The sequence below is a fragment of the Mus musculus genome, chromosome 17, assembly GCF_000001635.26.
Source record: "Mus musculus strain C57BL/6J chromosome 17, GRCm38.p6 C57BL/6J".
NCBI lineage: Eukaryota > Metazoa > Chordata > Mammalia > Rodentia > Muridae > Mus > Mus musculus.
In genome coordinates this window covers 49,992,913-50,263,832 of record NC_000083.6, presented here as the reverse complement: position 1 = coordinate 50,263,832, position 270,920 = coordinate 49,992,913, and the positions used below count along the sequence as shown (strand labels likewise).

The following is a 270,920-nucleotide window of genomic DNA, read 5'->3' as shown; positions in this document are numbered from 1 at the left end:
TTTCACAAGTATTTTCATTGATGGTCTTTTAAATAGTAGGTTTCAAATTATTAATTTCTGATTCTCTACTAATATGCAGAAATTTACTAACAAGACAAGTGGTGTGTGTGTGTGTGTGAGAGAGAGAGAGAGAGAGAGAGAGAGAGAGAGAGAGAGAGAGACTCCTTGCCCATGTGCATGTGGAAGCAATGTTGGGCATTTTCTCACTTAACCCAGAGCTCACCCTTTCTGCTAGATGATGTGAGTGTTGAACTCTGGGGCTTCTCCTGTCTCTACCTCACCTGCACCCCACCCATCAGTACTGAGACTACTAATGCAAACACTGTCATATCTAGCTCTGCACAGGCATCTAAAGTCAGCACAGCCAATACTTACCCCCAAGCTACCTCCCCAGCCTCACAAGCTAAGTTTTATGTTAACCCTTCATCCTGGAACCTTAGTTAAAATTACTTACCATTCTTACTGGCTTTTTCCTGTATTTTATTATACAGCCTTAAAGCCTATGTATAAAAGTATCACTCCTTACCCACTATGGATGCTGGAGTTTGACGATATGTGCCAAACCTCCAGGAAAGGGCTAAATACCATCAATTGAAGTGTCTTCCGTGTCTTGCTCCTGATCACAGAGTCTAGGTTAGCAATCTAAAAGTACCTCACACTGGTTGCAGGAAATTCCCTCCTGGGCTTAATTTGCTGACAGTTTGTATTAATGATAAATGTCAGTGTGTTGCCGAACGAGTCTCCCATCTGTTGAGAGGACCGTGTGCCTTTCCCTCTTGTTTAGATGGAGATCAGAAGGTTGGATTGATTTGTTTCCAGGGTCAGATCTCCCCCCACTCCTGCAGGAAGCTCCAGGTGGTCATACCCTAAGACATATTTTTGGATGCACTTGCTAAAACTTTCACGTGTTTCTTGGATGTTAGTGAAGGATATTGGAACTATAGATGTCTTTTCTTATAATACCTTTGTTTGGATTTGGTCTCTGGGTAATTCTGGTCTCGTGGAACTATTCTCACTTCTTCGATTCTGGAGAATAATTTATTGTTTCTTGCTCAGATGTTTAATAGCACTCAACAGTGAAGCCAGCCAGGTTTGTAAGTTTCCTTCTAGGAAGGAAATTTTACTACAAATTGAATTTCTTTAAACATATGAGCTGGAGGATTGCTCAGTGGTTAACAGCACTGGCTGCTTTTCCAAAGGACTCGGGTTCAGTCCTGGCTCGCACATGGCTGCTTGCAATGGTCTGTAACTCCTGTTCCAGGGGATCTGACCTTTGCTTCGATATCCAAGATCAACAGCCACTCACATGGAACACAGACTTACACACAGGCAAAACACCCATATGCACAAAATAAATCTTTGAAAATATATTTTAAAATACAGGCTTATATATGACTATTCTTACCTTTTAATCTTCCTGACTAAGCGTTACCATTTTGTATATTTAAAGAAAATTGTAGATTTTTCCTCAGTAGTAAAATGTGTATGCATGAAGTTTTTTGAAGATTAAAATTTTCTCTTACCATTTTAATGTAGGTGAAAACTAGAAATGCCTTTTCTATTCCAAATAATGGTTATTTTGGGTCGTTTCTCTTTCATAATCAGTCTAGCTATACATTTTAATCTTATTTTTCTTGGCAATGAACAGCTTTGTCTTGCTTGATTTTCTTTATTGTATTGTTTTCTATTTTCAACTTCCATTTGGCTTTTATTGTTTCACATTGTCTGCTTACCTGTGACTATTCTGTATTTTTTTTTTTACTCTTTCACAACAGATTTTATTGGCCAAGGAGCAGAGTACAGACATTCTAATTCTTATCACACGTACCCCAAAAGAGCCATATACTGTGTTCATGTACCCAAACTCTGAAGAGTCACATTGTGTTCATGTACACAAATGAAGAGCTACGTATTGTTTTTCTTTGAACTTATTCCAGTGATGTTCCAGCTTCAAACTTGGCAAGTTTCCTAAGACCTCTCATGACAGCCAAATGTTCATAATCCTCAGCTCCACCAACTCACAGTTTTATGCCACACAGAGAACGTACTCAGAATTTCCATCTTTCACAGCACATTATCTCCACTGTTAGGAAAATGGACTGCTACGACCACAGGCATCACAGTTCTGACAGGGCAAGGGCCAAGGACTGGCTTTCTTACAAAATGGTTCTACAAGAAACATGGGACCAGATATAACTGAAAATACTCCAGACACAAATGCATGACTGAGACGCCAGATTGCCATTAGTATGCTTTGTATTAAAGGATATAAAACTAGCCCCCTCTACGGAATGTTATGGTGACCCCCGAGGCAGTCACAGCCTCTCCTGATTCAGTATCCTGCTATTTTCTGGTTGTACCAAAATATAAACAACCAGCAAATGATTTAACCTCCTTTAAGAAACCGTTTACACTTAAAAAAAAATGGGATTAGGTGGGATTCCCTCACCTTTTAAAAATGTTTCTAGAGCTACTAAAAAAACTTGCATTTGCAAAATAGTTGATAAAAATATTCCTCTTGATTGTACAAGAAGGGAGGTGGGACCACTGACAGGCGTGATGGATGCTTAGTCGGACTTGGTTTCTTTCTCTTCTTCAGAGGCTGCACTCTGGTTTTCTGTCTCTCCATTTTCTGCAGGCAGCTCTGTGGTTTACTGGTCAGCCGCTTCAGCCTGTTTGCCCTTCGCTCCCCTCTTTCCCTTTATCTGCACTTCTTTGTCTGATGCTTTATCCTTTCCTGCAGCCTTTTTTTGGCTTCTCATCCACCTTGGCAGGGGCAGGCTTGGCGGACAGCCTCGAAGAGCAGCGCTTGGGCTCTGCCTTCGCTGCAGTGTGCTAACCTTACTCTTGGGCATCATGGTGGTGTGGGGTGGGAGATGCATGTGTCTGCACTGCCTAGCCACCACCACATGAACTGCTCCTATTTTGTATTTTTAAAATTAACTTCTATTTATGTTAAATAATTTTTATTAATTTTTTTCATATAATAAATTTTGTTCATGTTTCCCCTCCCCCAATCCCCCCAGATCCTCCCCACCTCCCTATACACCCAACTTTATATTCTTTTTCCAAATGGAAAAAAAAATCAAACTAAACAAAACCCCCAAAAGACATAAAATGCCAAAACATAACAAACAGCCCACAAAATAAACTTATGTGGCCAACCACTCCTGGGCACCGGTCTGTCCTAGAGTGTGGTATGTATCCAGAGACACTCTATTAGAGAAAACTGATCTTTCCTTTGCTCCAGGTATCAATTGTTAGAATTTCAGTAAGGGGCAGGGGTTTGTGTGCACAGCCCTTTCTCAATGCTGGGATGTTGTCTGGTTTGAGTCTGTGCAGTTCTTGAGTGTGCTGTTACAGTGTCTTTCAGCCTCCTCTTCCTCATAGATCCCTGAGCCTTGAATGGAGATGTTTTATAAAGATATCCCACTTAGGACTGAGTGCTCCAAAGTCTCTCACCTTCTGCACATTGTCTAGTTGTGAGTCTCTATGTTAATTCCATCTACAACACAAAGATGCTTCTCTACTGAGGGTTGAGTAGGGCCCTGATCTATGGATGGCAGGATGTCATGAGGACTCATTTTATTGCTATTCTCTTAGCAGAATAATAATATATCATTACTGCTAACCAATCTAGTCTTGGCCTCTTAGCCACGTGGGCAGTACTAGATATAAGTTCCATTTCATGCAGTGGACCGTAAGTTCAGTTTTAAAAGTGGTTGGTTGCTCCCGTAGCATTTGTACCATGATTGCACCAGTATGTCTTGCAGTCAGATCACTGTGTAGATCCAGGGTTTATGACTGGGTGATATTGATGATGAGCTGAAATGGAAACATAAGAGTTCTTAGGAAAGTCAGTTGTGTTGGATGGTGCTTTGCTGGGGCGGACACATGAAGGAACATTTCATTGAAATTGGACACAGTGAAAGACTAAGGCAGACTCGTGAAGGAGCATTTCACTGAGGCAGACACAGGAGAAAGGATGTTTTGCTAGAGCAAGCATGCGAAAGGACATGTGATGAAGGATTCTTCATTAACAACATACATGTATTTGGTCTGCCTTTCATGCGTTGTTGAGCTCCATTTGTTGGGACGCCACAGAGAGAAATGCACCAAAAAACTTCTGGTGGTGTACTGCAGTTTCTTGCTGCTTTCTTAGTCTTGGGCTGATTGACAGAGTGATGCCAGCTGAGGCAAGACATATGCTTAGGCAAGACCCATAGAGAACACGTTTGGTGAAGTATAAAAAGGACTCAACGGACATAGAACTAGCTGTGCAACTTTTGTTGGTCTTGCATCTTTGATGATCTTTGCTTTGCCGAGAGAAGCACAGACAAGAACTTCTCCTGGTGTTCCTGTTGGTCTCTCCTGTTGACTTGACCGAGGCTGAGGCCTGGCTGTTCTACCATTACTGCTGATTCCTGCTTGCTGTCGCAACTCTACCAAACTGGACTGCTGGTGTATCCATGAAGTGTTTGCTAGTGGATCAAGCTGCCACTGCTGATCTGTGAACTGAACTGTCTATTTCCAGACAACACAGATGAAAGTTACTCCAAAGAACTATTTCTAAATTGTTCCCCTGTATCCTTTCTTTCCCACTACCTCTGGTGGGTGGTGGTCTAAAAGGGAGGTTAAAACATTTAAGAACCATCATTAAAAATAGGTTTAGAAAAAAATTAAAGTTATAATTACCTCTTCCCTCCAGTAGCCTGCAAAATACCTTCTAACACCGTAAATACTAGTCAGTAGGGTTGAAGCTTCTAATTAGAAACCAATTCAATTTCTCCCAGTTCAATATCATAAGTAAGTGGTGTCTTCTGAAGTAGGCTCTTGTTGTGAAGGGTAGCCAATAGACTTAGCAACTGCCTACGATATTGTTGGAGGGGTCTATGGAACTCATTTGGCCAACTACTCCCACTCCTGGTACTGGAGTCATAAGATGTCTAGTTGTTGAATTGTCTCACTCATGATGGTGACTCCATTTAAATTCCTTTCCTACATGTATATGCTTTAGGAAGCGTCTACATAGTAAATATTTCCATATGGTCTTTCAAAAGTGTTCCTTGTCCTTCTATATCCCTCTGATACTCTGCCTTCTCCTCTCCTTCCACAAATGTTCCTCTTATTCTAGTTTTTTTTTTTTTGGTTTTTTTTTTTGTTTTTTGTTTTTTTGTTTTTTTTTTTGGTTTTCTGAGACAGGGTTTCTCTGTGTATCCCTGGCTGTCCTGGAACTCACTCTGTAGACCAGGCTGGCCTCGAACTCAGAAATCCGCCTGCCTCTGCCTCCCAAGTGCTGGGATTAAAGGCGTGCGCCACCACTGCTCGGCATTCTAGTTTCTCTTTTATCCCAACAATGTATTTTATTTGCCCTTCCTTGAAAGATCCCCTCATTCCCACTGGTCCCTTACTAGTCACCTAACCTCTGCGGTTATTCCGATTGAAACACACCTATAGAAAGATTAAAAGTTATCATCGACTTAGAAGAGCAAAACACTATTTGTCTTTTGAGACTTGAGTTATTTTACTGGGTTTTGAGTTATTTTACTTCTAGTTCAAGTCCATTTACCTGAAAATTCATGATTTCACTTTTCTTAAAAGGTGAGCAGTTTTCCACTGTGTAAATAAATGTACCACATTTTTATTATCTGCTCCTCAGTCATCAAACATCTAGGCTGTTACCAGTTTCTGGATATTGTGAACACTGCAGGAATGAACATGGATGAGCAAGTATTGCTATACTAAGGTGTGGAGTCCTCTGGATGTATGCCCAAGAGTGAACTAGCTGGACCTTAAGGTAGATCAGTTAATTACCAGCTTCTTGCGGAACCACCACTCTGATTTCCATACTGACTGTACCAGTTTGCACTCCCACCAGCAGAAGATGAGTGCTCCCCTTTCTCGGCATCCTCACTAGTATGAGCTGTCACTTGCTTCATTAACCTTAGCCATTCTGACTCCTGTAAGATGAAATATCAAAGTGGTTTTTAACCTGTTTTTAGACTGAGGCTGTGTATCTCAGCTAACATGTGTCATCCTTTGAGAACTTTTTAGTTCTGCGTTTTTTTAAATTTTTTTTAGTTGGATGTGTCCTTGATTTCCACTTTTTTTTCTTTATGTATTCTATACACAGACCTTCTATCAGATATATATATGTGGTATAGATTTTTCCATTAAGTGGCCTGTTACTTTTCTTAAATGATGGTGTCCCTTTCTGTACAGAAGCTTTTTAGCTTCGTGAGGTGCCATATAATAAATAATTTTTTTTTGGTCTTAAGGTCTATGATATCAAAGTTCTGATCAAAAAGTTCTTTGCTGTGCCAATAAGTTCAAACTTACTTAATCTCTACTTTCTCTTCTATCAGATGCAGGGTATCTGATCTAACGTTGGAGCTCTTGATGCATCTGGAGTTGAGTTTTGTGCAGGGTGATAGATATGGCTCTATTTTCATTCACCTACATTCAGACCTCCAGTTAGACCAGCACAATTTGTTGAACATTCTGTTTTCTCCAGTGTGCTTTTTGGTTCTGTTCTGTTCTGTTCTGTTCTGTTCTGTTCTGTTCTGTTTTGTCAAAAAAACGGGTGTCAGTAGGTATGTGCAATTATGCCTGGATCTATCTCACTGATCAACATACCTGTTTTCATGCCTATACCAGGCTGTTTTTAATACTATAATTTTCCACACAAGTTGAAGATTTGGATGGTGATGCCTCCAGCAGTTCTTTTATACTCAGTGTTCTTTTAGCTGTCTGGGGACTTCTGTGTTTATATTTGAAGGTAAAGATTGAGTTTTAAACTTCTGTGAAGAGTTGTGTTAGAATTTTAGGGATTCTATTGAATCTGTAGGTTGCTTTTGGTAAGGTGGCCATTTTCACTATATTAATCTTCTGTGATCCACGAGCAGGAGAGATCTTTTCAACTTCTGGTGTCTACATAAGTTTTTGACTTGCTTGATTAGAGTCACCCCAAGATTTTAAGGGTCTCTTATGCATAAAATGATACCATCTGCTTAATTAAGATACTTCGACTTTCCCTCTTCCATTTGTATTCCTGATTTCCATTTTTCTTCTTCTCTCTCTCTCTCTCTCTCTCTCTCTCTCTCTCTCTCTCTTTCTCTCTCTGTTTTTTTGGGTTTTTTTTTTTGTTTTTGTTTGTTTTTCGAGACAGGGTTTCTCTGTATAGTTCTGGCTGTCCTGGAACTCACTTTGTAGACCAGGCTGGCCTCGAACTCAGAAATCTGCCTGCCTCTGCCTCCTGAGTGTTGGGAATAAAGGCATGCGCCACCACGCCTGGTTTGATTTCCACTTTTCTGATTGTTCTAGCTAAGACTTCAAGTACCATATTGAATACGTGGACATCTTGTTTTGTTCCTGATTTTAGTGGAAATGCTTTCAGTTTCTGTTTAGATTGATGCTGGCTGTGGACTTGTAGTAAATTGTCTTTGTTGTGTTAAGGTGTGTCCCTTGTATTCCTAATTGTTCCACAACTTTTATCATGTGGACTTTTTGACGTATTATTAAATCCAGTATGCAAATACTTGACTCAGAATATTTGTCTCTATATTCATCAGGCAAAGTTTTTGTTGTTGTTGTTGTTGTTGGGGGCTTTGTATGGTTTGGGAGTTAGGACAATAGTGATTTCATAAAAATAATTAGAACTGTCTTATGTTGCACAGGTTTGGCTAATCTTTGTGTTTTCACTTCATTCAATTCTAAAAAAGTTTTAGATTTCCTTCTTGATTTCTGTCTTGACCCAATTTTCATTCAGTAGTGAGTTGTTCACTTTCCGTAAGTTTGTAAACTTCCCGTTGTCAGGATCCAGCTTTAATCTGTGGTGGCCAGATAGGATTGAAGGCTGTTATTTCAATTTTCTTATATCTGTTGAGGCTTGCTTTGTGTCCAAGGCTGAGGTCAATTTTGGAGAAAGCTCCATGAGCTGCTAACAAGAAAGTGTATTCCTAGTGTTTTGGTGGAGTGTTCTGTAGCGTGGTCCATTTCATTTACGATGCTACTGAACCTGAGCATTCCTATTTAGTTTTTGTCTGGATCCTGTCTGTAGGTGAGAGTGCGGTACTGAAGTCCCTCACTATTATTGTGTAAGGGCCATATGTGATTTTTCTTGTAGTGTCATTCCTTTTATAAACTTAGCTGCCCTTGTGTTTGGTGTATAAATGTTTAGAATTGTAATACTTTTTGGTGAATTTTTTTTCTTTGCTGAGCAATGTAGTATCTTTTCTTATCTCCTCGGATTAGTTTTGTTTTTAAAGTCTGTTCCATCAAATGTTAAAATAGCTACACCTGCTTGCTTCTTAGGTCCCTATTTCCCTTGGCATACACTATTTCATCCTTTTACCTTTTTGTCCTTGATGGTGAGGTGTGTTTCTAGGATGCAGCAGAAAAATGGATCCTGTTTTTATAACGAAGGCTGTCTGTGTCTATTTACTGGGAAATGGAGATCATGAATATTGAAGGCAGTGTTTTTGTTGTAGTGGTATTGGGTTTTCCCTCTCTTCTTTGATTTCCTGTGCTGTGATGCCTTGTGTCTTCTTGGGTGTGGTTAACCTCTTCAGACTGAAGTTTTCCTTTGAGTGCCTTCTTTAATCCTGGATTAGTAGATAGGAAATGCCTAAATTTGGCTTTATTGTATAATATTTTTCTTTCTCCTATGTCATTGGTAGTTTTTCTGGGCATAGTAGTCTATGCTGGCATCTATGACCTCTTATAACTTGTAGAACATTTATACAGACCCTTCTGCCTTTCAGAGTCTAGGTGTTATTCTAATGGGCTTACTTTATATATGGCTTGAGCTTTTTCGCTTATAGCTTTTAATGTCCTTTCTTTGTTTTGTACACTTAGTGTTTTAATTAGTGTATTCTATGAGGGATTTCATTTCTGATCCTGTCTTTGTGGTATTCTATATGCTTCTTGTACCTTGATAGGCATCTCTTTCTTAAGAATATGGAAGTTATTTTATATTATTTTGCTAAAAATATTTTCTGTATCTATTCCTGGGTTTCTTCTCTTTCCTCTTTACCTATTATTCATAGGTGTGCTCTTTTCATAGTGTCCTAGATATCCTGGATGGTTTGTACCTGAATGTGTGATGTGTGTGTGTGTGTGTGTGTGTGTGTGTGTGTTAGCATGCATGTGTGTTTCAAAACAGGGTTTCTCTGTGTAGCTGTGGCTGTCCTGCATTCATGCTGTAGACAAGGCTATCCTTGAATTCACAAATATCTACATGCCTCTGCCTACTGAGTACTGAGATTAAAGGTGTGCCACCATTGCCCAAAATGCCTGAATTTTATTTTATTTTTTTTATATGTAACATTTTTAATGTTAGTGATGGAAGTTTACCTCTGAGGTTTTTGTTTGGCATCCTGACTTTTTCATTTCTAGCTTAATTTCAGTTTGGGTCTTCCTTGGTGACTTTATGTTTATTATTGTTGTTAAATTCTACTTTCATGTCTTGGAATGTTTTCATTATTTTATTCAACCATGTTTCATGCTTTTTACTAAGGCATTTATTCATATCCTCCTTAAGGTCCTTGAACATATTCATAATGGCTACCTTGAAGTCCTTGTCTTGTGCTTCAGTTGCAATTGTTTTTTTCAAGGCCTATTGCGATATTGCTGTTGGCTTCTAGAGGAGGTATATTGTCTTGGCTGTTCATGTTTGAGTTTTTGCCCTGGAGTCTAAGCATCTAAAGTTATGACATTTGAATTGTTTGAGTAGATATATGTTCTTGTCTTTGTTGGATAAGTGTTCCATTCTTTGATTGCTGTCGTCCACTCTCATTCCTAGTCAAGTGTGGTGGCTGTGGGGTTCTGAGTAGGGAGTAGTTTTGTTAGTCAGCAGATAACACAAAGGAACTGAAAGAAAGGCTAAAGTGGACAGTGAAAAAAAAACTAGAAACCCTGGGTATACATCAAGAGGTATAGTTCCTAGGTGATGAAGGTGGGATGGGAGGAGGGGCTCCTGCCCACAGACTGCAGCAGGACTAAGTCTGAAGAGACTGAAGGACAGGAAGGACCATAAATATCACCAGTCTGAGTCCTAGCCAAAGAACATATTGATATCACCTGGATCTTTATACGCATGTTGACATTTTCAGGCTCCCAATGTAGTTTGTGCTTGAAAGTTATCCACACCCTGCTGTTTCGTGGGGTTGTTTTATGCTTGCTGAATAAGTGTGCAGTGGTCAATGCAAGCTAACTGGCCCACGTGGAAGATAGACCTTTTCCACTTGAACAGTGTATTCAAAGAGAAAGAGTCCCAGCTCCCAGTGTTCCCCCAAACTCCTGCCCCGACCTGCATGCTGACAGAAGCAGGACACTATTTCCCTTCTAAGGGAGAGGGAGCCAGCACGTTTCCTTTGAACTGGGTGTTTTGTTACATGCATGTAATCACAGCACTTGAGAGGCAAGGGCAGGAGGATTGCCCGTTTGAGCTCCATCTGGGCTCTGTTGTGAATCCTATGGGAAAAGGGGAGGGACAGGGCATGACTTAAGATGGAAACCATAGCAAATACTGAATTATAATGGGTAAAAGTGACTTTGAGGCCCCTGAGAAGGTAGTTTTATGTGGAGAGCCGGTACGTGCTGCGAGCAATCGCATGCGTGCTGCCAGTAATCTCTGAGGAGAGCCGTGTGTGCCGCGAGCAATCGCCATTATAAGATGGCGCGGGCCTCCGCTGTGCCTAACTAGTAAACAAGCCCTGTACGCAGGTGCAAGAGTGAATTCACTCCTAGTCACTCCCATTCTCGGGGTGTAATAGTGGGGTGATGGGCAAGCAACGAATCGGGAGCTGTCACGCCATATCAGGTGCTGAAACGTCACGCTGCGGGTTATAAAAGCAGCGCCATTTTCCCGGTTTGGGATCTTCCTGAGAAGCAAGCAATAAAGCTCTTGGCGGAAGATTCTGGTTTGTTGCGTCTTTCTTGCCGGTCGAGCGGGACGCATTAAGTGGCGCCGAAGAACCCGGGAAATCAGAACCGTGGGACAAAAGGCTCTACAAGGTACGTACAATCTTGAAATTTCTCCAGAGGTAGAAGCCCTTTTGATTGTTTGCACGGCGATTACACTTTTCCTTTCGGTTCCGTTTTGTTTCCACCACTGGAACTGCTGACTGGTTCTTAGTCGTGGTCAGGCCTGGACAGTGGCAGTATGGGAATCTCCCATTCTATAGTAGTGGCCTTACGCTCGGTCCTGAAGCAGTGTGGCCTAAAAATCGCCACTAAGACCTTAGAGGGATTTGTCAGAGAGATAGACCATGTCGCACTATGGTATGCTTGCTCAGGGTCATTAACTGTCGCCTCTTGGGGACAAACTGAAAGGAGATCTAGTTAGGGAACAGCAGAACGGCAAACTTAAAGCAGGGATTATGCCGCTATGGAAATTGGTGAAATCGTGTTTAACAGATGAGGATTGTCAGCAAATGGTAGAAGCGGGGCAGAAAGTTCTGGACGAAATTCAAGAAAGTCTATCAGAGGTAGAGCGGGGAGAGAAAGTAAAAGTAGAGAGGAAACAAAGTGCACTGAAGAATTTAGGCCTTTCCACGGGCCTTGAGCCCGAGGAAAAGAGATATAAAGGAAAGAATGCCTTGGGAGAGATAAGAAAAAGGGATGGAAAGGGAGAGAAGAAGGGAGATCGAGCTGGAGAGGCACATAAGGAAAGGAGCCTCTACCCGCCACTGGATGAATTTAAGCAGCTAGCTCTTAGTAACTCAGAACCAGATGAAGGGATTAGCGCCTCTGAAGAAACAGACTTGGAGGAGGAAGCAGTTCGTTATAAGGGAGAAAGGTACCAGCAAGATAAAAAACGAGCTACTCAGTCCAGAAAAAGGCAAAAAGCGGCTAGCGAAAGCCAGCTTGCTGCTCGGCCTCCGGACTGTCGGCTTCAGGGTCCTAGTGCACCTCCGCTTTATGTGCAGAGGTAGTGGTCAATTTTTACCTACTCCTCATGTAGGGGTAAACCCTCGTGGCGTCAGGCCATTATAGGTCTGGCAAATGGATGTCACTCATATTTCCTCCTTTGGGAGAAATCAATATTTACATGTTTCTATTGACACCTGCTCTGGTGTAATGTTTGCCACACCTTTAACAGGTGAAAAAGCCTCTCATGTTATACAGCACTGCCTAGAAGCGTGGAGTGCTTGGGGCAAGCCCACAATTCTTAAAACGGATAATGGGCCAGCATATACTTTTACTAAATTTCAACAATTTTGTCATCAAATGAATGTCACTCACCTGACTGGCCTTCCTTATAATCCTCAAGGACAAGGCATTGTGGAATGTGCCCACCGCACACTCAAATCTTATCTTATAAAACAAAAAGCGGAGTTGATGAGACTCTGCCCTCAGTGCCAAGAGTAGCGGTATCTATGGCGCTCTTTACACTTAATTTTTTGAATCTCGACAAGCAGGGACGCTCTGCAGCTGAGCGACATAGCTCAGACCCTGATAGACCAAAAGAAATGGTCAAATGGAAGGATGTTTTAACTGGTCAGTGGAAAGGCCCGGATCCTATCTTAATCAGATCCCGGGGAGCTGTTTGTGTTTTTCCACAGAGTGAAGACAACCCATTTTGGCTGCCGGAATGACTCACCCGCAGGATATTCATCAAGGATGGTGCAGAAGATGCTGACCTCCCGAGGACTGTTCCTGATCCTGACAATGCTGAACTTGTCTCAGGTTCCTAGTATAATGGGCGAGCAGAGATGGGCTATTCTCTCGACTTTCCCTAAACCAATGCCAGTTCACCATGATGCTATAGTTTTTCCAAAATTCTTTACTACTGATAAAACAGGGGATTTGCCATATTTACCCTATGATCCCACCCGAGCACCATTAGGAGAAAATCGCTCTTTACTAGAACAGGGTTCTTTATGTTTTCAAATTAATGGACCAGGAAATTGTATCAACATCACAGCCCGAGCTTTGGGGAAGTTTAATGAGCATCGAGGAGGTTGGGTGAGCACAACCCAAGATACTTCCAATGTAGAGATAACCTTTACAAATCAGACCTTTTGGCACGAGGTAAATTGAGTTAATGGTACATTTCTACCACCTAACTTTTCAGACAAAGAACGTCCACACCAACCAAAAATAGCCCCTCATTGTAGTTTGGAAGATGAAGGGCTGATCCTGCCTTGGTCTGATTGTCAATCCTCCATCACTCGTTGGGCAGATCAGAGTAAAACCTTTTCCTTTTCTCCCAACATGATAGATGACCCAGAGAAGGAATTTGTTATGAAAAGGGGACTTTTCATAGAGGACTTTAGAATGCATCCCTTTCACAAGTGGGTGCTTTGTGGAGTCAATGGCAGTTGTACAGAACTCAATCCTTTGATCTTTATCCAGGGAGGAGCAGTTGGAAAGGCTTCTTTTACTGGCATCTCAAGATTTGCTCAGTATTGGGGAGTACATGATGCCTCCCAGGACTCTTATGGATATACTAATACCAGTGTAGAGATCACTGGGTTCAATAAAACTTTGGTAAACCAGATTAATTATCCATCTACCCCAGTCTGTGTTTACCCCCCTTTCTTGTTTATTTTTTCAAATGATTCATTTGAAGTCTGTTCCAATGATTCTTGTTGGATTTCTCAATGTTGGGATGTAACAAAGAACACCCATGCCATGGTGGCACAGATCCCACGTTGGATCCCTTTTCCGGTGGAAACACCCTCCACCTTATCTATGTTTCGACAAAAGAGAGATTTTGGCATTACTGCTGCCGTGATCATAGCAATTTCAGCCAGTGCAGCTGCTGCTACAGCTGCAGGGTACGCTATGGTTAGTGCGGTTCAATCAGGCACAAAATTAAATCAGCTTTCAGCAGATCTGGCTGATGCCATCACTGTCCAAACTTCTGCTAGTACCAATTTAAAGGGAGGGCTGATGATTTTGAATCAGCACCTTGACCTGGCGGAGGAACAGATAGGTGTTCTATACCAGATGGCCCAGTTGGGTTGTGAAAGAAAACTGGAAGCTCTGTGCATTACCAGTGTCCAATATGAAAATTTTACTTATGCAGCTAATCTGTCTAGACAGCTTTCTTTATATCTTGCAGGAAACTGGTCTGAAAGATTCGATGAGACCCTTGAGGCCCTGAGAGTGGCCGTTCTAAAGATCAACTCGACACGAGTGGACCTGTCATTGACAGAGGGCCTCTCCTCCTGGATTTCATCTGCCTTTTCTTATTTTAAGGAATGGGTGGGAGTAGGTTTATTTGGCGTTGCCACCTGCTGTGGACTTGTGGTCATGCTCTGGTTGGTTTGCAAGCTCAGAACCCAACAAACACGTGACAAGGTTGTGATAACTCAAGCACTTGCTGCCATCGAGCAAGGGGCCTCCCCTGAAATCTGGCTATCTATGCTCAAAAATTAATTGACATTGGTGGCTGGCCTCTTTTATAGAGTTCACCCTAGGTCATTTAGTAATTAATGTCACAATGCACTGCGGTATCCAGGGACGGGCAACTTTCCTCATGCACAGATCAACCTAAGACACGGGGCCCGGTGGCGATAGGGTTACCCTATGACAGGAAAGGTTGTGACATTGGAGGAATGACCTAAGACAGGAGCCACAGCGGATGGGCATAATTACACAGGCCTAGACCAGCCTCAAATTTTAATAAAATAAAAAGGGGGATATGTGGAGAGCCGGTACGTGCTGCGAGCAATCGCATGCGTGCTGCCAGTAATCTCTGAGGAGAGCCGTGTGTGCCGCGAGCAATCGCCATTATAAGATGGCGCGGGCCTCCGCTGTGCCTAACTAGTAAACAAGTCCTGTACGCAGGTGCAAGAGTGAATTCACTCCTAGCCACTCCCATTCTCGGGGTGTAATAGTGGGGTGATGGGCAAGCAACGAATCGGGAGCTGTCACGCCATATCAGGTGCTGAAACGTCACGCTGCGGGTTATAAAAGCAGCGCCATTTTCCCGGTTTGGGATCTTCCTGAGAAGCAAGCAATAAAGCTCTTGCCGCGGAAGATTCTGGTTTGTTGCGTCTTTCTTGCCGGTCGAGCGGGACACAATAGTTTTACTTGAGGCACTTGCAAAAGGCTATAAATGGAGGTGCCTTGGGCAGGAATATACACTCGGGCATGAGTATGTGGTATGGTGAGAGGACAGAGTTCTTGACTGTGACTCCATCAGGGACTGTGTGCACTAGCTGTGTACAAGTCTAGGGTGGAATGGGCACCTCTCCCTAAGAGTTCAGATATTTCCTGGTGGCCAGGCATGTGGGGTTAAGCCTCTGCAATGGCCTGTGACTAGATCTAAAACTTTAACTATAGGGTTTATCCTAGAGCCAAATCCTTAGCCATAGCCAAGTCCTCTCAACTAGTGCCTGATGGTACATCCTTGTAACAGGACAAGACAGTGCACAGCTTTTCCATCTCATATTCCTGTGTAGGCCATATTCAGGTTTAACTAGAATTTGATCTCCTTGATGGAGAGTCCTGTGGAAAATTGTCCAAACCTATTCTAGAAACCCAAGGTAGGGGGTGTCCTAGATAACTTACCTTAGTTTCTGTGAAACTGCCTGCTTGTGACTTCCCCCTCCAGAGAACCACTTGTCTTAGCCTCTGTCAAATTGTTTGCTTACATGAAGGCCCCGTCCACCAAGCTTCAGAGCAAGATGCTAAGCCATGGTTTCTGTCCTCAGAAACCCCTTGTTCCTTCTAGTCATTTGGGGCTACACATAGGTTCCCCAAATACCTGAGTGTAGTCTCAGACAGCTGGAGTAAAGATTTTCAATTGGCTGTAAACCATGTCCGAGTGGTCATCTCCAGTGGACTCCTTGTAAGACCCGTACCCAAATTCTCACTTTTAAACTACATAGGTCTATATATCTAAAATTCATTTTTGAGAGCAGGAAGAGATAGCTCAGGTAAGGTCATGTGTATTTATTCCAGATGACCGAGGTTTGGTTTACAGTGCTACATGGTGGCTCACAAATATAAGTAACTCCATTTCTGGGAGACCAGTGATGCCTCTTGTGACCTCCATGGGGCTCCTTATCTGTGGTGCACGTATATACTCAGACATATAATGCACATATTTAAAAAAAAAAAAACAACATATGCCCGCTGGAAAGATGATGGCTCAGCTGTTAAGAGCATTGACTGATCTTCCAGAGGTCCTGAGTTCAATTCCCAGCAACCACATGGTGATGCACAACCATCTGTAATGGAAACTAATGCCCTCTTCTGGGGTGTCTGAAGACAGCTACAGTATACTCATACAGATAAATCTTTTAAAAAAAGAACTTTAAAAACCATATTTCTTACAAATACCATCAGGTTGCAGTTTTATTCTGTCACAGTTTGTGTTTTAACCAGTATGCTTGGCATGCCTTTTTTTTTTTTTTTTTTCTGTTGCAAGCTCTTGGGGGAAACAGAGCTTTATTTAAGCTCAGTTTCAGAACTTTTTTACTCTGTTGCTGGCTCCACAGTCTTTAGGCTGTTGTTAAGCATTACTCCAGGATAGCAGGAGACTATGGCAGAGGCTGCTCCTTTGATGTCAGCCAGGAAGGAGATGGGGGTGGGGGGTGAGAGGGGTAGGGGTGGGCAGAGACGGGGGTGGGGGGGAGGGAGAAAGAGAGAGAGAGAGATCAGGAGCCCATGACAGAAGCTGTTCCCTTGATGGCAGCCAGAATGGACAGACAGACAGGTGGACAGATGGACAGACAGAGGGAGGGAGAGGCAGACAGAGAGAAACAGAAAGTCAGAGGCAGAGGGAGAGGTGTGTGGGTGGATGAAGATGCCTGCCTCAGACGACAAGTGAGAGAGACGCCTGGACAACTGGACAGGACTTGCACCAAACCTTACAAAATTAGCATATGAGAAACCACGTTGACACAAAGGACTCTGGAAAGCCTTCCTACCCCACCAGGCCAGCTAAAACCAGCTGTGCCCTGCCAGAGGCTCACAGGCACTGCAGAACTTCTGACAGTAACCTTAGGCTCATATAAGACGCAAGAACACAGCCCTGTGTGGAGATTTAAGATGTTTCGAGGGTGTGTACACATGAAATGGAATGTAGAGCTACACGGCACAGACACAGCACATAGCGTACACCGCACACACACACACACACACACACACACACACACAGAGCCCACCATTATGCAGGCAAGACAAAAAGCCTGTACTGTGGACAGAGAAAACCCCAACTCCTTGTACAGTGGGAGCTTTGAGCTTCTAGACTTTGCCTCTTTGTTCCAGCTTGATACCTGACTTGGTGTGTGCTTTCCCTTGGCCACACTGTCTCTGCTCCTATATGCTTCTGTCCAATAGTTGGGGGGACATGGGGACCTGGAATCCTGCTGCAGGTGCCCTCCTAATCCAGATATGATCCTTGAAAATCACAGCTCCGGTGACCTGCTTCTTCCCAATCACCCATTCAGCCGTAGCTACTGGATTAAGTAGGTTAGAACCCGCTGGAACCATCCGCTTCCTCAGAGCGCGACACTGGACAGCAAATCTTCAACCCACAAGCTTAGAGGTACTTTGGTGGATATTTACATTTATTTGTGTGAATGAAGATTCCTGAAAGGAAGGAAGCTGTGTCTGGTTGTGAACAAAACCTGGAAGGAGTCTGGGTCTGCAGAGATTGATGCACTCATCGGAATTGTGGGAAATATGGACTTTTGCAGGTTCAGAGGCCAATTTTGCAGGTTCAGAGGCCAATTACTTTATCTTGGGCTCATTGTAGCCTTCTGGAACAGCCATTTCTTGCCCCACTCTGTAACGGAACTAATACCTGGTCATAATAAATATTAACATCTTAGAAGCGATTAACTTTGCAGAATACCAGTGTCCATCAATCCAAGAGCTAAGAATGTAGTCAGATAGCATCCTGGACCCCCATCTTGTACCCGCCTCTCTGCTGTTTTAAATTTGCCTTGATGTATGCCTTCCTTTGTTCTATAAAACTATACCAACTCTGTGAAACTGCTTCTATGTTGGAATATGGCATTTGGTGTAAATTAAGCCTAAGTTCCTGGACCACAGCTCCACAATAGACCAATTTGAAGTTCCTTTAAGATGAGAGCTGTGGTTATGCCTCTCTTTGGACTTCGTATCTATTTCCTCTCTTCTTTGCTCCCATTTTTCTTTCTGTCTTCTTTTGGATTATTAAGATTAGGTTAATTTTTATCTTTTTGCTTTAGCTCCTTTATAGACATAATAGCGCTAACTCATTTTCATATTTTATAAACATGACATATCTTAGCCTAAACTTGGGTAATGAAGTTTGACCCAAAGCAAATTTTGTAAGTTATCTTAGTGTGATGTCTTGAGTGTGCTGTGCCACAAACCTAGATAGAAATGTTTGTTGTTTCTTCAATGTCAGGACTTATTGAATAACAATAAATTCATAAAGCTGAGCAATTTTAATAGCAGCAATTTGCTGCTACCTAATTCCACCTACCCTGGTAACCTCACCATGTTTTTTTTTATTATTATTATTGTTTATTTATTCTTGGGTTTTTTTTTTTTTTTTTTTTTTTTTTTTTAGTCAGGGTCTTACCATGTGTGGGCTGCCTTGGAACTTGCTATGTAGATCAGGTTGACCTCAAACTCACAGAGATCCATTTACCTTTGGCTCCTGACTGCTGCAACATCAAAGCTGTGTGCCACCCTGGCCTGCTGAGAACCGTGTTCTTGATCAATTACACGTTGCTAAATTTAACTGGACTCAATTTTTCGTTCAGCGTATCCTTCAGCATCCTATTAGGCCACTGCTCATTCACTTCAATTCATTCACTGCTCTGTCCCCTCAGCCACTATGCTACTGTTTTATGTTTTTAAATGTAAGCTAGCAATAACATTATAGTAGGCTTTTCCCTGTGGGAATAGCGAGAATACTCCCATTAACATCTTGAAGCAGAGATAACCATGACCTGGTAACCATGGCAACAAAATAGCCAATACATGGGTGATGGTGTATGCCTCAGGAGAATGGGGTTGGGGGGGCAGGGCTCCAGACCCTCACCTGGGATTCCAGTCGTTTTCTCTTGATCCAACCAGCCAGCAAGCAAGTGACCTTGGCAGACGTTAGAGTGTACAGGAAGTGATGGTTAACAAGGTCGGGGTACTCTCTGTGATGAAGCCTTCAGAGATTATTAATCACTATGGGGTGGGGCTTTGTGGATGCAGCTGTGTGGGGTTCACCCATGCTCCTGTTAAGTAGCCCTTCACTGTGTTCCTTCAAGGAAGCCCAGTAAACTCGTCCATTCACCAAGCTGGATTGGGTGCGGTCCTTGCTTCAGTCCATCACTGATGTTCCATTACAGTGAGTAGACATTTGTTCACATCTGCCAGGGAAGTGTTAATAAAACAGATAGTAACTACAGCGACACGCTGTTCTGCTGCTGTTACTCAACCAGCCAGTTATCTCTAATTGCAGGAACTGTTTTGTAATAAATACAACATAAAATGCACTATTTTAACGCTTGTTCTATTTTTGTTTGTGGAGAGAATCTCAGGACGGAGCTCAGGTTGGCCTTGAACATGAGCTCCACCCCCTTCAGCATCCTGGATGCTCAGACTGCAGGTGCGCACCATTGTGCCTGGCCCATCTTAACCGTTTGAAGTGTACAGCTCAATGGTCTCAGCTGCCTTTGTTCTACAGCCGCCTCCAGGGTCCATTCACCTAAGAGCTTCACTACCCTCAACAGAAACTCAGACTATTAAGTTCTGCGAGATGCAGGTAGGTGCCGGTCCCTCGGGTGAGCCTTTCTCTGTACTGCTAGCTCCGGACATGTGTGCCCACCAGCACTCTACTCAATACCTGAAGGATCCTGTTCACATCTTTGGGGATCTCTCTGGATAGTTCTGGCCTCACCGGAACTCCGTGTTCATTAGCAGCTCTCCGGACTCATAGGCTTGCGCCTTTAATCCAGGCGTTCCTGCGCTCTACCTCCGTTTCCTTTTCCCCACGCTCCTAGAAAGCCACTCAAGATGGCCAGCTCCCCTTGTTACCAGGAGTCGGTGGTCTTTACCATAGTTCTTCAGTCTCCTAAAATCATTGACTTGGCATATTGATTGTGGCTATTTCAAATGGAAAGATACAGTTTCTGTTCCTCTGCCTTGTGGCCAAAGAGAAGTCTATGTGGGGAAAAGGGCTCAACACTCTGGCTTCTGGGACCACTGTAAGGCTGCTGCCAGGAGACCGGGCCAGCTCAGAAAGGGACTGTGGGTCCCATAGCCACCTCTAAGGATCTACTGAGTCTCACCCGTGGAGCCTTGGGGAGTGTGCTGGAACCGTGCCTGTGGCTAAGTCCTCTTCCTCGGCGGCGCCTCCTGGGTCAGAGTTTTCTACCAGGGAATAAAGAGTGCTGCCGGAGCTGCCCACTGGCCGCCCTCTGTGAGGAGCAGTGCGGGGCACACGGGAGATTGCTACTCTCTTCAGTTACCCACGCTTGTTTACAGAGACTGGGACAAGGAAACCTGGGCAGGAAGCAGAGGGAGGAGCAAGGAACCCTCTTTGGCTTGCCCAGAGATTCAAAAGACACCTGCACATTGGACAGGTCCCTTCCACCGTGTAAACCAGTCCTGTGAGATGAGGGTTTTGCTAACCTTGTGGGAGGACAAAGACTGGAGGCCTAGCATGACTCGCTGTGAGGCCACAGTGTATCCTCTCAACCCTTGTCAGGTGTCCTCCTTTCCCTTGGGATTGCTGTTGCCACAGTGCATGTGTCCAAAGACCACATGTGTCATACTGTGAGTGACATTCAGAGTTCCTACCTCTGGCTTTTCCATCATCGAGTCTCTAGGTGACAACATGCAGATTATTAGAAATGCTGTTAAGCAAATAACTTTCCATTTATTTCAAGTCATTTGAGGCTAAAAGGCTCTTCCAGCTGCTGGTGGAGAGCCTGGGATGAGGTCAAGCTGAGCGCCTCAGACCCCATGTCAGCGGTCTATATTGGGAGGGCAGGGGCTTCACAAGCATGGAGATTTTCAGGGCATCCTCATGCTGTATGGCCTCCTGCCTTGGCTCTAATCCTTTTACTATCTTCCTCCCTCCGAAGGCTAGTTCATGCCCACAATCAGATGGGCATTGTAGATACTGGACCAGAAGGAATGGCAAAGGACCAGGGGTCATGAAACCATCCACAGCCCTCATGTAGAGCAGTTAGTCCCATGATGGCCGCCACTCTGGAGTTGAAGGTAGACATTGGACAGGGTCCACTGCTTTGTCATCCAAGCTGAGCTGGAATGGCCTGGAGGACTGAGATTGTTGGCCACCTCCACTGGGGTGAGTAGGGTAAGATAAGAGTCCTGTCTTCCGAAGCAGGATAACCAAAGGTAATGTTTCTCCTGCTTTCAACTCAAGGCTTGCACAGGACCACTATCCTCCCTCTGCCTACTTTGTGACTTGCAAAGGTACTGCGCTCACTGGTGGCTCTGTGTACCCATCCACACAACTTACCCAAAGGTCAGACTAGTGAAGTAGCCCCTGGAGTGGAGTCTTATAGGGATGACTCGCAGCCCTCATCCTAAAGTTTTCCTCTTTATGTTCATAATTACACTGTGATGAACGCTAACTACAGTGCTGGAACTGGAGACGGTGAGACTTCAAAGGTCACTATCCCCTCTGGGTGGAGCCTTGATTCCTCCAGAAGCAGATAGAGATGTTTTCCTGTGGCATAGCAACGCAGACATGGCCTCAAGAGAAAACATACATACTCAGAGATCACTTTTTAAAAATTTGTTTTGTTTCTGTTTGTTTTGTTTTGAGGAAAATATATTTTTTAATGGGGAAATTTCCTCTCAGGGTAGGTGTGAAAATGCATTTGCTTTTCCAAGAGACAGGGCCTGGGACAGTGGACAGGGGTTCCTGGGACCTGTGGTGGCTGGCCCATGCTGATAGGGCTTAGCTCAGGAGACAGCCTCTCTAGATAGATGGGCCTGCTTGATTGTGCGTTTATACTTCTGTGGAAGGTGAGCTGTGTGCCTAGGCTTTGGGTTGGTGAACACAGCAAATAATTCCTTGTGCTTTCTGTGTTTCTGCCATGAGACTCCTGAGGTGGCAGACCTTCCTACTCACCTGAGCCTGGAGTGATTCCTTATACAGATTTTTTTTGAGGTCAGTACTATTGGCCTGACCAAACCCCAGCTTCCCCTTGTGGTTCAGCTACCTGTCCGGGCATGAACACTCTACTCACGACTGAGCCTCGGAGTAGGGGGTTGACAAGGACTTCACATTTTGCAGGGTGTTTTTCTGGATTTTGCTTTTGGAAGTCAAAATTGATATAATTTTTTTATGCTGTCCTCGAACATCTTTTTTGTTTTTGCAAGTAGGGAAGAGAAGCTTTCATGAGTACTGGGACCTGTAGGCTTGGGCAGGTCTCATCTCTGTCAGGAAAATATGTCCTGCCTGGGACATGGACAGTCCAATGTGTGGAAATGGAAAGTCAAAGGCTCCTGGGGTCTGGGAGTCTTGTCAACATTCCCTGCTCTTGACAAGAAAGAACACCTGTCTTGGAAAGATAATTTTCTGGTAGAGAACACAGTCTTGAAGCTAGATCCTGAGGACCTGGAGGCAGGGATATCTGCAGCCAGCAGGACCTTGGAGGCACCGTCTTGAAAGAACATGCCAGTGGTACAGTCCTACCACTGACATCGGTAGCCGAGTCACAGTGAGATGTGTTCAGGCATAAGTCTTCTGGATCCTGGAAAATAGTCGTGGAAGGGGAATATCTTTTGCTGGTCTGCAGTGATTCTAAATCGCTCAGCTGCCCCTTGTTAAGTTTGAGAGCTTGCCATCTCCCTGGCTTCCATGTTGAGTGCCTAGTCACAGGGCTCCTGCTCCTCCTCTGCCTCCTCCAGTCCCCATACCTCTAGTACTTGGTAACTGGGGTGCCACACTGATCTCCCAAACTGACAGCCCGTGGTAGAGATCTCCAAAGGCCACACCCTTACTCTCCTGGGGCTCATACCTATCCTTGACTAGGTTTGAACCTGGCTCTGGGTTGCCTGTCCAAGATCCAAGAGCCTTATCACTGGGCCAGTCTCTGCCCACAATGCAGTGTGTGGTGCATAGGGAAGTCACATTGTCCTTCTAAACACTTTGGGTGCCTCAGATGGCCAATTGTTGTCATTAGATGGACTCCCTCTCAGGAATTTGAGCTGGCGGGTAGAGGGAGCAGTCTGCATATACTAGAAGCCATTTTTGTCCTCACTTCCTCTTCTGAACTTTTCTGAAAAAGCTCTCCCAGGAAATCATCTCTAGAATCCCAGCAGGTCGGAGAGGGAGTCAGAGGCTGTGGGAAATGGCAAAGCTACAGACCTGTTTGTGTTGGAAAGATGTAGGATTTTGAGGTCTCTGAGAAGCAAGCTCCATCTTTTTGCCTCACCCAAAAGGCATCTTCTTGTAGGAATGAAGGCCCATTGGGAAATATTCTTGCAGGTGGCCCCATCATTCAAGGATCACTGCTTCTGAGCTTCCATATTTGTCTCTGGGTTTTCAGAACTTGTCTCTGAGTTTTCAGGCAGGACCACTGTGTGGTCCACAGCAATTCCTTGACAAGTGCCCACAGGCACCTTAATGGCATTGTAATGGCTCCACTTGCTGCTTGAGTGGTTTTCAGTATACCCTCTAGCTGCTGTTTTCCTGGGGAGACTAGCTGGGGACTTGGTGAGTCACTTCTTGGCTGTCTGACATAGCAACTGTCCACCCGTGTCTCGGAGACAGCCTCTAGATCTTTGCCCAGGGAACCCTCTGGGATCCTGTACAGATCTCTCAGAGATCTTCCTGCAATGTTTGTCAGATCCTTGCAAAGGTCCTTCCAAATCTGGAATATGGCTGGACCCATTGATGAGACAGGCGCTCCTGTGGAGGCTCCTGGGTGGCTTTTATCTGCCAGTGTTGAGGAAGATGGAGCTTCAGGATTAACTTCTGCATGACCCATCTCTGGGAGTTGGTTCTCAGACTTTACCAGATGATATCTGGATCTTGTAGGGCCAGTGGCCCTGGTTGTTGGCCTTTGTGCTTGGATGAGAAGGTGTTCAGGGCCTTGGAACTCAGGAACCATCCAGCTCTGAGGTGTGACAGTGTCCCAAGGGAAGGGTTTCTGGAGACACGGGGGCCCAGGAACCACACATCTTTGAGAGGAAGTCTCCTTCCTCATTGGAGGCTTCCCAGCTCCAGGGAAGGATGTCCCCAGCTGAGCTCAGGAGCCTCAAGCCTACTCCTTCTCTTCCTTTCTTGTCTTCATTGCTTCTTGTCTTCTTCCAATGAGAGAAGAACATGACAGCAGAGCTCATGAAAGGCATTCATTGGTGTGTCCACAGTATGGAAGAATGCATCCTGGAATATTAGTGCCTATGGTTTCAGGAGAGTGCAGAGAGCACTTGCTAATTGGACAAAGTCCAGTGCTTGTATAGGTGTTCTTAGGGCATGGACCTTTCTAGAGTAAGATTTCCAGAGTGAGGATGGCTGGCATCTCAATTTCTGAGCCTGAGGGAGCTCAGGGATTGGTGAGTTTACCTGTTCAGGGATTGGTGGGTTTTGATGTCCAGGGATAGGTGAGTTTCTGTGGGAAGTTCAGGGTTTGGTGGATTTTCCTATTCAGGAATTGGTGGCTTTTATTCAGGCTTTTCACCTAGAATTAGCATAACGTGGGTGGGGCCTGTTGACATGCTGGAGATGACCCTTCTGACAGTTATGACAGTTAGTGGGGTTCTGGGGGAGGGGCCTGGCTGCTGGAGAGCCTCAGTCTCAGCCAGGACCATTTTCTGAGTTGAGGTTTACAAACTTTATAAAGTGTACAGAGTTTACAAAATATATAGAGTTTGCAAAGGGAGTCCAGGGCAGGAAAGCCATTCCTGGCACTTGAGTGGCCTGCATATCTAACCCAGGTGTTGTCATGAACCCCTTTTTAAAGTGTTGTTCCAGCTGCTCTCAGAGCTCTGGGTAATCTTGACAACATTCCCTTCTCTTGACAAGAAAGAACACCTGTCCTGGAAAGATGATTTGCTGGTAGAGGACACAGTCTTGAAGCTAGATTCTGAGGACCTGGAGGCAGGGATATCTGCAGCCAGCAGGACCTTGGAGGCACCGTCTTGAACAAACACACTAGTGGTACAGTCCTACCACTGACATTGGTAGCTGAGTCACAGTGAGCTGTGCACAGACCTACATCTTCTAGATCCTGGAGAATCGTTCTAGAATTGGACTACCCTTTGCAGGAAGTCTAAATCTCTCAGATGTCCCTTGCTAATTTGAGAGCTTGCCATCTCCCTGGCTTCCATGTTGAGTGCCCAGTCACAGGGCTCCTGCTGCTTTGCTTCCTCCAGTCCCCAGTACCTCTACTACTTGGTGACTGGGATACCATGCTGCTCTCCCAAACTGACAGCCCACGGCAGAGATCTCCAAAGGCCACACCCTCTCGCTCCTGGGTCTTATACACACCCTTGGCTTTGGCAAACAGGACGATGAGACCACATTTGCTGGCAATTGGCAGCTGAAGGACGACACCCTGAAAGAAGATGTGTTGTCTGTTCCACCACGGTCCCCACAGTTCCACATCATCTCTCCAGCTTTAAGGAGACCCCACCTTCCCTGCTGTGGCTTTCCAAAGCATCCAGAAGCACGCTTGCCGGCCCAGGAGTGTCCCAAATGGTGGGATAAAGTAGAGGAAGCATTTTAGCGCTTCTTACTGCTACATCAGTAATTCTTGACACCCAACCCCCTTTCAGATTCTCTCTTCCTCCTCCCTCTCAGCAACACACAAGGAAGGCGTGTGTCTCAGCTGGCAGGCTGCTTGCACAATACACACCGGAAGCTCTGGGTTCCACCCCAGCACCTTGTACAGAAGAGTGTGGTGGAGCACACCTATGTGGTCCCAGTCCTGGAGGCAGAAGGGTCAGAAGTTCAAGGTCAGTTTCAGCTATACAAGGATTTCAAAGTCAGCCTGGGTTACTAAGATCCTACCTTTAAAAAAAAATCAAATAAAAAAATACATGACAGTCACGATGGTTCACAGGGTGACCATGCTTGCCTCAAGTCAAGTGACCTGATCTCTGGGACCCAAGTGGGGGAAGGGGAGAACCAACTCTAACAAGGCGTCTTCTAACATCCACGAGTTGTCCTACACACACACACACACACACACACACACACACACACAGCGGATGTTTAAAAGTAAAGCATTAGAAATTCCATTTAGCGGAGGAGTCTGCCTTTGAGAGTGGGTGACCCTTCAGCACCAGGTTAGCATCCTACAACTTGAGGCTGGTATCTCACTCATCCCGCAGGAGGCAGCCCGGGAGGATGCAACAACGCTGTGTAATCTACCTCATCCCCGTTAGGTGGCGCCGTAAGCCAACAAAGCTGCCCAGCTCAAGCCAACAAAGATGTCCAGGACAATGCCTCTGAAAATCGGTTTTCTTCCATTATTACAGGCTTTTTAGTCAAAATGGTTCCCTCGCCTTTCTTTGCTTCTTTCTTCTTTATCAGAAAGGGTCTTTCAGTGTGAAATACAGCGTGGGTTTGGTGCCAGGTGGAAAAGGAAATGTGTCTTAATCCCTCGCCTCGGAAGAAAAAGTGTTTGTTCATCACAATTGACATCTGGTCAATTTTCAATTAAGTAAGCAAGCAATAATAATGACGCGATGCTTCATTTGCTCCAGAAGCCAGGCAGGCACCAATCAGCTGCTCTATCCAAGGAGGAATTAAACAGGCACCCCCAGCCCCTGCTCTACCCAAAGCCCCAGCCGCAGACAAGCAGAGAAGGCCGGAGGACACATTCAGGGAGCAAAGGTTTCTGCTTCAAATTCAAGCAAATTGGCTGGGCACAGCAGGGAGGACAGCTCTGACAGCTCCATTGTGTCAGCCTCTGGCCTGAGACTGAAGGAGGCCAGGCTTGTCCCCATCAGCCCTAGGGTTCTGCCATGGATGGAAAGGAGTGAGGTGCTTGGTGCCAGAGACTAGAGTTTTAACCACCTGGATGCTCTGTACAAAGCTATTCTTAACTCAAAATGCATTAAAATAAAAAAATAAAATAAAATAAAACAACTTTGTTTCCCACTGGCAAGGAATATTGAACCAATCTTTACAGTGTTGCCGCTTGCAATCTATTCATGCCTGGTTATTACAGAAAATGAGAACACACAGCTTGAGTAGAGACCACCAAGTGTGAAAGGGAAGGCTGGCCAGCAAAGCCAGACGACCCAGCTGTCCGATGTGCTTGTGACGTTGTGATCTCTGGAGACACAGACATTGGCAGATAGGCCTTCAGTCCCCAACCCATCCTGACGCCTAGAGAAAGCCTAGGTAGTGAGGGCCGTAACCTCGGGGGATGGCTCAGAGTGTCCATCCTTTCTCCAGCCTGCCCCAGAACTTAAGCTGAGCCTTCTGCACACACTGGAGAGCGGGCTTGAGTGTGTGGAAGGGACGGACTACACTCTGAGACACTCAGTAACTAGCATCCCAACTTCTCTTCCTGGCCTTGGATGCTGGCGGCCAAAGGTATTTATCTTGGCAGAATGGCTGTCTGCAGCCTGGCACTAGACTGCCCCAGGCATAGGATGCACTAATGTTCATTGTATGGTGGGGACTTCTCTGTCACTGTATCCCATGTGCATCAGGGACATGGTCTGAGACTACTGAGTCAGCCCACGTGGCTGTCCTGTGCCCCAGGATTCAGAAAGCTCCCATGGGGCAGCTCCTGGTCTCAGGCTTCTTCTGCACTGGCTGCTTTGGTGGCCTGGGGCCGGGGGCGGCTGGGCTGGGCTGGGCTGGGCTGGGCTGGGCTGGGCTGGGCTGGGCTGGGCTGGGCGTAAACTCTCCTTTGATCAGGCTGGTTGGTGTTATAGCTTGTTGCTGTTAGCTTAGACTTCTGTTTATCACAGGACAGAAAAGATGCTCACACCTCTCTCTCTCTCTCTCTCTCTCTCTCTCTCTCTCTCTCTCTCTCACTCAGGAGTCATCTTCACCTTCTGAAATATAGTCTCTCTCATTTCAATGTTCTCTTCCTTCTGTCATAGAACATACTAATTGGTTGAATGTGCAATGGAGATGCATACATCTTTTGTTTGTAAGTTGAAAGCACCCTTCTGGCTTCCAAAGCATGTTTTATTTATTAAAGAATAGTCAGAAATTTAAAGCCAGTGGGATTATAAAATTAGACCCTTTCTTAGAACAAAACAAAAACAAAGACTTGTCAGGAAACACAAGGACCAGAGGAAGCTGGGGGTGGGGGGCACGGGGGTGGAGGTCAGGTGAGGCCAGGAGGGAGTTCTTAAAATCCCAGATGCCCAAAGGAAAACAGAGCTTTTTTTGTTTTTGTTTTTGTTTTTTTGTTTTGTTTTGTTTCATGTTGCGAAGTATGATCTTTACAAATTTGGTAGCATGCACATCACTTTTTATTCCTATATCATTTTCCTCTGAATAAATAAAAACTATTTCCCCCTCTCTCTTTTCTTTCCTTCCTTCCTTCCTTCCTTCCTCCCTCCCTCCCTCCCTCCCTCCCTTCTCTCTCTCTCTCTCTCTCTCTCTCTCTCTCTCTCTCTCTCTCTCTTTCTTTTCTTTCTTTCCAGGGTCTCACTTATAGCCTTGCTGCGAACACCAGGCTGGCTTGGAACTCACAGAGATCACCATCCTCTGCTTCCAGATTGCCTCTGCTTCTACAGGCCTGTGCTACCATGCCCTGCTTTGGGAAATGCACTGCAGTACCACTGTTCAATGGCTACGGGATGCTATCCCGTTCTGTGACCACAGAATTACATTTCTTCAATCTGTATTTGTTCAAATCACAAACACCCACACAACTTTCGCCTGTATACTTCATTTTCTTCAGACAAATTTTCAAATATGAAATCTCTATATTGACACCCAGGAACAAACAGACTTTAATACCTGTTGCCAAGGCCCCACCTAGAAAAGTTCTACCAAATTGGGGTGACAAGTGCCCATTTTCCTGAATTCTCCCAGAGTTTTATAACTTTTGATGCATTTTAATTTGATATCAACCATCATAGTTTATATTTTTAACCACTAAGAGAGTTATTGGTAAGTTTCTTCCTGTATTAGTTTTGGATAGTTTTATCGGGCTCAGTGCAATGCAGGGGACACCTGTCCCTTATGAAAGCGGGGCGTGACATCTGGCCAGCTATGTACATGGCGGCAGCAGCTGGGGTTATGGCTTGTTCAAATCTGAAGGATCAGGAAGCAGAGACCCCGGGCTGGAAATGGTGGCAGGTCTAATCTTTAGAGCCTACTTCTGGAAGCCTAGACCTATCAGCTGTGCCTTGCATTCAAAAGATTTCATGACCTCCCAAGGCACCACCAAGAACCAGACCTATAACCCTGTATAGTGTGATGTTTCACTTTAAACCTCAACATTGTTCTTGTAATAGTTTTCTGTTCATGAATTTGTTTTATCTTTTTGTATTGATATCATTATGTTACTATTGGTTTAAAATGCTCTTTATGCATTTTGGATATTGTCTTATTCTGTTTTCTGTTGGTACAACAAACTATGAGACCAAGCAATTTAGAAAGAATAGTTTCTTTGGCTTATGGTTTTGGAAGCTGAGAGAAGCTCAAGAGAGCAGTGTGAGCCTCTCCTCACTGTCTGGTGGGCAGCAGGCCTTTCTGCTGCATCTCGGCCTGGCAGACAGCGGCGAACACTCGGTGAGTGCAGGTCTCAGGGTCTTCTTCCCACAGAGTCCAATACCATCGTGGAGTCCTCTCCTCACCTCCAACTTCACCATAGTTGCCATGGCAGGCCCACTTCAAATATGGCTGGCACATGACCAGAGACTGAAGCTCCAGTCAGAACTGGAGGACATGTTTGAGTCACATAAGATATTAACTATTGTCATTATATATACTAAAGCTTTCTCCATTTTTTGACTCCAATTTTGTTTTTTTAAATAAATATATTTAATAAGTGAAGATATTAATTATTAAAAGAAAATAGTAGAAATAACACCCAATGTTCCATATCGCCAGTCAAATGGAATCAAAAAGAGCATATTTTTGAATCATGCCATTAACAAAATAGAAAAATTGTAATAGATTTTGACAATTCAAGTAAACATGACAAGTTAATGTATATAATACAGAGAGTTTCTCATAGCTCCATTTTGCACACATTTTCAATTTTCTTAAGCAGAATTTTCGTTCTAAATTTTTGAATGTAGCAATGATTTTCTGTTCATTTCTGTCTTTGGAGTCACATTTTTCCATACTCCGTTTTGATAAATATTTACTTGTATTTTGTTGAGTCTGCTCTTTGAGTTTGTCACTTTTGCCTCAAACCCACGTGTTCCCTGTTTTCAGCACATGTTGCTTCCCACGAGCTCACCCTATGCAGTCGATCAGTCCAATCTTTCCCCTTAACATTTGTAAATATCAGTCTTTGTACTTGGTAAATTCTGATTTCTACATTTGGGGCCCAAAGTTTCTAAGTTTAGTCATTTTGAAATGTATTTTACTACCTAGTAGGCCTGCCCCCGGAATTTTCTAGATATCTGTCATCTTTCTTCCTCTTGTGAGCATATTCTTCCGGGGGAGCATCACAGCTCAGTTGCTGCATCAGAGGTCTCCAAATGAATGAGACTCACAGGTAGATTCAGAAGTGGTGGCAACCGAGCATTGCTGAGCCGCCACATTGAGGTGCTTGGTGTCCCCTTCCTCGTCCAGCGCCTTGGTCCTCTCATGTGATTATGTTGTGACTTTCCTAGATGGAATATGTTCTTCCTCCTGTTTTCTAACTTCTCCGGGCTGCCTGTTACTCCGTTGTGTGTCATTTTCCTTGATCCATTCATCAGTGCACGGACAAATCCCCGAGTGGCGGTTTGCCAATAGTGCTGCTGTGAGCATATGTGTACAAGCTTGGGCTACTGAGTCCCAGGAAAGCACCTGGGATGGCTGGACCACACCAGAATTCTGGGCTCAATCATCTGAGGAGACATCAGTTGTTCCCTGTGACAACCAAATCACACCGCACTCGCGCCAGCCAAATGCAAGCTACTGGTTCTTCACAGCTCACTGGCGTGTTATTTTCTGGATTAGAAAAGAAAAAATATTTTTTAAATAATTTAATCATTTATTTGTTGTGCAATTTGGCCACTTTTCTTACTACTGAGGCAAAATATGTGACAGAAGACAATTCATGAAGAAAGGGTTTATTCCAGCACAGTTTGAAAATAGTCCACCACAGTAGGAAGGTGAACTGGGAAGGAAAGCAGCTGTCACATTGCACCTACAGTCAGGGAGGAACAGAAAAAATGCCGGGGCTCAGTTTGGCTTCTCCTTTTCTTGTCTTTGGATCCAGGCCCATAAAATGACAACACTCACATTTAAGGTGAGTTTCTTTCTTAACCCAGTCTGCAAACTTGACAATCAAGAGTAGTCATCACTCCAAGATGAGTTTGTATGTGTGTGAGTCTGTCTGTGGTGTGTGTGTCTGTGTGAGTGATGTATAGTATGTCTGTGTGTGATGTGTGTATGTGTGTGTCTCTATGTGTATGTGTATGTGTGTGAGACAGAGTATGAGACTGTGTGTGTGTGTGTGTGAGTGTGTGTAAGTGTGTGACAGAGTGTGAGACTGTGTGTGTCTATGTGTGTGATGTATAGTACGTCTCTGTGTGGTGTGTGTGTGTGTGTGTGTCTCTATGTGTATGTGTCTGTGTGTGAGACAGAGTATGAGACTGTGTGTGTGTGAGTGTGTGACAGAGTGTGAGACTGTGTGTGTGTGTGTGTGTCTGTGTGTGATGTATAGTATGTCTCTGTGTGGTGTGTGTATGTGTGTGTCTCTATGTGTATGTGTCTGTGTGTGAGACAATGTGAGAGACTCTCTCTCTCTCTCTCTCTCTCTCTCTCTCTCTGTGTGTGTGTGTGTGTGTGTGTGTGTGTGTGTGTGTGTGTGTGTGTGTTACAGGGTGTCATGTAACCCAGGCTTACCTCAAGCTTCCTATGTAGCTGAGGATGACCCCATGACCTTAACTTCTACCTCAAACTCACAGAGATCCACCTGCCTCTGCCTCCTAAATTCTAGGATTATAGACAGACCACATGACTGGCTTGACCTTGAACTTTTGACCTTTTGAGGGTTTTGTTTGTTTGTTTGTTTGTTTTTTGTTTTTTGTCGTTGCTTTGGTTTGTTGTTCTTTTTCCACATAGTAGTAGCAGTTCCACAGAGAGCCAGGACTGGGATTGACTGGCTCAGTAGCTCAGCATAGCTCACACTCCGTCTTCCTAGTCTGCCAGGCTAAATAGATGCCTTTGCCTCTGGTTTCTACCCTCAGGGTTACAAAGTGGCGGTGATAGCCCTAAAGCGCCACACAGTTCTCCTCCTCGCACTCTGTTTAAACGAGAGAAGACTTGACTCTCTTCATCACGGTATGGAATTGTCACATGCCTCTCAGCCTAAATAAATCACCGACAAGGGAGACAACTACAATTTGGTACACAGATCCATCCACACTTGCCCCCTGGGACTTTGGGAACCCCAGTGTCCTAGAATTAATTATCTGCTGCCAGGACCAGCCTCTAACTATCCAGAGAGACCAGAAGCTTCCGCCCTGATTGTCTCATGGTTCAAGGTCAACGATGTCCCCAGGGAGTGTTGATTCTTCCTCCTGTCCTTCTCTCTAATGCACTCGAAGCCGTAGTTGTGATGCTTGGTGGAAAACTGAACTCCACTGCATGGTGTATGCAGCCCTGCTGGTCCCCACTGGCCCCTACTGGCCTCTTCAAGACCCAACACAGGCTCGCTAGTTGACTTCTGCGTGCCTACAGCAATCGCAGATTTGAAATGGGATTTCCTTATTACAGAGTACCCCAAAGGGCACTTAACTTCTCGTGCTTGCTACACCTCAAAAATCCAGATAACCTTCATGCTGAATTGAAAACCAGAAAGGTCCCTGTTCTTGGGGTGGAGTGTATGTCGTAGCAGCTCTTCTCAGGATACTACAGTCAGCAGCCTCTGGTGTCATAAAAGTGTCACCAAACAATCCCCGCTGAGACAAGATGGGTGGGGCTTTATTTTCACAGCTACACTGGTCATAAGCGATGTCTCTAAATAATCAGAGCTCTGGAAAAAGCCTCTGCTTCTTACAATGGAGCACAGACACAGCACCTCAATAGCTATCAGTTTTGCCTGGTACTCTATGTGCCCCTTCAAAAGTCTAAACCAATTTTAATAAACATGCTTAACCCCAAAGGGAAGGTGATTGACTTCCATCAGGCCTTATACCAATACTTGCAAGCACATGGCCATACCGGGAGCCCGCCGAAGAGCATAGCCCATGTCCTTGTGACCTTGTAGCTCACTGGAGGTGATCAGGTCTTCGTGAGCCACCCATGAAGAATACACAGTACTAGGAGCTTTCTCCATGTAGAGGGTGTGCCAACACAAAGCACACTTCCATCTCAAAGGGAACAGGAGATCATTAATTCTGGAACTAACTAGGAGGGACCATGGCTCAGGAGCACAGCCATGGGTTTGTCAAATCCCGAGTACCCAACATGGAAGCAGTTTTGCGAAGTTTGTCCAGTAACCGAATAAAGATGGACACGAATCACGGTGCTCTGCAAATACCTTGGCGAGACTATGAGTAGGTGGCTACGGAGCAGTGGACACACCTCAGCCATGGTGAAAACCAGCGTTTTGTTAAGTTAGTACATTCTAAGAGGTTTTTATCTGTCAGCCAGAGGATGTTAGAAACATGGATGTGGACAACAGATTCCTTAAAGGCTATGGATAGCCCAAGGTGAGTGGAAGTCAATGGAGCTTTAATCTGGCACCAGCCTTTCCAAGCACAGCCTCTCTCCAGGAATTCGTGTTCACAGATACCAAGAAGGAGTAGACTCCTGTGTGAGCCTAGCTGGACTCCGGCCCAAGTGAAGGTTTCTTCCAAGAGTCGAAGTCAGGGGGGAAATGTTTATATTTTCAAATCCTTTACAAACTACCAGATCCATGTTTTATCTCTCTGAATTTGAAAGCCACGCATGAAGGGAGTCGGGGGAGCTGGCTTATTAGTCCTGTTCAGGGCACAGAGAGGTTGAGGTTTGGACAGAGGCTAAGGAACATATTCAGGGGCATGCTTCCAAGAAAAGGAACGGGTGAGAGGTGAGCACAGAGCCAAATTCAGCACTGTGCAAAGGCACAGAGTGGAGAAATCTCCTCCCCAGAGGGCGGGGAGTGTGGGAACCCTAACCACAGCAGAGCCCTGAACACAGATTATACATAGGAAAACACCCCATGGCAGCATGCTCCCAGTGTGCCCACTTTAAGAAGAGAAACATTTTTTTTTAGACATGCTTAGCTCAAAGCCATGTAACAGGCTGTCAGGTTAAAATGGAGAGCAGGCCTGCCTCTGGGTATCCTCAGCTACTGCTCTAAGTTTTGGTTGAAAAGAAAGGAGCCTTCACATGGGTGTTAATATAGGAGTTTGTCAAGGGTCAGGGCACACATCAGAGCACCCCAGAAGCAGGGCAGGTCAGAAGAGGCATGGGCCTGCAGCTGGCTTTTCAAAGTGTGATCTGTCTTGGGGGTCCCTGCTTGGTCTCTCTTCCTGATATAAACACTGGAGGAAATGGTTTGCTTCATCTTGCTGCTTCTAAAGCCCAGCGTCGCGTTCTCTCTCTCTCTCTCTCTCTCTCTCTCTCTCTCTCTCTCTCTCTCTCTCCTGCTGCTTCTCATTTCACCTCAGAAGCTGAACATGGCTGTAAACAGAAGATGCTCCAAGGCGCGGCACTCCAGCCACCCCCCCCCCCCGCGGCCACACAATCAGCCATGACTGTAAGGGGATTGGGGGGGAGCGTTGACTCAGGTAGGGCAGGAGAGAGCAGGGGAAGCCTTTGGGGTACAGGTGATTTTGCAGCCCCACTACCCGAGAACCTCTCAGGAGTCTTTTTGTATTTTTTCTCTTTCTCTTTCTCTTTCTTTCTTTCTTTCTTTCTTTCATTCTTTCTTTCTTTTCTGAGACAGGGTTTCTCTGTGTAGCTCTGGTTGTCCTGCGATTTGCTTTGTAGACCAGGCTGGCCTTGAACTCACAGAACTTCACCTGCCTCTGCCTTCTGAGTTCTGGGATTAAAGGTGTGTACCACCACTGCTAGGCTCCTTAGGAGTCATTCACGCCGTCAAGCTAGCTGAGGCTTCTGGGCCTCCCCCTGTGTCTCTTCATGCTCCTCCAAGGGTTTTAGCTGAGGACCAGGAATCATCGAGGTCTTGAGGATGGGCTGCTTAGGGGGTGCCCACGGGGGCACAATCTCGGCATGCATTCTCCAGCTCTCATACAGGTTCATCAAGTGTCTTTCAAATACCACATACTCCAGGACATCCTTGGGCACATCTTCCTGTCTATACATCAATCTGCCAAACCGATCATAAATGGCCAAAGTCGGCCAAGTGTGCAGGCGCACGGTGACCTGTTTTCTCAGGCTCGGTGATCTGCGGCTAGGCTAGCATCCCGGCGGCCTTTGCACGAGCAAAATGGCAGCCCCCGTATCTCAGGGCTTGTTCTAGTTATCCAGGACTTTGGGATGGTGGTCTCGGCATCCCATTCTGGTGACTCAGTCTACAGCTGTAGTTCCAGTACACACCAAAAAACTCCAAGTACAAAACAGAGAAGGAGTTTTTGGAATATGCCAGGAAAACAGGATTGGTTGAACGGTTGGAGCGCCCTATACATTTGGCCTGTACAGCTGGTATATTTGATCCCTATGTTCCACCAGAGGGTGATGCTCGAATGTCATCTCTTTCAGAGGAAGGACTGACACAGAGAACTGATCGATGGTGAGATGGCTCAGCAGGTAAACCACATGGTGGCTCACAACCATCCCTAACAAGATCTGACTCTCTCTTCTGGTATGTCTGAAAACAGCTACAGTGTACTTACATATAATAAATAAATAAATAAATCTTTAAAAAAAGAGAGAGAGAGAAAGAATGTGGCATCACAGCTGGCAATTCGAAAGATAAAAGAATTTGATGCTAATTTTAAAACGAAATACTTCCCTGAAAAAGCTAAAGATATTTTTCATTGAAGCTCACCTTTGTCTAAACAACTCAGACCATGACCGGCTTCTTACCTTGGTAACTGAACACTGTTTTCCGGACATGGTCTGGGACCTCAAGTACAAGACTATGCGCTGGGGCTTTGTGGAATCTCTAGAGCCAGCCCAAGTGGTTCATGTCCGTTGCTCAGGCCTGGTGAATCAGGTATCTTTCTTATGCACAGAGATGGCACCGCCCACCATGGGGCAGGCCCTCCTGCAGCAATCATCAACCAAGGAAATGCCTCACTGACACATCCAGGTTAATCTGATGGATACCGTCCTCCTTCCCCTTCCCCAGCCACCCGAGATTGCTCTGCCCAAGTGAGTCAGGTCCACAACCAAGATCAGCCCGAACACTTGGGGAACTCTGCTAGGTTTCTGCAGATTAAAAGGGACATTTTCCCTGGAGCTAAAGATGCTGAACACTCTTTTTTTTTTTTAAGGAGACAGACAGACAGACAGATATTCAGACATTTGTATCTCTCTCTTTTTTTCTTATAATCGCTATGGCACTCTTTTTAATTGGGTTATTTTTTTTCTTGTGGTTTGAACTTCTGAATTATTCATATATTCTAGACCCTCTATCAGATGTGTAGCTAGTATAGACTTATAGAAGCTCTGAGATTTCATCTTACTCCAGCCAGAATGGCTAAGATTTCAGAAGAGAGACAACCAACACTGAGATGAATCTGGGGAAAGGGGAACACTTATTTGTTTTTAGTGGGAATGAAAATGGGGCAGATTCCTCAGAGAGCTAGAAATAGGTCTACTATATGAAGCAGCCATAGCCCTCCAGGGCAGGGTCCCAAGGGATTCTGTATTCTACTACAGAGATGCTTGTTCATTCGCATCCACGGCTGCTGTCTTCAAAATGCGAGAAAATGAAAACAGACTAATGAAAATGTGCTTCAGGGAGATTTGCAGGTAAATACCTGGAGCCAGAAATAAACAATCTGACTGAAGTACCCCAGACCCAGAAAGACCAGCATTGTATACCCCCTCTCCGATGTGGATGATAGATTTGGGTTTTGAGTATATGTGTTTAAATTGAGGGACCTACTGAGGGGCTACAGGAAGCATTCAAGGGAAGGAGGGTAGACTACAGGTGGGGGAGGGGAATAATGGAACAGGACGGGTTAAATGGGCTGGAGGAGGGGACTACAGGATAGATGAGGGAGTATGGGGAGAGATAACTAATGCTAATGGCCTTTTGAAAAAGCCAGATAGAAATTACTACTATAGAAGCTTTTAAACACACACACACACACATATACACCCCACATATATAGTTTAAATGGAGTTACCTATAATGGGGAAGCAATACCCCTCTACACAACACATGGTATACATAATTAAAGGCCGTCAGTGCCAGGCTAGTTACATTGCTAGTGCCACTCTATGGCGTCCCTCCACAACTTTGTAGTAAGATGCTGTTGCTGTGGACACTAAATCTGAAATAGCAGGACATGGAGAAACCAAGCTGTTCCCTACTGCCTAGCTTTCATTCTTCTGGAACATTCTCTGTACACTACCGGGTGGAACTATTCAACAGCCCTACCCGGCTGGGAGCCCTGGGTACTACAAGAACAGATGACAAGATGTACCCAGTGCCGCCCAGTGCAACAAATGTTATGAGAGTAGCCAGATTATCTTCTGGTTAGGTTTAAAGCTGCCTAGATGCCTGGTATGTTAAGTGGGCCAAAACCTTGTAATTGGCTAGGCCCAAGTCCATAGGCAAGAATGTGATACTATTATTTTGCTAAATGGGTATAGCATTAAACTGACTTCTAATGATTTATAGCCACAGATTAATGCAACTCAAAGTCTTCATCAGAAAAACTACTTCTTCCTCTTCCTCTCCTCCTCCTCCTCCTCTTTCTTCTCCTTCTTTTTTCCCAAATTGTGACTAACACAGAAACTCACAATGGCTCAATGCACAGAGAGTAAGAGCCTGTGGAATGCTCAGCTCTAAATGGAACAGCCGTACACACCCCTTCCCCAGGTTTCAGGAATCCTCTTAGAAAACAGGAGTGGAAAGATTGTAAGAGCAAGAAGCTGTGGGCAACCCCAGCAAGGTGATGTTTGCCAAGCATGGAAGGGTTCTTGCATGTGTGAGCTCACAACAGCTGAGACTGCACGTATAAGACCCGCACAAGACCACATCATGGAGAAATCCCAGTATGGATAGAGAGGAGAGGCTCTGATAGATGGCTCAGGTAGATGGTCCCACATCTATGCTCCTACAGGCAGCCCCTCAGGGGATGCTGTGCGTGTAGGAAGAAAGAACACATGAAACAGGGAGGGGAAAAGGTTGGGCATAAGGAGAAATCAGAGGTGAGAAAGTGGATGGTAATTTGGATGGTGAAATTCTCAATATAAGAAAGAAGAAGGAAGAACGAGAGAGAGAGAGAGAGAGAGAGAAAAGAGAGAGAGGAGGAGGGAAGGAAGGATAGAAGGAGGGGAGGGAGGGAGGGAGGGAGGGAGGGAGGGAGGGAGGGAGGGAGGGAGGGAAGCTTAAGTCTGCTTGGTATTTCAACCCATTCCCTACAATTTCCTTCCTAAAAGAGCCTCAGACAGAGACACCTCAAAAAGGGAGTAGTGGGCAAGCTATGGGTCCTGGTGGCTCATAGGGAAAAGGCAACATTTCTACACAGTAGGTCGGCACAGTAGGTCTCTCCAGGCCAGAAGCCACCCAGCCAGCATGAGCTGCGTACAGCACAAACAGAAAGAAGCTGGTGAGTCAGGCAGGAACACTGGTGGAGGGGACAGGATGTTCCATTTGCTCCCTGACACCCCAGGCTGTAGAGCAGGACAGGTCCCCTTGGGTAGGGCCTGGGAAACAAGTTTCTGCCCTGCCACACAATTCTTCCTCTCAGGTCTGCCCGGTTCTGGCAGTTAAATGGAGAAAGCATCCACTCTGGAGCCTGGCTGGGTTTGGGAGGAAGGTAAATTAACAAAGGGAAATTCACTGCCAATTCCTGAGGCCCGGCGCTTGCAGGAATAAATAGGGATACGGCAGGAAAACAGGCCTATCACCACACCCTACATCTACAGGGGGAGGGGCATGCCAGAAAGGGGCATTGCATCTTTTTTTCCCCATCTATTGGGTGAGGAGGACATAGCCCAGATGAAAAATGCACAGGTGCTTCACAGGCAGCGTGAGGAGTGAGGACACCCTGGCAGTCTTGTTTTCTTACTGCAGAAAAGGGAGAAACTTTCTTTAAAAAAAAAAAAAAAAGAACTTCACCATGTCAGATGCGCTGAAGACCCATGGGTAACACACTCTGACTCTAAGAACCGAAGGAAGTTGATACTCAGAGAAGTCAAGTGACTTGACCAGGTATGCCCAGCTTGGAAAGAAAAAAGTCAGGGCTTTGACCCTGTCCAACCTCCTGATTCCCTATTCAGTGGCCTTTTCCAAGTTGCTGGATAATGCCCAGGCAAGAAGAGGATCCAGACACCCTACACACAGGGAACAACAGGCAGATAGATGCTCAGCCCCATAGCCATTTCCCACAGAGGCTCTCTTCATCTCAAACTTTAATGGCAGGCCCCTGCTGTTTCAGGGCAGGGAGGCCAAGGTCCAGGAATGGAAACAATGCACCTCCCACACCAAGAGTCCTGAAGAGTGAGCTGTGCGGGCTTCCGCCAGCCAAGGCTTCAGAGGCTGGGTCCTCTCACCCTCAGATGTGGGGGTACGGGGAGGACAGTAGCACCTAAGACGTGCTCATATGCTTCACCGAGAAGAGGAACTGGCCTCTCTTCCCCACACAACCACTGCCCAGGGGCTGGGGGACTTGGTGTGGAGAGGACACGGCTTCAGGGAGGTCTGCAGAAGAAGCAAGGACAGAGAGATCACCAAGGAACAATAATTAAACCGAAAGAAAAGCATGGTATCTTCAGGACATCACTGAGTGGGACCTGGTAACCCCAGAGAGCATGACACCTTCCTTTCTGGGTCATCACCCCTCAGACTCAAGGCCTGGACTGAGTCCAAGACCCCGACAATAGACCTAAGTTTCTCTGTCTCTCTCTTTCTGTCTCTCTCTCTCTGTTTATAACCTTGGAGTCTTTGCTACATCATTCATTGCCTTGATTTTTCACCCCCCACAGAGCCCTCCCACTCAGTGCAAAGCTCAGCTGTTTATATAGATTAGCTGATCAGTGAGCGTCAAGGAGTCTTCCATTTCTATGCCCAGCCCCAGCCTTCACTTGGGGTTACAGGCCCACACATGCAACAGTGCTTAGCCTAGCCTTGCAATGTTTGTTTGTTTGCTTGTTTATGAAGCAGTCTCACTATGCAACCCTGGCTGGCCAAGGACTCACGATCACTGTCTCTGCCTCCCTTAGCACGATCTGTGCTAAGATTAAAGGTGTGTACCACCACACGTGGCAGCAATGGCCAGCATTTTAGGTGGGTCCTGGGGGTCCAAATGTAGGTCCTCACGTTTTGTGGCAAGCATTTTATTCATCTTTGACACCTCCCTAAATTATCTTTTGAATCATACATATATATCATATTCATAACTATATATTTCAGAAAAGATCAAGTCACAGTAATGCCAACCACTCACAAAGCTGTGGTCCACTGCGTGTCATCCAGGGAAGAGGGTTAGAAGTGGAAACAAAACTCAGTCCTAGTCAACAGACATTCTCCACATCTGCTCTGAGTCACAGGCTGGCTGTGTCCTTTGCTGGGCTGTCCACGTTGGAGCCCAGGAAGTCCTTCAGGTGAGGTTGGATGGGCCTGTCTTTACCAAGGAGGGTCTGGGGTGACCTGCAGCATGCTGCTGTCCCAGGGGATCACACCCTCCCTAAAATAGCTTTGCTATCATAACAGAGACTCTGAAACAGTCTGATTAAAAAGAGGAAAATCTAGCTGAGGACTGGCTCAGCGATCAGAATGTTGTGTAAACACAGGGACCTGAGTTCAGTCCCCAAGACTACATGAAAATCTGTGTGTGGTGGCTGGGCCTCTAATTCCAGTGCTGAGAGACAGACAGGAGCAGGGAGCGGGCTCACCAGTCAGCCAGTCTAGCTCAGATGCAGTTCCAAGTTCAAGGAGAGAAAGACCCTTTCCCAAAATATAAGGTAAAGAGCAATAGAGAAAAATACCAGCAACCTCTGACCTTCTGACATGTGACTGAACAGGTGAGTGTGCCTACACACACACACACACACACAAGCACAAATGCATGCATGCATGTACACACACACACAGTAAGTAAATAAACAAATAAACAAATGGCTTTTTAAGTGACTCACAGTTTTGTGAGTTTCTATCCTTGTATCTTACAGGGAGACAGCACATTGTGACAAGATTGGAACAGCTAGTCACTTCATGGTAGCCAAAGAGCAGAGAGAAGGGCATTTCACACTCCCCTAGAGTTCCCAGACCTCCCTGTCAGGCTCTCCTCTAAGAGCTGTCAGCCCCTCCCTCCCACCAGGAATAAACTGAGCTCTAGACCTTTAATGCTTAGAATGACTAAGACCCACCAAAAGCATCCTCAGTTTGGGGGTGGAGCATACATGGACAGAGGAAGCTTGCTCTCTCCTTGAGCACAACACAGTTAAAATCATAAGCCATCTGCCAGTGAGCACACACACACACACACACACACACACACACACACACACACACACACACACATTCTGAGTCCTTGCCATTTTAGAATGGGGGTGTGCAGCTCTAACCTTCTCGCTGGCAGAAGGCAAGCAGGATGGGCAAGGCTGATCTCTGAAGGAGGAAGTCGGAAAATCTCTGGGGAAGAGATTCATCTTTCCTGCTCCTGTGTGACACCTGAGGTGTCAGGGTGGGAGCCTGGAGAGGGAAAAGTGAGTTGTGACTGGCGTAGCCTCAGGACAAACAACAGTTTCAAGAGCTGCTGAAGTACCACAGCGTGCCTAGAGACAACACAGAGTGCAGTGGGATGGTTTAGATACTTGAGGGAAACAGAAAAATCTTTCAAATGGTGCTGTAAACAAGAGGTTCTCAACATGTGGGTCAAGACCTCCTGGGTGTGTGTGTGAGGGAGTTGTATGTTAGATGTTTGCATTGTGATTCACAAAAGTATCAAAATTACAGTTATGAAGTAGCAATGAAATAATTCTATGGTTGGGGATCACCACACCATGAGGAACCACTCAAGTACTAAAGGATTACAGGGTCAGGGAGGGTGAGGACTACTGAAGCCTATTAGATAAACGAGGATATGGTGTCAGCGTGAGACTGTGATGTTGTGTCTTTGTGAAGTCAGGGTTTCAGATTTATCAGTATGATAAAAACAACACCACCACAAAGTGTTTCAAAGAGGACCGACATGGAATAAGAACCGTAAAGGCAGCGACAGAATTACTACTCGGCCCCACAGAGACACACAGAGACACACATTTTCCATACAAGGAAACCAGGGTCATTCCAGATGAAATGAACGCACTCTTTACTTTCATTTATGTGTCCTTGTTTTTTCCTTTTTTAAATAGAAATGTGTGCTTGATGTAATTTGTAAGATCATTGAGTTGGAGTAGAAGCTTGACTAAGATATAAAAGTTCTGCAAACGGCATTGAAGGCGGGGATCCTGTTAACATGCAAGGGTCAGGCTCTCTCAAGAACTCTAAGTCCAAATGCTCATTTATTTTTCTGTTTCATCAAGAGGAGGTAAAAATTAGCTGATGCCACTGAAGTGGAAAGATGGACGACATCCCTGGAGGAAAACGACTCCAGCAGCAGCTAGGAGCATCCGCCATTCTTCTCCATCCAGGGTCAATTTGCTGCGAGTGGTAAACCATCTCTATGTGGAGGCCATATTGTTACTAGACTCAGGGGTCACAGCCTGTGTCCTCCAGAGTTGGCCACCTGTTCTCAATAAGCCAAAGACAGAAAAGTAATAGTGAAAAACAGTGGGAAAAGGTTATTCAATGTGGTCACATTGGGAAACAAACAGCTATGACCATTGTCCTTCAAGTCCGACTTCAAGTCCGGCTGTGTTTTTTTTTTTTTTAAATCAAATAGTACCTAGGATGTTGGAACATAAATAAGAAGTTGCTTGGATCTGAGTTTTTCTCAGATGATAAGGGGACTGTGAAAGGAGACCATCTGGGGATCTTGTGGAAGAGCCATGAAGATGGATCCTCAAGTCAACTTCCCAGAAGTCCTTTCATGAGAGAGAAACAAGTGTTCTGACCTGCTTCACTCTGAGGGACTCTGTCACAGCAAGATCCCAAGCTAGTCCCCAACCAGCACAGTGTGTCCCAGTAGTATTTATTGATGAAGGGGCCTAATATGGGTTTCTCCCTTTATTGTAATTATTTATTTTGTTACATTTTATATGGTTCTGAAGAAGCAATTAAATGAGGTGAACTATGGAAAATAAACTCATAACAACAGGAGCCATAGGAAGAGTAAGGACAAGGCCACTGAACCCCACAGTGAACACTCTGGCCTTAGGTAAGTGCCTCAACTGTCACATTCATAATCTTTAAAATGGGAACAATTAATCTGCCTATGTAGTGTATGGGACAGAGCTTGGGTAAGAGAATAAGCATGAAGATACTTGAGAAAGCCCAGTAGAGACACAAGTAGTCATAATTATGGGAGCATTTATGAAGATTCTTGGGTCTAGGGGACCCTAGGAGAGAAAAAAGAACCTAAGTCAGTGGTGTCTGAACTGTCAAACTTCTGTGTGTGTGTGTGTGTGTGTGTGTGTGTATCTTCACACATGTGCAGGTGCACACTTGTATGCATTTGTGCAGAGCACAGCAATCAACCTTGGATGTCGTTCCTCAGAATGCTTTTAGAGACAAGGTCTCTTGCTGGCAGATACACACACACACACATACACATATGCACATTCACACATATGCACTCACAAGTACACGCACACATGAACACACATACACACACATACACACTCACACACTCACACAAACACACATACACACATTCATGCTCACACATATATACTCACACAAAAATATACACACACAAGCACACATACACATATACATACACATGCACACACTCACACATGAACACACAAATAAGTTGAGAAGAGGAATATGAGGAGGAAGAGAAAGAGCGCTCTAACACTTCCCCGGGCCACAGACACTCAGTGCATATTGAAAGAGGCTCCAGATCCCAAATACAATAGCACTCTCGCTACAGCACCCATTCTTGGATATTTTGGTACAGCAACCAAAAACGGGTTAAAACACCTTCCAGTTATTTCTCTCTCCATTCATGGCATCCAGAAACCGATTTGCATGTATAAGCAGACAGTTCAGTTGTACAGCACCCTTTTGTCCACAGATTTTCTTTCCTCCTTTGGTGCTGCTGATCTACAGTGTTGCCGCCGCAATACATTTAACAAGAAGGAAATTGGAGTGATTTTAGACGCAAGAGCCATCATCCCTCTCTCCACCCAGGATTTGGGAGTTGAAGTCTGAAGACATATCAGGGGAAAGTCTGTGTTTGCTTAGAATGTAGCCATGTTTTCATAGCTGACACATCACGTCACCTTTTCACATTCTGCATCTCTGTGGCTGAAAAATTATGCAGAAAACTCTTCACCCCCAAAGGGGGGTGCTCCTCTGTGGAAAGAAAACATTTTGAAAATGCATTGTGCTTCTGACAATGTCTGTCTCTCTTTACTAAAATATCACATGCATTTCAACCTCGTAACTTTCTTTCTTTTTTAAACCCGGAGTGTTTAGCTGAGGAAGGGTGCCCTCCATCCTGGGAGGGAGGCACAGAATCTTGGCTGCTTCTGCCATGAACGGGTTTGATGTTCAACTGCAAGTCTGTCCGCTACAGAGGAAGGGAAGAGAGGGTTCATTTCTTAACTTTCGGAAGACTGGTTATCTAACGCTATTTGCTTTAGATAAACTTTATGGTCTAAACCATCAGGAATTTGGGATGTAGTCTGTGGACTTTCTTGACCTTGGAGGTGACTCCAGAGGAAGTCGACTAAACTACAGGCTACACTTAGCTGTCAAGTCCATGCTGCAGAAAAGGCTAATCGTCTAATTAGGATTGCAGTTCTGCCCTTTGGTGCATGGATGGGATTATCAGTCTCCCTCCTAGCGTTTGGTTTGGGTATCTGTGCTATCAGAGTTTAATCGATTTGTCTGCTAGTGTGTTAGTCCAGCCCTCCTCGGTTCCTGCCATGTTAACTCAGTGACTTTAAGTCTGTTACAGTGACTTTGAAGCCCCTCCTTCCATTTCACCCCATTCCCCAGTCCATTTCAATAGCTACAGAAGTCTGTTAAAAAGCAAAAGCCTGGTGTTTCTCCTCTGTTGAAGATTAGTCAATGGCTTCCAGTGTTCTTGGAAAGCCAGCCATTCACTGGTTAAGGTGGGTAGAATTATTAAAAATAATTACTGAGAACGGTGGAAACTCTCTACAGTTCATTATTTCTAGCAAACTCACCAGGACTAACGTTGCAAGCTCTACAATGGTCTACAATGGCATCACCCTCTAATAACTTCATCAGTATTTCCTCAAATTTCATAAGCTTGCCTGGGGGTGGGGAGGGGAGAGAACAAACGTATAGTCACAGAAACTTAGTAAAAAACATGTACGTTGGCAAAAACTTGAGCCAAGAAAAGATGAAGAAAACCTGCCAACTCCATAGATCAGGCAGGGCCTGCATCCTGAATGATAGTCCCCAGTTTGATATTGTGCTGATAAAGTGTAACTCTCACCAGTAGTCACTCTTTTCTGTATAAAAACAAAACAATATGATTTTAGGATAAGTGTGGGGCCTGTAGTAGCTTCCTCAATGGGCAGTCACCACACAGCATAAAGGAGTCCACGGCAGGCAGGCAGGCAGGCAGGCAGGCAGGCAGGCAGGCAGGCAGGCAGGCAGGCAGGCAGGAAGGCAGGCAGGCAGGCAGGAAGGCAGGCAGGCAGGCAGGCAGCAGTATAAAGGTGCCCCAGAGATCTTTAATTCCTCAAACTGGCTGGCTATTGGGTTGACTTCGTCCCTACCAGATATTTAAGTGTTGCAGAGAGAAATGCATCACTGTTACAGGAAGCCGTGTTTATGGGCTAAGAAGGTGCTGAGCCCTTACAGTGCTCGCAGCACAAGCACGAGGACCCAAGATTGAACGCACACGCACACGCACACACACACCCCTTAGAAAATTCTCTCTCGGCCTCTTGGCAGTAGTTTCTCAAAGGATCTTCACTGGTATGGAAGGAGTGACCCAAGGCAGGAGAGTCCAGCAGAGCAGTGGCTCCTGGGTTATCTATGCTGTTACTGTGTGGAGTTTTGCTATCTTGTCAGCTTCCTGATGGAGGAAGAGGCCTGGGAGCCCTGCAGTGTGTCCTCCTACTCAGGACCAGGGGAGCGGCTCCCACGAGGCACCTGTGCATCACTGCAAATCACTGGAGACAGCTGCACCATTGTATACCCTGCAGATAGCAAACACCCCTGCTCTACCTGCACATGCCCTCTTACCCCACTCACCTCTGCTCACAACTGCATTGTCCACACTCACACAACTGCAGACCTTTCCACACAGCCACATGCCTTCACTGTTTTTTTTAAAGAATTTATTCATTCACTCATATTTATGTGGATGTGTGTGTGTGTGCCTGCTTGTTTATATGTGCACCACATTCATGCAAGTGCCTGAGGTTAAAGATGGCAATGGATCCTTGGAACTGGGGGGGGGGGGTCACGGACAGTCGTGAGCCACCCAGTGTGAGCACTGGGAAGTGAACCCAGTCCTCTATAAGAGCAGCAAATCTGTAAGTTCATTATAAGAGTCTTACTTGTGGAACCATCTCTCCATCCCCGCCCAGATGTGCCTGCACATGCCCTCAGAGATCTGCGCATGCTTGCACATCTCATTCCCACACACCTTCACACAGCCTTGAACACCTACACACACTCCCATATCCACACACATGCCTCAGTATTTTCCCATAGACCATGCAAACACCCCTCACACACTCACACACCCCTGGACACAACATACCTATACACTCCTGGGCATCCCTGTATGCTTTGGCACAGCCTCTACTCCACACACTCCCACATGCGCCTGCAGAGCAAGGGAAGAAACAAAGCTCTGGACATGCAGCTAATGGCTATGGGAAGTTTAAGAAGCAAGCGGAGAGCCAGGTCTGTAGTGTGGAACCCTGCTTCTTTATTCCATGCAGGAACTGGAAGGTGGATCTTCCAGGCTGCAGACACCCTGCAGAGCAGGTTCAAAGATGTGTCCTCAATGCCTGCCTTTCTTTTTGTCTATATGGACGTGTTTGTATCAGGTCATAGGGAACACAGTCTTGGGTGGTCGTGGTTAACAGTGGTAGGAAACTGAGGCAAGGGAATCCTGGAACTATACCACCCCAGCCCACCTGTTCTAGCCGAGTCTCCTTTCCATACAGCTCCTCAGTAAACTGCAGCATGACCCTGAATGACAAGTCCCCACAGATGACTGTCTGTCCTCTCAGGGACCCGCAGACCCGTGTTAATGGCTTATAGAGGCTCCATCTTTTAGGCAGGGACATACCAAATTCCTTAACTTGTGGGAACACTGAGAACTCTGCCTTCTACTACTGGCCACTGGAGCATAGTAGTTCTCCCTGAAAATAGCTGTGGAGATAGAGTGGCCAGGCTAACACTGCACCATGGCTTCCATACCACACCGATCCTATTGTCATGAGGAAGGAGGCCCTCATCCCTTCTCTGATCATCCACTCACACATGGGCGTTTTATGTGTCCCTTCCTGATGCACCTTGAACATGGATATCATGCCTTCCCACATACCACCTCCTAGTGGGTCTGTAGGATACATTAACAGGCTAGAGAGACTTCAATTGGCCACCTGGGTGGTCCTAGGTGTGCAGAAAAGTGGTCTGTGAGGGACTGGAGTAGGGACCGGATCCATCTCCTTGACTGGAAAACAGTTTCAGCAACCAAAGACGGGAAGTTCCAACAATCTGGCAGATTCCCTCACTTCTTGTTTTAACCTCTACTACTAAAAGTGGGGGAGATCTTCTTTTTTTTCTCTGAGTCTAAAGCCCTGTGCAAGAATGCTGATTGGCTGCTCAGACCACTTGACTCCCTGGAAGCTCACCACTTGGATAAGGTGGTTGAGTTGTTAAAACATTTTGGTCACGTGTCCAGCCCTGTGGCAGGAGGTCTCTCCCACTGAGGTAAATCGTGCAACTATGATTTTGTGTTTACGCATTTCCAAAGCCCGCAGGCAGAGCTGGGAAGGCCGGGCTTAGTTCACAACCTGGCTGGCTTGAGTGTCTAAGACGGGTAACACACACATGTGCATTTGCAGGAGCATTTGGCATGTGGGACAGTAACTAGAGGGAGAAGACCTGTCCTGATTGTGAAGTGCACCATCTTAAGGGCTGGGGGCCCAGGGAGGAGATCAGGGAAGGAGAAACACCCAAGGGTTCGAGCCACTTCCTTTTGGTGGCTTGATTCCTTTTGGTGAGGGAGTCGCCCACTGCTGTAGCAATAGTCCATGGCACTATGCCAGCTCCTTCTGCTTTCTTTCCAATGAGGACTCCATGCTAGGGAGTTTCTAGGTCTCAGAAGCAGACTGGACCTGCTGAGGCACTGGCCTCGGGACTGAGCACGCAGGACGCCACTGTTGGATGACTCCCGCCCTTATTAGCATGCTAACCATTCCAATAGGATTGGAATAACCCATCAGGTAAAGACTCCTGTCACCAAGCCCAAGGCCCTGGGCTTGATCTTCAGAACCTACATGGTAGAAGGAAGGAAATTACTCCCACAAGTTGTCCTCTGACCCCTGATCATGCACACACATGATAGTAAAATATTTGAAGAGCTCTAACAGGCCCAAGCATGGCAAATATGACATTGGCAGGTCTGCCCTTCCCATTGCCCCTCCCTTGCTAAACCGTTACATTATATCCCTAAAGCTTAGTTGGCCACTTTCTTATGTCTGACTCATTCCGGAGGCTGTTTATCAAGGTCCAGCTATCAAAATATCAAGGTCCAGCAATCAAAAATCTCCCCTTGGCGACCCTAATCAACATACCCCATCAGAATTTGCCAACCCGTTCTGCTTCATTCTAACACAAACAGTTTCCTCTTAGAATGACACCCTCAAAGCTATTTGCTGCTGTTTCTGCTCGATTTCGATTTAGCCAGCTCGTCTCCTTCTTTGCCTTGCTTAATAAAGGATCTCCGTGGGCTCGGAATTGGTGTTTGTCTGTGGTCTGTGCCTAATCCAGGGTCCAGAGAGGAGCACCCTGAGGTATGTAGGTCCCTTTGATATTAATTACAATTAAAATATTGTGTAAGATATTTATAATAACACAAACAATAAATTAAGCATATATTCTATGCCTGTTTGTTTCTCTAGAGAATCTGGCTAATACAAGAATTAACCATGGAGCAGCAGAGAGTTTAAGAACAGTCCAGTGCGCCTTTCGCTAGTCCAGAAAAGATGGCGTTCGGCAATCCCACGGATGCACTGTGAAGAGCCAGGGATTTGTGTTTGGGGGAGCTGAGTACGGGGAGGTACCTGGCTGGTGAGAGCTATGGTAGGTGGAGCCCAGGAGCCTATCCTGTAGACATGCCATGGCGCAATTCATGTTCTTCAAGAGCGATTTGCACTCATTGCTTCAACTGGACATGCCCATCCCCAATGTCCCGGTTGCACACTGGCAGCACAAAGCAAAGGAAGCCACAGGTCCATTCCTATCACCCATGCGAACTGCCAACAGATCGCACAGTGCCGGCTGGCCTTGGGTTGAACTCCCGGCAAATCTAATTCCAAGGTTCAGACCACCCCTAGCAAGCCTAGAGGTGACTGCTGTATCTCCCAACATAGTGCTTCCTAAATGGAGGTGGCCAGCTTCCTCTTGAGCAAGGAGAGCCAACCGGAAAGATGGTGGGAGGACGCCCACCAAGAAGGGGCATCAGGAAGCCTGGGCTCAGAACCTGAATTTTTTGTTAATGGTGGAAGCCAAGATTCTCAGGCTCAGTGGAAAACCTAAGAATGCTCTGGAAGGCTCCCAGAACAGATGGAAAGGACTCTACAGTCAGAAAGTCATGTCTGGCTCCAGCCGGAAGTCTTTCAGCTGCATTCCTTTCCTGAGAGACAGGATTCTTGATGCCCCTGAAATCCGGAATGACTACTACCTGAATCTTGTGGATTGGAGCTCTGGAGAGATATTGGCTATGGCATTGGACAACAGTGTGTACTTATGGAATGCTGGTTCTGGGGACATCCTGCAGTTGTTGCAAATGGAGCAGCCTGGGGACCACATATCCTCGGTGGCCTGGATCAAGGAGGGCAACTACCTAGCTGTGGTCCAGTAATGTTGAGGTGCAGCTATGGGATGTGCAGCAGCAGAAACGACTTTGAAACATGACCAGTCACTCCGCTCCAATAAGCTCCCTCAGTTGGAACAGCTATATCCTGTCCAGTGGTTCATGGTCTGGCCACATCCACCACTATGATGTTGGGGTAGCAGAACACCCCATGGCCATACTGAGTCATAACCAGGAAGTATGTGGGCTGCGCTGGGCCCCAGATGGATGACATCTGGCAAGGGGTGGCAATGATAACATTGTCAACGTGTGGCCTAGTGGTCCTGGAGAAAGGGGCTGGGCTCCCCTGCAAACATTCACTCAACATCAAGGTGCTGTCAAGGCTGTTGCATGGTGTCCCTAGCAGTCCAATATCATGGCAATAGGAGGAGGTATCAGTGAGTGACACATTCACATTTGGAACTGCTCTGGGGCCTGTCTAAGTGCTGTGAATGTGCATTTCTGCGTGTGCTCCGTCCTCTGCTCTCCCCACTATAAGGAGCGAATCTCAGGTCAGGGCTTTGCCCAGAACCAGCTGGTTATTTGGAAGTACCCAACCATGGCCAAGGCGGCTGAGCTCAAGAGTCACACGGCCTGGGTCCTGAGTCTTACAATGAGTCTGGATGGAGCCACAGCCAATGAGACTACGGTTGTGGTACCGCTTTGAGCTGGACCCTGCCCTTCGGCGGGAGCAGGAAAAAAACCAGTGTAGTTAAAAGTAGCCTTATCCACCAAAGCATCTGTTGAGAACAATCCCCCCACCCCACCAACCTGCGCGCAATAAAAGAATCAACCATGAATGGTTAGTTGGCTGGGAAAACTGAATCTGAGACAAGTGGTCTATATATTACTGGAATGCGAGCTTTGGAAAGTATCTGTCCACACCCTGTTCATGGGTGTGTAGGTGTGTATTTGAGAAAATGATGCAACTTCTATGGGTCGGACTGGCAGAACCCTCATTCTCACACCTTCTTGGACACAGTGCAGATGGAAGGACCAGGCTACATGATTCTGACCAGTAAAACATAAGCTCACCTTGACAGGCGTACAGTTTCCTGATGTGCATGCCGCCTCTTCCCTGACCCTCTCCCTACTTCTTTATTTCGTAATAGTGTGTGTGTGTGTGATAAAAATAGATAGATATAGGTATAGATATAAAGATAGATGAGTCAGAGACGGAGACACACACAGACACAGACAGAGACACAGAGAGAGTATGTGTGAGAACACTTGTGGACCTCAGAGAACAGCCTCGGGTGCTGATCCTTATCTTCTGTCTTGTTTTTAGACTCCTGGCCACTGTAGCTGGGCTGTGAGCTCCTAGGGATTCTCTGGTCTCTGCCTCCCATTTTCCTGTGGGATCGCACTTTGCAGACACATTGCAGTTGCTCAGACCAATGGATCTGACATGACATTGGGTTTGGGATGAGCACGCATTTCCATGCTGTCACAGAACGCGCTCTTATACACAGTGTGCTTATTTCCTTATTCCTGACTCATTTCTGAGACTGATTATCAAGGTCTAACTATCAAGACATCAAGGTCTCAGGGATTAAGCCACCAACCAACTAGTCCACACGGCTCCAGCTGCGTATGTTGCAGAGGATGGCCTTGTCATGCATCAATGGGAGGAGCAGTTCTTGGTCTGCTCGATAGATGCCCCAGTGTAGGGGAATCGAGGGTGGGGAGGCAGGAATGGATTGGGTAGGTGGGTGGAGGAACACCCTCATAGAAGCAGGGGAAGGGGGTATAGGATAGGGAGTTTCTGGGAGGGGGGCGAACCCTGTAAAGGGATAACACTTGGAATGTAAATAAATTTTTAAAAAATTATCAGTCAAAAGGCAAAGAAAAAAAAACATCAAAGTTCAGCAACCCACTTCCTTTGGATGCAAGAGGGTGATGGTACCTGGTACTGCAGTAGCCATTTGCAAAAGGCAAAAAATATGAGATGCAACTTTGGGCCATCAGCTGTTTCCTTTAGAATATGTATGTATGTATGTATGTATGTATGTATGTATGAATGCATGCATGCATGTTTTGTGTGTGTTTGTGTGTGTGTGTGTGTGTGTGTGTGTGTGTGTGAATGACAATCCATACCTACTCCCACTCAACTAAACCAGTAAAATCAAGCATCTGTATCTGGTACTTGCAACTCAAATATCCCTAACGGTTGATATGCTGAGTAGATTGGAATCACTCTTAGCCATAAAGTCTCAAAGGGTTTTATTCAGTGACTCTCAACCTTCCTAACGCTGTGACTGTTTAATCCAGATCCTCATGTTCTGGTGACTCTTAACTATAAAATTATTTCATTGCTACTTCTTAACTGCAATTTTGCCATGGGTATAAATAGTAATGTAAATACCTGATCTACAGGGTGTCTGATGTGTGACCCCTATGAAAGGGTCAATCAGACTCCAAAGGGATTTGAACCCACAGGTTGAGAAATGTTGTTAGAGAAGTGAATCGGGCAGTTTGGTGGTCTCCACCCACCCTCGGGGAAGTGAAGACATCGTTCTGTTGCCCAGGGGAGCCTCACAATTAAATAGAGATTAAAATTTAGGCCATTGTTGAACAAAGATCTCTTTTCATGTTTGATTCCCTAATGGTTCAATTAAGCTGGTTCACTTTTTATTTCATCCTCAGCAAAGTTCAGGAATGGCTGCTATCTCTCTCTCTTTTTTTTCTTTTCATTTTTCTTGGGAAATGACTTCATTAAGTGTCTCTTGCATTTCTGGTATGTGTTTTACTGTATTCCCCCTGGCCTAGTAACATCTATCCTGTTTACTTCACATATCTGATTTCACAAACCTTTCATCTTTACAAGATACTTGATCAAACAAAAATTACGGGCATGGTTCTTAAATCATGTGCCAGCCACAAAGGAGTGAGCCCCTTTGGTTCAGCTACAGGACAAAATTATGATGACTGTGGCCTTCTTTCAAATTCTCCAGCTCAAGGCATTGTCACCCGCACATTCTGGAACCTAAAATTTCCCAGGGCCACTGGGATGGTTCATTGTGTAAAAATACTTACTGCCAAGTGTGAAGACCGGAGTTCAATCCCTGAGGCCCACACCACTGAGACCCGACTCTCTGGTATCCCGTGATATCCACACATGTAAAATTAATTTTTCCAAAAGAAAGAAAGAAATTTACGTTTTCTCTGGACAAAGGGATAGGAAGCAGCTTGGGCCAGGCTCCCTGTCTGCCCCTTCTGCCCTGTGAGTCGTGTCCTCCTAAAGTCATTTCCTGCTTTATCAGGATTCCCTGGCTGGCTTTAGCCAGCATCTGATGACTGACCTGCCTTGCTGACCCTTGCCCTACCTTTATTCTCAGTCTTTGTGGTTTGAAAGAAAGAAATTTCATCTTCAGCCTGGGTGAGCATGTGACTCAGGACTGGCCAATCAGAACGTCACACTAGCTTGGACACAGTGATTGGTTACGGAATAGCCAGGTGACTAGTCTGGCCAATTGGAGCTGATGACACCCGAGGACTTTCGTAGGGTTGGCTGTGGCTTAAACAGCCTCTTCCCACAGGGATGCCTGAAAGAAGAGGACCGAGTGGACCATTGCAGCTGTACTCTTACGATTACTGCACCAGGGCAAGTCTGAGAGGGTGGAGTCCTCAGAGGGTGAGGTCTTGCCAGGGTGGACTCCTGTGAACCACGTCCGTAAAGAAGTAGAGAGGAAGAGGAAGATAAACTAGCGAGGTTTGAAGGAACAGTGAGCCAAGGTCCAGCCTGGATCAGTATCTGCCTCAGTATTTATGGGCCACTGCATTTTAGTTTTTGCTTATATTCGCTTGAGTGGATTCTCTACCCCAAACCCAGAGTGTCTTTTCCTTTCTCTTTTCTTTCCCTTCCCCCATTCTCCTCCTCTCCTTGACAAGGTCTTACTCTGTAGTTCAGGCTGGCTTCAAACTCACTATGTAGCCGTCAGACTTACAGCATCCTCCTCAGCCCCCAAATTCTGGGATCACAGGCAAGACCCACCCACTAGGTCTGTTCTCCTGTCTTCTGCTTGAGTTCCTATGAGAGTCAATCTTTGTCAACTTTCCTGGATTTAGAATCGCCCAGGAAACTGGTATGTCTGTGAGGGAATTCAAGGGAGACCCACCCTGAATATGGATGACATCATCGTGTGGGGAGAGATCCTGGATGGAACAGTAGGATCTAGAGTGCCTGTTCCCTGCTTCCTGTCTGTGAAGGCAATGTCCTCTGATACATGGTCCTGCTGTAAGGATGTTATGTGGAAATAGTCATGGCCTGAGCCTTCTGAAACCCTGAGCCAGAGTGACGTTGTCCCTTTATATTGTCACAGTGATGAGGAGGTGAATATGATGGTTCTCAGATCTACATGAGTTAGTCACTTGGGATGCATCAGGCTTGTGTCTTCAGCTCATGTCTTTACCATCTTAGCCTAAGGGCTGATCTCCCTCGCTTTGCTCATTAGTGGAGAGCTTGTGAATACACCCTGTCTCCTATGAGAGTAGAGGCTCTCGGGCTGGGGGTGTTCCAGGAGTCTTCCCCCACATACTGCTATTGAAACCTCACACTGCAAACCTTGCATGAGAAATGCTCTCAAGGGGTTGTGAGTTACCTTTCCAAGCCTTTCACTGTGGCCTATCTAGCTAGAAGTTGGTTGATGTGGACCATGGAAGCCAATTTCTTTGCCTCCTGGAGGACCAGATTCTGCAGGCTCCCCATGAGGAGTTCAGTCGGGGACAAGTCACGAGACTTCATACCCTTCTCTCTCTTCCCTATTCCTTCAGAATTGACTCCCTATTGCGACTTCTGCTACTATGGAGTTCAGCCTGTGGCAATTTGTAACTTCAAATATGGTAGCCACAATTCCTCCACATTCGTCTTCTGCTGCTTGACATCCTGGTGTGTGAGTGTCTCTGTCTTTGGAACTGGGTGGGCTTGGGACCCTTTTTGCCAGCAGAGTGAGGTAAAAGTGTGGCCATGGTAGTCCAAGGCTCAGTTGTAAGAAGGGTAGAGCTTCTGCCTTGCTCATAGGAGTTCGCTATGAGGTATTTATGGAGCTTAATGTCTCTTTGTGAGTGCTTTATCAATATAGTAAAGACTGGAAGGCCAGCCAAATGGCTTGGTGGGTACAGCCCTTACCACCAAGCTTGAAGACCTGAGTTTAATCCCTAGCATCCACATGGTGGAAGGAGAGAAGTGACTCCCACAAGTTGTCCTATGACATCCACACTCTTGCTGTACCTTCTTATAAATGAATAAAAAGTAACGTTAAAAACTGCTTGGAGGGGCCTGGAGGGAAGACAGGGAGGTAGGGAGGAGATATAGAGGGATATGTAAATATATATACATAGATAGTATGTATATATATGTGCATATATAACATATGCATACATATATATGATATATCATATGATATATGTATGTATATCTAAATCTATATCTATCTATCTGTATATGTATGTGTCTATACACACACACACACACACAAATCATTATGGGTTGCATATGAAATTTCTTCCCCATAGGCTCTTGTCCTCAGATGTTGAGGATGGTGGGGAGGTCGTGGTGAAGACCTTAGGAGGTATGGCTTTGCTGGAGGAAGCAGACCACATAGGAATGGATGGATGGATGGATGGGTGTATGGGTAGATGGATGGATGGATGGATGGATGGATGGATGGATGGATGGATGGGTGGATGGGTGGATGGATGGATGGGTAGACAGAAAAATGGGTAGACGTGACCAGTCCTGGCTGCAGTGGTCTCTTGACCTCAGCCACAGTTGTCATGTGATGATAACCAACTGAAGAACTCTCACATCATCAGCCGAGAGCCTTTTCTGTATTCCCTGTGCAGAAACCATGGTATATTTGAACAATGGTGGTTATTTTAGAATAGTATATTTGGGAGTGACATGTAAGTCAGTGATAACATCTGAAACATGGTCTAAGAAAAAATTCTGAGTCTTGATAATATCTGTATTTCTACCTCACCTTCCATATACCTGTCTGGTAGCCCATCTGGTTTCAATAGGAATGGCTCCCATAGGCTCATAGATTTGAATGCTTTGTCATTAGGGAGTGGAGCTACGAGTCAGGGATAAGTAGGGATGGTCTTTGTTTAGCTCTGTCCTCCATTTTTAATAGGGTTATTTGGTTCTCTGGAGTCTTAACTTCTTGAGTTCTTTGTATATTTTAGATATTAGCCCACTGTCAGATATAGAGTTGTTAAAGATCTTTTCCCAATCCTCAGGTTGCTGTTTTGTCCTATTGACAGTGCCCTTTGCCTTACAGAAGCTTTGCAATTTTATGAGAACCCATTTGTCTATAGTTGGTTTTAGAGCATAAGCCATTGATGTTCTGTTCAGGAAAATTTCCTCTGTGCTCACGTGTTTCAGGTTCCTTCCCACTTTCTCTTCTATTAGATTCATCATATCTGGTTTTATATGGAGGTCATTGATCCATTTGGACATGAGCTTTGTACAGGGAGATAAGAATGGATTAATTTGCATTTTTCTACATGCTGACCTCCAGTTGAAGCAGCACCATTTGTTGAAAATGCTGTCTTTTTTTCCCACTGGATGGTTTTAGCTCCTTTGTCAAAGATCAAGTGACCAAAGGTGTATGGGTTCAGTTCTGGGTCTTCAATTCTATTCCATTGATCTACCTGCCTGTCTCTATACCAATATCATGCAGTATTTAAAACTATTGTTTTGAGGTATTGCTTGAGGTCAGGGATGGTGATTCCCTCAGAAGTTCTTTTATTGTTGAGAATGGTTTTTGCTATCCTGGGTTTTTTGTTATTCCAGATAAATTTGAGAATTGCTCTATCTCTGTGAAGAATTGAGTTGGAATTTGGATAGGGATTGCATTGAATCTGTAGAGTGCTTTTTCATAAGATGGCCATTTTTACTATGTTAATCCTGCTGATCCATGAGCATGGGAGATCTTTCCATCTTCTGAGATCTTTTCAATTTCTTTCTTTAGAGACTTGAAGTTCTTGTCATGCAGATATTTCACTTTCTTGTTAGCGTCACACCAAGATATTTTATATTAGTCATGACTGTTGTGAAGGGTGTTGTTTCCCTAATTTCTTTCTCAGCCTGTTTATCCTTTGAGTAGAGGAAGGCTAGTGATTTGTTCAAGTTACCTCTGTATTCCTCCACTTTGCTGAAGTTGTTTATCAGCTGTAGGAGTTCTCTCATGATTTATTTTTTGGGGGTGTGGGGTGGGTACTTAAGTATACTATCATATCATCTGAAAATAGTGATACCTTGACTTCTTCCTGTAAACCCTGTATCCCTTTTATCGCCTTATGTTGTCTAATTGCTCTGGCTAGAACTTGAAGTACTATATTGAATAGATATGAGGAGAGTGGGCAGCCTTGTCTAGTCCCTGATTTTAGTGGGATTGCTTCAAGTTTCTCTCCATTAGTTTGATGTTGGCTATTGGTTTGCTGTATATTCTCAACTGAGGAACCTTGAATGGCTCAGAAGCACTTAAAGAAATGTTCAAAATGCTTAGTCATCAGGGAAATGCAAATCAAAACAACCCTGAGATTCCACCTCACACCAGTCAGAATGGCTAAGATCAAAAACTCCGGTGATAGCAGATGCTGGTGAGGATGTAGAGAAAGAGGAACACTCCTCCATTGTTGGTGGGATTGCAAGCTGGTACAACCATTCTGGAAATCAATCTGGGGGTTCCTCTGAAACTTTAAGAGAGACCCAATTAAATGTTTTCTTTTTTTATTAGTGGTATCCCTTCATAGCAGTAGAACACTGACTAAGACACCTCCAAATAGCAGAGTCTACTCAGTGTTGTTGAAGGTCCTTTTGGCAATCACATATGGAAAACCCAGGATTTCCAGGGTCACAGCACCTGACAGTAAGGTTATGAGGAGATGGGTGATCTAAGAGCCAATCCCAGGAGGGCTATCACTAGAACCAGCAGCCCTCCCCTTGCTCAGTGGTCAGGCAGATGAATTGGGGCTCTATTTTCCTTCCTAAACCCATTTTGCTGCTAATATTAATAGTGCTTTCTGGGAAATCCCAGATGTAAGAGCTTGAAACCCCTGAAGCAGCTGCTAATTATCTTTTGGTTTTGTTTAAGTAAAAATACCAATGAAGGTTTCTTCTGTGTCATAATGAGAACCAGAAATGGGAACTTGAGGCTGAGGTAAGCTGCAGGCTTTCCAGGGCCAGGGCCACTTTTAGTCATTATCTCTTTGTGGGCCATAGGGCTGTCTCTCCAGAGACTTGGGGGCTGATGAGCCGTAATACATAAATCCCAGGAAGTGTGTGTGCAGATGTATGTTAAAGGGCTTATTTTCTTGGATAATTCCACCAACATTTCAAATAATGTAAAACTCATGTGTATGTGTTTGTACATGGTGTGCACGCATGTGTGTGTGTGTGTGTGTGTGTTTTCCTTTCTGTGTTGCTGGTATGAGATTACTTATTTCTTGCCCTTTCATGTTTTGTAGTTAGCCTCCCTAGTTTTTTCTAGCATCTTCTATAGGGCTGTATCTGTCGCTAGATATTGTTTAAATTTGACTTTATCATGGAATATTTTATTTTCTCCATTTGTGATGATTGAAAGTTTTGCTGGATATAGTAATCAGGGCTGGCGTCTGGTCTCTTAGAGTCTGCAGCACATCTGTCCAGGCCTTTTTGGGTTGTAGAGTCTCCATTGCAAGTCAGGTATAATTCTAATAGATCTGCCTTTATATGTTACCTGGCCTTTTCTCTTCGCAGCTTTTAATATTCTTTCCTTCTTCCATATGTCCAGTGTTTTTATTATTATGTGCTGAGGGAGATTTCTTTTTGGAACAATCTATTTGGTGGTCTGTATGCTTCTTGTACCTTTTATAGGTATCTCCTTCTTTAAGTTAGGAAAATTTTCTTTCATGATTTTATTGAAAATATTTTCTGGGTTTTTTAGTTGGGATTCATAGTTTTGGTGTTTTCATAGTGTCCCAGATTTCCCAGATGCTTTTTGTCAGAAGTTTTTCACACTTAACATTTTCTTTGACTGATCTATCCAAGTCTTCTATGGCATCTTCAATGCCTGAGACTTTTTTTTGGTTTTTCGAGACAGGGTTTCTCTGTGTAGCCTTGGCTGTCTTGAAACTCACTCTGTAGACCAAGCTGGCCTCAAACTCAGAAATTCTCCTGCCTCTGCCTCCCAAGTGCTGGGATTAAAGGCGTGTGCCACCATGCCCGGCTTATGCCTGAGACTTTTAAGGTGGAAAACCCTCGTACTCTGTTGATGAAGCTCATCTCTGTAGTTCCTGTCTGCATTCCTACATTTTTCATTTCTAGGATTACTTCAGTTTGAGTTTTCTTTTTTTTTTTCATTTGCTTCTATTTTTATTTTTTGTTCTTGAATAGTTTTATTCATTTCCTTCAATTGCTGCCACCTTGGTTTTCTTTAAGGGATTTATTCATTTCCTCTTCAAGAGCCTTTATCATCTTCGTATAGTTGCTTTTAAGGTTTTTCTTGTGCCTCGGCTATGCTGAAGTATTCGGGACCTGCTCTGGTAGGATAGCTGGGCTCTGGTGATGACATACTGCCCGCCATGGTTATTGTGTTCTTATGCTGGCATTGAGGCATCTGGGTTTGGGGTCTTACAGATCTGGGTGCTGATTTCTGGGTTTGTCCTAGTTTGGTGGGATTTTTGTTCCTTAATTTCTGTTTCCCCTCTGGAGTTTCAGAAAGCCCTTTGGCTGAATGCTGCCTGTTTTGCTAGTCTCCTTGACTGGTGTTTTTATAGGGTAGGGCTGTTGGGGTATTGAGGGTGTGGGGGATGCTTGCTGGAGAAGCTAGGGGAAGAGGATGCCAGGCAGATAAGGTCTGAGGGAGCCACAGGGGGCATGGGCATCAATCTTCCTATAGATGCCCCACCTCCCTGACTCTGGGCAGCAGCCGAGTATCTGAGACAAGTCTGAGTGATGGTCTAGTATTTACGGTGTGTTAGAAACCAGAAACTTTAAACCAGGCCAATGACCAGTTGCAGTGAACGTCTGCAGGTAAAGCTGTTTAGACACACACACACACACACACACACACACACACACACACAGAGTGTAACACACTGCCATTTCTAATACCACTGTGTTAAGTGAGTATGAGATGGGGAGGGGGGAATGATGAAGGAACAGTGGAGAAAGGAAGGACCAGAGATGCAAAGGTGGTGACCAGTGTGAAAGAAGGCTGCAGTGGCAGGCAAGGTGTGCAGAAGCCTGGAGCTTGCCCAGACTCAACCACCCCCCCCCAACCGCCCGATACACTGCCCAATTACACCCTGGCTCCAAGCAAGCTGTCAGAGATGAAGGACAGGTCATTGTCTGGATGGACCTCCATGGTCTATGGTCTGGGGTCTGGCCCCAGGCCACGTTGAGGCTTGAGGGTCGGGTGGACTGAGCTGGTACTGGAGGCTGTGTTGATGTGCAAAGTCTATGCTTCCTCCAGAGGCCAGGTGGCTGTCCAGAGTCTGTGCTGCTGCAGGATGCCATGCTAGTGTCTGTGGTCTGGGTTGCTGCTGGAGACCCTGTTGATGTGTGTGGTGAGGCTGTTCTGCCATAGGTTGCCATGTTGGTGCCTGTGGCATGCACTGAGGCGGAGGGCTGTGTTGCTGTCTGTGGTCTGTACCTCTGCCAGACCATGCCGAGGTTCAGGCTTGTGCTGACCCTGAAGGCCAATCGTACCTCCACGATCTCTGCTTCCATTTACTGTAAAGGGCAAGGAAGCTTCTGTCGCAGAGGTGTCGAAGCCTGCAGACTCACAGTTGAGAAAGAGGGTCACAGAAGGGCTTCTGTGACAACTCCCACCTCCACTCTCCAATCCCTCCAGCCCTTCCCCACAAAGTAACAGCCTACACCGGAAGCCATCAAAGAGAACCCTTAAAACTGTGCTAGCCACAATTGATAGCTACTGGCGGGGGTCATGGTGCAGATGGGGAAGGACTCAGTTTTTTTTTAAGAGGCTGACCACTGAGAGCCATGACCATGCTCCAGGGAGTATATGGGCAACACAAATAGAACATTTTATCATCATCGTCGTCGTCGTTGTCATCATCATCATTATTTCTTCTTCTTTGGGGGTAAGGTCACAATTGTAGGGGGTTGAACATGGGAGGATGGTAGATGTGATGGGGTTCATTATGTGCAATTCCCAAATAAACAATAAAATTATTATGTTGGAAATAAAATACATTTAAAAAAGACCTACAAGATAAAACTCTTTAAAAAAAAGTGTGTCAGGGAGAGGGGGCATGCACGCACGTGTGGTGTGGAGGTCGCAACTTACCTTGAGTTGCTCCTCAGGCACTCACTGGCCACTTCATTGCTTGAATTGATGATCTCACTGGGGCCATGTGAAGCTCAGGCTTGGCTGGCTTCGCCTTCAGGCCCAGGGTTCTGCCTGTTTCCACCTCCTCAGCACTGAGATTAAAGCATATGCCACAACATCTGGCTTTTAATGTGGTGTCTGGGGATCCAACCAAGGTCCTTATGCTTGCAAGGCAAGCCGAACACTTCGCTGACTGAGCCTTCTCATCCAGTCCCCTGGTGGGCTTTGCATATGCCAACTGTTGGGTTGAGTTCTGAGTTGCTGTCTAACCAGTCACCTCAACACATGGTGGGATCAATAGACAACGATGATTCAATCGTTGCTTCTATTCCCCGTGGGCCAGGATCTGGGGAAGGCTCACTTGGCTGCCTTTGGTTGCAGCTTCTTAAGTTCCTTTCAAATCAGTGGGCAGGGCTGAGGTTTCCTGAGCCTATCTCTGTCTTTCGGCGGTCCTCAGGCCTTTCAACTGGGTGGTCGCTTGGTGTTTTCTCAAGACATGGAGGGTGGAGGAAGCTGGGCTGCTCACCTCAAGAACAAAGCCTATCACAGGTGAACCTCACACAGCACTATCTCAGGTCACATTGTTTTGGTCCCAAAGGGGTCACATGCTGTCCAGGTTAAGGAGCAGGAAGTTAAGTTCTGCCCCCCTTTGGGAGGAAAGCACTTAAAATAAGACGTGGTGGCCAGGCCATTAGCCTTGCTGCTCTAACATGCTCAGTAGCTCTCCACACTGGCCGAGCCATCCAGGGTGGTCCATATTCATTGCTGCGTGTTAGGATAACTAGTGCCCTCTTCATTGGTATTCACGAAACCCTGCCTGACCCACTCTTGAATCTACAGTGCAGCTTAGATTTGTTTGCTCAGTCTTAGGTAGCCTGAGCTGCCATTGAAATCATATAAAGCCCAGGACCTCCAGCTTCTGTGTTCCTTGTGCTGGGACTATTGGCTCGAACTGGTTTGAGAGAAAGGACATATGGGCTTTGAACTTAAAGATTCTCTCCTTAAGACAATTAGTCTGATGACCTTGAGAGGGTCAGTGTGAGGGTACGACCTTGCCTTGCTACGTCTGGACCACTGAGGTCCTGGCCTGCGCTCCTTAATCAGCTGTTCTTCTTGCCTTGTCCCTTCCCCTCGCCCCCCGCAGAAATGGGAACACTTGTAAAATATTGATAGTTCCTTGATAACAAGCATTAGGCAAAGCTCGATGCCAGTGGCTGGAGAAGGCAGACATGTGATCCTGGCCCTGTTATCATCCAGTTATTTCTCAGCTGAGGCCAGGTGCCAAAATCAGGATTTTAGGTCTGGGAAGAAATTGTTCGTGTGCGTTCCCTGACTCCCAGTGCTGTCAGCTTGCCTCTACATGTAGGCCTGGATGAGAGAAAGAGTCTTGGTGCTGATGGACGGAGTGCTTTCTATTCCAAGATCTCCATTTCAGCTGAACAGAGAGCCAGGGATATGATAAGGAGGGAGAGGGAGGTGGGCTGAAGCCATGATGGTTTAACCTGCTATCTGCCTTCAGAGGGCGGGGTGAGGAAGTCCGGAGGAGGCTGCAGGCTTTGTGAGAACCACTGTATCTAGAAGGGCCTTGGCTCTGGATTGAGTGTGATTCACCTGCATTTTTGGTCTCATATTCCTTCCTTCCTCCGTTCATCTGATTAATAGGGACTAATTGGAGCGCTCCTGTGGCCAGCTGAGGCAAAGAGTAGGGGGAGAGGTTTCTGCCCTGGGGTGCTGGCCGCAGGAGCACAGCTCACTGGTGGGCCTGAGTTGTGCACTGAGAGCTCAGAGGAGACAACAGGTTGAGTCTCTTGGGCCTCCTGGGAGATCTGGGAGGAGGTGCTTATGTTTTTCCTTATTCATGTCACCTCGCAACTGTCTAACCCTGACCTGGTTCCCAACACACTTGCATAGGTGCTGAGCTAAGGGCACACTCACCTCCTCCCATAGCTGCAGGGCAGAGGAGGCAGCAGCTTCCTCCTGTCCATTCTGGGATCCTAGCACGGTGCTAAGTTCTGGGTCAATGAATGGACAAGACTGGCTGTCCCTGATCAGAGTCACCACACCCAGAAGAGTGGCTGAGGGGTGCTTCTTGTCACATGGTTACTTGCTCATGCTTTGTTCTATCCTCTACTGTGTCTGCCCACCGTCTGTCACCAGCTCTTGTTGGCTGGGGGGGGGGGAAGGTTGGGGGGTTCTTGGCTGATTTATCTGCTGCTTACAGGAAATAAGGGCATCTTGTGACTTGGGCACTTTCAAAGATGCAGAGACTCTTTGTGGGACTGCCAACAGCACCATGCTACCTCTGTACTCCCTTCAATTGCTTGGCAGTGTAAGTAGGGGGTGGGTTGGGTTGTGGCATGGGTCACTCTGGGTCTTCCATGGCAAGCCACAGTTGAGGGAACTTGGGCTTTCTTGGGCCACTGGCCACAGCCACCTGGCTGTATCAGGACTCTGTCTTGATTCTTCAGCTCAGAAGAGCCTGTGCTTCTGCCCTGTGGGGCTCGAAGGCAGCTCATTCAGAAGGCAAGTGGGGAAAAGTGGGCTGCATTCCCACTGATGTCTCCGTTTTCTCATCAAGCCTCTGCGTCTCACATTCACAGTGGCTTCCGTGGTCTTCAGAATTGAGCCAAGCGTGGGGGACAGAGACCTTTTCTGCAGAGAGAGGTTTGGGGGGGGGTGTGGTGGGGGGAGACAGGCAGAGAGAGACAGAGATTAGAGAGAGGGGAGAGGAGGGAAGGAGGGAGAGAGGGAGGAGGGAGAGAGGGAAGAAGGAATAGACAAACAGGATCTTGCTGTGCAGCCCAGACAGATGGGCTGGAATTGGCAATTGTCCTGCCTTAGCCTCTTGGGCGCTGGGATTACAGACATGGAACCCTGTGCCAGTTCTGTGTTTCCTTTTGAATAAACCACGGGGACAGTGTTGGCTCACCTTCCCCAGGATCTCAGTGCAGAGCCATGCCTGCTCTCTTCCAGTCTCTCCTCCCTCCCTGTAGTCTGGAAGGCATTACTGCCCTCTTGGAAGTATTTGAAACTCTGGGATTCTAGCTTCTGAGGCCTCCGACATTTTTCTTGGCCTTTATACTAAGACAAACAACTCCTGGAATAAAGGTACCAAGTAGTTTTATCAGGGAAGCGAGAGGGGAGAGTAATGGGAAATAATAGGAAATACTGATCGCACAGTGGCAATTTGCATTTCAAAAGTTGTTTGGATCAGGTATACCGCTTACATTTAGTGGTTTCTTCTCGATGCTAGGGGAGGAGTCCAGGGCCGCAGCACGCTGTGCAGATGCGCACACTGAGTTCCGTCCACAGTGCTGGAGTGATGAGTTACTATGCATGAACTTGAGTCTCTCTCAGCTATTTCCATCCACTGATGCATTGTGCTCTGATACCCATTCAGCAAATGTTTAGGGATGCCTATTGTCGCCAGGCCAGGCCTTGATCTGGGTACTAATCAAGGAATGAGAGCAATAAGCAAGCATTGAGGAGGGAGCCAAGTTGGTGCAGAGTGAAATCCCACCTACTCTTCAGAGTAAACTTGTAGACACAGGTTCTATTACTTTAAGGTGCCTTGGGAGAATGAAGGAAGCTCAGGCCTCAGTCGCAGTTGACAGTGTATTAGCTGGGTCACCTTGGGGGAGTCTCTCAATGTCTCTGAACCATATTTCATTTGTACTTAGCAGATAACCATGAGAGGTGTCTAAATGACAACTGTCTGAGCATAGGAAACTACCTATTGGTCACTGCTGCTCCGAACACCACACTGGCCCATGGAACCCCTCGGTCGACCTCTGATAAATGAACAAGTGACTGGTGTCCCTACTGTGTTTCAGGTTCTGGGACACTGAGGGCGATGGAGGATAATGTGGATCCCAGGTTCCTAGGGGAGATGCCCTTCTGAGACCACTGCCTTAGGCTTTCTAGCCCCCCTGTCATGATGTCTTTTGTGATATGAAGATGTACTGTCTCCCACAGGCACCAGGGTTGATGTTGGTGTCTGGGAGGTTATGGAACCTTTTTGAGGTGGGAGGTGGAGTCTCCAAGTCTGAAGTCTTTGGTGCTGGGTTTTGAGATTTTATAGCCTTCTCCCAGTGGCTGGTGTCTCTGTGCCCCACACCCAGCTTTCTGAATATGCATGCAGGATGTCCAGTCAGCGATCTCCCGCCATCATGCTACCAGGCTTTCCAGCCAGTTGCCACTCTTTTTCTTTGTGGCAGACTCTATCCCTCTGGGATTGTAAGCTAAAATAAGTCCTTTGTCCCCTAAGTGGTTTCTATCAGGATATTTTTATCACAACAACGAAATGAAACTAGATCACCTTCTGTAACGTGGGTGTATCAGTCAGGATAATGTGGGGAGCAGATGGAGTTCTCTGATCTGAGTGAGTATGGGTGTGGCAAAGGGCTGACCTTTAGTTAGTGTGCAGAAACTATCAACCTCAGCTTCCTCCTCCTGGATGACTGGAACCCAGGACTGAAGCAGCTCTTCCACAGAGACCTGCTACTGACATTAGCGAGCACAGCCCCTCTTGCCTATCGGTGCTGTCTATAACAAATGGTTTCCAGGCTACTGCTGGTGACTGTCCATCAGCGTGTGCACAGCCCATCTGAGCTCGCCCTTTCTGGATTTGTGTCTGTCACTTCTTCATTCTCCATCACCCCAGGTATGTCACCTCTGCAGGTTTTGGCGGGATGGGCAAGGTTTCGTTGCAGAAAGGAGCAACACATAGTCTCTGTCTTCAGAGCAAGCTGTTTCTTAGTCATACTACGTAGTCAGTGCAGGTCAGTTCCGGGCTCAGCACCTCAGTCAGCCAGGTACCGCAGCCTGACCAGCAGCCATTGTGTAGAATGTCACCAGTGACCTTGCTTGGGCATGAAAGAAGTGGAGGGGGGAGTTTTGTTTTAATACTAATACCACTGTGTTCACAATTCACCAGAGCCTCTCCCAACCACCAGGAGCCTGGAAGATCGCTTGCCATGGGCCAGAATGAGCTAACCAGAAACATGATGGCTATGGTGCTGCCTTGTAACAGGACTCTGAGCTAGTCCATCAAGGCTCTTCCAGGGGCAGATCTGTGGACAGAGATGTGAGCAACTCTCTCTCTTTTTTTTTAAAAGATTTATTTATTTATTATATGTAAGTACACTATAGCTGTCTTCAGACACACCAGAAGAGGGCATCAGATCTCATTACGGATGGTTGTGAGCCACCATGTGGTTGCTGGGATTTGAACTTCGGACCTTCGGAAGAGCAGTCGGGTGCTCTTACCCACTGAGCCATCTCACCAGCCCGTGAGCAACTCTCTTACCCTGGGGCCTGCTGGCTGCTGTGCAGAGAGATCACAACTTATTCTCCACTTAAAGCCTTTGCTACCATATGTTAAAGGAAGACCGTGACAGCTCATCCTTATTTTACCTGGCCTAGACTTGAAGCACCCAGGAGACACACCTCAGGGTGTTCCTAAAGAGGTTTGACAGAGGAGGGAAGACCCAGCCCATTTGGGCTGGCATCCTGGAATGAATAAAAGAAGGAAGAAAAGAGAAAACAAACTTGAGAATAAGCATTCCTCCCTTTCCACTTCCTGATTTAGGAAACAGTGTGGCTGCTCGCCTCGAGGTTCTGCCTCCAAAGCTGTCCTTGCCCACCGTGCCTTCCCTGCCATCGTGGGTGGTCTGTGTTTGCAGACTCTGAGCCAACACAAACTCTTCCTTCCCTAAGAAGCCTTGGCCAGGCTGTGTTGGTTGGGTTTTTTGTCAACTTGACCCTAACCTAGACACATCTGGTGTGGTGTGAATGAGAACGACCCTTAGGCTTATATGTTTTAAGTACTTGGTCCCGACTTGGTGGAACTATTGGGAGAGCACTGGGAGGTGTGGCCTTGCCGGAGGAGGTGTGTCACTGGGGAGTGGCCTTTGAGATTTCAAAAGCCCCTGCTATTCGCAGCAGTTAGCTTTGCCTGCCTTTCAGCCACCATGAGACAGCAGGCTGAGCAAGCCTCGAGGAGCAAGACCAGAATCAGTGGTTTCCCCTTGAATCTTGCCTCAGCTTCCCTCTTCAGGTCCCCCCCCCCAATCTTGGGTCCCTTTCTAGATTTCCTTTCATGACTGGTTGACTACACATGTCAGCAGAAATAAACCGTCTCTTTCCGGAGTTGCTTCTGGTCATCGTTTTTATCCCAGCAGCAGAAAGCCTAAGTCAGGTTTACAAAAGGAAGGCAAATAGAAGCAGCAAAGGCTGGTTCTGGAGTTCTTAGCCTCAGGATGCTCCCCAGGTGACTGCCATTGCTGCTGATGGGGGTTCACTGTCAGTGCCACTGGGGGATAAACCCCTTGTGGCCTGCCTCTCTGCTACAGGTCCAGTGCTCCTCTGCGCAGGTTCTTCCTAGGGTCCAAGAGCAGAGCAGCAGTCCAGAGAGCGCTCCGAAGGACTTGCCAGCAGGCTTTGAACTTTGAATCCTGCCTTCAGGGAGACCTGGAGCTACCCCCAGCCCCTGTTTGACACCCCCCTTTCCTGTCCTGCTTCCCCTTTCTCCTGTGCAGGCTTTCATTGACTCATGTCAGACCTATGTGTGTGTGCATGTGTGCATGCGTGTGTGTGCGTGAGAGCGTGCATGCTCGCATTGCATGGCAAAGATAGTGATAGCACAGGGCTAGGTGTTAGACAGATCTCTGAATGGCAGACAGGTGAGGAGAGCCACAGCTAGACAATAGTGATGAACCCTGCTTCCTTATCCTTCTGACCAGAGACAAAGTCCTGGCAGCCTGAGACAAAGGCCTCCTGAGCCTTTTCTCCCGCCAACACCGCTGCAGGTCTAGTCTCACAAGTTCAAGGCTAGGACCAGAACACATTTACCTGATGTTTGGGGCCTCAGTTTCCGTGTCTTTTTGCAAACTGGCCAATCCTAAATTAGGGAAGAAAGAGCCCCACAAAACATCCTTAAAACCCAGCCCCACCCCTGGGGAAGGCAGGGCTCTGCTGTGCTGCAGATCTTTCTGTGTGCCTCCCTATGAGTTTCCTCACCCTTAATAGATGGTTTTCCGTGCTGGTTGGTTGCTTCTGTCTGCTGCGTCTGAGATTTCCCCTGCTGCTGCTACCTTTTGTGCTCAGATTCTTCTTGCCTTTTAATTCTTTAACTGGCAGAGAAAACAAACTTAATCTAGACTGCTAGGCAGTAACAGTAGAAAGGAATGGAGGTAGGACCCTGGGCAATGGGTCTGTTTGATTTCCTAGTCTTTTCCACTTTTTAATTCTATATTTAGACCTTGACTTCAGAAACTCAAAAACTAAGATTTTGTTGTTGTTCTTGTTCTTGTTCTTGTGCTAGCTCTTCCTTGTAAAAACCATGCTTTTTCTTTATGTCTAATAAATCTAGATAATGACAAAACATTTGCCCATTTCCTTATCCTCCCGACCAGAGACAAAGGCCTGGCAGCCTGGCACAACGGCCTCCTGGGCTTTTTCTCTGGTGTTAAGAAAGTTCAGTGTGGACAAAAAGACAGTGGGGATGGAGAGGAGGTGGAAGGAAAAATCCTATCAGTTACTATGTAAAAATAATTTAACATCCACGTACTGTTATAGTTCAGTGTCAAATGTCTCTCATAGACTCATGCTTTTTGGTCTCCAGCTGATAGTAATATTTTTTGAGGGGGATTGGAGGGACTATGGAACTTCAGGGGTTGGGGCCTAGGGTAAGAAGCATGGCGTGTGGTAGTTCTTGAAGTTTGTAAAAAGCCACTGCTTCAGGAGGAGTTGCTGTTTCCTGTCTGCCACAGATCTAAACAAGTTCCCTTCACTATGGCTTCCCCCACCTCGATGGGCAGCATCTCCTGAAACACTGGTCTAAATATGCCCTCCTTCCTGTGAGCTACCACCTCATCAGACATTTCATCCCAGCGCTGAGAAAAGGAAACGATACAGGTACCAGGGATGTTTCTCCGTGCGTTCTCTCTTTATATCTGGAGAACAGAAAGGGCATACATATGGGAATTCACTGTTCAACACATACACATACACTGGAATGAACACACACACAATCTCTAGCAATATAATACACTGACTTATATGAACCAACAAATATGTCTTACTAATAGACTAACCTTGAAGCAAGTGGAAGCTTCTGACTCCATCTTTGGGATGTGGATGGTACTGGCAGGGCCAGGCAGTTCCTCAGGCCATATGAGGGAAACAAAGCCCAAAGAGCAGATTGTTTCCTGTTATTCCTGAGAGATTTAGTCTCTAATGGCTCTTTTCTCTAGAGAGCAAATTCAGTCTCAGCCACAGGAGGGCCCCTGTCCCCTGAACTGCTCACACAGGCTAGGAATTCAGAATTAAAACGAGGAGGAGACTCAGGGCAGAATAGCAGTAATTTGTCTTTTGTAGTGTGTGTGTATGGATTATTTGGCTCTAATCCAACCTTTCCTCGAACTGGTCATGCCTGTGGATAGCATTTTCAAAGATATTGGTTTGACTACTTCAGACAAAAATTGCTAGCTCGTCTGTGCAGATCAATACATACACAAAAATACCAAAAATACAAGCTCCCTGCCCTCACCCAGTTCACATCCTTATATCCCAAGACAGACTCAGAAGCTTGTCATACTGAGCGGTGTGCCAGTGTGACCAGGAGAAACCAATTTGCCATAGGTACTTCATGACAGGGAACAAGGGACAGGGACTGCTCAGAAACCATGGCCCTGGGGCCTCTACCACTTTGTCTGTGGCAGGAACCACAGCCATCATGCATAGAGCCACCTCCCCATAACCATGGGCTATGGAGCAAGTACCTGCCAAAGGTGACCTCACTATGGTTGCGAAGCTACCTCCAGCAATCACTGTAAGGATAACTTATGTGTCATAGATGACTTATCTCTCCCATCAGCCCAAATGCCATTCACAGGATGGGCATAAGCTCTGGGTTTCCTGGTCTTATGAATTATCAGTCAAGGTACCAGTCCTTTGTGTCGCATGCTTTTGTCGTGCATACCTTCTGTCCCAAGTTGTTACCTCTGTCTGCAGAAATGGAGTTAGCCAGAGCTGAGTTAGGAGCAGGGTGGCCCTAACTCGGGTGGACTTGTGGTTTGGGGGGTTGTGTGTGAAAAGGTGGGCAGAATAGCAGGCTGTCTCTCCTCCACCGTAGCTAAGGACAGCAACCTTGCTCCAGCTGCTGGTACCGGCGCTGGATTATCTCCAGAGGAGGGGTGCATCCAGGCCAGGACAAATTCGCTCCAGGTAGGGCACTTCTTTCCCTTGAGCTCAGATGGGTTTATACAGGCCTTCCTACACTTGTCTAGGCCGGGTAAACTCCTCCTTCCCCCACAGGGTGTGAGGGGACCCAGCTTTCCCATTAGCTCAGACCTGTGTTTTATCAGCTTCCCACAGGCAGGATCCCGGTTCTGGGAGCATCTGTGACCTGTTGTGCAGTAATAGCTCGGTTTTCCTCGTGTTCAGCATCCTTCACAAGTACTTAGTGTGAAATCATAAGGGAAGGAAGTGTGAGCAGAAGAGAAACAGCACTATTACACAACCCCCCCGAAGAGACCGCTGTGATAGAATTAAAAGCTGCCGCCCTAGGACATTCTAACAGACAACACTGTGAGGTTGCCAAGGTAACCCACCAGGATCCAGTTCCAGCATCTCTGGGGTTGAGGCTGGGTAGATGAGGTCAGTTAGAGGTAAGGCCCAGCTGCCCAGGGTTTGTCCCCTAACCAGCCGGCCCACAGCAGTCCAGGCTTCTTCCTATACAACATAGGTGACCCCAAGGCTTGGCTACTTATCGAGTATCACAAGCAAAAAAGAGACTGAGAAGATTCAGGGTAATTGTTAAGGTAGAGTCCACACATACAATAATAATTCGTTGCGTGCATGTCTATCAAATGCCATGTTCCAGAGAGGAAGCGTGGTGGTGTATAGAAAGACAGGTCAAGAGTTCCAGAGGGAAAGCCAAACAAAACTTAAACATGGAAAAGCAGGTAGGGAAAAAAATTCATCAAAGACATTTAAATACACAGTGTTGGTACTAAGGACAGTAGTGAGGGACAGAAGATGGAAAATGTCAGCATAAGGTTCCCTCGAGGAACTGGTGTTTACAAAACAAACAAAAAAAAAACCCAACCCCCCCAACGCACCCTAAAATAAAACTACAAACACAAAATTCATAAGTGGAAAGAACTTGCTTAAAAATAATCTGTCTCCTCTCTGTGTCTCTCCATGTTTGTCTCTCTCCCTCTGCCTCTGCCTCTCCCTGTCCTCCTCCTTGTCCCTCTCTTCTTTGATGCCCTGCGATTTCTTGTTGACCACTGGCTGGCACTGTTAGGTTCTGTTAGGTGCTGTTTTCTCTCTGTAGTGACCATCAACGGTCCTGAACACTGGTGTAAGAGTCCTGATTTCCAGGTCTCAGCAGGATCTTTAGCGGAAAGGCACCCTCCCTCCCTTTGACTTCATAAATAAATGTTCAACACTGGGGTGCCCTGGACCCCTGTCCTGGCTTATTATTTCCAGACATGAACTAGGGATAGGGAAATGTGGAGAAAAGTGGGCGGAATGCCGGGATGGGGTGGGTAAATAGGCAGAGGAGTAAAAAGACAATTCAGGGGCAGAGTGATGGGGGGAGTAGGAGAGGGCCACAGGGAAGAAAATCCCTGAGTAGCTCTCACAAGAGGAGTTCCTGTAAACAGGCAGTGCTGCCTCCCCCCTCGCGCATGTTTCTAGTACCAGAAGGACCTCATTAAAACACAGGGTCTAGATCAGCCAGCCCTCTGCCGCGTGTAGCTCCAATGCCTAAGGACCCTTCTTTGCCCAACCAGAACAGGGTAATCAATTAAATCTCAGCCCCTTATGGTAATGATGATAATAACGATAATCGCAGAATTATAGAACGCTTCCAAGCATTTTCCATTTAATAAGACACAAGGAAGTGCTGGTTGGCCGATGAACAGGCCCAAAGTCACCCCCAGTCACTGGGAAGTAAGGACAGAAGGCAGCAATCCATCCTGACCATTTGTCTCTAGGGTTCCTGCTCTCAAGCCCTGCACGGTAATTCTGTTTTGTTTTACTGGCCTCAAGGAGACAGGATTTCACACTTTCACTATGGTAAAGCAGCCCTGTTTTAGGGAACAGCCTTATGGATTCTCATTGGGGAATCCATTTTGCTAGGCTAAGATGACCCAATTGCATCAGGATCTCAAACCTTTGGATACCTGGATAAAGTCGGGAAAGAGGCTGAGGCCAGTGGTACTATTTCTCTTCCCAAGCACTACTTTCGGAGAGATAAACCTGGGAGCAGAAGCTGCCTGGGGACGTTCCCACCTGTGGAATGGGTCCAGAATGGATCTCTTTCTAGCTCTCCTCCCCGCCCTAGCCATCAATCAGCACGTTGATGGCCGTCGCCTTCCCAGTATTTTGGCTGCCACCTTGGTGCTCTCCTAAGCAGGTCCCAAAACCCAAGCCTGGGAAAGAGAGGTGGGGTTAGGGGGAGGGGGAGGGAGAGCCCGGTTGCGCGGCGCTGGCGACGCACGGGGCGGACGGGTCTCTCGTGCGGGGCTGCCAGGGGCCGCTCGGCTTCCCCCAAGAAGATGCAGCACAGCATATTTTGCACATGAGTTCAGAGGAAGAGGAAGTGTAGCGGGCGGACGCGCGGCGGAGGCGGCGGCGGCGGCGCGGGGTGGAGTGGGGGCGGCGGGGCTGGAATCAGAGCGCGCAGGGCGCAGAGCGCAGCGAGCGGGAGCGCGGCGGCCACTGGCTCTGGAGAGGTACCTGTGCGGCCAGCGCCGGAGGGACAGACGACAAGCGAGCGGCCGCGCCCCGCGCTCTGCCCCCACCCCCGGGGTCGCGTCGTCCGCGCGCCGCCCTGCTCTGCATGGCACAAACTTTCATCCCGGGACACAGCACGCTGTCTCCGCCCGCGCCACGGTCACCGCTGCTGGTCCCCTAAGGTAGGTGGGCGTGCGGCGGGCCGGCGAGGTGGCGCGCAGAGGCCTGGGTCGCTGGCTCTGCTGGCCCGGGATCCGGGTGAGCAGGCGACAGCTCCTCGTGGCACCTCGGGGGCTCCGGAGCTGTTAGGCGAGCCCCCTGGTGCAGGTCGCGTGGGGATGGGGACAGATCGATGGGACGCCAGATTCTGGGCCAACTTTTTTTCCCCCGATGAAGAGGGGGAAAAAAAGCAAAACAAACAAGCGAGAGAGCGTTGGGGTGAGAGGTCGCCTGCTGGGGGTCCTGGGCTTCGCAGGCGGAGGTCTGCTAGAAGGACGCGGAGGGGAGCTTGGAGGCTACAGGTGGGTCAGGACCCGGGGCCTTAGTGGGTACTGGGCCCGGAGCAGATGGGAGTTGCCACCGCCCACGTGCACCCGGAGACCTGGGCTCGACCCAGGGAAGAGGTGTGCGACTCTTGAGAGCAGGCAGGAGGGTACTCGGTGGAAATACTGAGAGCTAAATCCCAGGCACCAGAAATGGGGCTTTTCTCCTCTGAAAAGGGGATTTTTTTTCTTGCCTTGTTGTAACACACTTTTCTAGGCATGGGGCACACCAGGATGGGCATGGGGTCTGGGCGAGGAGGAGGGAGTGTGTATTTAAAGAAGCCTGACTGTCAGGCGAGTGCGCCAGGTCTACTGGCATCACTGTCTTTGGAGGCCAGAATCGCGCAGAGGGCAGGGTTAGCCCCGCGCGTGCTCCCTGATGCCTGTTGGCTGCTGGCTCTCAGCTGCCCCCTGTGGGCGGTGGGTGGTGTGAGTGAGTTTGTTTAGGGGCTTACAAACAAAAACTATTTTTTAAAAAGAATCTGGCACAGATCTTTGTATATGAGTGGCTGCCTAACTGCCCAGCAACAGACCCTCTGTTCATACAGCTGTTTTCAGAAGGGGCGCAGGGAGGTGGGGTGGGAGTGGGTGGTGGTGTTAAGGTCAGAACAGGTGTCTCCCAACGGCTACTATGGAGTGTCATCTCAGGATAAGCCTTTTCCAGGAAGGAAGCCCAGGGTGTAATGTGAGTGGCCTACAAACCCATGGGTAGGGCCATTGAACCCAGCATACCCGTGGCTGCCAGGATTCCTAATTTGTACCTTCTGACCAGCTGGATTCTGAGGAAGTTCAAGTGACACCAGATGTCACCAGCCACTCATCCTCAGGGGTTAAACAACGAGCTGTGTGGTGCTGTGCTCTGACCTCAGTTAAGCAGTGTTACCTAGAGTGAGCTTGCAGACTCTTCTGCCTTCTGTAGAGGTTTCATGAGGTCCGAGCAATCGCAGCCTCAAGCTGGGGAAGCCTCCCTGTGCCTCCATTAGTGGGGTAGGACACTGTGTCGTTTTGTCCCGTCCCCCCGACCCCCATCGTGGACAAGGGACAAATGAGGCAGATTGCGTAGTTAGCTAATCGATTTGGTGCAGGAATAAATTGGGGCTACTAGTCAGTGAATTTTTTTCTCTGCCTCTGGAACAGGGTTTTTTGGGGCTTGATTTCAGTGACTGCTTTGTATGTGGGGAAGCAGGCTGAGTGGTGGGAATCCCTGTAAAGTGCCTAGAGTTTCTCCAGGCTTCACTTATGTCAGAGATGGAGCTGGGTGGTCCCATGGCTGGGTGGCCATGGCTGCCTTATCAAATGTGAACTTGGTAGGCTAAGAAGGGGGTACTCCCATATTTCTATACCACTTTCGATTTTTATTGTTGTTGTTGAGGCAAGGTTTCCCTGTGTAGCCCTCACTGGTCTGGATCTACCACTATGTAGACCAGGTTAGCCTCCAACTTGCATTGATTCTTCCTTCCAAGCACTGAGATTATATGTACCACCACACCTAGCCCCCATTAAAACAAAACAAAACATTATATAGTAAAGTTGTAACAGAGATCATACAAATACCTAGGAGGGCACAGTGGCATACGCCTGTAATCTCAGAATCCAGAAGGTGGAGGAGGCTGGAGAAAATTGAGTTAGAGGCTAGCCTAGGCTACAAAAACAAAGACCCACCATACCTAGATTTTCTAACATTTCGCTGGATTGACTTTAGTGCACACCTAGGCACCATCCATCGCTCCAGTGTGCTGCTTTATGCATTTTAAAATAAGCTACAGTCTTAGTACAGGGTTACTTTATAAGTGTCTCAACTCACATGTTCAATGTGTGTTCAGTAACACACACATAACAGTGGAATAGTCTGCACATTGTTTTGACATATGTATGCACTGTGCAACCCGATTCTTATCAAGACAGGTAATACACCATCAACCTGGGTTTCTTCATGGCCCCTATCTTCCCGGTGGCAACCACTGCTCTGTCTTACTATAGGTTTGTTTAATCTGTGATTTAAACATCATATACATGGAGTTCTGCAGTTCTGTATAAGGTTCAGTAACTCCGTTTTGTTAGGTTTGTTACGTCTGAGTTATGTTCATGTGATGTGTGCATGCCACAGTTGGTTAGTATATCCCCCGGTTCCTGGGTACATGCGTTATATCCAGTTTTTATTGTTGTTGGTGGTGTTAGTTGTTGGTTCTTGTGAAAAAAAAAACACTGCTATGAATATTTGTGCATTTGTACACAGATTCCTGGGGACATCTTTCCCATTCTCCTGGACAAACACCCGCATCACAGAAGACATGTGTATAGTGTACAGAGAAAATTGCGAGGCCTTTTTCTAGGGTGGTGGTTCCATTCAACATTCCTAGAAAGCGCACAAATGTGCCGGAGATGAACTCACAACCCAGCTTTCCTATCTCTTAACCAGGATGATTGCTTATATGACTGTTTCCTGGGGCTACGAGACAGTGTTCTCCGGGCCCAGCTGGGACACTAGTGGACATGTTTTCATACGTAGAGGGGACTCCAAGAAGCAGTCCCTGACTGCTACTATGTGCTTATTTTTTATTGGTGTGTGTGTGTGCATGTACATATACAGATGTGTATGTTAGAGGGAGGTTAGAGGGTAAGTTTGGGGGGTCTCTACTCACCTTCTCCCTTATCTGAGGCAAAAAACTCTTGTTCACAGCTGCATAGATCAGCTGGCCGTTAAGCTTCTGAGAATCCCCTGCCTCTAGCTCCTGTCTTACTCTAAAAGTGCCAAGATTACAGATGTGCTGTGTCCAGCTTAGGTAGATCCTGGAGATTCGAACTCGGATCCCCACAGTTGCCCACTAAGCACTACTCACTGAGCCTCCTTCTCAGCCCTTAGGTCGATTTAGACTTAAATGACTGCAGAGGATAAGATGAATGCTGCATCTTTATAGATCGACATAGAAGGGATGTCCGTAGGGGAATAGACCTGAGATTGTGAACAATCTCCACTGAGTGCTTTCCATAAAAAGAAAAACACAAAACAAACAAACAAACAAACAAACAAGCCCAACCCCCAACTTTCACAGAATCTCCCTGAACTTCTGCCTAGAAATTCCTGAGGGGATTCTGGGCCATTGGGTGTGCTGATATGAAATACCCTGTGCTTGGTGGAAATACCCTTTGGATGTCACCGTTGTGGACAGCCACCTGCATTTTCTCTGGGAGGCAGGGCAGAGTTGGGGTGCGTAAGCATAGAGCAGTTTTGCTGAGAGTGTGATTTGCCCTTTTTGTGAGAAATAGAGTCCTGCATCACCCATCTTATTACTGAGAAAAGGTGCATGGCCTCTCAGAGGCCCTTTCCACTATAGTCCCTCTCTGTGGAAACTGGAGCAGGGCTTGACCTAGGGTGATCCGGGAGACAGGAACTGTGAAACAGACAGCGAAATGTTTCCATGGCCCTCACGGTGTCTCAGTACTGACCACGTTTCTCAGGGGACAGATGACCCATGTTCAGTCTTGAGATATTGGAGAGGGTCAGGGGGCTCTGCCATGTATAGTAAATATGTGTGACAGAGGTCACGAGAAGGGACACAGCGGACATCTACTAGAGAACTGAGCTGCCCATCTTGACAGTGGATGATGAGAGATCAAGGTCCTATGATGTCTCATTCACAACCGTCTGTCAGTCGGTGGTTCTCCTAGGGTGTGGGACAGATATGGAGTATTTGGACCTAGAACAACTTCGTTATTGTAGAACCATCCTGTTCCATGACATATTTTGCCATTGTTATTAGCAAAATGTTAGGTGTTAGACTAGTTGCTAGGTGCTGCTCAGCACTTTATGCGTGCCCTGCCATCTGAGTCCTCTTCAGGACGAGTGACAGCGGTGAAGCTCAGTAGGCCCTGGGTTTACTTTCCAGTGTTCCCAAAACATTGAAGGAAGAGACTGTGGCGCTCAAGTTTAGCAAATGCAGAATGATCTGGAAGTTCACAAAGACACAACAATGTAATAGAAATGTCACTGGGGCAGTCAGAATGAAATGACAGGAAATGGCACACCAGAGTCACTTCCTCCAGTGTTTTATGTACTTTTGTCTTACAGGCCTAGAGTGTCGCACCGTTGGGACTTGTAGAGAAGTACTGACTGTGATGCTTGGCACGGTGACACATGACCTGTAATCTTGGCATTTAGGAGCTGTAGATAGGACAGTGCAGAGTTCAAGGCTAGCCTGAGCTAAAAAGGAGCCCCCCAACTCAAAAACCAAATCAAGGGCCAGCGAGATGGCCCAGCAGGTAAAGGTGCTTGTCTTGAAAGCCTGATGACATGAGTTAAGTTCCTGGAGCTGTTATTTGGTTTTGTTGCTGGTTTTTGTCTTTGTTTGTTTGTTTCTGTGTAGCTCTGACTGTCCTGGAACTGCTCTAGAGACCACACTGGCCTTGACCTCGAAGCTCCTCCTGCCTCTTCCTCCTGAGTGAGGGAGTTAAAGGTGTGTGGCTCCACATCTGACTGAATACCTTTTGTTTTTGAGAAGTGAAGTAAGGATCAATTTGGGTTGTGATTTTATTGAGTGGGTGGAATAGAGTAGCCACCAGCCACACGTGGCTGTCACATGTGTGTCTAAATGAGTCAAAGTCCAATGAAAGCAGACTGCACTTCTTCAGGAGAGCTAGCCACGGTTCAAGTGTCCAGAGACAAGTGTGGCCACTGGAGCCATGTCTGCCACTCTGTGAGCTCTGTGGGACAGTCACTCTGAGGGCAGAATGGGACAGTCGCTCTCTGCTGTGCAGATTTCCTTGGCCTTCAGATGAGAAGAGGTGGCGGAGAGTTGGTACCAAGGACTTGGGCTCATTCTTTGACAGGGATGTGTTTTGGCAGGCGTTTCTTTTATGTTTACCCTTCCGAGGATTTGGGGAGGGGGTTGTTATGCGTGATAACTCTTCTCCCATTCACATCCATTTCTGACATAGATTCCAGTTTCTCTTGTCTCCTGGGCCCCGAAGGCGCTTTTCATTATTATCGTTGCATATTTTATCAAGACATATTTTCTTGAAGGATCAGTACGGCAGGCGGTTCAGAGTCCCCGCTTGAGTCCTGTTAATTCCTTATTCACCAAATAAGAATCTGGTCCAGCTTTTAAATATGCATTTGTGTGAATTACTCCCTACCTGGGCTGAATTCAGAGAGGGAAATTGCTCTCACTAGGCCAGAACCAAAGAGCTAGGAAATCAGGTCACATTCTTTAGGGATGGCCACCTGCCAGCGCTGAGGCAGAGACATCATCTGGGAGACTTAAAGGTTTGTTTGGGGACTCCCTTGGGTTAGAGCTACCTCAGGAGAACAGGGGTGACAGAGAGGGCAAGGACCACTAGTTGTCTTCATTATTCGGTGATTCTTGCCTTGTATGTGAGATCAAAGGATAGGGAAAGCCAGTCCTAGGTGTTCATGGCCAGATTGAGACAAACTGTGCCTGTCACTGTGCGTGAAGCTGACTGGCCCATCTGCTTCATAATCCTGGATCAGAGATTTCCACACTTTTCAGTCAAGAGCTGATGACTTCCTCTGGCTCCTGCACATGAAATACCCCATTTTCCTGTCCTGCATCTCCTCAGAGTCAGCATGGGGGAGGGGGGCTTTGTAGGGGGTGACCAGCTTCAGTTGTGTTGTTGTGTGTGCATGTGTGCATAAGCACCCTGCTTTCCCACTTCACCTAGTGCTGGGGAGCCCCTTATACTTTGCAGACTAGCTTTCATAGTGTGTGGATTTGAGGGTGTTGTGATAGCTGCTATGCATGAAGCTGGGTATAAAGAGATTTGGTTCGTCACAGAATGGCTAATGGAATGTGTCAACTCCACGGATTTTCATATTTCAGAAATAAAAAGTGCAGGTTCATTCATTTAAATCCTTTCTCAAATTAGAAAGGGTTTGTGGTGCAGGGCAGTGGTGGCGCACATCTTTACTCCCAGCATGCAGGAGGCAGAGGATCTCTGAGTTTGAGGCCAGCCTGGTCTACAGAGTTCCAGGACTGCCAGGGATACACAGAGAAACCCTGTCTCAAAGGAGGGAGGGTCTCTCTCTCTCTCTCCCTCTCTCTCTTTCTCCCTCTCTCCCTCTCTCCCTCTCTCCCTCTCTCCCTCTCTCTCTCTCTCTCTCTCTCTCTCTCTCTCTCTGTGTGTGTGTGTGTGCATATATCTTTTGATGGTTTATAAGCACACTTTCAGTGTAATATAGTAACCCACACCAGGTTCCATGAATCCTTATAATGGATAACAAACCATACTAATATTGTACTGAATGGTTAACACTTCTTTATCTATTTAATGGTATTAGGGATGGTAATGGGGCTTTGTGCATGAGAGGCAGGGGCTCTACCACTGAGCCATGTCCACAGTGTCCCCTGGGTAATGTTTATATTCTCATTCTGCACAGCTGAGGGATTTCAACCTGCGTTCAGCACAGCTCGACTCTCTTTTATATAATTGTCACTGTAGAAGTAGGTGTTCCATTCGTCTCTCTTCACAGATTCCAGGGCTTCCTTGAAGTCACATCTCGGAAGCAGGGTCATCAGGATTTGACATAGGCACCCTGGCACATGTACCTGTGTTCCCAAACCCTGGTCTAGACTGCTAGGAAAGTGAACTTGGGCTGTAGAGATGGCTCAGGGGTTCTAGGCATCTGTCAGTAAACCTGTATGACCTGAGTTTGATTCCCTAGGACCCGTATAGTGGTAAGAGAGAACCGATTTCTGCAGTTATCCTTTGACCGCCACATGCATACTGTGGCAATGCCACCTTCCAGTGAATAAAATATAACAACAACAACAACAACAATGGCAACAGTATTAATAGTAGTTGTAGTAGTAAGGTGAACTTTAGAGCCACAGGGCTCTATTTCAGAGGCCCCTTTCTGTCCTCTGTAGTTTTCTCACTGCGGCTGAGCTGCTACTAACTGCTCTGCTAGGGTTGGCCTTGGAAGGATGAAGGCTTGCCAACTGCCTTTGAGGAGGCCACTGTCCTACAGGAGTGAGTGCCATCAAAGCTCCAGACTGGTGCACCTGCTGTTTTGCTTTTTGGACATTCCACAGCAGAAGCAGTTAATTCATTTCTGACTGCCTCATGCTCCTCTTGGGACTGGCTGCTCCCCACTTCTGCTTCAGACCACTTGCCACCACAGGTCCCCTGAGAACACACCCAGACTTTGGCTTTTGCTTTGCCTCCTCGGAGTCAGCTGTTCTCCCAGTTGCTGACATCATAGTCAACTGACTTACATCTCCCAGCTTCGTTCCCCTGGGGGTGGGGGAATCCTTCAGCCTAGACCAGGCTCACAGTTCAGTCTGACCTCATACGCTGTGCCCAGCCTCCCACAGGCAGTGTCTGTCTCAAATCCCAACTCGATTATGATTTTACCGCTATGCCTGGGCCACCACTCCTTATCCTGGGGACCTCTCTGCCACCTCCTTTGTGGTATGATTCACAATGCCACCTCCTTCCTTCCCCTGTGATTGCTGTCTTCTTTTTCTACTTGACATATTTGAGGATTGGGTTTTCATCAGTTTTCTTTATGTATCTGTTCTCTATTTCCTTGCTCTTTAAGGTACACTCCATGGGAGGGAGTGTCTGAACATTTCCTGGGGAGATGCAAGCAGCTACTCACTCCAGATAAGGCACCAATGACAGACCAAAGTACCATTCCACCTAAGGCTAGCTTTGTGAACTAATTATTCTATCTGGTTATCTACAGAGCAAGGGTAAGGGATTACCCTTAAAGATCCATGCCACTGGAGAGACTCACCCCAGCATGGATGACAGCTTCTCCACAGCTACAGCAATAGAGACTCTGTTTCAGTTCATTGACATGGAGGTATAGTCTGTGACCTCCCAGACCACACACAGTTGGGTCATAATTACATACAGTTGAGTCAGAAGTGTAGAAGAGGTGCCTAGAATCTCAGGGAAGGGATGATCTAATGACCCCCAACCCCCAACCCCATACTTCTGATAGTCCTCACCAGGTCCTGTCCTGAGAGTCATCTGCAAACAGTCGCAGCCACTCTGTACAAGATGGCCCTGGCTGTTGACTCAGAGGACAATAACCTACACAATATGTCCCCTTTTGTTTTTTGTTTTGTTTGTCATGGCCAACATATTTCATCCACAGTGGTGCTCAGGATATTGGTTGGGGGAAAAGGCAGTCTCGCTGGCCTCGTCGTAAGAGTGGTGGTTTATTTTGTGTCCTTTTTGGCTGGATGGTGGTACCTGATTTTTGTTCCAACCCAAGTCTGGATCTTCCTGCAGGAGCTTTTCAATGTGATTGATGCTGAAATCGGCAGATTTCTGAGAACAGCAGGCTGCCCTTTATAGTGTGTGTGGGCTTCATTCATCAGTTGAAGAATTTAAGAGAAAATACTAGGTACTCCAAACTGGAAGGAATTCTGCCTTTGGGCAGCCCTTGCTCTAAGACAGCAGTATCAGTATGCTATGGGTCCAGGCCTGTAATCCTTAGAAGGCTAAGGCAGGATGATCACATGTTCAGGACCAGCCTAGGCTATTCATGAGTTCAGGCTCAACCTGGGTACTGTGGAAGGCTGTCTTCTGAGTATAAGAACTACTACAATCTTAATGTGAGCAGCTCAGTTCTCTATAAGAAACTGATTGAAGACACTCACAAGACTGGGCCCATTGACGTCCTTTTATTAGGGGATGTCCTCACTAAACCTTTGCTGGAGATTCAAACCACCTCCTCCGGTACCTCCTTCCCCATTTTTAGCTGCATGTTATTCAGCCCATGACTGTATGTGGTCTCTAGATGTGCTAAAATCTACAGAGTGTGGGAGGTTAAGTGGTCAGGGATTCCACCCCTGGCGATAGGGGATTCTTCAGAATTGCAGCTGATTGGAGGTCACCTGTGCTCCCTTAAGGAGGCCCAGTACACTCATTGCTTCACCGAGCTGGGTGTGGGTGAGTTACTGCAGTGCCTGGGAACAGCAGAGGTTTATATTGCTCTAGGAAAAGTCCATGAAGCACCAGATAGCTCAGTGGGACCCCATCTCAGAGTAAAAGGTAGAATGTGGGCTGGGGAATGTATTGATGAGAGGCTGTGCTGGGATGGAGGACCGCAACAGTAGCTCTGTGGGGCCTCCGAGTTTATCCTGGGATGTTTGGGCTTGTAAGCCAATGAGTCAACCCTTAAAATGAATCAATCTACCCACCTCCAAATCTCATGTCCTACCAGTTTTCTTTTGAGAATGCTGGGTGTATTTGAAGGTTCCAGTGGAAAGGAAAGAAGAAGGACTTCCAAGTGGTGCTTCTGTGGACAAAGGGTCTAGAGTGGGAGGTCTCTGGGTATGTATACCAGCAAGCAATGGCTTGGCCTTATATAACTGGAAGTCATGGTCCACAATGAGAGATGGGGCTAGAGAAGGGGAAGGCAGCTGGGCCTCTAGGCTGGATATGATCACGCTCTGAGTTGCCTCTCTGGTGCTGGAGCTCCACTCTCCAAAGGCTGGTAATGGAAGCCAAATGGTGAGAAGAAGGCCGATTCCTGGAAGGTTTTGACTGTCTGCGGCATGGCAGGTGGGCTTGGCTAGTGAGTTCGGGAGTTGAAGCATCTTCTAGCTTTGGCCGCTGGACCAGATGTGTTTGAGCATGGTACAAGACAGATGTTCCCTGTGGGGTTAAGCTTGGCTGCTTCCAGGCAATGGAGCCATGGCAGATGTAAAGAAAGAGCAAGCCTTCGAGGCAAGCAAGCTGTCTGCTTCTCCTTGGAATGCATTCTACAGTGGTACGAAAGCGCCAGGTCACAGAATGCCTTCTGGAGTCAGAGACAGCTGTCTGGGGAGTTGTGTGGGGAGGGGAGATTTTATCAAGCAGATTCGTTTACAGCAAGAAGGGGCATGGTTGCTAAGAAGGAGATGGTGGTGTGAATGTTTATTTTTGATGACATGCAACAATACTGTATTTTGGAATCCTGGATTTTATGCCACAGCAACAGTGAGGTTACTCCCTAGGTGGGAGGGAAAAGGATATTTTGTAATTTTAAAGGGAACCCAGCAATATCTAAGAGAAACCCTTCCTGGATTGAGGCAGTGCACTTGACATCACATAACATTTAACTTTGGGGTGGTTGCTAAGGAAATTACTGTGGAACAGAACATTAAGATGGTGGTCTCCAGGGTGACTTTGACTGGAGATTGGGAAGATGAGTGGCCCCTGGCTTCTAGGAAGGAGGCTGTAAATAAATAGCATCCCTTGGGAAGGGGCAGATTTCTTTTCTTCATATATATTCATTCCTATAAGTATACTACATTCCCAAAGGTTCTAGTTACTAGGTTAGGCACATTAAGTTGTTTGAGTTTCTAGCAGTTAACAAATGATACTGTTAAGAATTTGTATAGCCTAGGGCTGCCCCTGGAAGCATACAGAAACACTAAGGACACCTCCTCCAGCCTGTGCTAAGCAAAGTGGAATTCCTGCTGTTGGCGGCTGTGGGTATCACATGTAGGGTGAAAGTCAAGGCAGGGACCACAGGACAGAGAGATGATGAACTCATAGGAGCTGAACTCCACGTGTTATCTTTCTGAAAAAAAATTAAATGTGGGAAACAAACAGGGTGGAAGGTCTGCTCTTGTTGAACCCAGGTAGGGGCACTGGGGTGCCACCTGCAACCTTCATATGTCTTGAGCAGTATATAATTAGGATAATTTGAGGAGAATAAAATAGGAGGAACAGTTTCTGGATAGGGGTGTGAGCGCATTTGGGCAGATGGCAAGAGCCCAGAAAGAGTGTCTGAGGCAGAAACTGGTTCCAGAGACCAGAAGTGGAGATCAAGAGCTGTGCTCCTGGCTGCTTCTCTTGCCTAGGTTCAGGGCTTAGCAGAGATCTGGAGATCCTGGGTCTCATTATTTGGGAATTAGAGTGAGTTGGAAGGTTGGGGAGGACTCAGTTCTCCGCCCCCCCCCCCACAGTGTCTTTTTCTAACCTGGATGCTAAGTCGACAGCTTACCCTTGTAGCCCATTGGATACTGTAGAAATAACAGCAAGTGCATGGTGAGGCTGGGTTGTGGAACCTTGGTTTCTTCTTGCTTTCCAATCATTCATACTGAGCTGGGCCAGATGCCATGCTGTTAAAGATCCACCCTTGGCCCTGTAGCATGTCCCCATGGTTGGGAACTGAGACCCTCTCTCCCTATGTCAAACATCAGCTCAGCATCACATAGAGGGATGGTCTCTTTCACCCTACAGTCACTTTTGCCTGCCAACATCTATTTTGTTGTTTTTTCTTGGAGTGCTGGAGATAGAGCCACCCTCATCCCAGCATGGTAGGTGATACATTGGAATGTATTTGAATAGTAATATCTGTGTGTGTGTGTGTGTGTGTGTGTGTGTTTTAAATAGGGACACCATGGAATTAGGTCCTTTTTGTTTTGTAACCAGTTGCTCTCAAACCTTGGCAGCTCTGGTGCTCCACTATATGGCCTGTCACACAGGAGCAGGGCTTCCTGGATCCACCATCTAGGAACCTTCTTTAATATGGTTCTTAAATGCTTCAGTCTCCCTTCTAGCCCACCTACCAGAAGTAAGGGAAAAGAAGAGTTAATAGGAAACAGGGGTTGTGGACCTGTTTAGAAATAGTTCTTTGGGGTGGTTTCTATCTTCATTGTCAGGATATCAGTGGTCTAATCCAAAGCATCAAACACAAATCGGTGGTGGCCGTTCCAATACTGTAAGGTAAGATACCAATACCGTAAGGCTCCGCTGAACCAACATGAGTTTGCTGAATCAGCAGGAGTCTGAGGAAGCCACAAGAAGCAGCCCGAATACCATGAGAAGTTCTTTGGCACGTTTCTTTCAATGAAATCATGACAAGTGAAGATCAGTGAAGCCCAGCAGAGTGTTGCAAGGCGAACCGATGCAAGGGAATCCACTCACCGTCTGTGGGTTATATTTATACTCTATAAATATCGCACCCCCTCTCAAGCATCCACTCCAGCGAAACATCGCATGCCCTCTCACAAGACAGCTTCTGGAAGAACATCACGTGTCTGCCCCGCGACACACTCTTTCACATGTCAGCTCCAGCAGTTTCCGGAAAAACATTCCGTGATACAACTGAGTTTCCGAAGAAACTAGAAATTTCCACTTCAGGAATCTGTAGCATATTGTTCCTAAATCGGGCTTGCAAGGACAAACACTCACGATCTCACAGAACTCCATGAACAGAAAAGCCAGAGGGACTGACTCAAGGTCTGCCCTGAGGTTGCAGTCAGGACATTAGGAGCAGGGGACTAAAGTATAGACCAGTGGTAGAACACTTCCTGGATTGCAGAAGGCCCAGCTTCCATCCTCAGCACCCCAAGGAAAAAACAGTAAAATACAGGTTGGCCAGGCAGAAGTGATTTCTGGTAAAGAAGATCATCTCTCTGTGTGATGATGCTGAGCTGATACTGTGGCTTTCAGTTCCCTGCCGTGGGACCATGCTACAGGGCCAAGGATGTGTCTTTACAGCATGGCATCTGGTTGTACTCAAGGTGAATGACTTGAGAGCAAGGTGGAACCCAGGTGCCACAGCCCAGCCTCACAACTTGCTGTTATTTCTGCAGTACCCAGTGGCTAGCGGGGCAAGCTGTATGCCCAGTGAGAGGGGAGTCCAACACGGGAGGCACTGAGGGCTCTCCTCAGAACTGTCCTTATCATTTCCACTGGGAAGAAAAATGCATGCTCAATATAGAATACCTGAAACTTCACCCATGATGGAGACCCCAGAGGAATGTTCTAGTAACACATGATCCAAGTAGAGAGAGAGAAAAATGGATCTTACAAATAAACATGTGGTACCTCAGGCTCTGGTGCCATATAATCTTACTGTCATGATTGTTTTTGCCTTTGGCCTTGGATCATGAGTGCCCAAAATAGGTAAAGTTTCATCTTATTTAACCTCTTAGACTATTTGCCAGGCAACAACAGTTAACACCATTGGAATAGGTGACAGAGGTTTCAAGTTTTCATTGATATTTCTTGGTTGAAAAGAGATGTTATCCTGTAAGGGTTTCTTAATCAGGATCCTTCTTTCTTACTTTGAGTGATTGAAGGATACCATGGACACTCAAGTCTCAGCAGCAGAGGCCCGCCATGGCCCTATCTCTGTCAGCCGTCACCAGAAATGAGCGTTTGTTAAAGTTAGCTTTTCAAGTTGTCTTGGATTGGTGGCAACTTGGCAAGTGAGAACTGCTGTTTACCGAACCAGTTTGTATTTGGAAGTTTAACTGGGTTGATTGCCCCATTGTTTAAGTCTGGGCACGAGTAGGAAAAGCGAACCTGAATGGCAGCTTGCAGACGCTGTAGCTCGCAGAAGCCACAGCTGAAGGCCATCCTATTTGAATGGGCACCAGTGTCTCCCAGGCATCTTGGAAAGCATAGCCGAAACCAATCAGACACGCTTGTGAAGTCACAATCCCAACACTGAAAATAACAAGGGTTCAACCCCATCCCTGCTCTGCATCATCTGGTTGTGGGGACACGTTTGGGTTTCTCACGCACCCTGTGTTCTGCACCATGCCTGTCTCTTTTCACACATGACTTCTGACCTCTACAAAAAAGGGCAGGGCCTGCTCTCTCTAGTTCTGCATGTGCTAGCATGAAAGGTGTGTTGAGTTGGTGGAAGGTTGGACAGAGTTGGAACCTAAATTCCTTCCCTCAAGAGCCCATATCTCCTAGGCAGAGCTGGTCCATTGGCTACCACAGTAACCCTGATGCAGCCTTGGTCACAGAAGAGTTGACTTTAGAATGTCATCCTTTGAGGTGACCGGTGAAGCCCAACATTCCCCTGCAGTAAGGGGCAGAGAGCCTCATTTCTCCACAGAAAACTTCTAGCCCCTGTAGGGAACCAGATCACTTTGGACTTGGGCTGTTTCCTCCATTCACCACAGGAGTGGGAAGAAGAGCCTCTCTCCCTCTCCCTCTCCCTCTCCCTCTCCCTCTCCCTCTCCCTCTCCCTCTCCCTCTCCCTCTCCCTCTCCCTCTCCCTCTGCCCTCTGCCCTCTCCCTCTCCCTCTCCCTTTCCTTTTCTTAGAAGTTCTCATGGGAAGTCTTGGCCCCTCTGCTAGGGAGATCTGTACACAGGGTCACAGGGATGCCTTCTGAGACACAGAAAAGAAAGTAGACCCTTGAATGACATATCAAAGTGCATGCAGTGGTTCACTCCTATACAGAGCAAGGAGCGGTGACTTCCTGGGGTGACGGCAAGGATCTGGAAGGGGAAACCTTGAGGACACCTTGGGCCATAAAGCATAGAAGATTCCTCGGAAACAATTGATTTTTATCTGTGTAGCTCTGGTTCCCCGGTAATTGCTTTGTATTCTGGGCTGAGCTCATAGCAATCCTCCTGCCTCAGCCTCCCAAGTGCAGGCGTTCCATGGGCTGTGTCCTTTTTGGAAACAAGCCATAGTCAGCCAGGGCATAGCTAGCAGTGCTGCTCCTGAGCATGGAGTGACAGTGCTACCTGGTGGTGAGGCTGGCTGCTGGTCTCCCAGGGGTTGCTTTCTCCATCATACCTGTTGCATTGTGTGAGCCAGCCTCCTAGCTTATGTAAGGCTTTGGCCAGCAACACAGCCTTCACCCACAGCCTGGCTCCAGGGGTGTCAGTCCTAGACAGATGAAAACTCACCTCACAGCGGGTCTCTCAATGTTTTTATAATCAACCCACCCTGGAAACATGGCAGCTTTCCAAGTGTGACCTGTGACTTCCGATCTTAGGCCCTGGCTCACAGGATAGCACCAGCCACCATGCTGGCTGTACACACTGCCTGTGGTCTCAATCTGGAAAGCTTGGATGTGCTCTGGCGTTCCTTGGGCTCCTGGTGGATGGTGTGTGGATTCTAAGAGCAGGTGTTGTGAGACGAAATCGAGGCTCCTAGTGTCTTAGCCGGGTCTGGGAGCTGGTACTCAGGCTCCAGGCCGGACAGTCACAAAACTGGGGCTCTGAGAGGCAACAGGCACACCACTGTCAATTTAAGGCGTGTCATCGGACTTGGGAGTCTGGCTTCCAGGAGATCTTGCCCTGAGGGAGATGGGTTTTAGGTGACCCTCCCTGCCCAGCCCCTCTGGTGTGCCCAGTCACAGGAGTGTGCAAATATGGAGTCTTTCGCTAACATTCATGCCCCTCCCCAGACTCTCCCTGTGCCCTTCTGCTGTGCTCGAAGGTTGCTCTGTCACTTGAGGATTCTGGCATGAACACCTTTTGGTGCCTGGATAATTTACAAAGGTGGCTAAGCCACACTAGACCTTCCATCCCCTCCTCGAGAGTGAGGTTTTTCTGACCTGCTTGGGATAGTAGGAGTAAGAGCGAGTAAAGCCTGCCTTGTTCCTGTTTTGACAGAGGTAGGAAATACAGGAAAGATCCAGAAAGAACAGAGTAGTGCCTGTGGGCAGTAGGGGCCCTTGATACAGAGACAGTTGTTCCTCAAAAGCAGGTGCACACACTCCCAAGAAGTGAGCTACATAAGTTCGAGACTCCAAAGACCCAGTGTGCTGCTGGGCTGGACTCTGTCCTCTCTGTGTTTAAAGAGCTGAATGGTTTAGCTAGAGTCCCCTGACACCAGTGTCATTTTGGGGATATATCTGGGCAGAGAGTTAGCGGCACTGGGTTGAAACCTGAAAATCCAACTTGGGATTTGGAATACCTGGTTGTCCTGTGTATTTAAATTAAGTAGAAAAATTATAGATGAAATTAAGTCATACTAATAGTGGCTGCCAGGAATTTCATTCACTATCTTTCCCATGAAGATACATTTGTAGTTTTCTGGATAGTTCCAGAGCTGGGGAGGTGGCTAAGTCAGCGAAGTGCTTGCTGTGCAGATCCCTGATGCTCATTGGCCAGCCATTCTAGCCAATCATGGAGCTCCAGGTTCAGAGAGGGTGATAGAGGGCACCTGTCACCTGATGGTAGCCTCCGGGCTCTGCGTGCACATGTGCACTGGCACTGATGTGTCTATACTTGCATGCCCCAGTTCACTCAGACACACACACACACACACACACACACACACACACACACACACACACATAGACATACACACACATACAGACACAGACACACACACACACACTGGCACACACACACAGACACACACACACACAGACACAAACACAGACACACACACACACACACACACACACACACACACACACACACACACACACACACACGACAGCTCTGATAAACAAATTCAGAGCCTGGTGGAGAGCCTGAGGTGGCATCAGTGAGGCCCCACTTCACTTCCTGCCAGCTGGTCACTTTTCTTTGCTTGCCTTCTGTGTTCTCCTCCGCCTGTGCCTGTGGGTCCTGGGCTGTGCAGAACACACACCTGTGTCTGCTGTAGAGAGCCTTCCTTTTCCACGCTCTGCTGTGCACACGGTGCCTGATGACCACACCTGCTCTGAATGTTGCTTTTGCTTTTTACTCGGGAAGACTTGGAGCCACTGGGTAGGCAATGCTGTGTCTTGCTTCATGTTGTAGGGATGTTGCACACACTGTGTGCGTTTACAAGGAAACCTTTTATGTAGTTTTGAACTTTTAGTGAAAGCTAAGGAGGGGAAGTAATGCAGTTAAACAAATAGGTTGCTGACTGGACATACCCAGCAGCCCCCTTTGCACCCCAGGATGGCTGGTTCTAGCTTGTGGCACTAGAGTGTGGCTTTTCTTTTGAGGAATTCTAATATGTGGTGGTGGTGATCGTGTGTGTGTGTGTGTGTGTGTGTGTGTGTGTGTGTGTGTGTGTGTGTTCGTGTCATTGTTACCCCTACCTCCTTATCTGCTTCTTTTGGTTCAGTCACTGTGGTGGTTTGAATAAGAATGGCCTCCATTTGGCCCATGTGTTTGAATGCTGAGTCATCAGGAAGTGGAGCTGCTTGAGAAGGACTGGGGGGCGTGGCCTTGCTGGAGGGAGTGTGTCACTGCGGGAGGACTTTGAGGTTTCCAAAGTCCAAGCCAGGCCCACTGTTGCTCTCTAGTCCTGCTGCCTACGGATCCAGATGTAGAGCTCTCAGCTACTTCTCCAGCAGCATGTCTGCCTGTATACCGCCACACATCCCAGCATGACCATAATGGACTAAACCTCTGAATTGTAAGCAAGCCTCCGATCAAACGCTTCATTTTAAAGAGTTGCCGTGGTCATGGTGTCTTTACAGCAGAAGAACACTGACTGGGACAGAGCCATGCTGTCCCGTGAACTCCTTAGTTTCTGAATCTCAGTTGCATGAGTATACTCCCATGTATAGAAGTGGCTATGAGGTCATTAGGTGGTTCTGGGAAGCGGGGCCATGGGCGTTCTTGGGCTTTGTGATACCCACACCTACACATTTTTGTTGACACAGATCTGGAGAGGATTCCCTAGATCCCAAGACAGTATCCACACAACCTTCCCACAGACTACCATTTGCCATGCCCCCAAACTATCTCACTAGCAGAATAAGCAGGAGAATTCCATTTGCTTTGGGTTGTACTGTTTTATTCATTTTTTTTCTTTTTCATTTTGAAGATGTAAAAGCACTCACTGGTGACATGGTTTGGCAGCATTTATTACTATAAGAGATATTTACTAGGAATATTTTATGCAAAATCTTGCTGTTCTCTATTATAAAACAGACAGCTAAAGAATGAAATGGAGCCTGGAGAGATGGCTCAGCACTGAAGAGCACTTGCTGCTCTTGCAGAGGACCCAGGTTGGTTTGGGTCTCAGCATGCACGTGGCAACTTACAACTGCTTGTAATCCTGTTTTCAGAGAGTCTCACCCCCTCTCTGGCCTCCATGGGCTCCAGCCATGCACACAGTGCACAGACATACATGTAAGCAAATACACACACACACACACACACACACACACACAATTTAAAGTAAGTAAATACTTAAAGAAAACAGAAGAGTTACATCCAATCTTGAACAGCTCTGTATGCTCACCAGCACTTGGCACCGACTCAGAATCCCTTATTCTTGGAGATCTAATCAGTTCAGATTTCAGAATCTTGAATTGGGGGAATCTTAACATAGACTTTCCCAGCTGAGTTCCTCTTGTGAAATTCCAAACTCCTAAATGCTCTGAGACCCACCATTTCCCCACATCATCTCTCAAAAGGTTTCAGGCTTTGAATATTCCAAGTAGGGTGCCTGACCCATACAAAGGGCTGTTCTGTCTTTCTCCCTGCGACCCTTCTGCCATTTGCCTGGCGAGCAATACACTAGATGACGTCCTTGGTCATCTGTGTGTGTCCACACTGTACCATGCTTGCTGGGGCTGTCTCAAGAAGGCTGCTGGGTAGTTTCTCTTTTCCTGGCTGATCTGGGGGACGGGGAGGGGATAAGGTCTGCAGAGCACAGTGGTGTGAGAAATGAGTCCTGTTAGCTGGAGAGAGAGCGAGAGAGAGAGAGCGAGAGCGAGAGAGAGAGAGAGAGAGAGAGAGAGAGAGAGAGTGAGAGCAGCATTTCCTCCCAGCTCTGCTTTGGTAAGCGTTAGCTCTGTTCAGTGAGAGTTGGAGCTGGCTGGCCAGCACACTGTACAAGCATTCCACAGGTAGCTCACCCAGCCTCAGGATCTCTTCATCCACAGACAGGTTTCGTGGTCATCTCTGCTTCTCAGGGCCCTGGCTGTCTTTACATCTTTTTCTCCTGCTTGGGAAACCTCCTCTCCACACTTCTCTGCCTGTGCCTCTAGGGCAGTCATGACCAGTTGGAATCTCACCCTCTTGGTTTCTTTTCCCCTACTGATGCAGCAGTGTGACCCTCAGTTGTGAAGGTGACTCACAGCGGTTAAGTAGGGGCTTAGGTCCAGCCTCTCCTTTCCTCCCTTCCCCTTCCCCTCTTCTCTCCTTTCCTCCCCTCCCCTTCCCCTCTCCTCCCCTCCCCTTTCCCTCCCCTTCCCCTCTCCTCCCCTCCCCTTCCCCTCTCCTCTCCTCTCCTCCCCTCCCCCCTCCTCTCCTCACCACAGCTAGCATAGGACTTCATTCCTCAGAGGACAGGGCACCCTCTTTACAGCTCATAAAGGCATTCTGGGCGAGTGGTGGCTTTGGCTTCTGACCTATGAGGCCAAGGATGACAGATGTCACAGCCTGCCCTTCCTTTTCTCCCTCATCCTTTACTCTTGCAGGGTCCCCAACATCTCCACATGCCCAAATCTGTATAGCAGAGCTCACCTCGGCTCCTCCAAGCTCCTGCCAGCCTTGTGCTGTGCTCACAGACTCCTTCCTTTCCCTCCGGGCTCAACTCTTAGAAACTGTCAGGAATGAAGGACATTTCTGGACTCTTTGCACCAAGAGCCTCAGGTCCATTGCTTTCTGCTCCCCACTTACACACGGCAGCAGCTTGCTTTGCATGGCTCCTTCAGTAGCCGATGCACACATCAGCTGTTGTGTCTGAAGAATGACCCAGTAGTTTTCAAGTTATCAGTTCACACAGACTGCACATACATCATATGTGCTCCAGCTCTTGGACACTAATGTCCCCTTATTAAGGCATAAGTCAGGCTTCCGGTTGCTATCCATTCTCTCTGCCTTTTTTAATTACTGCAAAGCAGAGGCAGGTCGTGGTTGTGCCTACCTCACCCCTTCCTGCTCCCTCCCATGCCGTTACTAGCTTTTTTTTGAAGTTCAGTTTGTTTTTCTGAAACTTGCCAAATGGCTTTAGGAAGCTGGGAACCCTATGAATGGATCAGCGGAGGAAATCCTTGTCTTTAGAGGAAGCAGTCCCTGCACTTTTGTGTGTGCGCATGTGTGTGTGTGTGTGTGTGTGTGTGTGGTGTGTTGTATTTTAGAGAAGCATTTCCATGGCAGGGCAGTGTGCCAGAGAGGAGGAACACTTCATGCCCAGGGTGCAAAGGGGATCCCCCCCTCCCATAGTAAGACACGTTGTGAATTACACGTCATTCTATGCAAATACATGGGAAACCTTCACTGGTGTCAATCAAAGACTGAGAGAATCTTGCTCTCCGTTTATTGTTTTCCCATTTCTCTGTCTCCTTGGCAAGCTGAGGCCACTGATCTTCCAACACGGGTAGGTACGGCTTGAGGTCTCTCTGGCCCTGTTAGGCTCCGTCGATTTCATTTTAGCTGGAAAAGACTTGAAGTGTGTGTGCACACGTGTGTGTGTGTGTGTGTGTGTGTGTGTGTGTGTGTGTGTGTAGTTATTTCCTGCCATTTGGCCTGAATAAAAAGGAAGACGAGAAGGGGGCATCTACTTTTGAGATGTTTGAATATCAATTCCTGTCTAAATAATTATTGTTGAGGGAGAAAGGATGCCAGAGTTTAGAGACTATAACAACAACTTATTATTCTCCCTTAGCAACCATGTGGAAGGTGACATGTGTCTTGTATTTCTGCAGATGGGCTGACAGCATAATGCACAGTATTGCTTTTTAGGCCCTATTTTTTTTAAATCACGTATACAGATGATAGTGCAGGAAGCTACTCAGAGGTATTATTTTCCTTAGATGGAGGAGAAAAGATACAAAGCAGGGACATTTTGGGGGTCACCAAGCTATTCCAGGGTGTCTTGTAATGCGTACTCATGAGACAAGGTGGCCCGGTCCCTCGTATTCTGGCTGTATTAAATCACGCCTGTGATTTCGCAGGCACCTAGGTCTTTGATGTATCCCTCCAGTAAATTGGAGGGGGGGGGGTCTTTTGTGCTGTGGTGTTTCAAAATTAATGACAAAACAACTCTATCTGCCCTTGGTTCTTTCCACGTTGTAGACAGCTGTCAAGATGGGTTGCAGTTTGAACAAGCTGGAGAAACGTGAAGAAAAGCGGCCTGGGAACATTTATTCAACTCTGAAGAGACCTCAGGTGGAGACCAAAGTAGATGTGACCTATGAGTACTGCTTTCTAGAGTTCACCACACTGACTGCCGGTGAGTACAAGGTCCTGGGAGGGTGTCTGGGTGGAACACAGTGTAGGATGGGGCCTATCCCACAGTCTAAGAGAGAGGACAGTCTAGAAAGTTAGCCCTCTGCCAGAGAATGGCTGGCTAAAATAGCAACACCTGAGTGATACGGCCCATAACAGTTACCTGAGCATTCAGGGGGCTGAGCCTGAAGGATAGAGAGTGTCAGGCCAGCCTGGATGACATGAGCGCAAAGAAATCAACCAGTCAGTCAGTCAGGCAGGCAATTACAAAGTAAGGCTCTGAGTCTGTGGGGCTTAGAATATGCTTGGCCCAGGGAGTGGCACTATTAGGAGGTGTGGCCTTGTTGGAGGAAGTATGTCACTGTGAGGGTAGGTGTTGAGACTTTCCTTCTAGCTACTTGGAAGACAACCTCTCCTGGCTGCAGTCAGATCAAGATGTTGAGCGCTCAGCTCCTCCTTCTGCACCATGTCTGCCTGGACGCTGCCTTGCTTGTCTTAGTTTTGGGTTTTAATGCCATGATGATAATGGACTGAACCCCTGGAACTGTAAGCCAGCCCTAGTGAAATGTCCTTTATAAGAGTTGCCTTGGTCATGGTGTCTATTCACAGCAATAAAACCCTAACTAGCAATCCATATGGATGGACTGAATTCAGCCTGTGGACCAGGTATTTTGTAGACTCTCTGTTAGCCAACCCTGTAAAAGAAAATGTCCTCTATGTTAATTGGTCTGTCCCCTATCTCCCAAGTTCATTGGCCATCATTTCCCTCTTGTTATTCTGGTTAAGCTTTGCCTCATCTGACAGATGGGGTCTGGAGTCATCTCCCACAATCAGTGCCTATGTCCGAGGGGACAGGATGTGGCCCTGGGATGACAGGTAAAGGATGCTCAAGTTACCATGGCAGAGAATGTCCTGAGATACTTAGCGTCCTGAGCACCAAAACCAAACCCGGTGTCTTCTGTGCCAGATTGCTTCCTTCTCATTGTCAGCCTGTCCAAACTAACATCGGGGTTTTCATTTTGAGGGTTCAGGTTTGCAGTGCTCACACACCCATATATTGTATACTTGGTTCCTACATGATGGGCACTATGTTAGGAGGTGGTGGAGAAGCAGGAAGTGGGATCTGACTGGAAAGAGTGGTCAATGGGAGCATTGCCTCTAAAGGCCACACCTGGTCCCATTCCCTGCTGGAGACCTGGCCACCATGACACCAGCAGCCTCTGCTCTTTATCTGTGTAGAAAGATCTGCGGGAAGTGCCTGGATAGCTAAGACACTGAAGCTGTGGGATGCTTTTCTTTTTTGTGGTTTTTGCACCTTGATTGTGTTTCTTTAATAACTAGGAGAGGCGTTGCTCACACTTCTAATCCCATCAGTGGAAGAGCTAAGAGTTTGAAACCCACTTTCATTACATGGTGTCTGTTGTCCGCCGTGAGAAAGTGGAGAATACAACAGCAACTCATGAAACAACAAACTCCTTTATTATTCACACCGCAGAGCACAGCTGCTGATTGATCAGGGCCGCCACATAAGGACCTGGGAGACTTGTTTCTTCTGGCAGCCCTGTACAGGGCTGGAAGATGGCTTATAAGCGTAAAACCCTTAAGGATCTGAGCCAAGTTACGGTTATAATTTTTACCAATCAGAACTCGGGGATTAGGGGCTTTTCCAAGTGTTCCATCATTGTCGGCTGACATTGATTTTGCCTACGCAATCAAATTCATTTGTTATTCTGTTGTTAGGATCAGGCATTATGTTTGGGGAACTTTTGTTGCTTAGAGAGGGAGTTGGTCAGCTTCTATAAAATGGAGTCAGAAGTCAGAATGGCAGCACTTCAGACAAGTTCCTTTTATCAGCTCCCAACACTGTGTGCGCGTGGCACCATTCCATAAACTGGAATTTGGATGGAGTAGGGGTGAGGTTTCGGGTTAGCGAGGGCAGGCGGCCTCTCTCTCTGCTTCCTGTATGTGAGCCGTTCTTCGTTCTTCCACACCCTTCTGCCATGGTGGAGAGGAGCCTCTGGTGCAGCGAGCTAAAATAAATTACTGTTATAGAAGAGTAATTTTGATTGTAATGAGGCCCCATGAACGCGCGCCATTCTTAGCCTACCCGCTTCCTGTTCATCAGCACAATTACGGCCTCACCTTCTGGTTTGTTTCTCTGTCTGCAGTGCCTGTCTCCTCATAGCTTTCTGGAATTGTGCTTTCCTCGGTGGCCTGATTTTTGTTATTGTTGTTGTTGTTGTTAAAAGAAACTTGTGTCCATCACTGAAAGCTAGAATAGCCCCAGCGTTCTTGCTTCTGCCTGACCCCTGATCCCGTTCCTTCCCTACCCAAAGCCTGCCTGTGATTCTGATCTCTCCTTAAATGTCACCAGATTCCATCTCTGACCTCATTCTCTTGTCATGCTTCTTGTTGTTGTTGCTGCTGCTGCTGCTGCTTTGGGCTTCACTGGGTCTCCCTTTGTAGCTCAGGCTGGCCTGGAACTCTCAAATCTCAGGCTTAGCTCCCCGAGTGCTGACTCCGGTGGGCATTGCTGTACCTGGCTTATCTCCGACTTCTTTCTCTGATCACCTGACCCTTCTTTGCATCCCAAGTACTGGATTTCCCATGCTGTGCTATGTGACAAACTTTTCCTTGGAAGATACAACACCCCTCCCCGAACCCCTTCCCCCAACCCCTCTACAGACCAAAGCAGTTGTTTGTACACTAGTATCCAGTTTAGTGAACTAACAATTTGGGGACAGGGTAGATTATTAATAGGAATATGGATAGGAGTTACTTAACAGGAGGAGCAGAGGGGACTCAAAAGCAGCTGCATCACTGGAAAGCCCACCCCATCATGTGATGACCCTGGAGCTTTCTGTACAGCTGGCATGCATCTGGACAGATCCAAGGATCTCCTCTCCTCTATTGGGCTGGTTGGAGTCTCTTGGTCTAGCGGTGTTTGCTGCTTTTATAAAGCTGGAGAACTTTGAGTCAAAGTTTTCTCTTTCCCAGACTGTAACCTTTTGATCAACACCCCCACCCCCACCCCCAGTCTCAGGAGGAGCCACTGATGCTGCCTGTTTGAGTAAGACACGCGTCTGACTCAACTCCTTGACATGTTTCTCTGGACTGATGAAGTGAAGGTTTAGTGTATTCTGGGCTCTCCATTGCCAACACTGCCTTTGTGGATCCTCACCACATCCCCTTTGAAGGACTGCACCTATAGCCCATGCATTGTGTTCTCCCAGGACCCTCCTTTCCCAGCTATCCTTTCTGTGTAGGCCCTACTCGTTCCTGCTACCAAGTCCCTGCTGAGCTGGATCTGTCCCTTCTCCACCATCCCTTCAGAGTTTCTTCTTTTGAAGCCACAGTGTCTGTCAGTTCATCCTGAGCACAGTTCTACTTCATCATATCATGAGTCTGTTCTTTTTCCTTCAGGGTAAGGACCAGATGTTGTTTTTTCTTTCTTAGTCACGGAGAAGAGCTTGTCCCAAGGTGCCAAGGACCAGCTTGGAGAGGGGTCCTGAGGAAGGGGTGTTTGGGAGCATCAAAAAGAGTAACTTGAAGTTAGTCACGGGTTTCAAGCTGACAGCCTTGTGTTCTGCTCAAGACAGCTCTCCAGAGATCTCTTCTAGATAGCTTACCTCATGCTTGAAAAAATTCTAAAGGAGCTTTGTTTGCTCTGCAAGCAGTTCTCTCTGGGTAGTTCTCTCTTGTAGACCAAGGCCTGGTCTTTTATTTACATATCAGTGCAGTCATTTACTCTAGGTTTCATTTTGATTATTATCCCAAGAATCAGCATTTTATGACCTCAGCCCCTTGATTCTTAGAAGAAGACAGCAAGTACATTGTTTTTAACATGGCAAATGAATTCAGAGATCTACCTGCCTTTGTAAGCACAGATAGTAAGTTTAGCTGGGTGGGATCCAGCTCTGAAGTCATCATTTCTGCAATGCCTGGTCCTAAACTAGCTCTGTCCCAGTCTGATCTTGAACTTAGGAATCTGCCTGCCTTTGCAAGCACAAACAATAAACTTACCTGGGTAGGATCTTGCCCGGTGATCACCACTCCCTAAATCTCTTTATCCTACTCCTTAATATTTTTCTGACAGGCTGGCTCTTTAGTGCAGCTGCCTCTGTTCTTTTAGGTCAGTGAAGCTCCTCATACAATCCATTCTGCATCCTTATTTTTGCATAGTTGAGAAATGATAAGTTCTTGAACTCATGTTTTCAGATTTCTTTCCCACAGCCTTAATGGCTGTTCTGCAGGTCATAGCATTTACCATTTTGCTAAGTACATTAGACACACCCTTGTCTCCTATAACTGCCTCAAAACTCGGTGACAGGAAACCTCAGGGCAAAGTTCAAACCTAGGTCTCCTCAGCTGTGAGGCTTGAGGCCTGCCAGTGTGGTTGGAGCTTGCCAGGCAGAAGATGAGCAAAAGACATGGTAAGAAGGAAGACATTGCCATTCCGGGAAGTACAAGGACCTAGTCATCAGACAAAACCCAGAGGCAATACTGTCTATGTGGGGAGCTGCAGTTGGGTTGGAGTATGGCCTTTGGGGACAGTAAGTCAGATGATACAAAGTCTTACTTGAGACTGGAGAGATATCTCCGTCAGTAGAATGTTTGTTGTTTAAGCACAGGATCTGGTTTTGATCCCCAGAACCTTTGTTAAAATGAACGACATGGCAGCATGGGAAGGCCTTTGGTTTTCTCTGGATAACTATCTCAGCTGAATTGACGAGCTCCAGGTAAAAATGAGAACCCTCGGGTCAAAAACCGAAGTGGAGAGACACTGAGGAGACGTGCAAGGCTGACCTTTGACCTCTATGAGTGCTTACAACCTCATACACATAGGCACCTGCACACAGGCATTAACATGTACAGGAACTCACATACACTCAAAAACATATACAGGCATGAACATGCACACACATACACATATATACTCACACAAAGATACATACACACAGATGCACACACACACTCACAGACACTCACACAGATACACACTCACCGTTTCACACACATATACATACTCATGCACTCACACACAGTTTTAAACACATACATACACACAGATGCACACATTTCACACATTCAAACACATATAAATATACACAGATATACACATACAAATGCACACACACACAGATACACATACAGAAACACAGATAGACAGATAGGCAGACAGACAGACAGACAGACACACACACGTGCATGCACACAGAGTCTAAATTGTTAAGCTGATGAATTTAGGCTCTCTTAAGAGCCCTGAAAGTTTGTAAGATAGGGAAAGGGTGTGTATTAATGACAAAGTTGTATGGTGGAAAGATTTTTGTAAGTTTAGTTGGAAGGATGGAACGGGCAGCATTAAGGGATTAAGGGACAGGAAATCCATGCAGTCATCAGACAAGGAGCATGTGGCCTCAGACAGGGTAGTGGTGGTGGGAACAGAAGTGGGTGGGTCATGAGAAATCGGGAGCAGTCAGTCCTGGAGACTGCCAGACCCCTGGGCCAGGATGTGAGTGGGCTCCCTGTCTCTGCCTAAAGCATCTGTTACCTATGGAGCACCAAGAGCTAGGAAAGGGATGACCTCTCCTCTCATCTAAATTCATTCACACTTTTATCTTCAGAAGCTGTGATTGCCTTGACAGGTAGTAAATGGGAAATGAGACCAGAAGCAAGAGAGAACAGGCACAGAACTAGCCTGTGAGACCTAGTTCACACTGGGCATACTTGACTGCATGCAATAAAACACACCCATACTAAGTATGTTGTGTCGATAAACGAAAACATCTTCAAAACCACTACCACATTCAGGACGGAGAACTTTGCACAGGCTGTCCTGGTGCTCATGCGCCTGGCGTGCAGCAGGCTGTCCTGGTGTGCCAGCAGGGGATGCAGCGGTTTTGGGTTGAGGCACCGGACAACTCCTATCTTCTTTTGCCCTTTATATTTGCTTCACTTCATTTCTGTTCCTCCCTTTCGAATGGCACGTAAATGACACCTATAGTGTGCCAACCCTTGTGTTTGGCTCCTTTAATCTGACCCTCTGACCCCTTCTTTCGACTGTTACAAGAGTCTGATCCTTCTAGTTTCCAGCACTCACTACCACTACTTGATCCTTCTCCTTTTGAGCACTGGACTAGGTCCAGTTTGGGGCTTTTAGAAGAAATGTTGCTGTGAACATATGTGGACAGGTCTGTGTGTGTGTGTGTGCGTGTGTGTGTGTGTCTGTGTGTCTGTGTGTGTCTGTGTGTCTCTGTTTGTCTCTGTGTGTCTGTATGTGTGTCTGTGTGTGTCTGTGTGTGTGTCTCTGTGTGTCTGTGTGTCTCTGTGTGTGTGTCTGTGTGTAGATAAGATTATGGAACGAATACATGAGGCATGGAGTTGTTAGGGTGTTTGGTGTATGAATTTTAAGATGCCACCTCATTGCCTCCCCAAGTGTTTGAGCCTTTGTACATTTCCAACAGTGATACAGTGACGGTGGGAATAGCTAGCTTACTTATTTCCGTGAATTAGAGATATTTACCCTGTCTCTGATCTTGCATTAGTCTATCTGTCTCTGTCTCTTTTTCTCTCTCTCAGACAGGGTAGCACCACCAGGCCTGGAATTTTCTAGGTCATTTGGGCTGGGCTCATATTTGTAGCAGCCTTCTGCCTTAGCTTCCTGAGTGCTGGGATTACAGGCATGTGTTGTTCATTGTGCCTTACACATGTGATGCTGGAGAGGGGACACAGGGCTTTGTCCATGCTAGGCAAGCACTTGACCAGCTGAGCTACATCTCTGGTTCATGTTATTATTATTACTGTTACTATTACTATTATTATTACTCTACTACATATAATAAAAGATAATATTATATAACTATATATATATATATTCCTTGAAATGTCAGCATTATGTAATATAATAATTACATATAATATATTATATAATACATTAATTATCACCATATGATATATTAATTACACAATATATAATTATACATAATAATTATTATTTTAATTTTTATTGTTACAAAGAAAGAGCACCCATGTAAGGCAGGCCTAGCATCTTTCATGAAACAGAAAAGTAGACAGAAATAGAACTTGCAGAGGTAATGAAAGCAGTCGACATTTGGAGCCCTGATGCCAAAGGTTGGTGGAATGGGCCCTTTGTTCTGAATGGTGCCCAAATGTTCCCACCTTCTCTGGGCTTCCTGAACCCCTCAATCTCTGGACTTTGGTGGCAAGCAGAAACTAAATTCAAGAGCTTCCACATAAAAAGCTTTCGTCCTTTTGCCTCGCAGCCTGCACCTTCACGCTCGCCTCCTTCCCTCCTATCCCTGTAATCCATTCCCATGATACACAGCACAGTTCCCATGACCGCATTTTAAAAATTCCTCTCCCTGTGGTTTTCCTGTCTGGGGCTCCGTAAGAGCTGGCCTTTGGGATTTTTCTGATATTGTGCTGACGAGGCTTATACTTGCCTGTTCGCTGCCAGGCTTCCATCCTTAAATGCTGTGTGCGAATTTTGTTTGGTGGTGATAAGAACACAGGGGACCTTTTTTTGTTCAAAACATGCATGCCGTGCAATGAATCATAGACGGGTCCCCTGTCAGTTAGCTTGCAGTGTGGGCAGAGGCAGCCCCAAACACCACTACAAAAGCAGCCCAATCAGTCTGGAATGTGTCCTCTATAAAGCCGTGGTCCCCCTACAGCTGGGAGAAAGACTGATCCTGGATGATCGGCCACAGTTTTTATCACACTCTGAAAATTAATTTATCACTGTGAATGTTATTACTTGGCCGCGGGTTTCGTCTTTATCGGTGAGTTGAGCACCTGGTGCTTGCCCAGGGGCGTGATGGCTGTGAGGGGAATTAGCGGATCAACACAGCAAAGTCCAGAGTCAGCCATGGTGGCTGCATGTGAGGCTTTTGGGACCCCCAGATCCCCATGCCCTGCCTCAGGGAGGGCTCTGATTCAGGGAGTCTGAGGCAAGGCCTTCAAACCTTCATTTGCCATGAGTGTCAGGTGTGGTAGGGCTGCTGGCCAAGGACCACAGTTGAGGACTTTCAGAGCTGTATATCCTTTACCTGAGTGGAGGTGGGACCGGTGGCAGCTTGTTAAAATACATACAGTATGTTTAATAGTTACAGATCTACCTAGACATAAACCACCGTACGTTTTACTTCCTTTAAGTGGCTTATTATCTATTTTAGAGGACATAAGGCAAGCCAATACAATTATTCTCCTAAAAATGTTTTTATTATCTTTATTACTGAGTGTATGCGTATGGGCACACACATATCATGCTGTGTGTTGGGGAGCAAAGGACAACTTGTGGGAGTCAGTTCTTTTCCTCCCACCACATGGGTCCCGGGGATTGAACTTGTGTCTTTGGGCTTGGCAGGAAGCACCTTTATCTGCTGAGTCATTGACCACAGTTAATTGATTTCTGTATTCTTGAGACCAGGCCACATGGTGTAGCCTTGCTTGGTCTGTAACTCATTATGTAGACTAGGCTGGCTTCCAGAGATATACGTGCCTTTGCCTCTTTAGTGCTGGGGTTAAAGGCAGGCAACACCATGCCCAACCCAATACAATTATTTTAAAACTTTGTTTATAAACTTGTCATAGGCCAGCTGTGGTGGCGCACGCCGGTAGGATTTGCTGGAGGAGGCAGAGGCAGAGGCAGAGGCAGAGGCAGAGGCAGAGGCAGAGGCAGAGGCAGAGGCGCAGGGGGATCACAAACTTGTCACAAGCCCCTGCTGTGTGCCAGTTCATCCTGGAAAGGGCCCAGGCCTGGGTAGTATTGAAGCTGTAAGGGATGCAGCTGGGGCTGGGAGTTGAGCAGGTAGGCCTGTGTCACCATATGAGTGGACAGCCTAACAGATGATGCTCCAATGGTTGTGTGGGTCACAGTGTGCAGAATTCTCTCCACAACCCCCAGGGCTGCTTGAGCCTCCTGCAGTTGTCTCTGTTCCCACTCTTTCCCCCAGACCACTGTATGCGCGGTAGGCTGGGGATTTCTAGTGCAGAGCGAGTGCTGTGAAAGTGGAAGTTCACCCTCCCTTGCAAGGAGCACCGCCCAGAGGTAGGCTTTCAGGAAGCCCCCCAGAAAGGAGGCAGCTTCTGCTGAATTGGAGGGAGGGTGGTTCCAGATCTGCCTTGTGCTGGACAGAGCCGGGATGGGAGCATTGGGGCACAGGGTCGGGGGAAAGCTGTGCGCTCTGGTCCTGGGGTTGCTGCTGGGAGAAGAGCGTGAGTGAAGAGAGTGGATGCTGGCTTTTCTGGTGCCAAAGCTACCTGAGGTCCTAAGAGGTCTTGGGGAGATGGGGTGGGCACAGGGAGCACCTGGAGTTCACATACAGCTGAGATTTGGACCCAGGGTTTCTCCAGATGTGGTCCCCTTCTTGTAGGAATACAAAGTCTCGGTCCTCTCTCTAGACACCATGAAATGTAAAATCGTCCCTATGTGATAAATCCTGACGATGCTTCTGCTGCTTCTTCAGTTTGAGAACAACTGGGGTAGGGATTCCTCCATCTTTTGTGGAGGGGTTCATTGAGAAACTGGACAGAAGGTGGACGAGACTAAGGATTTGCAGGGAGGCTATGAGACAGAGCCGGGCAGGGCATGTGAGGAACAGGTCTCTGGGGGTTTTGGTCTTCTGATAGCTTGCTCTTAACTCAGGAGCCTTGGGGAAAGTGAGCGTCTGTCCCTTCACCCTGGTTCAGAGCTGGAGTCTGGCACTCGGAGCTCTGCTCAGCACATACGACCTCCTGCCCAGTCACACGCTAACATCTAGACAGGTGTCTGTTTCCAGTTCTGTGGCTTTCACATTTAGAACTAACTGCTCACTCCAGGGATGTTTCAGCAGGTCATGGCTAGCTAAATCAGCTTCAGATCCTCTGTAGGAGCCATTGCCTTGTTAAGGTCTCTACTGCCTCTTTCCTCCTACCCTCAGACCCCACACTTACTTGTTCTCTGCCAGGCTGACCACATCCCACAGAAATTACCTGGAGTCCATAATTAGGACAAGTATGAGTGGACCTGGCTTGCCATGCCAGGCATTCATGGGGTTAACATCTGACTAGGATGTACAAGACTGCCCAGGACTGAGAAGCTATGGAAAGGAAAGATAAGCAGGGGCGAGGCTTGTGTGTCTTGCAGGAGGGTTCCTGGTGAGAGAGGGTTTCACCATGGGGTTCTTTTAGCCTGAGCCTGGAGGACTCTGAAGTATTTGTTGAGCACCCACAAGTAAGGGAGGTGTCATAAAGGAAACCCGCAGGAAGGGGACAGATGCCTGTGATGGTTGCTTCCTAGAGAGGCAGGCTTGTGGCTTGGCTGGTGTCTGAGCCGAGGCTTCATTTTCCACATCCTCTAGGCCTACAGCCGGTTCTGTCAGTCACAAGCCATCACGACACACAGCTCTAAGGTCAGCTACACTGTGGCTTTCCTGGCGAATCCTTGTAGGTCACCTGTGTGTTGTGACAAGAGCCACAGGTTTGGGTGACAGGACAATCATGAAAATGTTGAGACCTCTCTCTCACTTTTTCTCTCTCTCTCTCTCTCTCTCTCTCTCTCTCTCTCTCTCTCTGTGTGTGTGTGTGTGTGTGTGTGTGTGTGTGTGTGTGTAAACCAAAGGACAATCTCTAGTTGTGTTCCTCAGGGATTGTCATCTTTTTTTTTCTTTTTGACAAGGTCTCTTACTGACCTGGAACTCTCCACTTAGGCTAGGAGGGTTGACCAGTAAGCCCAGGGGTTCTCCTGTTTGCCTCCCAATGCCAGGCTTACAGTCGTACATGACTCTCTGTTTGGAGAGACTACTTTGTTTACTAAGAACATGAATGTTAGCTAAGAGCCTGCCGGAGTGGGTCTGTGGCTTCCCTTTGTCACTTGTTCTAAGGTAGGGCTAGGGTTGACCTGTAGCTAAGATCTAGGAGGCCAGACATAAACTTGGGTGGGCGACGGTGGTTGGTTTGTAGTCTCAGCTTTTTAAACAAAGTAAAGTTCCCTTACTGGCTGTGGGAACTTTATGACACCTCCCTTACTCATACGTGATCATGCTCAACAAACACTTCAGGGGGTTCCCCAGGCTAAAAGAACCCCAATGGTGAAACCCTCTCTCAACCAAGAACCCTCCTGCAAGGTACAAAGCAAGGTCAGACTCGAGCTTGAGTCCAGGGAGGCATTTTTCTTTCCTAAGAATTTGCTGTGGCGTCCAGGGAGCACTGGTCTCTGAAACCGTCTGCCCCAACCAGTGCAGTTTTCAGACCACTTGCTTAGTTTTTTTCTGACCGCTTTTTAGATTCTGTATCATCAGTAAAGGGTGAGGCGGAGCGTGTCTGGATAGCTAATTTTAATTTGGGTAAAATCCACCAATGGGCATTGTGACGTTGTTTATTCCTGCCTGGTTTTGGTTCTAGTTCTAGTTCCTATATTTGCTAAGGGTCAGTTTCTGTTTTGAAGACTTATGCAAAGAGTTCAGTTGCGTGACTTGCAAGCGGAGGTCCTGGCTGGGTGTTGTGCTAAAAACAGACCTTGCTTTTAAACAGAATATGCAAATTCTGGTTCCCAAAAAGGAAATTGCTTCCTATAAAAACATCACAAGCTTGCAGATTTGGGGAGATGGATGAGGCTCTGTCGAATGACATGGTTTAAGCCTTGTTCTTGGTACTAATGTTGTCCTTCCATGATTCCTAATGGGGGTGATGAGATTAGCTTTAAGGAGGCTGGCCATTCTCAACTATCCCGTCTCCATGCAAAACTCTCAGGGCTCTGGTCCCAGCCACTCTGAATCTAGATCAAGGAGCAACAGGTACTCTTGAGTGCAGATCGACTCTGGGGTGAGCCTGTGTGTGATCCAGGCAGTCAAAACTCAAGACCTCAAGGCTCCCTTCAGTAGATGGGATTCCCTAGTAATGACTGTTATCAGTTAAAGCAAAACCAAATGGTTGTTTTCTGTAGAGATCCATAATAAAAGCAGCCTGTCATGATCATTTTTACTAAAGTGGAACCAAAAGACCAGCAAGATGGCTCAGTGGGTTAAGGCAGTTGCCGCTAAGCCTTAATGACATGAATTTAATCCCTAGGACCTATGTATTGGTAGGATAGAACCTTCTCTCTTGCACACTTCTCTCTTCCTCTGACCTCCACATGTGCACCATGGCATGCGTACACCTTGACATAATAAGTAAATAGATAACTGTAAAAAAATTAATAAACAATATTGAGTATATACAAAACAAAACAATTTTTAAAAAAAAGAGTGGAGTGGAAAACAAGTTATTGTTTTATGTATGACTTGTTACCAATATGACTTATCCTTTTATCAAGATCTGACTTTATCCAGTTTCATGGGGGTCCTGTCTCATTTTCTTAGTGTATATTGACTCTACATAATGATGGTTTTGACTGTGCCATTGTCATGCAGGTAGACCATGCCTTTTTACCCTATTTATCCCATTTCAGAATTATCCTAAGTTTGATCAGATTTCACAGATTGTTGACTTTTGGAAGAAAAGAGACTTTCTCAGTCGTGTGAGATGAGTATGTGTCCTTGGGATTAAGCCTAGGAAGTCACTGTCTTTGCGATGTCTTTCAGACACCTGCCCTTGGTCATACAGAAGTAGCCAGAGCAGACTTCCGGAGCTTAACGGCAACCGAGCGTCTCTCCCATCCTGCCATAAAGGCATGCTCTTCGGGGCACACATAAGATTAGTGGGGAGCAGGATGTGCCAGTTGCTGATAGGCTCCTTGGGCCCTTTTAAGAGGAAGGGAGTATTGGGGCAGTGGTGGATCTCTTAATTCAAGGCTAGCCTGGTCTAAAGAGTGAGTTCCAGGACAGAAAGGGCTACAAAGATAAACCCGGTCTCAAAACACAAACACAAAAACAAACAAAGAAAACAAAACAAAACAAAACCAAAAAAAGAAGAGGGAGTATTTCAGGCCTATCTCATGGGTATAAATTCAGCATTAGTCTAGAGGCATGGAACTCCATGGCTTGAGGAATGAAAGCTCCTTCTGATACCAGACTGATCTGCTTTCTAGGGGAGTGGGCCTGCTTGTTGGAGTGGGGTGTGTGTGTGTGTGTCTTCCTTATACATAGACACAGCACTGTCATTTTGAGAGACATTAGCCTTTACTTCTTGTTACCTGGTCAATCCTTGCTTGCTTAGATATTTGTCTGTTGGTGGCGACTACAGAAAGGCCCTGATAATCCCACACCAAGTGTAATCTTTGAGCACATTCAACCGAAGCTCAGGATACCCCAGAGCTTCAAACTGGTGAGCTGTGCTTTTAGACTGGGCTTAAGAGGTCTATAGAACACACTCTGGGGACATGCTTTGGAGTGTTCAGTCTGTTAGGGCTTTCTGGTGAGAAACGATCTTTCTAGCCATAGCGAGAAGAAGCTTAGAAAGAAGTTGTTGATGCTATGTCTACTCACCTGGGTGGATAAGAAGGATGCTGGGGTTGGAGGAAGGTCAGAGGCTTCCTCTCTGCTTTGCTGTATCCCCCCCCCTCCCTCCAATTGCCTTCCCAGTTATTCCCCTTCTTATTACAGACTGATTCATGCCATTGTGTAGATGATAACAAAGGTTTAGTCCTCTTTCATTGTGGCTTTTTTAAGTGATGATGTTTTATTATTCTAAGAATTTCATAATACTTATAAGATGCTTTGATGGAACCCACCCACCCCAACTTCCTTTCCTCCAGTCCCCTGTCTTCTGACCATTTCCCCTCACAACTTAATGTGCCCCCTTTAAAAAAAGAAAACCTGCTGATTCTCCTTAGTGCTGTGTGTTACGTGCATAGATGTGGGACCATCTACTGAAGCGTGGGTAACCTCCCAGGCTCCCACATTCCCCCAAACCGACTCTTCGTCAGGAGCCATCGGTTGCCAATAGCTCCTCAGTTAGTGGTGGTATAGATCATGAGACCCTTCCCCATCCATCTCAGGGTTTCAGCTGCCCTGCCTAACTTCACAGAGATCTTGTACATGCAGTCATAACTGTGGTGAGTAGCCTTGTTGTGTCATGCAAATAATGTTTCTCTACAGACATCTACTTCCCTCTGGCTCTTTCACTTTTTTTCTTCCTGTCCACAACAATCTCTGAGTCCTGGGTGGGAGAAGGCATGATATAGAATAGATATCTCAGTTAGAGCTGAATACTTCGCAGTATCTTCTTCCCTGCATGTTGACTACTTGTGTGTCTCTGCACTAATTACCATATACAGAAAGCAGCTTCTCTGATGAGGGTTGAGAAAGGCACTGATCAATGTGTATAAAGACAAAACCTTTTCTTATTTATTTATTTATTTGGCTCAGTATCAGATATGAGTTTCTTCTTTCTGAGCAAGCTTTTTTTTTTCCATTTTTTATTAGGTATTTAGCTCATTTACATTTCCAATGCTATACCAAAAGTCCCCCATACCCACCCACCCCCACTCCCCTACCCACCCACTCCCCCTTTTTGGCCCTGGCGTTCCCCTGTACTGGGGCATATAAAGTTTGCGTGTCCAATGGGCCTCTCTTTCTAGTGATGGCCGACTAGGCCATCTTTTGATACATATGCAGCTAGAGTCAAGAGCTCCGGGGTATTGGTTAGTTCATAATGTTGTTCCACCTATAGGGTTGCAGATCCCTTTAGCTCCTTGGGTTCTTTCTCTAGCTCCTCCATTGGGAGCCCTGTGATCCATCCATTAGCTGACTGTGAGCATCCACTTCTGTGTTTGCTAGGCCCCGGCATAGTCTCACAAGAGACAGCTACATCTGGGTCCTTTCGATAAAATCTTGCTAGTGTATGCAATGGTGTCAGCGTTTGGATGCTGATTATGGGGTGGATCCCTGGATATGGCAGTCTCTACATGGTCCATCCTTTCATCTCAGCTCCAAACTTTGTCTCTGTAACTCCTTCCATGGGTGTTTTGTTCCCAGTTCTAAGGAGGGGCATAGTGTCCACACTTCAGTCTTCATTCTTCTTGAGTTTCATGTGTTTAGCAAATTGTATCTTATATCTTGGGAATCCTAGGTTTGGGGCTAATATCCACTTATCAGTGAGTACATATTGTGTGAGTTCCTTTGTGAATGTGTTACCTCACTCAGGATGATGCCCTCCAGGTCCATCCATTTGGCTAGGAATTTCATAAATTCATTCTTTTTAATAGCTGAGTAGTACTCCATTGTGTAGATGTACCACATTTTCTGTATCCATTCCTCTGTTGAGGGGCATCTGGGTTCTTTCCAGCTTCTGGCTATTATAAATAAGGCTGCCTGAGCAAGCTTTAATTTAAGCAGAAAGTGACGGCTGGTTATTGCCATAATGTTGCCGTCACTAGTGCACCAGTGGATGCCCACTGGCACATCTTGCCAGGTCACATCTTGCCAGGTCAGTTGTTACTGTAGCTTTCTAGGTACACACCTGGGTGTGACTGTTGAATATTTTCTCTCGACACTGTATGAAGAACCTTCTCTCACAGTGAAAGCTGTCAACTAGGGATGAAGCTTCCAGGTTGGAACCAGTTTGATTTCTTTTTCCCACGTCCTGTGACTCAAGTGTGTGAGTGTCTTCAGCAATATGATCTTCTGGCAGATAACCAATGGCAGTGTGTGTAATGTTTGGGGGTCTGTAGGACATCTCACCGTGGATTCTTCCTGTGGAATTCCTATCAGTAAGTTAGATTAAACTAACTCAAATCCAAGAGAACTTATCTCTGAGGTGATTGTTAGAAGCTAGTGTCCCAGAAAGAGACACCTATCACATTTTACCCCTTAACTAGGAGGAATGTTAAGGACCCCACTGAGCTTGGACATGGGAAACAAAGGCAGCTTTAAAGTTAGGCTTCTCCATTCATTGCTGTGTGACCTTAGTGGGTATCCACTAAAATCCATGTTCTTCTATAATTCCTTCCCTGGAATATGGGTGGGACCCACTGACCTGCTTCTTGTAGGTAGCCTACAAGAGAACAGTGATTTCTATTTCTGAGACTGAGTTATAGAGAGACTGGCTAGCATCATGAACTCTCACATACTTGCTCTGAGGGAAGCCATGCTGTGAGCCAGCCAGCATTTCAACAGCGCATAGGAGCTGATTCCTGCCAGCAACCACGTGTGCGAATTAGGAGGTGAATGTTCTTCAGTGGAGCCTTAAGGTGACTTGAGCCATAGCTGAGCACCGGAGGCAGCCTCCTTAGGGAACGAGCCCAAGGTCCCCAAGCTAAGCTGCAGCTGGGCTCCTAACTCCCTGAAACGGACAGATGTAGAAGTAAAGTTGGTGTTAATTCATTACACGTCACTGCATATTAACACAAGAAGTTTAGTGAAATGAAGTATCTATCCCTGAAGTGGAAATTTTGAGGGTTCCTTGGAAAGTCGGTTGGATGGTCTTTTTCAGGGGCGAACATGCGTGGGAACGTTTTGTTAAAGTGGACATAGGTGTGAAAGGCTAAGGAAGGAAGGTTTTGCTGAAGCAGACACAGGAGAGAGGATTTTCTGCTAAAGCAAGCACGTGAAAGGACACATGATGAAGGATTCTTTGTAGCAACACTATGTATTGGTCTGCCTTATATTGTGTAGTTGAGCTGCATTTGTCAGGACTCCATAGAGAAACACACCAAAAGACTTATGGTGGTGTGCTGCAGTTTCTTGCTTCTTCTGCAGACTAGGGCTGATGCATACACGTGCTGAGGTAAAACCCCTGCTAAGGCAAGGCACGTGGAGAACACGTGATGCTTGGAGGGTATAAATAGGACTCCATGGACTGAAGAAGACAGCTAGCTGTGCAACACCTGTGGGTCTCTCATCATCCCTCTTCACTTCCCTGAGAGAGGCACAGCTGAGAACTTCTCCTGGTGGCCCTCTTGGTCCCTCCCGCTGACTCATGCTGAGGCTGAGGCCTGGCTGTTTCTGCTAGGTCGGGTCACCACTGTTGCTAACAGGACTCTACTGAACTGGACTGCTGGTGTATCCGTGAGGTGTTTGTAAGTGGACTGAGCTGCTGCTGCCTGCTAACCTGTGAGCTGAACTGCCAATTTCCAGACAAAAGGCAGGAGTTGCTCCAAAGAACCTTCCTAAACAGGTCCACTTCCTCCATATCGTTTCTTTCCAACTACCTCTGGTGGGTAGTGGGCTAACAGGGAGGTTAAAGTGTCTAAGAACCATCATTAAAAATAAGGTTTGAAAAAAATTAAAATTCCAGTCCCTGTAAGAGGATGTTTATGAGGTAGTGAGACCACAGGGGCCTGAGCCAAACCTGCCTGGCTTCAAAATTGCAACTTTGCCACTTCCTAGGTGTGTGGTCCTGGGAAAGTACTAAACTTCCGGGGTGACTGTTTCCTCAACTGCGGATGGGAAATAGAGGTTTCAGCTTCCAGCTTCTGTAATCCAGGAAGACTGGCTAGAAAAGTGAGGGTGTGGGTTCTAACCAGAGCCATCCACTCTCTCTGCCACAGTGAGCGGAAACAAAGGGTATCACTGCTAATCTTATGAGACTATTGAATTGCTTAATCACCCCCACCAAGTAGTTCTGTCTGACTGAGGGCAGGTGTCCTGATGGAGGGGCAACTGTGAGGCCTTAGCAGCCAGTATCTGGGGAATAGCTGCCGGGATTCGTAAAGGCCTTAACAAGAGTGATTTCTTCAGTGATGTGGGCCAGCCCAGGAGCTAATGATAACGGTGTGCATTTTTGCTTCTTTATCATTTCTTAGGGGCCGGAGTCACACACCCATTGCATGTGTAACTCACACCACAGGCTTGGAGAGCAGGGCTAATCTGGTCTCCAGACTCAATCATAGGTTTCAGCTGGCTTCTAAATTGCTAGGCCTCCTCATTTCTAGTCAGAGAAGTCAAGACTTGTGACATTTAAACTTACTGACAAAATGCACATGCCCTGCCTGGGGTTAGCTTTGTAGAAGACTGGACGTTAAACAACAAATGACTAAAGAGTTGGCGGGTTGGGTATCACAGTCTCCCCACCCCATGACACCCTAGCACACCGCCTGGAGAACTGCCCTTCCTGGGTACCAACATGTGATGACTCCGGCACCAGGAATGGATGTGGCCCTCACATCTGCCGGCTTTTTCCTCCCTTCCTCTCCCCCTCCCTCTCCTTCCCTGTCCCTTCTCCTCCTGTCTTCCCTTGTCTGTCCAGCATCCTCATCCCTCCTGCCTCCTGCCCATTTCCCTCCCTTGCCAACCCATCGTTTCTGTTCCTCTATTCTTCCCTAAAGGATGCGTTAAGTTTTTGCCCTTGCTCAAATAAACACCCTCCCCCAGGCAACAGCCGGTCTCCTCGGCTTTTGAGTTTCTCGTGTCTTGCTGTCTTCGCTCTGTCTGCTCTCCAGCAGGAAAATAAAATTGCATTCGATTGACAGGCCATCCTGCTGGGAGCCGAGCCATATTACACGGCTTCTGTGTGTTCCTGGTTGTGATGAAATGGTGGAAAATCTCCAGCAAGCCTGGAACAAGATAGGTGCTGGTAATTCATCTTGTATCAGCGAGGACTACATAATTTACTCACTTCTCCCTATTAAAGCAACACTCCACACACTGTGGCAGCCGGCCCTGCATGAACAGGAGTGTGCTTTAATGGGGATGCCATTAATAATTCACCTTAATAGTGTAATAGTTGCCATTTTTGTGACCAAAAATTTGTCTCAACCCCTGCTTTATGGATGAAGAGTAGGATCAATTAATATCGAGTGGCGGCAGCCCCCCTGCAGAGAGAAAATGGAACATCTTCCTGTCCTCGTCTGCCTTGTGACTAAGAAATAGCTTTTCCTAATTGTATGGAACGGAGAAACCCGGGGGATGTAATTCATTTCTCTCCAGCCTGCGATGCAAATTGAAAGTAAAGAAAAATAACCCTGTGGCAGGGCAGAGAGGCCGAGGCTAACTGGAGGATTGCTGGGAACCAGCACAACTTCCCTGAGATGGCATCACCTTTGACTGGCACTGACCCAAGCACATCTGTAGCAGGACTCCCCAGCGAGCGTCTCTGGAGAGCCGTTTGCCTGGAAATCTCTGTCCCAGGCTTTCCCAGGGGCCCTTTCCGTCCAACCCGAACGTCTGCTCAGAGCTCCTTTCTCTGTGCTTCTTGCTCTCCCTTCCTGCCTAAAGCAGGAAGCTTTACGAGCTTGCTAACACATCTTCCACTTCCTGCTTTCTCTATGTGCAACTCAGCATCATCTTCAGTCTTGCTGTTTTATCCGTTAGCTCTTATTTACAGGCGCTCCCATCCATAACGTAAGCTCTCATGATGGCCAAGGTCACCACCGAGTCCTTAGAGCCTCAGGGTTGAGACTTTTGAATGTCTGAATGCGACAATGATTCATGCAAACCATCCATAGTGATGAACAACTTTTAAAGGCTCCGAGTGTACAAACAAACCTGCCCTGAAGGTGTCTTGGTGTCAAGTAGATAACACGGTCTCAGTTGATCCTCTACATGTTGTTTGGTGACATTATCCTAATTTGTGCCGCTCCACTGACTGAGCTCAAGGCTGGGTTAGACCCTCAGCCAGGGAATAAGCAGTTCCTTACCTATTGCACCTCCGTTCCCTTGCTGAATTTGAAGTACCTCTCAGTCTTTAGCCTCTGTAATATCATGGAGTTGATGAGACTGGTACTTGGAGGACTCGTGAACCCTAGGATGAAGGCTAACACAAAGGGTGAGGACCTTCTCCTTGTCCCCTCTTCCCTACTGGACGAGCCTTGGGGCTCAGCTGGCAAGGGAAAGATGCAGGTGCCACAGCCTCCTACGCACCTGCACATCAGAACCAGGAATGGCATCTGGAGCTGGAGCCAGCAACAGGTTGACATGCCCCGCTGGTCCCCAGATGCATAGTCCTCTACAGCTCCTTCTGCTTGGTGATTACTCATCACAAGAAAGTGACCCTTTCTGCCAAGCAAGATGCTTTGAACATAGTCACTCTCATTGTAGAAAACAGTCCCAGCCATTGTGACATCTGTCCCTGGGTGGTCTAGATTACCTTCCTGACTTAGTTGGAAGCATGCAGGTTTCAGATGGGATTGGTAGGTGACCCGCCATGCTTTGGGACAGATTGGACTTGCCTCTCGCTCTCAGCTTTTACTGTCTGGCTTTCTCACTCTTCCTGAGTTTCCATATATGTTTACTTGTAGATGTAGAGACACTTGGAGAAATCTCGGGCAGCCAGGCCCTTCCTTGCTCCCCTGCCCATGGCCGGAATTCAATTTCACCTTCAACACTGGGTCAACCTCTTTCCCCACAGCCAGTGTCACAGCCACTCTTTTTATTTTCTGATTGTGACATTGGAAACACAAAATGGCTAAAGCCAATGCTATGTCTGGTGTACATACACGCGCGCGCGCACACACACACACACACACACACACACACACACACACGGCTGCACAACAGACCAGTGCCACCAGACTAGCAGATTCCAAACTGGTGGGGCCAAGAAGCCATATCCTAAGTATGCCCCTGCTAGGAGGGAGGGGCTGAGCTGAGCTGCCCCCCATCTGCCCACTGCCGATGATGTTGATTTGTGTATTTTGGCTGTGGGAGAAATACATGTTTTATATTCCTATCCTGAGAGTGTGTGCTCTGCCTTCTTGGCATGTGGTACTATAGATGGCTTCCTAGGCAGTGTTGCATTGACACATGGTTCTGTGGTAAACCACAAAAAACCGTGTAGGATATTGTGCACATGGGGATGGCTACGGCACTTTTAACTTTAACACCGCACCGCATGGCAAGGTAGAGTTTAAGAGAAAGCTCCTTTGTGTTTTTTCCACCTGCCTCTCCTTGACTATTTTAAAGATACAGGCTCCATCCCCTTGTTCCCAGCACCACCAGTCGCAGGAGGCTAGGCAGAGTCAGTCTCTGCATCTCCTGTGAGAGGGAGGCCCACAGCAGCCTTGGCTGAATCATGGGCAGCAGGTTATCGGTCAGTCTTACCTCGCTGTGCGTTAGAGGAGAGCTGGTGGACTAACTCAGCTCATAGCTTGGTGTGGCCAGGCCTGGTGGGAACCTGGCTCAACTGCACTGTGACCTTCTGTGAGGTACCTGGCTCCTCTGTGTTCTTTGTAAGTAAAATTCTTGCTGCTGTTACCATTTGATGGGAGTCATGAAAAGGCGTGGGCTAGGCCCCCGGTGTGACCCCAGTGAACAATGCCGTTGTATTATCTTGAATCTAGAGACATGCAGCTGTGAGGACTGCATTTCCTTCTGAAACAGAAACAACTAGGATGGTTCTGTGGACCTTCTCCCTGCTGAAAAACTAGCGTGACGGGCAGCAGGTCGGGTCAGTGTGGAGTGTGGCACTTCCAGGGCACCAGGATGATGGGCATTGGCAAAGGAGAAGACACTGTGTACCAGCTGTTGTGTTACAAAACTTTTCCTGGGGAGACACAGCCCAAATGTCTCCCCATCGCACATAGGGATCCCTTAACAGACCAAAGTACAGAACCACTCCAGTCATAGTTGATGAACTATTGAGTGGTATTGGGCTATGGGTGAGGGGTTGCTTGGAGGAACAGAAAGGGCTCCAAGACGGCTGCATCACCAAGGCTGGCCCCAGCACAGGTGATAGCTCACGAAAGACTGAGAAGTCCAGAATGCACCGCGCAGCCTGCAGGTAGCACAACAGAGAGGAGCATGTCACTTCCAAGTGACTCTATTCCAAACCTCTCTCCGGCTTCTGATCTGGTCTCACAGTCTTTGTAGCTTGGCTTTACTTCTCTGACAGGTACACTCAACTTTTATTGCTCACTCTGACAGGGGTGGAGGGTGGAAGGGCAGAGGGGTTGGGGGGTGGGGGTGGGGTCAGTTGGGTGGTGGGGTTGGTGCTAGTGGATCTTGTAAGTTTCAGGAACTTCCTGAAGCTATTTTGAACTGTTTGCTTCCTGAAGGATGGGATGTTGCGATCTCATAGGAAGCTGTTATAGAACACCCTTTCTTACATTCTTTTTATCCTTTCTTCTACAATTATCCCCCAGCCTTGGTGGGACCCTGGGTGTCATTATCCACCTGCATCCAAGAACTTGGTCATTGTGCCACAGGATCAGGGTGCCGTGAGGAGTCTCTTGTTCTCCAGAGAATCTCCAGCCATTATGAAAGTCAGACAACAGGGTGGGACTTTCCATCCCAGTCCCACCTTAACATCTCCCTGTCCTGTAGTCAAAGCATTCATATGCGGTGTCTTCAGCAATAGGCTCTACTGTCTACTTGTACTGGTGTACAACCAACAGCAGCAACAACAACTTTTATGGTTTCCAGAGTCTCAGGGGCTTCCCTGGCCAACAACTCATAGGAGGGAGTCCACCCCTGGCAGTGGAGTTTTCATTCAGTATCCTTATGGCCTCTGCTGGTGTCCCTTTTCACCTGTGTAAGATGCCTTTTAGATTTCTTTTCCTTTCAGCTACTCCAGCCCCAGTAGGGATACAAGGTAAGCAGTGGAGACTGTGCACGCTTGCCTCTCCAATGGCCTTCCAAATCTGCACACCACTTGGAGGTTAGCATCATGTTACTTCTATAACAACCTTTTCCCGAGCATGGGCAGGATATGATGGCATCCTAAACCACCCTCCTGTAATACACAGTGGGAAGAGATAACCTCGGAGAGGCAACTCTGAAAGCCTGTGATCATCTGTTCTCCGCAAAGGCGGTGCACAACGACGATGCTAAAGTCAAACGTAAGCAAGGTCTAACACAGCACGGGGAGGTTCCATCCGTTCGTGTCAGTTACTTCCTCTGTGGAAGCATGGCTAGGAAGGTACTAATTTAATTAGCTCCCTGTAGCCTTCAGTCATTCTCTCTGAGCCATTACGTTTACATATCCTGGAGCTGCTCTTCCATGGAGTCTCCTTACATTTCTCCACCCTTTATGAACGCAGTGGGCCCCATTTAATCTGTTCAGACTTCCTCAGAGCCAAGGAGAATAAGCCCTGCTCTCTCCCTCTGCTGCACCTGCTGGCTTCCTGAATCAGAAAGGCTCTGGGTGGCCGTAGCTGTTACCCCTCCATCCACTATATATGGCTGTTGGGGGAGTTCCTACCTACTGCCTCCACCCCGAGCAGAGCCTTTTGCTGGAGGAAACTGCACCCTCCTTAGTCTGGGGTATAGTTTCCCACCCCTGGGACAGGTGTAATCATCTTCGCCTGTATTGTTCTATTGCACATGAACGGTTCTCCAGGCTTTCAAGCCACCCAGAGGCCTCTTAGCATGCGTTTTTTTTTGTTTGTTTGTTTGTTTGTTTGTTTGTTTTGTTTTGGTCATTTTAAAAACCCTGTATCTGAGCGCAAATCCTGCCACGTTTGTCCTGGAATAATCCAGGCAGACCACTCCCCTTGCCTTACCTTTCCTTTTTAACAACTCCTCTTGCTTTTTCTTTTACTTTGTAGATATCATTTACATGGTGGTCTGAGTCACTGGGAGCTGAGAAAACCTTTCCTGACGTATAAAGTCCCACCAACCAGAAGCCCCACACCACCTCCATCAACCTTGTCTTTAACTCCCCTGTGCACACACTTCTGTCAGACCCCGTGAGCTGGGGTTCAAACACAGCTCCTCTTATTCTAGTTCCCTCAAGAGCGTCTGCCTCTCCTGTGTGGTCCTCTAACTCCTGCAATTGGTGGGGATCTCAGAAGAAGATAGGAGGTGTTTCTAATGGCTTTAACTAGCCAGTCTCCATCAAGTACTGACTTCCCTCACGTTATATTACCCAGCTTTCCTGCTTCCATGGCCACCAGTCTGATCCTATCCACTCTGGTGTGCCACAGCTGCACGAGACAGCCTGGGACAGGCTCTGTTACTGATGGTTTGCGCAGTATTTCCCAGTTCCTTGCTGTTGTAGATTCTTGTATGGGACCATTTTTAAGGCCCCCGTGTATATGTTTGATACCACACTTTTTTCCTCTTTTTATTTTTAACAGTTGGACTATTTCCTACCATGTTTACCATCTCTCGCTTATCCCTGTTTATTTATTTTAGTTGCCAAGTCAAGAGACTAACACAGAGGACACTACCGCATCACCCTCTCTTGTTGCAGTTGCTTCTTTACAGAAACAAGCTCCCACTTGGCCACCATCTTGGCCTCAGATGCATTCCTAACTATACACAACAGAGGCCGGGCAACCCCCACCACTGAGTGCCAATTGCCTCGGCCCTTGTGCATTCATGTCAAGATGACAAAACTTCCTGTAAACCTGGAACTGTTTTCGAGGCATCTCTGCATTCATGTGGTAGATCCCAGTCATCAGGCAGGCCTGCCACCAGGTACCTTATGGATGAAAACTGCCATCCTGGGATTCCTCCTACAGACACTCCTTATCCTGGTGATTCAGCTTAAGTTGCCCGTCTCAGTACCCACAGCAAGAACCATGCAACTGCTATTATAGCACAAAGGCACACCAACACATACCAAATTGGAAAGGATAACTCTTACCAGAATTTCCTCCTCGGATGCCTCCTCACCCCCAGGCTTCTCAGCTGAGTTGCAGGCCTTGCTACCCATAGCCTCCCCCAACTCCTCTTTGATTCCGTCATGCCCCTGTGCAGGGGACAATTAGGTTATGTGACAGAACTTTTCCTGGAAAGATGGAACACATGCCCGTGACAGACCAAAGCAGAGTTACAACCAAAGTCCAATTGGGTGACCCAGTGAGTTCTATTGGCATTATCTACAAGTGTGTGGGTGAGGGGTGCTTCCAGGATATGCATTAGCAAAGCATGGGTGGCAGCTCACAGACCTAGGAACGTGGAGCACACTGCACAGCCTGCAGGCCCCTCAACAGGTTAGAGGGCATCTTTTTTAGGTGCCTCTTGTCTAAAATTCTTCCAGGCAATGTGTCTGGTTTTTTGTGTCTTTACAGCAGCTGGTCTGAGTGTCTTTTTGTAGCTTGGCTTCTGATAGGACTCTCAGCTTTTTTTTTTTCTCTCCTTATTCTGTGTCAAGGGAGGACCTAGTGAGTCTGGTCAGTTTCAGGGACTTCCTATAGCTCTTTTGAGCTCTTTACCTTCCTGTTCAAAGAGCTTCCTTCCCTACAGAATGGAATTGTTTTGATCTGTGAGAAAACTTAACACAAAACCAATCAAGAGTGGCCCTGAGTTGTACACCAGGGGACCTTGGGGGAAAAGCTCACTGTCTGCATCTGAGGAGAAAGCCATAGGATAGTTTGTCACAGCATGCTCACAGCCTGTTGACAGCGGGCTCACAGCGTGTTCGGGGACCCAGAGTACCTTAGCCAGCTCTATCACACTCAACCATACCATGCAATTACAAAGAATGTTGAAACTTTCTGTACTTGTCAGTGTATGTGGTGAGAAAAGGATGGGTTGTGGAAGGTTTGGCTCCGGATGGCGTTCTCCAGGGACCTTGTACTATGATGTCTTGCCAGATCTGGGGATGGCGATCATATGCTTTGGCCAACAGTGTTGCATTGTGCTGAAGAGAGAGGCAGGAGATGACGGTCTGAGATTGTCGTTTGTATGTGTACACGTGGGTGTGCGATGGGCGTTCACAGCCACTTCCTCAGGAAATCCAGATGGAAAATGGGTTGTTCTGGATAAGGACGTTTATGGATAAGAGTAATTTCCAGGAAAGGAACCAATACCCCCCTCCAGGCCACCCTGATGCTCGACACTATGCAAATGAAGGTACTGAGGCCATTGGCAGAAAAAGAACCTGATTAAGACAGCTCTAACTGGCTAAGCTGCTGGAGAACTCAAGATTCTTTGCCCTGTGTTGGCTCTCTCCTCAGCTTTTGGTCATTTAGCATGGCCTTACCCCACCTCAGGTTCCGAAGGTGTCATGCTTGTGTGACAAGGAGACCAGAATGTAGGTCTGTGTAAGGAATCACGTGCTAAATTCTGTTCCATACAGGAAGCCACATTTTCTGGAGCTGCCACATCTCCTGTGTTCTAGAACATTTTAGCTGAGTTCTCAGATGTGCCTCTGGGCCCAGCATATACCTGCCAGAAGTTCCTGTAATTCTGGTGGTCTCTCAGGCTCTCCCGCTCTGTGGCCTCAGTTGTTGAAATGGGATCTTGTCCACATGAGAAGGTGTCTTGAAAGTTCTTAGCCCGAGGCCCCTGGCTCTGTCTTGTGTTTGCTGGCTTCTCTCACTTCCACGTATTCAGAGCATGATTAGCAGGTAGGTTTCATTCCTTGGGCCCTTTGCTCAGTCACAGGGAGGAAGAGCTACGTGGAGAAGGACACTAGGGCCCCTGGCTCTGTCTTGTGTCTGCTCGTTTCTCTCACTTCCGGATATTCAGTGCTTGATTAGCAGGTAGGTTTCATTCCTTGAACCCTTTGCTCAGTCACAGGGAGGAAGAGCTACGTGGAGAAGGGCACGTTGCCACTCCCAGTGGCTTCCCGTTCCAACATCTGTTTTTTAAGGTAAAGTCCCCAACTTTATAAACAGTGACAACTCTGTGCACAGTGTGACTCCTCCCGAGCACCCCCCCCCCCAACCCTGCCTAAACCTCTCAGGAAGGCTTTAAGCTTTAATTTGCAGTTTAAATTCCCCCTTTAGTGCCACAGCAGTTGGTAGGACAAAGAAGACCAAGAAGGGCAGGAATCGGGTTCAGGAAGCTCCTGGCTTTGTCTCTGTGAACACAGTGGATGAGCTCTGTGGCTGTGTCCTTTATGTGTGCAGTGAGTGTTTATGTGAGAACTGAGTTTAGACGCCTGCACCTGCGTAGGTGCCCAGGAAGTACTGCCTAAGAAAAATCAAAGTGTCTGTGGGACTCTTCGGGGAGACCTCCTCAGAGGATGCGAATTAAACCTCTCCGAGTCAAAGGAATTTTTAAAATGTTAAGAAATAAAAGCTTTTAACTTTATGTGTTCTTCTTGAAATTGTACCGTGACAGAGTTGTAATTTTGTTTCTTGTGTGTTTTGCTGTAAAGAGCCAGGAACAAGCAACTTATAGTGCCCTGTGCTCTGTGATGGTTTGTCTGAGCCCTCAGCTTGGGATCTAGAGTCACCTGGGAGGCCAGCCTCTGGGTGTGCCTGTGGGGTCATCTAGCTTAGCCTAACTGAAGCGAAAGTTGCTTTTGTCCAGGTGTTTTGTTTCAACAACAGAAAGGTGAATGAAGGCATTCTCATTTAATGGTGCTAAAGTCAGAGAAGTGTGGTTGGTAGTGATGATGGTAATGATGATGCAATGGTGATGATGATGGTGGTGATGGTGTTGGTGGTGGTGGTGATGGTGGTGATGGTGATGTTGGTGATGGTCATGGTGGTGATGGTGGTGGTGGTAGTGATGGTGGTGATGGTGGTGGTGGTGGTGGTGGTGGTGGTGGTGGTGGTAATGGTGGTGGTGGTGGTGATGGTGGTGGTGGTGGTGGTGGTGGTGGTGGTGGTGATGTTGGTGATGGTATGGTGGTGGTGGTGGTGATAGTGATGGTGATGGCAGGTACTCTAACCTTGCCTAGTAGTTTAAAGAGGAGGATGGATCAACTGTACTTCAAGTTCTGTTGTTGGCCTCCTCCTCTCAAATACCTCCTTTCTAGTAGCTTCTGATTTGCTTGTGTGTGCACTGAGCTGCTTCCCAGCCCCTTGTGAACTGTCACAGCAGTGCCGAGGAGTGGCTTCTGTGTCTCGTGGCATTTTCTGTGTGGAAGTTGGGTTGCAAAGGGCCATCTGGATTTTGAGCTTCAGCTGCCTGATTTCAAGGCCTGGGATGTCTGCATGCTACATGCTTTCCCTGCCCAGTTCCTGAGCCTGATTCTGCCTTTGCTTCAATTCTTGTTAAACAAACAAACAAAACCAAACAACAACAACAAACACCCAACAGACTTGCAGTATAGGCATTTTTAGATCTGATTTGCAATAACAGGTTACTATGTGTCTTTGTGACGTATTTAAAATGAACTTTTGATCAGAAGTCAATTGTTGATTGTCGCTTGTTCCGAGAAGAAAGATATGTACATTAATGTAATTTGCTTTATTGAGAAACTTTTGAGAACACCTTTAGAAAACAAGGTCCATTACATTTTAAAAATCCCTTACTTATTTTTTTTTTATTTTTATTGTATGTGTTTGAGTGTTTTGCCTGCATGTATGTATATGTACCATGTGCATGCCTGGTGCCTGTGGAGTTCAGAGAGTGTCAGATGCTCTGGAACTGGGACAGGTGGTTATGAGCCACCATGAGTGAGCTGGGTACTAACTCCAGATTCTCTGCATGAGCATCATGTGGTCCTAACGGCTGGGCCATGCCTCCAGCCCCAACTTCACATTTTAATTCTGCAAGTGGGTATACATGAAACTTGGCAAAGCACTTTTTGCTTGCTTGAGTGTATTTTAACTTAGAACAGCTTCATGCTACATTATTTTAGTTTGGTCTCTGTGATAAACCATTAACCACAGATGTCTTGGAGAGGTTTGTTTCAGCTTTGTCGTGTCTATATTTGATAGAAGCTAAGGCAGGAACCGAAGCAGAATTCACAGAGGAACACTGGTTACTGGCTTGCTCTCCACGACTTGCTCAATTTGCTTTCTTATATAACCCAGGACCAACTTGTCCAAGGGTGATCTGGCACAAAGTAGACTGGGCTCTCCCATGTCCATCATTAATCCAGAAAACACTCCACAGACTTGCCTACTGGCCATTCTTACAAAGGTAGTTCCTGAATTGAGGGTCTCTCTTCCCAAATGACTCTGGCTTGTGTCTGGTTGACAAAAATCATGCATTATTGACCCCTTGTCAGCGTGACACACAAAAACATCACTACTAAACCATAGTCTTTCCTTTTTTTATTTACCCCCAATGTCTCATGTTAATATCTTAATATAAACCACATTGTAACTTTATAAGTCTCACAGTCTATAAAAAATTCAAATGCTTTAAAGTTTCAAATTCTCCTTAAAGTAGCCAACATCCCTTTAAAAGTCTAGAGTCTCCCCTCTGTCATCTCTAAATTAAGATCAGGTACTTTCTTCTCATTTGAATGGGAAGAGCTAGGACATAGTCACCATCAAATCAATGCAAAGCCAACACTCGCTGTGTAAATCAAAGCCTATAATCCCCAGGTCTTGGACTCATCAGAGTCTTCTGAGCTCCCACGGGTCTGGGCAGCATCACTTTTCCAGCTCTTTCATGTGGCTTGTCCTGTAGCCTCAGGCGGGCTTCACTCCATACCTCCTGCTGCTGTCTTTGTATGATCTTTGCATCTCCCCAGGTCTCCATAGCAACTGAGGCTACCACCTTCACCAGTGACCTCTTGGACTCTCTTTAGGTGCTCCGATCCTGCCGCATGGTGCCTGCCAAGCCTCAGTTTCTCTCCATGACCCCCTTCAATCTTGGGGTTCCTAATGCAGTGTAGGCTGCACTTTCATGAGTGGCCTCTCTCCACAGAGACAGACCCTGCCCCACAATACACTGCCAATTAGGCAATCCCTGAGATCCATCCCCTCGTGCCCTCAAAATCAGTACCATGTGAGAGTGTGACATCAATTGTCCCAGTAAGGCAAAGGTTTCCCCCTTAGTCGGGCTGGTCTCTTGTTAATCACAGCTTATTATTTTAGCCCCACCAGCAACCACAGAGCCTTAATTCGAAATATCACACGAATGACCCCGATAGAGCCTTGGCTTTCCTCTGAAATTTCACAGACCCAGGCCTCCATGGTCGGCAAGTCTCTCGCCACCCCGCCCCCGCCATGACCCACTCGTTAATAACAGCAGCTCGTTAAGCCCTGAGCATTTCAGCCCAAGGTTCCAGGTGCTTCCACAGTTCTTCCTCGGAATAACATGGTTAGGTCCATTAAAGCAAAGCCCATGTCCAGTACAAACTTCCGTTTTAGTTAGGGTTCTGTTGCTGTAGTGAAACACCATGACCAAAATAAACCCGAGGGGGAAAGGTTTAGCACCTCTTACTACTTAGTCACACTCCATCCCTGAGAACTCACGACAGGAACCCAGATGCTCAAACTGAAGCAGAGGCCACGGAGGAGCACTGAATGCTGGCCTGTTCGGTTTGCTTTCTTATACAGCCCAGGACCACGTGTCCAGGGGTAGCATGGATCTCACACAGTAAACATTAAAAAAGAAAATGCCCCAGAGGCTCGCCTTATGAGGCCAGGATGATAGAGGCAATTCCTCGAGTGAGCTTCCCTCTTTCCAGATGACCTTAGCTTCTGTCTATTCAGAAAAACTAACCAGCACAGATAACGGGAGCAGTTACAATTGCTTTAAACCCATTGTTTGAATGGTACCTTTAAAGGTAATTTGGGATGGATCTCCATGGATCTTTCCTCAGAGACAGCCACGGTGTTTATAATCATTTGGACTGTACAGTGCACATTCTGGTTATTGGGTCATTGACATTCTGGCTTCTGTTATATTCTCCTCAGGGCACTGATTTCATTTTTGCCAAGGAGTAGTTGGATCCCTGCTGCACACTCTGCCTCTTTAGCCTCAGCAGCAGCCTCTGTGCTCTGTCCACCTTGGTTGGATGCTCAGACTATAGTTCGAATATGTGGAGTGACTCATGTCCGTGTGGCCCAGGGATTGGCTAGAACTTTGAGCAAGGTTTCCACGTAGAACTTAGGGGTTGCTCTTCTCTGCATCTGTCCATTCTCTCTCCATTTCTTGAAGCCAGTGAAACTGGATTTCTGTCTGAATTTTTGTGTAGCTCTATCGTATGCAGACTAAGGTCCATCTCAGGGTAAAAGCCATCACCAAATTTTACCTGGTGCCCCGTGACCTCTGTCCCTCTGCCTTGTCTCCATATCTTGACCACTTGGGAAAGTTTTCATCCAGAGTTATATTTTTTATCTGTAGGAGAGCTGATCTGAAGGGAGCTTTCTTAAGTCATATTCTAAGGAACAATCTAGAAGCACAGATATCATCATTATCATGTGTGTGTGCGTGCACATGTGTGCATACATGTATGTGTGTTGTGTGTGTCCACACATGAATGAATGTAAAAGGGCAACCTCTGCTGCTGTTTGGCTGGTACTGTCTACCTTTTCTGGAAGATGGGGCTCATTGGTCCAGGGCTTGCCGATTAGGCTGGGCTAGGCAGGCCAGTGGACCTGCCTGTCTTTGCCAGCACTGTGATCACAAATGCAAGACACAATAACTGGCTCCTCTTAATTTGGGTTCAAAATCATGTCCTCACGCTTGTGCGGCCGACACGTATGCACTGGGCTGTCTCCCTGGCCCTTGCTGTTCCCATGGTTTTCAGATGGGTGCTCGAGGATAGCATCTCTGTGCTGTTCAGGGATGACAGGACCATGTTCCTGCTTGGCAGCCTGGTTCTTGCTTGTGCCCAGCACCGTTGCTCCCCGCCTGCCTCCCACTCTTGAGGGGTACTATAGCAGTTTCCAGAGGAAATTTCCCTCCCACTCTAAGGTTGCCAAGGGTGTACATGAGGCCCGTGTTCCAGTCCTGAGAACTCTTTGAAAGACACCCCAGGCCTGCTCTCCTGAATCAGTGTGCCAGACCAAGGTCTGACATCTGCTTATTGCCATCCCCGTGATTTTGAGTGAGATAGTTGACTTTTCTGACCTTCTATGTCATAGGTCAAAATAAGGTAACTGGGAGGGACGCCCTGTACTGCAATAGAAAATTCTCGGGGTGTATTTGCTCTAAAGCTTTCTTCTCTCTTCATAGACCTTAACTGGATCTGATAAGTTGCAGGAGAGGAGGGGAAGGATTTTCATAGTCATGGTGGGCAAATATCCATCCCTCGGGGCCACAGACATCCTCCTGGGATCTCAAGGTGTCTTCTGTCTTTCTCATTCTCCCCAAAGAACCCTCTCTCCCGTTCCTCCTGCTGGGGCATCTCCAGTTCCACACCACATCATGCAGGAGGTGAGAACTGAAGCCCACACACCTCTCTCGGTGGTGGTTCTGGGAACTGGATTTTTTTCCCCCTCTCATTACTAGTGCCAGTGCCCTGGATTTGTTCTGTATGAATATTACACTTTTGCAGCCAGCTCCCGATGCATATGAACTTAGTCCTAAAGAGAAAGTGTGCTAATAATAATTTTAAAATTGATAGCAGTAAGTGTAACTGGCTGCTGATGGCAATGCGTGCTATTATGCAGTCTTTAAAAAATAATGACACTGTAGGAAAATAATTGATAATGGTGTCTTCTAAAACACAAATTTAGCAAGATAGCTCCACTTGTGAAGGAGTTGCTAGGCCAACAACCCTGAGTTTGAACCCTGGAACCCACATAGTAGGAGGAGAGAGCTGGATCCAGCAGGCTGTCCTCTGACTTCGTACATGTTCAATATTACACATACACACATGGACACAGACACTGACAGACATAAGCACACACATTACAAATACACATATACACACAGAGAGACAGACAAATGAACATACAGAGACACACAGAAACACACACATAGAAATTAACATACACCTAGAGACCCCCACACATGCATGTGTACACACACACACACACACACACACACACACACCAAGTACCTAAATAATGCAAGTGTAAAAAAATCACTATCAACAATAGCTGACTTACATAACATTAGCCATAATTCAGGCACTGTTTCAAATCTGCCCCCTAATATTAATGTTTCAAGCTTGTAACACTCCCAAGTCCCTAGGACAGTGACCACAGTGATTGTCAGGCTCTGCTTAGACACATTTTCCAGATGTGAAAATTGCGGGAGCATAGGTGCATAGCACAGCCCCTGGGTACCCCGCCCCCCAGAAGCTGTGCCTTCTGCTGCCTTGTTAGACCGCTCCATCTGTCTCATTAGATAGAGTCTGTGTTCCGTGGTTACCTGTGGAGCAGGGCACTGGCAGTCTTGTATGTCTTCAGGCCCACAGTTGATAAGAAACTCAAAGATTGCTGGTGGCCTGTTGCCAAAGGAAACCCCACCTCAGAGGCCTGGTGGCGGATGTGGCTCAGGCACGTTGAGTGCCGGGGCCCTTGAGGCCTTTTGCCAGCACAGAAATGGCTTGCGCCTGCCCTCACGGGTAAGTCACAGGAAGGGGAAATGTGTGGACCTGTTTGTGGCTTCACCTAATTTTGTAGCATTTCTTGTTGTAGTTATAAAGATTTAATTACACATTGTCCTGGGGCACGGGGCCTCTCGGAGCTCATGGTTTATGACTGGTGATAATTGGCTCCGTTTAGTTGGCTTCAGCAAGTCACAGTTTCCTCACCACGTTTAATCTGTGATTTGATTTTAGCTTAGCTTTTTTTTTTCTGAATAAAGTATTCCTATTTTTATTTCATTTAAAATCTCCAGTTCTGACTTGTGTGTGAGGAAATGACCTTCCCTCTAATGACTTATCTAAAGATAGGATAGACATGGAAAAACATCCTCCAGCGTTTCGGGAGCTTGGTAGAGAAAACTCCACCCTCTTGCTCTGCGGGACTCTACCGATGATCACAGGATGGGGACACATCTGACGCAGCAGCCACTCAAGGAGCCCCCCTGGAATGTGAGGACCTCAAGATGAAATTGGGTATATAAAAAATTAACAGTGAGGATTTGGACAGTCCTAACGACAAGGTCCCAAGTGAGGAAGATGAAGCGCCTGTCACCCTGGAGGGAACGAACTCCGAGCCACATAAATTAAGCCGACAGGATCTCTGGAGATTGAATAGTGTGTGGAGATATCACCCACTTTGACAGACAAAGACAACCCACCCCGTGAGGGTCCTTAGCCCCTCTTCTCCGTATCGATATTGGTGTTTTGAGTCAGCATTTCCTGGATGCTGCAGTCTTTGAGTTGGGAAGGTTTGATTTGTAGAGAAAAGATGCCAGTAATGAATGGGTTTGAAAGGCTTGCTTAGGGAATCATTTGGGATGGCGGAACGCGTTTCCCACTTCCTTTCCTCCAAGTGTGACATGACACAGTGTGGCTGAGATGCTGCATAGCGGGGTGAGGGAGAAGCTGGCCGTCTCTCCCCTGTGGGTCCCCTCTCTCCTGACTTCACCGGGACCTGGTTTTCGTCCCCTCTGACCTAGCTGAGGCTTTGATGCTCCCGTGCTCCGAGCTCTTGCGCCCCCATCTTTCCTTCTGGGGGACTGTGTCCTGTATCTCATGGGGGGATTTCCTGGTCGCCCCGTTAGTGCTGGGCACTCCTGAGACAGAGGCTTGCCTTGGAGAAGCTTTCTCTTCCTGGCCTGAGAATGTGCTTCTGCCTTGAGTTTAAGGAGCCAAGTAACTGGATCAGGTAGATAAGGGCAACAGGGTTGGCCTTGAGGTCAGAGGTAACAACAGACTCCACACTGTGTGTGCAGACAGGGCCTACTTTGTATGTGTGGCTTTATAGGAGTGACAGAGAGGACAGCTGAATGCTGTATGACCTACGTACCCATAAGGGAGGTCTAGCCAACCTGGTGCCCTTTGTTTCTCCAGACTGAAAGAGTGTTGCAATCCTTTCCCCTCTGCTAGCTCTAATCCTGTCATATGCGCTAGGTTCTCTTTTGTAGGTTTTTCTGTTTCTCCTTGGAGTTTTCCTTCCCGACCCCCACTGGTTGCCTTGGATCCTCCTCGTGCCTTGAAGTCACTTCCCTTTCTCTTGCTTTATTCACCCCATGGACATTCTTCTACTAAATGCCTCTTGTGGTATTCTCTGCATCATCAGAAGTCAGAGTTGACTTTGAGCCCGTCTCTTTGCTTTGCCCTGCCTAGCCTTTGTGCCCAGGCTCCTCCTAGCATCCTCCTTCGGTCTGTGACTGCCCTCTGTCTTTTCTGCACCCACTCTGTGTCTTCATGAGACTCACCGTCTAGGAAGAGCTTGACACACACACTTTAGTTACCTTTCTATGTCACAAGCCACCCTGAAGCTGGTGACTTCAGACAATGCCTTGCCATGAATCTGTTGGCTGGGCATAGCAGGGTAGATCTTCTGTTCCATGTGGGTTCAATCCAGACCACTCATGGGGCTGCATTAGCTGGTAGATTGGATAAAAGACTCTAGGATAGCTCAGTAGACGACCACCTGATACTGAATGCTGACCACTGCCCCCTCAGGTGGCCTTTCCCCATGTTTCACATTGCATAGCTTGTCCTGAGGTCCCAAACAGTAAGAGTAGAAGCTGCCATTCTTCTGGACCTGGAAACAATGCATCATCACTCTGACCACCTTCAATTGGTCAGATCCAGCTCGGCGTCCACAGAAGGGACCCAGCCCTGCTTCCCTGGGAGGAGCATACAGGATCTCAGATGTTATTTGCCCGTTTTGCAGATCTGCCATCTTTATCAATGGTTGCTACAGAAACAGAGATACGTTTTAATGCCTCATACTAGAGTTTTGCTGGATGTGGCAGCGTGACCCATGCCAAGGAGGAGGAGAAGCCTGTTTCTGAGCTCTCCCCCACAAAAGCGGCCATGCTAGACATTAATCTCACTTCAGTTGACCACAAAAGTCCCTGCTTGCCCTGAACCATTATGAGAGCATTTCTCTGCTCATTATTGCGGCTGGACTTGAGTGTTTTAAGATTTGATTTCTAATAATTCTGTGTGTGAGTGTGGCTACTTGAATGTGCACATGTGTGTGCAGGCCCAGGCATTGTTTTTTGGTACCCACGTCTATTGCTCTCCACCCTGTTTTTGTTTTTGTTTGTTTGTTTTTTTTGAGATAAAGTCTCTCACGAAACCTGTGACTCATTGATTGGCCAGACTGGCTAACCAGTGGGCCTCTGGGATATTCACCTCACTGCCTCCCCGTGTTGAGGTTACAGATGGACGCTGAGGCTCCCAGCTCTTGACGAGGGTGTCAGGATCTGAACTCGGGTTCTGATGGTTGTGCAGCAAGCACCCCAAACACTCGGCCATCTACGCAGCCCCCTAAAAACCTTTATTTTAGAAAAGAAATAACTTTCATTTAGTTATCAAATTTATTTAGTTAATTTATTTAGTTAATGTAATTGAGTGTTTTGGGGGTCACCAGAAGGGAGTGCCTGAGACTGGAGCTACAGCTGGTTGTGAGCCTCCAGTGGGGTGCTGGGAATTGTAGCCAGGTCCTCTGGAAGAGCAGCCAGCTCTGTGGCTCAGTTGAAAGCTCTCGGTGAAGTACACATATGGTCAGATGCAACCTTACTCCTTCGAAAGGTGGGCTGTGGTTGTTGCCTTTGAAGGTGTCCATCATCATGGGCCAGACCACCAGGGTGGAGTGACTGAGCAGAGTGCAGTCTTCCTATCTGTCTCTATCTCTCTCCCCTCTGTCTTTCTCTGTTTCTCTTCCTGTCTGTTTCTTTCTGTGGATTTCTCTGTTGATCTCTCTCTCTCTCTCTCTCTCTCTCCCCCCCCCTCTCTCTCTCTCTCTCTGTGTGTGTGTGTGTGTGTGTGTGTGTGTGTGTGTTCCTGTCCGTCTCTCTTCCTGTCTGTCTCTGCATATGCCTGTGCTTGAGTGATGTGTATGGAGTACTTTTGGTGATTCTGAGCATTCTAGCATCCATCATTTGGCCTGGGTGCCAAATTGCACAGCTCATCAAATAGAGCAATCTTCCTAAAAGAAGCAAATTATCACGTCCTTGTCTCAAGCAGGGGAGAGATGGAACAACTGGCCTTTCTTTCAAGTTGTCACTAACTCTGAAACTGTATCAGATGTAAAAATGGCTTTGTTTAATTAATCAAGCATTGAGGATGTGCATGTGTGTGTGTGTGTGTGTGTGTGTGTGTGTGTGTGTGTGTGTGTGTGTGTGAGTGTGTGTGTGTGTATGTGTGTATGTGTGTATGCGTGTGTGCTTGCATCCCTCCAAACCACTGTTGTCCCTTTTGTGGCTATTTTTCCGTTCTGTTCAGATGGATGAAAATTAAGCACGCTCTTAGGATTCTTTTCATTGTTCTTCCTTACAGGCTCAGTTTTGGAACACCACCCCCACCCCATGAAATATTAAGACTTCTCTTAGCCCAAAGTTCATCCTTGAGTAGTTTTCTGTTACGATTTTAGCAGATCTCCAAGGTGAATATTAAAATTCCCCCAATCCTCCCTCCTTACTCACCCCAAAAAGAAAAAAATTACAAGCACACAATGAAAGGCCCTTAGCTGTGGCCTGAGCTGCCTCCTCCTCTCTTACCAAGACTGTCTGCTTCAGTTCGCCTCCCTCTTCCTGCTGTGTTAATCTTAAAAAATGATTCTAATAAATCATTGTGATAAGAAAATTAGAGATGGGAGGGAGCTAAGAATCTGGGGCTCCTGGATGGCGCTGTCGTCTTCCCAGAGTTCTGTGCAGCTGACTGACTGTGTCCTGGCTTTAGTTTATGTGCCAACGAGCTGGCTGCCATTGTTGCTATTTTCCTGTGGAGAGAAAGAAAAGGAAAACTGTGGCTTTCCTGAGCAATATGATCTTTCTAACAACTACTGTGTAAAAGCTTCCCTAGTGCCTACACAGCCATGGTCAATATAGAAATGAAAAGGTCACCGTGTTCTAATAAAACTTTATATATAAGCACGGTAGTGGGCCAGACTGGCTGGTTCACTGTGGTTTGCCCACCCCTGATCTCAATGATCAGAGTGAAAAATACTCCTGCCTTGCTTTTCCTCTTTTCCTATAGGTTTAAAAGTGGAAATTAAATATTATAATGAAGGCAAGCCGGTGGCCCAGACATGCTATCCCAAGGCCTTTTGATTCCAGTGTTGGCACAACCCTGGTACCTTGGCCTGGTCTGGCCAGATCACTGATGTTCTGAGCAAAAAATCCCTGAAAAGCTCTTGTGGGTCTCACAAGAGTGAGTTAGAGACATAACAAGAGATAAAATTATACAAGACGCTACAAACAGTGGCAGTGCAAGAGACCAGAGATTCAGTGTTTGAGGTTAAACTCTGAAGTGCAGTCCATTTATCGGGGGCCCTTGCTTGCTGGGATAATGAGGACTTGAATTTGTGTGTGTGTGTGTGTGTGTGTGTGTGTGTATTCAAGTATTCAATCAAAAATTGCCAGATGTGCCATTAAAATATAAACAGATAAAAGAAAAACGTAAACTGACTTATAGGTGATCCAACAAGAAAGAATCGATTTAGCAAAAACAAAAGGGGGGATCTAAAAATAGCTATGATTAATATATTTAAGAATAAAATGGAGAAGTAGGGGAAAACAGATACAAACATGAGGAATTTCACAAGGAAATTGAAATGCAAGAAAGAACATGAAATTAAGAATTCCATAGGTGGAGGGAGGGCGGAGAGTAGGGTTGGTGGAGACCTGCAGTTGGGGAGGGCTATGGCGCTCAGAGAAGCTCGTAAGGGACCCAGTGAATCCTCTAATTTACATCTTATTGGGTTATTAGAAGAGAGGAGAGAACTTAGAGTGGAATCTGAAGAGATAATGGCTAAGAATTTCCCAAAACTTACAAGGGCATTAGCCCACAGACCAAGAAGTTGTGCAAACTGCAAAGTACAGAGAAAAGCCACCGATTGCTGGGTAGACGGCGTTACTTGAGAACAGATGGGCTCCTGTTGTTAGTGGCCAAGGGCCATTTCAGGATGAGCCTCCAGACTCAGTACTCTGCCACGAACTTTCTCTGACCCAGCAGTCAGCTGCTTGTCCCTTCTGCTTCTGCTTCCTGAGCTTTTCAAGTTTAAGTGGCAACACCAGCCTTTGGTGTCACCATTTCCAGATTCCTCTCCTTTGGCAGAGTCTGAACCCAGTACCCCAGCCTGGCATGTCTGGGGTACTGGGTTCAGTTCCCACTACTGCCTAAATTGGATATGATAGAACATGACCATAATATGGAAGTTGGGGTGGGGGTAGAGGCAAAAGGTTGATGTCCAAGGTCTTCCTCTATTCCTCTTTATCCTGTCTTTTTGAGATAGCCTCCTTCAGTGAATCTGGAGTTAGCCAGTTTGGCTAGGCTATCTGGCCAGTTGCTCTGGGCACCTGCCTGCCTTTGCCTCCCCTGTGTTGGGAATCACATGCAACTGCTTGCTTTACCCACTCTTCAGTGTGGGTGCCGGGTGGGAGGGTTAAAACTCAGCTCTGTATGCTTTTATGGCTATGCTAAGCCCTTTGCTTAGGTGTCATCTTCCACATCTCTGTAGACACGGCTTCTATTGACTTTTAGCCCTTGGTCAGTACTTGCTAGCTTGTTAATGGTATGGTCTTAACGGGATTTTGTTAGAACGAATTTAAAAACAAAAACCTCCTAACTTTAAACCCGGATTATTGAGAGTCCGATACATCTTAATCTGCCAAGCAGTGGAGAGGATTTGCTTACGTGAGGGTTTGCTTACGCTGCTTATCGAAGAGACTGATGTGGTCCTGCTGTTGCTCATCTTGATACTGCTGAGGATAGAAGTGTTGTGGACGGAAAAATTACAGCTGGCCATGCAGGCCAGGTTCGTCCTGTCTGAAAGAGTTGAGGTAATTGCTCAGATTGTGTAGATCCTGCCTGCCAGGTAATTGACATAAATGGCGTTATTAACTTGAAGTAGCTAGGTAATTTGGGCCCCCTCTCTTTTGATAATGTAAACATGACCGTATTGTCTAATTGGCTGGAAAGGCTCTGTCCTCTCTCTTCAAGCCTCTCCTGTGTCTGGGGCCTGGACATTTGGGTGATATTGTGACAGCATGATAGATTGTCACTCAGACTCTGGCTTGGGTCTTAGAGGGTGGAAGTACATACTTACATGGGAATTTGTGCATGTGCGTACTTTTAATTCAAAAGAACATGGTGCTCCCTCCTGGGGGCTTGTCACCACAGCGCTGATGCCTGGGGGTCTGTGGCCTGTCAAGTCATGAGGACAAGCTTGCTTTGTTGTCTGGGATTGAGCAAGGGCGAGGGGAGTGGTGGGGGAGGCATAACAGCCAGCCACATGTCTCAGGTCCTCTGGAAACACCTGGCTCTAAAATGCTCTTCATGGTTTTAGACCTTAAATTCTGAATTTCAGCTTGGAAAATGAGGCTCAGGAGATGCGTGCTCACATGTCTCTAGCATTAGTTATCTGTATAATAGGCCTCTTCCATATTTCTCCCCTAGCCAAAAAGGGTGGGGGATTGGGGAGATAATTCAGGTTAAGAAAATAACTCTCCCAGCCCAGACCCTGGCTACAATGCAGAGCTTTGGCTGAAGATCATGGGAGAGATCATTGACATTATTCGTCTGATTTCTCCATTCCTCCACTTTCCAAGCTTGTCCAGATGTGGTCCAGAGAGCGTGAAGGATGCTCAGATAAAACCAGGCTTGGGGGACTCGGATGGACTTCCATTTTCCTCAGTCTTTTCTCCGGGTTCTGGGTTTATTTATAAGCCTCATGGGCCTCAGGGAAAGGAAGACACAAGAAAGAGGGATTTGTTCTTAAAAAGAAAGCCAAAGCCAGTTGCTAGACATACCTCCCCCCCTGGCAGCGCCTCCTGCCAGCCCCAAGAAGTGTACAAACACCAGAATAATACTGTAAATAAAAGCTCCGTGAAAAAGAGAGGAGAAGACAATGTGGCCATTTTACAAGCCTGGATCATTTACAGAATTATCTCCTTCCGTTGTATTCTGTCTAAATGATCTGATCTTACATCATGTTTTCAGGTCACTTGGGACCTGCTTGAAAACTCACCAGAATCCAGAACAAAATATGTCACTACAAAATGGAGAACTAAGTCAGTCAGTCATTTGGGAAACTGATGTTCTCAAAAGCCTCTTGACTTCATTCATTTTGAGAAGAAAAAAAAAATTTTTTCCTAATTTCTCTTTTTAGTCTGTAGCAGCCACATAACTAAAAGTTATAGGAACCAAACCAGTAACCTGGTCCAAACCCGGTGCGTGTAACTCCCGAGGGATCATTTTCTCTGGTACAGCAACAAATGATAAAGCCAGCCGTACCGTAACAGGGGCACATTGTCACCTTATTCCCACCTGAGGTAGCAGGTATAGATCAGTACATTTGTATGCGACTATGACAGGAACATGTAAGCTCTGAGTCTAACTGCAATTTGCAAGAAAAATAAATCGAGTAAATTTCAAGTATAGAGGTGAATTTGATGTTAATGGTCTGAAGAGGTCTGGATGGTCTGAGGGCTGGAGAGAGGTGAACGGTGAATGAGCCAGTCAGTGTACTTGTTCCAAGCTAGACTACCTGAGTCTAAGCTCCAGAACACACATGACCTCTACACATGTCCATACCACCTATGCAAACATGCACAGGCATGCACTCATGCACATGTGTGTGCACACACTTGTACATGCTTGTGCGAGCACACACACACACACACAAATAAATGTGTTTTTAAAGAAAGAACTTTTCCTTGTGTAAGGGTTAAGGTGCTGGGAATACTTTCTGCCTATAACTTAACCTTCTATGGTTTTGTTAAGGTTAATTTCACTGAGAAAACCTTGGAGTGTGTGACTTGAAAGGATGTTGTGGGCCAAGGGTTGCACTTTCAAAGCATCTTTCTGATGATTATGCTGCTAATCTGCTGGAAAAAAACAGACCGAACTCTTTTTATGATGTGTGTTCAGAACAGGAACAGCGATGGCCCTAGGGACTTTGGGAGGGGACTGAAGTTTATAAAAAGTATGTGGGTTTTGAGAATTCTTTTGACCTTTCATTCTTGTGGATCCGAGATCACAGTTTCTGGAATTTAACATCTAAATAAGAGGTTGTTGGTATGATGTGCACAGAGAGTGTGCTCATTGCAATGCTTGTCATGGTTGGAAGGGCCATTTATGATGTACAGAGACAGGACAGCTCAGTGAAGAGCCCTCGCTGAGAATGCCAAGGGAAGCAAAGTAAAGGGCTTCTCTCGTGAGAACCGAAGCTAGTGGAAGGGAGGAGAAAACTTGGCTTTGCCGTTAGGCATAGTATTTTTCCCCCATGACAACAAACACATTGCTCCCCCAACTCCTTTTCTGACTGCTAGAGCCTGTTACCAGGACATTGCTGCCTGAGGCCCCGAGAATCCCAAATGTGCACTTTAAGTGTCCCTATGGCTCTTAGCTAAGCACTTAATTGCCTTCTCTGGTGTTTGTTTTGTTTTTTGTTTTTGTTTTGTTGTTTAGCATCCAACAGCATGGCACTAGCCTGGCACATAGTAGGTGCTCAATAAATGTCTTTCTGTGTTGCGATGTTTTATCAAAAATATCAGAGGCGAGGTAGTTTGTAAATAGCAGAGATTCATTTCTTGTTCTGATTCTGGAGGCTGGGCAGTCCAAGAACGAAGAATCTAAAACTGGATAGTGGTCTGGTCTGTGTCTGCAAGATGGTGTCTAGTTGCTGTATCTCCCTAGAGAAGGATCACTGTGTCTTCAATGGACAAAAGACAGAAGAGTAAACAGAGGCCCAATGCCTCTCCAAAAAGCTCCTTTTGTAATGGCATAAACTCCCTCATAAAGGCTAAGCCCTCAGGGCTTAATCACTTCTGAAAAAACTCGGCCTCTTAACACTGCCACGTTCATGGTTCAGTTTCCATCCTGTGAATTTGGGGGCCCATGTTTGGACCATGCCTTGCTTATTGAATTGTCTCCATGGCAGCAAATATGGTTCTGTGTAAGAATTAGTTGTGTGCTTTTGGTTCCAGACCCCAGGACAAGGGACTGGGGTGCATATCTTACAAACCTAAGCAGACCTGGCCTCCAGGTTCTCCCAGCATCCCACAGTCCCTACCTGGAATACCCTAACCCCAACCGTGAACTTTCCAGCCCAAGTGGGGGCAAGACAGGGAGATTAGGCTGCCCTTCCCCAAAAGGCTCTCCCCTATTAATCCAGACATTTTGGGATCCCAGATCTCTCCTTCCCTCTCTCTTCTCTCTTAGCGATCAGACTCTCTCTTTCTCTCCCCCTCACCTCTCTTCCTTCCCACGGAAACTTCCCTGGCCTCCTTTCCTGGGGCCAGTGAACTTGCTCAAGAGCAGTTTTCCAGTAAACCTGAATTTAATGTAATCTATTCTGGCCTGGATTGTCCCATTTTACCAGCTGAGAAATAACTTATCAGTGGGCTCATTGCGTTAGTCACTGTTCTTGTTGCTGAGTTGGAATGCTTGACGGAAGCAGCTTAAGGAAGGAGGATTTATGTGGCCCAGTTTGAGGATGTGATCCATCCAGGGGAGTCACGTGAGGGTCTGCTAGCCAATGAGTCCATAGCCGGAGAGGTGGAGGCTGGCTGTCTACCCTCTTGTTTTTATTCAGCCTGGGACCAGCCCATAGGATGCTGCCGCCCACATTTAGGGTGCATTTTCCATTTTCAGGAAACCTAGAAATACTTTGATAGATATATCCATAGGTCCGTTTCCATGGTGATCCAAGATCCCATCAGGTTGACAGTAACATTACCCATCGCACTTACCCACATTGATGTGCAATTGATTGGAATCTGGTTTCCCCAGATGGTATGTAGTGTGTTCAGTAAGGACAGAACCAAAACTAACAATTTTATTATAGCTGTGTGCTACACATTAGTGATTGGTCAACAGGGTAGTGGATAGAGGATTGCATGAGCTGAGTTTGCTGAGTGTCAAAGTGGCATCTTGCTTTTATAGGGACAGTCTGTGATGCCTGCAGACAGGGCAGGGTCACAGCGCAGTTCTCAGAATGTGTATTTATCATTAAACTAAGTATGGCTCTGTTCAGATTTGCTGATAGGGCCTGGGGAAATGGCTCTGTGGATAAAATGTTTGCTTCGCAAATGTGTGGGCTGCAGTTCAGATCTCTAAAGCCCATGTGAGGGTTAACAAGGTTGGTAGACTAGCTGTGTGGTCCCACCACACAGGAAACAGAGGCAGAGCATATCTGGGGCAAGCTGGCTAGCTAGAATAGCTGGATTGCTGAGCTCTGGGCTCAGCAAGAAACCCTGCTTCAACAAATAAAGTGGAGAACTATAAGAAAAGACATCTGATCCTGCCACACATGTGAACGTGCAGACAGGCATGCATGCTTGACAACATGTGAACATGTGGGCATGCATGCATGCATACACACATGAAAAAAATAATTTTACCAAACTGTATACATAGTTTTCTGAGTACAACAATGGTAACTGTTCTGAAATCTGAGCATAAAACTGTGGTGAGACTTGGCTACATTGTAGTACACTATGAACAAAGTATGCTAATAGTTGCCCTTTTCTGGGGCCACAGCTTGTCCTAGCCATCTATTCCCCAGGCTTGGAAAGGAGCTGCCAGATATGTATTGTTATTCTCTTCCTGTGAAGGATGACTGATGAGGCAGCCTCTCCAAAGCTAGTGTGTATGAGGTCATCCAGGGCTTGAGCCTGGAAAGCCTAAAACCGGAGACTGTACCCTGAGTCACTAAGCCAAACTGCATCTTGGAGGTGGCCTGCAACATCTGTGGAAGGGAACACATCTGTCCAGACACCCTATCCTCGGAAGCTTGTATGTGCTCTGTTCACACGTGCACTTGCTGAGGCTCTAAAGCAAGTGGAGGGATCTGTAACAGATCGGAGCCAATTTTCCTGGAAAGTTTTACATTCACTTCTTGAAGCTGTTAGATCTGCTGTTATCAATTAATGCATGTAGAATTCCTTGAGGTTTATTTATTTTTACTTTATTTGTGTTAGTATTTGTCTACATGTATGCATGTGGACCACACATGTGCACCTGGCCCCCATGAAAGCCAGAAGAGGGTGTTGGATCCCATGGAACTGGATTCATGGTTGTGAGTCACCGTGTGATGTTAGGAATCAGAAACTCAGATCCTCTGCAGGAGCAGTGTCAAGTGCTCTTAACCACTGATCTTTCTCTCTCCAGCTCCTCCACAGGGGTTTTTAATAACAGAAATGGTTCTGGGAGCCAGGCATAGTGGCTCATGCCTATAATGCCAGCATTTTGGAAGCTGATACAGGATTGTGGGGTTGAAGACAACCTAAGCTACAAAACAAAACACCCCATAAGAACCAGACCAACCAACTAGACAACAACAACAACACACACACAGACACAGAAACACACAGACACACAGATGCATAGACACAACTCAAGCACACAAACACACACACTGAACACACACATATTAGCAGGTACACATACATGTGCGTACACACACTGCAGACTCACCCTTTCAGCGACCACCATCCACATCTTTAAACCTGAGGGTTTTCCGTGTGGTTTGGGGATACCCAGAAGCACCCAAGACCCAAGTTGTTTTCAAAATCATCCTAAGATATCTGTTTCCTCTTTCATTCTCACGCGGGACTTCTCCAGAAGATTCACGGCATATGACTGCTTTGCCGCTGTTTAACCACCGCTTGGACATTCTTGTCTGAAAAAGTTTAAAATTTTCTAAAATGCATACCAAAGTTCTAGCCCCGACACACACACAAACTCGTGGGGGAACTTCCAAGCCCTTCCCCCTTTTAATTAATTTAAGATAAGGTCCCATCTATTACAGGTCCTTCTCCTACTCCGTCTGAGCCAAGAATGACCTTGAAGTTCTGGTCCTCCCGCCTCTACCCCCTGTGCTGGAATTACTGGTGCGCAGCAGCATACATTGCTCTCTGCTTCTTCCCCACTGTGAAGGACTGGACCCTTGAACTGTGTGCGGAAAGAAGCCCTTCCTTTCTGAAGTTGCTCAGCTCAGATGTCGTGTTATACAGAGACAAGTAACTGGTGTAGAAGATAGCCATATCTTTGGGATCTTGTAGGGTAGTCCCCAAGATCCCGAGGTCATGGGCCCTAACACTCTGTGGAGACTCTTCTGTGTATCCCTAGAGCATCCATTTGAATAGAGCAGGCTCCGTTCCTGCAATTGTGAAGGAGGCTTCTTAAGAAGGATGCTGGGATCAGGTTTTTCTGTGTGATTAGAACTGAGTTCTCCAGTCTTTTGCGTTACACCCACTCTGCTTCTCGGTCTTACGAATTAGCTGTGTGCAGATTAAGTGTCCTTAATCAGGCTATCTTGAATTACAATGTGAAGCTTCTGCCACATTCCACAGACTTCTTTGATTTTCCATTTCCTGTCTGTGATCACAGAATAGTAAGTGGCTTCCCAGGAACTGTGAAGAGGGCAGATTAGGGGGTGCAGGGACAGGGGGTGCTGGGTTAATTGATTAAAATCTTATCATTTCCGTGAGGGTTGGAGAGCCCAATCTGTATCGCTCCTTCTTGGCATCGTAGTCTCTCAAATTGTTTTATTATCGTCCTGACAGACCAGCTAATGTCTGATACTATTGAACCAGGGTGCTCTTGCCGTGAGCACTCATTACTCCACGATGAGATGATCTTCACTCTTAGTTGATTATTTGAGAGCTGTAAGAGCCCTCTGTGAGTTTTGAATTTCCGTGCCAATGTCCTTTGCGCCGGACCCTCCCCAGTGCTAACCCTCCTGGGCTTTGAGAACCACAAATGATGGAGTTCGTGTTCTCTGCTACAAAGAGAGTCACAGTGTGTGCCAGTGTTCACAAGATTCCTAACCTCTACTGTGGCCCGTTTCACTTCCTTTCTTGCCTCCGGGGTTAATGTGTATCACTTGTTATCAGTGGTCTTTGTTTTCCTGGCCCCAGTACCTTTGTGGAGGCTCTATGCCACAGTTTGAGAACTCTGAGTATCTGAGGTGAAGCTTTTCACACAGTTCTGAGAAGTGGAAGGGAGTAGATTGGGTTCGCTTGCTATGGACTTTCTTGCGTTCTTGCTACCCGACTCCTCCTAACATCATTTCTCCAAGTAAGACTTAAAGAGAAACACCGCAGAACAAGGTATTCTGACAGACAGACACCACTGAGTAAACTGGGAGCAGCCTAGGCAGCTGTCCCGCCTGGCTGCTCACTGATGCCAATAGTAACCTTGACTGCGGTAGACGTCTCAGGCTTTCTTCCTTGAAAAATAATCACTGATTTGTGTGTGTGTGTGTGTGTGTGTGTGTGTGTGTGTGTGTGTGTGTGATTCCACTTTATTTGAGACTAGATCACTTGTTCACTGCCAGGCTAGCTGACCTGGTAGCCCCTAAGGATTCTCCTGCCTCCCATCTTGACATAGAAATGTGAGGCTACAGATGCCCCCTGTGTCTGCCTTTTACATAGGTTCTGGGGATTCAAACTCAGATCTTCACACTCGGGGGTAATGGCACTATCCACTAAGCAATCTTCCCGGCACTCACTTCCTAGTTTTCTTCTTGCTTTCTGCTGGCTTCCTTGCTTAGCCTGTCCCTGCTCAGCAGCAAACACTAAGGACATCTCAAGGTTGTGCGTGGCTCCCACGCTTGTCTGCCGGTGACGAAGGTTCTCAGACTCTACTCTCCAGCCAGAGCTCCCATTGGTGCTGTAACACAGCATCATCTCTGCCGTGCCACAAGAGGTGCTTGCAGCAGTAGGTGTGACCAGAACCACGGAGCTACAACCGCCACTGTTCGGTGCAGGCCAAGATCTCAGAGCTGACTTGCTGTCTCTTTCACTTCTCAGCCATTTTCTTCAGAAAGGACTTGAAAGTAGAACAGGCAGTGAAAAGCAGGCCCCGGATGGTCTCTCAGCATTTGCTAAGCACTGTGCTGTAATTCTGGGGTCTGTACCAGTGCTTGTCCTGTCCCAGGAGCACCTTGACACACGTTAATTCCTCCCTGGTATTTTATATTGTTTAATGAAATTAGAAATTGGTCAGATGGAGGAAGCCACCTGAGGCAGCACACGTGGAGGACATCAGACTGCATCATGGGGCAGCGGGGGGAGCTCTGAGAAGGGCAGCGCCCTGTGTCCTGGTGGAATAGAGGCTGACGTCCCCATGTCCCTTTCTGATGATGGCTTCACTTTATGCTGTTTGTGGCCAGATGTTTTTTGGGGGTTAACTTCTCTTTTCTCTGCCATAGCTAAAGACAGACTTGTTCTTTGACTTAAAATGTCTTGCACAAGGGCTCCAAGGAGGTGTCTATGATACCTTAAAGAGGGAAGAGAACTTCAGGGGTGAGTCCTCCTTGGTAGTGCTCAGGAGAGGAAGGGATTTCCTGGGTGAGGGAGGAAACAGGGCAGGCTTGAATTCTGACTTCTCCATGGAGACATTTCCTCTTTGTGTGTTTAATTTTACAAATCTGGGATGAGTTTGAGGTAAACATGGGGTGTGGTTAGCCACCTGATACATCTGCCATCTGTCCTTGCCACCCCATCTCTCCCTCCCCCTGTGTTCTGTGGGGTCTAAGTGTTTTTTATCTTGCTTTTACCTCTTCATGTACTGGCCTCCGGCTGCTGAATATTGGTTCCTCTTAAAGGACAGTGCCATTTCCTGGATCCAACTCACTCTCCTGCATTCTACTTACAGAGCGTCCTGTCACCTTCTTCCTGGAGACCCTGCTGTAAGGTATTGCAGAAGCCATTATCAAAGTCTGGAATCTGACAAAGAAGCTACCACCCCCTCCCCATGCCTTTTCAGAGTTTATTGTTCAGTCCTGAAGATCTAACTAAGCTCATTTTGAGCTCAGCTTAGAAAAGAATTTTGATTACTCTATCTATCTATCTATCTATCTATCTATCTATCTATCTATCTATCTATCTATCAATTTGGGGGCTCATTTATGTCATGGCACATGTGTGGAGGCCAGAGGACAACTTGCAGGAGTTTCCTCCTTACACCATGTGGGATTGAACTCAGGTGGTCAATCTTGGCAGCAAGCTTCTTCACCTGCTGAGCCATATTGTTGGCCCCACTCTACCGTTTTACAAAGGGTTCCAGAACAGAAGGCCCATGGCTTTGACTGAGGAGCGAAAGACCTGTGTATGAACTGTAGATGCTGGTTAGGTCTGGACTGAAATTAGGCAGAAGGAACAGCACCCTGACATAGGACTCTGTCTGACCTAGAGATAGTTTGTGAGACAACTAAAACTATTAATAGCAATGACTCGCATGACTTTGGTGGCTTCCACAGAGCAGCCTGGGGACACAGGCCCAGTTCCTCTGCTGCCAGGATGTCATCTGACTCCCTTCGCATCTAATGGGATAGGAGCCATGCTTATCTGTCTACACAAGACTGAGGCAGCTCTAGATTTCCCTTCCTCCTCCTGTCATCAGATCCTTGTCAGTGATGATTTCATTTGCTCATTAAAAGAATGGCAGCACTACGCATGTAAAACAGCAAACAGGGACCTTGATGGGTGGCCAGCTATTTCTGATTTACTGTTCTGGGATTATTTCTTCTTCAGTGTATTTAACCTTTTCTCCCGCCTGAAGGTTTCCTTCTGGCACCTTCTGTAGGGCTGGATTGGGAAACACAAATTGTTTAACTTTGTTTCTCATCATGAGATGTTTTTCTTTCTCCTTTGCTCTTCTGCGTGATAGTTTTGCTGGATATGGTAGTCTGGCCTGGAATGTGTGTTCTTTCAGAACATGCAGAGCGTCTGTCTAGGACCTTCTGGTTTTCAGTCCCTAATCAAAAGTCAGGTGTTAGTCTAATGGGTCTGCCTTTATATGGGAGTTGATCTCTTTCCCTTGCAGTTTTTAATATCCTTTCTTTATTCTTTGCATTTAGCGTTTTGATTATGTATTTCGGAGACCTATTAGGCACCTGTTTCTTTATAGATGGGGGAAATTTTCCTCTGAGGTTTGGCTTAAAATATTTTCTGTGACTGTGAGCTCGGCCTCTTCTCCCTCTATAGCTGTCATTTCCAGGTGTGCTCTTTTGAAAGTGTCCCGGATTTCCAGGGTTTTGTACCAGAATTTTATTAGACTCAACATTTTTTTTTTGACTGAGCTGTTTCTACTACCTTGTCTTCAAAACTCGAAATTCTCTCTTCCACTTCAGTCTGCTCATGAGGTTCTCTGAGCCTTATGTCTCACCTCCCCAGATTTTTTTCCAGTCCTATTTCAGCCTGGCTTTCCCGTTTCTTTGTGAAACTCTATTTTCATGTCTGGAAATGTTTGCATTATTTCATTCGACTGTTTGTGTTTTTGAGAACTTCATTAAGACGTTTATTCATATCCTCTTTAAGGTCCTTGAACATATTTCCTAATTGCTATTTTGGAGTCCTTGTCTCGTGCTTCAGCTAAATTGCTTTCCTTGGGGTCTGTTGCAGTAGGGGTGGCAGGCTTCTGGTGGAGGTTGTTTGTGACTGTGTTTTTTCAGCTGTTATCTGGAGTCGTGGTGTTTGTAGTGTTTCTTGGAGTGGATGTCTTTGTTGGGTGGGTGTTCAGTTCTTCGGTTGTCGTTACCTCAGTCTTGTCAAGTTGTGAGTGAGCAGCAGAATGATTTGTGGTCTTGAGTCTCATAACTCCTCTAGGGTTTAGGATTCAAGCTCTGACAGGCCCAGATTGAAGTTGAGGCTGGAGTTCTGGGTTACTACTCCAGCAGTCCAGATCATTGGGGTTGAGTAGGATTTGAGATAGTCCAGCTGGTGGTGAAGGGGACTGACCCAAGAGGTCTCTGAGTAGTAGTCATTCCAGCTCCACAAGGGTGGTAGTGAAAAAATGGAAGACCTAGGGGTGTTACCCTATGTCTGCCCTGGATGCTGATGGATTAGTCAGTGTCCCCTAGAGAAATAGAACTGATAGAATGAGTATATATATACATATATATATATATATATATATATATATACACACACATATGGCACATATATGTATATTTAACACATACACTATATATCATTATATTTAACATTTATATTTGGTATATATTATTTATTATATTTAATATATGTAAAAATACATAAAAAGTATATAATATGTATGATGTTATATAAATATAAAATCTATTTATATGTAAAATATATAGTATATAAACAACACACATATGTGTATATATATATATGTGTGTTTGTGTGTATATATATATGTGTGTGTGTGTGTATATATATATATATATATATATGTTTATATATATGTTTATATACATATATATAAACATGGTTTATCAGAGTGGTTTACAGAGTGGTCCAGCTAGACTAGCAATGGCTGTATCCCAAAGAAAAGGCCAAGAACCCAATAGTTGTTCAGTCCACAGCACTGGATGTCTCAGCCTGGCTGTCAATATACATCACAATCCCAAATAAGTGTCTTCTAATAACAATGAAGGAATGACTCTGAAGCAGGATTGATGGACTTGGCATCAAGAGTGAGGACAAACAGACAAAAAGCAGAAGTTCTACATAGGCTACCACCAGAAGATGTGGCTGAGATTTAGAGTTCATCTTCTGACCTCAGAAAATCCAGATTTAGGGTGGGTCTTTCTGACTCAGTTGATCTAGTCAAGAATTTAATCCCTCACAGCTATGCACAGCCACTTAAGTTTTAGCTGATTCCAGATGCGGTCAAGTTGACATCCAGGATGAGCCATTACAAGTGGTAAGGCCCAAAGGCCTGGAGATGGGTTGGAAGGATAGACTGAGGTGTGAGCCACTGCTGGACTTCGGGCTTCGTTCTAGAGTAGGATGGAAGAGAGGAAGGAGGCGCAGGTGGTCCACCTGGGTCCCAGCCCAGTGTGCTGCTGTGCAGTCTCCGATAGGGAGGGAGGGGACAGGCTGGAAGGAACAGCCGAGGACAGCTGAGGAAGAAGAGGAAGGACTAGGGAACCTTGGGTCTCTACCACAAGTGTTGAGTGTCAGGCAGGTCCTGTGGAGATGAGGTGGACGAGGAGAGGCAGGCAGTACCTAGAGAAGCTAGCATGGAGGAGGGTGGAGAGGCACAGGGAGTCTAGCTGGGTTCCAGTTAAAGTGGTGGCTGTAGGGTCCCTGGTAGAGACAAGTTGTTTGGTAGACAAAGGATCATAAAGGAATAGAGATGGGCGGGGGGTATGGCTGAGGAGGGTGGCAAAGAAGAACTAGGGGGACCCTGGGTCTACACCAGGAGGCTGAGTCCCAGGATAATGGTGGACTAGAAAGGGGAGCCTTGGTAGCATCCTGAAGAGCAAACACTTATAGGCTCATGGAGCAAAACAATGAGAGGCCTTGGTGAAGTTTTGTGTGTGTCCCCCCCCCCCCGCCCCCATCACTTTGGAATGGGACAGCTAGTGAAAAGCCAAGGCTGAAGGCACTCGGGAATTCCTGATTCTGGCCCATCCGGTTAAGGTTTTGGCAGCTCTTCCCATTTCCCCATTCCATGGTGTTATGGGTTTATTTTGGGAAAAAGGAGTGTGACCTTCCTTGAAGCTGCAGCTAAAGGAAACTTAATAAGGAATTAGATTAGCACCATAAAAATAAAAGTCAAAAAAGGGAATAATGTTTCCATGGACCATGATAAAATGCATCCATTTAACCCAGAGGTTCCAGATACACCTACTCTGTGACTGGCCTGCTCTGTGACATACCTGTTCTGTGACATACCTGTTGTGTGACATACCTGCTCTGTGACACACCTGTTCTGTGACTTACCTGTTCTGTGACACACCTGTTCTGTGACACACCTGCTCTGTGACACACCTGTTCTGTGACCAACCTGTTCTGTGACACACCTGTTCTGTGACTGACCTGTTCTGTGACTGACCTGTTCTGTGACACACCTGTTCTGTGACACACCTGTTCTGTGACTGACCTGTTCTGTGACTGACCTGTTCTGTGACACACCTGTTCTGTGACTGACTTGTTCTGTGACACACCTGTCCCTTGACACACCGGTTCTGTGACTCACATGTTCTTTGACTCACCTGTTCTGTGACCAACCTGTTCTGTGACACACCTGTTCTGTGACTAACCTGCTCTGTGACACACCTGTTCTGTGACACACCTGTTCTGTGACTCACCTGTTCTGTGACTCACCTGTTCTGTGACCAACCTGTTCTGTGACACACCTGTTCTGTGACTGACCTGCTCTGTGACTCACCTGTTCTGTAACACACCTGTTCTGTGACTCACCTGTTCTGTGACCAACCTGTTCTGTGACACACCTGTGCTGTGACACACCTGTTCTGTGACTGACCTCTTCTGTGACTGACCTGTTCTGTGACACACCTGTTCTGTGACACACCTGCTCTGTGACAAACCTGTTCTGTGACACACCTGTTCTGTGACACACCTGTTCTGTGACTTACCTGTTCTGTGACTGACCTGTTCTGTGACACACCTGTTCTGTGGCACACCTGTTCTGTGACACACCTGTTCTGTGGCACACCTGTTCTGTGACTCACCTGTTCTGTGACACACCTGTTCTGTGACATACCTGTTCTGTGACACACCTGTTCTGTGGCTCACCTGTTCTGTGGCTCACCTGTTCTGTGACACACCTGTTCTGTGGCTCACCTGTTCTGTGACACACCTGTTCTGTGGCTCACCTGTTCTGTGACACACCTGTTCTGTGACTCACCTGTTTTGTGACACACCTGTTGTGTGACTGACCTGTTTTATGATACACCTGCTCTGTGACACACCTCTTTCGTGACACACCTGTTCTGTTACTGACCTGCTCTGTGACTGACCTGCTCTGTGATTGACCCGCTGTGTGACACACCTGTTCTGTGACTGACCTGTTTTATGATACACCTGCTCTGTGACACACCTGTTTCGTGACACACCTGTTCTGTTACTGACCTGCTCTGTGACTGACCTGCTCTGTGATTGACCTGCTGTGTGACACACCTGTTCTGTGACTGATGTGCTGTGTGACTGATCTGTGCTATGACTGTGAACTGTCAATGCCAGTTCACATTTTCTAGTAGCTACATTAAAAAGGGAGAACATGCCACATATAGTAGCATAGGCTTGTAATTCCAGCACTCTATACTTAGAGGCAGGAGGATAAGGTATTCAAGGCTAGCCTTGGCTACAGGGCAAATTCAGAGCTACCCTGGGCTACTTTAGACTCTAAGTTGGGTGTTTTGTTTAAAAAAAGAAAAGAATGTGCAAATTGATGACATGTTTATTTAACCTAGCACATTAAAACTTGTCATTTCACTTTGTCATCCTATTAAATTAGAAATTTTACAATTCAGGTTTCTTGGGAGTACTAAACTCTGAACTATCATTTTTTTAAAGATTTATTTATTTATTATACGTAAGTACACTGTAGTTGTCTTCAGACACTCCAGGAGGAGTCAGATCTCATTACAGACGGTTCTGAGCCACCATGTGGTTGCTGGGATTTGAACTCAGGACCTTCGGAAGAGCAGTCAGAGCTCCTAACTGCTGAGCCATCTCTCCAGCCCCTGAACTATCATTTTTATTTTGTGGTTTTTGTATCTCACCGTTGACATAAGCCACATATGGCTGGTGAGCACTGGGGTGTAGGGGAGAAGGAGAGAGAAGGCTGTGTTGCAGAAAGCCTCAGGATCCCTTGTAAACAGAAAGATTTTTGCATAGTCGCTGGCAGTCTCCAGTGTGTGGAGTCTGCACAAGGCGGGAGGCCCCTCCATCCTGCCAGCAGGCTCCTTTCTCCTGCCTAGAGACAATGCATCTTTCTGGAGCACTCATGCTCCTAACAGTTCTGGATGCAGATTGGCCGAGGGAGCCAGAGACACTCGGGTATGTGCGACCGGCTGTTTCTGTGTACCAAGTTGTGAATCCGCATGTGATGGTTGTGATGATGTTCAGTCAAAGCTGAAGAAGCCTTCTTTGGAGCGTGAGAGCTCTCTGGTTCTGTTCACACTTGGCTCAGTTTGGCAGCGTCTTTAATGATATTTACATGGAAGCATGCTATTTACACGCATGTGATGATATGCATCTCAGGATGTAAGCTGTTTTGGCACCACAGTGAGGAGAAGGAGGCCTTATGGGTAGCCACTTGCAGGGTGTCTGAGGAGGGCATTGGAACAACCCCATTTGTTGCTGCAATAAACATCAGGACCGAAACTAACTTGTGGAAGAACGGCTTTTTATTTCAGCTCACAGGTTGCCGTCCACCATCTTGGGATGTCAGGGCACAAGCTCAAGCCAGGAACCTGGAGGCAGGAACTGAAGCAGAGACCAGGAGGAACACTGCTTACTGCTTTGCTCTTGGCTTGCTCGGCTACCTTTTTCATACAGTCCAGGTCACCTACCTAGGGATGATGGCACTGCCCACAATGGGCTGGGCCCTTCTCCTGTATCAGTCAGCAACCAAGAAGCTGACCCATAGACACCTTCCAGGCAGTTCCTCAGTTGAAATTCCCTTTTCCCAAATAAGCTAGGGTTGTGACAAATTGACAAAAACTTACCAACATAACACACAAACGGGCTTTGTTTGTGAGTAGGTGTCGTAATCCCATAAGGAGTACATTTTATTCTTTAAACTAGTTATGTACATTGTGTGTATTTATGTTCAGAATTAAAAAAAATAAAAAGCCTCCTAAAGGCTGTATTGAGACACAGTGGGCAATTCTCTTACCATGCTGAGCTCTTAGTACTGTGTTTCTCAGGGTTCCGAGAACACTCCTTGGGGTACAGGGCCCCAGGGCACCTCTCTTCTTGGGACAATTCCTGTTTCTACATTCTGCTGTGTGATATGAAGATCCCCAGATGCCTGCGTGCAGCCTTGGCCTCTGCATTCCTATGCCTTTTTATATTCTTCTTCTGTCTTTCTGGCGATACCAGCCTGACTTTCCCGTGATCCTCTGGGAATGATTCTGACTCCCAACAGCTTCTCCATTCTGACCCAGCATTTGTTTCTGCTGCTGTCACATGTCCAAGAGGGGATGTGCCATCCTTTCCACTTGTGGGAGCTGAGGAGCAAGGGTGGCCATGATGAAGAGACTTCCTGAGGTGAATGGTGGTGATGGTCGCACGGCAACGTGAAGGTTCTTAGTGCTACTTGAAAATGCTTGCAATAGTAGTTTCTGTTACTGTATATTTCACTACAAGTTATAAAGCTTCCAAGCATCCCTCAAGTTGACTTGCTGATAGTGTTCTAAGACCAGCTATGGACTTTTTCCATCTTACCCCTGTGGTTGCTCTACTTGGGGTGCAGGGGGTGTGTGTGGACTTCAGAGTTCATATCCAAAGTGACTGCATGTGTGTGACAAGGCCTTACTGTAATGTAATGACAGCCGGTAATGAGCCTGTTCAGTACTGTGGGATGGCCTGCTTGTGGATGAACCAGCCTGACACAGCTGCTGATGTGGTGGAATTGACTGGGTAGGGAGTCAGCAAATAATTTGTATAATTCATTGCTGTGATAAATGCTGTAAATGAATGTCTGGGAGTCTGGACAAGCACCCCAGTGGGAAGCGTGCAAGTTTGTGCACAAGCAAACAAAAATAACTAAATAAAATTAGTATTTTATCTTAGCTTAATATACCTGAAATATTATCGTTCTTTAGCAATATAATTTTGTTCTTTACTTAAAAGTTTTGTGTTCTAATTTCATAATAAGTCTTTGGAATCACATATCTTTAAAAATTTTTTATTCCTTTTTGTTACATTTTAACTAGTATATTTAATTATTTGGGTGTGGGTATGTGTATGGGCATGTCATGGTACATGTGTGGAGCTCAGAGGATACCTGTGGGAGTTTGTTCTCTCCTTCAACCATGTGAGTCCCAGGAATCTAACTCAGGCCATCTGTAGGTACCTTTATCCTTGGAGACATCTCGCATACCCAAGAAAATTTTGCTTTCTCTCTTCTCTCCTCCCCTTCTCCCATACCCTCTCCATCCTGCCCCCTTCTTTCTACTGGTGATTGAGCCCAGAGCCCTGCATGTGTTAGGCAAACACTCTGGAGTTGAGGTATATCTTTATACTTTAACTATGTGGGGTTAATAGCTACTATTTTGAACTGTACCAGCACAGAATGAAAAATGAGAAGAAGGAAGAGTTACTGTGAGGATCTTGTAATAATTAGCTGATGTATCTTTCAAGTTTGCCATCAAGAACTGTAATAACGTGTGCGTTCATGGCATGTGTGTGTCTGTGTGTATGTGTCTCTGTGTGTGTGTGTGTGTGTGTGTGTGTGTGTGTGTGTGTGTGTGTGTGTGTCTGTATTTCTGTGTGTTTGTCTGTATGTACCTGTGTGTTGTTTCATCTTTGTCACTTTGAGATGAAGCCTTGAAATTAATTTAAAAGGCAATCCATTATCCTTGCCAGGCCCAGCCTCTCAGCTGGAGTGACTTACCATCTACCGAGTCTTCCATAACATCTTTCTAGTGCTACATCAGTAGGGTTTTGGTTGTTTTTTTTTTAAATAGAGCATGTATCTCTCTGAGCCATGAATTTCTTGGTTCTTATTAGATATTACAGTTGGAGCTATGGATCCAAAGTCTGAAACTTTCTGTGTAACAGTCTGTAATATACAGAGCTTCTTGGTTTCCAGCTGTCTAGCTGACGGGCCTGGAGTTGTGAGGATTTGAGAATGGAAGGATATTTGAGTGGTTGAGACTTGGCTGGTATGCCATTCCTTACCAACCCTCCCCTCTCCCTCCCACTTCTCTACCCCACTCCCTCCTTCCCTTTCTTCACTTTTAGAAGCTTGGATTTTTAAATGGAAATCTGAATTTAAAGAACCTTCTAATGAAAGTCTTAACTTGTTCCAGAAATTTCAAAATGACACCTATTGCAGCCAAGGGCCACAAATAGTGTTTAAAAAATTGAATTCTTATTTCTTCTGTGCACATTGAAAAAGCTTCACATTGAGAAATGATTGATTTTAGTGTTTCACCAAATTGGATCTACTACAAAGCTCGGGCAGATTGATGTTATAGAAATAGCAGTCTTAAAGGAATTTATATATTTAAAAAGGCTTCGGGTGAACAGTGTGATTATCAGCTTTACCTGTGAGAGAAATTGCTAGGGGTGGTGGCTTCTCCCTCACACCAGGCTCTTTGGTATTGACAGATCCATTAGCGAGTGTAATTAGAAAAGCAAAGTCAGACTTGGAATAATTAGGTTAAAGTCACAAATGATGGCTGGACAGAATAATAGGTGTCGTTCCTGCTGCTGCGTGAAGGGGCCAAGGGAAGGGAGCAGGGCTGTGTGTCGAGATTTCCTTTCTGTGTTGGAGAGCTTAGTGGATTGTTCCGAACAACCAGGGCATTGCTTAAGTTCCTCTGAAGATGTCTGAAGAGCTTCATTTCCAGGGGGGAAATGGGCTGCAGAATGTTTGGCTAAACAAAAACACAGTCATAACAAAAGCAGAGTCGACTGTGTCCCAGGAGTGTTGAGAAATATGTGGTTTTGTGGGTTAGGATTGCACATGTTTTCATTCCTTTTCTTAACTCTTGGAAGGATGGTGAATTTATTTATAAGGAAAGCATTGCTTATTTTAAGAGACCTTCCGTCCATTGAACAGCTCTAAATACTTTTCATCAGAGACGTGATGTGAGAAAAGACTAATCTTGGCAATCACTCAGGGAAACACTGGCTTTCCAACGGGATTTGAGTATAACTATGTGGTTCTAAGCTTTCTTCCTATGGGTGAAGAACAGGAAGGACTTGAGAGACAGGTATATCAGCCACGGGTGTCCGTGATGCTCCGTGAGAGTAGCCAGATAGGCTTCCCTTGGCATCCTTGCCGTGCCCTGTCCTCACTGATGGGCATACTGAGTGTCAGCGGTGTGGGGATAGAAGCAAGAAAGGAGGAAGGGCATCCATAGCCTACATTGTCAAATGCCCCAGCCAGACTCTCAAGCCCATCACGTCTCGACTTTTGAGTCATAGGGGTTGAAAATTCAAAGGTCAGTATTATGATTTGTGACTTCTCAAATGAACTGGAAATTCTGGGAAATGGGTGCAGCTGGAAATCTGAGATTGTTCTATTAATAAGCAAACCCCACCATGACTCAGAAGGATAAACAGTATATATTTTTCTCATATAAGTGGAATCTGGAGAAAGAGAAGGAGGGAGGGAGGGAGGGAGGGAGGGAGGGAGGGAGGGAGGGAGGAGGAGGAGGAGGAGGAGGAGGAGGAGAAGAGGAAGAGGAAGAGGAAGAAGAAGAAGAAGAAGAAGAAGAAGAAGAAGAAGAAGAAGAAGAAGAAGAAGAAGAAGAAGAAGAAGAAGGAGAGAGATTTACATGAAAATAGAAAGGGACTGTGTGTGAAAGGAGAAGGGAGAGTCCAAAGGAAGGGCGGAAGCAGAACAAATGGTAGATAGAAGGAAATATTTGGGGAATGGAAGAGGACCAGGGAGTAAGGGGATGGAGAAGGACCAGAGAGAGAGGGGATGAGGGAGGGCAGTGTGGGGGTGAGTAAGACCATCTATGTATTGGTGGCTCCTTTGAGCAACCCAGAACTTGGGCAACTGAGATAGAAGGACCACCATAAATTCACCGTTAGCCTTGGGGTACATAGTAAGGCTGGGGCCAGCTTGAGCCACACAGTGCAAGATTTTTTAGTACATGTTAAAATCTCAAAGCTGAGGCTCTGCTCCTGCAAACGTGAAAAACCAGCAGGAATCAGCCTGTGCTATGCTGTAAGGTACCTAGAAGAGAGGGGACATGCCGATGTTCAGCTTAGATCAGGTCCCGTCTTACAAGTTGCCTGCTCGTGTCCTGAATCATTTATTCCAGGCTGAAGTTGGGGTCTTGTTAAGAAGTTGAGTGTGAGGTGAAGTCACCGACTATTGTGGGCTGCTTGAGTCCCAAGTGTGTCACAGCAGACTAGGGGTCAGGAGTGTAAGCTGAGGAGTCTATTCCTGGAGTAGGGATACAGCAGGGAGGGCTGCCAGGGGTGGGGTGGGGTGGGGGGGCACATACTGCTTACAGTGTCATGCCCTGGAGATGTCATGCAGAGGGAGGAGGAACCTGAGATGTCCATGGTGTCCCTAAGGAACAATCTGGAAAGTCAAGGACAGGGTCTTACAGGGTATCCTTGTCAGGACCCATGTAGATGCCCCACAGTGAGAGGTGGCCCTCCATTGATAGTAGCTCTGTGCTACTTGCTTCTGGGGTGACTTGGTGACTGCCTTGTCACATGTGCTCTTTCTGTGTGTCCACTAGGAATGCTCCAAATGGTGGAGATCCTGCACAGAGCGTCCATGCACTAGGAGATTAATGCGCCTTACCCTCACAGAGATTCGCTCCATCAGCTGGCATGAGCCTGTCTGCCTCCCCAGCGGGGCATGTTGGAGCTGAAGCCAGAGAATCTGATACTCTCTAGAAACAAGAATACAAAATGACTAGGAGTAAAACTTGATAAATATATAATATCCATGTGACGAAATTTTAATATGCTCTCAAGGGACGAAAAATACAACTCAAGTAAATCAAAATGGCGCTGGGCTGTTGTGGATAGCAACTAGCAGCACGGTGGAAACCGCGAAGTTTTAATGCTCTTGCTTAAGCTACAGTTTGAATACGATTCAGTAAAAACATCAACACCTTTTTAAGAGAATGAAGGGGGAACTTGGTTAGTTGATTTTTTTAAAAATGATTTTGAAAAAGACATTAAAGGAGGTTTAGAAATTAAACAGAAAGAAAAAGTGCAGGAAACAGACCCAAAACATACTTATGAAGCTAGGGTGGTGAACGAGAGTTTAATGCAAATGAGTTAATTTATTACAGTCACAAACAACTCTATTCATTTAAGCGAAAAGTCGCCTCTCAAATCAATAAGGAAAAGTAGGTAACCTTCAGGGGGTTGAATTCATAGTGTATGCTTTGCAAAGTAAATCTGAAATATATTTAAGATTTACATGCAAAAATGTGATACCTTATGAAGCATTAACAGAAAAGTTATATATTCCAACATCTTTTTGCTATAATAACATATGCAACTCAACTTTTGCAAAGTCAAAAGGGAAGTATTGAATTGATAGGAGAGACACACTTGCAGCCTGTATCATCAAGAACTAAATTCTCTAAGATCGTTCTTGTGGACCAGGTGGAAAATTGGTCAAGAATCCAATAAAAACTGGGCAGAGTTCCCACAGCTCATAGGCACAGTTTGAATAAGGAAGGGTTAATAAGAGAAGCCATGGATTGCATAGAAAGTGTAGATGGCACCACACAGGGATCGTTTTCTCTTTCCTTTCCTTTTATTATGAGATTTCCAGGGCATGGGAAGAGAAAGGTTTTTTGTTTTTTTTTTTTTTGTTTTTTTTTTTCCATTTTTTATTAGGTATTTAACTCATTTACATTTCCAATGCTATACCAAAAGTCCCCCATATCCACCCACCCCCACTCCCCTGCCCACCCACTCCCCCTTTTTGGCCCTGGTATTCCCCTGTACTGGGGCATATAAAGTTGAGAAAGTTTTATAGAGAGATGTAAGTCTTTACTTCTTTATGAACGAAGAAGTCTGGCGCTATCTGAGCCCATGACTGTCTGTAACTCAGCACAGTCACGCCTTTGGCTTGTTTCTTTTGAGGTGTGGTCTCACTATGTGCCCCATACTCACCTTGGATTCACAACTCCTCTGCCTCAGCTTCCACAGTGCAGGGATGACAAGCATGCATTTTCTAAACGTGTCTATATATATGTGTGTGTGTGTGTGTGTGTGTGTGTGTGTGTGTGTGCGCGCGCGCGCTCGCGCATGTGAAATCATGTAGGGATGATACTCTTATTAAAGCTATGAAGAAACGAAAGCTTTTATAATCACTAATGTAACACGTGAATAGATCTACAAAAAAATAAAGCAGGAAGTGCTCTGTGCACCTAGGAACCTGAGGCAGGGGGATCACTGAATGTTGGTCTACAGAGTGATTCCTTGTGTCATTTAACCAGAGCAAACCAAGTGTGAACACCATGCCCAGCCTAACAATATCCTTTTCTTATGGAATACTTTGAAGCAACATAGAACGGATATATAAGGTTATTCTGATATTTATATAAAAGGGGATAGATAGGTGGGCCTATCATAGATAAATTAGCAATTATCAATGCATATCTAAAAATAGGTCACAGTCATTGCCTCTAGGGAAATGGCTGAGGGCTTGCACGTAGATTTTCTATGCACATGAATTTTGACCTTGTCTACCCTGCTCATATTAATAAATAGGCTGGATGAAGTGGGAGAAAGCTTATAAAGTCTGTGGAAGGCTGGTCTGGAAAGAAGTGACCCAGAACGTACCCATGAGTTCCAAGAAAGAGGGACTTAGTCATGGTTTGGAGGATTGTGGTGATGGGTCTCTGATGGCCTCCTTTTCTCCCTGTTCCTAGCGGAGCTGCCGAGATCCTCCGCCACGAGGTTAGCCTCTCTGCGGGACCTGCCTGACCAGCTTCTGGAGCTGTACCAACAAGGCTTCTCACTGGCCGCCCTGCACCCATTTGTGCAGCCAACCCGCAGGCAAGAGAAGATCCTCCTGGAACACATCTTTCGGGCCATCCTGGTCAAGAAAACCAACAGGTAAGGGACCCAGCACCCATTCGCATCCTGTCATGTGGAGACGAAGGCATCTGGATAGTTCCGTAGAGGGCATCCGTCGAGTGCGGAGGGAGGATGGGTGGATTTGCATGCTGTCCCTAAGGCCCTGCATTGTGATGGGGTAAGCCAAAAAGGATAAGAAGTTCTGTGACATGCTGTGGTGAGAAGCAAATGCCATATCTGACTGCAAGGAGAATTCAAGCTCATAGCCCCCTCCTTTTAATTTACGGGCAAAACTTAGCTAGAACAATGTCTTCTCTGCAGAAGTGTGCTTCCGGAATCAGACGGCAAGTAAAAATATAATAAAGCCATTAATCTGAAAATCCATGGCTGGAAACATTTTATTAGAGGCTTTATACAAGTTCAATGTTTCCCTCCAAAGTTTAGGAACACTTCACAAATCAGAACCTGCCAGATGTTATGTCAATTACCTCTGAAGGGCAGACCTTCTCACCCCCACCTCCTGTCTCCCACACCCACCTCCTATCTCTCACCTCCCGTTTTCTATCTCCCACCTCCTATCTCCCACCCCCACCCTCCACCTTCCACCCCGCTCCCAATACTCGCACTGAGCTGGTCTTGATTTTAACTTTGAAGACAAGATGGTTTGAGTGTGTTTTTCAGTCTGGTTTGTTCAGCTGAGTGTTACTTTTGAGTCTTGACTTATGCCTGAGTGGGAAAAGAGGCAGGCTTCGTCTTCCAAATAGAGCAATTACTCATTTTAAATGCTTAACAAATAATGATAGAAGCAGAAAGTAGCTCTAGCTGCTTTTATAATAATGAACTTTGAAGCTGGGCGTGATGGTGGAGACCTGTGATTCCCATCACTTAGAAGGTGAAGGCAGAGCAAGAGTTGAAGGTCTAGCCTCAGCTACATAGAGAGTCCCAGGCTAGCTTAATGAACATGTCAGTAAAGAAGTCTGAGAATGGAAACTGCATCTACCCTCTGGCCAGCTATCTCGGGGGAAAAAAATAAGCAACAAGGCTTGTGTTTTAAAGGAAAGGGTAAGCAAGTTGTGTTCATCTTTGTAAAAGTCTTTGCAGCAGACACAACACTGACCTAGTGTATTCACAAAAGCCACCTGTGGAGCCTGAAGTGACATGCCAAGATGGATTTCATAGTGGCTTACCAGGTGATGCTTCTTGTTGTGACAGTCCTGGGTCACAGTGTTGTTTGCGTGATGACACTTTGTGGTGTCTGCTTTCTACACGTCTTGGTTTCTTTGTGTCTGTTAGCCATGGATCAATATCCGATATAATCACATGAGGAAATTCTTCTGCGGTCCATGGTAGTATTAATTCACACAGACACAGGGAGTGCACATAACGGCAATGGCTTATGTTAACTGAGCGTTCCTTGTATGTCACATGTGATAACTATAATCTTGTCTGCATCATTGGCTCATGAAATGGAAATCCTGATTTATTCCTAGTTTTTCAGGGTAAAGCCCCAGTCACCATGCAGCATGACCAAAGTTTAAATTGAGAGTCTGTATTAAGCCACCAGCAACTGCCTGGGAAGAAACTCTTCTCACAGAGCAGCCTCGTGCATTTAACAGGGAGCTTTTAAAGACAAAGATGCAAAGATGCAGAAAAACGACATCCTGGTTGGCAGTTGCAGGGGGCAGTAAAGCAAGCAAGCAGCTTAACAGAAGCCAAAACCATGCAGTTAGCTGTGGGATTTCAATCCCAGGTTTCTAGAACTTACTCAGCAGGCGTAGAAAAAGGAGGGCTCATTCACTGAGACAAGATGAAGGAACCTTTGCCCTGTCACACCAGGAAACCATCTCCCATGCCTCATGTTCTTGCCTCAGATGATCTTAGGGGAGGTCCTTTCATTTCTAACTCTCCTCCCTTTTTATCCAATAGCCATCGGGGAAAATCATTATTATTTTGAAAGGAAATAAAACAAAACAGGCTCACTGTGTGTTAATATGTGTTGCAGGAAGCACAGCCCAAGGTACCAGTGAAGTTGTTTATTATGCTGGTCTTTTGTCATGGCGTTGAGAGGAGACAAGCCTCTCAGATATCAAGGGTATTCTCTTTATGTTCTGCTGTGGGAGGTGATGACAACACAGGAGTTGAATGAAATATGTATATCACAAACACACTGACACATATGAAGATATGTCTCTTCTTCTGCCTGCATCCAGAGTTGCATCCTCAAACTAATCTGTCTGCAGATCTTGTAGGGGTGCTGTTAAAGAACATCGTGAGTCAGCAGGTCTGCAGTCAGGCCTGGGATGCTGCATCCCCAGTGTGGTCCCAAGTGATGCTCACACCATGCTGAGCTCACACTTTGAGCTCATGCTCATTCACAAGAATGGAGAAGACCTGACTCTTTTATCTTACCCACACTGTTAGGGTTTCTGCTCTTCTTTCTGGGATAGCTTTGGGTACAGAGAAAAGTCCCAAGGCCCCTGTCTGGAGGGACCATGTTGTAGGTTGTGTGAGGTCGCTGGACGTGGTAGAGTGTCAGGGAGCATGAGTGGAATGTTCTAAACCTGCCATTGTATAATTGACACCGTGAGAAGTTTGTAACATACAGTTTGCAAGGCACGTTGGTGAGCTGGGTGAGAGTGCCACTGTTCAGTCCTTACAGGCCAGCCAGGAGAGCCGGGGCTTAGACAGGGGATTAGACAGGGCAGGAGAAAATAAGGTTTTTTAGGTCAAGGCACTGGTGTGTGGGAGGGTTTTCCATGGAAGAGGATGACAGCCTCCTTGGCTGGAGTCACTCTCTGACCTGGAATGCACAGTGTGCTGTATCACTGGCTCTGATACACTCCATCTCCTGAGACAAGAGACACAGACATCTCCATTAACTTTGTGTTGAGTCCTTGGAACTGATTTTTTTAAAAAGAAAGCTGCAAAAATCTGATACTGTACCAAAGGAAACCTGGCCAGTGGATCTCTCAGTTTCACCCTGGATGCTGTTGGGCAGGAGGAGGCTGACGGCTAAAGCACGGTCGTTATAAGAAATACTGTCAAAGGTGCTTTCCTCTCCTGGCCAATGCAGTAACAGTCTGTCTCTGCATCAAGAACCCACCACCAACCACCACACAACTGCAAGCAAGCAAAGAGAAGCCCCCAAAGCTGTATCAGCAGGTAGTTGAAGAAATAAAAACAGAAGAAAGCTTATGTGATTAATTTTTAATAGGAACAGATAAGGCAACACTTTTAGCCAAGACTGCCAACGTCTGACAGCCATAAATACTGTTAAACGAAATTATTTAGCTCTGGAAAAAGGAATGAGTGCCTAGTTAATATTTCCCAAGTAGGCACACTGAAGGAGATTTAGCAGAACAATCTATCTGCTTTACTGGTTGGACAAGTGAAGTAGACTGGCTAGAACCACCACAGAAGAAGGACTATTTTAAACTTGGAAGGAGAACACAAAGTTTTTGGCAACTAAGTGGACTTTGGGGAATGCAGTGATATAAAGAGAAAAAACAACTCGATTCAAGCTTATATCCATCCATCCATTCATCTATCCATCCATCTATCTATCCATCCACCCATCTTTCCATCCATCCATCCATCCATCCACTCATCCATCATTCATCCATCCACCCATCTGCCCATCTGTCCATCATCCATCCATCATCCATCCATCTGTCCATCCACCCATCCATCATCCATCCATCCATCCATCTATCCACAGATACCTACTAACGTTGTGGGATTACCATAGATGTTGTTTGTTTATGTCTGGGCCATTGTGACAAACAGACATCACAAATAAAGCAGGTCACTTTTTATTGCTTCCCAGTGCATATATCAGCTATCTATCTATACACTGGCCAATAAATATTCTTAGTAAGTTTAGATTACGTTACATTCTTCTTCTTGTTTTCTTTTTTTAAGGCACACACCTCAGTTTAAAAGGTAGTTTATTGCTAAAAGATGCTAATGATTATCTAAACTGTTAGGAAAATTATGTTAGTAGGTGGGCCTACTCAGCAGGGTTGCCACAAACCACTAGGTTTGTAAAACAGATTACCTGCAAAGAATGATAAAACAGGGGGTTGCAGGGTCTCCTTAAGACTTTGTTCCCTGGTAGGGGAGTAGAGGGCTGAGTTAGATATAGCGCTTGCTTCCCAGGAACCAACAGTCTGGTTGATAAAATTCTCATGACATATCTCTCTTGTCATCCTCCTGCTAAAAGAGAACCTATATTTTAATGTGGGAATTATTTCCTTAGATCTAAAATGATTTTGTCTTTATTATTTTGTGTATATATGTCTGTGTATAAGCACACATGGAGGGGAGAAGACAGTTTGAGGAGTGGGTTCTCTCCTTCCACGGTGTGGATCCCAGGACTCAAACTCAAGTTACCAACTTGGCAGCCTTTACCTGCTGATCCTTCTTGCTGGGCCCTGGATGTCATTTCTGGGCACATGGAAATAATGAGCATGAGGTGGGAAGATTTATTTAAGTCTCATGTGGAAATGCTCTGTAGCACCATGTAGGTAACTGGAGAGCATCTCTACAAATGAAAATCATTACCAAGTCCCCCTAAAGGCCATGCTCAGCCTAGTGACAGTGGCCCTGAACACCAACTTTTGACAGATTTCACTCAAAACCGCAAAAACATTTTCAGCTCTTTTCTTTTGAAACTCATGTTAACTACCATTCCATTTCAAGATGGCAGCCCAAACTGCGCACCTGTGCCAATCATTCTTGAGCTGAGTGTAGTGGATCCAGTTAAAGCCCTTGCTGGGCAAAGTGACTCCAGCATGAATAGCTGATCATGTGATCTTGAATAAGTGAGAAGACGGTACCTCTCTCCCTTGATTCTTTCTTAAAACCACTTAGTGTTTCCTTTATTTTTTTTTCCTTTACACAACGATATAGTTACATTTTGTCTGAATTCTAAGTGTAGTGAAGTTACCTCCTTTTTTTTTTTCTTCTGTGCAGTTCTCCTGGAGTGAGTTGCCAAAGATTTTAAAACTTCAAGGCTAAGAGAAGTTGGTTGTTGAAGTGTCATGTTTTGTGTTGTTACAGTGGTGGATGCAGAAATGTATTAGGATGCTCCGGATCCCAGCCACTCTATTGTTTAGTCCATAAGCAGGGCTCGTTCTGAGCTACTTCATTGAATGGGTAGAGTTTTCATCACTGATGAAGCTACTTGGGCTCAGGTTTCTGAGAGTTGTACCTAACGTGGAGCAAGGACTGGGCTTTTGGTAGGCATTTGCCTTCTGGCCTACGGTTATGAAGCTCATAGGGGAGCTAAACCTGATGCAGACAGCACAGCATGCACATACTCAAAATGGGTAAGTTTTTCAAGTTTCCATGAAACGCAGTACTGCCAAGTGCTTCTACATGGCCAGTGTGCTCTCCTTTGGGACTAGACTGGACTGTAGTTTCCCTGCCTTTGGGAAAGCTAAGTTGGATTGGTTTTACCGTGCAATCCTCTCCAGGGCGGTGCAGTGCTTGTCAGTAGAAAGGCATCTGTGGTAACTCCCTTCTTCCCTTGGAGACCATTCTGTGGCCCATCTGTCTGTTGACTAAGATAATTAACATTGTTTTATGTTGCAAACACCCTTGGAAATTGAATTTTAAAGATAAAAGTGTGTTGTGTAATTTTACTGGCTAACAGTGACTCTAAAGAAGTTCCTATTAGGTCTTAAGAAATTTACCTTGCATGAGCTTTCAACTGTATGCACAAATGTGGTGGTGTCAAAATGGCAGGTAGGTCTTGGCTTGCATCTTTACCACTCAATGCATGAACTAGAAAAATCATAACAATCTTTAAAAGATTCAAATATTAAAGTCATGCCTTGGAATTTAGCTACAATTCTTCACTCAAAAATAATAAATCAATTAATAATAAGTCAATTACAGACCGCTCAGTATCTGGCTGGTTATTTGCCAATAGTGAGATGATATCTTGATAATTCAGCTGCATAGTATGGACTGAAGATAACAGAATATATACATCCATACACACACACACACACGCACACACACACACACACACTCAAACACACACACACACACACACTCAAACACACACACACACACACACACACACTCAAACACACACACACACACTCTCAAACACACACACACACACACACACACTCAAACACACACACACACACGCACACACTCACACACACACACACATACACACTCAAACACACACACACACACACACACTCAAACACACACACACACACACACACACATACACACACATACACACACGCACACACACACACACACTCAAACACACACACACACACACACACACTCAAACACACACACACACACACACACTCAAACACACACACACACATACACACCTTTCATAGGCAAGAATAGCAGTGATTTGCAGCAGGGGTGTTTGTGTATTCTTTTTTGGTTTTTAGAAGAAACATCTAAAGGATGCCCTTCACAGGAAGGGAATGCTTTGTAGACCTTAAGTGGAGCATGAATGCATTACGTTGCCTTTTTCATGGCCCACAAGATAACAGGAACATTTTCTTTGGCATTTGAAAAGGGCAAAATTGGAAAAGTGCAGAATTATATTGGAACTAAAAGGAAAATTCTTTTAAAAAATTATAGCCGCAAGTGTCCCCTTTAAGTGGACTCCATGTCCCTTCATCTCTAATTTTTACCAATTACTTCGACTCTTGGGAGAATTATAGGGCTTCTGGAAAGAGGCTTCATAATCAAGGGAAATGCGCAGAGGGCGAAAGCGTCTACCAGAGTGCGCCCTAGAAAATGTTCGCACTCGAGGCTTGGTGATCAGCGTGGAGCTCACTGATTGTTAGAATCACACGTGGGGAAGAGAGAGTCGACGTGGGCTTGATGGTGATTGACAGGTGTTACTCTGACGGGAAGCCACAGCAGTGGGCTTGTTTCCAGACAGCAGAGAAACCCAGGAAGTTAGAAGCTTGATTCTGCAATCTGAGCAGAGAATAAATAAGTAGATGTCTGTTTAGTGGAGTTCATTATTGTGGATTCAGAAATAGGAAGGCTGCCCACTAGTTCCTCAGCTCCCCAAGGTGTGTGTCAAACCTGATTAACTGTCTGCTGCCCCTTCACGGCCCCCCCGGGAGCTCCTCGGTATCACCCAGCCTACTCTAATTTATTCTTCTTATTTCCCGGGTCCCCAGGAACAACACCCTTTCCGGTGTGTTAAAGTCACAGGATTCCTTGTTAATTATTGTGTTTGCACTTTCCTTAATATGCTAGCATCAAGCCGTGTCCTCCAGGGAAAAGAGGTTTTTTTTTTCCCCCAATCCACACCCCTAAACGGCTGGCTCCACTCTTCCTCCAGAGTGTCAGCCTTTGTCCAAAGTGGAGGAAAGAGAAGAGATGCATTTCTTTGCGTAGAGACAGACGCATCTCCCCTGGTCTCCGAGCTGGCTCTGGTTGCATGGGTCTTTCCCAGTGTATTTTTATTTTTGTAAAATTAGCATTCTCGTGCTTTCCAGTGTTTCCCCGCTAGTATTCCAGAGTGGTAGAGAACAGGGAGCAGGCAGCCCCCACGCAGAGGCAGGAGCACTGCCTTTCTTTGAGTTGCCTGTTGATGGTGAAATATATATGAATGCCACAGTACTCTGAAGCACCTGCGTCTGTTTTTAAATAAAATAAGGCCCCTTCCTCCTACACGGGCACTCACTCTTCAAACATTGGATTCTCTAGGAGGGAGATTTATTCTGTGGCACTGAAGGGGGCCAGAGGGGACACTGAGACACGATTTTGATGGCATACAGAACAGTAACTCAGTTGCAAATACTTTCATTAAAGTGTTTGCGACTTGTATGTCTTAGTTATACTAAATTTAAGAATTCAGATGGTCTTACCTTAAATCTTCCTGACAAACTTTTTATTTTTTTTATATAAGTCTTTTCTTCTCTTTGACAGTGTGATGGACTTTACGGGTGGTCGTACTAATTAAACACTAATTAAATTTTAAGTTTTCAATAAGAATACAATAAGAAGCAGGTGAGAAATAACTTTCAGTAGACATCAATATGATGAATGTCCTTCTAGTCTGTGCAAGTGTTTTATATAATACTTTAAATGGTTGAGAGATAGACCCCCCCTTTTTTTAGAGTTTTTTTTTAAAGGTTTTTTTGAGACAGGGTTTCTCTGTATAGCCCTGGCTGTCCTGGACCCTTTTTCACATAGATGTAAATGCTAGGAGGTGGATCATTAATTTTCTTCCTATTCATCCACCATGAGCTGGAACTTAACACGGCTACAAAAACTTTAAAATCCAAATTAGAAACTCATATTCATACAACACCTGTTTCTGAGGGTCCGAGAGTCCTTTGCTACATTCCTGTGTGTACTGAGTATCATAATTAATTCTCAGTGTATCTTAATGATGGTAGTTTTTGTTGCAATGTTGGTTGAAGACACTGTTATGTGTTCAGCTAAGATTTCATACATAACCCATTTGTAGCAAAAAGACATTATTATTTTCCCTTATTACCAGCTTTCCACTTTATATCCCAGAAAAGGGAAGCAGGACTTATTGATGACTTTGCGGTACTGAGATGGCGTGGGTGAAGGTCACGTGGGAGAGCACCTAAGACTCTCAGTGTAGAAAGACACCACCTTTGGCCTCACAGGCCCTGAGGCTTGTGGAAGTGGCCTTGGGGAATCCCGGGAATCCCCCCAGGTCTGTGGAGGGACTACAGGAGCAGAGGCCACGCTCACCCCCAGGCTGGTCTCCACACGGAACTGCTGGCACTGACTGTGTGGAGCTTCTGAGGTGGTCATGCCTCTGGCTGCCAGGGTCTGGTCACATTCTGCAGGGGATAGTGCTGGGCCCGAATGCATCATTGTCTCTCCACTCTGTCTAAGTGAACATGTGCGGGTGAGGTGCCTTCTGTGTCTTGTGAATGAGTTGCCTTTTTTTTTTTTTAATTGAGAGGAGGAGGAGGTGAGATCATCTTTGCAGAGGGAAGTTTATGGTACATGTGCATCCTTTGGTATGTTCATTCTTAAACCCATATTGCTTAAGTTCCCAGAATTGCTGTGCCCACTAACCCAGATCATACTGGAAATGAAAAACCTACTTGCCCACTGCAGATGTGTTTGTATGGCTTAACCGTCTTTGTCAGTCATCACGAGAGCAGCTTCCTACTACAGAGCCCTTGCACACTGCGTCACTAAACAGCACTGTCTTTATTCTTGAAGCTGAAATGAAGAACAGGAACCCCAGAAGGGACACCTGTGCGGGTTGCCATGAGTGTAGAGGCGAAGATTCTCTATGACTGTCTACTTTTAAGACTGTTGCTCTCTTAGTGATTAGGGCTAGCCGTAGGCTTGGGGTTACATGTTAGCGTAGAGTTTTTCAACCTTGATGTTTGACATTTTTGGATAGGATCATTGAGTGGCACTGCCTGGGCCTCACAGGGCGTTTTTTGGCATCTGCATGTTGATAACTCATTCCCATCCCGTGCTTGTAGCAGTCACAGGTGCCTCCAGATGTGACCAAACATCTGCTGGTGAGCAAGACTGCCTCCAGTTTAGAATGCCTGAGTTAGTTACCTGCAAGGCAGACCTCTGCCTTTATTCTTTATAGGGAGCCACCTTAGCCGAAAAACATTTTCTATACTCACCTAATCTTACCACCGAATGAAATGGCAGGTTAGTTATGATGAGGTGTTCCATGTATGTCCTAATTTGTTCCTGATTTTTAAAAAGATATTTATGTTTGATCGTGTGGGTGTGTGGATAGATGCATGACTGCAGGTACCTGTGGAGGCCAGGAAAGGGCATCAGATCCCCCTGGGCTGGAGTTATAGGTGGTCTTGAGCTCTTGAGCATGGGTGCTGGGAACTGAACTTAGGTCCTCTGAAGGAACAGCAAATGCTCACAACCCCGAGCCGTCTCTCGAGCTCAAAGGTTCTTTATTGTTTCTTTCCTTTATTTATTGGGTTCTGCATTATCTTTCTCCCTTGCTGGGGATCAGACCCAGGGACTCACACTTGCTAAACACATTCTCTACCTGACGTATATCCTCAACCCTTATCATATTAAATGATTACCATAAATGTGTAGCATGTATAGTAGTAAGAGAACAATTCTTCAGGATCATGGTCACTTCTGTTCTTTTTTTTCTTCTTCTTTTTCTTTTTTCTTTTGTTTTATACGAAGCCTAGAGTGATTTTCTGCAGGTCACAGTAAAACCCGCTGAAACTGTAATTACATTAACATAGTAATTTGAGGATAATTTTCACCTTCTATTTTCAAGAACACGGGGTTCAATATTATTGTTAGAAGTAACTCGCTAGAGCTTTGGAGTCATTTTGAGATCTCTGTGCTAGGTTGGCACGAGTGACATGTGTGGAAAAGACACACCCAGCCCAGAGGGGGAACAGAGACTACTTTTTATAGTTATTTTCAGAGACTTTAGGAGGAAAATGGAGTCAGTAGTCTGTGCTGTTTGGGTACTGATCAAGTTGTAGGTGTCCTGGCATCAGAAGCAACCTGCTCATCCAGTATGGAGCAGGGAGGCTCTCTGGAAATGGCTGCGTTCAGAGGAACACTTTCAGCTAAGATCTCCAAAAGGTTGGTCTGTGAATTATTTTAACTAAAATAGTCTATTATGGTAAGGTGAAGGCGAAAAGGCAAAATATCTCATGTTCTCTCTCTCTCTTTTTTAGAAAGATATATTCTTATAAAGATTTATTAAAATTTATAATTAATAGCAAGTTTAACGGTGTATGCGTGCAGTAGGGGTAGGTACCTCCATTGGATAGAGTTGTTAGAGCCCCTGGAGCTGGAGTTACAGGTGGATGTGAGCCACCTGATGTGCATGCTGGGAACTGAACTTGGATCCTTTGCAAGAGCGGAATACACTCTAAACCACTTCATGTTTTCTCTTATGTATAGAGTATAGTTAATGTAGATTTAAAATATATATGTATATATGCATACGACATTACAGGGGAAAAGGAATGAGCAGGAAGGAAGAAATAGCTGGGGGAGGGAAGGACTGTGGGGTACGTACGAATAAAGTACAATGATATATATGTGTAAGAATGTCAGATAACTCATAAAATGTGCACATGGCTTTAGAAGTCCTATGATGTGATAGCAGATTGAGAGTAATAGCCCTGTTCTAGTCACCCATCCCCAGACACAGAGAAATGGCTACCTCAGCTCTTAATAAGAGGTTGGGGGGTGTGGGGGGGGCACAGAGTGAGTTTAAGTACCACATCTATTAAGATCTAACTTGAAATGTAAAATTACCGAAAAGCCTTTTTGAAACATACACAGCCTTCCATTATATTTAAGAAGGAGCCTCATTTCAAGTGGACATCTGTGCCTTGAGATGCCAGCTTTAGTCATGCAGACTTCCTGTGGTCACCAAGGATAATGCTTGTTCCACTTGTCTCTCAGCCCCTCGGTGTTCTAACGGCTTGTTTGTATGCTTTAAGGCATATGTGAGACATTAGTGTCTCATACAAGCTTTTCCTTAAAGGAGATGTGGTTAAAATCATGTAGAGACAGTGAACCCAAAGGAAGCCTCAGGGTCAGACTTGTGGTTTCTGAGGAAAAGGTTTGCTGCTCCAAGTGTGGCTGGTGGGACAGAAGTGTCAGCATCTCCAGTCCAGGGTCAGCATCTCCAGTCCAGGGTCAGCATCTCCAGTCCAGGGTCAGCATCTCCAGTCCAGGGGCAGCATCTCCAGTCCGGGGGCAGCATCTCCTGTCCAGGAGCAGCATCTTTAGGGAGTTCCTTCAAAATTTCAGGTTCTCAGACACCCCCCTCCCCTTATGTAGAAACAGCATCTGCATTTTGGTAGACTCCAGATGAATGGTGGGTACATTCAAGTGTAAGGACAGAGCTAAGCATACGTACACATTTGCATCAAAGTTGGTTGTGCTTAGTTTTTGAAAACAACTTTCTGAATGTCTAGCCTACATGTATGTTTGTACACTGCGTGTATGTGCAGGGTCTGTGGAAGCTAGAAGAGGGTGCAGGGTCCCATGGAACTGGGGTTATAGAAGGCTGTGAGCACCCAACCACATGGGTGCTGGGAACTTGGAACCCAGGTTCTATGTGTGAGCAGGAGGTATTCTTACTATCAGAGCCATTTCTCCAGCTCTGGGACTGATGGGACTTTAAAATGCAAGCTCCCCTCTGAGTTGCACTGGACACATTTCTTCAGTGACCTCATTGGTTGCTGCAGATATAGAGTGTTTTGGTCCCCTGTCTCAGGCAGGTGCTGGGGTGTAGGTGGGAGAAACTAGAAAAGCAGAAATAGCAGCAGTCTTGAACATGGAAACTGTAATTATGTGCAAGCTGAGTGACTTTCTGTCACTCAGCTGACTGTGGCCCATAAAAACACCTGGGGACCACTCATGGGTAGCTATCCTTTCTATTCATGCATTGCAGATGTGGGACTTTTCCTGAACCAGCAAATGTTAGGAAGACTTGATTTTACTCAGTTGTTGTGTTCCTGATAAGATGCTATTAATTATGCATTATTAGGAACATTCTTTCTTTTCACTTTCTGTGTGTCTTTCGTGAGAGGCTGCAGGAGTCCGAGAGAGAGAGCAGGCCTCTTCCTATGGCTGTTCCCCATGGTTTCCTCTGGTTTTTTCTGTATCCCAGAGGGTTGAGAGAAAGGATCTTCATTTACCTTTGTGGCCTTTCGAGGCAAACAACAAAGGCCTTGAACTAGTTGTGAGTTGTTAGGTGGTTTGTCTAGCAAAGAGGCAGCCCTGACTGTAAGCTCTGAGACAGGATGTGGCAAGATTTTCTCTAAAGTCGCGGTGTAGTATGTTGATGCTAAGCTGTAACAGACACTCACTTGGCAGCACACAGCTCCTTGAGAGTGTGTGGCGACAGTGTCATCATATCCAGAATGTTCCTATAGATACCCAACCTTTATGACAGAAGTAAGTATCTGCTGGGGGCAGGGGCCAGGGACATCAGAAGGGGCAGTAACTTGGCTGGCACATTTTCCATCCCGCTTCCTCCTGGGCTCCCCTGGTGCTCCTATAGCTGCAGTCATTAAAGATCCATGGCGCTCGCTCTCGTGTTCTCTCTCTCTCTCTCTCTCTCTCTCTCTCTCTCTCTCTCTCTCTCTCTCTCTCTCTCTCCATTCTTTTCCCTCTCAAGCATTTTTAAACCTTCAGCGTAGTGTTAGGGGAACTTTGAACTCCATTGCTCTCATTTCATAATCCTCTTTTTCCTGATTATTCCAGAATTATCTTAGTAACAGCTTGATTTATTATCCTCCCTCAAGCCACCAAAGACAGGGTGAAGAAGTGCCTAAGATGTCTCTCTTACTAACTACTCTCTCCTTGGAAATCTTTCCATTCTTCCTGCATCACACTGTGCCACCAGCTTAATCTGGTGCCATCTTGCACTTCCTATTGGGATGAGGGGAAACTCCATTTGTTCCCTATCCACTGCTTTAGGCGTCAGTGGCAGCCCTCCCCAGGGTCATTCTATCAGTGAGTTAATCTATGCATCTGCTACCCACTACTGGCATAGCTACGTAACAAGTTCGCCTGTGCTCATGGCTCTTTGCCAGACAGATTTGTATTTTATCTTGTTCCAACTGTTTGTTTTCTAGCCAGAACTTTGCCAATCTCTATCCTCTATGGCCCTATGACTAATCTCCAAACAGTCTTAAAGACACTGCTCTTCTGCTCCTTGATTTAAGGAGTAAGTAATTCCTGATCCTAGACAATAGAAATAATCCTCACACTTCTGATCGAATACAGATTGTTTTATTAATTATTTTATTATTAATATTTGTATTCTTTATTAACGTGTGTGTGCACATGTGCATGAGTGTGAGCCTGCCTGTGCCCATTTGTATACGGAGTACAGAGAGACCAGAGGCATTGGATAATCCCTGGGCGCTGGAGTTGGGTGCTGGGAATTGAACCCAAGTTTTCTCCCAGAGCAGCAAATGTTCTGCTGTCTCCTAAGCCATCTCTCCAGCCCTTGCGTTGTCCTTTTCTTAAGGGCGGTATCTGACTTGATGCCACCAACCCCAACTGGCTTACTCTTCACTGCTCACTTAGCCTGCGTCTTATATAACCCAGGCCCACATGACCAGGGATGACGCTGCCCGCAGTGGGCTGGGCATTCATTCCCACATCAGTCATTAATTAAGAAAATGTCCTGGCAGAGCTGCCTACAAGCCAATTTTTCGTTTGTTTGTTTCAATTGAGATTCTCTCCTTTCAGATTTTAGCTTGTGTCAAGTTGACGAAAGATAACCAGCACAGATCTATTACTGGCTCATTTCTTTCTCTACTATTTAAAAAAAATAGCTAATCTGACCTTGCTAATTTAACCTGGTGTTTTGGAGGAAGAGAGAGAAGAAAGGATTGGCTGGAATGGATGGGTGTTAACCTCTCTTCCTGTTTCCCAGGGATAAAGCATTTGTTTTAGACAACTGACATTTACTAAGTAACTTTTTATCTGACTGGGGAAGTGCTCCAGTCTAAGTTGTTTCTTGTTTCTGCTTCTCGTGATTATTTCTAAATAGAGAAAAGATGACTCTGCTGGCAAGCTACACAACCTCTTGTTCTTTTTATGGCTGAAATGTAAGCTTTGCCTGCTGGCTTAGGAAAGAGGGAATAATTTAGATTTATCTTTGAAATGACGTAGGTCGTGACATCTAAGATTATCGACGTGAGATCTGTTACATGTTTATTACTTAAAAGTCGTGAGTATCATAGCTCTCTGCCATGTGTTTATTACTTAAAGGAAGAGCTGATCATTTTTAAAGATTTTTTTTTTCAGTAGCTTTAGATTAGATTTGCCCTCCAAAGGCCCAAATGAGCTCAGCTTACAAGTTATGCTCATTTTGTAAGAAGAATTCAGGGCTTCTGGTATTTTCCCTTGCAATCACTTCAAATATTTATTGCAACACGTAGTAACAGGATTTACTTAGAAATGGATATATTTAGTGGCTTGAAGAGGGCAATTCCCAAACTATGAGGATGCCTTTGGAGTGGCTGAAGTCAGACACCCTCTACTCTCCAGTGCCAAGCACATGAGAGGCCCGTGCAGGGACAGACCAGAGAGCTCCCTTCAGTTTTCCCGAGGTTGCTTCTAGGAGACAATCCAGAAGCCTATTTGCCTCTAAAGGACCCCAGGCATCTTGAACCAATCCCGTGTCGTATCTTGACAGTCTGTCAATTTAGCAGAATACTCAGATATCAAAGGCACACAAAGACCTTCAGCCCTGTGCCGTTGAACTAGGATTTGGAAGAATATGCAAATTAGAGTGAGGATGCTGAGTGAAGTTCGTGCAAGCAATTGACAGAGTGGCTTCTCCCAACCTCAACAACACGCTGCCTTAATGGACTTCCACAAGATGGTCCCTTCAGATAGTTCCTTTTTGTAGATTTACTGTAATCTCTTCCTTGCTTCCCTTGGTTCCTAGAATGGTGTTTTGGGAATACTGGAAGATCTCAGCTGGTCTCAGGCTTTAAATACCACATGGATGCTGATGCTGTAAATCTCCAGCCACCTGACTTGGAGAGTGTGTGTATCCTTCCTTCTCTCTCCCCCTCTCTCCCTCTCTCCCTTCTTCCTTTCCTCCTTCCCTTCCTCCATCCCTCCCTCCCTCCATTCCTTCCTTCCTAACACAGAGTCTTGTGTAGTTCAGGCTGGCCTTGAACTTGTGCTACAGTTGAGTATGGCCTTGAACATTTGGTTTTCCTGACTCCACCTCCTGAGTCCTGGGATTATAGGTGTGCACCACCATGCCTGGTTCACTCAGCAGTTAGGATTAAACCCAGGACTTTACAAACACTAGACAAGTAGTCTGCAAATTGAGTCGCAGTCCTAGCTTCAGACTTGAATGTATTTTCAACGGTCTGGCAGACATTTCTACGTGGATGTCATCTGGATATGTCACATTTATCACTGATGGAATCGAATTGTCCATCTTCTTCCCCTGCCAAGCCTGGGCCAACCAAACACCCCACACCCCCATTGTGATTCATCCCTCTAACTGCAAAGGCAACAATCCATTGGAGTCATCTCATCTGCTTTCAACCAGCCCCTTGGGTATTATAAAGATGCCACCGTGAAAGCAGTCAGAGGCCATTGCTTTTCGCCATTACCAAACTGCTTGGAAAGCTAGCATGTACTGACTGGACCACTCAAGCTGGAAGGCGAGGATCCTTTTAAAACTATCAAGCCATGTTACATCTGTGCCCTTCCCTGTTCTTCTGACTAAAGGCTCTGTTTTCTCTGTGTCCTGGGAGGTGTGTATAACCCTGTCCCTGTGGGCTTTTTAATAGACAGTAGTCACCACAGTCCTACCCACCAGGAGAGCAACTGAAGCCCAGGAAGTTTGAGGAAACTGTCTCAAGGCTTAGGGTAGATGTGACACCTTTCTAGCTAGCTCCGGATCCTTCGCCTTCTGAACTACAAGACCGCTTATGAAGTTTGGGCCTGGAAGACAATAAATGCATGTCACAGTGTGTCCCTGAGCTTCTCCAGGCTTCCATGTATGTGGTATTAATTTTCAAACAGGACAACCTAGGAGGCTATGTCAGTCCCATGTCCCCACAAGGATCACATTGTGACCCTCTGTCTTCCTTATGTTTGAATCCATATCTCTCTGTCCATTCTAGAAGTCCAGACATCTGAGCTCCAGGCTAGGGGGAAGTAGGTGTTTCCCGTGTCCTTTTCTAAGACCACATGGCCTTTTGAGAGTGTGTATGGCCTTTTCCTCGGGAAAACATCCCACAGGGTGACAACAGGAGACTCTGGTCACTGCTTATTGCTTAGAAGCTGGCTGTACTGAATACCTGTCCCCTTACACTGTGATTTCCCTCAGAGACCAGACCCTGGCTCCTGGAGGCTCCTACTCAGAGCCACTTCTTTCTCCCAGGGTGGTTTCCAGGGACACAGCATACTGGTTACCATCCTAGGCTATGCTTGATCAGCCAGCCTTACCAGGCCTGTCCTACAAGAGGGCATTGTTGAACAGAATGCCCCCATGTCTTCCTCCTTAGGGCCTGAAATAGTTGTGTTCTGTGATGTTATGTCACACCGAGCGGCTTACAGCAGGGCGTACTTGCTGTCTAAAATTCTGTGGTATTTCTGCTGTGCTGGCAGTTTTAACTAATGCCACGACCTAAAGTCTCCTGAGAAGAGATCCTCAGTTGAGCAATTACCTAGGTCGGGTTCTTGATCTTTAAACTGATGTAGAAGGAGCCTCTTGTGCTTGGCACCAGTCCTTGGGCAGGTGCTCCTGAACACTGGGAGAGGAGAAGGTAGCCTAGGGCACCTGTGTGAGTAGCCTGCTTGCATTCATTTCTGTGCTCGTGACCGTGGATGTGATGCGACTAGGGGCATAGCATCCTGCCTTGTCTTCCCTTCGATGACAGACTGAGACCTGAGATTATAATCTTAATGGCCATTTATAAAGAACTATATGTACCTGATGCCAGTCTCTACATATACAAGACCTGGGATACTGGCATGCTTGAGTGTGCGTGTGTGTGTGTGTGTGTGTGTGTGTGAGAGAGAGAGAAAGAGAGAGAGAGAGAGAGAGAGAGAGAGAGAGAGAGAGAGAGACAGAGGGAGAGAGAGAGAGGGAGAGGGAGAGAGAGAGAGAGGGAGATCAGCATTAGGTGTTACTCAAAGAATTGTTTATCATTTATAGGTAGGCCTCTCACTGGGACCTGGGGTATAATGACTAGGCTAGGCAGGATGGCCACCAAGGGCTCCACAGGCATTCATTTGCCTCTGCCTCCCTGGTGCTGGGATTATAAACTCTGCCAAGCCTGGATTTTTACAAGGGTTTTGGGATTGAGCTCAGAGCCCTTCCTCAGGCTAGTAGGACTAAATATCTCTTAGCACTCTCGTCCCCGTTTTAGTCTCTGCCATTTGAGATGCCACATCACACAGATGACAGTATGTTTTGTCTAAGTCTCTTTCACAGATCTGGATTTTTCTGTCTTAGATTTTTCTAGGGGAAGAAGTAAGAACGTGGTTAAATCTCTGGCCAAGTATTGAAGCAAGATGACTGGGTTCTGAGCCAGATAATTCTGTTAGAATCAGTTTATTCCAGACGGACTGGTTTGAAGTCAGTTTATTCGTTTACATGTCAGACAGTATGCTACCTCAGAAAGGCTATGCTAGAGGAAGCACTGAAATAAAAAATAACCTGTTGTAGGTTGCTTAATGAACCACAGTCTCACACCTGGGTACACCAAAGCCTCTTTAAATTTTTTCTCTTTTAAATTTTATGTAAATCATACCCAGATGGTTAATGGAAGCATAAATTGCGTTTTACCAAGGTAAGTGGAAACCTTGGAGCTTCATTTTTAAACTATCATAACAAACATTAATTCATAATTACTCTATTGTTAGTGCTGTGTGTGTGTGTGTGTGTGTGTGTGTGTTATATGATGATGATGTGTGTGGTGATTGTGTATGTGTGGTATGTGATTGTGTGTATGTGTGGTATGCAATTGTGTGTGTGTATGGTATGTGATGATAATGTGTGTGTGTGTGTGTGTGTGTGTGTGTGTGTGTGTGTGTGTGTGTGTGTGTTGAAAGGCGTCTGGTATGCCAGGAAGGCCACTCAGTCCTCAGCTGGGGCAGAGCGGCTGGGCATCTGGTAGGAGCCCTGTCGTCAACCACCTAGGATAAGCACCATCCTGTGTTGATTCTCCTCTGTATATCATGTTGCTTCAGACCTGATGGGCCTAAGAAACTCCAACTTCTGACATCAAGCAGCTTCCAGGGGCTCCCCCAAGGCATGCTGTTTCCACACAGAAGTCCACAGAGAGGTGACTGTGAGTGAGTGGAGTCTCTCTCTGGTGGCTGCTTGCCCATGCTTCTCCTGATCGAAGGTCCACTTGTGTGCAGGGTCAGGGAGGGTTTGAATTGGGGACCAGCCAGCTCAGCCATCAGTGAGTTGGGTGAACCAGGCTTGCTGGCAAGCCTCTGTAGTCATGCCAAGAGCCAAGGCCTATAACTCTAACCATCCTTCATTACGCTCTGCTTCTCCAGAATTTCTGCTTGGAGTTGCCTTATAGTCTTTTAATTTCTATTACATACACACACACACACACACACACACACACACACTAGTGCACATGTGTGGTGCACACATATACATGCATGCTTTTGTATACATATGTGGAAGTCAGAAGACAGCTTGTGGGAGTAAGTTTGCTCCTTGTGCATGTGGGTCTCAGGGATTTCACTGAGCTTGGCAGCAAATTCCTCTCCCTTCTGAGCCACCTCACTGGCCCATCCCAGACTAACTTTGATTGATTTACCTTTTATTTTGGTAGGTGTTACCAGCTTCTCCTTGGTAAGGGTTGAGCTCTTTAATGGCCTTACCAATTCATTTTCTAAATTTGTTTTCTTTGTCAAAGATGTTCCCTAAATTTCATTGAAAATTGCCTTCTAAATTTCTTTTCTTCATTGAAAAAGAAGACTTCAGAGTTATAGCTGACATCACTTTTAATCACTTTTAATCATATTGTTGCCTCAAGATCTGTCCTTGAGAGGCTGCTCCATCCAGAGGCCACCGCTGGGATTGGCTATGTGTGTCAGTTGCTAAGCCTTTTCCCAGAAGATGGAGACCAATGGAAGTATGTTACATGAGAGCCCCCTCCACCCAAATGTCGTTGTTTTGTCTACTGTATAAGCCACATTGCCTGTACCTTTCATTCTATGATGATGTCTTACACAGAGACCAATTCTAAGCGGATCCCTTCTCTTCCTCTCTCCCACCTCTTATAGCCTTCCTCCTCTTCTTCTCTCCCTCCTTCTTTCATCCTTCCTCTCTTTCTTGTTTTTCTTTCTTGTCCGTCTTTCTGTCTGTGTCCTGTTATAAAGGGGGCAAACCATCCCCTGCCAAGCCAAGTTTCTTGATGTTGTGATGCCAAGTTGTCAGGACAGCCTTTTAGCAGTAAGTTGCCAAATTCACAGATTGCAGTTAACTCAGGACCGGTTCAGCCTCTCTGCAGGTGGTAGGCAGTGTCACATCAAAGGAAACCAACTGAGTCAGAAAAGCTGCACCGCAGGTGGCCCTGCCTCAGTGGTCTGAACCAGCCTGCTTTAGGCTGGAAGAGGTTACATCCTGTCTTTGAGATTCCAGGCTGGCTGTAATGTCTCAATCCTCCATGTGCTGAGATCATGCCCATGCCCAGCCATCCTGGAGATCGTTCAGTGGCATAGAGATACATACATACATACATACATACATACGTGCAAGTGTGCATGTACGTACATATGTGTGCGCGCGTGCATGCATGTCTGGTTTACCACAACTTGTTTTCCAGCACTGCTGCCTCGTCGTTGACCTTCAGGAAAGATGTGGAGGCTTCGTTACCTATCCTGTGATTCTTTTTATAAAAGGAGACGATGCAGAATTTCATTCTCTGTTCCTCCAGGTCTCAGAAGGCTGAGCTTCACGACGAAGGCTACACCCTGGAATTGGATTACTGCTCCTCCTTAGAACACCTGGCCGACCAGAAGCTCATCCCAGAGTTCATTAAGAAGGTAAGAACCACACTGTGACAGTGACGAAAGGAACAGCTCCCAGAGCGGGCGCCTGAATGGATGCGCTGCAGAGCGGGTAGCTGGTTAGCTACACTGCAAGAGAACAGCTGGAGATGACTTCTGCTGAGGCTGGGGCAACCCCAGTCTTGTCTTCTAGTGCTAGAGTTGGATCCCGGTCTACAGGCCTACAGGCTCACTACTGAACACACTCAGACCCTTGAATGGGTCTGACTCACAGAAACTACCACCCCCATAGGGCAGTTTTCCCTTTCCACCTACATTGGTGAGTGATTTCTCTCCTGCAGCTCAAATCTGACCCATCTGCCTCTAAGTCATGGTGATTCTCCTCCTCTTCCCCTCTCTCTCACAATCTTAAAAGTCCCTCCTCCATCTCCTTGCCAACCAATGGCTGTACAGCAGTTCTTTATTACCAATCAAAGTCAACTGGGGGGAGGGTGAAGTGCAGGTCAGGAGCCCTCAGGTCTAGAAGCAGCTTTTGGGAGCCGAATTAAGACAAAGCATTTGAACCAATTCCCAACGCCACCTCTTCCTTGCCCTGGGGTCTTTGTTGTTTTTTCCCTTCCTAACTTGGGAACGAGCCATTGTACCAGGAAACATTGCCCACCTGCAGGGACTGTCTGCCACCTAACCTAGAAGTGCTGCTTGGTGGCTTTGAACTTGTTCTGTGTAGGAGGTGCTCAAGGGCATCTCCACACCCAATCGCAGGCACAATTTGAATTCGACATGACCTTTGCACTCACGACTGGGGCTCAGCTCTTTCCTCCTGTGTATCTTGTTTTCTTTTATGTAGTCATCCAGTGTGCTGCTATGGGCCCAAGGCCACGTCCAGAGAGTCCTGACACTAACCTATATGTACAGACCGTCGTACGACATTCCTGTGCACTGTGGAAGGTCGGGGATAGCAAGTATTTTTTGTTTTGTTTTGAGATAGACTCTTATGTAGTCTAAGCTGGCCTCGAAGTCACTATGTAGCAGAGAGTGGCCCTGGAGTTCTAATCCTCCTTGCCTTTTTCTCCATAGTACTGGGATTATGGGATGTATCACCAAGTCTGGTTTCTGTACTAGGAGTTGAACTGAGAATCTTGGTCATTCTAAGCAAGCATTTTGCCAAACTGAGCCACATCTTCCACTGTCCTGTGTTTTATTGTAAACGTCTTCTGTGTGTGTGTGTGTGTGTGTGTGTGTGTGCTCGTAGAAATGAGTAATAGCTCTTGTAACTGAGCCTTATGCTCTGGTCACGCACAGGAGCCATCCTATTTTATGACTGGCACTCAGTAGGTTTTTTTTCACAGCACCACAGACATGTGAGTGACATGATGAACAATGACATTGTGGAAGCTTTGATGTGACTAAGTAATGAGGATTTTTCAGGGCCTTTATCATCTCATGGAACCACAGTGGTGCCTGCAGGCTGTTTTTTGACATGTCATAAGGAAACTGACTGTAATTGACCCTTACAAGTCCAAACAGCCACTTGAGGTCCAAATAGCTAGTGACTGAGTTTTCTAGTAAGCCTTGCTGATTGTCAACTTTGAGCCAGGAACAGAACGTGATGTGGAGTGGAGCACAGACTCACTGTGATCCTGATGGCTGGGTAGGCACGGTGGGTGAGCGTTTGCTGGGAGGAAGCAGCTGAACTGAAGCACAGGTGGCAGAGGCTGCCTGTGTGATACAGGGATGGGAGAGGTGCTGAGGCTGAGATGGGAGGTAGGAGGACCAGTTGGTGACATGGCTGTGTGGGGACAGGACGAGGAGTCTCCAAGCTTAGGTGAGAGACCGAGGCGGTGGGAGCAGTTGGGACCAAAGCCTCATATACAGGCAGAGAAGAGGCCAGAGAGAGCCAGCTCTCAGCAGAGAGGGCTACATTATGAGGGATTTTGCAGAAGGGTGGAGAAGTGAGATTTCCTTTAAGGGTTGTTTCTTTTCTTCCTTCATTTCACTGTCTGCATCTGTTGAGCTTTCAAGGCTCCAAGGCCCTGGGAGTAATCACTCACATTGGGAGGAGCCCCAGACCAAGAGCCAGGTGAGCCCTCCAAGAGTCAAACTTAGATCATTTTGCTAGGACCATGAAGGGCGTTTCTACTTTGGCAAAATTTAGAAGATTATTTAGAAATGGAGATGGGTTTGTTTGTGTTCACTCGTGAATACACAGTGTTTTTCTAAATCATGTAAGTATCTACATTAGTAAGGCCATCTTCTTTGCAAATAATACTCTAAAAGAGTTGGATAGAGACATCTTAGAATCTGCAATTGCTAATGACCTGAAGCATGGGGACATGTGATTACACCTTGGTTGCTTGAGATAGCTGCGGTGGCGGGGTGGTGGGGGGAAGCTGTGGGGGAGAGGTTTCATATGCTGTCTCCAGTGTGCTCATTTGTAAACTACTCATAAGTGCCTTGGCCAGAACCAACCAAGATCATTGTATGGTAGACCCGTTGCATCAGGTGTTCAGGAAGTGGCACTCTGCTCTGTGGGCTACTTGGCTGTTGTGCTTCCAGAATGCATCATTTGTATAGGGTCTAAGCCCTGGAGGATATCAGCTGTATCTTACTTAACTTTTAATGCTCCCTCTTATCCCAGCAGTTTCTTTATCCACTCGTGGTATGTGTGAGTGAATAGGCACCAGTGCTGAGGATCACTCAATGATTGGTTATAATTGCACCTGCTCATTCTGTATGCTTAATAGAAACCCTGGGTCTTGTGGATAGTTAGTGACTGATTCACTGCCATTCAGGTAGGAGATGAAGGCATTCCCAGGCTCCTGTGGCTTGCTGTCATTTCTGTATATCTGGCCATCTTTTGTGTAAAATAAGGATTCCTCCTCCTGTGCCAAATAGACATGTCTTCAGATAAGATTGTAATTAGTCCATTTGCCATTGTCCCATCAAGTGAGATAAACTCATATTCTCTGCATGTTAGAGTTTAAAGCAAACCAAGCTGATTTTTCCTCCCATAAGAACAATGCCTTAATATTATTTTCCCACCAAATGTTTTAAATTAGTGGAACTTTTTGGCTAGAAAGTGTGACTAGGAGTGGGAAGAGCCCTTATTATTTCCCAGCAGTTTGGAAAAAATAAAGTCGTCTTCTTTGGGTTGCATACGATCTGCTGAAGATGCTACAATTACTTACAGTTCCCTCCCCTCAGTGATCCTTATACAGAGGGTCTGAGAGCCATGCAAAGATGAATCTTCTCTTCCTCGGGCTCCTCAGAGTTCTCCGAGTGCTTCTCTGATGTGGTTCTCTGGGGAACTGTGTTCAGTTTTCCCTCTCTTACCCTACAGTGCATCAGCCAACCGTCCTGTATGTAAATGACTGTGGAGCACAGAACATTTAAAATGCAGAGGACTGGAAGGCTTAGCCAGACCCTTTCCAAGTCCCAGAGCTAAGTTCACAAAGGAGACTGTGGGAATGACTGTGTCTCTTGAATTCCCTTGGGACAAAGACTCAGCTGTTGTCCTAGGGGTAGGCCTGGGCTGACTGAGGCCCTCAGGCCTTGCCTCTTCCCAGAGGAGAGTGGAGGAATCCTACAGTGAATGGCTTCCATGTTCATTCATAAAAAGTTCATACCTCTTACCCTCTCTGGACCTTCAGGGCAAGCCAGAGGAGCAGGAGCCATTACTGCACCCAAATATTGGCCCAGCCTGAAAATGGTGGCAGCAGGAGGCTGGAGCCAATGACACAGCTTCCTCTTGTCCTAACTGGATAGTGGATCACAAGTGTTACAAGCACACATGTGTAAGTGAGGATTGAGTGTGCAAAGCTCTTTGCAGTGTCAGGGTCACTTCATAGTCTTCTGATACCTGCTTCTGGAACATCTGCAAAGAGGACACAGAGCTAGCAGGGGAAGGCTCTGCCTGGACCTGGGATTGCTGAACAGCAGGGCCTGCCTGGATCTATCCTTCCCAAGGAAAAAGAGACGCTGAGGGCCGCAGAGAAACCAAAAGAACTAGAGAAGGTTCTTGAGATGAGTGGTGTCCAAAGAAGGTTCAGTACATTGAGATGGGAGGTTGACAGTGCCCCAGGCCTGTGGGGGCAAGAGTGTGAAAGGCCCAAGGCCAGGCTCTGTCTCCAGTGTGGGGTAGATCCATAGGCAAAGCATAGGCAAAGGTGGTGGTCCCCCTTCGTGGGTGGGCTTCTTTTGATCACATGGGAAAGAGTCCTGCTGTAGCCAGTTCAACTGGATTTCCTGTGGTGATGCTGGGAATGGCAGGGAGCCTGGGAGCAGGAGTACTAGAAACAGCATAATGTCAGTGGTGGGTCATGGCAGATCCTGTAATCCTAGCACACAGGAGGCTAAGGCAGGAGGCTCAAGGATAGCCTGTGCTACATTGTGAGACTCTTGTCTCAAAATTCAAGGGCTGGGGCTACAGCTTCGTGGGAGAGGATTTGCCTAGCATGTGCAAGACCCTGGACCTAATTCCAAGCTACAGGAGAAGAGACAGAGAAATCAGGGTCTCTGTCCCTCCTCTCCTCCCTCACAGTCCACTTTTGTTGGTACATAGGCTTGAGGGGTCATAGGTGTCGTCACTGTGCTCAGCTTCTCTGGATAAAAGCTTCCTCATCCTGTCTACACCCCCTTTTCACGGTTCATGTGACCTTTGCCCCCATCTCCCCATTGATGATGGAGGCAGAGACCTGTAGGACCAGTCACGAACTAAGAGTGTGTTACATTGAATGGGAACAGCTATTGAAGGGAGACCAGGGGAGCTCCTGAGCTTTGCCCAGGGAAAGGGAGCACGTGATGGGATTATTCACTGGGTTGCCTTCGACGGAGGACACTGCTGATGCCTTCCTGGTGAAATCTGAACGGACGGCAGGACTGACACTTTGCCTGTGGGACAAAGATGGCTCCGAGCTTACTTACTGGAGCTTATTGGGGTCTTGAGCCTTCTGTAAACAATTAGCGTCTAGTTTTATTCTCCCGAGGATTTGTTTTACGTGTATTTTTCTGAGGGTATGTATGCGTGCCACATGTATTCAGGTACCCTGGGTGGCCAGAGAAGGTGTCTGCTCTTCCTGCGTGAGCTGTCGAGGTAAGACCTGGGAATCTGTTAACAGTTTCAGTTCTCAGCATGACCCAAACCTAGAGACACCTCAGTGGAGGAATTTCTAGCTCAGATTGGCCTTTGGTCATATCTTTGTGAGGCATTTTCTTAATTGACAATTCATGTAGAAGGGCCCAGCCCACTCTTGGCAGTGCCGTCCCTAGGCAGGTGGCCTGGGCTGTATAAGACATAGCTGACCAAGCCAGACGGAGCAAGCCAAGAAGTAGATTCCTTCTGTGGTTTCTGCTTCGGCCCCTGGTTAAGTTCTGTCTTGATATCCTTCAATGATGGACTATGAGCAAGACATGAAAGCCAAATAAACCCATGCCTCCCCAAGTTGGTTTTGGTCATGGTGTGTATCACAGCAACAGAAAATAAACAAACAAAACAAAAATAAACTCCAGTCATTATCAAGAGCAGCAAGTACTCTTAGCACCGAGCCTTTCTCCAGACCCAGGGTCTGACTTGACTTGGCACAAGACTCCCAACTCTGAGTGAAAAGAAAATTCTGTAAACAGGCTTCCATGCCCTTGTCATAGTTCTGTTTGTCAGACCATAAGAACCGTGGCATTTTTAAAAGGTGGGGAAACGTGAGGGTTTGTGGAGGGGAGGAAAAAAAAATGGAATCTCAGAATGAGGTCTCTTCAGTGAGGAGGAAGTGAATTAGAGGCTGGCAGAACAGAGTGGGCTTGGCACTCAGCACTACAGAGACAGAGACAGACAGACAGACAGACGGACAGACAGACAGACAGAAACCGAGAGAGGGAGGGAGGGAGGAAGGGAGACAGAGACAGACAGAGACACGGAGAGAATGTATGTCACAGGCGATGAAGGTGAGTACCACAGGGCCTGCAAATAAAACAATGGATAGGACAGCTTTTCCTCTGAGGCTGGAGGAGGTAGGAGGGAGCTGTAGGCTTAGAAGTTCATGATGGGGGTCTGGAGGCTTCTGTCTGGAGGCTTCTGTTTTCTTAGGAGGTTCCTCTCCTAACCCTGCTCTGAACCCCTGGTATTTATTTTTTATTGGCAGTCATCTCTGCTCTGTCCAGAGGTCATTGAATCCCTTGGCACCCACTGTAGAGGCAGAGATCATGAGCTTTCACATTCCTCATCTCCTCCTCTGTGATGCAGTACTGGTGGGTCAGGGTTCACTCTGGTCTCCTTGAGCAGGTCTGTGAGGACTTGCTGGATAGGAGAGTCAAGGAGTACCGAAGGGAGCCCGCCCCTTCATGTCCCATGCGCATGCCCATCCCACAATCCCACCAGTCTAGCTGGGGACACAATGGCAGAGGGCAGGGGCAGGGCGCATGAGAGCATAGTAGGGCGAGGAGAGGTGAGCCTTTCTGGAGATGTGGTCAGACAAATGCCATCTACCGTGTCGCAGGTCCACACAGCCTAGATTCTGCTAAACAAGCAAGAGCAACAGGTGCCCGCCCAGTCTATGCTGTTGCTGCCAATCATATCTTCACACATATCAGCTCTTCCAGCTTTGATGCCCACTCCCCCTTCTATCCCTCCGGTCTCTGAAGGACAATAGCGTTTATGTCTCATAAAGTCTGCTCAATAGAAATGACAGCCAAGCCACTTATTTTAAAGTGTGTAATGGCCCTGGTTTGGTTTGGTTTGGTTTGGTTTCTTGAGGCAGGGTTTCTCTGTGTAGCCCTGGCTGTCCTGGAACTCACTCTGTAGACCAGGCTGGCCTCAAACTAAGACATCCACCTGCCTCTGCCTCCCGAGTGCTGGGATTAAAGGCGTGTGCCACCACGCCCGGCATGGCCCTGTTTAAAAAATATGGGCCAACAAGATGGCTCAGTGGGTACAGGTTATTGTTGCTGCCCTTGAGGCCATGAGTTTGATCGGCTTGTTCTTTGGCATTTATCCAGGCTGTGGTGTGATTTATTCCCGTGATTTCAGTCACATGCACAATAAGTGTTAAAAATGAAATGCTTTCAGCCGGGCGTGGTGGCACACGCCTTTAATCCCAGCTCTCGGGAGGCAGAGGCAGGCAGATTTCTGAGTTCGAGGCCAGCCTGGTCTACAGAGTGAGTTCCAGGACAGCCAGGGCTATACAGAGAAACCCTGTCTCGAAAAAAAAAAAATGCTTTCACTACTATATTTCACGTAATGAGTATGCCAAATACTTCCTTTCCAGCAAATAACGGGATATTGTGTGTTCTTTTGTTTTAAGCAAATGAACTCTTCAGAATCTGAGATCCAATGTCATTCATATCAGTCCAGATGCTAAATTTTTAGTAAAACTAAAATATACCACAATAACCTGCGTGTTAGTAGAAAAATGTTATATTATTATACCTAAATTAAATTTAAAAATTAAAATTTGATAGTATTGAGGATTTAGCTCCTATCCTCAAGACCACATCTAACATTGCTACATAAATTTATTCATTTAAACACTTCCCAGTTTTCTAAATTGAGATAGATCATTTGTGACTTTGAGTGACTGTCTTAAGGGAAGTGAAACTTAGAACAGCACAGAGCATGTGGGTGCAGACAGAAAATAACTAAATTAAATGTTCTGTTTTTCTTGGGGTGGGGGAATGATTTTGGGTCACCTTTAATATGTAACTTGAGGGTATGTGTGAGAGACCACAGGTGCCTGCGTGCCCACTCGTGGAAGCCAGAGGCCAACATGAGGTGTCTTCCTGTGTCACTCTCTGCCTGTTGGGAGCCGCCCCCACATTCGCCGTTACAAGATGGCGCTGACATGCTGTGTTCTAAGTGGTAAACAAATAATCTGCGCATGTGCCAAGGGTATCTTATGACTACTTGTGCTCTGCCTTCCCCGTGACGTCAACTCGGCCGATGGGCTGCAGCCAATCAAGGAGTGACACGTCCGAGGCGAAGGAGAATGCTCCTTAAGAGGGACGGGGTTTTCGTTTTCTCTCTCTCTTGCTTTTTCGCTCTCTTGCTTTTCTCTCTCTCTTGCTTCTCTCTCTTGCTTCGCTCTCTCTTGCTTCTTGCTCTCTTTTCCTGAAGATGTAAGAATAAAGCTTTGCCGCAGAAGATTCTGGTCTGTGGTGTTCTTCCTGGCCGGTCGTGAGAACGCGTCTAATAACAATTGGTGCCGAATTCCGGGACGAGAAAAAACTCCGGACTGGCGCAGGAGGGATACTTCATTTCAGAACCAGAACTGCGGATCACGTTTATAAGGTTCCCGTAACACAGACTGTTGAGAAGGATTCAACTGCCGAATTCAGAACTCATCAGCTGGGGAACGACGGTGATAAAGGTTCCCGTAAAGCAGACTGTTAAGAAGGATTCAACTGTATGAATTCAGAACTTTTCAGCTGGGGAACGAGGTAAGTCTGATCTTGAACTTTCTAAGGAAATTCAAGACAGTCTATCAGAAGTAAAGTGGAAAATGGCTTTACAAGTTATGTTTGGCCTTGAATTTTTTCTAGTGTTAGAAGCCCTTTTGTTCCTTTTCACATGTTATATAGTGCTTAAGATAGGGCTGAAAATTCTAGAGGAAATTCAGGACAGTCTATCAGAAGTAAAGCGGGGAGAGAGAGTAGGAGCAAGGAGAAACGGTAAGTATACAGGCCTTTCCAAGGGTCTTGAACCCGAGGAAAAGTTAAGGTTAGGTAGGAATACCTGGAGAGAGATTAGAAGAAAAAGAGGAAAAAGGGAGAAGAAAAAAGATCAATTAGCGGAGGTCTCTAGGAGAAGGAGCCTGTGCTCTGAAGAAACAGACTGGGAGAAAAAAGCGGCTCATTATGAAAGAAAAGGATACCAGCCGCCAAGTAAAGTGCTAACTAGTCATTTAAGGAAAAAGCCAAAAGCGGCTGGCGAAGGCCAGTTTGCTAATTGGCCTCAGGGCAATCGGCTACCAGGTGCACTCCCGCCCTATGCGGAGTCCCCGCCCTGCGTAGTGCGTCAGCCCGTAGTGCGTCAGCAATGCGCAGAGAGGCAGTGCGCAGAAAGGCAGTGCGCAGACTCATTCATTCCCCGAGAGAAACAAAGGAAAATACAGCAGGCATTTCCAGTCTTTGAAGGAGCCGAGGGTGGGCGTGTCCACGCTCCGGTAGAATATGTGCAGATTGGGGAACTTGCCGAGTCGGTCCGTAAATGTGGAATCAGTGCTGGTTTTGCCTTGGTGCAGTTGGACAGGCTTGCCGGCGTGGCACTGACTCCTGCCGACTGGCAAATGATTGCGGAGGCCGCTCTCCCTGGTATGGGCAAGTGTGTGGAATGGCGAGCTCTGTGGCAGGAGGCGGCACAGGCGCAGGCCCGAGCAAACGCTGCTGCTTTAACTCCAGAGCAGAGAGATTGGACTTTTGACTTGTTAACGGGTCAGAGAGCTTATTCTGCTAAACCTGATAAGAGGTATCAATGGAAGGTCTTACCACAGGGGATGTCCAATAGTCCTACAATGTGCCAGCTTTACATCCTCCTGTGCCATAAAGACCTTACCATGCTACAAAAGGCATATCCTTTTCTACTTAAAACTTTAAGTCAGTGGGGTTTACAGATAGCCACAGAAAAGGTCCAAATTTCTGATACAGGACAATTCTTGGGCTCTGTGGTGTCCCCAGATAAGATTGTGCCCCAAAAGGTAGAGATAAGAAGAGATCACCTCCATACCTTAAATGATTTTCAAAAGCTGTTGGGAGATATTAATTGGCTCAGACCCTTTTTAAAGATTCCTTCTGCTGAGTTAAGGCCTTTGTTTAGTATTTTAGAAGGAGATCCTCATATCTCCTCCCCTAGGACTCTTACTCTAGCTGCTAACCAGGCCTTACAAAAAGTGGAAAAGGCCTTACAGAATGCACAATTACAACGTATTGAGGATTCGCAGCCTTTCAGTTTGTGTGTCTTTAAGACAGCACAATTGCCAACTGCAGTTTTGTGGCAGAATGGGCCATTGTTGTGGATCCATCCAAACGTATCCCCAGCTAAAATAATAGATTGGTATCCTGATGCAATTGCACAGCTTGCCCTTAAAGGCCTAAAAGCAGCAATCACCCACTTTGGGCAAAGTCCATATCTTTTAATTGTACCTTATACCGCTGCACAGGTTCAAACCTTGGCAGCCGCATCTAATGATTGGGCAGTTTTAGTTACCTCCTTTTCAGGAAAAATAGATAACCATTATCCAAAGCATCCAATCTTACAGTTTGCCCAAAATCAATCTGTTGTGTTTCCACAAATAACAGTAAGAAACCCACTTAAAAAGGGGATTGTGGTATATACTGATGGATCAAAAACTGGCATAGGTGCCTATGTGGCTAATGGTAAAGTGGTATCCAAACAGTATAATGAAAATTCACCTCAAGTGGTAGAATGTTTAGTGGTCTTAGAAGTTTTAAAAACCTTTTTAAAACCCCTTAATATTGTGTCAGATTCCTATTATGTGGTTAATGCAGTAAATCTTTTAGAAGTGGCTGGAGTGATTAAGCCTTCCAGTAGAGTTGCCAATATTTTTCAGCAGATACAATTAGTTTTGTTATCTAGAAGATCTCCTGTTTATATTACTCATGTTAGAGCCCATTCAGGCCTACCTGGCCCCATGGCTCTGGGAAATGATTTGGCAGATAAGGCCACTAAAGTGATGGCTGCTGCCCTATCATCCCCGGTAGAGGCTGCAAGAAATTTTCATAACAATTTTCATGTGACGGCTGAAACATTACGCAGTCGTTTCTCCTTGACAAGAAAAGAAGCCCGTGACATTGTTACTCAATGTCAAAGCTGCTGTGAGTTCTTGCCAGTTCCTCATGTGGGAATTAACCCACGCGGTATTCGACCTCTACAGGTCTGGCAAATGGATGTTACACATGTTTCTTCCTTTGGAAAACTTCAATATCTCCATGTGTCCATTGACACATGTTCTGGCATCATGTTTGCTTCTCCGTTAACCGGAGAAAAAGCCTCACATGTGATTCAACATTGTCTTGAGGCATGGAGTGCTTGGGGAAAACCCAGACTCCTTAAGACTGATAATGGACCAGCTTATACGTCTCAAAAATTCCAGCAGTTCTGCCGTCAGATGGACGTAACCCACCTGACTGGACTTCCATACAACCCTCAAGGACAGGGTATTGTTGAGCGTGCGCATCGCACCCTCAAAGCCTATCTTATAAAACAGAAGAGGGGAACTTTTGAGGAGACTGTACCCCGAGCACCAAGAGTGTCGGTGTCTTTGGCACTCTTTACACTCAATTTTTTAAATATTGATGCTCATGGCCATACTGCGGCTGAACGTCATTGTTCAGAGCCAGATAGGCCCAATGAGATGGTTAAATGGAAAAATGTCCTTGATAATAAATGGTATGGCCCGGATCCTATCTTGATAAGATCCAGGGGAGCTATCTGTGTTTTCCCACAGAATGAAGACAACCCATTTTGGGTACCAGAAAGACTCACCCGAAAAATCCAGACTGACCAAGGGAATACTAATGTCCCTCGTCTTGGTGATGTCCAGGGCGTCAATAATAAAGAGAGAGCAGCGTTGGGGGATAATGTCGACATTTCCACTCCCAATGACGGTGATGTATAATGCTCAAGTATTCTCCTGCTTTTTTACCACTAACTAGGAACTGGGTTTGGCCTTAATTCAGACAGCCTTGGCTCTGTCTGGACAGGTCCAGACAACTGACACCATTAACACTTTGTCAGCCTCAGTGACTACAGTCATAGATAAACAGGCCTCAGCTAATGTCAAGATACAGAGAGGTCTCATGCTGGTTAATCAACTCATAGATCTTGTCCAGAAACAACTAGATGTATTATGACAAATAACTCAGCAGGGATGTGAACAAAAGTTTCCGGGATTGTGTGTTATTTCCATTCAGTATGTTAAATTTACTAGGGCAGCTAATTTGTCAAAAAGTCTTTTTCAGTATATGTTACAGAATTGGATGGCTGAATTTGAACAGACCCTTCGAGGCTTGCCATCATTCAGGTCAACTCCACGCGCTTGGACCTGTCCCTGACCAAAGGATTACCCAATTGGATCTCCTCAGCATTTTCTTTCTTTAAAAAATGGGTGGGATTAATATTATTTGGATCTGCCGTATTATAGTTCACTCACTGAACCTGAAGCTCGCCATTTTATCTAGAATGTATGCCCAGCAATGATTCTGATGACAAGTGTACATGTCATAATTGGTTTTTACATTGATTCTGAATAGCCGAGCTTGGGTCTTCATGCATGAGCAGCAAATCCAGGAGCCAGTTTCCAGCCTGTAACTGTTTTGTGAGACAGGGTCTTGTTATGAGGCTGACCTCAAACTCTTTTTTCTTCCAGACAGGGTTTCCTCTGTGTAGCCCTGGCTGTCCTGGAACTCACTCTATAGACCAGGCTGGCCTCGAACTCAGAAATCCGCCTGCCTCTGCCTCCCGAGTGCTGGGATTAAAGGCGTGCGCCACCACTGCCCGGCCCTGGCCTCAAACTCTTGATCTTCCTGCTTCAGCCCCTAAAACTGGGATTACAGGCACGTGTCCACACACTCCATTCAACATAGAACCTTTTAGGAATGCCTTCCCCACAACCACATTTCTGCTTAGTATCAGTTACTAGCCTAGCTACACAATGTCTCTTTTAAACTCTACAAATTTTATAAAAGTGGAGTCTTCCCCCCCCCCCCATGTTTCAAGAAGCAATTTTATCCTGTGCAACTTTTTGTCTTGTGACTCTGTCATCCGAGAGATGACAGGGACACCTGGCGCAGACACTACCTTCATATGTTTACTTCTGACACCTATCATTTGGAATCCGAATTCTTACCGTTTATTCATGGCGGCAGCAGGGACAGTCTGATGTCACACGTGCGTGTGCATCTCACACCTGGCGGATGTTTGACCTCACCCTTCTGTGAATGCAAAGTCTTAAGGAATCATGTGCTATCTGATGACCTTTATAAAAAAAATAACAGGGAAAAGTCCGTTTTATTGAAGTCAGTATAAAAGTGGCCAGTGAGCGAGGAGTTAGCACAAATGAGCTTGCCATGGCGGTACAGCTGAGATCCCAGCACTTGGAAGACTGAGGCTGGAGGATCCTTTCGGACTAGCCTGGGTCTTCCGCTTGCTCCAGGCCTGGCTGTCGCCCAGATCACAGTGGTCCCTTTGAATTTATGTACGGAATCTCCCACCTGCCATTGTAAAAGCTATCTGAAGAAAACGTAGTATAGCCTCCCCTCAGTGCTTTACGAATTTGATGCTCTAGGAAGTTTTCAACGTTTACCGAATGTATCCCCACGTTTGTTGCCTCGCAAGCCACATTAAATTAACTCAAGCTTTCTTCATTTGTGTGTTCTTCCCAACAAGGGATTGGAGGTTCCTGTTCAGGGGCACAGAGCCCCTGTGCCATGAGAGATGCTCTGAAGTCCAATGGGCAACGTCCACACTTTGCTTCTGCCAGGTCTGAGTGTGTGTGCCGTGTGTGTAAGGACTATGCCTACTGCCTTCTTGTTCAAGTTAGTTATGCCAGCCTGTGAGAGTTCCTTGCAGTGGGGGTCATTTTTATGATCTGTTTCCAGATACCTACTTGGGTCACTTTTTTTTTTTTCATTTCTTTTGAATCTTTGCTTGCACCTCACCTTCTTTGTTTACTTATTTAGACAGGCTCTTAGGCTGACCTTGAACTCAGTCCACCTCCCTCTGCCTTCTACTCGGTGGGGGTATGGGCATTTTTCTGCACCACACACCTGGTGCCCACTGTCTTTCCCCATTACTGAGATTGTAATTGGTTGCACTGGGAATCAGCAAACAGACATTTCAAGTTGTTCATAATTTGTAACATGCATCAAAAATTTAAAAAGCTGTGTATTATTACATTTCTTAAAGACTTGTTCCAATGGTACTCCTACTTCAAGATGGAGGCAGATACTCCTGAAGAGAATCTCATGTACCGGCGTCTTCAGATGATGGCAATCTCTGTCCGAGGGGGATGTATGTAATGCATGACTGCAGGTGTGGAGCCTCGAGGAGGATGCTGGGTGTTATGCCATGACACTTTCTTTCGCATCCTGACTTCAGACAGGGTCTTTCAGTGAACCAGAGGGGTCCCCATCTCTGCCCCTACCCAGCCCTGTGGTAATAGATGTGGCAGCTCCAAGGGTCCCCATCTCTGCCCCCCAGCACTGGGGTAATATACACTGATGTGCCCAGCTTTGACATGGTGCTGGGAATTTGAGCTCAGATGTTCACACTTGTGCAGCAAGCTCTCTTGCCTACTGAGCCCAAGCCCCCTAAACTGAATCACCGTCAGCAGAGATGTTGAGGGGAACATGAGGAAACATTTTGTTTAGAAAACACATTGACTAAAACCAGCATGGGCTAGAAGTCATTTAAACTCTTAAAGACCTGTGTGTCACCATGTCAAAGCTGGGCACATCAGTGTATATTACCCCAGTGCTGGGGGGCAGAGATGGGGACCCTTGGAGCTGCCACATCTATTACCGCAGGGCTGGGTAGGGGCAGAGATAGGGACCCCTCTGGTTCACTGAAAGACCCTGTCTGAAGTCAGGATGAGAAAGAAACATGGCATAACACATGTGTGTTCTGAGTCTCCATTGCCACGTAGGGGTGAATGTTGGTTACCTTTCTGTTGCTGTGGTAAAATGCCTTGACTGAGTTGAGCCTCAGAAGGGTTTAGTCAGAGCTCACAGTTCCAGGGAGGCAAGAGTCTGTCACCCTCATGGTGAGGAAGTGTGGCAACTGGTAGGCATGGTGACTAGATCAGCTGTGAGCTCACATCTCAAGCCACAAGCAGCAAACAGCGCGAGAACTTGATACTTCTCGTGGCTTTTGGAACCGCAAAGTCACACCCCCTAACCCTACCCAAATGGCACCACAAACGGGGGCCCAAGTGTTCAAGCATCTAAATCTATGGGGGACATCTCATCCAAACTGTCACACTATTCTAAGACAAGAACAAAACAAACGAACAAAACCTTTCCACCTGTGGAATGTTGACAGGCAGGCAGTAACCCACCACGGCTCCACAGTCTACTGTTTCCTGCTTGTAAAAAGCATAAAAGAGGAAATGATTCCCTCTCTATTAAAAAATGGTTCTCACTTTAAAAATGGGATGAGGGTAGGATTAGGATTCTGTATCTTGCACTCACACATGTGCTCACGTGCGCTCACACACACACACACACTACAGAGCCTATACAGACTGGCTGGTTTCAGCCCTGACATATTCAAGACATTCCCTCTTTGAAAGAAAAAAATGTCTGTAGAGTTGTTAAAGAGTTGAGTTTATAAAACCATCCACATATAATAACACTCTGGATTGCCCAGGAAAGGCAACAGGAGTTTGGGCAGAGGCTTATGTCCTTCACAAAGCCAACCCAGCTTCGTTTCTGGTGTCCCTGGGTGCTGTGGCTGGGTCTCTGTTGCTAGGGTGACCACCATGGCCTTGGATTCCCCCTTCCCTTTTAATTTTATCTATTTCAATATGAAGATTGTTCCTTCCCCTCTGCGGTTTCATTGCTACTTTGGCTGCAGCAGATAAGTTTGACAACCTCTTTCTCCCCTCCTCAGCTCTTCCTTCACCACCCTTGAGGCCTTCGGCATCTTCATAGCTGAGACATATATAGTGTTAAGGGGTGCAGGGGTGGGGGAGGGGGTGGCAGTGGGCTTCACTTGATTTCACTGCTGTGACCTGCAGCAGGACTGGTAGGGTACCACCCCACTCATTTCTTACAGAGCAGTCTTTCCTACCTCTGTTTACTCTAGTATTTCTTATTGCTTTTAACTTATGTCCTATTTATTAATTTTATTCATTCATTCATTCATTATTCATTCATGAATGACAGTGGTTCAGGCTTCCCTGGAACTTGCTCTGCAGACCAGACAGGCTTTGAACTTGCAGAAATCCTCCTGCCTCGGCTTCATAAGTGTTAGGACCACAGGGATATATGTAGCTCCTGTCTCCCTGTCAGCTCTTGAGTCATTTGCTATTTTTGCTCTCTGGGCTACTTGCCTTGTGTTGCCTCTCTTCTCTGTGCCGATGGCAAGTTTCTTGGCACTTGGAGGAAGGTAAAAGTGACAGCCATGTGTTTCTCAGGCTGGCAACTCCTCCTCCTTGGATAGGAAGGAGTTGAAAGGTGACACCAAGAAAGAGAAAGTGCAAAGGGAGGCCGTGAACAGTCAGTATCTTTGTCCTGTAACTCAGAGCCTCTCTAGTCAGCATTTGGGCGGTTGGCAGTTAGTTCAGTCAGCCCTCCCTGGCAGTGGCTGGGTTAGGTGTCACATCACACGTACCCACTTGATAACTTTGCAGCATGCCGGTTACAAATGTTTGCTGTTACCACCAGTGGGGGCAGGGAGGAGATAAGCGATACATATCATTTCTATCGGTATGTCTGTGGTCTTTTGAGAAGATGGATCAATCGTGTTTTGAGTGCTAATTATGCACTGTCAGGGAATACATGTGGGAGCTGGGGGCGGCTACAGTGGTGCTCAGCCCCCCCTCTGTGAAGCCTCCTGTCTGCCAGGCATTTGTCATCTAAAAGATAAGTGGAGAAGCTGGTGCGAGGGCTGGGGTGTCTTCTCAGTGGAGTGAGTTGATCCTGGCAGAGCTTTGGCTGCCTGCTGCTGTCTCCCCAACACTTGAAGCAGTCAGTCTTGTAGCTGTTGACTCGGGGTCTCTTCTGAGAGTTCTGAGAGCCAGAGCCTTAGGAGCTCCACCCCCTGTAGGTTACCCTCTTCTCATCTCTTCTTCTTTTCCTTTCTTTCTTTTTCTTTCAGTTTTTAAATTATTCCTCCTGATACCAAAGAGGTCAGGGATTAGGATGCTGGCCCCGGTTGGGTCTCAGTGGCTCAGACCCTTATGCATGAGCCTCCTGGGCACAGCTCTGTCTTCTTTCTGCTCTTCATACAGCCCTACCAATATTTGTTGGTTGCTATTTTTAACGTATTTTTAATCTATTCTTTAACAGATGTCATCAGAATTCAATGGGTTATTCTTTTCCCAATTTTTCTTTCTTTCTTTTTTTTTTTTATTTAAAAATGAGCACTGCCATCAGTCAACTGATCTGTTTGTGAGAGAAGTCTAAACTTGAAGTGATGCAGCTGTTACATCAGTCTTGACTTCTGTGTTTCAAAGAATGAAAACTAGGGAAGTTTGTCACCGTGGGGGTGGCACTGTGACATACAGAAGGCGAGAAAACCGAAGTCACCTGCTATCACACATGCAGCTGAGAAATGAAAGAAAACGGAATAAAGTTCCATGTAACTCACTTCTAAATCCACACCTCCAGCGGCAGCCTGTGGCTGCTTCCCCACATCATTGCAAAGGAAATGGGGAATAGGGATGGTAATGGGGACAGGGATGTTATTCTAGGGGTAAAAAAGAGATTGTTATGCAGGATATTCGAAGTAGATGTATAAAAGTATGTGAAAATATAGAAAATTTTGAAAAAGAAGTTATTTAGATGCATTCCCCGTAGAAACGGTGTTTGATGGAACTGTTCATTGCTTGGTGTAGAAACTTGACTTTCAATGACTCCCTGTTTTGGATATGAGGCAGTTGTATCTCTAACTGAGCCGCTCCCTAGAGGGTGATGGGAGCCTCTCTCTGTGCTGCCTAAGCCTGGAGCTCAGAGCCTCTGTGCCCGTTCTGTTCCTCCTGTGCCTGGGAAGGTAGGTACAGTTCTACCCTTCCGTCAGCCTTGAATAATACATCATCATTAATTCATGCACTGCACATTTGTAACTTGCGATAAACAAGAAGCAAGTCTCGGTTTGCCTACGAGGAGTTTCCTGAGCCTATTAATAGTGTAACCCTCAGTGCAGGGCAGTGTGTTTATCTCACGGGCATCCACCTGCATCCGCAGTTTGGATGCAGCATGGCAAACTGAGAGCCTAATGACTTTCCTCATAGCCCTGAAGGCCCACTCCTGAGGAACATTTGCATTCTCTTTATTTACATTTCTGCATCTCTGAAGGTACTGCTCAGCCAGTCTTTTATGGAGGGTTTGGAGGTTTCCTTGAAGAAGCCACTAAGTCACTTGTGGATACAAATTAGTGAGGGTCTTTGTATTTCAAAGGAAGTTAGGTGGGGTGTGATGACTCATGCCTGCAATCCCCCACCTCAGTAGGCTAGTCTATGTGAGAAGCTGCCTCAGAACACCAAGGCAGGGAAGGAGGCTGGAGTTGGGGAGGAAGTAAGAGAGACAGAAAGGTCTGATAGCATGTATTTACCACCTAAGGATATTGGTTTATAACAGTAACAGCCATTTGTTTGCCCCAAAGTCTTCAAGTAGGCAGAGGGAGCCACATTCCCAGTGGTGGGATACAGAGTTCCCACTGGGTGGCATGGGACTGGGGTCTACCTTCAGGGCATGGTACCCTCATCACTGGAAGATGGATGCTGCTTGTTACTCGGCCTACTTAAACCATGACAGACCCTAAAAGAAGAAGGTTGAAGTTCATGGAATTTGTATGAGCTGCCTCAAAATGTCACATGATTCTCCACTTCACTCAAGAGGTGTCACAGACACCCACACTGACTGGAGCACAGGACACTTCTGAAGACACCACCTCTCTCGGTGTAGGTGTGGAGGGTTCTGGTTCACCACACGGACTTGAGAGAAATGAGTGTGGCCATCTGTGGGGGGAAAAGAGCTTTTCACACACAGGGGCTCTGAAGCGACAAGGTCATGTTCAGTCCATTCTACTAGGTGAGGCTGAGGCAGTGCAGAATAAAATAGAATGCATAGAAAACAAGAAGTTAAGACGTGGAGAATTCAATGACTGATGAGCCAGGGAGAAACAGTCACCCCGTTAAACCCCCAAATTGGTTATCCACTTTCAAGTAGTCATCCCTGGAATCACATCTTTGCAAGAGATACTGAGTGCCTCAGCAGATTGCATTTATTTATCTATCATGTATAGTTATATGAATTGATGGCAGCTAAAGGGAAAGAACCATGAAGAAGAAAGGATTATATTTCATTGTAAATACATGTATTTGTTTAAAAATAAATTGAATATTAAATGTAAGCATTACTGGACATCAGTAATAATCTTTTAAACGGTGTATATCCCCAGATCTTGGCCCCTTCCCCCAAATAACCTATTGTTACACAAAGGGACCTCCATCTTTGTGGTATATAAAACTCTCAAGTCACATCTGTCTTCTAAAATTGTCCTCCTGTTCCCCAGGGTATTTACAGAGTGTTTTATTTACAATAAAACATTCAGGTTTTTTTTTTCAGCATATCATAATAGAAACCAGTTCCAAGTCCCTAGTTTAATGGTGACATTTACCCTGGGACATCGAGGTGCCGTTAAGGCCACATTGTATATTTGTTAGTTTGGACTCAAGGGTAATTTTTTTTTTTTTTAGAATAGGTCTTCAAACCAAGGGTTAAACCAAGCATAATGATGCCCAACTGCAGAGTCTCAACATTTTGTTAAAGTGCCTTTTAGTAATGTCATGGAAGCCCCTGTAAATGAGGGAGCGCTGGGGAAAGTCACAGCGCTGGGATATTAAAGCAGCGAGGTGTGAAGACGGGCATCTGCTCCTGCTCACACTCTCGGGACTCTGTCTCCTTGCCTCACTGCTGAGCTTTGACTTCCATGGAGACTCTAAAGATAGATTTCTAGAAAATTCCCTGGAGTTCTAATAAGCCCTTGATATTCAGGGACACCCCACCCCCAGCTTGCTGTCTCAGGTCACTGGTGTTACTGAAGTATAAAATTGGGGCTGCTGATTCAGCAGCCCCCCCCCATCCCGCACCCCCACCACCCACCCTCCACCCACCCACCCACCCCACCCACCTGGTAGTGGCTGGCTGCCTGTTTGGGGGTATTTAGGGAAATGTGTTACCTCATCTACACAAAGGCCCAGGTTGGGAAGCTGCTCACCATGACAGTAAGCACTCAGGCTAACATTGCCTCCACTTTCTTCTTCTTGAGGAACTTGGGTTGTTAGAAGATGATTAGAAACCCGGGGTGGTATGCTGCTTCATTTTCTTAATGGTGCTGTCTCGAGAGGGAAGCCCTTAAGCCTTGCTGTACTCTGGACTGAGTTCCCTTTGCTATAGGGAATGATAAGGAATAGCCTGGGGTGGTATTGCACAGTTGTAACCCCAGCACTTGCAAAGCAGACGCAAGAGGATTGTGAATTAAAGGCTATCCTGGACCACTTTAGTAAATTATAGGTCAGCCTGCACTACAGAGAAAGAAGCTAGAACTACCCAATAATATGTAGGTTTTCAGAATCTCAAATGAACATATTTTCAAATCGCCTGGCCTCTCTTCTAGGTTGCTTTCTATTGCTGCGATACATGCTGAGCAAAACCAACGTGGGGACGAAAGGGTGTCTTTTGCTTACATGTCCCAGGCCTAGTCCATCACAGAGAGATATCGGGGCAGGGACAGAAACAGAGGCCATGCAGGATCGCTGCTCACAGATACTGGTGCAATCACATCCCAGGCTCTTCCTGTCACCCTCCCTGTCTCAGTCAGTTTGCTTTTTCTTATAGCCAAGGACCACCCTTGCACAGGGGTGGCACCACACACACCAATAATTAATCAAGGAAATGTCCCCTAAAGATTTGCAGACCAACTGATGAAGACACACACAATCTAATGAGCCCCAATCTCCATGGTGATCAGCTTTAATTGTCACCTTGACAAAACCTAGAGTCACCTAGGAAGCGAGGAATTATTTAGATTATGTGGGTTTCTGAGCTTGTCTGCAGGGTTGTCCTGATTGTTAATTGAAATCTCAGCCCATTGTGGATGGCACCAGTCCCTAGACAGGGGCTCACAGACACTCAAAGAGTGGAGAAAAGCTACCTAAGAGCAAATGAGATAGGTCTGCATGCATTTATTTCTCTCTGCCCCTGACCACAGATGTGATGTGACTAGCTCGTAAGCACCTGCCTTGCTTCCCCCTTAGTGATGGACTGTGACCTTAAATTGTGAGAGAAAACTTTCTCTTCTAGTCTTTTCTGCTTTGTTTTGGTTTTTTTTTTTTCGGGACAGGGTTTCTCTGTGTAGCCCTGGATGTCCTGGAATTCACTTTGTAGACCAGGCTGGCCTCAAACTCAGAAATTCAACCTGCTTCTGCCTCCCAAGTGCTGGGATTAAAGGCGTGCGCCACCACCGCCTCCTTCCTGATGTAGTCTTGATTGTCTTCCCACTGCTGGAGAGCCATGACACCACACCATAAAGTAAAATGTCCACAATCCAAATACTCTAGACTCATTCAGAGGTAGCCCAGATATTCATAGTACAGGAAACAACAGAGGTAATGGTAGTGTAAGTGTGTGTGGTACATTAAAATGCTGATGAACATTAATGACAGCTGCCTGGATTTCATTTTGACTTGCCCCTGGACTATTTGCTGGATGACACTGGGCAGATTGCCTATCTATCTCTGCCTCAGTTTTCAAGTCTGCAGCGTGAGTATTGAAAGGAAATGCCTGTTTATGATAGACTGTTTTGGTCATCAGCTTGATACAATCTAGAATCACCTGAAAATTGACTCCTAATAGGGGATTATCTTGATCAAGTTGGCCTGTGGATGAGTCTACGGAAGATGGATGTCTTAGTCAAGGTCTTTATTCCTGCACAAACATCATGACCAAGAAGCAAGTTGGGGAGGAAAGGGTTTATTCAGCTTACACTTCCATGTTGCTGTTCATCACCAAAGGAAGTCAGAACTGGAACTCAGGCAGGTCAGGAAGCAGGGGCTGATGCAGAGGCCATGGAAGGATGTTCCTTACTAGCTTGCCTCCCCTGGCTTGATCAGCCTGCTCTCTTATATAGAACCAAGACTACCAGCCCAGAGATGGTCCCACCCACAAGGGGCCTTTCCCCCTTGATCACTAATTGAGAAAATGCCTTACAGCTGGATCTCATGGAGGCATTTCCTCAATTGAAGCTCCTTTCTCTGTGGTAACTCCAGCTGTGTCAAGTTGACACAAAACTAGCCAGTACAATGGAAGACATCTTAATTACATAAACTGACACGGTTGGGACCATTCCCTGGGCCTTGGCTTCTGGGCTGCATGTGCGGAAGTGAGACAGGCAAGCATTCACTCTCTCTGTGTGTTCTTGACTGTGATGAGATTATCTGTTTAAACTTCCTGCTGGCTTGAGAGGCTTGGCTTCTCCTCAGAGTTGGACCTGGGACCTAGGACTGTGAGCCCAAATAAACCCTTTCTTCCCTGACGTGCTTTTGACACAGCAACAGAAACGAAACCAGGACAATGGGCGTAAGGACTAAGAAAAATGAATGCAGTGTTGGCTCTTCCTGCCTAGTTCCCGATACTTCCACAGTTGTTCACTGTGAGTCGCTCCAAACCATTTCTGTGTGCACAGATTCCAGCTGTGCCACTACGATTCAGACAAAAGAAGCAAACCAAGTATGGTACATATTTGATTCAACCACATGTGTGCTTAGCTCTAGAGATGGCCAGGCTCTGCGGGATGACTTGCTGGAATAATGGGAGTGTGTCAGAGATGGCGGCCAAGCTGGCTGGGAGGAGGCGGGTTCCAGAGAGTGTTTATAATGTCTTGAGCAGACCTGGTGGAGATCTGCACATTCTCTGGGGAGCAGATAAATGTTCTGTCTATGCCAGACAAGTCATTCCCTGGAGTAACGGAGCAGAAACAGTTTTGACCAAAAAATATGTCAGTGTGCTGGATACCAGTTTAGCTACTCAGCTTTGTCGGCCCTAAATATCAGTCGTCTCTTGTAGCATTTGCCTCTTATCCGTTGAGGCTCCTGTTTCTGCAAGTCGGTCATAAAGAAGCTGCAAGCCTTACTTCTCGTCACATGATGTATGCATGAAATATATCCAAGTTGATTTTTGTCTGCCTTGAAACAGTATTTCTTGAGAATCACTTTATTCAGCGATGTGACTTCCTTGGTAACCACCTGGCAACCTGGTCAGTGCTGATTGGCCCAGAGGTGGACACCTGACCTAAGCCTGGCCAGAGTTTTTCTCTGAGATTCTTTTTTTTTTAATTTAAAAGTTTAATTTTTTTGATAATTCCATTCATGAGAATTATTTCATTTATACTCTCCTAGTTCCCCTTTCCCATATCTCTCCTACTCTGTCATAAGTTTATATAGTTTTTCTATAATTATCATTACACACACATACACACACACACACACACACACACACACACACACACATCTATTTAGTGTTGTTCGTACAATCATAAGCATTCAGAGCTGACCATTTGAGATTGGATACCCTGTCAGGGGACCCATCCTTGAGAGGATGCAGTCTCCCTCTCTTAGCAGCTATTAATTTCTTGTAGCTTTTTATTTTGGGGTGGAAGCTTGTGAGATTTCCCCTCTTTGTGTTGTATGTGGACTAGTGTTGGGATTATGCAGGTTGCATTTAGGCAACCATAATATTGTTGAGTTTACACGTGGCATCTCTGTCATGTGAAGACCAGAGCAAGTGCCCTGGTCTTCTGGCCCTTGCATCTTGGCGGTTTTTCTCGAGCCCTAGGTGTAAGGGTTGTGTTGTAGATGAACCAAGTAAGCCAAGTCCCTGGAGTATTTCCCTGAGAGTAACAGGAAGTTTACAATTTCTGTCTCTGGTGTCTAAGCTGTTGGCAGACAGAATGGTACGTTGGCAGTGGTCATGTTTTTTGCTATGAAGGAATTTGCCATAGATAAGAAGGCCAACACCAACAAGTAGAAGTGGGCAGTCAAGTGGGGTGGAGGACGTTTTCTGGCAGGGCTGTTGCAGGTCTAAGCCAAGCTCTTGGTCTACCCACTACACAGTGTGGAAGCACTCTACATAGTGTGGCTCCCGCTCTGACCCCAAGCCGTGGAACCTCAATTCTGCCTACTTCTCTTCTGCTCAGTTATTGGCTGTCCAGCCTTTTAAATGAACCAATCAACTTTAAATTTCGGAGCAAGGTTTACACAACAAAGGCCAGGATATGTGAGATTGCACTCCTCTGGATAGGAAACGGGTCTTGGGGTTCAGAGTGTAGCATCTGTATACATAGCACCAGACCAACCTCCAACATTTGACCACTGAGCAATCTCTCTAGCCCCTTCCTTTTGTTTCTAAGGGGGTTTGGTTTGCTGAGCTACTGCAGCATGCCTCCTGCTTTCTCCCAACTCACCCTTACTAGCAGAGGATCAAAGGCAACCCACTGGGCATCGCAGAACTAGCAGGAGGCATCTCAAATTGAGTATGGGCAGTTCAAGAAGAAGGCCAAGGTTAACTCTTTAGGGTTTCTCAGATGATACGGCAGGATGGTAGAGTAATGATGGGTACCCAAGATGGAAGAGTAGCACCATTTTTAATTCCCTAAAACCTAGTCCCATCCATTATAGTAGGGATTCATGGTAGGAATAAGATGACTGATCCAATGAATGGGTAAGTGAGCATTACTATTCCCGTGTTTGATCTCATCAACTGATTTGAGGAGTAAGCAGTAAGATATAGTGCTAGGTCCGAAGCTTTAGGTCTTCAGGCTGTTTGCCCCAAGATTCATTCCTAGAATTTTGGGTCACCTAGAAGACACCACCACCACCCACCACCACCACTACCACCACCACCACAACCACGGTCACTACCCATACCACCACACCACCATCACTATCCACACCACCACCACCACACCACCACCACCACACCACCACCACCACACCACCACCACCACACCACCATCACCACACCACCATCACCACCACCACCACCACCACCATCACCACCATTACCACCACCACCACCACCATGGATCTCTGTGGCTCTTCCTCGTGGCCTGCTCATGTGCATGCAAGAGTTCCTGGCAAAGCACTCAGTTGAGAAGCTGAGTGTTGATACATTCCTACAGGCAGCTGCAGATGAGAGCTCAAGTTCTTGTTATTTTGAGGCTGGCTTTTTAGAAAGCTGCACCAGTGACAAAAGTGGGGAGGGCTGTGTGCATGTGATAAAATATTCACCGCAAAAAGTCATGGAAACTGTGCAACCCAGAACAGCAGATTTTGTGCCTAGCCCTGACATAGCTCTGTTTGAAGACTTAAGGTGTGTGTCGTGGCTCCCCGGCAGGAAGCCATGAATTATGAGGAGAGCTAGAGTGGACAGTAATGTTTTTCTAAGGTGCATTTGGGGTGTATTACATGCCTCAGACTCTTGCCATCCTTTTGTATTTTTAAATTTAAAACAATGTGTATGGTATATACATGAGTGCAGGTAACTGCAGATGCCAGAAAACCACATTGTATCATTGTGTCATTTCAAGTGTGGGTGTTGGGAACTAAACTCCAGTCATCCCTCAGAGCAGTATACACTCTTAAACACTGAGGCTCTTCTCTAGGCCACCGCCATTTGCCATTTTATATAATATATCATGCTTGATAGCAGCTATATGCCAAGTAGAACTTTCAGTCACTACAGAAATCTTCTAGATATATACCAACCAGTAGGGTTGTCACTACTGATGACTAAGGAATTGAATGTTTTCATTTGAATTAATTTTATAGGCACATATGGCTAGAAGCTATTCTTCTGGATAAAAATAAAACCCCTTTAATTTTTTTTTAAGCAGTAACTTTTAATTTTCAGTGTTAATTAGCTGATGATTTACAGGCATTCATCGGACTCATCATAAAGTTAGATACTCCAATAATTTGTTAAAAATAAGTCAACCAGCTGTAGCTCTAACTTCCTTTGAACAGTATGGAGCCTTTCTCAACCCAGCCCCTTTGGCCTCACCCAGCCCCTCCCAGGTTCTGGAGTTAAATGTATAGGGCACATGGCCATAAATCCTTCAGCTGATTGGTTGAGGCCTACTACTTTGTAGAACTGACTTTATGGAAAGTCAGCTGGTTGTGGATGTCAGTCATACCTTTAAATAATTACCGCTTTAGCAACATTTAAGTTAGCATAGTGTTTTACCAAACAACTTATCACCGTAGTATATAGACAGGGTGACAAAATTAACTTTGGTACCTCTCTTGTTGGGTTCAGATGATAGCCTTGAAATTGTCTCTGACCTTTGCTTGTGGCACTGGGTCTTGTCCCATGGATCTCGTGTGAGAGCAGAGGCTTTGTAATAACAGTCCCATGTTATGCACAGCTGTGATGACTTACTCAGTGAACTTGACCCCTGTCCCAGTTCTCAGTGGCTTCCCTGTGGCTGGTATATGTGCTCTAAATATAGATAGACATTCTAAAACTGAACAACCTCCAGTTCATCTAAGATATCTTGGGAATGTCGTGTGTGTGTGTGTGTGTGTGTGTGTGTGTGTGTGTATTAAAAATTATTCCTTGACTATGTAACCAAAGTTGACTTTTTCAATAAATTAAGACTCTTATATAGTTAAATTTCAAAAGATATCTTTTCTCTGACATTCTGATTCTGTTACCATGGAGATTTTCTATCATGATAGAAAGTATTGGATTAAGTCATGGCTCAATCCAAACGGCAGTGCTTAGCTCTCAATACCTACCCAGTAGTCCAAAGACAACAGAAGTGAGTATGGGGCAGGCGCAAGCGTACATAAAGTTAGGCTGGCATCTCGTGGGCTTCTCAGCAAAGGCTGTGTATGTCAGGGAAAGACTTTCAGTCCAGGGTGTGCAGGATGAGTTTGGTGTTGCTTCAGAGCTCTGGGACGTCTGACAGGCTTCCTCTGCTGTAAGGGGTTGTTTTAGAGGCCTAATAGAATGCATGCAGACATATTTCATAGGAGAGTTAGACAGTGTGAATTGCTCTTTTGCCTCATTACAGTTGTGATTGTGCATGTGATAGTCTCGAAGCTTCACAGCTGAGGTGACCAGAGTACTCACAACTTTGTCTTCAAACTGACTCCATCTCTTGGAGACTGTGACAAGGTATGATGTCCTCATGCTGTTTGGCTATAGAGGTGGAGTAAGGTGACCTTGGCTGTGTGTAGCATGGTGAGGGATGGATCTGGCAGGATGTGGTTGAATGTGTGTGGGTAGATACAGAAGGGAGGACCCGAGGAGGGAGAGAGCCGTGTCTCCAGATTCAGAGGTCCAGCAGCTGTGGTCACTGGCTGGATTGGTCAGGACTTACAAGGGCAGTCGGGATTAAGGCACAAATGTGGATAGTGGTTAGAACGATCAGTGCTGAAACTCCATGACTAGAGTCACCAGGAGAAAGTGGGGCCTGAGGAGAGCCCGGGGCCCTAGATGAAGCCTGTTTGATACCCAGCCTACCCTCCATTGTTAAGCCTCTGAGACTTGTTTTGTGAAGGAGTTGAGAGAATGAGAAAATGAGAAACAAGCCGGGCGTGGTGGCGCACGCCTTTAATCTCAGCACTCGGGAGGCAGAGGCAGGCGGATTTCTGAGTTCGAGGCCAGCCTGGTCTACAGAGTGAGTTCCAGGACAGCCAGGGCTATACAGAGAAACCCTGTCTCAAAAAAACAAAAAAAAAAAAAACCAAACAAACAAGAAAATGAGAAACAGACAGGACTCTGTTTGACTAGAGACTTGGTCATACGACTTTCTGAGAGAGAGAAATGAAAGTGAAGGAACGTGCATGTTCATGCATGCCAGGTGTTCACACACATGCAGATATGCAGTAAGCATGCCTGCCCAACAGATCGTCGTCCCATCACTGAGAACATAACCATGCAGAACACCCCTGACCTGCTGCAGAGGGCCCTCCAGCATGTAGACACAGGAATATCCTGGACAGAATCCTGACCTACAGAGCTCAGCTCAGAATGGCTGACTGAGTAGGTCTAAGGTATCTGAGAATCCACAATGCGCCCTAAATCCCAGGGGACACTGATGCCTAGGGACCTCGCTTTGAGAACCCTGGCTAAGAGTGAATTCAGTACAAAGTAGTGTAGGGCACAAGGGTCTGAGGTAAGCATGGGCTGAGTGCAGAATCTCTTCTCTCTTTCTGCCCGATGGCCCCAGCAGTCTCTGTGTGGCCGCCAGAGGTCCAGACTGACAGAAGAGTCCAGGAATCTCTGCCAGCGCTAGTACCTTTGCTAGGCCCTGATCTGTCCACTTACCACATGCTGTCTGCTATGAGAGGCTCCTGGTTTTTCTGCTTATAGATGACATCAAGGCTCTGAAAATTTCTACCACCTTCTGTGATTTTCCACATCACTGAGGAACAGGTCCGGGGCACCCAGCTCAGTCTTTCTGAATGCCTTCAGGCCCTGCCATTGCCATGGCTTCACCGTAAACTTCCATTAAGGAAGGCGATGTTTCTCTGTGACAAGCTGTTTGCTCACTTTAGATGAGCCCTGCCCAACTTCTCCCCTTTCTCCTTTGTCTATTTTGCTCAGAAACTGAGAGCTCTGCTTTGTGGGGAATGGCTTTCCTTAGCCGAAGGGTCTTTAATGTAATTGTCTCCTCACTCTTTTCTTTTAAAGTTTGTGGTATCTTTCAGAAGCTTTCCAAAATAATTTCAAAACTAGGTGACTATCATAGATCAATAACTAAAAGGAAGGACTTTGGAGACGTTTCCCCGCTCCCACTTTCTCGTTATCTACCTTTGAAGAGGAATCTGAGCCAGAAGCAGGCCTGTGCACATACATGTGCAGTGGTTGTTTGGCGTTGAACTGAGGAGCACCTAGCTGATGGTAGAACGTGTGTATATGTGTGCGTGTGCATGTGTGTATGTTTGTGTGTGTGCGTGTGTGTGTGTGTGTGTGTGTGCGCGCGTGTGCGTGTGTGCATGTGCGTGTGTGTGTGCGTGTGTATGTGTGTGTTTACTGAGGGGGTTCTTTCCAGAACAGCTAACACTGCAGTTGTGGGTAACACCACTGGATTGGCTGGGGACCTGGGTAGAATAGGGGGAGTGAAGAAATGTAAGAAGGGCAGGTGTTCCTTCTGTGTCTCTCTGTCTCTGTCTCTGTCTCTCAGCTAGTGAGGAGAGCTGCTCTACACTTACACTCCTGTCTCTGTCTCTGTCTTTGTCTCTCTGTCTCTCAGCTAGGGACGAGAGCTACTCTACACTCTACACTCACCCTGTCTGAAACCCCAGAATGTGACAGCCAAGATGAAGTTGTCTTTCTTCCTGAGGTTTTTGCTCATAGTAACAGAAAGCTAACAGCCGAGCGTGCAGGGCGGGTGTGCACAGATTTAACATCCTGAGAGGCTCCGACTCTGTCTCAAGTCTGCTTCTGCCCAAGCCTGGCTGTGAACTGTAACTCCCCACTGCGAGCTTACAACTCCCCCCCAACCCCCCAGGCCTCACCTAAAATGGAGACAATGATACACAGAACACGATGTAAATGTCAGCACAGCGCCCAGACCATAGTGGGTGCATAGTAGGTCTACTATTGCTAGTCTTGCTTTCATTAAAATAAAAGACTTGGGTACATCTGCAACTGGTGTAGATTTTGTGTTCTGGAATATTCTGTGTGGAACCAAGATGACACAGTTTAACTAACATAGGATAGTTGGTGTGAGGAGGGCCGCAGAGGTCACTTCTCCAGTAGCTCCATGCTGGTACTTCTTGCTGATTCCTGATCATAGCTGAGCACTGCAGAAGCCTTGAGGGCTCCTGAGATCATGCACTTAGCAGTCAGAGACTAAGATTTCTGTGACTTTCCTCCTTGCTCATTGGTCCCAGGGCTTGAGCATCCTTGCCGGGGAAATCTCCGGAAGACCACCTCCTACTTTCGGCTGATTTGATTGGATTCATTATGCGATTACTTCTAATTATTCTTTCAGTGTCCTTCCTACTAAATTCAACTGCCTGGGGCTGGTTTCATGGAGTGCTCATGTGTCACAAGATACCTTGTAGAAAGATGGTCACGTTCCTCTTCTGAGCTCAGGGAGTGAGAGGGTATAGCTTCCGGTTCCTTGCGTGAGATGATATGTACCATGGACTGGGGATCGAAGGGCTCAGTATTAGCTGTGGGTCAGGGTTGGGTGCTCCGAGGGTACCATGGCTTCCCTCAGGCCTAAGGGCAGGCAGCACGGGGAAGGATGCCCATCAGATTCCCCACCTAGGCCCTCTGCCTAAAGTGCTGCCTTCAAAAGGGGGCTCTTGGGATCATGTGCTGCCACCCAGCAGTGAGGGCTTGTGGGGCAGCTGTGCTGAGTTTGTACTCTAGCCTCCTGGGATGGTGGAGGAGAAAAATTAAACTGTCACCATGAGAACTTCCTTCTTCAAATTCTATTTGAGCTTATTCTGTCAGATCCTTTGTCCAGACTCATGAAAAATGAGATTAGAACATTGAGGGAGCTGCTCAACCAGTAAAGCGCGTTCCACAAACACAGGAGGACCTGAGTCAGGACCCCCAGAGCCCAAGTTAAAAACAGAACATATCAATGCATGCTGTAATCTACCGCTGGGCCCTGGAGCTGTGGCTCCCTAGAGCTCATTGGTCAGTCAGCCTAAACAAATAGATGAGTTTCATCGAGAGATTCTTTTTCAAAAATAAAGGTGGAAAGCGATCAAGGACAGATACTTCATATTGGCCTCTGGTGTCCATACTCAAGTGCATACATAGGCATTGTACACACTCACCAAAGAGGAAAAAAGGAAAAAAAAAAGACATTATGGCACCGAGGAAGCAGGCTCAGGGGGATCTGTAGTTCAAGGCAAGATGAGGCGTCACAGTGATATCTTGTCTCAAAAATTATATAAACAACAACAGTAAAGAGGCAGCTAAGTAGTAAAACTGCTGCTATTGCAGAGGCCTGAGTTCAGATCTCAGCATCTGTGTCAGGCAGCTCATAAATGGGTGTAGCATGGCATAGACACACACACACACACACACACACAAACACACACACACACACACACGAGAGAGAGACTCTTCAATAAATAACCAAATGCTTAAGTGTTTTCAACAGTGAGACCCACCCTTTAGGCCTCCGCAGCTTGTGCTGACACTGGGAATCCACAGTGGTCTCAGTGCCTAGCTGTGTCCCATTTACAAAATCCCCTTTGTCTCCTTTGTCTCCCAGGTGCAGGAGGCCGCCAGTCAGGGCTTGAAGTTTGTTAGCGTGGTGCCCCAGTACCAGCCCTCGGTGAGCTCAGCAGGCAGCCGGCGTCTCAAGCCTGTTGCCAACAGTGTTGAAGATGCCAGGGATGTGAAATGCACCTTAGGGGACCGTTCATCCTTGGAAAATGATACTCCGAAGGCTGCAGAGACGGATGCTGCCACTGCAGGAGTGAACCGAAGACCGGAGACCAAACCAGGATCCACAGGGGACGTGCCCAGTGCCCAGCAGCCTGGCATTCCCTCTCCCTCGGCAGAGAATGAGGCTGGCGAGTTTCCACTGCGGGGTTTGCAGCCAGCACTGGATAGATCAGAGGGCGACCCCTCAAATGGGCCTGAAGAGCTGCCCTCCAGGAGTAAGTGTTCAATGCCAGGAGTTCTGACCTGCTTAAAGAGAGGTTTTTTTAGTATTCCCCAGGGCCTCTTAGGGAAAAGGAAATGAAATTAGTATGAAGACACAGTAGACAAGAGAAAGTTTATCAAGTAGCTGTCTGGGCTACACAGCTGTTTACCAACTGCAGCTGTGGACCATGTTGAGTGAACAGAGCCCAGTGAAACTGACTTGCGAGGACTCCAAAAGTGGCTTCTAGACGAAATAGTCTCAGTCAGTGTTCCCGGATGGCCAGGACCTTCTCCACCCTCACACCCATACAGAGAATGTGAACCACTCTCCAGTGAGCTTGGGCGTTCTGCTTCTGAGTGTCTGCCTAAACAAGGGAGTGAGAAAGCAGGGAGGAGGGCGTACCACGCAAGAGAGTAATGGCTCTGCTTGCTCGGATGGAAGCATTCTGAATGCAAGAAGCACATACAGTTGACAGATGGGCACCATGGAGAAAATGCTTTGTCACCACTGTGGGTCTTCTCTGTCAGTGCTAATGACTTGATGATGTCATGTAGCAACCCACCCATAACAGACAGCAGTTATTATACTTCCCAGTTACCAGACTCTGCCATCCTTTAAAGGGGCCATCGCTCTATTCTCTACGCACTCTTATGAGTGAGCTCTCTTACCACTTCCGGGCTGGGAGCTGGCACCCCTGGCATAGGACGGCAGGTAGGGTTGACACCACCCATGCCTCCACTCTACTTGGCTTTTCCAGTGTAATAGAATGAAAAGATTTCCTGAAGCCTTCTGTAACTCTCATAGTCTCCTTTTCTCTACTTTTGCCTGGAAATCCCATCCATTGTGTGGGTCCTTATGTTAGCAGTGGGGCCCTCTCTGGCTTTAGGAAGGTGACCATAAGTTGCCTGACAATAGAATACCCACAGAGTTGCCTTAGTGTATTTGTTTAGACCTTTCTATACCATGTCCCCAGTCACCATTTCTACTCTGTATTAGCTAAAAACACTTGAAATTGACCTCTTGCAAGTGATTTGGCTGCTTGAGAATAGGGGCAGTGAGTTGATTTTATTTTGTTTATTTATTTTTTGCTAAGTCAGCACTTCTTGAGGAAAAAAAGATGGGATGGTCAGATCTGAGATCTAATGGCAGGGTTTCCCTGAAAGGACTGCCTCAATTCTGAAATACAGTAGAGCTATCATTTATTCAAGACCTTGATCTTTGGTTTAGAGATACTGGTAGGGTTTTTTTCACTTCGCTGAGGTAGACTACTGTCTCACCTTGATGGTGGCTTGGGTTTAGATCTGGTGTGAGGGTCTGACAAGCTCCATCGTGAGGCTGGGGGGCTGAGCATACTAAATTCTGAGAGGGAGGGCGACTGTAGAGCCATGTGGAAGATGAGGGTCCAGGTCAGGCATGAAACCCGGGAGGGAGGCATAGCAGCCATGGGAGACAGGCAGCACCATGGAGAGAAAACCCATGTCTGTGTGCACCTTCTAGCTAGGTGGTCGTCTTGTCCAGATACATGCCACTAACATCCCCATGGGAGCTCTTATTCAGGGCCCTGGCTGCACAGTGCTACCCCTCACAGAATCCTTTTAAGAAGAAATGAGACAGTTGATCCCAAGAGTCTATCAGGAGTGTGGAGACTGTGTTCCAGAACCCACCTTTCTCCTAGACCTTGAGAAGGTTCACTTTCTGGGTTTGACCTTTAACCCTTTCCTAGAACCCTTCCCAGATGTCCAGTGCCCTATTTCTGCTCTAGGGCTCCTTGACTCTCTCTCTCTCCATTGCCCAGGTTCTACTATGGCTGAAGATTGACACCAAACCCTCCTGTAATGCCCAGAGCACTTAGGCCTGCAGTCTCCATTTCCTGGGGTCCTTGTCCTTTTCTGCAAATTCAAATCCTTTGGTCACTGGTGGGTTAATGTGTCACGGAGGCCTCAGTCCAACAGTGCGTGGGAAGGGGGTTTCCAGCTGGAGACAGGCCAGGGGCTTGAGCCACACAGCCCATTTTAGTCCTCCCAAGTAGACAGCTCGTGCTCTCTCTCTCACTCTCTCTCTCTCCCTCTCTCCCTCTCTCCCTCTCTCCCTCTCTCTCTCTCTCTCTGTGCATATCAGCAGCCCCCACCCTGCCTTGCAAGCAATCACAGCACTCTCCTTCCATCTCCAGCCTTTTCAAATTAGTTGGTAGACACACGTTGCTAGTGGAGGGCCTTGGTCCAGTTTTCCCCAGGTGTTATCTCGATTACACTCACCACAACTATGACAGGAGATGCTACTGTGGCTCCCAGCTCACAGATAAGGACCGTTCCCTTCCTGAAGGCTGGACATTTAAGGACCCTGTCTCCACAGGTCAAAGCCCTTATCTGACCCCAGCTTCTCTCCTGAGCCTTTCCCTAGGGAGTTTAGCTTGTTTCCTTCTCTGGGGCGTCTGTTCACTGCCCTGCCCTGAAAAACACTCACAGGGCACCCAACCCCAGCCTCACCATCCCATACCCTGCTCAGCTGTCTGCTTGCCCCCTAAAGAGGTTGTAATGTTTAAGTCTCTTTCTGCAATCACAGCAAGACACTTTAAAAGGATTGCAGAAATTGCCTCCCTTGGGTAGGAAGCAGCTAGCAGTAGATCCAGTCAGGGACAGTTCACAGTGGTCTTAAAGGAGCTACAGGGAACATGGCTGGGCTGACCCATCCCTGCATTGTGGTGCTGATGTTAAAGGGAGAACAGGTGGGCTGACCCCATCCCTGCATCATGGTCCAGATGTTCAGAGAGAGAGCTGTTGGGCTGACCCCATTCCTGCACTGTGGTGCTAGTGTCAGCAGGGAGAGCAGGTGGACTGTCCCCATTCCTGCATGGCGGTCCAGGTATTATACCCTTCTGGATCTTCTTGTTCATTAATTGGGGACTTCTTGCCTGGGGACTTCCTGATGATATGAAGTCACTGTGAGATACACCCCAGTACCCCTTACAATACCTTTGATCAAGAAGCAAGAACCACTTGGGTGTGCTAGGCAGAGCAGGGGTGTTGTGCCAGGCAGTCAGATTTGAGGCCTGGGGTGGTTGTGCTGTGTATTTTTCTTCCCGGAGTTTATGGAGGTACTTAGACCTTGTCACTCTGCCTCCTCCACCTGAGCCACTTGGTGCGACGTCTCTAGGCTCCCACTGAGTCCATGAACAAATGTCCCCAACTATGGCTACCAGCATCTACTTTGTATTCTATTAAATTAACCTCTTACAAGAATGGGGCATGAGCCCAGAGTCTGAGAGGATTGAAAGATCCCAGGCTCTGCCACTCACTGTCAGGGATTCTGAGAGATACACCTGAACCTCCCGTGGAAGTTGAGAGCATCAGGTATCGTGGGAGGTCACACCTGGCTGAGGTACCTACATCTGGGTCTGCTGGGTTTGTCGTGAGCTGCCATGTCAGGTGGCCTCATGCTGGCTCAGAGATGTCCTGGGCTGGCACCATGCCTGTGACAAGTGAGAAGCCTTCCACAGGTTCAGGGATGTAGTGGACCTTCCCATCACTGCACCCGCAGCCCTGCCTTAATAGAAGACATTCATCTCAGTTCCCCCTGCCCATGTCTTGAGCAGCTTGCAGTCCCCACCCAGCTATGCCTGGCTCTCCAGGCTCAGCTGACTGCCCCAAGTCTGGCTTATGGTGCCCACAACTCAGACTCAGTTCTCGGTTCTGTTTCCTCTGAACCACAGCTCTCCTTGGACACTGAAATCCAGCCATCCCTGTGGCTCGTTCACAAGCTGCAGCTCTCTGATTCCATAAATGCAGACAAGCTTCTATCTACACTATAGCTCAGCTCAGGCCCACATGTGGCCTGAGAACAGCATACCTTTCCCTTGCCATGCTTGCCTGCATGGCATAGCCCGTCCCCAGCCCGGGTCTCCATGTTCTCCGTTTATCCTGCGCGTGTCAATCACAAACACATGAGACATTCACCGTGGTACAGGGACCTTGGAAGGCATAAGAGTTCCAAATGAAATGTGGCGAGGCCCCATGTCATGTCACAGGGCAGGACAAGAAGACAGTCTGGTACTCTTTGGCTGCTCTGCCAGCCTAGTCCTTCAGCCATTCTCACAAACAATGCCTTCCTTTGGGACTTTCCCACATCTGGAAATTGCTTCCAGCTGGGATCATAGTAGCTTATAGAACAACAGAGAACATTGAAACAAACCTGGGGCTCCTCGGAATCCTTGGTCCCTGCTCACACTCGAAATGTGTCGGAGTTTGGGGGACACGAGAGCATCGAAGCAAGTGGTTTTGGGGGTAGTTTCTCTTGGCTGGTGTCCCTGTGAGTGGATCTGACTAAAGGGTTGTGTGAGATCAGGCCTCTCCTGGTATCCCATCGCTGCTGATTCTTCTGTGGTTCTTCATCTGCCATTCTCCCTTCCTTCCTGAGAAATGTGCTTTTGTGTCAGGCTGCTGGGGAGGTTGGAGCCTGGAAAGCCTAGTTGCTGCCAGCCCTTCCTACCTTACCTAGCTGTCCTTCCCGCCCTCCTCCACCACAGCCTCTTCACTTCTCATTTCGGCCTTACTCATTCTCTGTTGCGTGACGCTTTCGGGAGACTGGTGCTTATTCTTACTGCACCCCGTGAGTGAAGATGGTCTTCTGTGTGTTCAAGTGCTACCAGCTGTGACCACGACCAAATTCCCACTTCCTTCTTCCAACGCAGCAGCTCTGAGCAATTGCTCCTGTTGCATTTGTGCCTAACTGTAACCGACTATAGGGCCATGTTCTGGACCAAACCTGTGGACAGCTCTGGCCAGGAGTGCTTCAGAAGTGACTTTCGGTCCAAGTGGATGGGTACCTCAGTTGTCTCGTCCTTAGTGGATGCAACTAAGGTGACATTGTCCCAGTGGACCTGTGTCCCTGATGAGGCACAGCTGCCCTGTGGTAACTGCTCACTAACATTGCATCTCCTCATTTCTATCCCTGCTCGCTCTGTCTTCCCAGCATCATCTCTTGTTCTGTAGACACTGCAGATTATTCTATGATAGCCATGATTTTGGTTTGAGTGGGTGAGTTTATTAAGTGTGCAGCAAGAATAAACAGCAAATAGATGATAGGTAAGTAAGTAGGTACAGAGACAGACAGACAGACAACAAAATGTCATTAATCCAGGTACTTAAAACATCAACAGAAATTGGTGGAGGAAGTTGAGGCAGGCAGGCAGAATTCCAGCTGAGCTTCCTGTCCACAGATTAGCTTCCCACGGCTGGACTGGCTCCTCATCCCTGCTGTGGGCACATTCCTATCACAGGATATGCAATAGTAACGTCTGTTGATAAAAGCTGGCATCTGCCTCTTCTCAAAGGACAATGTTTCCCTCTCCAGCCTTATGGCTGTTCTTTCCTCCATCACAGAGTTGGGAGGAAAGCCCCTTCCCAGACAACTCTTCCTGGTGGACGCTTGAGACAAGCACGCTTGGATTTGAAATGGGGGCAGGCAGACTCAGCTTCTCAGTGAGCTCAAATAGCATGACCGCTAACCCATACGATGTGTATTACAGCAGTGTCAGCTGCTTGCATGGGAAAGCTTGGAGGGTCTACTTTGAAGGATCCTAAGACACACCAGATCAGACTCTTGGCTGCTTGTACTGAACTTGAGGCACCCAGGACCAGAAGATGATGCTGCATCACCCAGCCATTCCCTCCCTAGCCTCATTCCCTGGCTTGGGTCCTCACTTCACACATTTTCCTCTGGCACCCCATTCTCATCGTCTGGTGACTGCATCTGCACGCACCAGGGCCGGATTTCTTGTTTGAAATCTTTTCTGGGGTCGATACAGCATCTTGGGTCAGGCAGGTGGACTGGAAGGGAAGTTGGGCTAGGGCTAAGGACCGAACTGCATGGGCTGTATACAATTCAGGTGGCTGGTTCTGTAGGATGGAATAGCTTGATGAAACTCCCTGTCAGTTCAGCGGTTAGTGACAGCAGGTCTCACAACTCAGGGACCTCACTGATGCTTGATCAGATGGGGCTGGGAGGTTTCCTTTGTGCTAGAATGAAGCTCCTACGTGAGAAGCTTTTCAGGGCTCTGAGAATGAACCCGATTGTTACGTAACTTAAGGTCCCAGTACAGCAAGCAGGGATGGTTTGTTCTGTGCTCCAGAAACAAACTCTCCTTTAAAATCCTTTTATTTTAATAAAGGAAACTGGGCCAGGTTTAAAAAAAAAAAATCAGTGTATGTGGAGTTGGCTCCCTAGATAAGAGTGCTTCCTGTACAAACACGAGGGCTTGAGCGTTGAATCCTCAGGACCCAGGTAAAAAAGCGAGGTATGGCTACACATGCCTGTAAACCAGTTATCGAGGGATGCAGACAGGAGAAGTTGAGAGTTCGCTAGTCATCCCGTCTAGCCTGAGTGGCAAGCTTAGTGAGAGGCTGAATCTCAAGGCAAGAGGCAAAAAGCGACAAATGAGACATGTAAGGTCTCACACACACACACACACACACACACACACACACACCAGCTAGTACTTATACAACATCCAAATGGCCCAATCCTGAAATTTGGGAGCCTCCATCCCAGAGTTTAAGTGCAGGCGTCATCCCATGTCCAAAACACACGTATGATTTGTGCTTCTCCCTAATGCCAGCCATTGTGTATGACCTTTAAGTCATTGTGTATGACCTTTTCTGTTTGAGAGATGGTGGGGATTTCCTTATCACTTCGAACGATGTTTTGGCAACCAGTGCGTATTCCTAACCAGCCTGTGCAAGCAACATTTTCCAAGCTGGGCCAGCTCTTTTGGCTTGACTAAATGAATGGTGAAAAAATAGACTCTCTCCAGTGTATACTGAAATTCCAGGTATTTGCTGCTGGCCGCGGTTCCCGCTAGCTGTGGCTGGCAGCATAAACAGCAGGTGCAGTCAGCGGCGGGCTGCTGCAGATTATTGATTTCTGGGCTATAAATGAAAGAGTGGAGAGCTCCCAGCTTCACACCCAGGGCCCGCCTGGCTGATTGAGCTGACCTGCTCCTCCAAGCAGGAACCCCCATTTACAGGAACATATTTATTTTTACATATCAATGTACTTGATGTACTTGATTGAGTATTATGGGTTTGGCCCCAGGAAACTCTCCTGCAGTTTATAAATAGCAAGTTCAGGGATGTAAAAAGGTTCCTGGAATTAGGGAAGTGTTTTTTTTTTCTTTTTATGAATCTCCACCACCACCACCCCCTTTATGACTAACTTCTACATCTTATTTCACAAACACTTATTTCTTACTTATTTCTAGAAATACACTTCTTCCAGATGCTTAACAATGTAAATTAATTCTGAGTTATCAATTATATTTCAGATTCAAAACCTAGTTCCAGCTAGGGATGTAGACTATTTGCCTAGCATGTGTGAATTAGGTTCCGTTTCCAGAACCATGCCGGCTGAGTATGGTAACATATCCCCGTAATTCAGAGGCAGGAGGACCCTGAGTTCAGGATCACCCTTGACTGTATAGCAAGTTTGAGTCCAGCCTGGAGGGTGTGAGACCTTGTCTCAAAACAAAAAGCCAACAGCCTCTATCCAAAGCACAAGCTCCAAGGCCCTACTCCCCAAAAGCAGCCTGCCTCAGTTACTGCTGAAAACGGAGTTTTATTATCTGGCAAGAGAACGGCCTCAGGGATTCACAGCTGATACCATTCCCGGGCTCCAGGGAGAACGCGCTGAACCCAGTTTAGCAAATTGGTTCTGTGGGCTAACCTCTCTCTTTATCCTTTCTATGAATCCCAACAGAGATGGAGATCTTCGCCTTTTTCAACAGACCGAAGAGCCAGCAGAAATGTCGGCAGTACTACCCTGTCACCATCCCCCTCCAGGTCTCCAAGAACGGCCAGACAGTGAGCAGTCTAGACGCCAGCTGGCTGGAACACATGAGTGACCATTTCCGGAAAGGCGGTGTGCTGGTGAACGCCGTCTTCCAGCTTGGCATGGCCAATGGTACGGAATGCTTTGCCACTTTTCTTGTTGCTTTGATCTTGGTTCTTCTTTCCAGCCTCCTCCACCAGAAAGCCACATAATCAATAGACACACAGCATTTGATTTCTAATTAGCATAGCTTGGGCAGATCTCACAAAGGCTAGACCCTCTGCAGTGACCCGGTGTCTTCTTGAATGAAGATGGTGGGTTTGGAGGCTTTTAAGAAGGCGACTCTCTGGGACTGTTAATTCCTCCCTCCGCGCTACCCCCCACCCCGGGTGCCCTTTAGATGCCACTCCAGAGTGCAAATTGTTTGTACACATTATTGCAGTCTGAAGTAGCAACAGCAGCACCTTGGAACTGAAGGCTGGAAATAATGGCAGCACCTGGCTGTAGTGCGCTGCTGCTGGGACGCATGTTCCTGTGCGCTGCCTTAGAAGTGGGCTCATCTCTAGGGCCTTGCTTCATGAAATAGCACTATACTATCGATGTCAGCTTTTGAGGCAGAAGGAAAGTCTGTCCACAGTGGGGAACGTTCTTGAGCCAAGAAAGGGTTTGGGGGCAACATGGCCGCCTTTGAAGACAAAGAAGCAGTTTGAGATGTGGGGCTGCCGTACCAGCTTGGGCAGGGGTGTAAGTCAGCCAGAAGCCTTAGGAAGTGAGGTGTGACACAAGCCTGTGGATCCCAGCAGAGCCCGACAACCGTTGACGACAGGGTTGGTGATATGCAGCTTCTCCTACGGGAGTGGGGCTGGGAGTAGAGTTTGGATGCTGTATTCTCTGTGAAGGGCCAGGTCAGCCTTCTTAGAGTAGAGATCCTGTTGTTGTGAATGTGAAGGCTTTGGATGATGCGTAGCCTGGGATGATGACAAAGCAGATGGGTCTCAAGGCAGGCAGCAAGGTCCTTGCTTGTTCCTGTTTGACTAACAGTGATATAGTCAATGGGCCATTATAGCAGCAGGCATGATGAACAGGTGAATAACATTGAACATCTGAGATACCAAGAAAAGCATCTAGGGCATTGCTGTCCAGTAGGATGCTCTGTGATAGTAGAATGTTCTGGATTGTGCTATCCCATGGCCACCGGCCATCTTGGACACCTTTGACTTAGAAACTAAATTTTACAGTTTAGTTCACATTTGTTCATTTAAATATGGATAGCTCTGTGAGTCTAGTGGATTTGAGAGTGCAGCTCTAGAGGACACAGTTAGTTAGTCTGGCCTGGCGTTAACTTTTAAGGGGGTGGGCTTTTTATTAGAGATGAAGAAGTGCACACGGAGTACAGCACACAGGAAGACCCTCCTGGCAGGGCAGAGGGAACACTCTGGGCCCCCAAATCTTGTCTTTCTTTGAGAGCTGGGGGTTTGATGGTCTTTGAGATGTCCTCATCCCCTTAAGTCAAGATTGGTGAGCTTGACAAAAGACAGGGAAGCTGATAGGCCGACAACATTGAGGTAGGCGTGGCCTGCTGGGGCCTTGACCTTGTCAAACTGGTCAGGAGTCAGGAAAGTGGCTGATAGGCCTTTGTGTCAGGTCAGGAGTTCAAGGAAGAGGGAAATCTGCCATCTTTATTATCTATTTAGGCCCAGTCCCTATCTGTCTATCGGGGATCTGTCCAACTCCAAGGCCCTCAGGCACGCAGCACAGAAGAGAAACGTGAGGACAATGGCTCTTTACCTGCTGCCACCTCTCCCTGCAGCCTACATACAGCAGTGCCTTGAAGCCCTCAAAGCAACCCTGTGAGCTGGGGACTCCGTGTCTGTGGGATAGCTATGGAAACAGGTCCTCCCAGCTAGGAGGCGTCAAGAAAGTTGGAAGGAATTAAAAAAAAAAAAAAAAAAAAAGGGAATGGAATAGAAGAGAGGTGGGAAGGGATAGGTATCTTGGTAGGAAATTGTCCTCTCAGATGGATTTTGGGTGACCCTTGGGAATGGGGAGGGGAAGGCACCAAAGTCACCAGAGAGAGCATCAGGGATGACCCTTGCAGTGCAGGCGAAGGGCCACTGGGTGATCTCCAGCCAGTGAGTCTGTTTCTAGGAGGGTGAGAAGGGGCAGCCTTGTGCCGAGCTGGTTTTGCAGGGAGAGTTAAGTATGTTCCAGAAGCCAAGGGCAAGGTCAACAGGTGACTGGACGCTTACATCTGAGACACTCTAGATACCTCATCTCTTGTGGGAAGAGCCTGACTCTGGGCCTGCCAAATCCCTGCCACTGTCAGTGCGCCCCGAACCTGTGTAGTCACTACTCTCTCCCCTTCCTGCCTTGGAGCTCACTTCAAGGCTCCGTGTTCAGGGCTGGCCCCCACTTATCTTACTTGTCTGTGGTAATTTCCTCCTGTAACCCCCTGGCACTCTCTCTGCTGGAAGAGCCATTTTCCTACCTTGATGCTGGAAGGGAACATAGTTGAATGTCCACTGAAGGATTTCCTATAGTGACTCACTCAGCAGTGCCTCTTGGTGGGTTTTTGGCCTGTTTTTCTAGCCACTGTTTCCTATAAATTCGAAGGTAGTTCTGCAGGCTATCCAAATGAAGACTTGACTAGACTATATTCTAGATGACATATTCTGTTCATTTGTCCGTTACATTGCACAGGACTTTTGCGTTGTTGTTGTTGTTGTTTGTTTGTTTGTTTGAGACAGAGTTTCGCTTTGTAACACTGACTGTCCTAGAACTCACTCTATAGACCAAACTGGCCTCAAACTCATAACTCTGCCTGCCTCTGCCTCCCAAGTGCTGGGATTAAAAGCATGAGCCACCACTGCCCAATGCTATGGGTCATCTTAACTGGATGTATCTCTATTCCTGACAACCCTTCTTTAAGCAATTTATTTTATGTGTATGAATGTTTGGCTGCATGTTTGTATGTATACCATATCTATATCTGGTGCTTATGGAAGCTAGAAGAGGGCACAGTTTTACCTGGAACTGGAGTTACAGATGGTTATGAGCTACCATGTGGGAGCTTCCAAGTTCAGCTCCTTTGTAAGACTACCCAGTGCTCCTAAGAGCTCACCCATCTTTCTGGCCCCTATTTCTGCTCTTCTGAAGAAATAAATCATCCCGAGACCCCTTGATGCACCCTAGTCTGTGGTAGCCAGGGTCTCTCATTCAGCTAGTGTGCTGGATGTTGTCGGTCCGTGATGCTGGATGCCTTGCAGTGCCTGACCTGGGGCTGTGGTCCTAGAAGATTGCTGAAGAGCTGCTGCTTCTCAGTCTCTGGAGTCCTGAAGAAGTTGAGTTAAACGCAGGCTGCAGCAGTAGATGGATGAACTTGCCCGTGAGGGTAGAGCTAGCAGGCAGAAGGCAAATGAGATGCCACCAGAAGGGATAGCCCGGATTTAGGGTCCCTCTACCTGATTCTAATAATCAACTTAAGAAAATGCCTCATTGGGTATGCCCAGCAGCAGGGTTTTAGCCAATCCCACCTGTTAAGTTGTTGATCACTGCAGAGGTCATGACCTAGGAAAACCGATGATCTCATGCAGCTCGGAAGGTCTGGGGACAAGGTGGCCACTAACTGGCATGCCACTGCGTCCAGCTAGGCCCCACCTATTCTAGTTCCCCACCTGCTCCCCCACATGAGTTGATCAGTGCACCGATCAATTGATGAAGTCTCAGCTTCATGGGACCCAGTTGCTTAACTAAAGCCCCACCAGCTGTCAATCAGACTTTCAACATATGAGGCTTCCAGGGACATTTCATATCCAGACTGTAATATATGGATTTCAAATAACATGTCTTTGTGTCCTAAATAGTCCATACAGATATCGTATAAACACTTACACAGGGCTGGCACCCCTTGTTTTTTAGTATTGTAATCTTGAACCTGGAACTTCAAAGCAGAGGGAACATGGTACAGTGTTCATAGTCGTAACCCAGGATCTTGTGAGCCTAATCCATTGCCTGATCCTGTTTCCTCAGTTGCCATTTGGCTCCCAGGAGTGGCTCAGTAAACACTTCCTTATGCTGTAAACACTTCCTTATGCTGGAATTGAACTACATTTCATATGTAGTTGGCCTTGCCAGTATACATAAAACATGTACAAATCATTTAATTTTAAAAACAAGGTTTATTTTAAGTTATTCCTGTGTGTGTGTGTGTTGTGTGCATGTCAAGTTAATTGAGATGGGGATACCTACCCACTGGGAATGGCACCATTCACTGGGTTGAGATCCTTCCTAGACTGTCTAGAACAGAGAGAAAATGAGCTGAGCGTTGACTGAGGACACAATCAATGTGAGCATCTGCCTCAAGCCCTACTGTGATGACTTCCTCCCGTGATAGACTGTAACCTTGAACCTTAAGGCAAGCAAGCCCTCTCCTTGACGGTGCTTTGGTTGGGGTATCTCATCACAACGAGGCAGTGATTAAGACACATCCTTACCTGGTCTGTTAGGCATTGAACTTGCAGGCTAGTCCCTGTGGACAGAGGGGAGTGAACCTTCACTGGCCCTCTGGATAAGAATGCAGGAAGGTAGAGGATGGGGTGGGGGAGGTAAGAGACGGCAGCAGTGGTGATCTGATGGTGATTCAACAGTGTTTATATTCGAAGGAGATCGCATGACATCCTAACCACTGGTGCAGCTATAGTTAACTGAGACAGAGAGTGGGGCCATGCCTGGAATCATCAGAAATCAACATAGAGTGGAAAATAGGGGCCCTCTGAATGTGGAAAGTTGAGTCCTACCTTAGATTGTTCAAAGATCAAATAACTCTAGTTTATAAACCTGCAAAGATTAGACTAGCTGAATTGACCAGCTGTCCTGGTGTGCATGTCCCAGATACTTTACAGCCCGAAACCAAAGTCTGATCTTGGAACTGCACCACATGCCTACAGAAGAGAATTGTACATAGGATTTACCTCTAGAGATGGTGTGGCAGATCTTTTCCCATGTCCTTCTTGCAAATCACAAGATCGGAATGGTACGGTGGCCTTTTGCCAAAAGGTCGGCATCAAATATTTATGCAGTGCCCCGGCACATAGCTTTTGTGCACCGTAGGAAAGCATCCTAGTAAAAGACACAGTGAGGATAGAATGTGTTCCATAGCATAGAGGATGCTAACCTTTTTACATCAGGAGGCTTCACTCTGAAGTGGTCCTGCGTACACCCGTGTTGACGGACATCGCAGGGAGGCTGAGATAGAGAGGAGACAAGTCCATCAAAACAATGGCTCCTTAAAAGCCCAGCCATCAGTCCTCCAGACTTCATTGACATTTGTTTTCTGCCGTTACAGATGACCAAGTTTTGACAGCTATTCTGAACTTGCTTTGTTGTAGACAAGTAGGTGATTCAGCCTTCTACCCTCAGGAGAACAAGGTAGAGCAGCAGGCATGGGGGAAGGGAAGGAGGCAGACAGTGGCTGGGCAGTGGGGTGGGGGATGGGACACAAAGGTGGGGGAGCATCTGGAGGAGCCTATTCATTCCTTCCACCTTGGGGTCTCAACTCTGCTGTACTGTTGACAGTCTGAAGACCATCATATGACTTTCTGTGAATTGGACATTTTAGTACTTAAGAGTCCAGGATGCACATTTAAAGGGCTGGGAGCCTCCATTGAGAAGTTGTAGCCATAGGCTTTGGAAAACAGATGGCTGCCATCCCTCAGTATCTATGGGGTTTGGTTCAGGGAACTTCTTAAATGCTCAGATCCGCAGATGCGCATGTGTACTGACGACATATAGCCCCCCTGTGTACTTTAAATCACCCCAGGATGACTTATAATATTTAATACCATGTAAATGCAGAGTAAGTGGTTTGCTATGCCATATTGCTTAGGGAATAATGGCAGAGAAAGGGGTGGTTTTGTTCAACACAGATTTTCTGTCTACTCTTGGTTAATTCCACAGAGACAGACCCTGCAGAGGCAAAGAGCCTCTTCTGACATTGTATAGAAGTCTAGAGCAACTGTTGTGTACTGTGCTGCACAATCCTGAAGGAACTACTGTGTCTCTACCAGCATTGAACACCCATACATCAGGAATGAGGAAGCTCATCTTAAGGAGCTTGGGTGCTGCTTCTGTGGCAGGGACTCTCCCCTGGAGTGAGGCTGAGAACCTTGGGCCATGCTTATCCTGGGGCCCCAGGGTACCTATAAAGTTGTTCAGCTGCAGAATGCTTCTCCCTGGTTATCTGTGTTAAGTGTCCTTAGGAGGCCAGCATGCTAACACTCAGGGACAACTCTGGAAGTGTGTCCCTTGCTGAGGAGGGTTCGTGGTAGACTCCAGACTGGGGAATAAGTAGGTGTTGGCTCACTCAGGGGGGACTTAATGAAAGGAGTGTGGACAAAGCTCCAGGTGCTCCCATAATCATCACTCAGTTGGGCTGTTCAAGCATCTTTATCATTCAAGACAAGATCCAACCCCAAGCTGAGCAAGCACACTGGTCTCATTCACTTTGTCTAGGGTGAACATTGCTTATCAGTCAGCAATGGCCACAGTAATGCCGTGTAACTAACCATTCCCGAGTTCATTGGCTCCACTGGGGCAGATCTGTCTCATGTCTCTTTTGTCTTCCTGGAAACAACTGGCTACCTGAGGCATGTCCTTTCAAAGTGGTAACAGTGACATAGGTGGTCAAACTCAACCACACACATGGTCTCCGGCTCTGCCTCTCACCTACTGTTATCTCTTTACCTGAGCCAGTTGGAGACATCTCCTGACAGTTCTTTTCCCACCAGTCACCTGAGCCCCAAATTTCTTCTTAGGATTCTGCATGTCATCTGTAATTGAATGCCCCCCCCCCAGCTCTGAATTTGCACACAGGCTGCCCCCCCCCTTTCTGCCGGGAACTCACAAGCCCTATAAATTCGTATGACTTGCTTGTTTAGTGCATCTATTTACCTCTTAGTGTCTTTTCCCGTTGTAATAAAGTACCAGACAAAGCCTCCTAAGGTTTATTGGCTCACCATGCCAGATCACAGTCCATCCTAGCCGGGGAGTCAAGATGGCAGGAACTCAGAGCAGGTAGTCAGATTACACACGTCCCCAGCGAAGAGCCGAGAACAGAGTCAGTGCACGCCTGTGCCCATTTCCAGATCGCTGCAGTCTTATACACTTGGGGATGCCCTGTGAAGGAAAGAATGCCACGCACAGTATGCACCTGTTCTCTTCTCAAAGTAATTTCAAGCTAATACTACCCCAGCCCCCACAGGCCAACCTGGCCTAGACAGTCCCTGATTGACACTTTCCGACAGTGTCCAGTGTACAGAGCTAGCCACCATAATGTGTCTACTCAGACCAGGGAGCCCTCGTTTATACACCCCTTTGATAAACAGCCACCTCCATGGCCTACGCCTTCGCTCCCTCATCCCGTTTACATTTCTGCTTGTCCGTTCTGTTGCTGACCCCTCTCTCCTAGTGAAAGAGTCTGGTAAGCTCGACGGTTGCACAGACTGTGTTTTGCTCACCAGCTCTCCAGAGCACGGCTGGCCTATAATGGCCAGATTCAATAGATGTCAGAATGAAGGAGGGGGTGGGGCAGGTTCGGTGGGGTGAGCACCGTGTTTCCACGAGCTTTTTGGAGGTCCAGTCTGTCATTTCTAGGAGTCACTCAGGAAGGTTAATTTTATTGTGTTGTACCTCCATTTTTTTCTAAAACTCTGAGCATAGTTCTACCTTCAAGAGACACATAGAAGACGACAAAGAACTTATTTTTTTTTCCTGTAATACCTGGTTACCTATGTTGCCCCCTTTATTAATCTTGCAAGAAGACTGAAAATAAAATTTTAATTATACTTAACTCCGCCGCTCATGACCACTTTTGATTTTGTTTCTCCAAGTTTATAAATCTAAATGTTTTTCATTAAAAAAAAAAAAAAGCAAAATACAACTTGGGAATGGAGGGAGGGCTCAGCAGTTAGGAGCTTAGACCCTAAATCTTCTGTAGTCACTCACACACATACACATACACGTAGACACACAAATAATTTTTTAAATTCACAGTTGGCCCAAATGACACTTTTGTGTCTGTATTTTTCCCCCCATAATATTGTTTCTTAAGTATTCTCTGATTAAATTCCCAGGGTATTTTTTCTTAGGATAATACAGAATTTGATCATTAAATATTTTCTATGACGACTAGATTATGTAGTGGCGTGTGTGTGTGTGTGTGTGTGTGTGTGTGTGTGTGTGTGTGAGTGTGTGTGTGTGTGTGTGAGAGAGAGAGAGAGAGAGAGAGAGAGAGAGAGAGAGAGTAAGTAGAGGCCTGTCTGTGTATGGGAGTAGTATGTACAGGTGACTGACTTCAGGTGTCTGCCTCCACCACTCTGCCATGTTTTTGAACCAGTCTCTGGCAGAGCCTGACCTGCCTTTCTGGCTAGGCTGGCTGCCCAGCAAGACCCACTGGTACTTTTCAATGACTGTTTGAGAAGAATATCTTGTAATAAGATAAATCACAATCATGATCATTTTCTTTGTTACAGAAAGGGAAGGGAGACAAAGCAGAAGGCCTTTGACTCTCTCTGACATTCATGGAAGTGCCAGTGTTTGCTCCAAGTCTCAAAGGAAAGGACTCAAAACTGTCAACACACAGCAATGTAGAGCTTTATGTTCTCCACAAATAAAATAAAAAAGCCAGCAAGAAGAGAAAGTTATTTGCAACAACAAAAATAAGTAAAGGGCCGCGCTGACTATTTACCTATAGTTTTTTCTCAATGCCTAAAACCTCTAAAAGCCCAATAGAAATGAACAAAGACCCCAAACTGGATGGTAATTCTCCATGGCTCTTAAATGTTGAAAAAAAATCAGTTTCTTTTGTTTATCAAATTGGCAAATTTTGAAAAGAAAATGCTTGGTGCCTGCAGTGGTAGGAGTGCAGAGGAACTCTTGACAGTGTTGAAAGGAATGTTATCTGCACAGCTCTCGTTCGAGAGCCATTTAACCAAGTCTGAAGAGCCTACCCCTGAAAGCCCATCTTCCGTACACCCTCCCAGCTTGGTTCTTTAGTCTCGCATTTACAATGTTCAGAGTCCATCAAGAAGACTTATCTGTAAGCATTATTTATAAAAACACTTTTACAAAACATACTAAACTGGGGTGTGGGATAAAGTTTGGTGGGCAGAGCTTTTGCTTGGCACACATGGGGACCTGAGTTCAGAACCCCAAAATGTCCATAGAAGCAGGGTAGCCTATGCGTGTAAGCCCACAGGGTAGGTGGCTTCAGTCATAAGTCGGCACATAGTTCTCCCTGTTTCTTGAGGCTAGAAGCCCACACCCCAGGTGCTGGCACGTTCTCAACCTCTCTTCCTGCCTGGCTCTCCCTGTGTGCGTATCTGGAGTAAGAGGAGCAAGCAGAGCTCCCTGGAGCTTCCCCTTCTTCCAGAGACCAAGCCTGGGCTCAGGGCTTCAGTTCAGAGACTGAGCAAGGTTTGCACAACAGATTGTAGGGCAAAAAGCATCATCCACCCAGATCCTAGTTTCACGGGTGAGACGACCATCTCTAAAAGGGACCCTTGCCTGGAGTCAGGCCACCGGCATTTAAATTACTCTTCTTTCTCTTGGTCTCATCTAAATGAATCAAGGACAGACTGCACCATGTTAAAAGGCGGCAGAAGGCACATGTCTGGTGTGGCAGAGGCTCTGCCCTATGCTCTTTTAGACCCCATCAGTAAGACACTCTCACATAACACTGTAACACACAGAACACATAATAACTAGGCTTGTCAAGCGGCAGCGTACACAGGACCCACTCTCTTGTCTGGCAGTGCCCCAGGAACATTATCAGCGGTGAATCATTTGGGAAGCCCTCTCCTGGCTCTGGACAAGGCTGCAAGAAGCAGCCCTGGTACAGCAACCACACCACACACCCCAGAATCAAAGCACAAGTGACAAGCTCAGATATGCTGGTGTCTTCCATCTGTCCTGCCTTTTAAAAATGCTCTTTTACCTAAATACAGTTCTCCTCTAATATCTGTGTAAGCGGCTGTGTTTTGCCCTGGATGAGTCCTTCCCAGTGCATCCTGACACTGGAGCACGAACAGGAAGGTAGGCACGTGAATCTGATGGTGATTGCCAACGATGAAATTTGGGCACATAAAATCAAGGATATTATTCAAAAGTGTGAGGTAAATTAGTCTCATTCATTCTGATGGGGCTAGACTCTGCGGCTGTGTATGCCGTCTTTAATTAACGCTCGGAAAAGATGTTCTGATTGGGATTATTAATGAATGGCGGTGAAGATTTTTACCGTTCGTAAGACTTCTACCACAGACAGCTTACATCCCCCACCACCCAACCGTTTTTGTTGTTGTTGTTTTTCTTTCCACAGATTCCTTCTATGGCCTGACAGATGGAGTATTCATCTTTGAAGCTGTTTCCACAGAAGATAACAGAACCACACAGGGCTATGACGCTATTGTTGTGGAACAATGGACAGTCCTAGAAGTAAGTGCGGAGCTGCCCTGTCGCTGCTTTTGTCTGGGGAGAGATTGTTTCAGGCTTGCTCCAGCTGACTGCAAGGCTGGTGTCCAGCTATGCCTTTCTTCTGAAAGGGAGTTCACCTGGGTAAACTCTGGGTGGGGGGACCCTCTTAATTCTTCTATACTCTGCCTCCAGGATGGGGAGGGAGGACTCCACTTTTCTCTTTCTACATGAAAAGCATGTATTTTTGCATATGTCAGACCATTGGGTGGAAAGAAAGAGTCACCTACTGTTAATTTGCATATCACTGTAAACACAGATGGAATAAAGAGGCCTGTCCCTAACGCTGTCATAGTAAGAGCTAGGTTGGGCTTTCGGAGGTAGCATCTCTGGCCATCAACTGCAAGCCATCCTTGGAAGAAAAGAACAGGAGCCCCGAGTCCTCTGTGAGCGAATGAGGTGAATACCTTTTTCACAGTCAGGCTTTGTGCCACATACCGCAGGCTATATTTGAAGAGTGATGACCATGAGCGAGCCACTGGCTCTGGGTAGGGCAATCCAAGTCCCGTATCTTTGGAATAGTCTTCTCTCTAAGATCTCTTTGATTTTCTCCAACCATGAAGTATGAATGTTTAAAGCCCGTCTCAGCCATCACTAGACCAGTGTCCCTTGAGAGTGACCATGTGTCTAAGGCTTATGCAGAGTTTCTCAAGCACAGATATTTGGACCCCACCCTAGAAGTTTTCTTTCATCTGAAAACACTCTAACACCATGCCACAGATGGGCTGTTGACCTTCCAGGAGACTGGAAGGTTCAAGGTCAGGGTTCCATTCCTGCGGCTTCTTTTCAGGGCTCTCCTCTGGCTTGTAGACAGCTACTCACTCTGAGTCTGCTTATGAGCAAGAGCCAATGAGCTCTCTGGTGTCTCATAGGACATTAATCCTAATGGATCAGGGAGCCGCTCTTGTGACCGTACTTAACCATAATTGCCTTTTAGAGGCCTCAACTCTGCACTGAGAGTAAATTTAGGTAGGGCACAGAATACTGTCTCTAACAGTATCTCTGAGGTCAGGCCTAAGAATTTGCATGTCTACTACCTTGTTAGGCGAATTGCCTCTGCTGGTTGAAAGATGAAACTCTGAGGATTCCTGCCCTTTGAGCTTGTTACCAGCACAGTGAACATCCCGCCAGGGACAATATAGCAGAAGGCTTGGCCTTCTGAAGAGGCTCCATCAGACACCCACTCTGCATCATAGTCAGTACTTCTCTGGGACACGTGGGTGAGCTTGAACCCATTTGTGCTGCCCTGAGTCTAGCTATATCTTCCCTTACCACTATTTGGCCTATAGAAAGCTTTTTCCTCCTTAAGCCTGGACCTGAAAGGTGATGAAATTGGATTTCAGAGGGACACAGAGGCAGATAATCCTTTTGGGTAAGAAATTTATTAGTTAGTAACACTGTAGACGTACATGCTATAGGTGGGTAGCTTGTCAGGGGTTCAGGCCCATGTGATAGAGCTGGGTCCTTTCTGACAGATTAGAGAAGGGGAAGATCTTATGCTATAAAGTCATAATATGTAATTGTAGTCAGGCTGCCTCTAATCCTGGCAGGAGAAGGGGGGGGGGGGGAATTGCATTACCAGGAAGAGGGGAGGGCATCTTGCTGGTGAATGGTTGCCTTCAGATATCTCGGAAACAGGGGCCTGTAAACTTCCTTGGGAAAATGTGGGTTAGGGTGCCATCTGTCCTAGAATTCTGTCATCTGAGATCTGTGCGGGGCTACAGAGTCACACATAGGCTCTCTGCTGGAGCTCTCCAATGCCCTTCATTACAGCCGTGAGGGAGGCTGCTGCAGGTGGCTGTAGCCCCATCAGCCTGCCGGCTCCAAACACAACAGTTCTTCTTTGCTTCCGGTTGACCCTGTTTTATGACAAGCACTGTCTTCCCAGGCTAGCCCCTAACCTCCTGGGCTCTGGATAGTATCAAAGTTGGGGGTTGCAACCCATGCCCCAAGTCAGGTTTAGCCATCCGTGCTCAATAAGCCAATTAGAAGAGTCAGATCAATTACAAGGGTCAGATTGATAGTATAATCCAGAGAAAACAAACAAACAAAACCAGGAAATTTATTCAATGTGGCCATATTGAAAAGAAGATGAAGAGGTAAGGGCTGTGTTGGTCAGATTGTTGTCAACTTGACATCTGAGCAAAGGGAGCCTCGTCTGAGAAAATGCCCCTGTCAGATTGGACTGAAGGCAAGCCTGCGGGGCCCTTTCTTGATTGGTGATAGATGTGGAAGGGTCGAGCCTGCTGTGGGTGGTGTCATGGTTGGGTAGGTTGGTCCTGAGATATGTAAGAAACTAGCCAAGCAAGCCAAGGGGAGCAAGCCAGTTACCAGCACACCTACCTCCGTGGCCTCTTCTTCATTTTGTGCTTTCTGGTTCCTGCCTCGGGTTCCTGCCCCAACTTGACTTCCTCAATGAGAGACTGTGAACTGTGAAGTCAAACAAACCCTTTACTGCACAAGTTGCTTTTGTTAGTGACCTTCCTATCACTCACTCGATTGGAAGCAAACTAAGACACCATCTGTTCAGTCATGGTCAAGGTGTGACCCCCACCCACCTTGCCTGTCACAGTCTGGTCTTCAGTCTTGTCCTGTAAAGTGGTAAGGTAGATTTGTGTAAAGTCTCTATTGGGGAGAAAAGTTCCTTTGTGGCTGGGTCCTTTTCCTTCCCAGCATGAAATTCCTGGGGGAATTCCTATTTCTTTGGGGTCCATTGTTTCTGATGGAGAGCCACAAATGTTTCTTTAGAATATCCTCATTTCTGCCAGGCCTGTTACATGGCTCTGAGATGTTATTGTCAGCTTTTTTCTCATTCTTACTGGTGAGATCTGATCTACCCCTTTATTCCCGGCCCTGCCCTCAGCCCTGTTCCAGCTCTGTCACTATGTTTTGTTTTCCTTTTACACACACACACACACACACACACACACACACACATACACACACACACACACACACACTTTCACCAGGGAGCCTGGCTGACTGCTCTCAGCTCTGAGACAATGTAACCTGTTACGAGCAGGAAGCTAACCAGGAACCTGTGCAGGCAGGCGAGGTCCCCCAGTTCCCAGCTCAACTGCTCAGCGTCGAGAGGGAAGCCACTCCCTTCCCTTTTGACTTTTCAGTAAAAGTGGATGCTGGCAATGATGAGACGCTAAAGAAACTCTAGTCTGGTGTCCTGACCTGGATCTATAATCTCAGCTCTTGGGAGGAAGGCTGGAGGATTGCTTAGACTACAATGCCAGTCTGGGTTAAATAGTAAGACTCTATCTTAATCCCCACCCACAAGGAGAAAGTACAGTGAGAACCCATGACGAACAGCCCCGGCCCACAGAGCTACTATTAAACAGTAGCCCATCAGTTGCTTGCTGTCACTCATGACATGAGTCTCCACCTACTTCCTTGGTCTTAGCCTAAAAGGAATTTTGGCTAGGGAGTGTGTGGGGACAACTACGGGAATTGCCAGGGGTGATGGTGCCAGGTTCTGTACTAAAACCAGGTCTCAAAGGAAGAAAAAGAAAATAGTTTTGTCACCTTTGGCTGTGAAGCCATGGCTGGAAGGAAGATGAGAGTCCCTGTAGGACATTTGTAGGGGGAATTTCCAACCTAGAGTCTGAATAGAAAGGGTAATTGGTCAAGAAAGCAAATGCAGAGCAAGACAGAGGGAGAAAGAAAGAGATGGATGGACTAAGGGCCTCTTAGGGTCTGTGTGTATGGATGTGGTGGCACAGAAGAAGTTAGACACCATTGCCAACACACAAACCACAGCTCTCATCTTAAAGGGAGTAAGAGAGAATTTGTTCTAGAGTAGTTTTGAGATAACATGGCTTGGGAAACACAGATTTAAGTTACCTCAAGTTCCATATCCCAACGTGGAAGCAGTTTCGTGAAGTTTTATTGTTTTACAGGACAAAGAAAGTCATTGAGACAAGTTTAAAATATATTGATGGGTACACCAGAGAGGTCACAGCAAGACAGGAAGCTCCTCTCTAAGCTAAGATGCTATGAGATAGTAATGCTAACCTTGGCAACTTTAGGGTTGGTGGAAGCAAGGGACCCCGCTAAATTAATAGAATTTAAAAGGGTTTTATCTATTAATCTCAGGATGTTAGTTCTAACAAAACAGGGCGGGAAGCTGGCCAAAGATAAGGGGATTAGCCCCTGGACTGACAACATTCCAGGCTCTCCACAATAACTCAGTTCTAATCAGTCAGCCAGTGTCTGCAGATGCGGGCTTTTCCCAGGAGTTCTCGTTCACATCAGTAAGTGCTAACATTGCCCTTTCCCTGGTGTGTGTTCTGGTTCATCAGCGCGTCTCATGATGTCTGGGACTAGATAGAAAGGTAAGATGGCAGAAGATGCACGGATGAACCAGGTCTCAGTGTGATCATCCCACTACTCGGGCAGCTGATGCAAGAGTATTACAGGCTCAAGGCTTGCCTGGCTTACAGAATTTAAGGCTAGCCCAGGCACCTTAGCTAAATCCTGTCTCGTAAAGATGAGTGACCGTGAATGCCATTCAAGGGTGGAACACTTGCCCACTATGCATAAAGCCCTGGGTTCCAGCCCCGGCACCCTGGGAAAGCAGTTACAGTTGATAACCACTGGCACAGTGGCTGGTACGTTTACAGAAAAGTCAGCTAAAGTGAAGGAATAAGAACCAAATACACATCTGCCTGCCACATCTGCCTGCCACATCTGCCTGCCACATCTGCATGCCACATCTGCCTGCCACATCTGCCTGCCACATCTGCCTGCCACATCTGTCTGCCACATCTGCCTGCCACATCTGCCTGCCACATCTGTCTGCCACATCTGCCTGCCACATCTGCCTGCCACATCTGTCTGCCAGCGCTGCTGAACTGGGGTTTCCTGGATGGAATCTCACATCACTATGCGTAAAGCACACCAGAGTACAGCGCTGGCCAGTTTGGACTGAAGAGAGAGACTTGGATGTCCATGACTCCCTTCCAGATCTCAAGTTTGTATTGCAAATTGTTTAGCCTTCAGAAAAAGTTCAACTTAGTTTTCTGAAAATTTAGTTTAGCCTTGAAAAGGCTTGCCTTAGTTCTCTGTAAAAACAAAAACAAAAAAACAAAAAACCACACCCTTTTTGGGCAGTTTATCAGTTTATTCATTTAGTGGTTTAGGAGACAGGGCCTAAGTAAACACGCAGCTAGTGAGCTTCCGTCCCAGCCCTGAGTTTTCAAGAGCAGGGTTTCCCTTTGTAGTCCAGGCTGTCCTTGAACTCTGAGGTGTTTGTGCTTTGCTGGAATCACAGGCCTGCGCCCTCACACCTGGCTTCTGTTGAGACATTTCAAGTCAGGGTTACGATGTCTTGCGTCGGAAGGTCATTGAGCGTTGGTGTCTCGGAAGGTTTCATTGTATAAGGTGGCAGGCACACCAGTGACGGATAACCCAGTGTTGCAAAGGCTGGCGTATCCATCGACGTGCCCTAGAGACTTGTCTCCTGTCTCCTGGGGGACCGAACTGTGGGTCGGTTTCAGACGTGTTTTCTGACCCACAGCAGGAGATCTCCACCTCACTCCAGGCAGCCCTGGGAGACCACATGAGAGGCTGGCCCTGTAAGCGCCTCTCCTGCATCCAGAAACCCCGCCTGCCTTCAATGTCACTGCTCCGCTTACTTGTTCTCTGTGGCCTCCTTCAGAGTTCTGGGTCTCAGTCTTCCTTTGTGAGAGAGCCCACCGAGCTCTTTAAATATTCATGTGAGGGTTTGCCACATGAGTTTATCAGAGTGTAGCTTCCATTCCTGTGGTATCTAGAAGTTAACCGCTTTGTGCTTTGACAAGAGAGCCAATGTTTGTTCTTTTCAAACTCTTTGGCATATATATTTTTTTTATTGCCATGATTTTTTTTTTTCCAAGAAAATGGTTTTGGTTTAAAATCATAGCTTTGGGTGCCCCGGTCAGGAGGTATCTGCCTTTTCCCTGTGGTTTAGATGATTTTCTGTGAATCGTCATTCTTATGAAAGGACAAGGAAGTAAGATACAACTCTCTATCCAGTGGTAACTCGGTCCTTTCCCACTCTAGAGCAAGCCACAGCATGCAGGAGGCCTGGACAAGTTCCTCTTGGAACCTCAGGTCCCTGTTGGCTTTTATCCAACCCCATGTCTCACCCCCACCCCCATCGCCACCCCACCCCTACCTACCGCCTCGACCATGGATCATAACAGCTGAACATCTTTGCTGGATGGTAGGGCTCATCTCTAAAGTTAAGGATGCCTTGGAAGGCAGATCACCAGCATCTATTAAACTTTGAAGTACCCACCTCCAATTTAGCAATTCTGTGCCTCCCATTTCCAAGTTCTTCAAAGAGGATGAAGGACAGGTTAGGGAATGATCATCCAAATGACAGTACAAGATTTTTCCTGGGGTGGGGATGGGATCTTGTAGAGAAGTCTCTAGTCTAGAAACCAAAGGAAGAGGAAAGTTTCCCTTTCGGGTTCATAATTGTCAGTTGCCAAAGGATACAGTAAATGAATTAAAAAGAACGTTAATGATCATGACCAATTGACATCTCTCCTGGCCAGACATCCGTAGGGGTCAGCAGGGTGGGGAGGGCAGGCATGTAGCAAAGCAAGGTGCAATAGTTATGTAGCCCAAAGGGCTGTAGTTTAGGGATGGTTCAACCGAAATAGAGGAACCTTAGAGAATGTAAGTAATGCTTTTCTCACATTTGTCCACCCCAGCCCCAGAGACACAAACACATGTGTTTGTAAAGTGGTACAAAAAAGGATGCGATCCTAGCAGAGTCAGTGATGGGCCTAAATGAGAGAAACGAATCGGTCGCTGCAGTGTCCCCACAGTGTCCTTGCTGTTACAACCTCTTATTACTCTGCACACACTGACGAAGAAGGGTCATGGGAGGTGTTAAAGGAACAGGATCACACAGACTGTTTTGTTGGCAATATCCTGTGTTGGTGTGGTTAGGCTATGCTAGCTGGTTGTTGGTCAAACAGCTAGATGCTGCTGTGAAGGTATTTTCAGATATAGTTAAACCTGCACATCAGGGGGCTGTTAAGTCCACAGCCCTTCAGAGTATGGCTGGTCCTCCCCTCATCAGCTGACAGCCGGAAGGGACTAAGCTCTTCCTCAGAAGGAATTCTGTTTCCACTAAACTGCAGTATCTGGTCTTGGAGTTTGCAGCCCCTGGAACTCAGGCATTTGCCAGCCTCCATAATCATGGGAGCGGGTTAACCAAAAATTCATCACAGTATACACAGGTACCAGTGTGGCTGCAGACATCGGACTCATCTGCGGACATTGCTCAGAACTCTTAACACCGTTCCACGTAGAATGAGCTGCCATCGAAGAACAGTGTTGCCAGTCTCAAAGGCTTCACTTACTTCCTAGTGCCCGGGGGCATAAACTCAGGGCTTCATGTGTACTGGGTACTTGCTCTGCCAACATTTTGTCCTGGGAAACTGGCACACTGTCCACAGATGTGTCCCCAAGGCTGCCGTAGAGTGAACTCGGCAGTGAGTTTACATAAAGAGAGTCAGGAAAACCTGATAACTGAGGCAAGGGAATGGAGTTGGGGATTAGGGATTCATCAGGGTCTGATCTCAGAGCCTGAGCTTCTAACATTGTATGGCTCGGGGTGGGAGTGGCAATGGGAAAGAGAGGCCAACAGAGCCTGGGGCGGAAGTTCCAGGATGAGAACAAGACCATGTTCCTGTGTGTCCATCAGGAGGTTTTCTGCTGCTGACAGCAGGAGGGCCGACTAGAAGTGGTTTCTCAGGGATAGAATTTCATTCTGTCACCCAGAGCAACAAGCTTGGAGTGTGGTTAGGACAGGTGACAAAGTCAGTCTTTTCAACAGTTAGAGGATATCACCAGGGAGTTGGGAACCTTTCTGCTCCTCGTTCTTGGCCTGTCTACCCTGTCTTCCCTTATGACCCTAGTCACAAGGTGGCTGTACGGATCCCAGGCATCACATAGAAACATGATGACTATGACAAACACGAACAGTTCCTTCTCTTCTGTGTGTCCATCCTTACAGCAAGTCAAGCCTTTTTCTGAAACACCTGCTCTGGTACTTTTGGCCAGGGCTGAGTTACAGACTAACATCACTTTCAGGAATCCAAGTTCTTTGAGATCAAAGAGGCTATTAACTAGGACAGGAGTGTTTGCCACTGGAGAGTGGTTCTCCCATGATTGCTTCAAGGAAGGTGTTTAAGGTGTTTAACTAAGGTTAGCCAGCTTGGCTTGTAGAGCAGTTAAAGGAAGGATGTGACTTTTAATCTGTCTGAACATTTCTTTTATAAACTCCATTTTGTTATATCTGACATCCGTGGTTTTACTTCAAATATGAGCCATGAAATCTTTTGAAAAATTCATTCAGCAAATAAATACTGAGTTCCTACTGTGTGTCAGCAGCCGTGAGGATGTGATCGATGGTTGAAATTCAGGATTGATTCTCTAACGGAAGAGAAGGAACGTGGGCATTAAAAATGGATTCCCACCTCCCGCCCTTCCGTACCCATGGATAATTTCTCATCCTTGTCAAGCTTCCTGTGGAGAGAGGGAAACTGAAATCACAGGAACATTTTAATGCTGATGCAAGGCAGAGGCAGGCATGCCACTCTGCTGGAGATAGGGGAAGATGGGTTTAGAGTCTCGTTGCAGAGGAAGAGAGGGTATCAGAAGTGGCCATGGGTTCAAATCCTGCAACAAAGGCAGCGGTGGTGGTGGTGTGCGTGTGCTTAGTGCACTTGTGTGTGAGAATATGTGCATACTGTATGGAGGGGAGAGGACAACCTGAGGAGGTGATTGTAGGAACTAAAAAGGGACCCTGGGGAAAGAGGGGGAGGAAAGTCCCACATCCCACCAGAGTTCCGCTTATGCTCTGGGCAGACGAACGTGGGAGAGCTTCCATATGCTTTCCACTCAACCCCAGGTGGGCATCCAAGACTCTGACCTACTCTTTGGGGGTGGACAAAGGGGCAGCCCAACCTGGGAGCCCTGGGGCTACTTTCCTAAAGCAACAGGGTTATAGGAGAGAGGGAAGAGAGGTTCCCACACCAGCGAGAGTGAGTGCAGCAGATCTTGACTGGAGCACAAGAAGGCCTTCCACTGGGCCATTAGAAACGGCTCATTAGGAGAAAGCCTATCTCATCCTCCAAACGCAGTGGGCCTTGATGAGCAGAGGCATTCTATGGTTTTAGAGCTTTATTACAGAAAGACAGGGAGAAAGAGAGAAGGTAGAAAAGAGAGAGAGAGAGAGAGGAAAGGCTAGAGAGAAAGAGAGTAAGAGGGAGAGAGGAGAGGAGAAGACAAAGAGAGATGGGGGTGAGAGTGAGAAGTAAGAGAGAGTGAGGAGAGGCCAAACAGCCCCTTTTAAAGTATGCTGTCTTATCTTACTGTTGCTAGGTAACTGGGGAGGAGTTTAGCCTGAAGGTCAGAAGCTTGGGACTTTCCTAAGGGACTTCTAGCCACACTTCTCTTGTGGGAGATTGGAGGGTGGTAGCTTAGGCAGGAGCCAGAGTTCCAGGAGCATGAGGGAAGGAAGGCCTACCGTGTCATGTAGGTGAATTATCACCCTTCCCGGGTTCAGATCTCAGCTCAACTGGAGACCAACCTGTCTGTGCATAGCCCAATGCCCCACAGGTGATCTCACACTTGGCCTTGTTTGGGATAGAGGCTCTCTTGTTTACTGTCATTCACAGCAGCACTGGCCTTTCTCACTTCCCGGCTCCCTGTGGGGGCAGGAGGATTTTTGCAGGTACTTGCACTGTGCATCTGGCTTTTATGTGGGTTCAGGGGATTCAAAGTCAGACAGACCTTCGTGCTTGCCCAGCAAGCACCTTCACCTGCTTGAGCCTTTTCTCCAGCCTCAATTTTAAAAACTGGTACTTGGGGTTTGAGAAATGGCTCAGTGGTTAAGGAGCACTGCTCTTGAAGAGGACCTGAGTCCAGTTCTCAGCACCCGTGTCAGGCAGTTTATGACTGCCTGTAACAGCTGCACCAGGGCATCCCACATTCTCTGGCCTTCACCAGGATTTGCACACACCCCTACCACACATATACAGACACACACATTTAAAAATAAAATCTTTAAATAGAACCATTATGTACGCCCTGAATGGCAGGAAGGTGAGTATCAGTTTCTCAGGAGGAAACAGAGCAAGCAGTGGATGTTGTGAGCACCCACACCCACCGTGAGATTCATTGTAAGGCCTTGGCTTTAGCTAACATCCATTTAAATCCTTGAATATGGAGACTCAGCCAGAGGTGCAGTTCAAAGCCCAAGAATAATGGGTGGTCCAGGCCCCAGGCTCTGAGAACCAGCAGCTATAGCTGCAGCGGTTGGGTGGGCAGGTGGAAGGGTTCCGTCTTCACCACAAATCAGACACACAAAGTGAACTCTCAAGACAGCGTGTGTTAGGGTGGCCTCGCTCTCCAGCTGCCCTCGTGTGTTTGAGATTAAAAAGGTAGGAAATGATTCTGTAAGACCTTGAATTTACTTTTTAACACCTGACTTTATGTGTCCATTTATTTTATGCTCCATGTGTATGTGTGGGTGTGTACATACTGTGGCACACCTGTGGAAGTCAGAGGACATCTGGAAGGAGTCTGTCCTCTCCTTTCATTATGTATGCTCCAGGGAACAAACTCAGGTTGCCCTGCTTAGCAGCAAGCACATTTTACCCACTAAGCCATCATACCAACCTTCTATAAACAGACAGGCAGGTAGACAGGCAGGCAGACAGACAGGCAGACAGGCAGGCACACGTGTATACACACACACACACACACACACACACACACACACACACACACCTAAGCTGAGTTCTCTAACTAGGGCCTCGCAAGGTTCTACCAGGACCCTGTGCCTTCCTAGAGGCCTTGGTTAAAGAGTACATTCATAAACTCACTCTGAGTTTGACCAATCCCTTATGCTATAGGACTGACTGCATTCCTTACTAGCAGTCAGCTTGAGTATAGCCATATTGCAGTATTGGATATTGCTAGTCACATGGCCATAGTGTGGTTTGGCTGCAGCTTGTCCTCCTGAGGGCTTTGCACTGCCAGCTTGGTCCCCAGTGTGACAATGTGGAAAGATGACTCCACAGTTAAGAAGTGGGCCTATGGCTAGGTAGTCAGTCATATGTGTCATTGAGAGTCCCCTCTGTACCCTCAGTTCCCTGGTTCTTTTGATCTGCAGTGGAAGAATTCAGATAAGCCGTTGGGCTTATTATAGGTGATAGGTTCTGTGGCATGGTAAAGCAAGGCACTCTCAAAGCTTGGGACTGAACAGTGGCCAGAGGGACTATTGCACTGTGTACTCTATGTAAATTTTATACTTCTAGCTTCTACAACAGGCTGCTTTTCCTGGAAGCCTTGCTTCTTCCTTTCTCTCTCTCTCTCTCTCTCTCTCTCTCTCTCTCTCTCTCTCTCTCTTTCTTTCTTTTTTGTCTAGGTGATTGACAGACCCATTTGGATTCTGTTATGGGTGGGGCACAATGTTTTTGTTCTTTACCAGAAAGCTTCCTCCTGCCAGATAATCATCTTATGACCTTCTGGCAAATTCAGAATGCCACGTCTCCACCCAGGGCTGGAGATCACATTCTTGAGAGCAGCCTTCCGTCTAGAAGTTTCGGTTCCTGCTTCTACAAACTGCTGATGATGACAGAGGGTCCGCCCTCCCATCCCCCAGGCCTGGTGATATCTGATCAGCTCCTTAACAATGGAGACCACACTCTTGATTCTTAGAAGGTGTTACTGGGGAAGCTGTCTAGGCTCTCCCACAATAGTATGTTGAGGTTGTGTCTTGGGAAAAGAATTGAAGAAGATTTAGAGGAGGGCTTAAAGTATACATTTATTTAAATGGAGAGTAAGACCGTTCAGTGCACCGTCAGACTGGGAGTGAGCTCCAGCAAGCCTGTGGCTTAAGAGATCCTGAAGGGCCGGGCGTGGTGGCACACACCTTTAATCCCAGCACTCAGAAGGCAGAGGCAGGCGGATTTCTGAGTTCAAGGCCAGCCTGGTCTACAGAGTGAGTTCCAGGACAGCCAGAGCTATACAGAGAAACCCTGTCTCAGAGAGAGAGAGAGAGAGAGAGAGAGAGAGAGAGAGAGAGAGAGATCCTGAGGGTTCTTAGGGAGTTTCCAGAGGATTTTTACTGTTGTGGGGAGGGGTAATCCCTGAATGGGGTGGGCCTTTCTTTATCTGTCGGAGGGAAGTTGCATGATCAGGGGCAGTTCAGAGGAATGACTTGGTTTCTGGGTCCCTGAGTTGCTCTCCTTATGACTTATACTCATGTCTGTCTGTCCCTATCCTTTCTGACTGAAAGAGACTAATGGTGTCTCCCCGAGGGCGGGCGTTCATTCTTGGTGAGAAGAGGTTGTTATTCACTGAATTGAATCCACATCCGTAGGCTGCCTGCATGGGACAGGTTCCCTTTCTGTCTCTCAGCCATATTGTGATGCAGGCTGAGTGGCCCTTACTAGAGGCTTAAACAAAGCTGTCAGATCTTGGATTATCAGGATCCAAAAGTATGAGCTAAAAATCACCTTTAGGGATAGAGTGACAGTGGTTAAGAGCACCGGCTGCTCTTCCAGAGGACCCAGGTTCAATTCCCAGCACCCATATGGTAGTTCACAACCATCTGTAATTCTAGTTCCAAGGGATCTGATGAACTTGCTGGCTTCTTTGGCTTCGGACATACATGTGGTACACAGACATACATACAGGCAAAACAGCATGCATATAAAATTAAATAAGATTTAAAATTTTAAATGCATACTTTCATAAATTGTTAGAAACAAAGAATAATCTTTGTGTTGTACAAAGGAACACATGGACAGTGCAGAAATCAACTCAGCAAGGCGATGGGTCTTTCCTGCAGAATGCGTGCATTGGAACCCAGGTCAGGCTGGCAAGCACACTGGGGCCAGAGTAGCTCTGTCTTTTATCCCTGATGTAGGTGGTGACTCTCGTTTCCATGGATGAGAACTGACTGCACAGTCTTTATGATTGATTCATCAGTTCAAAGAAGGAGGGGGAAGGTTTGGAAAATGAGAGTCCCCCCCACCAGGCCGTCTTTGATTTTAAAATGTTAAATAAAAAAGTAAAATAAATTAATAACCATTTCTCACATAAACAACCAGTCTCAAGTACATTGTCATAGCAACGAAAACTGGAGGAGTTTCTTTCTAACATATGGACAGTTGGAGTCACATAGAGAAAGGTAGGACAAATAGTTCTCCAGGGAGACCTGGAGAACATCTCTGTGGCCAAGCATTCACTCACCTTGTCCTTGGAAATTAAATCAGCCAATAAAAATGTATTGGATTGAAATAGTCTCATTCTATAGCCAAGACCTCAAGCTCACAATAATCCCCCTGCCTCCATCTGCCAAAATGCTGGGATCATAGGGACCCAGCTTAAGTCAAGAATTTTAGTAATAAATAGAAGGGGTCTGGGGGTGTAGCTCAACACGAGAGGACTTATCTGGCACCTGCAGTGCCCTGGGTACAATTCCCAGAACTACTTAGTTAATAAAATAAAAGGTAAGAGGGTATAGGTGCAGTATATGTTGCACACACAAGGACATGTCATATGGGAGGAGATCTTTATCCATGGACCCATGATGTTCTCCCGTACCTTGTTCTGTGTCATGTCTTCTTGGGTGCTTGTGTTGAGATGCAGTAGACACCAACAAATAGTGAGAGGCAGGTGTGGGGTATCTGGCCTGGGCACAGGGCTCTGAAGCATGGGAGTGCCCCTGAGTGCCACAGCATGCACCAGACATGCACTTTTTTTTTTTTTTTTTTTTTTTGGTCTTTTTCAAGACAGGGTTTCTCTGTATAGCCCTGGCTGTTCTGGAACTCACTCTGTAGACCAGACTGGCCTTGAACTCAGAAATCCACCTGCCTCTGCCTCCCAAGTGCTGGGATTAAAGGTGTGTGCCACCAATGCCATGCACCTTGACCGGGTATTAACATCAGCCCACTTAGCCTTAGTGCCGAGTGACGTTCCATTATCTGAAGACTAGTTATGCATCCATTATCTACAGAAGGACATCTTGGGTCTCTATTTTATGAATAAAACCATTGTAAACATCCAAGTGCAGCTTTTGATGCTGACAGATGCTTTCAGCTCATTTGTTAAAAAAAACGAGGAATGTGGCTGTGGGGTCATATGACTATGAGCATATCTGGTTTGTAAGAAATGGCCCGACTGTCTTCTAAAGTGGATGTCCCACTTTGCAATCCCAGCCGCAGTGGTTGAGACTTCCTTTTGTTTCATCTCCCAGCCTGGACTTTGGTGATGGTGTTTTAGAATTCATCCATCCCAACATGTGTGGGAGGGATCTCATTTTAATTTGCATTTTCTTAACAACATGGTGAACACAGTACAGTAAGCATCTTCTCATAAGATGACTTGACCAGCATGCTCGCCGGTGACACAGCAGAAAAAGGACACATTTACATGTGGCCAGTTCATCTCTACAGAAGTTCCCAGGGGCCCTGAGTGCTTTGTGAGAAGTCAGTACTTGGCCCTCCATGTTTAATTTTTGTATGAGAATATATATGCAACTTCCACATACAAAATATCCAAAAAAAAAAAAAAAGGAAATGAAGGAAATGGCATCTTATTACTGCTATATGTGACCCATAGTCATTTTGATTAAACTCTGAGAATATAAGACACAGTGGCAGAACCCACCCTCCAAGTACAGGTCTCCTCACTCAGCAACCAACTCTGGAGAAGACGCCTGCCTCCCTACATAAGGCCTTGAATGCCCCAGGAGCAAGTTAGACAGACTCCCTGTGTTTGTAGAAACCATGTTGTAATTCGGAAGAGCACAGTAAGCAAAGCCAGAGATGCCCAGGCATCCACATGCTGGCCTGGTAAGGCAGGGACAGAGGTGGTGGGAAGACTTCCCCCAGTTAGCCAGGCTTTTCAAGAACATTTGAATGTTCTTGACTTTGGGTTTTAGATTTTGTTTTTGTTTTGTTTTCCTTCCTTAGTTCTCTCTTTGGTGGGTCGTCACTCTAAAGCTGATGGGAACCCAGTAGCATGTCTGCTGTAGTAGGCTCTGGGGGATTTCTCCCTGAGGAGGGGGCTCAAGAGTGGGAGGATAGAGGCAAGCAATGGGAGACAATAAAATGGAGAATCTGACATGTCCTGAAGGCTGGCTATTTCATCTGGAGCTTTGGGTACTTCTGAAACACGTATGTACCAGGAACTGGGTCCTCTGGAAATACAGTGGGGGATTAGCAGGGTAATTTAGTTGGAAAAAGAAAGGAGAGTGGAGCTAAAATGCTGGTAACCATAGCAACATGATGCTGACAGTTGGGTCACCACAAAAGAGAATATTGACGGACTGTGATCGCCTAACACTGCTGGGGAAAGTGGCACCTTGAGTTTACCAGGGTGAAGAAAATCACAGCTGCTTTGTGTGCCTCAGCCCTTGCTGGCTGGCTAGTGGACTTACAGTTCATTTGCGTTTCTGCCCCTATTAACATTGTGTGCTAATTGTTACCCTGACATGATTTCTGGGTTAGCGGGTTTTTTTGTGACTATTGATAAACTCAATCTGTAAAGGGGACATAACATTAAGTCTTATAATTTTTGTAGATAAGCCAGCTCTGTCTTTTCATTAATTAGGCATTTTAGGAAAATCCCCTTTCCAGTTCTCTTTCTCTTTTCTAACAGAAAGTAGAAAATGAGAAAGGTTTGGTTAGAAATCCTCCAATCAGTTGTCTAAAGAGAAACAAAAAGATACATTTTATTTATTCTCAGAATATGTAGCTTCTTTTCTCACCCATCAAAGCCAGTGGTTTTGGAGTTAGCAAGTCCCTGGATGGAGAAAAATGTTTCTTGTATTGTTATCAAGCAAAACTGCTTCAGGAGAGGAGAGACTTGCCCTCTGCTTTCAGCCCTGTGTAAGATGTCAGCTTCTGAGGCTGATGCTGTGCCAACGCAGCATGGGGTCCCTCTGCGTGGCTGGCTGACAGTGTGTAGCAGCTTTGAGCTGCTTAATGTTTGCACTAAGAAATTCAGCATGGGCCCCTACTAATGGGCAGGATCTGCCCGAGCCATCATGCTCTTGACCTCCGAAGTCCAGCCTCATTAGCTTGCGTATGCTGTGGGAGCCCTGTGTGCTGAACACTCCTTGCCTGGCCGTCCTGCCAGCTCTTCAAAAGCAGGCAGCACTGGTCACAGCTCCAGCAGGCTGCTTCCTGCCCCTTCATCCTATGACCTGTTTCCTTGCCCAACCCCAGAGTATGTGACTTTAGAGACAGCACACGCAACAGCCAGCTAGCCAGGTTCTCGGAATCCAGAGAAGCGTTATCTCCTGCATGCAGGTTTAGTTTTGCTGCCAGCGAGGCATGGTTCTGTTGGAGATGCCAGGCAACAGCTGGAGCTGGGGTGTTCTTCCTCGCTCTGAGTTTTTATCTCTCCCTCCCAGAGTATGCTGGGGATGCTGTTGGTTTCATGGAGGGCACCATAAATTAGACATCAGGGCTTCAGAGGAAATGCAAGGTCACCATGTGCCTGGCATGAAGGATGTGAGGGTTACGTGTGCCCGCCCTCATGGCGAAAATGAGCAGCCCCAGTCCTTCCAGCACTCGTACTAGCTGTTTCAATTCCTTCTGTCCAGTCAAACAAGGTGACTTTCACTACGATTTTTTTTTCCTACCAGGGACTTGCTTAGATGTGTGCGGCTCTTGCTACAATGATTATACACCAGTTAGCAACTGCCACTTGGTAAAGCACCCCAAATCTCAGTGAATTAAAGTGGGGATATTTGACTTTGCTTCCCGGTCCTTGCTAACTCTGCTGAGACAGTCTGCAGGCTCTGAGGCAGGTCCAAGATGGCATCTTGCACCTGCCTGCTGTTTGGCTGACCCGATTGTCTGTCATCATCCTCCAGGCTGGCCTGGGCTTGTCCTCAAAAAACAGGCAAACCTCTGGGAGAGGAGGCAGGTACAGGAAGGCTCTTGGATGCCTAGGTTCAGGCACTTGTGGTCATAGCTGCCAGGTTCTGTTTGTCAGAATTAGTCCTAGGAGCACCCTGGATTCAAGAGGTGGGAAAATGGATGCTCTCTCTGAGTGGGGGAGCCGTAAGGGGTCCTGGACAGGGAGGTGACAGTGGAGACCATTTTATAAACAATGTGCCTCACATAATAATAACATCTATTATCTGCTATTGTACTGAGCTACTGAAAGGCTGCAGTTGGCCTTCATTCTTGTGTGGTGGAAACAATCAGGCAGAAATGTGAATTCACCAACCCTGGCTACCAAGGAGTCTTGGAACTGGAGAAAATGGAATTTTCTACGCATTACATATATTTTCATCTGTTCCCCCTTTCCTACATAAAAATAACAAAAACAGAGACAAAAACAAAAAACAAAAACCCTTATTCCCTTTGAAGGTTTTGAGAGCCAAAGTTGTCTAAAACGAGATGACTAGTCTCTGAGGCTCTATTATGTTAGCCTAATTACACATCAGCAAAATGTTTTTCTGGGGCATTGTGCAAAAAACAAAGAGCAAAACAACATCTCCAGCCGGCCAGCCCGTCTGTCCCTCCCTCTGGTTGGCAGGCTCTCTGTCCTGTGTGATGGGATGCCTGGGGGAGCGTAGATAGCAGGGCAGCTCTGTGTGGGCCTCAGAGAGGTTTACTCTCTCCTCAGAGAGCATGGGGGAGGCCAGCTGTTTTCTGCTCCTTCCTGCTTCCCCCATGGTTCATGGGCTTCCAACCCATGTGCCTGTTCACCATGGTCTGGGATCCACAGCTTTGGCCAGTGTGAGCCAGTTTGAACTGTGGTACTGCCGTAGCCTACCCTCAGAGATACTAAGGGGCAAACTGGGGTTTTCTGACAGACCCACTACTTTCCATTGGATAGTAGAGGTGAAATGTCTCTTTTCACCTTGGCATTCTCCTCCTGCCTTAGATTTTGGGCACCCTTATCTAAGAATATGATCTCCATTTGTCCCGTGTCGTCCTCTGTTTCCCTACCTCACCAGGGAGCCCGGTTCCTAGCTTCATTCCTTCCTGCATTTGCCCCCCCACCCCCCTCCCACCCTCCCTTGGCCATCCATTCCAAACTCTCAGAAGAAGACAGAATTAAGCATTATATTCATTGTCCATTACTGTGACCAAAATATCTGACAGAGATGGCTTAAGGGAGGACAGGCCTGCTTTAACTCATGTTTTCTGAGGGTTTCAATCCATCACAGCAGGTGGTGGGAGCACGTGGCAGAGAGTGTGCACACCCATGGACCAGAACACAAGGGATTAAGATCATGTAGAGACTGTGGGGGGAGACTTATGTAGGAGCAGGGCCGCAGCCTACAATGGTTCTTCACTCCTGGTACTAATTCCTACAGCCAGGCGCCATCTTTGACCAGTTAGGGAATAAGCATCGAAAACAAACGCATGTAGGAGATATTTCAGATTCAAGCCACAGCAGATATCAAGAAACTAAAGCCAGGTGTTAGCCACACAGCAGCTTCCCCCCCCCCAGGATATAGAGATCCCCTCTGTTCTTTGGCCCCTGGACCCTTCCCTATATCACTCTAGTCTCTGCCCTTGCCCCTGCCTCTTTGTGATGAGAGCCTTTGTATTATACTGATCCCACCAAATAATTTAGGTTAAACTATTAACGCTGGGATCCTTGATAATGTCTTCCAAATACTTTCCCTGTATAAGGAGGTTTATTCACAAGTTCTGGGGTTTGGGGCGTAGACATCAGTAGACGGGCATGATGGTACCTTCCTGGGTGTCTCTGCAGGGTCCTTCCATTCAGTATGAGAGTAGATTCCCCCTTTGTGTCCTCATTTCCCTGATGCGGCACCTGGGCCTCTCTTGTTCAGCACTGCAGGGATGAAGCAGTCCATTGCTGGTGATGGCACTTGGAGCCGCCAGGGCCTCGCTCTACAAACAGTTCTCCAGTGAATGGTTTTGCATTTTTCCCCCATTTTGCATTTTTTATACACAGGACGAGTTCCCAGAACTTAGATCATGGGTCAGAGGGTAAATGGTGGATGTATTTGTAACTCTGAGAGATGCTGTCAAGTTGTTCTCTAAGAGGGGTTGACTCAGTCTGCCCTTCCATCAGCAGCACACGAGGACGCTTGTTTCCTGACAGCCTGGTAAGCAAAGCAGGTTGTCACACTTGAAGGCTGGGTATACGAAAGACAGTGCCTCTGAGTAGCATAACTTGCATCTACTTTATTACAAGGCTGGTACTTTTTTGGTCTGTCTAATGGCTATTTGATTTTTAACCCCCTCATTGCCATATCCTTGACCATTTTAAAACTGAGATCATATTTTCTTGTGAGTTTTTAAAATTCTGCCTGTGATATATATGAGAGCTTTTACCCACTGTGTCTTTTGAATTTACATGTGCTATCTTCCGTCATATAGGTGGATTTTTATGTAATCAGATGTATTGTTTTTATCTTTTTACTTCTGAGGTGTGTTCTTCGGAAGAGTATCTAGTGGGCCCTTTAAACATTACAATAATAAAACTGTCCTAAATGAGAGTAGTTAGATGTGGGTGTATCCTTTTTCTGGAAAATCCCAGAGAAGTGACAGGAAAGGGGTGATTTAGATGAGAAATAGACCAAGCTGATGCTTATGGCCACAGATCCTGTATCACCAAATTCACCTGCCCAGAAAAACTTACTTGTAGCTCCAGAGGCAATTCCTGCTATGGTGGACGCATAGTCCTTTGCAAATATATGTCTAATAGCACAGCGTTTGAACCACCCCACTGTTCATTGTTCCAGCTGGGGCTGAACAAAGCCGTGTTCTGCCTCATTGTGTGGTGCTCAGAGCAAACAAATGTCTTTTTCATGGTCTGCTTGGGCCACATTTTCTTCTTTACCCCTGTGATTTATTTCTTTATTTTTAACAGTGTTTCACTGTATGGCAGTGGCCGGTCTGTTCTAGATATATAGACCAGGCTGGCCTCAAAGTCGCAGGACTCTACCTACTTCTGCCTTCTGATACTGGAATTGAAGCCATGTGCCACTGTACCAGGCATCCTTGGTGATTTCATTATTAAAACCAGCCCCTGAGAACGGGGCTGAGGTTCCTAAGCATGGGGTGCTGTGGTGTGCTTTACCTAGCAGACAGAAGTGTTGGATGCGGTTGTTCAGGCTTTACACACGTGCTACTGCCTGAGAGTTCACAAACCAGCAAGACACAGCAAAAAAAGTGTCTTTAGACAAACACAAACATGTTGGCCAGGTAACAAAATTACAGAAACTACTAAGAACAACCTCACCCTTTCCCTTAGGAAGAAAAATGGCTCAACATTCAATAACTTAGTGCTCTTAATAGCACATAGTTGCCTAGAGACAATGTAGATAGATAGATACTTGCAAGACGGAATGGGGAGGGCCTCCAAGGATGGTGCTGTAAAAAGAGACCACTTTACAGAACAGAAGGGCAAGAACCCACAGAGTGTGTGCCTGCTGGGTGTGCAGTCTTGAGTAAAAAGGTTCACACTCAAGCAAAAGGTTGTGATTTAAACAACCTAAAGTTTTCCAACACAGTACAACAGGCTACACTCCGGAGAAAATAATTTCTAATAGAACGCACTTAGTGGTAAGAAATCAAGTACTCTGGTTCATTTCTGGCACAGGGTGTGCTGAGAGTTCATCTAACAGTTACAGATGAGCGGGAGACACGGGACCCCTCTCCACCCCCCTCGTGGCTGGTGCCTGCTTCTGTCCGAAGTCTGAGAGTTGGGGAGTTACAGGCAATCTGCTAGGTGGCTGGGCCCATGATCAGAAAAGGGGACTGCCTCATGCCCCAAGTTATTTGTTAGATAAGTCCTTGCATCTTAACCTTGTAGAACCCAGGATTCAGGGAAGGGGCTGTGGTAGACTGAGTTTAGGAAGAAGATCTTGCAAGAGTCTGAATCATTAACGCCTGGCCTATGGTGAAAAGAAGGCAGGGATTTCTCCAGGCTGGGACCTTTAAAGAAAAACTGCCTTGCACCAAATCAGCTAGCCAGGCTTTTGTTTTTGTTTTTGTTTTCCTTTCTCTATGACAGTGACTCTTTCTGTAGAATAGTATATTAAAAACTGCTTCATTTTCAGTAGTCCCTTTTGTTACCGAGAGATTATATGACCCATATGTGTGTATATCACAATATCTAATCTCTAGAAACAGTACTTGTTAAATTTAACATGGAAAATAGATGTCGGTCCAGGCTTCTGCTTCAAAATTGTCAATTGAAAATAAAGGCATGTGTGGGGATTCAAATGATCTCCAGGGCGCTGCTTCCTAGGGAGACACTAAAGGAGATGATGTCCCAGCAAAGTGGGAAGGAACCTAGAAGCCAAAACTTACAAGTCATAGACACCAGAATCAAGAAAACACGGGCATGGAAAGCAGCCAGGCCAGATCAGATCAAGGTTTAGAGAGCTCCAGAAATGCTGTCTTCCACCGAAAGACATGATGAATGGTGGCATAAAATAGACTGTAACATATAGAATACATTAATTACAAGTTCCTGTAACCGTTAGGGAGATGGGGGTGGTGATGGTTAAATGTCAGGAAAATAAAGGATGACATAAAAAAGATGGCATGGTCCCAATGTAACTCAGACTGAACGTTGGACTCACAGCCTGTGCCCTAAGCCAGCCTTGGCCACCCATCTTTATGTAGCCAATGAAATAGTCAAAAGCAGGGGTGAGGAGAGAGAGAAGTGGGGGAGGAAGATTGGTTCAGTGTGAGCATATTGGGAAGATGGTCAAGTCCTCTTTATGGTCTCAAAATAAGACTAAAGTTAAGTGAAGGGTCAAGAAAGGGAGAAGGTAGCAGTCCTGCCCACCGCGGGACTGCGCATTGTGCTCCCACCCCAAAGAGAGTGAGGGATAGTTTATTCCAGAGCCAAGTTTGAAGAACCATCCAGGAAACGTGGGGGGTAGGTTGCTGCAGGTCCTGGGTTCCCACATGGAAGCAGTCTCACGAAGTCTTCCAGTAGCAGAACAAAGAAAACCGTAAATCAATTTAAAGACATGGAAACAACAGAGAGGCGGTGACAGCTGAATGGGGGAAGCTCTCCTGAAGACCTCAGATGCTATCTGATGACATGTTTGGGTGGATGGAAATCAGTGGTCCGTTCTGTTCATAGATTCCTAAAGGTTTTTTATCTGTTAGTCACTGGATGTTAGTTCTGGCTTCGTGGTGGGCAAGGAGTTGCTAGCTGTTGAGGGGACAAGACTAGCCCAGGATAGAGTGGTTAGCTTCTGCATCTGCAGCGTGCCGAGCTCTCCACATCACTGCAGTTCTGATCAGTCGACCAGTGTGTAAGGTCGCCTGACAAGGTGATAGTGCTATGCGAACTCTCTGAGAGACAAGTTCCCTTGTGGCCAGGGCCTTTCCTGAGAAAATTCACTCTCTTCAGGGTCCATTGTTTCAGTAGTCTGATAGATTTGTAAGAAATAAGTCAGTGGGAAAAAGAATGAAATAACAGGCTGAGTTCCACTTTGGAATGGTGAGAGCCGACTTTCATTGCTCTGGAGGTTGGTTCCTTCAGACCCTGTGGCTGAGCATCGAAGGATACAGGAACACTCACTGTGCAGGGTAGTGAAAACCAGGGAGCAGGGAAGGGCTTCGGAACTGCAGAGAGGGAATAAGTAGATGGCCTGCTTTGGTACTTCCTGGCTGTGTGATGGGATTGGTGACTTTCCAGAATTCTGTGGGCAGGGGGTTTCTTGAAGTCTTGGACCTGTTTTATGGCCCTGGTTTGGGGATGAGAAGATCTTTATTCCAGACACTTTACATATAAGGGATATAGGGGGCATTGCTTTGAGCCTGGCTACTTCCTGCTGGCAGAGGGAGCACCTGCTTGAAGTTTTGGGGTGTGGTGCGACTCTAAGAGAAGCATTGTTTGTGCTTCATCCTGTGTAGTGGACCTAGTGATCCAGGAGCAACATCTGTAAAATGTTTAAAAGACGAAGGAAAGAGGTAAGTATTAGAACAATAAAGAAGGAAGGAGTGAGGGGGCAGAGCCAGGGCAAGAGGGAAACAAGAGCCCATCCAGAGGAAGAAGAAGGGGAAGAGGAGGAAGAGGAGGAGGATTGAGAGGAGGAGGAGGAGGAGGAGAGAGAAAGAAGAGGAGAAGAAGAGAAGGAGGAGGGGGAAGAGAGGAGAAGGAAGAGAAGGGGGGTTATTGTTGAATTCTCCATCTGTTTGGCCTCCAAATCTACATCTAAATTGATGTAGAAGCAGCAGTGTTGCTCCTGGAGCAGGCACCAGCCCCTCCACAGGCAGCAGTCATAAAGTCCAGCCCTCTTCAGTTTTGGAGTACCATGGCAGCCAAAGAATCAAGTCGGTCCTGAAGGGCATTCAGCTGATAGGAAATTTCTCTAAGGCTTTCTGAACGCCGGTGGGGCAGAGGTTAATGGATGCAAAGAAACCATCGTTGTTTTAGTTCTGAGCCCCAAGTAGGAAGAAGAGGCAGGAGTTGAATGGCACATTCGCTAGGCAAAGGGCATCGGCATCAACGAAGATCCAGAAAAGGAAGGGTCATTGTAGGAGCCCAAGGTGGCAGCAGAGTTAGATTTGAATAGGGAGTGACTGTTCGGTATTTGCATAGAGCTTATTGAGAAGCAGAAGAGACTCAAACATGGGCAGTTGGAAGGAGCCCAGAGGTACAGCCTAGTTAAAGCCTATCTTAGTCAGAGTTTCTATTCCTGCACAAACATCATGACCAAGATGCAAGTTGAGGAGGAAAGGGTTTATTCAGCTTACACTTCCATGTTGTTGTTCATCACCAAAGGAAGTCAGGACTGGAACTCAGGCAGGTCAGGAAGCAAGAGCTGATACAGAGGCCATGGAGAGATGTTCTTTACTGGCTTGCTTCCCCTGGCTTGCTCAGCTTGCTTTCTTATAGAACCCAGGACTACCAGCCTAGAGATGGCACCACTCACAAGGGGCCCTCCGCCTTGATCACTAACTGAGAAAATGCCTTACAGTTGGATCTCATGGAGGCATTTCCTCAACTGAAGCTCCTTTCTCTGTCATAACTCCAGACTGTGTCAAGTTGACACATAAACCAGCCAGTACAAAGCCCTGCCCACCATTTCAAGGGTCCCCCGGTATCTTTACAGGCCGAGTGAAAGCCAGAGCATATGACCCTGACCCATGTTTTAGGGTTCCCATTGCTGTGAAGAGACACCATGATCAAGGCAACTCTTAGAATGGACAACATTTAATTCGGGCTAGCGCACAGGTTCAGAGGTTTCGTCTGTTCCTGTCATGGTGGGAAGCATGGCAGCCTGCAGAAAGACAGGGTGCTGGAGGAGCCAAGAGATCTGCATCTTGATCTGAAGGCAGCAGGAAGAGACTGAGACACACTTTTTTCCAACAAGGCCACACCTCCTAATAGTGCCACTCAGTATGGTCCTATGGGGCCAGTTTCATCCAAACTACCGCAGTCATCCAGACTGGGAGGAGGGTCCAGAATACTTGGTCAGCAATTTAAGAGAAGACATACCCTGTAGGAAATAGAGAATCTGGGAGCCAAAATCCAGTGTCTCTGTCTCTCCCTCCCTCCTTCCCTGTCTCTCTTCTTCCTTCTTTTCCTCCCTCTCTCTCTTTCTCTCTTTCTGTCTTAGTCTTTGAAGGGTCTTTCCCCCCACCTCTTAATTTAGGGTTGGGTCAGTCTGAACAAGGACAGGCTTGTTGGTTGGTCCCCAGCTGTGGCATCCTGATTGGCCTTGACCTCATCAGGCCCCATCTGTCAGCAGGGGCTTTCCTAGCTGGAGAAAAGGCTACCAGGCTTTTCTTCTAGGCTGTCAGGCTTCTCTGTCTTAGGTGAGGGAGAAGCCATCCTGCATGTTCTCCATCTTTAGTCTGCCCCACCCTCTCCCTGTCTGTCTGCCTGTCAGAGAATCTGTCTAGCTCCCCATATCGCATCCCACAGAATACCCTAACTGCTGTTAGGGATTTGGGGGAATAGAGCACTCTAAAGGACAGCAGTTAAAATGCCTCAGAGGAGGGTCAGTCTGAGGCCTAAGGGATGGTTATAACAGAATGTAAGACAGCCTTTGGTGGCAGCATGCATCCTTGACGTGTGCTATGCTTGTGGGGTAGCATCTCTAACACACACAAAGTGAGAGTGAGACCATTAAGATTGTTACCGTCCTTACTGAGAGCTTTGCTAAGAAAACAGTTGAGACAATTTGGTCCTTAGTGCAGGAAGTAAACAGCCTTGGTCGCTGTAAATCTGAAAGTGTTAGCCCCTTCTGTTAGCAGGCCTGTGTTTGGAGGTAGGTGGCCAGGGAAAACTCCTAAGGCTTCCTTAGAAGCTAGTAAATAGGTCATGGAAAAACTGTCAAAATTAAACACAACACCCCAAATAAAAAGATCACACCGTGGAGGCCTGGTGTTACCCCCTTAGTCCAGTATAAGAAGGGGTGTGGTGATTCTCCTAGGACTCAGTAGGACTGGGACATTTTATGGATACCGCCATTTTGGGGCATGCCACATGATTACATTAACCAAGGTAGTGATGAAGTCACATAGTGTTTGCTCTTTCCAGGATATCTTTAACAATGTGGTGGCAAAACACATGATTACTTTTTGCTCACGGTGAGTGTGAAGATGGCTAAAGTGAGCCCATCCTCATCTGGCATGGTTGCCCATGGGATCCCCACGTGTAATAGATTAAATATGAACAGTCACGCGTCTACCCTGGGATAAGGGTCTGGTGACCTTCTTTGCTACTTCGTTTTATGAAGCAGTTAACCTGTACTCAGCATACCTAGACGTCATGATCTTATAAGCAGCTACATCTGGTCCTATTTGTCTTAGAAGATAGTGCTATGCAATGCCATCTTAAGAAAGGGGGGGGGGAAGCTGGGCAGTGGTGGCACACACCTTTAATCCCAGCACTTGGGAGGCAGAGGCAGGCGGATTTCTGAGTTCGAGGCCAGCCTGGTCTACAAAGTGAATTTCAGGACAGCCAGGGCTATACAGAGAAACCCTGTCTCAAAAAACAAAAAAAACAAAAAAAAAAAAGGAAAAAAAGTTGAATGTAAGCTACATACACAAGACAGTGTACTAAATTAACATTACCTATGTACATACTGTTAAATGAGGATCCTTTATAAATTTCCAGATAACCCTTATAGAAAACACAAGTCAGTCTATATACTATACATGAAGTCATCTATCAGTCGATGCTTTGGGCTTTGAGTATCTGTAGCAGATACAAAGCAGCAGATACAGAGTAAATTGTCTACTGTACCCTTAGAAATCAACCAAGGAGACCCTGTCAAGAACTCTTAAGTTGGAATTACTGCTTGGGAAACTTGTAGACAGAGAGGGCTCTCCATGGACAAGCATCCCATTAGCTGGTTTTACTATATCATCTCTGTGGTATGAGGTATCTGTCAGGAGCCTGTATTGAACGTAGCTCTTCCATTAGCTGCCCTTAAGAGCACAGTACCTTTGTTTTGTTCTCCCTTCATTACAGAATTAGGAAGCCAGTCTGGCCCGGGACAGGGTTTGGAGGACATTGCAAGACAAACATGCTTATGTCAGAAATGGGAGGGCCAAACCCCATCTCCTGACAGCTGCCCGATGAACTCCAACAGGGCAGGGCAATTTGCCAAAGTCACTTAGTACTTAGGGGTCCTCTGCTCCTGATGCCATTGTTTTTATCTTAGCAGTTCCTGTCTGACACCATAGGAGATAAGACTTCAGTGTGGCACTCCGAGGATAGTTGTTAATGACCATCAGCAACCATACCCATCATGCTTCCTTTTTGTTCTGGGCAGGACTTAGGGTCCCCAGGAGGAGTGAAGTCTTTGATCTCAATTGGGCCTTTGAACCAAAGAAGAGATCTGTAGGTCGGCCATTTGTCCCTGGGCATAGAGAGAGCTAGTTTCAGGGAGAGGAAGAGGGCATGGTGAGGAGGGCCTGGAGACAAGAGAAGGTGTGTATAGAAAGGAAGAGCAGAGCCTGAGAAAAGCTTCATGGGGGGGGGGGGCGGCTCATGAAACAGGAAAAAACCAGAGAGAGAGTGTGACAGGGAGGGGGCTCATGAAACAGGTCAAAACCAGAGAGAGAGAGTGTGTGATAAGGAGGGGGGCTCATGAAACAGGTCAAAACCAGAGAGAGAGAGTGTGGGGCTTAAGTTTAGAAGTTCGAGCTAATAAAACCAGATATGCAGAAATGAAGAAGCAAAGGAAGAACCAGAATAGAGATGGCAGGGCTTAGAATTGAGAGCCTCTGACCCATTCCCATTTCATTGTAGCTTTGTCAAGCTCTGGCAAGGTGGCAGATTCTAACACACCAAATTTAGGGCAGTGATTTTGGTTGTCATGAGCATATTGAGGCTGGATATAGATCCAAACGGAACTCTTTTTTAAAAAAACAAAACAAAACAGGGGCTGTTGCTCAAGTTATAGGTCTAAACGGACTGGGACTGGTATTTCTACATGAAATGTCTGTCGGTTTGGAAATGTTGCCAGAACTAAATTCCCAAAAGGCTTCCAGGAGGGAGGGAACTATCCTGAAGATCCAAAGACCACTGGTGTCGGGGGGGGGGGGGGTGTCTGAAATAAAGTTGAAGTTCCAAGGCACCAGTGGGTATCTATGTGGCTATGACCTATGGCCGGTGTTGTTTGTGGGCTCCAGAAATGACAAAGATGGCCCTCTTGTGTGTAGGAGGTTGGCTTAGAGGCTGAGACAAAGGTGAGTGAGTATAACCTTGCTGCCAATAAAGAGTTAATACGAAACTCCTCCACTCACAGGGCTGTTAGAAACTATGGGTGAAGTCTCTGGGAAATAGTGAGTGTCTTAGTGAGGGTTTCTATTCCTGCACAAAACATCATGAGCAAGAAGCAAGTTGGGGAGGAAAGGGTTTATTCAGCTTACACTTCCACATTGCTGTTCATCACCAAAGGAAATTGGGACTGGAACTCACACAGGGCAGGAACTTGAAGGCAGAAGCTGATACAGAGGGCATAGAGGAGTGCTGCTTACTGGCTTCCTTCTCCTGGCTTGCTCAACGTGATTACTTACAGAACCCAGGGCCACCAGCCCAGGGATGGCACCACCGACAAGGGGCCCTCCCACCCTTGATCACTAATTGAGAAAATGCCTTACAATGGATCTCATTGGAGGCATTTCCTCAAGGGAGGCTCCTTTCTTTGTGAAAACTCCAGCTCCCAGCTTGTGTCAAGTTGACACACAAAACCAGCCAGTACAATGAGCTTGGAAGGAGTCATGGCCCCTGGAAGGCTAAGGAAAGATGAGAATGGGAGGTGGAACATGGAGAAAGATGTCTGGTCAGTGGGTCCATCTGTGTGGACCCACTGGTTGGGAAAGGGTTCATCTGTGTAGACCCATTGAAAAGCTCTTCCTGGTTGTCAGCACTAAATGTAAGAAAGGCATCAGAGCAGGAGTGAAGACTGGACCATTGGACATCAAAACAGCAAGAATGGAGGTTTAATGGCCAGCGAGTTTGATGCCCCAAGCCCTGTGGCTCACGCTCTGTACCTGAGAAGTACAGAAGATCACTCCCTGCAGGCTCTGAGGATCAGTTTTGTAATAGTTGAGAATATAGAGAGTTGGGGGCCTGATATCAGGCCTGTAACTGCTTTTGAAAACTGCAGGGACAGGGATAAGTCAGTTTCCTTTATCTTTCTTCCTCTGGGCACCTTGCTGTGGGATGGGTATTGCCTGATTTCCCAGCAAGGGGGGAGGGGAGGGGACTAGGGTGGGAAGGTGGAGGTGGGGTAGTGGGCAGGTAGGTTTCTTAAAGCCCTGGATCTGTTTTTATGGCCCTGGTTTTAGGACAGGGATTTCCTTTAAGATTAAGAAATAAATGTGTCTCCTTGGAATATTTCAATTTCTGCCAGGCTCGTTACAAGACCCACGCTGAGCACATTTTATAAAGCTGTAATAAAACGAAGTCTGACTTTTGATTTAATTAATAGCAATTACAGAGAAAAAAAGAAAGAAGAGCACATTGATGTCGGATTATAAACTTTCTCACTGGGCCAATATGTGGTCTCCCATCCTTTCCCTGTAGAGAGGGTCAAATGTATTTCTTCGAAAGCTATACCTTCTGTTGTAACAGTCGGTGGAGGGTAGGGTAAGCTTATGTCAGATATAAGTCTCAAACACTGGAGAATCTAATAGGGATCAAAGAGGGAAGGGGCCATTAATACAAATGAATTCCTTTTATACAAGTTGAAGGAAAAAAAAAAAACACACAGAATATGTTCCACTTCTTTTTTTTTTTTTTTTTTTAAACACTCCAGGTGTGACGGGAGATTAGGTATCCAACAGGGGAGAGAGGAGAGTTAATTAAAGTTTTTTGTTCTGACTTACAGAAGGAGACATCTTTTCATTTCATAAGCAGGATAAGCAGGATGGCTTTTGAGAGCTGTTGGTGCTTTCTTCTCCTTCCTCGGAGTGTCACCAAAAAAGCAGATCAAAGCAGCCTGCCTTCCTGATCTGTTTCCAGCCACCTTCTCAGCTAATGGAGTTAAAAGTGTCTTCAACTGATGGGGTGGGGCTCCTCTGACTCTAGAAAGGCCATCTCACTGTATTGGTAATATGCAAAGTGACCTCCATAGATGCTTATGGAAAAGCCATATTTAGCATGAATTAAACAGAAACCAGCCCTAAAGGCCCAAGAGGGAGGGAACGTGGCGGGTGCACCTCCCCCCTCCTGCCTGTATTTTATTCATCAACTCTGATTGACAGCTCAGAAATTAGCACTCAGGCTTGAATGTCCCGAGCTCTGTAGATTTACTGTGCGTCCCCTGTTCCTTTTGGTCCCTGTGATTCAGAGCCCCACGGCTGACATTTCCTACCCTTGCAGGGGCAAAGGGAGGGCATGTTTGGGAGAATTCCTGCTGTTTTTTCTCTTCAAGATAGTGACAAAGTGAAATAAGACAGAGTGAAATAGAAGTGGCCCTGGTGAGGCCTGTCGGAGCCGCAGGTCACAGGCAGCAGGGGTTGGTCATTGTCTTGCAGTTCTGGGCTCCTGCCGAGAAAAACCTGGCCTGGCTACAGCCACCAATGAAAAGACTGCATTTTGCCTTTGTGAAGGCGCCAAAGCTTGACATGGTTGCTATAGCTACTGTCTGATTGTGGTAGGCTTGTCACAGTGCTTGATAAAGTGGGAAGGTTATCCCTGATAGGCCCAAGTAATCAGAACCTTGCAAAGCTTGAGTGTGTGGATTTAAATTGTTTTTTTTTCCCCCTCCAGTCTTTGAAGCTGGGAGCGCTGAGGGTGGGGTTAGGGAATCTTTAGCTACAGAAGCCACAGGACTTTCTTTCAGCTATAGCGGGAAACCTGTACTGGGCTGGAAGGAAGGTGTCCTTATGTCTTGAGGGACAACAGAAATGAGGGTCAGGCTGACTACCTGCTAAGCCATGGCTGGCATGATGGTGGCTTTGAGCAATGCTGCAAAGACCCTCTCGTGACCCGTCCTGTAAATTAATTCGGCTGTTTCTTTGTGGTCCCTGCCTTTTCTGGCCCTGGCCTTTCCCCCTGCCTTTCCCCGCCACTGCATTCTCCCCGCCACTGCATTCTCCCAGACACTGCAGATCCTTGGCCACCTTTCTCTTCCTATGGGTGATAAGAACAGTTCAATTGAAAATGACAGCGCGAGGATTTTTAGCTCCAAAGTTATAGGCACCATTTTTTTTTTCTTCAGAAGGGAACTAAGAGTTTATCCGGGTGGCAGTTTTTTTGCTCAGTGGCACAGAGACTGCAATAGTGACTCTCTATAGATTCTGGCATGCTTTCGGAAGTCCTAGGTCAGTGGGACTAGGTCTTTGAACCTACATTTCCCGCAAGTTCCCAACTGAGGTCTGTGCCACAGTTGCCTGACCAAGGTGTAGACGCCACGGCATAGGTCTGATCTTCACAGTTTAGAAAACCACAGATAGATCTGTTACCTATCAGGATTCAGGTGACTTGGAAGCCAGGATGACATTGGTGCCCAGTTCTGGAAACTTTCAAAGCCATTTGAAAAAGTAGATTATTTCCTCAGCCTCGCTCCCAGCTCCCTAGCTCAAAGCATCCAGACCCACCAGCATTACTCCCTAGCCTACGCTCCAGGTGGCTCCAGCAGGCCCTACTCTAAGAAAAGTACACTTCTCCAAGTGAAGCCCACCCTGCTACCATGTACCTGGCCAGGAAGCCTGCTTTGACCAGAGCCAAGGTTCTTTGCTTTCTTGCTGACACTCTAAAGTTACTACAGCCCACCAGCAGCCCAGTGTATACTTGCTTGCATGCAGTTCACCTTCTGTGCACAGCTCCCAGATAACAAGGGAAATGAATCTATGTTGCTCCCTTCGGTGCCAAACCGAGAAATTGTTTATTCTGGGACTATTTTGGGTGACTATTGCCTTGCAATACGGATTTAGGTCACCCCAAATTCCAACATACAGGTAGTTCCATGATGTCTTGTAGTTATACAGAACAAAGAAAGTTATAAATCAAGGCAAGCTTAAAATATACTAGTGGGTTCATCAGAGAGGTGGTACAGCAAACAGGGGGGCTTTTCTATAGGCCTGTAATGCTATCTGACATCATTCTTAGCTTTTGGGTTAGTGGAAGCTAGTGGGCTGCTAAGTTAATAGGCGGCAATAGATTTCTGTTTATTAGTCACATGATGTTAGTTTGGATACATAGGTGAGTAAGCATTGGCTATTCCCAAGGACTAGAACTAGCCCCTAGGTGACTAGCCCCTAGAGAGCAACATTCTAATCTCTCTACGGAACTGAAATTCTAAGCAGCCAATCAGTTCTGCAGACACAGCTTCCTTTCAGGGGTGTTTGTTCATGGTACCAAGGTTGAAGGAACCTGGGTAGAGATCTGTCATTTTCCTAAGCCAGTTAATAGAGATGGAGAGTCCAGTGTATACCCAGAGCTGGGCTGGGGACCTCATTTTCTCTGGTGGGGAGCCCAGAGTTAGAAGCAAGGTCTATGACGTCAGGATGTCCTTGTAATGGTTCCTACTGCCTTGGCCGTATGTTAAGTGAATCTCCCTATGCCAGAGAGCGTGTAACTCTGAATTGTAAAACAAATACTTGTCCTCGGGCCCTACTTATAAATAAAGCACAAGCAGGCTGCATTTCCTCCCGAGTGGCAGGGCTCAGAACCCAGTAAGGCTCTCTGTGTGTAGCTGTGGTCCCAGGATGCAAATGGCTCGATCGTTTGTCAAGTGTAATTTAACTCCCCAGGACACCAGAGCATCTCCAAGCTAGCTTGCGCTGAGAATGGGTCTTGGAGGAAGGTAATTGTGTTTCTTCAGTGAAACTCACAGGAGACTGTTTGTCCAGATGAGAATAAAGCAAAATTAATGAATCTGTCCGAGAGCTTTGACGTCTTACCGACTGCACAGACCATGTCGGCCTAGGCACAGACTAACCCCAAATTCTCACGTCTGCAGCTCATGCTCTCAGAGACTCCAACTCTGCTTTGCTTGGTTGAATCAATGGGAGGATAAACTCAAGTGGTGAGGAGGTGACCTTAGGTGATAGCAGTGCTCACGGTGGCCTTTCTCCACAGGGTACAGAGGTACAGACCGACTACATGCCCCTGCTGAACTCGCTGGCGGCCTACGGATGGCAGCTCACCTGTGTGCTGCCAACGCCTATACTCAAGACTACCAGGTAACAAACATAGCGACCTTTATGACATTCATGGGTGAAACGTGAAGCTCAGGCCTGAGGCCCAGTTGGCAGGAGGTAGCCAAAACAGGGCCTAAGACCTCAGTATACAGAGTTGGGCTCCTGCCCTGCACCTGGCTGCCTCTCTGCTGACCTATAGTGATAGCCCTCTCTCCTCTCCCTACCCCATGGCCCTGAAGATTTCTGCCTTTAATGAATTCACTGCAGTTTCACACTACAGGCAACAGCAGGTGTCCTGGGCTGGTTGACAGTGGGATAAAAGCCATGCTAGCCCGTGGCCTTCCTAGACCCCTCTTCCGGCTCCTCTGGGTCTTCTCATTCCGCAGTGTGCTCCCCTGCCTGTTCTTGGCAACATTTGGCCACTGGGAACCACTGGGCTCCTTTTCAAGACCAAGTCTTGTCCAGGCAGAGGCTGATAGTGGAGCAGAAAACACCCAGAAGCCTGCCATTTGCTACCTATGTCACCCTGGCTAAGTCCCACACCCTATCTGAGTGTTCCCTAGTTATTTCCAGAGGACACAACCATGATGGAAATGAGTTTTGGCCAGGAAGACCCAGTGCTCTGAGGGATGTGAACCCCAGGGGTACACAGAGCTGTCTCAGAGACGCACACTTATTCCCTCATCTTCACGCTGGTGAATGGACAGCCTGGGAATGTGCTGGTCTATCCGAATCCTCCCAGTGTGAACTCTGGGCTGAGTGTTCCCTTCTGGTTTGTCAGAGAAGTTGCAGGCTGCTAGCGGTAGGGTGGAGACCCAGCCTCTGGCAAAGCTGCAGTGCTAGCTAAGGCACTAGATCTCCCTTCCTTGATCTCTGGGCTGAAGGCAGTCAGAGGCGGTTACAAAAGAGTTAAGGTGAACAGAAGGGTGGAGGTGGAGAGAACCGGCAGTCACCTTTAGTATTTCTATCCAAGGCACAGCATGGGGTCCTGCCTTTTTCTGACACACAGCTCTCAAGCTCTCTATTTCTCTTTCCATAGGTGTGAGTCAGAGTTAATTACCATGTCCATCTTGCAGCTAGCGCCTGATATCAGTGTGTCTGTAGGGGTGACACAGTAGCCTACATATTTATCAGCTCTCCCTATACCACCTTCATGTCACACTGGAGGGCTAAACTCATGGCCTGTCTTTATTCTCCTATGCAGCCTACCATGACTACCAAAGACAGAATTGGAAGGCAACTCTGTTCTTTTGGGGACTCCCTAATCTGCCACTATATCCTCACTTAACCAAGGCACCAGCTGCCACTGCCTATCAAGAGCATGGGAATTTTTAGCCAGGAAGTAGAGATAGCCAGGCAGAATTGGTTGGTATCTAAGATAACCCTTGACTTAAGAGTGGGAACTCTGACTTCCAGTCTTAAGTCAGGCAGCAGCCTTCCTTTACTTATAGGAAGTTCAGGATTACACCCATGGGGAGAGGATGGTGTGTGTGTGTGTGTGTGTGTGTGTGTGTGTGTGTGTGTGTGTTTTGTGGGGTGGGGGGGTGGGGGGAGATGTTAATCCTCGGCTCCTGTGTTATAGGGAAGGGAACGTGTCCACCAAGCAGATTGTGTTTCTTCAGAGACCATGTCTACCTCAGAAAACCAAGAAGAGGGAATCTAAGGTAAGAGACTCAAGACTTCTCTGCTCTCCCCTCCATGGGTTTATGTCTGGACATCTTGGCTTCAGTGGCATCTGCACCAGCTAGGACTCTCCCATTTCCAAACGCTCTAGGGGCTCAATGAAGACCTGGGTCCACATTGGGTCATAGCAGGGATGCCTGATGGGCCGTTGAGGAGCTAGAAAACTGGTCCTCAGGCTGCCTGCTGGCCTGACTACTGAGCAGATGGCAGATACTTTTCTGTCACCAGCATGTGCTAGAGAATCCCACAAGGCTAAAATCAGGACACAAACGTCAGCTGCAGTTTGACAGAGGCCTGGGAAGGGCAGAGCTTGTGGTCAAATGCCATGTCTGATCTCATACAAGCTGGCTGGAGCTCTGGCCTGGCTATTAGATCCCTTAGGTCATTGGAGTTTGCTGACCTAGCCTGGAGTATTAGTGTAAGTCTGTAATCCCTGCACTCAGGATTTATAGACAAGAAGGTGAGTTTGAGGCCAACCTCTGCTGTGTAGAGGGCCTTGCCTTATAGTATAAACTAGAAGTTTGCTAATCTTATTAGCAGAGGAACTCCAGTTTCTTCTTTTTAGGATCTGAGCCAAAGGTCTTTGACTGGCAGTTGGTGATGGAGACAGAGGCCAGCATAGCATGTGGCAGTTCATCCCCAGGGAGGCCCATGCTGGAGGGTCACCAGGTCTCTTTCCTCCTTGGTGGACTTCTCTTGTCTAACATGGGCACAGCACATGAGGGATAGTGGCTGTTCCTAGAGTTTTCTCTGTGTCCTGAAACTGAGCCCAGCATCTGCTTCTGATGGGTGATTCAGATGCACTGCCCATCCTCTTTGAGGTCAGGGCTTCTCCTCTGTGTTCCAATTTGAATCTTCAATGTCCCCCAAAGGTTCAGGTACTTATGGCTTGGTCTCTGCCTGATGGTACTTTAATGAGGTATATAGTTAAGCATTTACGTGATGGGGCAGAATGGAAAAGAAGCTAGGCCGTGGGGGAGGGGGTGTGCTCTTGAAGGGGGTATCATAACTGGTGCCCTTTCTCTTGGTTTCTGGATTGCCACTGGGTGAATACTCTCTACCACCCACTCCCTACCATCACATGCTGTCTCACTACAGGCCCAAAGGCAATGGGATCAACGGACTACAGACCAAACCCTCTGAGCCAAACTAGACCTTCCCTTCTTTCTAGTTGACTTTCCTTTAATATTAATCTTTAGCTTATGTGTATTTGGGTGTGCCTGCATGCTATTCCCTGCACATCAGTGCCTGTGGAGGCCAGGAAAAGGCTTAGAGCCCTTGAGTCAGTTGCAGGAGTTCGTGAGCTGCTTGGCATGGGTGCTGGAATTGAACCTGTGTCCTCTGAAAGAGCACCAAGTGCTCGCTCGCTCTCTCTCTCTCTCTCTCTCTCTCTCTCTCTCTCTCTCTATCTCTATCTCTCTTTCTCTCTGTCTCTGTATCTCTCTCTGTCTGTGTCTCTCTCCAGCCTCCTCTACTTGACTTTCTTATTCTGTTACAGCAAAAGAACATGGACAAACATGCTGAAGGTGTATTAGTAGCTTCTCAGGAACAGGCCAGCATATTGGTGGGGTCTACCAAGGCCCCAGTTAGGTGTCACCTGGATCCACTTTGTTCCACCTTGATGGCCATGACCACACTCTGGTGAAAGTTGCCACCCTGTTTGGCTCTGCACAGTTGGCCCCCTCCCCCTTATACCCCAGTCTTTGTTCAAGAGTCCCAGGTAGGAACATCCAGCCAGTGAACAGATTGCAGTAGTCCCTTATCCGCCAACAAACCCTGTGGGTTGCCCATTTACTGAAGGAATGCCAGGTTGGTGAGGACAAGGATCCAGATGGACTGGAGTGCAAAGGAGGCCCACTCTCCAAGCTCTGGGACAGTAATGTGACAGGTGACAACCGAGGTGGACCAGGAGGCAGCTGCCAGTCACCCATTAACCACCAGGAGCAGTCAGCCACCACCTGGAAGATGGATGGCCATAGACTGATATCAGATAGTCCTCAGTCTCAGGCTCTTAGGACGTCACCAGCCACAGAAAGCAACGTTCAGTAAGCAACACACAAGGTCAGCTACCAGACATGAAGCGATTGGGCTTGAGGCCCTTAATGGAAACGGCTCTAGACCCCCCTGCCAGGTGTCTCCTTGTGGGCTTCCTTGGTTTTCACATGAAGACCTTGGCATCCCACAGAGGGGACATGAAAGTAGAACTGGCTTTCCTTACGGAAAGGGCAGAAGCCATGTTTTCTTACCCAGTGAGCCTACTCTCACCGGCTAGGCCGATGCAGACAGACTGCTCTCTCTTTCGGTGTCCTGAATCAATATGGTACTCAGCATTCACTCGTTCTCCATGAGACAGCCCTGCCCCCACCCCCTGCCAAGAAAGACTTGTGTGCACCCAGTCTTTGTCCCCACCCTTTCATGCCTCAGCATCTGGGTCCCTATCCCACCATGACCCGTCAGCCACTGCGTCCAGTCCCCATTGCTTCTGTAGGCTGCACTTCGTCTCTTGGTGCTGTCTTACCACGTGCATTGGTTGCTGTCATCAAATCCACAACAAGAGCATCTCCGGGAAGGGAGGGATTTCTGGCGGTCAGTTTAAGGTGGGCTCCAGCCTATCATGGTGGAAGAGGATGGCAGCAGGAACAGGAGGCTTCTGGTCACACCATGCCTACAGTGAGCAAAGAGAGACAGACAGGAAGTAGGGCCAGGCTAGAAAACTGAAAGGCCTGTCCCAGGGGCCCACTTCCTCCAGTGAGACTGCCTCCTAAAGATCCCATAACTCCCCCAAAGAGTGCCATCAGCTGAAGAATAAAGTACAGGAACCCGTGAGGAGCATTTCATTCTCCAACTACAATTCTTGATTCTGGAACAAGCTCTTTAGGGTCCAGCCCCACCCCATCTCTCCTCTTACTCTTCTGGAATCTTTCTTGCCAGGTCTTTGCTAACCATCTCTGCGCTCACTGTTTCTGTGTCATCATTTAGCGTCGCTTCATCCGAGCCGCCTCCATCATCCCTTTCTCTTACTCCATCTAACAGTGCACATGGGACTTCCTACCCTCCCTCCCGTGTACACGCCCGTTTCTAAAATGACAGAACTCCCACAGGGCATCCTCAGCCCCTTCTCCTCCTAGTAGTCACTTTATGTTTTAAACCATAAAAAATCTAGAATCCCCCAGTATCATAGGTCCAGTTACTCTTGCCTCCTGGTAGCATATTTCCCCTGCAAAAATGTTTTCAGAGTCAACGTGATCATTTAAAAGATCAGTTTAGGGCTGGAATGATGGCTCAGCAGTTAAGAATACTTACTGCTCTTACAGAAGATCTAAGTTCAGTTCCCAGCACCCTCGTGGGGCCTCACAACAGTCTGTAACTCCCATCCCATCATTTGTTACATATTTGTAACAAAACCATGGACGTATGCATACCTACATGTTAGACACAAGACTCATGCACGTAAAAGAAATAAGGCCAGTTTAAGGCTGGCACAGTTGCTTGTACCTGGAACCCAGTCACTGGGAAGGTAGAAACAGGAGGACAGTAAGGTCAGTGTCATCCTTGGTATGTGACAAGTATGAGACCCTGTCTCAAAAAAGCAGTTAAAAAGAAAAGAAAAAGCAGGCAGCAGCTGGACCCTCTCACCCTACTGCTCATGACGTCTCTGTCAGGAGCTTTGTCTTCTTAAAGATGGAGGGTCTGTTCTGTGGCCCATGAAGCCCTCAGCCTTTTGTCGAACCTCCTCTACATAGCAATGGCATTGGCCTTTATAGTCCTCCACTGCTTCTGCCTCAGGGCCCTTGTTGTTGACCATAATGCCTAAGATGTGGCTTTCCATTCTCTCTCTACACAGCCTCCTTCCTCAGGAAAGTGTTGTCCCCCTGAGGCCTTGCCACATTAGCCATCTCTGTGTTGCCATGATAGATACCTAGGACAGATTGGGAAAGGAGGAAAGACTCTTGGTTCAAGGTTTCCATCCAGGCTCAGCTGCCTCTGTTGCTCAGGACCTGGGATGGGACAGAATTATGGTCTTGGGGATGTGAGGCTGAGGAGTATCTTCAGCTCGTGACACCCAAGATGCAGAGGAAGCGCCCAGGAAGTTTAGAGGACAAGAGTGTCTTTTTAGGACCTCCATTGGCCTTTCTTGTGTGCTGTACGGAGGTATCACTGTCCATAAAAGAGCTGTTGGCCTATGAGCTGAGGCAGGAAATAAAAGGTGGGACATCCAGTGGGGGTGGGGGTGGGGACTGGGATAGAGAGGCGTGAGGAGATTCACCAGAGAGCTCTGAGGAGAGATAACAAGCCATGTGGCACTCATAGAGTAGAACAAATGGCTAATTGAGTTATGAGCTAGTTGAAGAATAATATAAATGTTTATAGCCTAAGCATTTATTCATAATTAATTAAGTCCTAGAGTTGTTGTTTCTGGCAACTTGGGTGTGGGAGAAAAGCCCATGGTTACATAGGTCCCAGTGCCCAGTTTCCCACCACCTTGCAGTTAACGCCATGGTAGGACAAACCAGTCAATGGATGATGAAGCCGTCAGTGAAGGCGCTCACTGTCTGGTCACCTCTTGGTAGTTGGCCTTCTAGAAACTCATGCACTTCTTGGGGGAAACCCATTATATCCAAGCCATCACAGTGCCACACTGGGAAAGCACCTCAGACTCTAGCAGATCTCTGTCCCGGCTCTGTTATCTGGGATCACTGTATCTTGGCCTGCGTGAGATGGAAACGTGTTTCCCTCTGATTGTTGTTTGTGTGGTACCTGGGTTTTAGGGGATGCTCAGGAGATACCTGCTGAGTGGCTGACTGATTAATCAGACTTCTAAGCCCGGAACACATATTGCACTAGGATTGGAATTTAAAGAATGGGACTGCAGGATTGGCAGGTGTGACCGAGTGTGTCCTGTCAATCATTCTAGTCAATCATGCTGGAGAAGTGTTCTTTCCAGCTAGACTCCTCCCTCCCTCCCTCCCTCCCTCCCTCCCTCCCTCCCTCTTTTATAAGATTTTAACTACACATATGAGTATGTGTGTGCGTGTGGATTTGCGCATGTGTGTGTAGGGCTCGTGGAGACCAGAGGTATCAGATGGCCCTGGAGCTGGACTTCGAGGCAACTGTGAGCAGCCTGACAGGGGTGCTGGGAACCAAACCTGCTCAACTTCTTGAAGTAACCTTGGACAAATTTCTGAAAGGCCCTCACTAGACTCACCAGCCCCCGCTCCATAACCAAACTGTAAGGTGAAGGCTCTCTGTCTTTCCTTCCCACCCGGCTTCCACCCATTTGTTCTTTGCCTTTTTGAACTACAAAACCTAGGGTCTTGTGGGTGCTAGGCAAATATTGTACCAATGAGCTATATCCCCAGCGTGTGTGTGTGTGTGTGTGTGTGTGTGTGTGTGTGTGTGTGTGTGTTTTTGAGATGAGGCCTAACTAAGTTGTCCAAGTTGCACCTGAACTCACTCTGTAGCCCAGAAGACCTTAGCTTGTGATTTCCTGCTGACACCTCTCTGGTAGCTGCCTTACAGGCTCAGGCCCCACATGTAATTCCGAGTTAGGTAGGTTAGCTGAATTAAGCAGTCTCAGTGCCACAGATGTGGTGGCTGAGAAAAAGCCCTGGCTCTGTCCAGCCTGTTTTCCTTACAGACCTGGTAACAGTTGACCTTAGACCTCCCTGCCTCTCCTCCAGCTGCAGAAACTCTTCAGTTGGGGGAGCTCTGAGGTGTGTTCCATATCCTGCCTCAGAGGCACAACCCGAGGCAAACTGTGCTCCTGGCCTCTCCCCAGGTTGTGGCTTCCTTTGGAGTCTCAGGATCTGAAGCTAGTGTTGTTTATTACTTGTGGCAACTGCCCCGTTCCTACAGGGAGGCCCGCCAGCAACAAGGGCAGAGTGGGAGAGGCCGAGGAAGCCCTTTCCTGTGGGTGGCCTGAGGAGGTGATCTTTCTTCTTAGACATTTCTTTGATATTGTAGTCCTTCCAGAAGCTTTTCTGGGCAAGGCGATTCTGGATTGTGGTCTGAGAACCACCAGCAGCCACAGTAGAACTTGAGAGTCAAGTCAGCCCCCATCCTGCCAGCCCACTGAGCTGGGCCCTCGGGAACCAGGGCCTGTAGCTGTATCTTACAGGGACCTCATCAAGGAGGTTGCTCGCTCAGGGCCAAGGCCCTGGGTATCAACTGAGTAGTCTGGCCTCTTTCTGGGCACTCACCTGTGAATCTCTACTCACGAGTTCTCATAATTAATGTTGCGCCCTGATTTATGTCAGGGAGCCTGTAAACAGGAAGCTCTTTGTTGTTAATTATCCAAACCACAGCACTAAGTCTGGACTTCATTGGTTGGTGACTGGGTGTAAGGGCCCAGGTGACCTGACTGATTCATTCTGACCTCTGAATGCGGAAGGCCAAAGTGTTTATGCGCAGAGCTGAGCCGTTCCAAAGGTGCTCTTACCTCCTAGAAAAAGATTGTTTATTTGTTTTGTTTATTTGTCTTTGCCCAGAAGGGAAGATTGGGAAGGTGGGTCTGGAGAAATCAGGTTAAACGTCAGCCCTGGGGTTTCCTAGCTGTGTCCTTTGGGACAAGTTAGCCAACATCTCTGAACTTCTTTGAATCGTGTGTAAAACTGCACTAGTAATGCTTATGGGAGACCTACCTGGGGAGCTAAGGGGGGTGTGCGCTCCTATCAAGAATGGCTGCCTATTCTTAGGCAATGTGCTATTGAAGTGCTCAAAGTGGACCACTATTCTACCCTCAGTTCCAGACTACTTCCCCCTGCCAAAGAAAGAGTGGGGAGGCTGAGCCACATCTCCCTGGGGATCTGGCTCTGTGATTGCTGAGAGGTCCAGGCAGCAGCAGCAGAAGTCCTGAGGTCACCCCAAATCCATATATCCACAGGAAATAGTATAGTCCTTAAGGCCCGTGTTTGCCTGGGCAGGTCCCTCTGCGATGACCCAGATAGTGGAGTGTGATTGAAGTGGGTCTTTCCTAGCTCACAGTGACAAGCCAAACTCTACTGGAGAAGGTGCTGGAGAGAGCAGCTTCTGTCCTTGCCTCATACCCTTAGCACTCTTAGCTTTTCCAGGTCAACAAAAGGTGGCCTTCTAGAGGACACTTTGTGGCCAGGCTTTCCCAGAGACCGTGGACATTTCCTGGTATAGTGAGCAAGGGCAGATACTAAGCTCGTAGTAGAAAGTGACTCATCTCCAGGCTGGCAGAACTATCCTTGTTAGGACACCATGTATCCACAGGAGACATTACTCAACACTGGCTATACAGTGTATGGGGCAGGGGACACCCATGAGAGGAGAGGGACTTCACATAGATAAGAGTTTGCTTGGGGACAGCCATCGTGTCTCAGAGCCAGGACATGGGCTCAGCAGCCTCAAGGTGCTTTGGTATAGTTGCAGTCAAGTCTCTCACCCGAGACAATCTTGCCATTCTCTTGGCAAAAGTACAGTTTCTTCTGACTTCCCTCTACAGCTGACTACTCCAAGGATAAAATACAAGCTAACTTAACCAACTTCTCACAAATCCACAGAAAAGGTCAGAAGGTTCTGTTTGGGAACTTCCATCCGTGTGGGGACCAAACCAGGGAAACATGGTGTCCAGACTCCATGGAGTAGATAAGCAATGCTACAGCAGCCAGCTGGGGTCGGAACGGTCCTCTGGGTGTTTGTTGGGCCTTATGGTGTCTTATAGACAGCCTGGCTGAAGTGCTGTGGTTATAAGGTGACTGAGCTGGGCTAGCTTCTAACAGTTGTTTAAAAAAAAAAGTGGTTTATTATGAACAAGCCACACCAGTTGTAGATTTGCAAGTTGCCTGGGGACCTTCGTCAGCTTGTCCAAGAGGACTGGTGGCAGGCATCACTCTCACAAGTCCTTTAGGAGGGTCTGGGCTCTGCAGCAAAATACCTGCGCCATGTGCCCTCACCTCCTTTGCCCTTGGGCCCATGCCACCCTTCTCCTTCCACAGCTCCCCAAATCTAGAACACACATGGAAGGTGTTAGCAGGCAGCAAGGGTGGGGGAGATGGGTTGGATTAGATTTAGCTTGATGGTGTCCCGGGAATCTGGGGTTTGGTAAAGTGAAGCAGGAGATTGAGCTCCTAAGGGTTTACCCATCTCCACTCTCTGTGCCTTCTAGTTCCAGTGGCGATTCTCCCGGAACGAGATCCACGGCAGGCAGACAAGGAAATCCAAAGGGAAACTCAGTGCCAGCAACAAGCAGCAAGCAGAAGAGAATGAGAAGAATCTGGAAGACCAGTTCTCCAAGGCTGGAGATGTGGGAAACTGTGTGCTGGGGGCACCGCAGTGGGGCAGAGCCTCTGAGGTCAGGGAGCAAAGGCAGGGCTCAGCAGCTGTGCAGAATGGTCCCGCTGGCCACAACAGGGACTCGGTGGCCCTTAGGCACTCGAATCCCAGAGCTGAGGCTGAGCTTGCTGCAGGCCCCACTCCAACAGAAGCAAATTGAGTCCGTGGTTTATGCTAGGCCTGCATTGTGATTGCAAACCTTGGGAAGCTTGCTAGCAGCTGGTTTGTTCTGTGTTACCCTTTGGCTTGACCTCCCATTGTTAGCTCATTGGCCCCGTGAGCGCGGGTCTCTGATGGTGTTGTTTTCTGCACATCCACTGGAAAGCTGTCTTAATGATCCACTTCTTTTAGAGTGCAAAGTTGGCCTGTTCCTCCCAGACCTCAGGGCTGGAGGCCCGACTCTGGTCCGCCTCTTCCACAAGGAAGGGCATGGACCATAGTGCCTGTACTGCCCCACAGGACTCCAGGGCACATCTGGGTCAACTTCTGGGACATCCTTTGCTACAAACCAAGGTTTTTCTGCTCACTCCTACATGCTGCTGCTCTGGGCAAGAACATAGTGACATTAACCCTGCAGCCTGCCGGCTGGCCTTCCCCACCTGAGCTCTGGAGACCCTGCTGTTGTGGAAGGCAAGGATGTTGGAGAATAGGAGGTACCCAAGCCTCCTGCCTGTCTTAAGGTAGTTCTATAGATACTGGTGATCTGGAAACAAACAGGTAATTCCCTAAGCCCCGGCTCTTACAGAATGTTCAAGAAAGTATCCTGTGTTAATATTAATGCCAAAAAAATACTGTTTTTAAATTTTGTCTTCAACACATGTATGAATATGTTGTCATTTTGAGCAGTTGGTAACTGGGTGCCCTTGTGTGCTGTTTTTGTTGATGTGTCATTGAGTTGTATGCTGTGCCTGTCACATGTTCATACTGTCCATAACGTGTTGTTAAGGCTTTAAGTAGAAGCATCTGGCAAACCATGGAGCGAGAACACCAGTTGTCTCGATGGAAACAGCCCTGTCTCTTTCTTGTTTATTTAAAGCAATAAATGACCTGAGTTGAGTGTGTGGTGAGAAGTATTTACCATGACCTGGCAGAGGCCCCAGCATGGTGTCAACCCTTCACCTCCTGGTGACGATTACATTTTTACCTCCTGCCAGTGTGGTAGACCATGACAAACAGCAGAGCTACCTAAACATACCAGGGTTTCAAGCTTTGCTAAAAAGAAGCGGAAAGTGATTTCAGACGCCATCCAGTGAACGAGAGTGCACAGGTCGGTTCAGACCCGTGGTTTCTAAAGTTTCACCAAAAGTTATCTAATGAGGAAAATCTTCTTCATTTCCAAGTTTATTAAAAACAAAACCTGCAAAGCCTTGTTCAGCCATATCTTTTTAAGCTTTAATTTTAT

General features: G+C 46.7%; 1 protein-coding gene, 3 long non-coding RNA genes and 3 pseudogenes across 8 annotated transcripts; 4 read left to right on the top strand and 3 right to left on the bottom strand.

The window, feature by feature from the left end:
* Window positions 1-2,567: 2,567 nt before the first annotated feature.
* Window positions 2,568-2,855, bottom strand: Gm4669 (annotated as a pseudogene).
* Window positions 2,856-17,516: 14,661 nt separating this feature from the next.
* Window positions 17,517-24,625, bottom strand: AY702103 (cDNA sequence AY702103). The gene is made up of 2 exons (NR_131975.1): window positions 19,001-24,625; window positions 17,517-17,767 (listed from the first exon to the last, which is right to left on the bottom strand). It is a non-coding gene; the product is annotated as a cDNA sequence AY702103 (long non-coding RNA).
* A 2,432-nt stretch (window positions 24,626-27,057) lies between these two features.
* Window positions 27,058-29,451, top strand: Gm41597. 2 transcript variants are annotated; one of them, XR_876869.1, is made up of 2 exons: window positions 27,058-27,484; window positions 28,555-29,451. It is a non-coding gene; the product is annotated as a predicted gene, 41597 (long non-coding RNA). The 2 variants fall into 2 exon arrangements; XR_003952241.1 differs by lacking the exon at window positions 27,058-27,484 and adding an exon at window positions 27,929-28,052.
* On the top strand, window positions 35,463-36,191 carry Gm18735 (predicted gene, 18735; annotated as a pseudogene).
* Gm9191 (predicted gene 9191) lies at window positions 49,422-51,096 on the top strand (annotated as a pseudogene).
* Rftn1 (raftlin lipid raft linker 1) lies at window positions 73,336-270,575 on the top strand. 3 transcript variants are annotated; one of them, NM_181397.2, is made up of 10 exons: window positions 73,336-73,612; window positions 94,674-94,830; window positions 156,577-156,763; window positions 177,157-177,265; window positions 208,206-208,596; window positions 216,333-216,536; window positions 226,777-226,892; window positions 259,476-259,579; window positions 261,120-261,201; window positions 269,352-270,526. In NM_181397.2, the coding sequence occupies exons 2-10, from the start codon at window positions 94,686-94,688 to the stop codon at window positions 269,676-269,678; spliced, it is 1,665 nt and encodes a 554-aa protein (NP_852062.1). In that variant the 5' UTR covers window positions 73,336-73,612; window positions 94,674-94,685; the 3' UTR covers window positions 269,679-270,526. The 3 variants fall into 3 exon arrangements, with proteins under 3 accessions (NP_852062.1, XP_030105995.1, XP_006525144.1); XM_030250135.1 differs by lacking the exons at window positions 73,336-73,612; window positions 94,674-94,830; window positions 156,577-156,763; window positions 177,157-177,265 and adding an exon at window positions 187,970-188,839 and having other exon boundaries at window positions 269,352-270,575; XM_006525081.3 differs by lacking the exons at window positions 73,336-73,612; window positions 94,674-94,830; window positions 156,577-156,763; window positions 177,157-177,265 and adding an exon at window positions 189,722-190,713 and having other exon boundaries at window positions 269,352-270,575.
* Window positions 220,611-229,351, bottom strand: Gm52302. 2 transcript variants are annotated; one of them, XR_003952350.1, is made up of 3 exons: window positions 229,272-229,351; window positions 223,418-223,577; window positions 220,611-221,522 (listed from the first exon to the last, which is right to left on the bottom strand). It is a non-coding gene; the product is annotated as a predicted gene, 52302 (long non-coding RNA). The 2 variants fall into 2 exon arrangements; XR_003952349.1 differs by lacking the exon at window positions 220,611-221,522 and adding an exon at window positions 221,595-221,648.
* Window positions 270,576-270,920: the final 345 nt, after the last annotated feature.

Excerpts from the sequence above, each read along its gene's own strand:
- Rftn1 (NM_181397.2), top strand. The coding sequence starts at position 94,686 with ATGGGTTGCAGTTTGAACAAGCTGGAGAAACGTGAAGAAAAGCGGCCT. Across the intron at positions 94,831-156,576 it reads GTTCACCACACTGACTGCCG|CGGAGCTGCCGAGATCCTCC; the intron begins GTGAGTACAAGG and ends CCCTGTTCCTAG. Across the intron at positions 261,202-269,351 it reads CCAAGAAGAGGGAATCTAAG|TTCCAGTGGCGATTCTCCCG; the intron begins GTAAGAGACTCA and ends TGTGCCTTCTAG.